Source organism: Daucus carota, chromosome 3, assembly GCF_001625215.2.
Source record: "Daucus carota subsp. sativus chromosome 3, DH1 v3.0, whole genome shotgun sequence".
Taxonomy (NCBI): Eukaryota; Viridiplantae; Streptophyta; class Magnoliopsida; order Apiales; family Apiaceae; genus Daucus; species Daucus carota.
In genome coordinates, this window is record NC_030383.2 from 58,298,240 (window position 1) to 58,586,597 (window position 288,358).

General features: G+C 33.5%; 27 protein-coding genes, 8 long non-coding RNA genes and 1 pseudogene across 40 annotated transcripts; 6 read left to right on the forward strand and 30 right to left on the reverse strand.

Annotated features, from left to right (window-relative positions):
* Positions 1 to 8,156: 8,156 nt before the first annotated feature.
* LOC108215437 (expansin-A6) lies at positions 8,157 to 11,947 on the reverse strand. Its single transcript, XM_017387940.2, has 3 exons — positions 11,686 to 11,947; positions 10,966 to 11,284; positions 8,157 to 8,899 (listed from the first exon to the last, which is right to left on the reverse strand). The coding sequence occupies exons 1-3, from the start codon at positions 11,843 to 11,845 to the stop codon at positions 8,590 to 8,592; spliced, it is 789 nt and encodes a 262-aa protein (XP_017243429.1). The 5' UTR covers positions 11,846 to 11,947; the 3' UTR covers positions 8,157 to 8,589.
* A 6,581-nt stretch (positions 11,948 to 18,528) lies between these two features.
* LOC108211701 (uncharacterized) lies at positions 18,529 to 22,727 on the forward strand. The gene is made up of 5 exons (XM_017383372.2): positions 18,529 to 19,161; positions 20,587 to 21,146; positions 21,223 to 21,417; positions 21,500 to 21,704; positions 21,949 to 22,727. The coding sequence occupies exons 1-5, from the start codon at positions 18,648 to 18,650 to the stop codon at positions 22,608 to 22,610; spliced, it is 2,136 nt and encodes a 711-aa protein (XP_017238861.1). The 5' UTR covers positions 18,529 to 18,647; the 3' UTR covers positions 22,611 to 22,727.
* Positions 22,728 to 24,239: 1,512 nt separating this feature from the next.
* LOC108210658 (RHOMBOID-like protein 2) lies at positions 24,240 to 28,967 on the reverse strand. The gene is made up of 6 exons (XM_017382040.2): positions 28,396 to 28,967; positions 27,623 to 27,786; positions 26,761 to 26,924; positions 26,420 to 26,673; positions 25,910 to 26,036; positions 24,240 to 24,532 (listed from the first exon to the last, which is right to left on the reverse strand). The coding sequence occupies exons 1-6, from the start codon at positions 28,767 to 28,769 to the stop codon at positions 24,410 to 24,412; spliced, it is 1,206 nt and encodes a 401-aa protein (XP_017237529.1). The 5' UTR covers positions 28,770 to 28,967; the 3' UTR covers positions 24,240 to 24,409.
* A 1,043-nt stretch (positions 28,968 to 30,010) lies between these two features.
* LOC108213661 (uncharacterized) lies at positions 30,011 to 31,117 on the reverse strand. Its single transcript, XR_001805335.2, has 2 exons — positions 30,701 to 31,117; positions 30,011 to 30,556 (listed from the first exon to the last, which is right to left on the reverse strand). It is a non-coding gene; the product is annotated as an uncharacterized LOC108213661 (long non-coding RNA).
* A 2,498-nt stretch (positions 31,118 to 33,615) lies between these two features.
* Positions 33,616 to 34,320, reverse strand: LOC108213660 (uncharacterized). The gene is made up of 2 exons (XR_001805334.2): positions 34,198 to 34,320; positions 33,616 to 34,056 (listed from the first exon to the last, which is right to left on the reverse strand). It is a non-coding gene; the product is annotated as an uncharacterized LOC108213660 (long non-coding RNA).
* Positions 34,321 to 38,199: 3,879 nt separating this feature from the next.
* Positions 38,200 to 38,900, reverse strand: LOC108213946 (uncharacterized). Its single transcript, XR_001805420.2, has 2 exons — positions 38,775 to 38,900; positions 38,200 to 38,642 (listed from the first exon to the last, which is right to left on the reverse strand). It is a non-coding gene; the product is annotated as an uncharacterized LOC108213946 (long non-coding RNA).
* A 9,575-nt stretch (positions 38,901 to 48,475) lies between these two features.
* Positions 48,476 to 49,072, reverse strand: LOC108213937 (uncharacterized). Its single transcript, XR_001805413.1, has 2 exons — positions 48,943 to 49,072; positions 48,476 to 48,769 (listed from the first exon to the last, which is right to left on the reverse strand). It is a non-coding gene; the product is annotated as an uncharacterized LOC108213937 (long non-coding RNA).
* An 8,281-nt stretch (positions 49,073 to 57,353) lies between these two features.
* On the reverse strand, positions 57,354 to 57,818 carry LOC135151343 (uncharacterized). Its single transcript, XR_010290163.1, has 2 exons — positions 57,685 to 57,818; positions 57,354 to 57,510 (listed from the first exon to the last, which is right to left on the reverse strand). It is a non-coding gene; the product is annotated as an uncharacterized LOC135151343 (long non-coding RNA).
* Positions 57,819 to 58,403: 585 nt separating this feature from the next.
* On the reverse strand, positions 58,404 to 78,179 carry LOC108214149 (uncharacterized). Of its 5 annotated transcripts, XR_010290161.1 has the most exons (43): positions 77,983 to 78,168; positions 76,575 to 76,650; positions 75,064 to 75,144; positions 74,900 to 74,980; positions 74,501 to 74,577; positions 74,340 to 74,394; positions 74,202 to 74,250; positions 73,804 to 73,941; positions 73,261 to 73,342; positions 72,155 to 72,233; positions 72,001 to 72,047; positions 71,604 to 71,798; positions 70,643 to 70,718; positions 69,388 to 69,468; positions 69,236 to 69,316; positions 68,482 to 68,558; positions 68,325 to 68,379; positions 68,193 to 68,241; positions 67,876 to 68,013; positions 66,878 to 66,959; positions 66,702 to 66,780; positions 65,858 to 65,904; positions 65,248 to 65,459; positions 64,909 to 64,996; positions 64,580 to 64,699; positions 64,377 to 64,495; positions 64,223 to 64,295; positions 64,009 to 64,128; positions 63,506 to 63,574; positions 63,241 to 63,411; positions 63,114 to 63,161; positions 62,889 to 63,030; positions 62,691 to 62,788; positions 62,212 to 62,356; positions 62,042 to 62,127; positions 61,859 to 61,969; positions 60,495 to 60,569; positions 60,087 to 60,152; positions 59,780 to 59,968; positions 59,535 to 59,660; positions 59,220 to 59,269; positions 59,014 to 59,094; positions 58,904 to 58,918 (listed from the first exon to the last, which is right to left on the reverse strand). XR_010290161.1 is itself a non-coding variant. In XM_017385963.2 (42 exons), exons 1-42 carry the CDS (start codon positions 78,079 to 78,081, stop codon positions 58,739 to 58,741), a joined length of 4,128 nt encoding a protein of 1,375 aa, XP_017241452.1. In that variant the 5' UTR covers positions 78,082 to 78,179; the 3' UTR covers positions 58,404 to 58,738. The 5 variants fall into 5 exon arrangements, 3 of the variants coding, with proteins under 3 accessions (XP_017241452.1, XP_063945762.1, XP_063945763.1); XM_017385963.2 differs by lacking the exon at positions 59,220 to 59,269 and having other exon boundaries at positions 58,404 to 58,918; positions 59,535 to 59,645; positions 77,983 to 78,179; XM_064089692.1 differs by lacking the exon at positions 59,220 to 59,269 and having other exon boundaries at positions 58,483 to 58,918; positions 77,983 to 78,166.
* A 20,539-nt stretch (positions 78,180 to 98,718) lies between these two features.
* Positions 98,719 to 102,602, reverse strand: LOC108211196 (uncharacterized protein At5g02240). The gene is made up of 7 exons (XM_017382725.2): positions 102,301 to 102,602; positions 101,035 to 101,306; positions 100,922 to 100,958; positions 100,707 to 100,804; positions 100,566 to 100,627; positions 99,093 to 99,216; positions 98,719 to 98,990 (listed from the first exon to the last, which is right to left on the reverse strand). The coding sequence occupies exons 1-7, from the start codon at positions 102,500 to 102,502 to the stop codon at positions 98,871 to 98,873; spliced, it is 915 nt and encodes a 304-aa protein (XP_017238214.1). The 5' UTR covers positions 102,503 to 102,602; the 3' UTR covers positions 98,719 to 98,870.
* Positions 102,603 to 103,068: 466 nt separating this feature from the next.
* Positions 103,069 to 106,468, reverse strand: LOC108211885 (suppressor of disruption of TFIIS). 2 transcript variants are annotated; one of them, XM_064089694.1, is made up of 9 exons: positions 106,204 to 106,468; positions 104,727 to 104,793; positions 104,583 to 104,648; positions 104,409 to 104,506; positions 104,251 to 104,288; positions 104,052 to 104,139; positions 103,645 to 103,956; positions 103,493 to 103,541; positions 103,069 to 103,356 (listed from the first exon to the last, which is right to left on the reverse strand). In XM_064089694.1, the coding sequence occupies exons 1-8, from the start codon at positions 106,339 to 106,341 to the stop codon at positions 103,503 to 103,505; spliced, it is 846 nt and encodes a 281-aa protein (XP_063945764.1). In that variant the 5' UTR covers positions 106,342 to 106,468; the 3' UTR covers positions 103,069 to 103,356; positions 103,493 to 103,502. The 2 variants fall into 2 exon arrangements, with proteins under 2 accessions (XP_063945764.1, XP_017239085.1); XM_017383596.2 differs by having other exon boundaries at positions 103,493 to 103,558; positions 106,204 to 106,464.
* A 1,868-nt stretch (positions 106,469 to 108,336) lies between these two features.
* On the reverse strand, positions 108,337 to 111,079 carry LOC108211575 (uncharacterized). The gene is made up of 9 exons (XM_017383212.2): positions 110,837 to 111,079; positions 110,053 to 110,119; positions 109,893 to 109,958; positions 109,705 to 109,802; positions 109,562 to 109,599; positions 109,364 to 109,451; positions 108,936 to 109,265; positions 108,776 to 108,841; positions 108,337 to 108,667 (listed from the first exon to the last, which is right to left on the reverse strand). The coding sequence occupies exons 2-9, from the start codon at positions 110,111 to 110,113 to the stop codon at positions 108,509 to 108,511; spliced, it is 906 nt and encodes a 301-aa protein (XP_017238701.1). The 5' UTR covers positions 110,114 to 110,119; positions 110,837 to 111,079; the 3' UTR covers positions 108,337 to 108,508.
* A 10,441-nt stretch (positions 111,080 to 121,520) lies between these two features.
* LOC108213719 (uncharacterized) lies at positions 121,521 to 123,035 on the forward strand. Its single transcript, XR_001805355.2, has 3 exons — positions 121,521 to 121,710; positions 121,887 to 121,943; positions 122,428 to 123,035. It is a non-coding gene; the product is annotated as an uncharacterized LOC108213719 (long non-coding RNA).
* A 344-nt stretch (positions 123,036 to 123,379) lies between these two features.
* LOC108213829 (uncharacterized) lies at positions 123,380 to 124,912 on the forward strand. Its single transcript, XM_017385616.2, has 2 exons — positions 123,380 to 123,977; positions 124,087 to 124,912. Exons 1-2 carry the CDS (start codon positions 123,448 to 123,450, stop codon positions 124,625 to 124,627), a joined length of 1,071 nt encoding a protein of 356 aa, XP_017241105.1. The 5' UTR covers positions 123,380 to 123,447; the 3' UTR covers positions 124,628 to 124,912.
* Positions 124,913 to 126,040: 1,128 nt separating this feature from the next.
* LOC108211534 (aspartic proteinase PCS1) lies at positions 126,041 to 127,759 on the reverse strand. Its single transcript, XM_017383163.2, has one exon. The coding sequence runs from the start codon at positions 127,706 to 127,708 to the stop codon at positions 126,239 to 126,241; it is 1,470 nt and encodes a 489-aa protein (XP_017238652.1). The 5' UTR covers positions 127,709 to 127,759; the 3' UTR covers positions 126,041 to 126,238.
* A 7,857-nt stretch (positions 127,760 to 135,616) lies between these two features.
* Positions 135,617 to 139,404, reverse strand: LOC108212779 (amino acid transporter AVT1D). The gene is made up of 10 exons (XM_064090142.1): positions 139,214 to 139,404; positions 138,106 to 138,377; positions 137,736 to 137,950; positions 137,318 to 137,498; positions 136,973 to 137,192; positions 136,741 to 136,876; positions 136,445 to 136,607; positions 136,256 to 136,299; positions 136,058 to 136,120; positions 135,617 to 135,932 (listed from the first exon to the last, which is right to left on the reverse strand). The coding sequence occupies exons 1-10, from the start codon at positions 139,402 to 139,404 to the stop codon at positions 135,837 to 135,839; spliced, it is 1,581 nt and encodes a 526-aa protein (XP_063946212.1). The 3' UTR covers positions 135,617 to 135,836.
* Positions 139,405 to 141,191: 1,787 nt separating this feature from the next.
* LOC108212780 (RPM1 interacting protein 13-like) lies at positions 141,192 to 142,705 on the forward strand. Its single transcript, XM_017384494.2, has 3 exons — positions 141,192 to 141,548; positions 142,158 to 142,244; positions 142,418 to 142,705. Exons 1-3 carry the CDS (start codon positions 141,276 to 141,278, stop codon positions 142,691 to 142,693), a joined length of 636 nt encoding a protein of 211 aa, XP_017239983.2. The 5' UTR covers positions 141,192 to 141,275; the 3' UTR covers positions 142,694 to 142,705.
* Positions 142,706 to 143,625: 920 nt separating this feature from the next.
* Positions 143,626 to 145,376, reverse strand: LOC108213535 (very-long-chain 3-oxoacyl-CoA reductase-like protein At1g24470). The gene is made up of 3 exons (XM_017385339.2): positions 144,604 to 145,376; positions 144,459 to 144,528; positions 143,626 to 144,043 (listed from the first exon to the last, which is right to left on the reverse strand). Exons 1-3 carry the CDS (start codon positions 145,239 to 145,241, stop codon positions 143,795 to 143,797), a joined length of 957 nt encoding a protein of 318 aa, XP_017240828.1. The 5' UTR covers positions 145,242 to 145,376; the 3' UTR covers positions 143,626 to 143,794.
* Positions 145,377 to 148,642: 3,266 nt separating this feature from the next.
* On the reverse strand, positions 148,643 to 149,845 carry LOC108211180 (E3 ubiquitin-protein ligase RDUF1-like). The gene has a single exon (XM_017382706.2). The coding sequence runs from the start codon at positions 149,781 to 149,783 to the stop codon at positions 148,764 to 148,766; it is 1,020 nt and encodes a 339-aa protein (XP_017238195.1). The 5' UTR covers positions 149,784 to 149,845; the 3' UTR covers positions 148,643 to 148,763.
* A 1,467-nt stretch (positions 149,846 to 151,312) lies between these two features.
* On the forward strand, positions 151,313 to 154,095 carry LOC108210532 (hsp70 nucleotide exchange factor FES1). The gene is made up of 6 exons (XM_017381860.2): positions 151,313 to 151,595; positions 152,335 to 152,477; positions 152,576 to 152,626; positions 152,790 to 153,011; positions 153,129 to 153,231; positions 153,419 to 154,095. Exons 1-6 carry the CDS (start codon positions 151,510 to 151,512, stop codon positions 153,939 to 153,941), a joined length of 1,128 nt encoding a protein of 375 aa, XP_017237349.1. The 5' UTR covers positions 151,313 to 151,509; the 3' UTR covers positions 153,942 to 154,095.
* Positions 154,096 to 154,179: 84 nt separating this feature from the next.
* LOC108210533 (thaumatin-like protein) lies at positions 154,180 to 155,403 on the reverse strand. The gene is made up of 2 exons (XM_017381861.2): positions 155,244 to 155,403; positions 154,180 to 155,142 (listed from the first exon to the last, which is right to left on the reverse strand). Exons 1-2 carry the CDS (start codon positions 155,305 to 155,307, stop codon positions 154,469 to 154,471), a joined length of 738 nt encoding a protein of 245 aa, XP_017237350.1. The 5' UTR covers positions 155,308 to 155,403; the 3' UTR covers positions 154,180 to 154,468.
* Positions 155,404 to 157,528: 2,125 nt separating this feature from the next.
* Positions 157,529 to 160,943, reverse strand: LOC108211561 (uncharacterized). Its single transcript, XM_017383194.2, has 8 exons — positions 160,790 to 160,943; positions 160,445 to 160,500; positions 159,413 to 159,556; positions 158,620 to 158,693; positions 158,473 to 158,527; positions 158,341 to 158,403; positions 158,091 to 158,218; positions 157,529 to 157,895 (listed from the first exon to the last, which is right to left on the reverse strand). Exons 1-8 carry the CDS (start codon positions 160,845 to 160,847, stop codon positions 157,814 to 157,816), a joined length of 660 nt encoding a protein of 219 aa, XP_017238683.1. The 5' UTR covers positions 160,848 to 160,943; the 3' UTR covers positions 157,529 to 157,813.
* A 2,651-nt stretch (positions 160,944 to 163,594) lies between these two features.
* Positions 163,595 to 165,837, reverse strand: LOC108211789 (L-type lectin-domain containing receptor kinase IV.1-like). Its single transcript, XM_017383474.2, has one exon. It carries the CDS (start codon positions 165,749 to 165,751, stop codon positions 163,763 to 163,765), a length of 1,989 nt encoding a protein of 662 aa, XP_017238963.1. The 5' UTR covers positions 165,752 to 165,837; the 3' UTR covers positions 163,595 to 163,762.
* A 3,714-nt stretch (positions 165,838 to 169,551) lies between these two features.
* LOC108214512 (L-type lectin-domain containing receptor kinase IV.1-like) lies at positions 169,552 to 171,746 on the reverse strand (annotated as a pseudogene).
* Positions 171,747 to 178,041: 6,295 nt separating this feature from the next.
* Positions 178,042 to 180,262, reverse strand: LOC108214513 (L-type lectin-domain containing receptor kinase IV.1-like). The gene is made up of 2 exons (XM_017386533.2): positions 179,515 to 180,262; positions 178,042 to 179,442 (listed from the first exon to the last, which is right to left on the reverse strand). The coding sequence occupies exons 1-2, from the start codon at positions 180,167 to 180,169 to the stop codon at positions 178,178 to 178,180; spliced, it is 1,920 nt and encodes a 639-aa protein (XP_017242022.1). The 5' UTR covers positions 180,170 to 180,262; the 3' UTR covers positions 178,042 to 178,177.
* Positions 180,263 to 186,892: 6,630 nt separating this feature from the next.
* LOC108214514 (L-type lectin-domain containing receptor kinase IV.1-like) lies at positions 186,893 to 189,097 on the reverse strand. Its single transcript, XM_017386535.2, has 2 exons — positions 188,366 to 189,097; positions 186,893 to 188,293 (listed from the first exon to the last, which is right to left on the reverse strand). Exons 1-2 carry the CDS (start codon positions 189,018 to 189,020, stop codon positions 187,029 to 187,031), a joined length of 1,920 nt encoding a protein of 639 aa, XP_017242024.2. The 5' UTR covers positions 189,021 to 189,097; the 3' UTR covers positions 186,893 to 187,028.
* Positions 189,098 to 196,608: 7,511 nt separating this feature from the next.
* LOC108214511 (L-type lectin-domain containing receptor kinase IV.1-like) lies at positions 196,609 to 198,813 on the reverse strand. Its single transcript, XM_017386531.2, has one exon. It carries the CDS (start codon positions 198,726 to 198,728, stop codon positions 196,728 to 196,730), a length of 2,001 nt encoding a protein of 666 aa, XP_017242020.1. The 5' UTR covers positions 198,729 to 198,813; the 3' UTR covers positions 196,609 to 196,727.
* A 3,781-nt stretch (positions 198,814 to 202,594) lies between these two features.
* On the reverse strand, positions 202,595 to 205,317 carry LOC108210482 (L-type lectin-domain containing receptor kinase S.4-like). Its single transcript, XM_064089700.1, has one exon. The coding sequence runs from the start codon at positions 205,135 to 205,137 to the stop codon at positions 203,062 to 203,064; it is 2,076 nt and encodes a 691-aa protein (XP_063945770.1). The 5' UTR covers positions 205,138 to 205,317; the 3' UTR covers positions 202,595 to 203,061.
* Positions 205,318 to 216,500: 11,183 nt separating this feature from the next.
* Positions 216,501 to 217,218, reverse strand: LOC135151610 (uncharacterized). The gene is made up of 2 exons (XR_010290271.1): positions 217,079 to 217,218; positions 216,501 to 216,727 (listed from the first exon to the last, which is right to left on the reverse strand). It is a non-coding gene; the product is annotated as an uncharacterized LOC135151610 (long non-coding RNA).
* Positions 217,219 to 220,209: 2,991 nt separating this feature from the next.
* Positions 220,210 to 223,279, forward strand: LOC108212781 (eukaryotic translation initiation factor 4B3). Its single transcript, XM_064090819.1, has 2 exons — positions 220,210 to 221,278; positions 222,976 to 223,279. The coding sequence occupies exons 1-2, from the start codon at positions 220,860 to 220,862 to the stop codon at positions 223,100 to 223,102; spliced, it is 546 nt and encodes a 181-aa protein (XP_063946889.1). The 5' UTR covers positions 220,210 to 220,859; the 3' UTR covers positions 223,103 to 223,279.
* A 4,712-nt stretch (positions 223,280 to 227,991) lies between these two features.
* Positions 227,992 to 230,222, reverse strand: LOC108211898 (ribulose bisphosphate carboxylase/oxygenase activase 2, chloroplastic). The gene is made up of 5 exons (XM_017383613.2): positions 229,717 to 230,222; positions 229,516 to 229,621; positions 229,350 to 229,435; positions 228,794 to 229,266; positions 227,992 to 228,552 (listed from the first exon to the last, which is right to left on the reverse strand). The coding sequence occupies exons 1-5, from the start codon at positions 230,091 to 230,093 to the stop codon at positions 228,266 to 228,268; spliced, it is 1,329 nt and encodes a 442-aa protein (XP_017239102.1). The 5' UTR covers positions 230,094 to 230,222; the 3' UTR covers positions 227,992 to 228,265.
* Positions 230,223 to 233,150: 2,928 nt separating this feature from the next.
* Positions 233,151 to 233,404, reverse strand: LOC135151344 (uncharacterized). The gene is made up of 2 exons (XR_010290164.1): positions 233,333 to 233,404; positions 233,151 to 233,240 (listed from the first exon to the last, which is right to left on the reverse strand). It is a non-coding gene; the product is annotated as an uncharacterized LOC135151344 (long non-coding RNA).
* Positions 233,405 to 242,761: 9,357 nt separating this feature from the next.
* LOC108213816 (zinc finger protein 10) lies at positions 242,762 to 244,054 on the reverse strand. Its single transcript, XM_017385603.2, has one exon. It carries the CDS (start codon positions 243,804 to 243,806, stop codon positions 242,925 to 242,927), a length of 882 nt encoding a protein of 293 aa, XP_017241092.1. The 5' UTR covers positions 243,807 to 244,054; the 3' UTR covers positions 242,762 to 242,924.
* Positions 244,055 to 249,305: 5,251 nt separating this feature from the next.
* LOC108212783 (uncharacterized) lies at positions 249,306 to 251,565 on the reverse strand. Its single transcript, XM_017384498.2, has 2 exons — positions 250,739 to 251,565; positions 249,306 to 250,614 (listed from the first exon to the last, which is right to left on the reverse strand). The coding sequence occupies exons 1-2, from the start codon at positions 251,560 to 251,562 to the stop codon at positions 249,450 to 249,452; spliced, it is 1,989 nt and encodes a 662-aa protein (XP_017239987.1). The 5' UTR covers positions 251,563 to 251,565; the 3' UTR covers positions 249,306 to 249,449.
* Positions 251,566 to 252,614: 1,049 nt separating this feature from the next.
* Positions 252,615 to 255,179, reverse strand: LOC108212784 (uncharacterized). Its single transcript, XM_017384499.2, has 3 exons — positions 254,363 to 255,179; positions 254,218 to 254,280; positions 252,615 to 253,787 (listed from the first exon to the last, which is right to left on the reverse strand). The coding sequence occupies exons 1-3, from the start codon at positions 255,145 to 255,147 to the stop codon at positions 252,719 to 252,721; spliced, it is 1,917 nt and encodes a 638-aa protein (XP_017239988.1). The 5' UTR covers positions 255,148 to 255,179; the 3' UTR covers positions 252,615 to 252,718.
* Positions 255,180 to 255,688: 509 nt separating this feature from the next.
* LOC108213815 (uncharacterized) lies at positions 255,689 to 258,591 on the reverse strand. The gene is made up of 2 exons (XM_017385602.2): positions 257,724 to 258,591; positions 255,689 to 256,864 (listed from the first exon to the last, which is right to left on the reverse strand). Exons 1-2 carry the CDS (start codon positions 258,461 to 258,463, stop codon positions 256,357 to 256,359), a joined length of 1,248 nt encoding a protein of 415 aa, XP_017241091.1. The 5' UTR covers positions 258,464 to 258,591; the 3' UTR covers positions 255,689 to 256,356.
* Positions 258,592 to 288,358: the final 29,767 nt, after the last annotated feature.

A 288,358-nucleotide genomic window follows, 5' to 3' on the forward strand; every position in this document is an offset into this window, starting at 1 on the left:
AATTGCAGGGTACTAGCAAGTATTGAAAAAGCTCTAATGGATCGCGACATCTCCGGAAACCATAATGATGAAGACGTAGACGAAGTAGCCGATCAATTTCCCTTGTAATTGATACAAGCTTTACGAGGGACAACTCATCTTTTGAAGCTAACTTTTTGAAACTCACTTTGACTTTTAACACTAAAATGCACAAGTAGATGTATGCATATAATGTTCTAAGTTGTTAGCCTATCCATGGTGATAGAATTTCTAAATGCTATAGTATTAGTTATGAATGGTATCAGTTATGAATGGTATATAATCAAATTTGTTTATAATGTTTATCTAATTTAAGTTTACATTAAATTGCAAAGTATAGCAAGGTCATGGTTTTTTTTTGGGTAATATAATTGATTAATATGACTATTTTCAGTAGAATTAAACTTATTATATTTGAATGAAAACTGTCAAATTTATAAATTTGACTACCCAACCTCAGTCAAATTTATAAATTTGACTACAACTTTCTAGTCAAAAATATAAAATTGACTAACTAAAATAAGTGGTCAAATTTATAGATATGACTGAACACAAGTGGTCAAATTTATAAATTTGACCGATCTGGTGAAATTAAATTAAAAATAAGCGGGATATTTGAATTTTCATGAAAATTTGGACTTTGAAAACACTAGCAAAAATGACCGAAAGCGGTCGAAATTGGCGGTCAATTTTAAACATTCAAAACTAACCAGTCAATTTTATCGGTCAAATTTAACTATACCGGAGATGGCTAAAATCCACTAAGCCATGACTGACCGCCGATTCCGGTCAAAATTAACTAAATTTGACCGGAAATGACGGTCAAATTTATCGGTTTTTCTAGTAGTACGATGTCAATCCCATCATCTTTCTTTACTATTGAATAGATCTAAACAACCGAATACACTCATATCCATCTCCTTAAAAACCAAATTTCATAATAAATATTACTCCAGTATTTTCTTTATTATCAAACAGATCCAAACAACCACACACAATCATCCTTTTAGTTGAAATTGATCACCCATTAGGCCATCGCCATCATATGCAAATCACTGCTCCATATATGCATGAACCAGAACATCGATCCAGGGGACTGAGCCGGACCCAGACCCAGAGGTTCATTCCAATAATCCATTTATTTGTTTCAACAATAAGCCTTAAGCTCAATACAAATTTCAATTTTTCGTTCAAGTTTGTTTGACATTATCTTTTGTTATTTTCTTGACAGCAAGAAAAGCCATAGGGTTTTCCTTTTAAACCGTGATTTGTTGTTCCATTAATTGAGATTAATTTTGATACTACCGGATGAAATACAAGCTAGAATTGATTAAGATTTACGAACAAACGACAACTTATTACGTCAAATAAACTGGATTTAATTTCAACTTATTACAACTTTTAAAGGCCATAAAATGCGTTTAAAATTCTTATCATCCAAGGTGAACGACCTTGTAAACATAAAAAGTACTATATATAAAGATACAAACATATATCAAATCTTCAAAATATTACATACTACCATTATATTTTGATAAGGGAAAATTAATTTAAATGTCCCTGAACTATTGGTGTTTTATGGTCTGGGTCCCTGAAATAAAGATTCCAATATCCGGGTCACTTACGTTTTCAGTTTTTTTGTTTGAGTCCTTCCGTTAACTGAGATCCTAACGGACGGTAGAATCTCGATGACGTGGCAAAATTAATGACAAGTGTATATGAATTTTATTTTAAAGGTCCCTGAACTATTAGTAATTTTCTTATTTGAGTCCTTTCAATGATCTAAAATTTATATGTATTAAGATACTAACATTTAATCGGCTTAGAAGGTATTCAATCTTTAGTACAACTTAAATTTTTTAATTCGTAATTGTTTTAGACGTCTAAAAGATAATATTATTTGTAACACTAATTGGAATTTTTGCAAAATTAATATTAATAGTTATTTGACAAATTAATATTGAATTGTTACAGAGCTTTTAAGTTAAATAAACTCAAAATTGATTTGTTATTAGATTTTTTGACAATGTCTTGTGAGCCTTTTTTTTACAATATAACTATAACCTTTGCGTTTTTTTTAACAGAACCTTTGCGTTTGTTATGACAATAATATTCTTGGCAAGTCTCTTTTACATGTCATTTATTCTGTGATAAAAAAAACTAATACACAATAAATTAAGATACATAGAAACACGAGTTAAAACAGTAATATAACATAGTAAAATAAACATTAATATATTTATTAATATAACAAAATAAATATATTAATGTTTATTTTACACAATAAATAAACTAATGTTTATTAATTAATTAATTAATTAATTAATATACGAAATAAAAAATTACAAATTTAAAAACTTAAATTGTACTAAAGATTGAATAGCTTCCAAGTCGATTAAATGTTAGTATCTTAATACATAATAAATTTTAAATTAATGAAAGGACTCAAACAAGAAAATTACTAATAGTTCAGGGATCTTTAAAATAAAATTCATATACACGTGTCAACAATCCTGCCACGTCATCGAGATTCTAACGTCAGTTAACGGAAAGACTCAAACAAGAAAATTGAAAACATAAATGATCCGAATATTGGAATCTTTATTTCAGGGACCCAGACAATAAAATACCAATAGTTCAGGGACCTTTAAATTAATTTTCCCATTTTAATAATGCTACACATAATATGTAATGCTAATAATTAAATCCGAACCTAACTTCTATGACAAAAAAAAAAAGCTGAATCTAACACTAGTGAGTAAAATAAAAAAATTATAGTTGAGTGGTTAGTTTTTAAAGATGCAATAAGTTTAGTGACAAAAAAATTATCATAATACTAGTAATCAAATCTGAACCTAAGTTTGTGGCTAAAAAAAAAACCAAACCTAACATTAGTGACGAAAAGCAAAAATAAATTAGTTGGGTGGTAACTTTCTAAAAACGCTATAAGTTGAGTGGCAAAAAATCTATTTTCCCAATATAATATGGAATGTTTCAACAAAATTTATACAAAATATGAATAGAAATTTTTATCTTCCTTTTGTTTAATATTTAAGTTTGTTAACTTATGTATTGGTATGTATTAACCGGTCATTCGATCAATTATTATATCATAGAATATGTGACACATATGAAGCGTAGAAAATATATTCACGATAAGTAACTTAAGGGGCCGTTTGGTCAGGTATTCAGGAAAGGGAAAGGTAATCATCCTGATTGATTCCTTTTGTACGTGTTTGTTTTATAAAAATCATCATTCTCTTTCCCCGTTTTTAGTAGTGGGTTTACCCAATAATGCTCATAACTCATTCCCCACCCCCCAACTAGGTATTTGGATTCCCTTTCCTCACTTTTTTCTGTTTTGAGTTATAATTCATATTTTAAACAATTAAAATAAAAGATTATCATATAAAATATTTTTAAGAATTAAAAATAACTTTTAATATAGTTTTTTAAATTAAATATAATTGTGACATAATTCACATGTTAATTTATTTTAAAAAATTAATAGTATGGTTAAATAAATTATATTAATTTATTAGAATGTAAATAAATTATCTTGTTATAGATATGAATACATTTAACTCTTTTGAAATTATATAATATTAAAAAAATCGAATATAAAATTAATCACACAAATTTCCATTCCGTTTCTGCAACAAAACCAAACAGGTAAAACAATTCAGGATCATTACTTTACTTTCTCCGCATTTCCCTTTCTGCATTCCATTCTGTTTCTCCAAAGCGAACCAAACGGCTCCTAATATTATTCTTGAAGAACTTTAGGATGGCCCATAACACTTCAGCTATTCTATCACAACAGAGAATATTGATTAACACGTAAGCCATCCATGTAATGAATTGTATACCTTATTTTTTGGTATGTTTTCTAATATTTTTGTAAAATATAATTTTATAATATTTTTTATAAATTTTTTTAATTAAAATTTGTTGTTTAAACTTTAATTAAAAAAAATTAAAAATATTATGAAACTATGCTTTATAGAATACTCGAAATAAACATATATTTCTTATGGGAAGAAGGGAGTATTTAAGTTGGTCAATTACACGTAAAAGGCTAGTGCTTAATGTTATTCATGTATGTTTGATCTTTTTATTTATCTTTTCGTAAGTTTGTATCAGTTGAGCTAGGGGCTTGAGAGAGGGAAAAAGACAACACCGGCCGAAAGGCAGGATAGGGTTTAGATACCAATTACCAAATATGAGAAAGCTATAAAATCGACACCAGACATCAGAAAGCTAAAATAGAGATCTATTCTCTCTTTTCTCTCTATTCTTGAAGTAGCCGCCTCTATAATCTGAGGGGTTTCATCGACTTTTACCGGTGGAAAACCCCAATCTTTTCTTCTTTTTAGCAGTTTTCGTTCATATTTTGCTTTCGTTTAATAAGTTCCCAATTTATTTGGGTTTTGTTTGGTCTCTCCTTGTGTGAGAGTTTGATTTTGATTTTCTTTACAGTTTGTCATGTCCGGGATCCTAGATCTGCAGGATTTTGATGGTGTTGATTTTCATGGTGTTGATTTGATGATGAAAGTTATTATGGTGATACATCTATGGTTGATTGCTCAAAACAACAGTTGGAGGATTACAATATGTATATATCTCTTCAAAAAATCGTTTGGTTCCCTATCCAAGATGGAAGGATTCAACAACGATATTATCACGCGTTTGTTCAATTTCGATCATGTATGTAGATGCCGTATGATTTTTTATTATTGAATTATTATCCTTGTTAAAAAAAAAGATAAAAGGCATGTTCGGCAATTTATATTCATAAAATAAAGATTTATTTTGAAAAACAATTCATAACAGTGTTCTAAAAAACGGGAATAGAAACTAACCGGTGAAGTAATCAATTAGAATCAGAAAATCGGCGATTAATTGGATCATTGATCCAATGAAATGGAGACTCCATAAAACTTGATTTTAGATTTTTCGCAATTTTTTTACAAATTTCAATACTCTGACTAATTAATCTGATTTTTGACCCTGTTGATTCAATTTTGACCGATTAATCATCAATTAAGTATCGATTTAATCATTTTTCACCGATTTTTGTATCAACCAATTTTTGACCTGATTTTTATAAATTATATCAGTATTCGTCCGAATACCGATTAATCAGTCAATTAGCCAATTTTTAGAACAACTCAAACTCATGCTATTTTCTATATATATGTAGAGCTAATATATCCTATAGCAGGAAGAAAACTAAAACACAGATTAATTAGGCAATCTTGAATATATACCAAACCATGTTTTTTTCCAAATGGCACCTTTCGGCGCTGAAATGTAACAACATAGATTTGATAATATGATTTTACCGAGCATCTGTTATTTTTAGTGTGTGGCTTGAGGTCTTTGAGGTATGTCCATGAGAGTTTAGGCATCTTTTGGGCTCGTGCCATTGGCCCAAGGTCAATATGTGTAGCTAATTAAGCTTGTCACCATATTGAAGACTCAAGATCGCTTCATGCCTTCATCGATCTGTTTTTTTCTTTCTAGACGGAAAAGGAAAAAATAAATGGATTGATTTATTTGACCATCGCACATCAATACCCTTTATTAATAAGCGAAACCACTTTTCGGTGGAACATCGGTACCAAAAGTACCAAAATTTGGTCACTTTCATATTGATTAGGATTTTATAGTCATTGTTATATTATTATTAAAAAACTTTTATATTGAATAGAATTTTATTATTAAAGACCTCAATATTCATTAGGACACTGAAAGACTTTTTTATTGATTAGAATTTTATTATTAAAAACTTCAATATTTATTAGGACAATGTAATATAAATTTTTTATTTAATAAGAACAATCATTATAGAATTATGAAAAGATTTTCATATTATTAGGATTTTATACTTATTATTATACATTTTTAGGATTTTATAATTATTATTATATAATTATGAAAAGACTTCTATATTGATTCGGATTTTATTAATAAAAATTTCAATATTGGTTAAAATTATTATACTACTATATAAAAAGACTTCTATGGTGTTTAGGATTTTGTAATATAACATTTATCCTATTCGCACAGTTAAATCTCGCTAACAATTTAACTTATGAAACAGTTCTATAAAATTCATATAAAAAATTGGCTATCATCATATTAATTTTTATTTAACAATTATTACTATTATCAAAAAAAAACTTCTATATTTGACAGGATTTTTTATTATAACAATTATCTTACTAATAAAAATATGTTACCAACAAAATTATTTGTTTTAATTTTTTAAAACTCAAATAATTTAATATACGTAACAACTCTATAAATCTTTTATCATACTTCAGAGTTCAAATAAATAGGGAGTTCATATTGATATTAATATAATATCCTATCAATAGAATAATAATGTCAACGAAATTATTCGTTTTAATTTTTAAAATTTATACAATTTAATTTACGAAATAAATTTATAAAACTTCTATCGTATTTCAGAATTAAAATAAACAAGATTCAATATTGATACCAAAGTACCAAAAAAATTGGTCATATATTTTTTAATAAATAATAATTATTATCATTCAATGTTTTTCAGAAGATTGCGATAAAGACGAATAAGGCGGTGGTAACACTGACTTGATGGAAACTTAAAAAAAATAAGTCATTGTCCATATTACAACATATAATAAAAGAACCAAAACTCTAGACATACGTCAAATATTCGTTTTAATTTTTAAAACTCATACACTTTAATTTACGAAACAAATTTATAAAACTTCTATCGTATTTCAGAATTAAAATAAACAAGATTCAATATTGATACCAAAGTACCCAAAAATTTGGTCATATATTTTTTAATAATAATTATTATTATCATTCAATGTTTTCCTGAAGATTGCGATAAAGACGAATAAGGCGGTGGTAACACTGACTTGACAAATGGAAACTTAAAAAAATGAAGTCATTGTCCATATTGCAACATATATAATAAAAGAACCGAAACTCTGGACATACGTCAAATATTCGTTTTAATTTTCAAAACTCATACACTTTAATTTACGAAACAAATCTATAAAAATTCTATCATATATCAGAATTAAAACAAATAAGATTCGATATTGATACCAAAGTATCAAAAAACTTGATCATTTATTTTTAATAATAATTATTATTATCATTCAGTGTTTTTTAGAAGATTGCGATAAAGACGAATAAGACGGTGGTAACACTGACTTGACAAATGGAAACTTAAAAAAAAATTGAAGTCATTGTCCATATTGCCACATATAATAAAAGAACCGAAACTCTAGACATACGTCAAATATTCGTTTTAATATTTAAAACTCATACAATATAATTTACGAAACAAATCTATAAAATTTCAATCATATTTTAGAATTAAAATAAACAAGATTCGATATTGATATCAAAGTACCAAAAAATTTGGTCATTTATTTTTCAATAATAATAATTATTATCATTTAGTGTTTTTCATAAGATTACGATAAAGACGAATTAGGCGGTGACAACACTGACTTGACAAATAGAAACTCAAAGAAAATGAAGTCATTATCCATATTGCAACATATAATAAAAGAATCAAAACTCTAGACTTACGTCAAGATATTTGATATCAAATCATTATTCTACTTATGAGTTATATTTTAGAACATATATAATGTTTAGTGATTTATAATATAATTGTTTTATCTTTTGATTGCAACGGTTATATTGTAGAACATAACCTGCAAATTGTCAGATGTTTACAAATATTATAGACTAAAAAAATTAAAATTGAAACGAGTAGAGTATTTTTAAATAATTTTGGACAACAATACTCTTATTTTGTGGACTCCATAGAACATGGACTCATATTATTATGAAATAAATTTAAAGTATGATCAAATTTTAATAATTAGAAAATCTTATATTAAATAACAATAATTTAAATATCTTTTAAAAACAATAATTTAAATAGGTATAATGAAAATATAATAATATAATTAAAAAAGACATTATTCTTCTAATAAATAACAAATTTTAAAATTTTATTTAAACCCGTGCTTGGCACAGGCTATCAACTAGTAATTTTTAACTGTATCCCTGTGAGAGAAATAAGTACTTATTTTACAATAACACAAAATGTAACAACAAAATTATAAAAGAGTAGCATACTAACACAAGTAACTAATAAGCATAAGAAGCTGTGGGCTACATTTGTTTTTAGCTCCCTCAGCCTCCTCTTTTACACACTTTTTCAATTCATCCCCTTGATGAATAATGTTGCTGCTTTTATCTTTTAAAGCAACAACAATAGATAATAAAACAAAACATGATAAACCCCTTAAGGTAAAAAGTAAAAAAAAATGTTACCACACCCCCAACTAAAATACTAGGAGGTTTTACCACTACTCATCCCTTCATCCCACCCAAATCACTTCAAATTTTCCCGGTAAAAAAGAGAGAAATATGAAGCTGGGAATCTCGGGAGAATCACAAAACTAATTAATAAAAACACAGACACTGCGGTTATATTATATTATATTATTTTAAATAATATAATAATGTAGGTAAGGTGTGTGTATTATATTAAACCCGGAAATTCTTGCCCATAAAGGTTTGACCAAACTGCCAATGAGGTGGGGCGATGTTATAGGACGTTGAGGTACGACGGTCACTGCCCGTGACTCTAAAGGAGAGTGCCTGGCCCACAAGCACAGCATTGGATTGCCAGTTTTGCCCCCAGTTGCGACTCATGGGCATCCAAGGGGTCTTTGTGCCCTTGATGAGGACTCGTTGGATGTCACCAGCTCCAGCCACGTTGGTGACGAGCACCAAGTTGAAGTAACTGAAACCGTTGATTGTGAATCGCATTCCTCCCCTCTTTCTGCACGCTACCCTGCCAACCAACACACACATTAATACGGCATATCACATCTCTAGATACTAGTCACTCTCGAAAATTAAATTTGTTTTGCATTCCCTTTTTCACTTATTTTTTTTGATTACTTCGACATAATCTTATATTCTAATAAAATACAATTTTATCATTAATTTGTTTTAAAAAATTAAATGCTAAATATTTGTTCAAATAAAAATAATTTAAACACCAGCTATAAAATTATACTTTACATGAAAGTGTGTGACACATCTCCTTCTCTTAATATAACAATTCAGAAAGATGACGGAGAGAGTAATATATTACATCCTCTCATCAAAAGATTCTCAAATTTTACTTTACAAGTGAAATTTACTCTATGTCCTTAATTATATATTCATTTTGATTTTTAAAGAGTAAATTTTTTGACTAAACATTATAAATTATCTATTCATTATTTATAAAATCTAAAAGTTGAATATTAAAATAGAATAAATATAATTTCTAATGATATAATTTTTATTTTTTTATAATTATATGACATTTGTAAATTTCAGTCAAAATACAATCAATTTGATAAAAAAAATATGAACACGTAAAAAAGAACTAATACTCCCTCCGTCCATTTTATGTGACCTCATTTCTTTTTCGAGACGTCCCAAAAAGAATGAACCTCCAATACTTACTATTTTTGAACACTACTTTTCACTATTACACCTACTACCTCTATATTTAATACTCTCTTTTTATTAAATAAACACTATTACACCCGCTACTTTCCTCCACTATCTTAAATCTATTATTAAATATTGATGGGTCCCACCACTTTACCCACTTTTCAACTACATTTACTACATATTTCTTAATCTCTGTGAAAATCAAACCAGTTCACATAAATTGGGATTCTTAATCTCTGTGAAAATTAAACCAGTTCACATAAATTGGGACGGACGGAGTATTATTTTTCCAAAATTTTACTCTAGGGGCAGATATACTAGAATTATTTGGGGATTGAAATTCGGGTTTGATATATTAAATGAAGGAGGCGGCGTTGGTTAAAAAAGGAGATTGGGCATGGGGATGGAGGAGTTAAACAGGGTGACCCTAGAAAACGCGTATTGGGGGCAGTGCAATCACCTCTCTCTACTGTCTGCAAATTAAGCTTGACTGACCCTACTTGAATTTGTGTTCCCTCATTTTCTGGTAACAGAATCTTAAATTACCATCTCACCCCTGGTGCCTTTTGTTTTTTGACAGACACCCCTGGCGCCTTTTACTCGCAAGTAACATGAAAATGTAAGGTGAGAGATGGGGTATCAGATTTTGTTCTAGAAAGTTACAAAACGAAATGTGTACGAAACCGCGTAAAAAAGCTGGAATCAATTAGAGAAAATCTGCAGTAGCTTTTCTATTTATACACTCTGCTCAGTTATCCTGTTCTCTCAGACCACTCCTATGGTGACTTGTGAGCATATGACCTGTGTTTTGTTGCCGTTCTAATTATAATGTACATTTTCGTTCTGTTATTATTCTGAAAAACTCTATGTTCGGTCTATTTTCGAATCGATAAAATTAATTTACTTCCAGCCGAATCATAATAAATCACTCCTCTACAGATTTTGGTTCGAGATCACTATGCTTTACCTATGTCCTGTTTGGGGAGCTTTTAGACACTGTTAAGGAAATTTTTTATATTCCTTATTTAGCAAGAAGTAAGAATTTATTTCAATAAAAATCAGAATAAATTCTTAATTTTGAAAAATAAATTTAATCAAACCCCCACCTAGTTTGCTCGACGCCATAGAAACAAAATTCCGTTGTAAAAATTTATTTAAATTAGGTAATTGAAAGTACAAGGAGCAGTTCTGTTGATCTCACAATTCTGGAAATTTTAAGTTGTGTAATTATGAATTCTTAAGGGGTATTTCCGTCCAATAACTTGACTAAAACTACCAAAATAACCTCCATAATAACAAACCACAAGCAAGTATCCCAGAATAGAGGGGCAAAACAGTCCAAAAGATAAAATAGCAAATGTAAGAAAAAGACAGTCAGTAAATATGAGAATAAAAGAAAGCAAAACTTACCGGCGGTAAGAAACGGGGACAATTCCGGCGCGATACTCAGCAATCTTGAGAAACATGGGCATGGCAAGGTCAAAATGGGTTCGGGGCGGGTTGCACCAGCCACCATTATCACTGGCTTGGGCAAAGTTGGGTGGGCAAAAGTTAGTAGCCGTGACTAAAATAGATGGGCTTCCAGGGTGACACCATTTTGGGTCACTGTCACATTTTATCTCGAAACATGCACCGCAGCTCAGCCCGTTGTTGAACAGCGCCGTGCTTAACGCTGCCGTGTTTACACCGTAGCCTTGGCTGTACAGATTCCCATATCCACATGCCCCACCTAAACAAATTCACACAAATTAAAAAAAACAAAAAGTATTTTTCTATCATTTTTATAGTACCATGCAAAATGTAACTCTAAATCTTGTCACAATTATTCTTTTATATCAACAAATAACACCTACATTTCTTTTAGCCGTAAATGACGTAACTAAAATTTCGAAAAATGACTAATATATTTTACAGAAAAAATATTAGTGATATTTACTAAATTTTTTAGATATCAGATTTCAAATTTGGGTCGAATTAAATCATGTCCTGCAGTTCGCTACAAAACCCTACTCACTATTAAAAATGATAAGAACCTCGTCTCAGTTCCCGGGTTCGATTCTGTTTCGAGATTTATAATATTATATACTAATTTACAAAGATTCTATAAAGGATTTTGGGAGAGAGTTTTACCCATGGTGCCGGAAGCGTCGCTGCCGCCATAGAAGGTGGCATGGGCAGACTGCCAAGCGCCGCCGGTGAAGACGCCGGGGATTCTAGCGGAGCTGGGGTTGAGTAGAGAGAGAAAAGCAGCAGCAATGCACAAGAAGAGTGTGATTTTGTTAAAAGCCATTTTAACACACAGAAAGCACACACTCAGTGAATGAGTGAGTTAGTTAAAACTTAAAACAAACAAAGTGTATGGTATGGATGGGGCTGCATAGAAAAGAAGAGGCAGGGTTCGTGGGGGCTCTTATAACATGTCTGTGCGGTAAATAAAATACTCAGATGTAAATTTACCGCAGTAAGAGAAAAGAAAAGGTAATAACTGGCTGGGTCCCTTTAATTTGGGAAATGGAAAAACATCAAATATAAATTGGGTGTGCTTGTATTTATGATAATTTTAATAATTTTGAATTGAGGCAGTGCAGATTGTGAGAGAATATTTAATGAACACATGCAAGCGAGCAATGTTTGGTCACTCTTCTAACACTAGAGAACTTTACTAGGGCAATTGAATTTCCAACGCCTATAGTTAAATATATTAAACACTTTCTATAAATTTAATTAAGTACTCACTTTTGAGAATTTATAATCTGCTAAAAATGAGTATGAAGACGGACAGATAAGAAGAAAATGCACATAATAAATTCAATTAGTCGTTTAGAACTGAAGCCGAAAGATTAAAATTATAAAACATTTATTAACTGGAAATATTTCTAAATATACATTAAATTTGAATTTACTCCTTTTGCTTGTACACAGTAGTCTAAAGATCCGTAATTTATAATAAAATTCTGATTACTTTTTTAAAAAACTTTACACTAATTTGACCAAAAATTCTGAACTTATCCAAATAATCTCCGATAAATCTCATGTAAACTTTAAAACGGTTGGTTTCTGACCGATTTCTAAAACAATACTTTGTACATGATAATAATATGACTAGATAATCACAAAAAAATGCAAAGTAATTAGTTTTATCTCAGGTCACAAAAATTGTTTATGGCTTATGAGAAATGAGTAGGACCACTTCTCCGACTGGGTACGCTCGATTCCACCACCCGTTTCTCGTATCGAACGAACGAGATTGAAACCTTGAAAAAAGTACCGAAATTGAGTTAGGAATGTCAACAAGCACCATGAAGGAGCACTGGTGCTACCAGATTGGTTAGCAATATTTATATTACAATCCACGTTTGTCCCAATGTTCTCATGAAAGTAGGCGTTACTCTTTTCTGCTTCATCGCCTCAAACAGAAACTACATTTTCTTCTCACAAATTAAAATCTACGTGTTCTTGCGATAAAACTGTTTGTGTTAATACGAGATATTGAGTATGTATTAATTTATTACTTCCCCAAATATTTTGAACTGACCTTTCGAAATTTTGAGGGCTTTCACTCCGATGCTCAAGCCTTTGTAATCTATACACTTGCGCACAAAAGAAGGGCAAATTCTTTGCGTGAGTAATAGAGAAACTTGACTAGTAGATGCACTCAGCCGCTCCACCAAACCCTAGCAAGTCTATTTTATCTTTTTATCTTGAAAGCATTTATTCATCATCTATTCATCTTTAATATATCCTCAAGTATGATACCCTCCCCAATTTGTGTTGTAAACTAATCTACCACGTATTTCATCAGCATGGACGTGAGAACGTCGGAACGTCCAATCTGGGGTTTTCAAATTGCGTGTAATCAAATACTTATTCTGTGAAAATACAGAACAATGATTAATCAGAGATTGACTGCATTAATTAAAGATTAATTAAATAACTAATTAAATAATTGAAAATTAAATTAATGCAATAAATTATAAAATATAAATTAATCAGTAATTAAGCAACAACTCTTACAACAATGGTAGCTGATAAACCAAACGGCTATGCTGTGAAGTGGCCTGTCATGGAGGTACGGAGAGACCATGTTGTGTTGCAGTGTGACTAACCAGCTACTTCAGTAAAATAAAGCGAAAAGGATAAATCAGAAAGAGATAAAGAACAATGCCTAAAAATTTACTAGCCGACGGCAAAGGGTCGTCACGGTAGATTTTAGTGTTACCGAAAAGGAAAATCCTGGAGGACGAGTATGCGGGACAGACTAGCAAGTCCAATAGGTGTGCTAAATCAAGTCTTAAATCCAAAAATAGGGAATATGGGATAAAATTGCACTCCAACACTATGCTAGTGATGTGCTAAATCACTAGCACAAGCCTCCCCTTCCCTATTTTTAGAATATGCTAGCCACTTCTAAACTATTTTTATCATTAAAATATTCATTTCTCTCTCTCCTTCACATCATTTCCCTCTCTTTTTTCCCTCTCTCCTCCACTATTTAATATTATTATAGTAATAGGGAATGGATATAGGGAGTACTATTGGAGCTCATGTGCTAAATCTTGTGCTAAATCACTAAGACATATTATTTTATAATATATTTAGGGAACCTCTTAGCATAGTGTTGGACTTGCTCTAATGTTTCAATAACTATAGCTTTGTATATATTGATGCACGGGAACACGACACGGACTTTAATACTTCGATAAATTATAATTATATAATTTATTTTTATATTTTTTTTTTTGAATAAAAGTTTGGATGTTATATTTTTATTCAGAAAAAAAACTTAAAAATAAGTTACGGAACCATATTTTGTGAGAGCATTAAAATGCGTGTCGAGCAATTGAAAAAACGAATAAAATTTAATGGGACAAAGGGAGTATATTATAAACAAGTAGTAAAAATTTCAGATTTTAATCTTAATTGTAAAATAAAATATTGACTTTTAAAATTTAAAATTAATTAATTCTAACGGTATAAGGACGTTGTGTGTCGGTTCAGTAAAAATATAAACATACCGGGCCTTGTAGCATTATATGCAACAGACCAACTCATGTTATATTCTAGCAGACCACGGTCCACGGATATCACTCTTACATCAAATCCAACTCTCTCCCGAAAATATTATATAAATATATTAAAAATTAATATTCTATTGTGTTTGGTTGAGATGAATGGAATGGAATAAGTAAAAATGGAAGAAAATAATAAGATCGTAGAAGGGAGGACTTTGAAATAAATGAGTGAGTGCAAATTTTATATGATACTCCCTCCGTCTTATAATTAACGTCCCCTTTTTTTTCAAGTTTTTCTCACACATTTGCAAGCTTATAAAAAACATACTTGTAGATATTATTTTTTTTTTCGTGTTTTTTGTTTTGTATAAAAATAGGAAGTTCAAATTTTTATACAAAAGAAAAAATATGAAAAAATAATGTCTACAATTATGTTTTTATAAGCTCGGAAATGCGTAAAAAAAACTTGAAAAAAAAGAGGACGTTTATTATGGGACGGAGGGAGTAAGATTTGGCTAGAAAATAGGTATGATAAAGAATCGAGCATTCCTTCATAAAACTAATGTTGTGTTAGGTTGGGGTGAATGGAATGTAATGGAATGGAATGAGTATAAATAAATGAAAATAATAAAAAGTAGGAGGGAGAACTTTGAAAAAAATGAGTGAGTTCAAATTTTGAATGATAAGATTTGGGTAGAAAATAAGTATGATAAAAAATGAAGCATTCCTTCACAAAATGGAGGGTTTGAGCTTTAGTTAAGGGTGATAGGAATGGAATGGTGGAAGTAATGAATTTATTATACATTCAACTAAATTAGAGTTCAAATCTCATTCCATTCCCTCCATTTTCATTCATCCCAACCAAACACAACATAAGAGTTTTAACTCTAGTTAAGGGTGATAAGAATGGAATGATAGAAGGAATGAAAATTGAAACACTGCAAATTTTTTTTTTTATCAAAACTTGCGTAATTGTGCAAAGCCTCTTAAAATTCATGATAAAAGAAATATCGAGAAAATGCCAAAATTAACACTATTTCATGAGTCAAGTGCCCAAAATGACCGTCTTCGGGAAAGGTGCCCATTTTACCCACTCAAACACGCATCTCACATATGCGTATATGTTTAATTAAAAATATATAGAGAACACGCATGTGGAGAATGCGCATGCACTATGCACAGTGCGCATTCTCCACATGCCTAAATGTGCTGACTCAACAGCATATACGCATATGGAGAATGCGTATGCTTTGCTTTTTCTTTGTTCACTGCACACGCATATTGTGACTGCGTGTTTGAGTGGTCATTTTGGGCACTGTTCCTGCACATGATCATTTTAGACAGTATTTGTGAAAAGTGGTTATAAAAAGCCCTCACCCAGAAATATCCTAAGTACCTACTTAAATATTGTATTTTGCTGCACCTCTACATTATTTTTTTTGGATTATCCCTTGTGTATATTTAACCTTTCATCAAGAAAGCAATGCAATATTGATAACACACGATTATTCCCAATAAACTCCCTTCACCCTAATTTTTTCTAGCCTCCTTAATCCTAATTCTCTCTAGCCTTTCTCTTTTCGTAGCCTCCTTGGCTCCCATCAGTTTTCACCGTTGGAAAACCTCAAATCAATTACTTATTTTGTTTTCTTCAAAGATTTTGTTGTCTTTCTTCCAGGCGGGTGGATTTTCAGTCCGATTTCTCTTGTTCTTGTGGTTCTGCTCCAAATCTATTTTCAGGAAATTTCTTAGATCTAAAACCATCGGAGATTTTCCCGTCTTTCTTTTCTGTTTCAAGCTGGTGGATTTTCAATCTGATTGATCTAAGATTTATTTATTTTTATTTATTTTTCGGTTTGGTGTAATCTCTACTCGGTCAGAGTTAGGTTGTTTTCCTCCTTAGTGAGAGTTTTGATTATTTCCCTCCTTTTGATAACTCAAACAGAATTGACTTCAATTGGATGTGGGGAAGAGGGTATTTGCAAATATCTCATCTTCAACAAATCGCATGATTTCAGGAAGAATGGATTAATCAGTTATGACTTTTTATTATTGAATTGACTTTCTACTTAAAAATAAAAAAAGCAATGCAACAATCCGTTGGAATCGACCTCTTAGTTTTCGTCATCGGCCATATCATTTTGTACTTACTACTTAGTTCCTTAGAACTAAAAAAACCAACGCCCACTTCTCAAATTTGTGAATGGCCCGAGATACTTGTGCTAGATTTTGTCCAAGAATAACCTTATGAACAAGCCCATTACGTTTCTTCGTTCATTTTCTAGCCCGGAAATGTTTTAAAATTGTATCCAACAACTTTACGATCTAGACATTAATAATTTTTAAACATTTTTATCAAAGCCAAAGGGCGTTTAAAAATAGGGCTGTTTAACGAACCGAGCTGTTCGCGAACAAGCTCGAGCTCGGCTCGTTAAGAGCTCGTTCGGCTCGGCTCGTTAAGTTAACGAGCTCGAGCTCGAACACAAAAAATTGTTCGTTAAGTAAACGAGCTCGAGCCGAGCTTTTAGTATGTTCGGCTCGAGCTCGGCTCGAGCTCGGCTCGAGCTCGTTCGGCTCGAGTTCGGCTCGTTAAAGCTCGAAAAAATGTAATATTTTCGGGGTTTTTTTTATAATTTATATATGTTATTGGACTCAGAATTCAACATAATATATATATATATATATATATATATATATATATATATTAGTGATGTAAACAAAATTTTAGGAAATAATAATTTTATTTGGTTTTTAACAGGCAAGTAGAAGTTTGACTAGTACCGCTAACTAGTGTTTAATCCTAATTTAGTGTTTCAATATTTTAAAAAATATTTTTTACCGATCCAACTGTATGGATGTTAACATATATACATTTTAGTGATATAAACAAAGTTTCAAAAAAATTGAAATTATTAGGTTAGCTATTTTAAGAGTCAACTAGCGGTTTGTCCTTATTTTTTTTCTGGCTCGGCTCGACTCGACTCGACTCGGCTCGGCTCGTATTTGTTCGCGAACAAGCTCGTGTTCGGCTCGTTAGTTAACGAGCCGAGCTTGAACACAATTTTTGTTCGATTAAAAAGCTCGGCTCGGCTCGGCTCGTCAGAAAAAAAATTAAAGCTCGGCTCGGTTCGGTCAAAACTCGGCTCGGCTCGGTTCGTGAACAGCTCTATTTAAACATAAGCCAGGAAAAGAACAGAGCTATGGTTGTTAGAACGATCCCTTTGACCATTTTGCTAGAACAAAGCATTACTTGTTGGGGTGTCATACTGACATGAGCTTCTACCGTCATTATGATTACACTGGCCGCGTCTACCTTTTGACTGTTAACAATAATTCCATATTAAATTCCAAATACACAGTTGTTGCTCTATCCATCGTGAAACAAGGTGGACATTCTTTATGTCAAGAATTCGATAATTTACATTGATCTTCGAGACTCGGACAATGGGATAGGCACTTTTTTTTGTCAGTCCGATAATTTTGAGAATATAAATTAGCCAAAAAAAAAAAAAATTTTTTTTTGAGAATATATTGATGAAGGATTCAAAATCGACATATTTATATATAGTTCGATCTCGAAGATGATAAGAAAATGCTTGAATGTGATAGTTAAAAACTCGATCGATGTGAAAAAACTCGACCAATATAAAAACGCTCGATTTATTTGGTGTTGGTGTTGGGTCTAGTATAATTGTCCAAACTTGATCTAAAAATTCTCTGTTAACAAAAAAAAGAGAAAAAAATTCGACCGACCTTAACTTTAAGGTTGCTAAGTATAAATATATATATTTTTTTGACAATGATTTATATGCCTTACAAATTAGCATCTATTCTGATATTGATAATTTCAAGGTGAGTCAGAGTTGAACCCAGGTATCCCAGGACAACAGAGGATAAACACACGACTGGGCTATCCAATGTGCTCAGTATAAATATATAAATTCTTTGGTGGATAGAAATGTATACAACTCCAAGACGCCTAGAATTATAAATACACTCCACATTCCTAGCTGAGATCAAAGTATTATTAAGCTTACTTCTCAAATAAGTTACTTTTGTAGTCTCCTAGCTAAAATTATCATGGGCGAGGAGAGAGGTAGCATCGCCTTCTTCACAACTTACCGTCCGCCCGTGGCCTTAGATATCTTCTGCACCTCATTTCCACAGTTCAAAAATGAGGTGAAAATGACCGACGAGGTATCCTACAACTACAATGGCCATTCCATCCCACCCGCGGCTCTCAAGACTCTGCTCAAGCGTCCTCTGTTTGTGCACCACGGGATCAACGAGGCTGACGTTGATTCGGGCCGTGTCTCGGGGACCATCTTCGTGTCCGAGCGAGAGAGCCTGGAGACATTTCATGTAGCTCTGGACTTTAAGGATGGGAAGAGGCCGAGAGTGTTTAGTTTGGCGGATGTTTATGGGAGAGCAGATGGTGTGAGGATGGAGGATAGCGCTTGCATTGCTGGCCAGGACGGGGAGTATTTGGTGTTTGTGTCCACCAAGGAGCCGGCGAAGCGGAGGCGCCAGCCGTGGACTGTTGTGTACAAAATGAATCTCGTTACCGGGAGGACTGAGCGCCTCACCCCTTCACGTAAGTCAAAACTTGCACGAATTTATTTTTCCAACTACTAATATATCTCGTACTAATAGAGTCTATACCAAGTCCATTATGTCTGGACTCGCCCCTTCACATAACTCAAAACTTGCACGAATTTATTTTTTCGAATTCCCAATATATTCGTACTAATAGGGTTCATAGTAAGTTCAATATCTCTATTCAAATCACTTGTTCATAGTATGCCATTTAGTCAAAAGATAGGATTTTTAAGAAACCGATACAATGGACACATCAAAAATAGAAAAAATTATAAACTTGGCAAGACTTGATCAGGTCAAGTTGGTAGCCCGTGACCAACTTTTTCATTCCGCTACTACAGGAAAGATACCCTCCTATCTCCTCTAAGAGCATCTCCAGGGTCCTAACATGTTCCCTAAATATATAATACAATATTCCTTTTTTAAGGAATTACTACATTTTATTGAATGGGAACTCCAACAACATTCTGTATTTCTATTCCTTATTATTATTATAATATTATATTCAACTGTAAGTAGGAGAGAGAAAGGAGGGAAAGAGGGGGAAAATGAGAGAAGTGAATATTTTATTCTTCAAAATAGTATGAGGAATGGTTGCACAATCCTTAAAAATGAGGAATGAAGTGGGCATCCTAACTTTTTAAGGGATGACTAGGACTCTGCTGGAGTGTGTTTTATGTCATATTCCTTATATTAATAGCTTAGGACACCATACATGGAAGCTGCTGGAGATGCTCTAACTAAGCAAGTGCCCTTCCCTGTTCAACCTGCTCTTATTTACTACACATATTCAAGACAATTCATCTTGAATCCTGAATGTGAGATAATATGGGCTACCTACCACTTTATCTGGTTACAATTACAAGAATTCGTGGTAACAATGATATACTTATGATCAAACGAAAGTCAAAACTCATAATACTAAGTTGTTAACCAATAACTTGTGACAGCCATCCATCATTATTAATCCATAAACTGATGTGATCATGATGGTTCAATGATGCGAGACCATCTCCAATATCATTACTGTGACTAGATGTTGTTCTTGAAAGTTAGTCGAACTTATTGGCCAAGATGATTTATAGTGCATATGAACTATGGTATATCTGAATTCTGAGCCTGTGAACTAAACTGTCTGCAATGTAGGCTGACCCGTCTTTGTATCCCTCTAGCACATTGAGGTTTATGATTAGTTGGTTACTTAACATGATATAAGAGTTCGGTTTGGGAAGGAGTTATATGATTTTGCAGAGTCTCCTCTAACACTTAAAGGTTTCGAGGATTCAGATGATTTAGTTACTTAACAATATCGGTTAAATTAAAAACAGGGGCTCAGATCTTGCAACATTAAACTTTCATTTCGTTGTAGTTTATAGGTGCATTTGGTAAACTGAATTTGGTTCTCTATTTTTTTTTGCAGTTCAAGCTGATTTAAGTCCCTCTGTTTCACCATGTGGAAAGAAGATAGCGGTGGCATCATTCCAGAAAAAGGCTGGTTGGAATGGGGAGATCCAAGATCTGCAGACCGATATTTTTGTGATGAATATAGAGAAGCCTTACAAGCGGCATTTGGTTGTTGATAATGGTGGCTGGCCGACATGGGGAAGCGACAATATCATATTTTTTCACCGTAAGGCTGCAGGATTTTGGGGTGTATTCCGTGCTGATATTGGAAATGGTCTGACACAAAAATGCCATCGCGTAACTCCTGACAATGTGGATGCAATGACTCCTGTGGCTATCGACGCCACCACTGTGGCAGTGGCAATTAATCGTCCATATTCAAGTTTCAGTATTGAAATTCCTCATGAAAAAGAAATATATCGACACATTGAAATTCATGATTCGACTAAAACCAAAGCACCAGTGCTGCTTACCCAATATTATAGACCCACAATCGACCATTTCAATCCTTTTGTGATTATTGATGGTGCAAAGAAGCATATCGGATACCATCGATGCATACGTGAACTTCTTAAAGTATGTATTGAACAGAGGATTAATTAGCCAATAACTTATTGCCAGAGCCTTACTTGTTGATGCTTATCTGTGACAGATAGAAGAACATAACATGGAAAAGCGGTTCCACAAGGTACTCTCTCCGCAACCAGATGTAGGTTTGTTCAGATTGTCAGGAGCCTTTCCCACATTTTCAAAAGACGGCAGCAAGCTTGCATATGTTGGAAATGATTTCAAAGCTGTATGGATTGTGGACTTTGAAGGAACAGGAGAACCACGCGAAGTATTTGAGGTACACACTGTTAGATTGTGCTAACTAATCTGACTGATATATGAGTTGTGGCAAGGTTGATCTTGAGTTTGATTATATACAGGTTCCTGATAACCTGGACACAATATTCGCACCAATTTGGAACCAAAATCCAAAGAAGGATATTCTGTATGTTTGCATGGGATCTTCTTTCAACGATCAAGGAGCATTGCACATCTACCACATAGCCAATGTCTCAAAAGAAAGAAGGCATCATATGCAGCTCACTACTTCCGGCAACAATGCCTTCCCTTCCACCAATCCTGAAGGTATGCGACTTTCTGCCTCTGGCTCTGGCTCCTACTTCTATGTTTAGTATTTCATGTTTAGTTATTTTTATCTTTAATATAGAAATGAACAATCTATTATATGTACAAGTACTTGGCTAAACTTCGCAAACCACCTCAATTAGTACATAAATCAATCTTTATTGATCACTACAGATCTTTAAGCAACTAATAATCAGTAAGTACATAATCAAATACTGCTATTGGTTGGATGATCATAATGTAGGCACAAAGTTAGTTTATCGATCCACAAGAGACTGTAAAAACAATGAGGGATACAAGAATTTATACATAATGGAGGATTTAGCGTTAGGGGACAGTGTGGAAGAAAATATAACAAGGCTAACAGAGGGGAACTGGGTCGACACACATTGCCAGTGGTCTCCAAGTGGAAACTGGATTGTATTCTCTTCATCTCGCCACAAGTCTCCCACTGCTGCAAAGAAGGATCACATGCTTGATGCCGGATACTTTGCAATATATCTGGTAGACCCTAAGCATAAAGACGTGGTGGTACGAGTGCTGGGAAGTGCAGATGATCTAGCAGGGCATGTAAACCATCCATTTTTCAGTCCAGATGGGAAGAGCATTGTTATCACCGCAGATCTTGCTGCAGTTTCTGTGGATCCAATCTCTCTGCCTCTCATCGAGCATTCTGCAAGGCCTTATGGAGATATTTTCAGTGTCGATATTGATCCGAATGACATTAAGAAAAATGAGAATGTGAAGAAGTTCAACAGGCTGACACATACTAGATATGAGAATTCAACTGGTACTTGGACAACGTTTTCAACTCATGACACAAATGCTGTCTGGAATCGACTTATAGAAGGAGACAGAGCTTGGGGAATGTCCGGACACCCTTGCCTTCCCAAGCGATGTCCATGAATTGTCTACATCTGTATCTCCTTTGACGAGGCCATCATGTTGCAGAGCTACAAATATTAAATAATGTGAAACTGAAATCTTAATATTATTTTGTTGGAAGATGCTTGGTGTACATAATTGTGTCCAAAATGACGGTGAGTTTTCGTGTCATTATATACAAGTTTTTTGCACATAATTATGTGCACGTAGCCCTACTCTATTTTGTTTGACAATTGATTTGCTGAATGAATACAAATATACAACTATTAAACTATATACAAGGCTATTTCCTGATTTTCATATTTCCGGATAAATTTCTATATATTATTTTAGAAAGCTAATACAATCCGACTCTGAGGATAATTTCCGGGACACATAATAATAACTATACAACATTTATCATAATTTATAATATAAAACAACTTTTACAAAATTTAAAATTAGAAATAGAAAATCGAAATAGTTTTGTAGTGTGACTAGCTACCTCTAATTAGTTAGTTAACTAAATAATGTAATTTTACAAGCTCTTAATTTTTTTTTCCCATTTAATTTAACATAGTGATAAAATAAAAATAAATAAAAATGCGTTAAAAGTGTTCAAGCTCTAAAATATATTAATATTGTACACTTATCTAAAATTTTGATAATAATTACAATTGATTCAAATTAAAAGTATGCATTTTATAATTCATATATGACTTTATATCTGCTAAATAAATAAGGTGAGATAGATTCTTGTTAACCTCAGCATTACATAACATTAGGAGACTTTAATATTTCAAATTGTGATAACCCCAACATTGTATATGTTTCACTTAAAGCTCTATGTATTGCAACCTCAAAGCTAATGCACAGATTTAAACTCATGTTATAGCCTAAAAATGCACAAGATAATAAACCAGTACTATCATTAATATATCATATCTCATTTTCTCTTAAAATTTAGTTTAAATTTTATGTTAGAAAGCCCCCTAATCTATATTTCAACTCTAATCTCATCTGCGGTAGAAGACTAGAAGTTTACAATTAATTTTTGATGAGAAATGTGGCACTGGAAAACAAGGATAGGAGTATGACTTCTAAAGATAATTTTGTGTTAATCTCTATCCATCACCTCACCATACACAAATCCTAGAACAAGCATGACAAATCTTTTTTAATACTAAATAGATGGTTAAATATTTAATATAAACTTTAAAGTACTAATATCAATGTGTTATCGATATAGAGTTTGGATGCCTTCTGATTTTCTAGACCAGAAATTATCGTTTTCAGTTTTCAATCACAGTTGATCATATTTTAGATATTAAAACCTCTCACAAACAATAAGCCTTGATTCGCAAGAGGAGATTTAACTACCTTTCCATTAATTAACACATACACCCATATAATGAGTTGACATGATTCGCAAGAGGAGAATAACAGTGATTCACAAAAGCTTACTAACTTGTAACTGAACTGAAGCCTGAAGGAGACCCAAGCACTTGCATAAAAAGAACAACAATTGTTCAACCCCCTATCCTAAGTGCGTAAGCCAGCTCAACTCTGAGCTCATTTTCTAGCACAGAATTGCAGACAGGTAAATAGATTTTTTTTTTAAAAAGTATTTTTATTTTGTTTTTTGGCAACAGAGATGTAAAAATTCGGGCGTAAACGTAATCAACAAACTAGCATAATGAAAAATCAAATATACATAGCACTACAGTAACAGTTCAAGGTAACAAAAAACAAGCTGGTTTGTAGACTCATGTAGGCATGGGGTGTATCTATACATCAAAGCTACCCATACCATATCAATATACAGTAATAAAGTATACACATCATCGGCAAAGCTGACTACAGAGTCCCCTGATCTGAGATGAGGTTGCATTCGCCTGTGTGTATGTCCTGGTTCTATTGTTGTTTGAACACGTTAAGCTAAGCTGGTCACCAGATTGCTCAGACTGCAAAATTGATGTACATCCATATGTTACATACTTACACATATACATTAGAGTAACTCCAATGCAATGCTATACTTGGTTCTATTGCTATATTATAGCATCAAAAGTAAAAAAAACTCAACTCCAAAGGGGTGCTATATTTGGATGCATCCATGCATAGATGCATCCTTGGTTCTATATTTGAAACCAAGGATGGATCCATCCATGTTGCCACATCATCAATAACTAGAAATTGGTTGAGATATTTAATAAAATTTCTAGAAGTTAGGTACATTAATAAAACAGATAACAAGCATCGTATTAAATCTGGAATTTAATAAAATTCCATCCAATGCTAAAACAGATAACAAGCATCGTACTATGAATTTAATAAAACAGATAACAAGCATCGTATTAAATCTGGAATTTGTACATTCCAGCGACACACCAACTATGGCAAAGAAAGTGCTTCATATGGACCAAATATAGAACATAAATATTTCGTGTTTTGGCTGCAGTTTTATGCTTTGACATAAAAAACCTTTTTCAAAAGCCAGATACCATAAAAATGGAAAACAACGTTTACAGCTTAGACTTGTCATTCATCGTGCATTAGGTGGGCATAAATGATATAACATGTGTAATTGTACATTCCTCTGAATTAGCAAGTTCCGTGTTGAAAATTTAACCTTCCAACCAGGGGCAGAGAACAGGTTCCGTTAATATTTATACATGTATTGAAATATATGACGAACTGAATTGTACCCTGTTCCTGGTTTCTAAGCCAATATTCAACAATTTCATTTGATTATCTTTCTTTATTTACATTTTTATAGCTTTCTATTGTATCTATCTTTATTTAATCTGTTTTAACTCCTAATTTTCTTTGAAGTCAATTTGAATCAGAGATAATATATAGCTAACTTATGGTATATCCACTGTAATATGTTTCCAAGTTCCAACCTTGATTTTTTATTATCTATTTCGTCAACTGCATGTCAATATAAAACTTTAAAATTCATAGTACACATTATTATGTGGGAATTATATTTTGTTTGTTAATTAGGTATAAATATTTATTAAAAGAAGTTGGATGCATCTGGTCATAGAAATCAATTTACATATTGCCTATTGAAAACATTTGTTAAATTAAACCAAAATTCCAAATATACTAAGAAAGACACTAACTATGATGTTCGTGCTAGATAATGCTCGTGCTATTTTCTCTTTTTTAATTTTACAAATGTTCTTGAGGTACTCATGGTGTCCGCCACATGACACCAAAGCTAATAAAGGTGATGTTTATTTTTAAAGGTCAGTTTCTCTTAAAAAGTATGACCAATGATGCACTTCATTGCCACAATTTGGGAAAAGAGCAAATTCACAATTGTTACTTACCAAGCAGGATACAGGCTGTGTATTGCAGCTCCACCTCGAGGTAGGTACGCAGCTCAGATAATGACACCACGAACAATTATCATTCAGATCAACTCCACGAAGAACCATAACTAGAGCAGCCACCAACCTGAAAATTTATGAAAGCTTTTGGATAAAACTGGTAAACGCAGGACTGTGCAAGATAGAAATTGTCAACACAAGCATGCCTCTATTATTCGTATAACCATTTACGACATACTGTATACTGTTCAGTTGTAGCCCAAATTTACAATAGGAACTATTCTACTATACCGATATAACACACTAGTGGCATCCGATGCTAAACTAGCTGCTGTAGTAGCTACACTGAGTTTAGTATTATGCACCTGCAGCTCTGCCAGTTTTAATCAATGTCCACAACATGATTTCATTTAAAACATTTAAAAGATTCTGTCACTTTTTCCACTTGTATTTTATTGGAACCTAGAAGTCAACTGAAAAATAAGAGAGAAAAAGGTCAATAGGGCTCACCACACAACAACGAGGATCAAAGAAATGATCCAAAGTCCGCGTTGGTATGCCTTAAACTTTGATTTGACTGGCAGTGTAGAATGTTGAGCATATCTTTGGCTTACCCACCCAAACTGTGGGCGTATCAGAAGCACGAAACCAAGAAGGAAACCAGCAATGAACCCTCCAAGATGAGCAAAGTTATCAACATTTGGTAGGATACCGACTGCTAGATTTATAGCGATTATGACTACAAGGGTAATAAGAGCTGCTGCCTGAACATACATATATGGATTGTAAGATAACAAGACCAATTCATTAGTAATTAAAGTTACTGGTTGGATAAACAGTTCAGCAGGTACCTTGTTTGCATAAATTGTCCAATTAGTGATGAGTTCAGATAGCATCCCTCCTAGTAGTCCAAAAAGCGCACCGGATGCACCAACAGATATATTTGATTGAATAAAGAGAGCAGAGAGCAAACTCCCACCAAATCCAGAGACAACATAAAGCAAACCAATGCGCACTGCAAAACAAGGTCAGGTCATGCAAGATGGTGTAAGCTAACATACTAAATTCTTGATTCTATTCATCATAAGCCTTAAGAAGATGCTACATATATATTTCAGCAAGTTTAACAAAAATAAAATCGCATAATATTGTTCTTCCACAGCAAATAACAAAGAAAATTTTAGGAAACTACGATGCTATTTACTTCTTGTTATCCTCAATAAATCCATAAATATCGTAGAGCTAGAGCAATCAACTCCTGGGGTGTTTATAGATATACACATTAATATGTCTTAATATGTGCCTGAGAAAAAGATGTGATTACTGTGGAAACAAGAAATTCTTCCTCTTTTGAATTAATTCCTTCACATAATTATTTTCTTTATAAGCTTTACTCAAATTACCAACACACGTATGGGAATTAGATGATGTGACCCTGTATTTACAGTTTTCATTGTCTTTGAAAGCAAATCAGCATTGCTTATAGGATTTTATTTCTATATATTAATAAATAAATAGATATAAATTGTAAGATTCGAAAAAGCAAGTTGTGAGGCATGAATCAGGCAATATTAGTTTTTCAAAACTATAGGAACTAAAATCTCTTTTCTTGCGATTAACTACAACACATACATCGGAAAAAGTTTAATACAATTATACCAACACCAAATTATATGTACATAAGTGAGATATAAGGTGTCCATAAGGCCATACCAAATCCAAATTCTTGTTCAAGACGGATGCCAATAGCCAAAAGACTCAACATGTTGGCTAGTAGATGGAAAACTCCACCATGTAACCACATGCAACTGATAAGACGCCATCCTTGGTCTCCATCAACCACTTTACTCACTTCTAAACCACCCATCTTCTCCAACCTAAAGGAAAGAAAAGATATAAAGTTTGTCAGATGCAGTGTATTCAGTGCAATCTAACTAAAGTTGCTGATAAACAATAGTAACGGGCAGCCTTCGTGCACACAATCTTTCTAGTTACCATAAGTAGCATTTTTGAAATTTTGTAAACTACCCATATAGAAATAGTAAATACCTTTATTACTACTCGGTCTACTAAAACTGAATCATATTTATCTCCCTTATGATATTGTCAACAAAATTTATGGTCACACAACCGGTTATGCTAACAAATCTTCTTACTCGCAAAACGGTCATCAATTTCAACACGAAATACTCACCAAAAAGCTAAAAAATGCCTAAACAACCGATTGCAACACCATGTCCTTATCACGAAACAAATCACATTTAAGGTCAACTGATCATCGTCGCCATTGTCACTGACAATCAAATATACTTGAACCTCATCCTCTACTTTGACAAATAAGTCACAACCTCCCGAAAAACTCCAAATCTAAAACACAATTCATGTTTACCCAAAAATTTCTCGAATACCCAATTAAAATCTTACCTAAATAAGCACAGTTACACACACATATAAAACAGTGAATTTTCAAGAAATTGAACACTCACGTGGAAGAAGAAGGCCCAAGAAGTGGATTCTCCTTAAAGGGCTGAAAAGAAAACCTCCCCAAAAAGTCAGCAACACAATCAACAGAGTTCTTGGGACAATTATTCACATACATAGTGATCACAAACATAATAACATTAGCCACAACAAACAAAGGGATCAACCAAGAAACCCATTTCTTGAACTGCTTAATCTCAGCATAATCACTAGTACCATGATGATTATTATGATTACTATTACCAGCTTGCTGATTACTTGAGTTTGGAGCTGAAGAAGGCAAAAGGGGAGCTTCCCCAACTTCAACAGGGTGGATCACATTAACATTTCTCTTGGAATTCACTCTTATTCGAATATCTGATGGATGGGGCTCAGCCATTGTTGAAGATGATCAAGAAAATGCAAGATTTTGAGTTGGGGTGTGTTAAAATCAGATATAGATACAAGGGTTTGTGTGTAATTTTGATGTGAAAGTTAAAGTGTTGTGTTGAGTTGAAGTCAAATGAGGTAGGTGTGTGTGTGTGTGAAGTTGGGTTAATGTGGGGATTAGTTTATTTGTGTTTGGTTAGCTGCCTTTACTTTACGCGTGAGAATTGAGTTTTATTTGAATAGGTTATAAAAAGAAAAAGCTTTGCTGTTGTGGCATTTGTCCCATATTAGTTAAAAAATAGGAAAGAAAAAGAGATTTGTGTTTGATTGCAATTGCAATCATGTGTTCTAGGAGCATGTTTGGAAAATATACGGTTCCAGTAGCAGTTCAACTGACGTTTAAACAGAATACGGATCAATAAACGGATAAATAATAGTATATATCTAAATATTTAATTATAATATTAATAAACTTAAAAAAATTAGGATGTGATATGAATTTAAATTTATAATATTTTTAATAAAATATACTCCCTCTGTCCCTCCCATTTCTTTACACTTTCCTTTTTAGGGTGTTCCATCCAATTCTTTACATTTCAAAACTTACCCAAAATAGTCAATGGTCTCACCACTTTTTCACTTTTAATTCTTTTTCACACTACTTTTACTCCACTATCTTCTTTTTATACATTAAAAATCAATGGGTCCCACCACTTCACCCACTTTTCTTTCTCTCTTTCACCACTTTATACATATTTCTTAATCCCCGTGCCCAACCCAAACGATAAGAAATGGGAGGGACGGAGGGAGTAATTTTTATTTTTTTAAAATTAATTGCAATTATATTATATAAACTTAATATTATAAAATTATAAAATTAGCAAGTTAACATCATTTTGACTATTTATTCCGCTTAATATTCACTTAATTTGTTAATAATTCTTTTAATTTTCAAAAATATATAATCACCAATTTAGTACGAAATCGTGTTTTAAACCCAATTCCACATAGACACGGTCAGTGTTATTTTCGTCGGCGGGGGTAAAAGAGTCCCCCTTTAGCTGCGGTAAATTTGTAGAAAACAACCAAGTGGAAGAGGATGAATAAAATTGGCATGCAGGGCCATCGCTATTGCCCAGAAACAGAAGATTCTGCCACCGCTATGAAAATTATAGTATTATTTTTGCTCGTTTTGTTCTCGTTTTCTTTTTAATTTATACATAAACTGCTTGTTTACAAAAGCATTAGATCTTATGTTGGAACATTGCTTGTTTAATTTCACTTGAATGTGGAACAATCATGGAATCTGCTATACAGTATTAACATCTACTTTGCTTTCTGGACCCTGTATCGAAACTCTAGTACAGCTCGTAGAATGTCACGATAATCGCGGCCTCTGTGTCCCGTTGGCAGGAAAATTTTCAATTCGAAAGCGTAATCTGGGAAGTCTTACTTTGGCAGAAAGATGTTCTTCGAACAAGCAATCTGGAATTATTAAACCTGTATGTGATACGAAAAGGATGACCTGCAGAGCTGTAAGATTTGAGAGCCGGATCTGCTTCAGAGTATCCACTGGTTTGTTTAGCTCTCTCAGAACGAACAGGTGTGCAGTGTGGCATTCATGTGAACACGATCGCTTCTTCTCTTCGGTTTGTGGTTCTCAGAACCACAATTCTCACAAGCCTTTCCCTTGAAGCTCGAGTGGCAATTAGGCCCATCTTTCCTCTTCGAGTCGAGTATTGGTTGGTGATCTGTGTCACAAAGGTAAGTCATAGGCATTCCTTGGATTTTATACACCTACAAAACACATCAAATAACAAGACCTTTTGAGATAATTCAAGATCTCATGTACAACGGTTAAGCAACAAACAACTCAAATATACACAATTGTGTAGATTCCGATTATCAAGAAGATCATCAAATATATCAGATCATATATACCTCAGTATCCTTGCAGCAATCATGCTTGGATTTGAGCTGGAAACATCATGGCGAATTAAAATTCTCAGAAACATATCCCACGGTTGTGCCACCTAGAGACTATAGAGCATATCATAAGATAAGAGTAGAAGAAGACGTGGAGTCTAAACAACTCAATGACATCTTATATAGTGGATAGCGGTGATATTCCCGATGCTAGCGATACTCATGAAGTGAAACGACGTCGTTTCAAGCGGAAAAGAACAACTCAATGACGTCTTTGATGTTATCTTTTATAATGGATTACGATGATATTCCCGATGCAAGCGATACTCTCAATGTGATCAAAGACGTCGTTTTAAGTTAGAAAAACATTTACATTTTCTATTCTATATCAAAAATGGTATAAATGTGAATATTTATCATCAATAATCCATGAACTTTCTAGATAATACTCCCAATATAGGCGATACACTCAATGTGATCAACGACGTCATTTTAAGTGAAAATACATTTATATTTTCTAGAGTATTCTATATCAAAAATGGGATAAATGTGAATATTTATCATCAATAATCCTTGAACTTTCTGGAGAATACGTGCGAAAAACAGAGCGGACATACAATGCCCCAGCTCCACAAGTCCCAACCATGTATACCTCAGACTCCATGGCTGCTAACTATCTCGTCAATGACTCTAAATGTAACCCTCCACCCCAGGCTCAAGGGCTACAAATTATAAAATAACATATATGACGGAGCATTTCTTCAGATAATCAATTACAAAAGTTATATATGCATGACCCGTTTGGAATACGTGAGATTCAAATCCAAACTTTTTCGGGTCTAAAGATAAGATCCAGATAAAACTTTGGGATCCAATCATAAAGTCCCCAATCACTAGTACCTTGCTTATTATTAATTATGATTACTATTACCAGCTTGCTGATCACTTGAGTTTGGAGCTGAAGAAGGCAAAAGTGGAGCCTCCTCAACTTCAACAGGGTGGATCACATTATTAACATTTCTCTTGCAATTCACTCGTATTCAAATATCTGATGGATGGGTTTTAGTCATTGTTGAAGATGATCAAGAAAATGCAAGATTTTGAGATGGGTTGTGTTAAAATGAGATATAGAGCTTTGTAAAGTCATGTTCGTGTAGTAACACCTAAACGAACTTAAAATCACCGATAAGTTAGAAAGTGACTTAAAAACATAAATTAATTTGAGGTGTTTTTTAGTAACTTAATTTTTTTAATTTTCAAGAATATCACATTTTTTCAAATATTTTGCAAAAATACCAAACTTTTGAAAATATTTGCAAAAATATTGTATGCAACGACAACAACTATACTTGCAACTCCGGCCAGGCTCGGGCTAATTAAATGAAGTTGCATCTGGTTGCATATAGTTGCGGATCATATTTTTGCAAATATTTTCCAAAAAGTTAGTACTTTTGTAAATATTTTCAAAAGATAGTTAATTCACAAAAAACTTAAAAAAAAATTTCCTAAAAATTACTCATAAGTCATATATTACTCATAAATCATTTTTATCCAACCGGATTTTTAAACTAATAAGTATTATAGTTCTGAGAGGCTGTCACGACATGTATTTTGTACAATATTTTCTCGGGAAAGTTTTTTCTGGAAAAATTAAAATGATAGACACTTCTTATTGCTTCGAGAACAAAAATAAAATGATGATACTTTTTGGATATCCAAATGAGAGGGGTATTCTGCATGAATTTTTTCTAAATAAAAAGATAACTTTTTATGAGAACGATAATAATTTTTAAGATGTCCAGATAAAAATGAGTACGCATGAGGTGTAATCGAATTTGTGAAATATAATACTATTATATCGTTTATAATTAAAAAGTTAGGTCTCTTCAACGATCATTAACATAGTTATACATTCACTTACACTCCGTGTTATAAAACATGGTTCTAAGTGACGAGAGGAACTTATAGCGTTTAAACAGTTAAACGAAAGCTTAAACAGACTTTTAAGCGGGCCAGTAAACGGATTAACAATATATATATATATATAGAGTTAAGTTCTATGGAGTACAAAAAAATTTGGAGTATTGGAGTACAAAGTTTGATAAAATGTAATCTAGTCATCTCAAATTTCAATTTTTTTTGTCCAATAATATTTGTAAATATTTGACAACCTGCACATTATGTTCTGCAACATAAACATCGTGATCAAATGGTAGAATAATTACTTTTATAAATCATAGGACTCTATGTTCTGCAATATAACTAATAAGCAGAACAATAATCTTAATACTTGTTAAAGTTGAAAGATATTAATGATTAATTGACAATTATGTGCAAGACAACTTATAAATGATAGATTATATCAAAATTTGGATAATCAAAGATATTATATATGATCAAACTAAAAAATTATGATTTGTACTCCAATACTCCAATGTTTTTATGTACTCCATAGAACTTAACTCTATATATATATATATTTACATTTAATTATAATTATAATATACTTAATAATAAAATTATGATATAATATGAATTTAAATTTATAATATTTTATTAAAATTATAATTATATTATAAAAATTTTAATATTTGAAAATTATAAAATGAGAAAGTCAACATTATTTTGACCACTTATTCCACTTAATGAAACCATAATCCGTTTAGTAGTTCGTTTAATTTTCATAAGTGCTTAATCACCCGATTAGTACAAACAACTCAATGACATCTTTTATAGTGGATGGCTGCGATATTCCTGATATTGGCGTAACTCTCGATGTAAAACGACCTCGTTTTAAGTAGAGAAAAAAATAACAACTCAATGATATCTTTTACAATAAATTATGATGAGACTCGCGATGCAGATGTGATCAACAACGTCATTTTAAACAGAACATTTATTTTTTCTAAAAAATTCTATATCAAAAAATGGGATAAATATGAATATGTATCATCAATAATCGTCCATGAACTTTCTAGATAGTAATGAACATCTCATTCATACAGTAATGGGTTCCAAACGATCGAAAGCTTCAAGGGGGTCTAAACGATCGAAAGCCGATAGAATCAGCCAGCTCCCCGACTCGCTCCTTTTGTTGATCCCATCCTTGCTTCCATTTCAATCAGCTGTGCGCACCAGCGTCTTGTCCAAGAGATGGAGGCCCCTCTCCATGTCGCTCTCGAGTCTCCCTATCGACGATGAGTTTCCTAAACAATTCAAAGAAGATTTCATGAATTCTATCGATAGGGTTTTGATGAACAGGCCAGTTAATTTAAATATTCAGCAATTAGGTCTGACATCTTCGAGTCGAGTATTGGTTGGTGATCTATGTCACAAAGGCAAGTCATAGGCATTGCTTGGATTGTATACACCTACAAAACACATCAGTGAAAATGTTCCTAAGCATCATCAAATAACAAGACTTTTGAATCGTTAAGCAACAAACAACATGGGTGATACACTCAATTGTGTAAATGGCGATTATTAACAAGATCAAATATATCAGATCAGACCTCAGTATCCTTGCAGCATTCATGCTTGAATTTGAGCTGCAAACGTCATAGCAAATTAAAATTTTCCGAAACATATCCCACGGTTGTGCCACATAGAGACTATAGAGCATATCAAAAGATAAGAATGGAAGAAGATATGGAGTCTTAACAACTCAATGACATCTTTTATAGTGAGATAGCGGCGATATTTCCAATGTTGGCGATACTCTCGAAGTAAAACGACGTCGTTTTAAGTGGAAAAAAACAACGCAATGACATCATCGATGACATTTTTTATAGTGGATTACAGTGATATTCTCGATGTAGGCGATACTCTCGATGTGATCAACGGCGTCGTTTTAAGTTGAAAAACATTTATATTTTCTAGTCTATATCAAAAATGGGATAAATGTGAATATTTATTCCCAATAATCTGTGAGCTTTCTAGATAATACTCCCAATATAGGCGATACTCTCAATGTGATCAATGACGTCGTTTTAAGTGAAAAAACATATGCATTTTCTAAAGTATTCTATATCAAAAATGGGATAAAAGTGAATATTTATCATCAATAATCCATGAACTTCTAGATAATGCGTACGAAAAACCGAGTGGACAATGCCCCAGCCCCAAAAATCACAACCCTGTATACCACATGAGACTCCAAGGCTGCTAACTATCTGGTCAATGACTCTGAATGTAACCCTCCACCCGAAGCTCAAGGGCTACTACTTACGAAATCATATATAGGACGGAGCATTTCTTCAGATAATCAGTGACAAAAGTTATATATGCATTGGATAGGAGTTAAAAATAAATGTATCCGCGCCAACAAGCCTACTAACTGCTAAACTAGTGACAATGAGATGGAACATCAGAGCCGGGCCTGAGGGTGTGCAGAGTGTTCGACGGAACAGGGCCCTAAAATATCAGGGGCACATTTTTTTTATGTAGGTTTATATATATGTATAATCAAAATGGAAAAAAATAGCTAAAAAAGTAAATTTTATTTTTAAGATTAAAAAATTGTAAATGAAAAAAAAATTAAAAAATATTATACACTTCAATAATTTTTAAATGTTATCTTAAATAAGTTATATAAATTCTAAAAAAAATACTAATATCATAATCATGTTAATAGAAATAAATACTTGCATTGAAAATAATGGCATTGAAAATTGTAAAAGTTACCCTGCTCTCGAGATAAAATTCTAATTTAACTGCTAACTTCAATGACTTCATTAAAATTCTACTTATACTATTTTTTTTCTTTCTTAATGACCATATACAATATTATATCATTAAAATAATGATTCAATCTTTAGTAACTAATTTATTTTAAATTATATTTATTTTTAATTTATACATGCATATATATATATATATATTAAATATGAAACAAGTAATTTAAATATAAATTGCATTGAATAATGGGTTTATATAATTTTAAAACAAGTATACCTCTAATATAAATTAAAATTGTTAAAGTTGCTGAAATCATACTTGAGGTCAACAATGTCGCAGGAGAGATTGAATGGATTAGCACCGTTATCCATAGAAAATAGTTTGCTAGAGAATGTAGATTATAAAAATATTATTAGTGATTTTGCTTCAAAAAATGCTAGAAGAACAATTTTCAGATAATTTTATATTATCTATGTACTCTTTTTATTTCTCAACAATTTTCAGTTAATTTTTGTAATATGAAAAAAATATTTTATGCACTTTAATTGTAATATGATTTTTACAGTTTTGTGTCAATTTTTATTCTTTCATGTACTTATATTTTTAGACTATTAGAGCAGTATTAGGGCACACTTTTTACATTTTGCACAGGGCACAATAAATCTCAGGCACGGCCCTGTGGAACATTACTCACACATGTACCAGGACGACCTCCTGGTACATTAATCAACCGAGTTCTTGGGACAATTATTCACATATATACATAGCAGTGATCACAAACATATTAACATTAGGCACAACAAAGGGATCAACTATGAAACGCATTTCTTGAACTGCTTAATCTCCTCCTAATTAATCAGTACTGCCACGGTCCAGAAATGCTTAATCTCAGCCTAATCAGTATGCCAGGGTCCAAGCCAACAAATGTACATTGATGGGTAAAAATTATTTCTATACGCTTTTAAATATTCAATATAGCAAGTATACAAAAATACTAGTATAAAATCTCCATCAAATCACTAAACCCATCTATAATACCCATCTATAACAGAGTCCCTAATAAAATTTTGTGCTATTAATTTGTCTTTCAATATACCCAGAATCCCATTTTCATTCTTTAAAAAAAGTATACTTAAATAATTATATTTTTATATGATTTTAATTTTAGATTTGATCTACTAAATTAATTAAAGAAAAGTTCAATAAAATCAAAATTTTATTTTATAGTGGCCTATATTTTTCTACAAGGGTCAAAAATATTTCACAGGGTCCAAGTATTATATAGATATAAATATAAGCCTAGTCCCTGATCACTAGTACCTTGATGTTCCTATGTAGCCTCGTCCCTGATCACTAGTACCTTGATGATTATTATGATTACTATTACCAGCTTGCTGATCACTTGAGTTTGGAGCTGAAGAAGGGAAAGATGGAGCCTCCCCAACTTCAACAGGGTGGATCACTTTAACATTTCTCTTGGAATTCATTCTTATTTGAATAATTGATGGATGCAGGTTTAGTCATCGTTGAAGATGATCAAGAAAATGCAAGATTTTGATATGGTTATGTTAAAATGAGATATCGTGCTTTGTCAATGTTCTGAGTCAGGTGCTTCAAACTATTTATGACTTTTACACTACAAAATCATATGTTCGCAGTCTTAACTAAAAAAAAACTCCCAACCTCTTCTTTTTTTCCTAGCCGCCGTCAGGGACTTCCACCAGTTTTCACCGGTGGAAAGCCCCAAATCAGTTACTTTGTTTGCTTTGTTCTTGTTTTTCAATAATACACCTCCTAGGTAAAGAATTCTATATTTCGAGATTGTTTTTTTTGTTTGATAAAATCGTGTGTTTTGTTCCCAATTTAATTGGGTTGTTTATTTTTTCATTATGAGAGTTTGGTGTGCTTTATGATGTGTTTCGGTGTGATTAAATGTCCAGGAAGTTAGATGTGCCGGAATTTAAAGGGTTTGATTCAGTGATAATGATTTATATGGGAATGCAATTACGATCGATAATTCAAATTGGTTTTGATGTAGGCAATACATGTATATATATCAATTTCAACAAATCGCTTGATTATGTCTTCATAAACATTAGATTAATGAGCGATATGATCTGTTTTATGTTAGTTTGACTCGATTGTTCTCGTACATGTAGTATGGTTTTCCATTATTGAATTAATTTCTTTTTATTCAAAAAAAAACAAAACGTATGTTCGTGTAGTAGGACAGTGCAGTAAGACATAAGCTAACTTAAAATCATAAATAAATTAGAAACCGGCTTAAAATCAAATTTTAGTTTCCGACACTTTTAGTTACTTAATTTTTAAAAATTTTTTTAATAAAAATTACTCATAAGTCATAAGTTACCTATAAATTATATTTATTTTTATTATTACCTTTATAATAATACATAAGTCATTAATAAATCAAAATTAACTATATACATGTTACATCATAAAATTGTAATCTTAAACTCAACCAAACGAGCTCCAGGTTATAAAAAGAAAAAGCTTTGTTGTGGTGGCATTTGTCTGATATTAGTTAAAAAAACATGATAGAGAAAGAGATTTTTCGTTGATTGCAATTGAAATCATATGTTCTAAGAACGTGTTTGAAAAATATATTGTTTAAGAAATGTGTATGGAGTCATAAATTTGTTATCTATGTATTGGTATTAGAAATGGAGAAATAAAATATGTGAGTTTAAGATTTCGTATGTTATAATTTTTATAAATAATGTTCAAAATAACTAGTTTGGTAAATAATCGGAAATATTACTTACTAAAGCAGAGTTTCTTGATTTTTGGAAGAAAACGTATTTAAGTCAGGAAAGTCATACAAAACATAAGAGGATCTGATATTTGAGCGTAAAAAGTTACATGAAATAAGATTTAGGAACACTGCATGATCTAGGTTTTTGAATTGTAAAGTGATAAATATGAATATTTATCACCAATAATCGTCCATGAACTTTCTAGATAGTAATGAACATCTCGTTCATACAGTAATGGGTTCCAAACGATCGAAAGCTTCAAGGGGTTCTAAACGATGGAAAGCCGATAGAATCAGCCAGCTCCCCGACTCGCTCCTTTTCATGATCCCCTTCTTTCTTCCATTTCAATCAGCTGTGCGTACCAGCGTCTTGTCCAAGAGATGGAGGCCCCTCTCCATGTCGCTCTCGAGTCTCCCTATCGACGATGACATCTTCGAGTCGAGTATTGGTTGGTGATCTATGTCACAAAGGCAAGTCATAGGCATTGCTTGGATTGTATACACCTACAAAACACATCAGGGAAAATGTTCCTAAGCATCATGAAATAACAAGACTTTTGAATCGTTAAGCAACAAACAACATGGTCAATTGTGTAAATGGCGATTATTAACAAGATCAAATATATCAGATCATACCTCAGTATCCCTGCAGCATTCATGCTTGAATTTGAGCTGCAAACATCATGGCAAATTAAAATTCTCAGAAACATATCCCACGGTTGTGCCACATAGAGACTATAGAGCATATCAAAAGATAAGAATGGAAGAAGATATGGAGTCTAATCAACTCAATCACATCTTTTATAGTGAGATGACGGCGATTTTCCCAATGTTGGCGATACTCTCAGAAGTGAAACGACGTCGTTAAGTGGGAAAAAACAACTGAATGACATCTTTTTATAGTGGATTACAGTGATATTCACGATGCAGGCTATACTCTCAAAGTGATCAACGACATCGTTTTAAGTGGAAAAACATTTACATTTTCTAGTCTATATCAAAAATGGGATAAATGTGAATATTTATCATCAATAATCCGTGACCTTTCTAGATAATACTCCGTATATAGGCGATATTCTCAATGTGATTAATCACGTTGTTTTAAGTAAAAAAACATTTATATTTTTTAGAGTATTCTATATCAAAAATGAGATTAATGTGAATATTTATCATCAATAATCAATAAAATTTCTAGATAATGCTCCCGGTGCATGCTATACACTCAATATGATCAACGACGTCGTTTTAAATGAAAATATATTTGTATTCTATATTAAAAATGGGATAAATGTGAATAATTATCATCGATAATCCATGAACTTTCTAGATAATACGTGCCAAAAACAGATCATCACTATCTCGTCAATGACTCTGAATGTAACCCTCCAGACAGGCTCAAGGGCTGCTATATGAAATCATAAATATGATTATGCCGGAGCATCTCTTCAGATAATCAGTGAAAAAAGTTATATATGCATCAGATAGGATTTGAAAATACGTGTATCCTGGACAATAAGCCGCCTAACTGCTAATTAGACTAGTGACAATTAGATGTAACATTACTCACACATGTACCATGAGTCAGGACCTCCTGGTGTGACTCCCACGCTACAAGCTATCTCATGAAAGTTAACATCTGCATACATCAACATCCATTTTCCAAGATTGCGATGCTCTCAACGTGAACGATGATACTACTTTTAGGTATCATAGTTTCTTTTTGAAAAAATAATAAGTATCATAGTTGTGATAGGCATGTTAGTTCGCACAATTTTTTCTAATTTTTTCCATAAATATTTTCTCGCAATGGAATAAAATGATGATATTTCTTATATATATCCAAATGAAAAAGGTACCTCACCCGTTTTTTTTCCTAAATGAAAAGACATTTTTTATGGAAAAGATTATTATTTTAAGATGCCCTGATAATAAATGAGTGTCGGACCGATGTAATATTTGAGGTTGTGAAAATACATATTATTGTGCCTTTGCAATTATAAGATTAGGTGTCTTTGACCACCATCAACAGTATTGTATTACTCCCTCCATTCCAAAATAATAGTCGCTTTGACTTTGTGCACGTATTTTGAGGTGTAAAAAAAACATACTTCCACACATTATTTTTGAAATTTTCTTTTTCTGAATAAAAATTTAACATCTCTATTTTTATTCAGAAAAAGAAATTTTTAAAAATAATGTGTAAAATTATGATTTTTTTACATCTCAAAATACGTGCACAAAGTCAAAGCGACTATTATTTTGAAATGGAGGGAGTATTCACTTACGTGCACTAATTACATCACATTATTATTCACTTACATTTTATACTTGCTATCTATTAATTTAACAAAGCATTACATTTTATTTTAGAACCCTGCTTGTTTTAGTTCACTTGAAATGAGGAACAATCCTGAAAAGTTGCTATACATTATCATCATCCATTTTGCTTTCTGGACCCTGTATCGGAACTCTAGTACAACTCGTAGAATGTCACGATAATGGCCACCTCTGTGTTCCGTTGGCAGGAAAATTTCCAGTTCGAACAAGTAATCTAGGAAGTCTTACTTTAGCAGGAAGATGTTCCTCGAACAAGCAATCTGGAATTTTTTTACGCTATTTTAACAGCCACAGGACCACAGTCAAGCTTTTTAATAACATTTATCATGTCAGGTGTCTGACTCTAGATGATGATAAGGCTATTGGGGTAAGTCTCTTATCTTAATATCAACTTAATTTAATTTATTTCCGAGTTGGCTGCAAATTTATTTTACTCTCATGATTTTCCTTTTTATTTCAAGGTCCTCGATGATGCATCTGGTTATTGTTTGCCCACATTTCATAATTTGATTCATCTAGAGCTCTTGGTTGATAATTGGTCTTGTTGGAATTTACTGCCAAACATACTTGCAAGCTCACGGAAACTGCAAACTCTTTTGCTTATTTTAGTGAGTTGTACAAAATTGTGATATAATTATGATGTAATGCATTTGCTCAAGTGTTCTGAACCACTGCTCTGAACTCTCTTCTTCTTGTTAGAGGGTTGATCTAATACACACCTGCTGCAAGTATTATTATGATTTGTGGACTAGTCCAAAAGTTGCTCCAGAATGCTTATCGTCACATTTCAAGATGATTGATTTTGGAATGTTCTTAGAACCACAATTCTCACAAGCTTTTCCCATGAAGCTCTAGCGGCGACTAGGGTGCATCTTTCCTCTTCAAGTCGAGATATTGGTTGGTGATCTATGTCACAAAGGTCAGTCATAGGCATTGCTTGGATTGTATACACCTATAAAACACATCAGGGAAAATGTACCTTAGCATCATTAAATAACAAGACTTATTAGGATATTCAAGTCAAGATCTCATGCACAACGATTAAGCAACAACCCATGGGTGATGCACTCAATTGTGTAAATGGCGATTATTAAGAAGATCATAAAACATATCAAATCATACCTCAGTATCCTTGCAGCATTCATGCTTGAATTTGAGCTGCAAACATCATGGCAAATTAAAATTTTCAGAAACATATCCCACGGTTGTGCCACATAGAGACTATAGAGCATATCAGAAGATAAGAATGGAAGAAGAAATGGAGTCTAAACAACTCAATGACATCTTTTATAGTGAGATGACGGTGATATTCCCGATGCTGGCAATACTCACAAAGTGAAACGAAATCGTATTAAGTAGAAAAAAACAATTTGATAGCATCTTTAATAGTAAATTAAGGTGATACTCCTCATGTAGGCGATACTCTCGAAGTGAACGACGTCGTTTTAAGTGGGAGAAAAAACTCAATGACATCTCTTATAGTGGAAGTCCCTCATATTGGCGATACTCTCGAAGTGAAATGACATCGTTTTAAGTAGAAAAAAAAACAAAAACTCAATGACATCTTTTAAAATGGATTAAGGTGATACTCCTGATGGAGGCGATACTCTCGAAGTGAAATGACGTCGTCTTACACTTCTGAAACTTACGACGGTTGTAATACTTACGACGCATGTTGGGAATTGTGACGTATTTTGCAACTTTCGACTTGACCAAAAACGACGGAAAAAGTCCGTCGTAAAGTAGGAACTTACGACGGACTTGCGCCTTCATTTCCGTCGTAAAAACCCTGTTTTGTGGTAGTGTTAAGTAGGAAAAAAAAATACTCAATGACATCTTATATAGTAAATTACGGTGTTACTCTCGATGTGATCAATGACGTCATTTTAGGTGGAAAACATTTACTTTTCAATATTCTATATCAAAAAATGGGATAAATGTGAATATTTATCATCAATAATCCGTGAACTTCTAGATAATACGTGTGAAAAACAGAGTGAACAATGGAAAGGGGATACTTTAGCGAGTCTAATGGTAATATACAAGGGACTGTGTAAAAAATCATGCAACCCCAGCCCCACAAGTCACAACCCTTATATACCTCAGAATCCATGGCTGCTATTTATCTCGTCGATGACTCTGAATGTAACCTTCCAGTACCCCAGGCTCAAGGGCTGCTAATTATGAAATGATACATATATGACAGAGCATTTCTTCAGATAATCAGTGACAACAGTTTTCTATGCATTAGATAGGAGTTGAAAATACGAGCATCCTGGACAACATTCAACAAGCGTCCTAACTACTAAACTAGTGACAATTAAATGTAACATCACTCACACATGTACCAGAACCTCCTGCTTAAAATTCATTACCGTGACTACGAGCTATCTCATGCAAGTTAACATCTACATCAACATCCATTTTCCAAGATGACGATGCTCTATTGCTCTCAACGTGAACGATGAAATATTTAATATAATCCTCATTTAGAATTGGGACAAGGGGAACAATTTCACAACAAATGCCCTGGAAAGTAACTAGATGATGCATACACAGTAAAAGGAAATAGCACTATCAAATATACTTGAACCTCATCCTCTACTACCACAAATAAGTCACAACCTCCAGGAAAAACTCCAAATCTAAACCATAATTTTCATGCTTGCACAAAACTTGCTCGAATACCCAATTAAAATCTTACCTAAATAAGCACAGTCACACACATACATAGGTGGTGTTTGGCAACCGACCGTTTGTGTAAAAAGTCAAGAAGTACTTAAAAGAAGCTAGGAATACCGGCTTTTGTTTCATGACTTCTCCTTCTTTTCCAAACTCTTTAATCACTTAAAAGTTTTAACTTGCTTTTAACTTCTACTTCACTTTTTTACATTAAGCAAGAAGCACTTATTTTAAACTCACCCAAACGGCCACATAGAAAACAGTGAATTTTCAAGAAATTGAACACTCACGTGGAAGAATGCCCAAGAAGTGGATTTTCTTTAAAGGGCAGAGGAGAAAACCTCCCCAAAAAGTCAGCAACAAAATCAACCGAGTTCTTGGGACAATTATTCACATACATAGTGATCACAAACATAATAACATTAGCCACAACAAACAAAGGGATCAACTAAGAAACGCATTATTTGAACTGCTTAATATTACTAGCATTTTCACTGCCAGGGTCGAAGCCAATGTACAATATTGATGGGTAAAAAATAATTTCTGTGAACACTAAATATCCATTGTAGCAAGTATACAAAAATTCTAGTACAAAAACTCCTTCAAATCACTAAACCTATATGTGACAGAGTCTGTAATAAAATTTTGTGCTATTTGTCTTTCAATATACCAAGAAGTCCCATTTTAATTTGTTTAATTAAAAGTATATTTAAACATATAAATTTTTTAATTTTTTATGTTTTTATTTTAGATTTGATCTACTAAATTAATTAAAGAAAAATTAAATAAAATCAAAATTTTTTATAGTGGCTAATATATATATTTTTTTTTTTGCTAAATGAAAATATTATAAAAAAAAGGAACAAAAAGACAAAGTCTAGGGGCATCCCCCGCGATGGACTAGAGAACAGACTCTCCTAGTCAAGCAAATAAAGCAACAGACTAGCTGCTAGCCAGAGCATTACAAACAAATACAATTAACTAACTAGTATAGTATATGGATCAGGGTGGGATCATTCTGTAGCCTTCTCTTAAAACTCGCACAAGTATATAACTTCTCACGAACCATACGCTTGACAGAAGTTAACAATTGAGAAGCTGGGATGGCTTGGCCACCATGAATACGCGAATTACGTTCCTTCCAAGTCAGGTAAATTACCACAGAAGTGAATAGATAAGCAATATTCTGCTCAAAGCGAGGGAGGTTACCAGCAAAGAAAGAGCCCTGCATCCAATTCTGCCAATTAATGGTGAGAGGGTAAGGACATGCTCGCAGCATCAAGCTTGTATAAGGGCATTCAGAGAATAAATGTTGGACAGTTTCATTGTAATTTTGGCATAAAAGGCAAGTAGGGTCCGGAACAGTCATTTCGAAATATTCCATACGATCTTTAGTGAGCAAACGATTCCGGCAAGCAAGCCAGGAGATGAAAGAGCATGAAGGTATGTGAAATCTGTGCCATAGGAATCTACACCACGGGACAGTTGGACTTACCTGTCGAAGGGCATACAAGATGGTAGTTCTGTTAACTAATGTGTCCCCGTTCCAAAGGACAGCATCATTGGTACTAATAGGACAAGACTGGAGCATATTGCGGAAGCTGATAACATGAGGGTCATTTGTAGAGACAACAGACCACTGGTTATGAATAATTAGGGATCCGACTAAAGCATCAGGAGTTGAGTCCATCATAGTAACAAAACCAGAACCAAATTTTTCAATCAGAGGGAGGTTCGTTAACCATGGGTCATGCCATGCTTTAAATTTAGAATCCATCTTCACTCTATAAGAGATGAACTGCAAGGCTAAAGATCGAGAGTTGAAGATTTTTCGAAGGCTCCAAGGGCATTTGTAGGGCAGTTTAGCAGTCCAGAATGCCTTGTGTTTTAAAAAGCACGAGTGTACCCAGATAAGCCAGAGGGAAGTGGGATCAGGTTGGGAGAGTCTCCAAACTTGGTACAAAATAGCAGCTGAATTGCAAAGGAAGAGATCTCTAATGCCCAAGCCACCTTCATCCTTCGTATAACAGCAGTCAGACCATGCAACTTTATATTGGCATTTGGCATCAAGATTACCAGCCCATAAAAATTTGGCAAAGATTGATTGGAGACGCTTGAGCACACTCTTGGGAAGGAATAGGTACATACTCCAATATCCTTGAACACCTTGTAGTACAGTATTAAGAAGCTGAAGACGACCACTATATCTTAAAATTCTTGTAGTCCAGCAATCAATTTTTGTGCAGATTTTTTGAATCAGCGGCGTGCAAATTTGATTGTTAAGTCTGCTAGTAATGAGAGGCAGTCCAAGATAAGTGATGGGTAAAGCACCACGACTGAAACCATATCGCTGAAGAGTATCATTAATAATATTCTCAGGAACGTTACAGAAAAATCCTCTGCATTTACTTGGGCTAAGATTCAGGCTAGACCAAGTGGAGAACTGCATAACAGCGTCAAGCAGAAGGTTAATAGATTGACTTTCACCTTTGCAGAAAAGAAACAAATCATCAGCGAAAATAACGTGACTAAGCTTCATCTGATCAGTGCGCCAATGAAAAGAGAAGTGCTCAGCATTCTGGATTTGATACGCTAGAAGAGCAGTTAGAACTTCAAGGCTAATTACAAACAAATACGAAGAGAGTGGATCTCCTTGACGGAGACCACTTTTGCAGGGGAAATAGCCTTCAAGCACACCATTAATCTTGATCGAGATCATACACTTAGTTATGCAAGATTTGATCCAGATCAGTAGGCTAATATTTTTCTGCAAGGGTCAAACATATTTTACAGGACCAAGTGTTATATTGATATAAATATAGAGACTAAAATATAATTTTTAAGAAATTTATAATATATTTATCAAAATAGTAACAATAAGAGCCATGACCACATCTAACTCCTATGTAGGACCTTGATGATTATTATGATTACTATAATTACCAGCTTGCTGATCACTTGAGTTTAGAGGTGAAGAAGGCAAAAGTGGAGCCTCCTCAACTTCAACAGGGTGGATCACATTAACATTTCTCTTGGAATCCGCTCTTATTCGAATATCTGATAGTCATTGTTGAAGATGATCAAGAAAATGCAAGATTTTGAGATGGGTTGTGTTAAAATGAGATATAGAGCTTTGTCAATGCTGTGAGTCAGGTGCTTCAAACTAATTATGACTTTTAAAATAAAAAATTGTATGTTCGTGTAGTAAGACAAAAACTAACTTAAAATCATAAATTTAACTACTGTAAATTTATACAACAGCCAAATAGAAGAGGATGAAGAAAATTGGCATGCAGGGCCATCGTTATTGACACCGCTACCAAAATTATAGTAGTATTATTTTTGCTAGTTTTCTTTACCTGATTAATTATAATTTATACATATACGCACATTTTATACTTGCTTGTTTTATTTCATTTGAAATGTGAAACAATCCTGGAAAGTTGCTATACATTATCATGCACCATCCATTTTGCTTTCTGGACCCTGTATCGAAACTCTAGTACATCTCGTAGAATGTCACGATAATCGCGACCTCTGTGTTCCTTTGGCAGGAAAAATTCCAGTTCAAACAAGTAATCTAGGAAGTCTGACTTTGGCAAAAAGATGTTCTTCGAACAAGCAATCTGGCAATTTTTTTTACGCTATTTTGATCACCTGCAGCCAAACTGAAGCGGTCAAAAACCTGTATGTGATACGAAAATGCAGGCCCCGGAAAATTAGTAAGGCAGATCTGCTTCAAAATATCCGCTGGTTTGTTGAGTTCTCTCAGACATGGGTGATGCACTCAATTGTGTAAATGGCCAGTATTGACAAGATCATCAAATGTATCAGATCATACCTCAGTATCCTTGCAGCATCAATGCTCGGATTTGAGTTGGAAACATCATGGCCAATTTAAGTTCTCAGAAACATACCCCACTATTGTGCCACCTAGAGACTATAGAGCATATCATAAGATAAGAGTGGAAGAAGATATATAGTCCAAACAACTCAATGACGTCTTATATAATGGATGGCGGTGATATTCTCGATGCTGGCGATATTCTCGAAGTGAAACCACGTCGTATTAAGTAGAAAAAAACAATTTTATGACATCTTTTATAGTGAATTGAGGTGCATGATACTCCCAATGTAGGCGATACTCTCGAAGGGAAACAACGTCGTTTTAAGTGGGAAAAAACAATTCAATGACATCTCTTATATAGTGGATGGCGGAGATATTTCCGATATTGACGATATTCTCGAAGTGAAACGACGCGTTTTAAATAATAAAAAAAAACAATTCAATGGCATCTTTTATAGTGGATTACGGTGATACTCCTGTTGTGGGCGATACTGTCGAAGTGAAATGAAATCATTTTGAGTGGAAAAAAAACTTCAATGACATCTTTTATAGAAAATTATAGTGATACTCCCGATGTACACGATACTCTCGATGTGATCAACTACGTCGTTTTAAGTTGAAAATATTTACTTTTTGTAAAATATTCTATTTCAAATTGGAATAGATGTGAATATTTATCATCAATAATCCATGAACTTTCTAGATAATATGTATGAAAAATAGAGTGAACTTTCTAGATAACACGTGTAAAATTTTCCTCCCGAACAAAAAAAATGATAATATATTTTAGATATCCAAATGAAAAGGGCATCCCCGACTTTTTTCTAAATAAAAAGACATTTATATGAATAGATTTTAATTTTTAATGTGTCCAGATAAAAAAATGAGTACGCCACAGAGGTAATCGAGTTTGTGGAAATAAATCATGTTATGTTTTTATAATTAAAAAGTTAGGAGTCTTTGACGATCATTAACATCATTATATCTTTGAAGAAGTTGAAGTTAACGGATGCTCAAGGTGTTGACAGAGATCCCGAGCTTAAGATTGTAATAGATGCACCGGGGTTACAGACTCTCGAAATTATTGTAGACTCTACTCTCTACATGGGCAGGCACATGAATCTCTATTGCCAGCACTTTCTTGGCCCTCAGAACAGCTCGTATCGATGTTGGGATTGAACCATCCGTGTTCCAGCTTTGTAATAACATTTATCATGTCAGGTGTCTGACTCTAGAAGATGATAAGGCTATTGGGGTAAGTCTCTTATCTTAATATCACCTTAATTTAATTTATTTCCGAATTGGCTGCAAATTTATTATATGACTCTCATGATTTTCCTTTTTATTTCAAGGTCCTCGATGATGCATCGGGTTATTGTTTGCCCACATTTCATTTTTTAATTTAGCTAGAGCTCTTAGTTGATTATTGGTCTTGTTGGAATTTACTGCCAAACATAATTGCAAGCTCACGGAAACTGCAAACTCTTTTGCTTACAATTGAGAGTTGTACAAAATTGTGATATAATTATGATGTTATGCATTTGCTGAAGTGTTCTGAAAAAAATGCTCAGAACTCTCTTCTTCTTGTTAGGGGGTTGATCTAATACACACCTGCCGCAAGTATTATTATGATTTATGGACTAGTCCAAAAGTTGCTCCAGAATGCTTATCGTCACATCTCGAAATGATTTTGGACTAGTCGAGATATTGGTTGGTGATCTATGTCACAAAGGTAAGTCATAGGCATTGCTTGGATTGTATACACCTACAAAACACATCAGGGAAAATGTTCCTTAGCATCACTATATAACAAGACTTTTTGGGATATTTCAAGTCAAGATCTCATGCACAACGATTAAGCAACAAACACCATGGGTGATACACTCAATTGTGTAAATAGCGATTATTAACAAGATCATAAAATATATCAGATGATACCTCAGTATCCTTGCAGCATTCATATGCTTGAATTTGAGCTGCAAACATCATGGCAAATTAAAAATTTTCAGAAACATATCCCACGGTTGTGCCACATAGAGACTATAGAGCATATCAACAGATAAGAATGGAAGAAGATATGGAGTCTAATTAAACAACTCAATGACATCTTTTATAGTGAGATGGCGGCGATATTCCCGATTCTGGCCATACTCTCGAAGTGAAACGACGTCGTTTTAAGTGGAAAAAAACAATTCGATGACATCTTTTATACCGGAGTACGGTGATATTCACGATGCAGGCGATACTCTCCATGTGATCAATGCCGTCGTTTTAAGTTGAACATTTTCTAGTCTATATCTAAAATAGAATAAATGTGAATATTTATCAGCAATAATCCGTGAACTTTCTAGATAATACTCCCAATGTAGGCGATACTCTGAATGTGATCAACGACGTCGTTTTAAGTGTAAAAATATTTACATTTTCTAAAGTATTCTATACAAAAATGGGATAAATGTGAATATTTATCATCAATAATCGGTGAACTTTCTAGATAATACGTGCGAAAAACAGAGTGGACAATGGCCCAGCCCCAGAAGTCAAAACCCTGTATACCTCAGACTCTATGGCTGCTAACTATCTTGTCAATGACTCTGAATGTACCCTCCACCCCAGGCTCAAGGGCTACTAATTATGAAATCATATATGTGACCGGGCATTTCTTTAAATGGCAGAAGAGAAAACCTCCCCAAAAAGTCAGCATGCACCACAATCAACAGAGTTCTTGGGACAATTATTCACATACATAGTGATCACAAACATAATAACATTAGCCACAAGAAACAAAGGGATCAACTAAGAAACGCATTTCTTTAACTGCTTAATCTCAGCATAATCTGTACTGCCAGGGTCCAAGCCAACAAATTCACATTGATGGGTAAAAATTATTTCTGTACGCTTTTAAATATTCAATGTAGCAAGTATACAAAAATACTAGTATAGAATCTAATTCAAATCACTAAATCCATCTATAATAGAGTCCCTAAAAAAATTTTGTGCTATTTGTCAAATATATTTTACAGGATCCAAATGTAAAATAGATATAAATATAAAGCCTTAAAATATAATGTCGTCATGATCACATCTGACTTCTATGTAGCCTCGTCCCGGATCACTAGTACCTTGATGATTATTATGATTACTATTACCAGCTTGCTGATCACTTGAGTTTGGAGCTGAAGAAGGCAAAGATGGAGCCTCCTCAACTTCAACAGGGTGGATCACTTTAACATTTCTCTCGGAATTCACTCTTATTCGAATATCTGATGGATGGGGTTTACTCGTGAAGTAGATGATCAAGAAAAAGCAAGATTTTGAGATGGGTTATGTTAAAATGAGATATAGAGATTTGTCACTGTTCTGAGTCAGGTGCTTCAAACTATTTATGACTTTTACACTAAAAAAACGTCTTTACCAAAAAAAAATCTCTCAACCTCTTTTTTTTTAGCCGCCAGGGACTTCCTTCGGTTTTCACCGGTGGAAAGCCCCAATTTGATAATGATTTATATGATATTACAATTACGATCGATAGTTCAAACTGGTTTTATTGAAGGCGAGACATGTATATATATATCAATTTCAACAAATCTTGATTGTGTCTTCATAAAGACTATTAATCAGCGATATGATCGGTGATTGTTCTGGTAGATAGATGTCATAGATTAATTCCTTGTTTATTGACTTAATTTATAAAAAAAATTTTAAATAAAAATTACTCATAAGTCATAAGTTACCTATAAATTATAAGTAATTTATAAACCAAAATCATCTAAATAATATTACATCATAAGATCATGATTTTAAACTCAACCAAACTAGTTCCAGGTTATAAAAAAAAAAAAAAAAAACTTTGTTGTGGTGGCATTTGTCTCATCTATACTATACTATAAAAAGCCAACATAGGTATAATTTGTAGTCGTACAAAATTTTGGTTCGGTACCCTCCTCTAAAACTAAAAGTCTACAAGTAGATATCTATTAAACAGTTTCATATACTAAAAACACTCCTTATATATACTAATATCTTTTTAAATATAATTTATAATAATTAGTTAAAAAAAAGGTGAAACTACTGTTAATAACATATATTAATATTAAAAATTACTTATGGATAAACGTATAACTAATTATAAATATACAATTTTGAATATCTTTTGTCTAAAATACATATAAACAATTAAAGACGCTACTTTTTAATTATAACGTATTCTACTCGAAATTTAACACTTACGTATTCTATTTCATTACAAACACGAGCCATTACGTAACATATGAAGATATATGAAATATGAAAAATTTGATTTAAATTGAATAATAAACTGTCACATATTAATATAGAAAAATATTTATAGATAGATAATAAATTGTGAAAGCTAAATTTCCGTTAGAAGATATAACGAGTTGGTAAATATAATTTAACTAAAATCCAATTTATTAATACTAAAATACTAATAAAATGGTGTTAAAAATTAAATTATAATTAATAAATTATGAATCATATACCCGCCCGTGCTTTGCACGGGGTTAAAGGCTAGTATTAGTTAAAAAAGCAGGATAGAAAAAGAGATTTGTGTTTGATTGCAATTGCAGTCATTTGTTTTCAAGAGCGTGTTTGAAAATATGTTTTTTAAGAAATGTGTATGGAGTCATAAATTTGTCATCTATGTATTGGTATTAGAAATGGAGAAATAAAATATTTGAGTTTAAGATTATCGTATGTCATAATTTTTATAAATAATGTTCAAAATATTTGAGTTTGTAAAATAATCCGAAATATTACTTATTAAAATAGAGTTTCTTGATTTTTGGAGGAAGACATGTTTAAGTCTAAAAATTCATACTAAACATAACATGAAATGGTAGAGAGGATCTAGAAGTTTTTAATATATTATAGTTTCTTATTGAAAAAAATAATAAGTATCATAATTCTTATAGGCATATGAGGATAGGTATTTCACACAATTTTTTCTAAATGTTTTTGTGAAATTTTCATCCAAATAAATAAAATGATGATATACTCTATTCCTATGCAATAAAAAATGATAATATTTTTTAGATTTCAAAATAAAAAGGGTATCCCGCACGATTTTTTTCTAAACAAAATGACATTTATCATGGAAAAAATTATAATTTTTTGTGATGTATAGATAATAAATGAGTGTCTCGCCTGACTTTTTCCTTAATAAAAGATAATTTATTTTAAAAAAATAGTAATTTTTTAATATGTCCAGATAAAAATTGAGTATGCGGCTGACTTAATCGAATTTGTGAAAATTAATATTTTTATATTCTAAATAAAAATTAGATTTCTTTGATGATCATTCACGTTATTGTATTATTCACTTACACTAGTTATCTTATATTTATTATTCAATTCCATTTATCAATTTAAATATTATATTAATTAGTTTACATCATAGTATTATTCACTTACACTAATTATATTATATTTATCATTTATTTATATCTATTAATCTAAGTATTAATTAATTTAAACCTTTTATAATGAAGAAAATACTCTTATCTTTAATCAGTGACTAAAAAAATGATATTTTATAAATAAGGGAAGATCTAATGAAAGAGTCCAGAATTTAAACTCAAACATACTTTTAAGACTTAACTGCTGTAAATTTCTAGAGTACAGCTAAATAGAAGAGGATGAATAAAATTGGCACGCAGTGCCATCGTTATTGACTACAATCAGAAAATTATAGTATTATTTCTGCTCGTTCTTTACTCGTTTCCTTTAGCTGATCAAATTTATACATAAACTGCTTGTTTACAAAAGCATTAGATCTTATGTAGGAACACTGCTTGTTTTATTTCACTTGAAATGGGGAACAATCATGGAAGTTGCTATGAGCACCATGGGATAGCTCAGTGGTTCTCAGGTCATGGGTTCGACTCTGACTCACCTTAAGAATATGTGAGAACAAATACTCAATTATAAAGCTATAAGCCAAATTAGTCAAAAAATCATGGAAGTTGCTATACAGTATCAACATCTACTATAAGTCGCTTATCTGAATATTAACATAATTTAATTTATTTCTGAGTTGGCTGCAAATTTATATGACTCTCATGATTTTCCTTTTTATTTCAAGGTCCTCGATGATGCATCTGGTTATTATTTGCCCACATTTTATAATTTAATTCAGCTAGAGCTCTTGGTTGATAATTGGTCTTGCAAGCTCACCGAAACTGCAAACTCTTTTGCTTACAATTAAAACTTGATGTCTAGATATTGATTGGTGATCTATGTCACAAACATAAGTCATAGGCATTGCTTGGATTGTATACACCTACAAAACACATCAGGGAAATGTACCTTAGCATCATTAAATAACAAGACTTTTTGGGATATTTCAAATCAAGATCTCATTCACAACGATTAAGCAACAAACACCATGGGTGATACATTCAATTGTGTAAATGGCGATTATTAAGAAGATCATAAAATATATCAGATCATACCTCAGTATCCTTGCAGCATTCGTGCTTGGACTTGAGCTGCAAACATCATGGCAAATTAAAATTCCCAGAAACATATCCCAAAATTGTGCCACCTAGAGACTATAGAGCATATAATTAGTAGATAAGAATGAAAGAAGATATGGAGTCTAAACAACTCAGTGACATCTTTTACAGTGAGATGGCGGCGATATTCCCGATGCTGGTCATACTCTCGACGTGAAACGACGTCGTTTTAAATGAAAAAAAACAACTCATGACATCTCCGATGACAACTTTAATAGTGGATTACAGTGATATTCACGATGCAGGCGATACTCTTGATGTGATCAACGGCGTCGTTTTAAGTTGAAAAACATTTACATTTTCTAGTCTATTCCAAAAATGGGATAATGTGAATATCTTTTATAAATAATTCGTGAACTTTCTAGATAATACTCCCAATATAGGCGATACTCTTAATGTAATCAACAACGTCGTTTTAAGTGAAAAAACATTTACTTTTTCTAGATTATTCAATCTCAAAAATGGGATAAATTTGAATATTTATCATAAATAATCCGTGAACTTTCTAGATAATACTCCCAATGCATGCCATACTCTCAATATGATCAACGACGTCGTTTTAAGTGAAAATATATTTGTATTCTATGTTAAAAATGTGATAAATGTGAATATTTATCATCAATAATCCTTGAACTTTCTAGATAATACGTGCGAAAAACAGATGATCACTATCTGGTCAATGACTCTGAATGTAACCCTCCAGTACCCAGGCTCAAGGGCTGCTATATGAAATTATATATATGCCGGAGCATCACTTCAGATAATCAGTGAAAAAAGTAAGTCATAGGCATTACGGTGATATTCACGATGTAGGCGATACTCTCAATGTGATCAACGACGTCGTTTTAAGTTAAAAAAAACATTTACATTTTCTAGTCTATATAAAAAATGGGATAAATGTGAATATTTATCATCAATAATCCGTGAACTTTGTAGATAATACTCCCAATGTAGGAGATACTCTCAATTTGATCAACGAAGTCGTTTTAAGTGGAAAAAAATTTACATTTCTAGAGTATTCTGTATGAAAATGGGATAAATGTGAATATTTATCATCAATATTCCGTGAACTTTCTAGATAATACGTGCGAAAAACAAAGTGGACAATAGCCCAGCCCCACAGGTCACAAGCCTGTATACCTCAGACAGCTCCATGGCTGCTAACTATCTCGTCAATGACTCTGAATGTAACCCTCCACTCCAGGCTCAAGGGCTGCTAATTATGAAATTATATATATGACAGAGCATCTCTTCAGATAATCAGTGAAAAAAGTTATATATGCATTAGTTAGGATTTGAAAAATACGTGTATCCTGGACAATAAGCCTCCTTATAACTGCTATACATGTACCAGGACCCACCCGACTTTTTTTCTAAATGAAAAGGGTATCCCACCCGACTTTTTTTTCTAAATGAAAAGACATTTTTTATGGGAAAGATTATAATTTTTAAGATGTCCATATAAAAAATGAGTATCCGACGAATGTAATCGAGGTTGTGAAAATTAATATTATTATATCTTTTGTAATTAAAAATTAGGTGTCTTTGACTATCATTAACATTATTGTATTATTCACTTACCTACACTAACTACATCACATTAATTTATTATTCACTTACATTAATTAGTTTAAACATTTATAATAAAGAAAATGCTTCTCTTTCATATTATCATCATCCATTTTGCTTTCTGGACCATGTATCGAAACTCTAGTACAGCTCGTAGAATATCACGGTAATCGCGACCTCTGTGTTATGTTAGCAAGCAAATTTCCAGTTCGAACAAATAATCTGGGAAGTCTTGCTATGGTAGAAAGATGTTCTTCGAACAAGCAATCTGGGAATTTTTTTACACTATTTTCACCTGCAGCTAAACTGAAGCGGTCAAGAACCTGTATGTGATACGAAAATGCAGGACCCGGCAGAGCTGTAAAATTAGTAAGTCGGATCTGCTTCAAAGTATCCACTGGTTTGTTGAGCTCTCTCAGAACGAACAGGTGTGCAGTGTGCCACTGATGTAAACAATGGCTTCTTCTCTTAGGTTTGTGGTTCTCAGAACCACAATTCTCACTATGCTTTTCCCGTAAAGCTCGAGTGGCGATCAGCTGCCATCTTTCCGCTTTTATTCGGGATATTGGTTGGTGATCTCTGTCACAAAGGTAAGTCATTGCTTGGATGATATGCACCTACAAACCACATCAGGGAACATGTAGCTAAGCAGTCATCCTTCAGAAAACGAATTCCGATTATTAACAAGACCATCAAATATACCAGATCATACTCTCGAAGTGAAACGACGACGTCGTTTTAAGTGGGAAAAAACAACTCAATGACATCTCTTATATAATGGATGGTGGTGATATTCCTGATATTGGCGATACTCCCAAAGTGGAACGACGTCGGTTTAAGTAGAAAAGAACAACAACTCAATGATATCTTTTATGGTTGATTACGGTGATACTTCTGATGTAGGCGATACTCTCGAAGTGAAATGACATCGTTTTAAGTAGAAAAAACAATTCAATGACATTTTTTTATAGTGGATTACGATTGATACTCCCAATGTAGGCGATACTCTCGAAGTAAAACGACGTCGTTTTCATTTAAGTGAGAAAAACTAGTGGATTACAATGATATTGCCAATGTAGGTAATACTCTCGAAGTGAAACGACGTCGTTTTAAGTTGGAAAAAAATAACTCAATGACAACTTTTATAATGGATTACAGTGATAGTCCTAATGTAGGCGAAGTCGTTTTAAGTGGAAATTAAACATTTACATTTTCTAGAGTATTCTATATAAAAAATGGAATAAAAAAGGTTATAAAATATAAGATTGCCCAGATAAAAAATGAATATCCGGCAAATGTAATCGAATTGGTAAAAATAAATATTCTTATATCTCTTAAATTAAGAAGTTAAGTGTCTTTCACGATCATTCACATCATTGTATTATTCACTTTCACATTTATTATTCACTTGCGTTAATTAGTTTAACTAATAAGAAGCCAGATAGAAGAGGATGAACACAATTGGCATGCAGGCCATCGTTATTGACTACAAACAGAAGATTCTGCCACCGCTGCAAAATTATAGTATTATTTTTGCTCGTTTTGTTTTTGTTTTCTTTAGCTGATGATCAAATTTAATTCATACTTGCTATCTACTAATTACACTTGGAATGTGGAACAATTATGGAAGTTGCTATTCGCTATCTACTAATTACACTTGGAATGTGGAACGATTATGGAAGTTGCTATTCAGTATCAACATCTACTTTGCTTTCTGGACCCTGTATCGAAACTCTAGTACAGCTCGTAGAATGTCAGGATAATCGCCGCCTCTGTGTTCCGTTGGCAGGAAATTTTCAGTTCAAACAAGCAATCTGGGAAGTTTTACATTGGCAGAAAGATGTTCTTCGAACAAGCAATCTGGAAAAAAAATTTACGCCATTTTTACCTGCAGCCAGGGGCGGATCTAGGATTCAAACTGTAGGCGGGCACCAAGCAAATATTCGGAAAACACCTATATATATTTCAAATTTTATGGGGGCACTTCTATAATTATGGAAAATTTAGAATGGTGAAAAAATGTAACAAAAGAAATTAGGGGGGCACGTGTCCCCCATGCCTCTTCCTAGATCCGCCCCTGCCTGCAGCCACAGTCAAGCCGTCAAAAACCTGTATGTGATACGAAAAGGCAGGAACCTCAGAGCTGCAAAATATGAGATATGGATCTGCTACAGAGTATCAACTGATTTATTGACTTCTCTTAGTACTAAAAGGTCTGCAGTGTGCCATTGATGTAAACAATGGCTTCTTCTCTTAGGTTTGTGGTTCTCAGAACCACAATTCTCACTAAGCTTTTCCCGTAAAGCTCGAGTGGCCATCCGGGCAATCTTTCCGCTTTTAGTCGAGATATTGGTTGGAGATCTATGTCACAAAGGTAAGTCATTGCTTGGATGATATGCACCTAAAAAACACATCAGTGAATTCAGAAACGAAAAAAAAGTGCAGAAGACTAAACACACTTCTGAGCAGAAAAGGTCTCATACTTGTCACATTTCAACAGTGCACTTGCTCAAGAAATTGAGCAAGTATGTACATTGTGATTATTAACAAGATCATCAAATATATCAGATCATACCTCAGTATCCTTGCAGCATTCGTGCTTGGATTTGAGCTGCAAACATCATGGCAAATTAAAATTCTCACAAACATATCCCAAAATTGTGCCACCTAGAGACAATAGAGCATATTAGTAGATAAGAATGAAAGAAGATATGGAGTCTAGACGACTCAATGACATCTTTTATAGTGGATGGCGGCGATACTCTCGAAGTGAAACAAGGCCATTTTAAGTGGAAAAAAACAACTCAATCAGAATGGATTACGGTGATACTTTCAAAGCAAAACGACCGTAGTGGAAAAAACAATTCAATGACATCCTTTAAGAGTGGATTACGGTGATATTCCCAATGTAGGCGATACTCTCGATGCATGCGATCAACGACGTCGTCTTAAGTGGGGAAAAACAATTCAATGACATCTTTTATAATTGATTATAGTGATACTCCCAATGCACGCAATACTCCCGAAATGATCCACATCATTTTAAGTGGAAAAAAACAACTCAATAACATCTTTTATAGTAATGATGGACTCCAATTTCATTAGTAATGATGGACCTTGCATGCACAAAAATTTCCACAAATCAAAATCTTCTACCTTACTAAAAAATAAATGAGGTAAAAATAATCTCATTTAGAATCAGGACAAGCTGAAGAATTTCACAATAAATGCCCTGGAAAGTAACACGATGATGGTACACAGTAAAAGGAAATAGCACTGTTTCAAGGCGCAATGGAATCCATGAATTTTACCAATATCATTATCTGATAAGAATGTAGAATTTTTATCAATCCCTACAACAAAAAGTAGATAATTCAGCGAATATAACACATGGAGTAAAAGGCATTCGTTTATTATAGTAACAGTTTCTTTTCTTATGCTATGAAGATCTGCATACAGAGGAGTTAGAATAATCCATCATTTTAAACTATTTATTAATCATATTAAGTCTTATCTAATTTGTAAATGCAAACCAAACCAGCAACCACTCCACTTCCAAATTTTTACTTCAGGGTCACTTGAAGTCCTCCCAACCAAAAAAGTAGCTCCAACATCTAACAATAGAATTATCATGCTTTCCCAGCTGACCCAAAGAGATGCATTTTCTCAGCAATTACAACTTTCATGGCTTCCTTTGCAGATGCCATGACATGAACAAGATCTTTCCTGGGATTGCTAAGCGAGTCCATGTAAGCCTTCCGAACCTCCGTGTTCACATTAAACTTCCTTACGCCATGCTTGATACATTCCTGAACATTGAACACAAATACCATAAGCAGGTCAATTTCGCATCTTTAGACCAAAATTGTTAATAATTAAGTTGCTTGGAGGTGGAAAGGAATACCTTGACAAGTTCTTCTGGCAATCCAGAGGCTCCATGAAGTACAAGACAAACTCCGTTCTTTGAGCATAAGTCGTGTAGATCCTGGATAAATACATAAGTAGAATTTAGTCCAATTTAAAGTTCCTAAAGACTAATCCATTATTCTGAATTATTCAAAAATAAGTACAGTACAGATATTAAGTAGTTCAATTCATATTATTACGAACCTCAGAAATATTTACTGAAGCTGTTAAGATTCCAGTTAGCAAGTTCCACTCTGGGAAATATAAGATTAATACAATTTTTGATGTTTGTATTCAGGACAATTCTCTTCATCCTATATAAGTGTGAAATTGATACTGAATATAATTATCATAGTATATTCATGTGATTAATCAGAGAGAGTACGATTCTCTTAACAAGCTCTCTGATGCAAATATAGGTCATCTAGGCAAACTATCAACCTGAATCTCAATTCTGAACCCGTGATCAGATGCATATTTTGCAACTAGAACATACAATGAAGATAGCAGAGACTCAACCTTGAGCAAATCAAGTCGGAGCTTAGGGCCACTTGCAGGGTATTTTCCATGAACATTTCCAATACAAACTGCCAAAGCATCAATGCCAGTCTCATCAATGAATTCTTGAGCCTGAAATTCATACATCTGGAAATGTTTAGCAGAAGGCACTAAAATTAATAGTCACAGTTTTTAATAATTTAGAACGGTCTGTATTCATATCATTATCTTCGTTAATCATCAATATTACTATTTTTTAAAAATACCTGCCCAATATCAGTTAGCTTTGCTTCATAGTCTTCTACTGTTAATTCATCTTCTGTTCCGGACAACCTTCCTAGTTCAGCTTCCACCAGAATACCTTTAGCATGTGCCAGGTTTGTAACGAATTTTGTGTATGTGATATTCTCTGTGAAATTAAGTTCTGATCCATCAACCATGACTGAATCAAGGTCCTGAAATGGTTTAAATGAAATTCTTAAGAACTAGAAACTATGAATGTTAAAATTTCATTGGAAGATTTTCCTTAATCCATTATATATATATATATATACTCCTCAAAAGGAGACTTACCAACTGCAGAACTTCCACCAACTCTTTTTTGGAATTTCCATGATCAAAATGAACTGTAATTGGGACCTGTCATGCAACCCGTACATAATTCGGTAAATAAACATGTACAGATTTTTATTTTAGGTTGAAACTGCAGTAGACAATCACAATTAATTCCATTATAGCAGTAACAAAGTTAATATGACCTGTGTAAAATAATTCTTATGGACCTTATATATGGCAGAGATATAATAACATCTCAAAAGTGGACAAAGTTTAGGCAATAATATCTTGTGGAAAAGAAACAACATTCATAAAGATGAAAATATGAAATTACAACATAGCCTCGATGATTTGCCCGATGAGGACACTTCACTGACAAATCATCTTTTGTTTATTTGTTTCGCATTATTGAATGTGTATACTCACCCTAGCTTGTTTTGCAGCAGAAATGCAACACGCAACCAATGGGATTCCCCCTTGCTTCAAGGCACTTGGATGGATCTGCAAACCATGAAAGGTTTTAGAATAGTATCTGAAAAGTCGCTCAAAATTTTAACTTATCGAATTTTTAAACTTAACTCCTTTTCAGTACATTCAAACTACCAAAATTCACACATAGTATTTAATGGGCTCCTGTCAATTATATAGGACAAATCAAGACAAATATTAACATGTTTGAGCAGTGCACAAGTATTTTCAGGGGTTTATTTCTTTTCGTCCTTCCAACATGGCAAAAAATTCCATAAACTTTTCCCTCTGATTCATATGTGACACAACCAAGAAAATACAAGTAAAGACATGCAAGTGGAGAGAAATTTAATGGTCATTTCAGAAGCATAGACCTACGAAGAACCTTGGTCCTTGCATATATAAGCAGAGAAGAAAAGATTCAGAGAATGGTTGAATCCAAAGTCCAGAAAGATCAGGGCCTAGGCTGATAAGTTGGAACGAAAATAGTTCTTACCTCATAACAAGGTCAAATTCGAATAGCTAGAAATTAATGTTAGCGTCACACTCCATTAAGTAGACTCAAGAACCTTTAATATATACGAGATGATCTCTCTCCAGAGTTTAATTAAAGTATCATATCTAATTTTTAAGTTATATATTTTATTTAAGGGTCTGTCTAAACCTGTGCCCTGACATTTAATGTACATAGTTTTCATGCACAGTGCACTGATCTCATAAGTAATGCATTAAGTACTTATCAGAAAATTCAAACATTCACATCTATCAAGAAAATTTGACATTTTATTTATTTTTGTATTGTATTATATTTTTATTATTTATATTTTTAATAATATTAAAAAAATCATAAATTAAATATTAAATATTAAATTGGTTGATTTCAGTTAGGAGGCTTATTTTAATTAGAAAATTAGTGTATATGCAGGGGGGCTTGTTATTATTTTGTGGGATAAAATTAATTAAAAGTTGTTTTTTATTCGATTAAAATTTGATGAAAAGATTATTTTATGTTCTCCCATATCTTTCGAAATAAAATAATATTTTATTATAAATATAAAATTTGAAAGATGAATTAAAAATAAATATATAACTAGTATTTAGTAAGAGTTTGAATCATTATAATGTATACACTGATACTTATGCAGGTCAAAGTGTATTTAATGATAGCAATTTATCACTTATCCTGTGCCCTGAGGGCACAGGTTAGACACTCCGTTTATTTAATTCCAATTTGTGCCTGATTAAAGACCAACCTGTCTTCTGAAATGCTTTCATTGCTCAAGAGAAGAAAAGGTATGCTAAAATAGAAGAAATGTTGTAACCTGTAAAATTGCAGGGCTTCTCAACTCCTCTGCTGCAGCAACAACGGCCTCAATTCCTTCCAAATTATAAACATTGAATGCCCCAATAGCGTATTTGCCTTTTTCTGCATTCTTTATGGCACATGATAATAAGTGTCACGTTGTGAAGGTGAATACTCAATTAACTTTTCTTTTTGGTCTTACAAGAAGCAGCTGCTTTGTTGATGATCGGATTGGACGAGCCCAAGATTTTACAACATCAGCCAGCGCCTTATTATCACCAACATTTCCTTAAAAAGAAAAAGCATATATAAGAAACAGAAGACATATAAGAGCGTGAATGGTTCAGAGATTATTTAAGAAGTCAAAATCACCAGGAAAAACAATATATGGTACTCCTGGATGTCTACTCTCTGTGCCTAGTTGCCACAAGGGTACACCAGCCAAAGCTTGTCCAACTATTTTAGCACGTTTTGCTTCTAGAGCTTTTGTAGCAATGTCCGATGAGGTGATTCCACCCTAAAAAAAGGAAAAACTGAGAATCCCCGCAGTTATGGTTACATACTCACTACAATGAACAAATGCACTCAGAAGAATCACCAGAAACTAGAATAAATGTTTTGCTTTAGACAACTTAAACTAATTGTTGGCTTTAAACAACTTTGACCACTTGAACAGACTAAGATCCTTGCACAGGCACAAGGAAAGGCTAATAAGGACACCACAATAGGAGCCTAATAAAGGAAGTTTCAAGGGATAGCTCTTAACTTAAACTACAAGACTTTATATACTCCTCAAGAGAGATGAATAGTTTAAGTAGATTTAGTAGCACAAGTAAATGAAAGAGATGTACCTTTGCAAGAATATAACGGGGCCTTGTAGTTATCTTCCTAACTATCTCCACAAGTGCAGAACTCACCTTAAAATTTATATCCAAACTCTCTGAAGGAGCTGTTAACCAAATTAATGACAATAACACTCGTTCAAAAATTTTGGCGTAGGTAGCGATTAGCGAACCTCATAATCTGTAGGGTACATAAAATACACTTACTTTTCCCTGTTATAAGCTCGCGACTGGTCATTATTAGAGTATCCTTACAAGCCCCAAGAAAAATGTCTGCTAATTCAGCTGCTCTATGGATTTCCTCCTCCCTTTCTTCTAATGATTTCATGGCAAGTTTATCAACAGAAATCTGTCACAAGTAAATGGACACCTTTAGCCGATAATCATAACACTCGAGTTCTATCGAAGTATATATACTAGTAAGATAATCACCTCAATGCTACTAATTGTACTGCTGCAGTGTATTTTAAGTTCTTCAACCTGTTCATTAAAAAAAGTGATTGATGAGTTGGATCAAGAACATACTTATAAACATCAAGAATGTTTGAATTCTTCTAACCTGCTTTGTTGTCTTTGGTACATACGAACCCACAATTATAAGACCACCACTACTTTCTTTATCTATTCCAAGATCGACAGGTGTAATCGGAGCCTTTGGAATAATTCCAACACGAGCAGATACAAAGCTAGCCGCAGTTCGACATAAGAACCGTTTTCCTTTCTGCTCTGCCTGCCAATGAAATCTTGATCAAAAATAGGAAACTTGTTTGGAGTATTCCTTCATAAAACATAAAAGTATCGACAATACAAGGCAGAAAACTTACCTGGATCATTCCTGCTGCAAACACAGCCACGTCTCTTTCACTAGCTGCATTAACTATGCATACCGAACCCTGTTTATCAGAAGAATAGACATAAGGAGATTCCAATTCTTCTGTGCCGAAACACTAAGTACACATAAGTACTTCCGTATTCAACATAAAACTGGATAAAGAACATATAGAGTACAAACACAACAAATACTAATATTGTTTTTGAAAATCTTTCATATATCAGTCATAAAGAGCTGTTATAACAAGTCTAGGGGATTCTGAGACCTAAAGTTACTAGAAAATGTGCATTTCTACTTTGACTAACAAAGGAACTAATCAGTTACCAAAAAAAACCACAGAGCAACCTTGACATCTGAAATTCTTTTTTCAGCTTGATGTAGTTTCTATACTTTAGGGTGAACCTGATGATAAAAATATGTTCTGCTTGTGCTTCTGTTGAACTGTGTGACTTTGTGCTTGTGTAAGAAATAATTTCTGCTGAACTTTTGTCTTACCTTTGGCAAACTGCAAAGATGCTCAAAAACAGCATCAGGACCACCTTTTCTTAAAAGTTCGATAGAGATAGACACAACACTGCTAGCTAGTATTCGACCCCCAGTTTTCTCCTCCACCCACTATATGAAAGAAACATATGGTGACAATATTTTAGATTCACTATGAGTAATGTATTACTATTATGCACTTCTCATAAATTGGAAAGTTACAAACCTCACGGAGGTTTGAACACTTGTACCCAAAAGCAGCATCTTTTGCAAATTCTGTGTCCCCAGCAGGAACAAGCCTACAAACCCAGGAGCATAACCATAAAAGTGCGCTTTGAAATATCAAGGATGTCACAATGAAAGAGAGAATTGAACAATACCGCATATCTTCTGCAACATAATGTATATCATTTATGGTATATCGGCCTCCCTGAAGAAAAAAAGGACAAATGATCCATGCATCCATCTCACCGAGTACTGAAACAGCTGCATCTGCCTCCTACATAAATCAGATATACGTTTTTACACTAAAAAACAGCATTATTACAAAACTAACATGTTATATATAAGTAAGTGTCCTTGCCTCTGGGAAATGACCTCTTAATGTTGAATCACCCCTTAGTACCACTGTATACTCAGTGTGCTCAACCAAATTGGCTGCAGATTGTAGATTTCTGCATATACTTGTAATAAGTGCAGTAGCCTGAACGTGAATTTTAGGACCATAAGAAATTAATACTACATTCGTACCAAGGTAAAGTGAAACTACCCCATTATATAATTCGGGATCAATAGAGAACAATTTCACCCTGAGATATACACACACATGTATATAGGGCACAGCAGCCTGATGGTATCTAGATAAAATTCCTGGATTAAGAACAAACTGCATAACAGAGGAAAGCTGAATACCTTTTCGGAACTCAATGCACGGGAGTTGGTTAAAATAAAAAAACAACTTGGCTTTGTTCTAAACTGCTCAACAAGTGATTCAATGTTCCTGAAAAGATTGTGTTCAATAACAGAAATTAACATCATGCACCAACTTGTTTAATAATTCTTTGTACTTATACATAAGTTTTATACAAGATTTATAGGATAGGAACCAATTACAGTAACAGAAACATGTGGTCTGTTTGGATTTTGGATAGAAACTTCGTATAGTAATTAGACCAATTACCAACAGACAAAAAGAACACTTTTTGTTGGACAAATTTACTGCTACTAAAGAGTAATTCAAGAGATGCTAACCACTCTGTCAATACATCAATGTCGTGAACAGTCTGAGTTCCAGTTGGATCATCATCCAGAACCACCAAAGTTTTGGAATTAAGCTTCTCAAGTCTACATATGTCATCGGTTAGATCAAATGGCCACTCAGATGGAAGAGATTTTAAGAGTGATTCTTTGTTAAGAGCCGCAAGTTTCCCTTCAACCTTGACACCTGTGAGTGCCTCATACACCTATTAAAGAGATTCTCAAATTAACTTACCTATTTCATTGCAATACAAGATGGTCACTACAGGCAGAATTTACATTACATGAGCATATCGCATGACAGATCATAATATGAAAAACACAATTACTTCTTAGTTAATTAAAGAAGATTGAAGACCAACCCACTCTTTTGTGTATAGATTCAAACAAAAGATGTAGTGATGTTTAAACCCATCATAAAAAGAGCAAAACAAACAAGTCCTATATAATTTCATACGCAGAGAGTGGGAAGAAAAAGAAGAATAAGTAAAAACTCTTTAAACTTGGTATGGAGAAGATTGCAAAAAATTCTTGACTATCAAGAATAACAAGCTTCATTCACCATTGGAGCTATTCTGGTTTGCAAGTGTGAACATGACCGTACCTTAACAACAGCTGAATCATCTATACGACCCCACCCTGCAGCAGAACCTAGTAAATTTAAGGAGAAACTGTTACTACTTGCATACATGGTTCAACAAAAATATGGCTCAGAAATATAGGCTAATAATGTATTCTGGTTTAGTAAAAGGAAAATAGGTTCACTTTATTAGATCAAATAGTTAGGCCATGTTTGTTCAAGAGATTGTAGTCCCCAGATTATCACCTGATTCACTTTAAATTTAAAGCACTATTTGTTCCATAGAACTGATTACAATCCTCTTTTTGTTTATTCTTTTGGAATTATAATACGTTCTCTAACCAGAGTTGCATTTCACCTTGCTTCATTAATTTGGCTAAGCTTATATAATCATTAAATGTAGCAAATGCAGTTTTTCTCCACAGGACAACAGCAAGGGATTGTGAAATGTTTAAAATCAAACTATAACATAATTTGTAGCATGGTCTACCTATCTACTGCAACCATATTTCAACAAAGACATAAAACCAGTTGCTAAACAGGATTCCGGGTAAGGAAAACTTTTCTAAACCTATCTTATATGTATGTCGGGACAATCAAACAGCACAAACTTTCCTAAATTTCTCTTACAGCTGCTAATATAATAAATGAAAATACAAAAATCCCACAGCATTCTCTATATTTGGCCCTTTCTAGGTACATTACATATGGAGATCTACCAAATGTTCTCGGACAAAATAAAATAACTTTTACTTAATGCAAGGGAAACTAGAAACTTATATGGCTGCTTGCAATTTCCCTTAGATATCAGTCATTACATGACATGTAATATCTGACAAATAATATGTGCTTCCATATACAACCTCACCTGACAAGAACAATTGGTGTGCTACGGTAGCTATATGAAGTGGAACCCTGCGAGATGAACATTCACGGGTAACAATCCCCTGTGTAACATTAATTTAGATGATCAAGAATCTGAGAATGAACCAAAAAAAGATGATGCATCATCGAACAGAATCTTGAGGTTATAATTAGACTAACCAAATCCTTTACAAAGATATCGAGTGCAGATAATGGCGTATAATCATTGTTCACCATGTGCGGAACACGATTCTCAAACATCCTACAACAACAAATAAGGTAAGGAATAAATTACCTAGAAACTAAAAATATAGGATAAGATACACACATATAGAGAGTGTGTGCTCATTGCTAGTCAGAAAGAAGCAAAATAACCAGTCAACTTCAAATCTTGATTTTATAATTTAATAAAAATATTGGTCTAAATTTAGGCTGTTTGCTACCATCAAACAGCTTAAAGTTGAAAGCAGATTTCACCCACTGCTACTGCGTCTTTACACACTGAGTTAGAGACTTTTCAGGGGTCACATGAAATTGCCATTGTCACTGTCTTAGCAGTAAAGACCATATTCTTCAGTAGCTTTGGCACATCCTCATCAGATCTCGGTGGCACCAAGTTAACTCGGTTGGATTTTAATAACCCACATCAATTTATGTCTGAACCATGTTAATCATAAGATAGAATATATTGATAATTGATTAATTGTTTCTGTATGGAGGGTACTTGTTACGGGAGTATATAAAATCATAGGATTATTTGCCGTCACTCAACATGCCACCAGATTATAAATTGCTAATTTGGCATGATATTGTGGTGTTTTATAGAATATTATGGGCTTGAAGTGAAGTATCTTTTGATAGTACATGCATCAGGATTGCAAAAATAAAAGGTAGTGTACTTATCTTCCAAAGAAAACATAGTTTAAATGTTAGATTCTACAAATTCTTGCTTCTGTTCAACATGCTTCCTTTTTTTCCTCTACCATGAAAACTCAGCTTGATTTTATTGCGCCTATTAATATGGTTATCAAACCTAAAACATTGCGAAACTAAAAAAAGTGTACTAGGTTACAGACAAGAAGATATTACTGAAAGGACAATATAAAATTATAAGAAATCATGAAAAAAATGAATCACACATGTTGCGCATTCGTGCACTGCAGAATGCATCAACTTACCAAGATGTTCCCACGCAATGTGTAAGTACATCAAACAGTAATTTTGAATTTAAACCCAGTCGAGCCCCAAATGCCATTGCTTCAGCTGCTGATGCAATATGAACTCCAGCAAGTAATTGGTTAACCATCTTTACACCACTACAGAATCAAATTCAGAATAATTAACTTGGTTAATGCACATATTCCCTATAACATGTTCAATACACCATGATATTGAAGCGCACGACCCCATGAGAATTGCTACTACCTTACATATGAACTACAAAGCCGAATTATAATGTAAATATAACCAATATGATAAATGAATGAAAGATTACCTTCCAGCACCACAACCGCCCCTTAGAACGTATAGCTTCTCACTCAATGCTAGTTTGGGGAAAAAGAGTACTCAATTAGACAGATATAGATTAATCAAATAAATTTAGATTAATAAATAATAGTGAATATACCTGAAAGAATCGATCCAGCATGCTCAAGAGCTTCATCAGTACCTGATGCCATTATCTACATAGCAATAAGCTTAAATTAAGTTTGCAGTCAGAATAGTCTTTTGGAAACAATTCTAAGAACTGCACAAGTACAGGGAGAAGATATAAAATTTCTCACTGTAAGAGTGCCATCTGAGGCCCGCTTAACACCGCCAGATACAGGAGCATCAATCAGTTTTAGATTCTTGTTTTCGTCTATCAAAAAAAAATGCCAAATATACACACCATGTAAGTATGTCTACTTTTAAACCGAACACTACATAGGTTTCTTTCCAAGATGGATGGATCAGGAAAAGAATTTTTTGTATAATGTCTGGTACACTGTAGACTGAAAGGTAAGATTAGAAGGCAGTTGCAGTACAAAATAACTTCTCAACTATGTGCACATCACTAATAATTGCACCAGAGTAAATAGTCTACTAACAGAAACAAAAATATACCTGGGACCTAAAAGCATGTACTCATTTTATGTGGTCTATGCGAAATCATAGGCTTTAAGATCTTATGAGATAATAGATGTACACAAGGAGAAAAGATGTGGAAAAGAAGCATTAAGATTCTGCACTGCACTTTTTCCAAACATGTATCACCATTTCAATTGTATATTGTTTGTTGACAGAGTATTACATACTGTAGAAATATCAAGCAACATCTTTTTTTTTTGACAAACAAGGTCAATCTTCCCATGATACCTAGAACAAACTATGTTAAAAAGTTCGTCAAAAAAAAAAAAAAAAAAAACTATGTTAAAAAGTATCCACACTATTTACGAAATGAATAAATTCAACCCTCAAAGCTACTACAAAACTAACTCAAGCTATTATATACAATAGAAAACAAGTATTTTTATAAGTGTAATTACAGGAACGTACTTTTTAAGCGCCGCTCCAGCTGGCTGATAAAAGCTGGAGAAACAGTGGACGAAAGAATGATCGACGCTCCAGGGGGAAGGACTACAAGCACACATATACTAAATGAATTGACAGCTCAAAAGTAGTATAAGACAAGAGTGACTGAACTTCACCTGACACAGCACCAAGATCACCATATAGAGCACTTTCCGCCTGAGCTTCATTCGTGACCATGATTACAAGTATCTCTGCTTCTGAAAAGAAAAAAGGAAAAAGGTCGTGATCTCCAAATTGATGAATTATAACCAAAGGCAAAAGATAAACCTGGTCAGAATTAACAAGTTTAAAAGATTTTACGTAAGGAAGACAAGTGGACATAGAAGGCTACAAGATCTATAAGGGATTTTAATCTTTTTTCACTTCCTATTTGCACTTGTATTTCTGAGTTATTTTTTATAGCATTACTGAATAGATTAAATTGTTTTACTACTATTAAGTTCGTTCTCATTTGTCTTTTGTGCTGTTCACATTATTGTACAGTACTTAAATTTTGGAGTTATAATCTTTGTGGTGTCAGTTAATATTTTGGTTATGTTACCAACTTACAAAACTTCAAGGTGTTGGAAAAAGCCACTAACAGATGGCATATTAACAACTCCCATGAAAACCCGCCAAGGGTAAAGAGTGGGTAAAGTGTTGATGACCATAACAAACCCACCAGGGGCAAAAACGCATTAATGAACAATACTTAAGATGTTTGTGAGATTATTTCGCCAAGGGGTCTTTAAAAAGTTACCACTTGTAAACCATTTTTGAAACGAACGCCTTGCCTAAATCCGTAAAGTATAGGGAAAATTCACTCATTGGATGCTATAAATTAATAATATTCAATGATGTATGCCACAAAGAACAACAGCAATCAGCTCATAGACCTTTATAACTTGAGTGTAATCATCTGATTATTTCTAATATAAGGTACTCTGCTTCACAAGTGCAGTTAAGTCATACTATAGAATTCTTTAGTCTTAACTAAGATATCAACTGAAATTAGTGTAATACATTGCCAAAGCCTGAAACTTAATCATCTAAGATATATTCGCAAGAGAGTAAAAATAAGTTTAAAAGCAAAAGAAATATCTACTGTCCACATATAAGATAATCCATGAACTAGAGAGTTACAGTAAAACCTTCATATATTAAAAGCCTCCAGATCAGAGAAATTACAGATTTATCAAGGTTAAATATACACTACATTATTAAATTATGACCCAGGAAAATAATATTAGTTTATCAAAGACATTAATTTTTCATGTAAAATATTTTGAGCTTCTACTATACTTCCCATGCTCATTTTTAACAAGCTATACTTATCAAAAACAAATTTTAAGAAGATCATCCACTAATTCGAGCTATAAGAACCTCAATTACCTTTTGATACTTCTGCTGGAGAGGATCCAATCAGGCCACCTAAATTTTCAAACCGAGATAGTGTTGGCTTATATACCTACATGACAAAAGATAGTGCAGATAAATTAGTTTCATTTACATTTTCATCCTCCTGCAAAGATGCAGCTGAATGGTCTACTCTTGTGTTCCAAATTACATAAACAATTTTAATTATCCAAAGTAAAGTTTATTTTGTACAAAAATAAATTCAAGTGCTAATTCACTATTTAAGACAATAATTAACTGTGCGAAGGTATTAATCACCACTTTAACAAATTCTTATAATGAGAAATCCCAGTCCCCAGAAGAAGAAAACTATCATCTACTATGAATATACAATTGGAATCGGCTTCCAAAAGTTAAAGTTGGTCAAATTATGTACACTTGTCCTGTATATAAGATTATTCTTGTAACAGAAAGTCCATGTATGACTATTAGAAAGTATTATATATGCAAATATCACAATGCACGCAATTCCGGTTCCACAGTTAAAATATTCAAATGTTCACAGATTTGATATACTGTTTCCCTCTACTTGAAGTGGGAATATCAAATTTGATTATGAGAATTAATTACTTAACTGCATCAAGTATCAGATTTTTTTCATCTGCTTGTTACTTTCCAAAGTTGCGCTCAAAATTTTCGTTTTATATAATACTTTTATAATTAAAAAATGCCTTTGGCTAATCTTGTTTACGCATTTAAAAAAATAATAACTCCTTCAATCTTATAATTAAAAACATTTAACTTTTAAGGGTTGACATCTGAAGATTAGAGTAAGTCCACCAAACTATGCTACCTGATTTCAAAACTTATTAATTTATTAATATGAAACTTAATAAGGGGCCTAAACAAAATGCATAGTTGATTATTAATGCCACCTAATTGTTGTGCTTAATTAGTTATATTTTAAAACAAACAAGCATAACAGTTGAAAGCTCACATCATAACCAGTAACAACGAAATTTGACTTGATCAGGTGAGATGCCATGCCAAAGCCCATTGCTCCAAGACCAATAAAACCAACTCGGCTTACAGTTTTTGATTTCAAAACAATCTGATTTGCCAGTTCCTCAGGTTTGTATTTTTCTGCATTTGCAGCATCTGTGATGTTCACACCTAAAACTTTTTCCCATACCTGCAAGAGAACATGCACTCAAGGAGAGTGTATAGTTTAGACTATGTATATATGCAAGCTCGAAATCATTACAAACTGTTGATAATTAGATAAACGGTAAGAGGAAAGAGAAGATTAAAAATTCTTGATTATATCATTGGCATTCGGTTGTAAGAAGAAATTTATATTGATACGAACCAGGGAAATGTATATTGATACTAACCTTGATCAATGTAGAATCATCATCAACACCCCGACTCTGTGATGCGCCTGACATAGATCCAAAATGAAACTGAGTAGCAGCTCCCAATTACCGCCAACTATAAATCATCACTTAAACAGAAAATAAGCCAGTGCTACAGTATCTAGATTTTTACCTGCGAGGAGTTGTTGATAAGCAACAGCCAACAGGGGAAGAGGGAATGTAAGTGATTTGGCCATATCTAAAACAATCCCCTTCATTCATACAGTTACTCGTCAAGCTCATTAAAAGTATAAACAATGTTATCTCAATTCAAGTTGCACACGTATAAATTTCAACTCAGAAGAATGATATTAAAATAGACAATTTGGGAAAATATCCTGAAGCATACCAATCTCACACAACAATAAGAAACCATATATATATATATATATATATATATATATATATATATATATATATATATATATATATATATATATATATAGAGAGAGAGAGAGAGAGAGAGAGAGAGAGAGAGAGAGAGTTTCTTGTTATATACACAACATCAATATTTTAAGAATTTGAAGATCTCTTGTCAGACCAATATCTAGACACACAGCTTGCAAAGAGGCTCATTGACTATTTAGAATGATAATCTTTTTGCTAAATGTCAATATGAGAACAAGACGTAGAAGCTCAAGAGATACCCCACAAGGATAAGAAAACAAAAGTGTAAAACAGCTTAGGACTGGACTCTGGAGACCCAAAAAATAAGCTTATAGGGGCTTAAAACACCTTTCATGTATAAGTCAATATATTAAACTTAACTTAAACTGTATCAAGCACTTAACCTGTTAGGTTGATGCATCACTTTTACTTTTGCTCTTTAACCATTGCGTGACTTATGTATGCTCCGTAAACCGGGCAGTAAATTAATAATCTTATCTTACCTTTAAATTCTTCATAAATTAATAGCATAGAAAAAATTATATCCTTTAAATTCTTCAAAATACACATACACACACACACAAATTTGCATGTGGAGTCCATTTGCAAGCACCCAGCTATAGAAAAATTCCATAAAACACAATTTCACTATTAAGAAGCGAAAAGTTAAATAATGACGACAAGAGATGATATTAATCATATAATTCCCAGTATTATTATCAGACATTCACACATATGAGACCACTGGAAATTTTTGCCTTTCTCGTAATAGAAAACAAATATAAAAACTACATTTTTATGCTATTTTACACTAAATTATTAAGTTATCTCAATGATTGACAAAGATCTTACCAAGTTTTGTAGAAATGTATTCAGGAAATGGTTTTTGGTCTGATTTCCCCGCAATAATTTGGGAATATGGTTCTTAAAAACCCTGCAAGATTTTGCATAAAAAAATAGATTGATACCCAATAACCGGGAGCAATATAAAACCAACATGAAGATGCTTCAACTTGTTTTGCTCAAAATAGTGGAGAAAAGAATAATAACACGCAGATAATTTAATAATATCTTGCATTCATTTTTCAAGCTGAAATTAACAAAAGGAAGAATGCAAGACATGTCACATATTCTTTGTCTTAATTACAACATGTGGGAAAAGCAGCAACAATGGATACAAGGTAAAACTGATTAGCATGTCCATATGATCTACTAGCATATGCCATATGTCAGAATTAGAATTTGTAAGCATCCAGATATGTATTTACATATTCTACTTTTCAATCTTGACAGCTGCAAAATTTTAAGTTCAGTCAAAGTTCGATATACATATTTGCTGCACGACCTTCAACTATCATTTTGTGAAATATGTGAGTTGCATAATAGGGTAGTCACCATGAATTTCCCGCAGCATTAGAAATGATGTCATAGAGTATCCACGGATGAATCCCAGCTTGGGCACCAAGAGAGATGGCCTCCACAGAAGCAACAAAATGAATGCCCTCTAGCAGCTCATTTACCAATTTAACTTTGCTGTGATGATAATAAGACATATACTCAGTGCCATAGCATTTATGACCAGATTATAGCCCTAAAATTATACATCTTTTTTTGAACCATGCAAGTCAAGCAACCATGTACCATCATACCTCAGGTACTAACCAAAAATTTTGTTTAAGCTTTTGCAACATGTCTATTATTACCACGTCACTAAATGAGTTTTGATTTAGAATTCAATTCTAGTCATATTAGATATGAATTGAACTTTTTACAAAATCGTCACAAAAGCAGACCTTCCAGCTCCAAGTTCACCCTCAAAGATGTGAAGCCTGTCACACATAGCTGTTTGAAATATACAATATTTTAGCTGAAATTTACGTAGCCTTAAAAAATTTATAAAAGAACTCTCCTAGAAAACGATGACAATGTACCATTTAGTATTGGTTGCGCCTTAGCAATAGCATCTGATCTTCCAGAAGAGATTATCTATAAAGAATATTATTGAGCCGTTACACACCAGCAAAAAGCACGAAAGTTAAACTCCTATATACCTAACTATGTGATGAGAATGAGGAAAACCGCATGATCTTACCATGGTCTTTCCATTCATAGCATCTGACACTGCCTTAGAAACATATATATCAACTATATAGGCTGTCCCGAGACTCTCTACAGCAGACAAAACATTAGCAATAAATTATTTACACAAGATAAGCTCATAATAGTTCAAGTCGCAAGAAATAAATAACTTTAATGTGTAATATGTTCTACAAGGGAGAGGCAGTTAGACACATTACATATTTCATCCACAGCCTGTAAAACTCTAAGCAACATATTGACAGAAAAATGAAATCACTGTCAAATTATCCAGTGATTTGGAATTAGCACCCCAACACCCCACCCATTCTTATTGATAGTGAACCTTTTCTGCTAGTGCTTATGCAGAAAAGAACTGAGACCTGCCAACATATAAAATTAAATAACTGCATACCTGCGAGATTCTTCTCCAGCTTTTGAATATAAACAGGTGAAATTGTTGAGTAGATGATGATGGGGGCATCTTTGCTTAGTCCTGCGTATTAATACACTCTAATAAGGTGGATCAGTCAGAGAGTCAGCGATCAAAATTTTAAGACTAAGAAGTTTCAGAAATACCTTTTAAGGCACCATCCTGAGAAAAAATTATGTTAGTTAGCTGATCAGGATATGTTATCAACAAAACCAAAGCTGCCACACCTGCAACTTATCAAGTGTTGGTGGTAGAATGACAGATAAAGATAGCACTAACAAATAACAACTAAGAAGCTAGAAATCACAGACTGCTATTCTTGTTCGCTCATGTCCGAAATGCAGTTCTGGCTTATTTGAAAGACGACAAACATTTGACACCCATAATTAATATAGTACTATAAATTGTCTAACCAGGAGCCCGTTTGGCTGACTTAACGTGACTTATGTGATAAGTTGGGAGCTTTAAATGTATGTTTAGGTAATTTTGACTTATTAATAATTTATGAGTTATTAAAAATATAATAATAAAATTAAAAATGAATTATGGGCAATATATGTCTTATGGATGATTTTTATCAAAAAAAAGTTTTAAAAAATTAAGTCACCGGAGAAAGTACCTCAAACTTACTTCGGTCTTTAAGTCAGTTCTTGGCTATTTCTAACTTTAAGCTGGCTTCTGACTTATTAAACAAACAGACATTTTTCAGCTTAAAGTTAGAAAAATCTTTAAGTGCTGGCTTAAATCTGGGACAAACAGGCTCTAGGATAGCACACGACTCACAAGGAAATATAGGTGTTCAAGGTAGGTTCACGAGAAACTTACTTTGTTTAAAAGTAAATGACCCTATGAGAATGGGTCATTAACCTTAGAATGGAGGTTGAACAGAATACAGATATTTAGGTGCAATAAAATGTTCAATTTTTTATGAAGAACAACGCATAATGACTGAGAAGTATATAAAGTAATAATCCATAAAATAAAATTTAAGTTCAGCCAAGTTTAACATAAGTGATTAGTTAAGAATTAAGATACTAAACATTTTCTTGAAACCGTAAGATACAGTGCTTATCCAAAAGAAAAATACCTTGACAAGTTGAGGGTTGGCCACATGACATGGACATATAAGTATCAAGACTTCGTACAAAGGCTTCGTAACGCTAATGTTTTCGGAACTTAAAAAAAATATAACTAAATTACGAAACCAAGTAAAATATGTGTTAAGAATAGATGGCAAAGAGGTTAAGAGTGTATATAATCATTATAAAGAACCTATTGTCCCTGTAATGTTTTCTGGAATCTCTGCCTAAGGTCACCCATTAATCTAATAAACATAAATATCCGTTACAAGCAACCATCATGAATAATAAAACCAACTCTAAATTCCAGGCAAAAAATAAAAAAAACAGCTTTGGACTCAACATGAACATCTAAACACCATGGCCTTCATCAAGGTCAGTATTGGCAGCAGTTAAATTGTTGTAATCATTTCTTTATAATTTTAATTATAATATATAACATATTTACACAGCAATAACTACACGTCCAACCTAAACTCCTCTCCAGATCACCACACAAAAAACATGAACTTAATTATTTTACAGAACTTTAGAGAATATTAGTATTTATTAGCCTGAGAAACAAAAAAGTGCTCTACCTTTCACAGCCACTGAGGCTGTTGCACATCTTAATCCCCCAATCTTCACAAATTCATCAACTGAAGGAAGAAGTTCCTGCATTTAGAACTGCTGTAATCAGAACTTGGAGTAACAGACATCACAATATAAATTCACTTTCCATGGGTAAATTAAAAAAACGACAAAGAAAAAACAAGATAAACAAACAAGTTTATATCTCTGTATTGGTTGGTTTTGTATGTATTGAATTGCAGAAACACTTAGAGAAAAGTCAAAGTGTGGTAGAGTAATGTAGATAATTCACACATAAGCTTTCAACTTCCAAATCGCAAACAGACAGATCATAATAATTAACTAAACTAAAACTAACTCTTTCAATATACGAAGGCAGTATAAATAACAAACGAATATTACAACAGAATGTTTAATAGCGCAATCATCAATAGACCAGATTTTATTTGGCCTAGTTGAGTTCTTCTTTATAAATCTGTGTTTACATCAACCAGGTCAGCAATTTATGAGGACTGTTGCTACTGCATTTGGCACACGGCTGGACCATTTATCGAAGAGCAGTATGGAGAGGTAGTGCCTTTTGCTGTACCGATTTACTGGTCAGCAACATGAACAGCTCTTGCTGGATCTTATAGCAATGTCAGCAAAACTATCCCTCGATCAATGGGTTAATGATTAACAAACTGCTATCACACCATCTTCGGGGATCCATTCTCCTGGAGTGGTGATACTGTGATAGAAATGAGCTATAGACCAAGCCGTCACAGCAAGTGAGCAAGGTGAATGTTGAGGCCTCCGTCTTTAACAATGGGTTGCCTATAGGTTCATTAGTGGCAGCATCAGGGTGCAGCAAACAGTGCCCCCAACAACCTTGGATTTGTCAGAAGCAATTGAAATCAAGTCAAGAGCTTAACAAAGTCTCTCTGTTCCTCAATTTTTACTTAAAAAGGTCAATTACACACTCTCTATGACGCAATTGGTTTTATGACCAAGAACAGAGGGGTACCCATACGTTTCTCTTAAATTCCTTGAACATTCTGCAAACAATTATTTCCCGGGATTCCTATTATTCCCCGGATTGTAATTCTCGAGAGACCAATTTCTCCCCCTAAACAATTGCCCTTACATACAAATAATCACCGTCACTAACAACTTCATCCACTATAATCCCCTCAAAAAAAATACTGCAAATCACCAATTCTACTAAACAAAGATTGAATCATCACATAAAAAGTCAATGTGGGCAGTGCATAGCTAAAAAACTCTGACCAACAATCTTCATCTCATACAAACAAAAAGCCCACATACATAAGAAAAGTACACACAATAACACACAATAACACAGAACCAGAGTAGTTTAAGAACATTAGAAATCAATGGGTCATTAAATTATCAACTCATTGACGATATCTGAACCTCGTGGGCTTTGACTGAATAGCCAGAGTTAATGAGCTTTGCTGCCAGAACTAAGCTTGATTCATCTAGTCCGATGAAACCCACTGTTGCAGCCGCCATGATTTCACTTCACCTATGATCCGGTAAAAATTATTATATGATAAATAGAAATTGATTGGGTTGTGTAATGATCTATAATAAATATAGTAACATGATTCAAATTATATATAGGTTGCGTGTTTATTGTTAAAAATAGATAAGATCAAGAAAAGACAAAAGTGATGACTGTGAATCGCGTCAACCGACTCAAATCAGCACATTATGCTTCGTGTTCTCACACGTGTATATATTATCTTTTGTAAAACAGAACACGCATTTATTTAAAATATATATAGCGTAGACTCAGAATCTATAAAATATTATTTAAAATTATAAATTATAAATTTAATTTCAATTTAATTTTTAATAATATATTTGATTTTATAAATTTTTAAATATAAATTTATTTTAAAAAACAACTAATAATATTGATAATAATTTACACCCAAGATTTAAGAGTGGTCCATTCTTGGGTTGGTATACATATAATTTTGAAATCTTTGAAGATCACATCCAACACCATTGGATTACAACACTGATCTACGGTTGAGATGGAAAACTACATATTTTACAGATTTTTTAAACATATATTGTATACGTGAAAGTAATGAGTATATACAACTGAAATACACAATCTCGCTTCTTTCTCCTCCTAGTAGTTATCGGTCAAATTATGTCCTACAATTTCTCCACCAAATCAATTGAAGATCTGGAAGGAGACAAAAGTAAACAAAACCGCAACGGAACTCGAGTGAAAAACAACAGTAATCGAGTGATGGACAACAAAACTCGAGTGAAGAACAACAGAAATCGAGTGATGGACGACGGAACTCGAGCGATGAACAATAGAATTCGAGTGATGGATGACGTAACTCAAGTGAAGAACAACGGAAATCGAGTGATGGACAACGGAACTTAAGTTACAGAACTCGAACAACGACAATAAAGATTACAAAACATTCTGTGAAGTAAAGCTTTTGTGGGATACAATAACAATGAGTTCAGGTTTATGTTCACTCAAACGAGTGTATACAACTAATCTGTAAGTTTTTCTATCGTTCCGATGTGATATTGGTTTGTTCCTTTACCGGATGCCGGGTGAATGTCAGAACATTGAGTGCCCAATTAATGAATGTGATGTTCGTAAAAAATTTGTTGAAACCTTTGAGACGTATGCTCGGAGGATTTGCAAGACAGTCGGAAGATGTAAGTCTAGAAGATAATAGACGAAAAACAAATCGGAAGTTAAAAGAACCACCACAACGAGCAACAGAACTGCAGGACAATTTGTAGATACACATAGTGATAAACCTGTGATTACCAGATTGGAGAAACCGCCATCCGTGATTGATGCTATATATTCCCTTGCCTAATTGTTATAAAAGTTTATAAGAGTGTTTTTAATCATAAAATGAAAGACTAACAACCGTTGGATTACAAATGAATGGAGGGCCAGGATGAAAGACTCAAATACTCCAAATAATTATGGTCTCCATATAACTTAGGCCATGCAGTACATTCTTCAAAAATGTATATGATGATTATTTATTTATCATTCATTTGTTAGAGCCGGTGTTTTGAAATTCAGCTGACTTTGATCCATACTCGGAATCAGAATCTTCTCCAAATTGATTGTACATTACTAGAATGATACATAACTCCATTTTCAGCCTAAAGTCCTTGACAAAACTTGAGTCACTCTGACCAACTTGGATTACACTTAAAAGAATATAAGAAATGTCAATTTTTTTAAGAAAATAAAATAAAGATCCAATATAACAACTTAATTATTTAACACTTGTAGAGTTTGATGTATTACACACACATCATTTATCGTAAATAATTTAAATTAATTTTTGAATGCATTTTATTTTGATCCGAGTACTTCTCAAGTCTAACTACAATTACAATATATTTATAAAAATCTATATTAATTTTGTTAATGACTAATGAGTGATGGTTTGTATTATTTTTATTTCATATAATGTAATTATAATTTATAATTTTACATGTACTTGCTTTTCAAGTAATATGGGTCATGGATTACGAAATTTTGGATGTTAATTAATTAGTTGGATTGTAGTTTAATCTTATTGTTCGTAAGTAATTAGTGTGTAACTACGAATTTTAATCAATTTTTTTTTTCTAATTTGCTTGTAATTTTCTCTATAAAAAAGGTTTTTATTTGTATTCAATTTTAACCGAAATATTAAATTTGGTTTAGTAAAATATTTGTAATTATTTTGATTTTTAGTTCGGTTGTGGTTTTATGCTTTTTTGTTATTTCGGTTATATTAGCATTCAGTGATTTTATTCAATTTTTAGGTTCGATTTTTACCTAAAAATTAGCCTACGTGCACATATTCTTGTACACATATATATAATTTAGGTTAAAACAATTTCAAGTTATTATATATACATTTATAAATATTATTGGGCCCTTGTATGCACAACACAATCAACCCCTAACTAGAATCTCTCAAGTATTGCTTAGATCATTTTGAAATTGTATAAAAATAAAAAGATTTATGACTAATTTATGACTTATTGGTAAATTTTATAAAAAAAAAGGTTTAAAAAATTAAGTCACTAAAAAAATACATCAAACTAATTTCTCACTTTAATTCAGTTTCAACTTTAAGCGACTTCTGGCTTATTACACAAATAAATATTTTTCAGTATAAACTCGAATTTTATGCCCAGGTATAGGCTCGATAACAAAATAAAAGACTGATCAAAATCTAATTCTCATTAAATAGATAAATAAATGAAATAATATTTTATTTTGAAATTGATGAAATAATATTCTTATTCTCATGCATGTAATAATATTTTTTTATTAAATCTCATTTGTATTATCAGGCAAATGGCATTTCATGATGATAATAACTGAACAGTTAGCGAATTTTTTTTTATATAAATATTAACCTTGGTTAATAAATAGCAACAAGACATATGATTTTTCTTATATTAAATAAATAAAACACTTTATATAGTAATAGTATTTAACACTAGAATTGTTGTTAATAATTGTAAAGTCGCACCATCCGTTTAGTAGATAAAAAAGCCCCTATATTTGTTTATAATATCCTATTTTGTTGGGATGTATCTATTCATTTCTTAGTTTTGTATTTTTTTTTTAAGGACATAGTTTTGTATTTTAAAATCATGCCTACTCATTTTTTCCTAAAGTAGCATATATTTTGAATCTATTCATTTCTGTTTGTATCTTAAAATAGTCCTCTTCATTTTTCCTAAACTAGCATATATTCTAAAGTCGCGCCTATCCATTCTTTTTCCTAATCTATCAAATATTCTAAAGTCACTATTCATTTTTTTCATAAACTAGTATATATTCTAAACTCGTATCTCTTTATTTTTTCCTAAACTAGCATATAAACTGAAGTCGCCTATGTTTATCTTATGTATCCTAAACCTAGCTAAAGGCCTATAAATACAATTTCTTTAGTTGTGTTTTGATATCATCCTCTACTATAATCAGCTATTCTTGGGCGATATCTAGTTCTCATATAGCCAGAAATTTTCTTGAAAGTTCTGCCAGGAAGGTTAGTGTAGTACTAATTTTACAACTAATTTTACCTTGCTGATGAATATCCATTATTTTCTATGTTCAGGGTGCAATCCCTCTTTTCCAACTTGTCTTCACTTTTTCAACGACACACTATTTTCTTTGCAGACTATCCACACATTAGAAGATGAGGCGAATTGCCAGAGCCAACGAGTATCTTCTCCACCTGAACATAGAGTTAATCATATCTATTTGCTCCGTATTGCTTGAGAAGAGTTTCATGGATTTTTCCAATTTTTTTCAAGTTTGGTCCTTATATGAAACACGTGCTGAAATCTCCTACCTTCTTCATCACTTAGATTGGACTCACATGCACACCTTTGACACCAACGGCCTTACACTGCAGGGTGTCCGTTTCTCTCTGTTTCTTCATGATTGCAAGAATTTAGGTATCAATCATGCATTATGTTATGATGCATGTAAGAATCTTATGAGTGGCCACCAGCCCCTGGACAACCTTCAAATCCTACACACCATTTCTGACAATCACTCTCTCTCTTTCCTCGCTTATTTCATCTTCAAACCCTTTTACCAAAACACTTCCCCGGAGGAATCTGCTTCCAGTTTGTACCATAAGTTTCTCACCAGCATGCACTTTCGCTCCAATCTCGTGAATAATTGTGTCATCCTCGAGGCACGAAGGACTGTACACCATGTTGGTTGGGGCCAAGTTCCAAGGATCGTTCCCGAGCATCCTATCTGCCCCTTCTCCGTTTCCAGATGCGATGGTCACTATTACCGCTATGGCTGGCCTCCCATGTTGGATGACATCACCCGTGCTACGTGCCCCAACTGTTTCCTTGACATGCTTTTCTCTTTTATTTTCAACCATTATTATTAGTCATGTTTTTCATTTGCTTGGATCCAGTTTCATATTTTTTTTTATTAATGAATTTAACAATTATAACTTTGGCAAGATATATAGCTATCTCATGGTTTGTGAAAATTATGTAAAACAAAGCAGTAAGCTGGTAGGTATCTCTTACTCTGTGAAAGAGTACTTCAAATTAAAGTAAAAATAAAAATAAAAGTGGAGGATTACTTTTCATTAAAAAAATGAAGTCAAGTTTAACAATATAGTCATATCTCCCATATTTGTCAGAATATTAGATCTTACAAATTTGTACGGGCACTATTTTAAAATAAAACATCGCACTTTACAGTATAGGGGGATTAACTGGATTACTTTTCATTAAGTGGACGATGAAGTTTGTCCTTGAAAACTAAATTATTGTTCTCACCGTTCTCTTGAAAAGCATAAATTTTGGTAATAATGTAAAATACAAGATAACTTTCAAAGTCACAAGTATTTTAAGGTCATACTACGACTATGAAAGTAATCCTTCCTTAATTTCTTTATTACTTAATTGTGTTTTACTTTGAGATGTCGGGCTAAATAGATATCTACTTCATGTAGCCCGACACTTTTGTTCGAGTTCTGGCAGGGAGGTTAGTGCAATATGTTGAGAATGCTTATAATTTTCAATATTAGGAGCATTTTTTTTAAGTATATGTTATCTAATGGATTAATCTAACATTTTATGTGTTTAATGATATTTCACGACCAATTTTCTGGCTCATTTTGCCCTTTGTTCTCCTTCAATAGGTAGAAGTAGATGATAAAAAATAAAAATGATTTATGACTAATTTATGACTTATTGGTAATTTTTATAAAAAAGGAAGTTTAAAAAAATTAAGTTGCTACAAAAATACATCAAACTAATTTCTCACTCTAATTCAGTTTCAACTTTAAACCGACTTCTGGCTTATTTTACATAAATAAATATTTTTCAGTATAAACTCAAATTTTATGCCCAGGTATATAGGCTCGATAACAAAATAAAACACCGATCAAAATCTAATTCTCATTAAATAGATAAATAAATGATATAATATTTTATTTTGAAATTGATGAAATAATATTCTTATTCTCATGCAATAATTTTTTTTATTAAATCTCATTTGTATCAGGAAAATGGCATTTCTTGATAATAATAACTGAACAGTTAGCGAAAATTTTCTTATATGAATACTAACCTTGGTTAATATATAGCAACAAGACATATGATTTTTCTTATATTAAATAAATAAAACACTTTATATAGTAATAAGCATTAACACTAGAATTGTTGTTAATAATCGTAAAGTCGCACCATCCGCTGATATTTGTTTTCAATATCCTATTTTGTTGGGGATGTATCTATTCTTTTCTTAGTTTTTTATTTTTTTTTGAAAGACATAGTTTTGTATTTTAAAATCATGCCTACTCATTTTTTTGCTAAAGTAGCATATATTTTGAATCTATTCATTTCTGTTTGTATCTTAAAACAGTCTTTTCCTAAACTAGCATATATTCTAAAGTCCCGTCTATCCATTCCTTTTCCTAATCTATCATATATTCTAAATTCACTATTCATTTTTTCCTAAACTAGCATACATTCTAAATTCGTATCTTTTCATTTTTTTCCCTAAACTAGCACATACACTAAAGTTATCCTCTGTCTATCTTATGTATCCTAAACCTAGGTAAGGCCTATAAATACAATTTCTTTAGTTGTGTTTTGATATCATCCTCTACTATAATCAGCTATTCTTGGGCGATATCTAGTTCTCATATAGCCAGAAATTTTCTTGAAAGTTCTGCCAGGAAGGTTAGTGTAGTACTAATTTTACAACTAATTTTACATTGCTCATGAATATCCATTATTTTCTATGTTCAGGGTGCAATCCCTCTTTTCCAACTTGTCTTCACTTTTTCAATGACACACTATTTTCTTTGCAGACTATCCACACATTAGAAGATGAGGCGAATTGCCAGAGCCAACGAGTATCTTCTCCACCTGAACATAGAGTTAATCATATCTATTTGCTCCGTATTGCTTGAGAAGAGTTTCATGGATTTTTCCAATTTTTTTCAAGTTTGGTCCTTATATCAAACACGTGCTGAAATCTCCTACCTTCTTCATCACTTAGATTGGACTCACATGCACACCTTTGACACCAACGGCCTTACACCGCAGGGTGTCCGTTTCTCTCTGTTTCTTCATGATTGCAAGAATTTAGGTATCAATCATGCATTATGTTATGATGCATGTAAGAATCTTATGAGTGGCCACCAGCCCCTGGACAACCTTCAAATCCTACACACCATTTCTGACAATCACTCTCTCTCCTTCCTCGCTTATTTCATCTTCAAACCCTTTTACCAAAACACTTCCCCGGAGGAATCTGCTTCCAGTTTGTACCATAAGTTTCTCACCAGCATGCACTTTCGCTCCAATCTCGTGAATAATTGTGTCATCCTCGAGGCACGAAGGAGTGTACACCATGTTGGTTGGGGCCAAGTTCCAAGGATCGTTCCCGAGCATCCTATCTGCCCCTTCTCCGTTTCCAGATGCGATGGTCACTATTACCGCTATGGCTGGCCTCCCATGTTGGATGACATCACCCGTGCTACATGCCCCAACTGTTTCCTTGACATGCTTTTCTCTTTTATTTTCAACCATTATTATTAGTCATGTTTTTCATTTGCTTGGATCCAGTTTCATATTTTTTTTATCAATGAATTTAACAATTATAACATTGGCAAGATATATAGCTATCTCATGCTTTGTGAAAATTATGTGAAACAAAGCAGTAAGCTCGTAGGTATCTCTTATTCTGTGAAAGATTACTTTAAATTAAGTAAAAATAAAAATAAGGGTGGAGGATTACTTTTCATTAAAATGGTGAAGTTAAATTTAACAATATAGTCATATCCCCATATTTGTAAGAATATTAGATTTTACCAATTTGTACCAGCACTATTTTAAAATAAAACATCCCACTTTACATTATAGGGAGGATTAACTGAATTACTTTTCATTAAGAGGATGATGAAGTTTGTCCTTGAAAACTAAATTATTGTTCTCATTGTTCTCTTGAAAAACATAAATTTTGGTAATAATGTAAATACAAGATAAGTTTCAAAGTCACAAGAATTTTAAAGCCATACTATGATTATGAAATTAATCCTTCCTTAATTTCTTTATTACTTAATTGTGTTTTACATTGAGATGTCGGACTATATAGATATCTACTTCATATAGCACGACACTTTTGTTCGAGTTCTTATAGGGAGGTTAGTGCAATATGTTGAGAATGCTTATAATTTCCAATATTACCAGCATTTTTTTTAGTATATGTTATCTCATGGATTAATCTAACATTTTAAGTGTTTAATGATATTTCACGACCAATTTTCTGACTCATTTTGCCTTTGTTCTCCTTCAATAGGTAGAAGTAGAATTGTAGATGATGAAAAATAAAAATGATTTATGACTAATTTATGACTTGGTGGTAATTTTTATAAAAAAGGAAGTTTAGAAAAATTAAGTCACTAAAAAAATACATCAAACTAATTTCTCACTTTAATTTAGTTTCAACATTAAGCCGATTTCTGACTTATTACACAAAAAAATATTTTTCAGTATAAACTTGAATTTAATGCCGAGGTATATAGGCTCGATAATAAAATAAAAGACCGATCAAAATCTAATTCTCATTAAATAGATAAATAAATGAAATAATATTTTATTTTAAATAGATGATATAATACCCTTATTCTCATGCATGTAATAATTTTTTATTTAATCTCATTTGTATCAGGAAAATGACATTTCTACTTGATGATAATAATGAACAGTTAGCGACAATTTTCTTATATAAATATTAACCTTGGTTAATAAATTACAACAAGACATACGATTTTTCTTATATTAAATAAATAAAACACTTTATATATTAATAGTTATTAACACTAGAATTGTTTTTAATAATTGTAAAGTCGCACCATCCGCTTTGTAGATAAAAAGGCCCTCATATTTGTTTTCAATATCCTATTTTGTTGGGGATGTATCTATTCATTTCATAGTTTTGTATTTTATTTTTTTTTGAAAGACATAGTTTTGTATTTTAAAATCATGCCTACTCATTTTTTCCTAAAGTAGCATATATTCTGCATCTATTCATTTCTATTTGTATCTTAAAAGAGTCCTCTCTTCATTTTTCCTAAACTAGCTTATATTCTAGAGTCGCGCCTATCCATTTTTTTCCCCTAATCTACCATATATTCTAAAGTCGGATCTATTCGTTTTTCATAAACTAGCATATATTCTAAACTCATATCTCTTCATTTTTTCCTAAACTAGCATATATACGGAAGTCGCCTTTGTTAATCTTATGTATCCTAAACCTAGCTAAAGGCCTATAAATACAATTTCTTTAGTTGTGTTTTGACATCATCCTCTACTATATAATCAGCTATTCTTGGGAGATATCTAGTCCATATAGCAAGAAATTTTCTTGAAGGTTCTTCCAGGGAGGTAAGTGTAGTACTAATTTTTACAACTAATTTTTCCTTGCTCATGTATATCTATTACTTTCTATGTTCAGGTGCAATCCCTCTTTTCCAACTTGTCTTCACTTTTTCAATGACAGACTATTTTCTTTGCAGACTATCCACACATTAGAAGATGAGGCGAATTGCCAGAGCCAACGAGTATCTTCTCCCCCTGAACATAGAGTTAATCATATCTATTTGCTCCGTATTGCTTGAGAAGAGTTTCATGGATTTTTCCAATTTTTTTCAAGTTTGATCCTTATATCAAACACGTGCTGAAATCTCCTACCTTCTTCATCACTTAGATTGGACTCACATGCACACCTTTGACACCAACGGCCTTACACCGCAGGGTGTCCGTTTCTCTCTGTTTCTTCATGATTGCAAGAATTTAGGTATCAATCATGCATTATGTTATGATGCATGTAAGAATCTTATGAGTGGCCACCAGCCCCTGGACAACCTTCAAATCCTACACACCATTTCTGACAATCACTCTCTCTCCTTCCTCGCTTATTTCATCTTCAAACCCTTTTACCAAAACACTTCCCCGGAGGAATCTGCTTCCAGTTTGTACCATAAGTTTCTCACCAGCATGCACTTTCGCTCCAATCTCGTGAATAATTGTGTCATCCTCGAGGCACGAAGGACTGTACACCATGTTGGTTGGGGCCAAGTTCCAAGGATCGTTCCCGAGCATCCTATCTGCCCCTTCTCCGTTTCCAGATGCGATGGTCACTATTACCGCTATGGCTGGCCTCCCATGTTGGATGACATCACCCGTGCTACATGCCCCAACTGTTTCCTTGACATGCTTTTCTCTTTTATTTTCAACCATTATTATTAGTCATGTTTTTCATTTGCTTGGATCCAGTTTCATATTTTTTTTATCAATGAATTTAACAATTATAACATTGGCAAGATATATAGTTATCTCATGCTTTGTGAAAATTATGTGAAACAAAGCACTAAGCTCGTAGGTATCTCTTATTCTGTGAAAGATTACTTTAAATTAAGTAAAAATAAAAATAAGGGTGGAGGATTACTTTTCATTAAAATGGTGAAGTTAAATTTAACAATATAGTCATATCCCCATATTTGTAAGAATATTAGATTTTACCAATTTGTACCAGCACTATTTTAAAATAAAACATCCCACTTTACATTATAGGGAGGATTAACTGAATTACTTTTCATTAAGAGGATGATGAAGTTTGTCCTTGAAAACTAAATTATTGTTCTCATTGTTCTCTTGAAAAACATAAATTTTGGTAATAATGTAAATACAAGATAAGTTTCAAAGTCACAAGAATTTTAAAGCCATACTATGATTATGAAATTAATCCTTCCTTAATTTCTTTATTACTTAATTGTGTTTTACATTGAGATGTCGGACTATATAGATATCTACTTCATATAGCACGACACTTTTGTTCGAGTTCTTATAGGGAGGTTAGTGCAATATGTTGAGAATGCTTATAATTTTCAATATTACCAGCATTTTTTTGTAGTATATGTTATCTGATGGATTAATCTTACATTTTATGTGTTTAATGATATTTCACGACCAATTTTCTGACTCATTTTGCCTTTGTTCTCCTTCAATAGGTAGAAGTAGAATTGTAGATGATGAAAAATAAAAATGATTTATGACTAATTTATGACTTGGTGGTAATTTTTATAAAAAAAAGGAAGTTTAGAAAAATTAAGTCACTAAATAAATACATCAAACTAATTTCTCACTTTAATTTAGTTTCAACATTAAGCCGATTTCTGACTTATTACACAAAAAAATATTTTTCAGTATAAACTTGAATTTAATGCCGAGGTATATAGGCTCGATAATAAAATAAAAGACCGATCAAAATCTAATTCTCATTAAATAGATAAATAAATGAAATAATATTTTATTTTGAAATAGATGATATAATACCCTTATTCTCATGCATGTAATAATTTTTTATTTAATCTCATTTGTATCAGGAAAATGACATTTCTACTTGATGATAATAACTGAACAGTTAGCGACAATTTTCTTATATAAATATTAATTGGTTAATAAATTACAACAAGACATACGATTTTTCTTATATTAAATAAATAAAACACTTTATATATTAATAGGTATTAACACTAGAATTGTTTTTAATAATTGTAAAGTCGCACCATCCGCTTTGTAGATAAAAAGGCCCTCATATTTTTTTTCAATATCCTATTTTGTTGGGGATGTATCTATTCATTTCATAGTTTTGTATTTATTTCTTTTTTGAAAGACATAGTTTTGTATTTTAAAATCATGCCTACTCATTTTTTCCTAAAGTAGCAAATATTCTGAATCTATTCATTTCTATTTGTATCTTAAAAGAGTCCTCTCTTCATTTTTCCTAAACTAGCTTATATTCTAGAGTCGCGCCTATCCATTTTTTTTTCCCTAATCTACCATATATTCTAAAGTCGGATCTATTAGTTTTTCATAAACTAGCATATATTCTAAACTCATATCTCTTCATTTTTTCCTAAACTAGCATATATACCGAAGTCGCCTTTGTTAATCTTATGTATCCTAAACCTAGCTAAAGGCCTATAAATACAATTTCTTTAGCTGTGTTTTGACATCATCCTCTACTATAATCAGCTATTCTTGGGAGATATCTAGTCCATATAGCAAGAAATTTTCTTGAAGGTTCTTCCAGGGAGGTAAGTCTAGTACTAATTTTTACAACTAATTTTTCCTTGCTCATGTATATCTATTACTTTCTATGTTCAGGTGCAATCCCTCTTTTCCAACTTGTCTTCACTTTTTCAATGACAGACTACTTTCTTTGCAGACTATCCACAAATTAGAAGATGAGGCGAATTGCAAGAGCTAATGAGTATATATCTTCTCCACCGGAACATAGAGTTAATCATATCTATTTGCTCAGTGTTGCTTTTCATGGATTTCTCCAAAAAATTTCAAGTTTGGTCCTTAAATTAAACACGTGCTGAAATCTTCTACCTTCTTCATCACTTGAATTGGACTCACATGCACACCTTTGACACGAACGGCCTTTCACCCCAGGGTGTCCGTTTCTCTATGTTTCTTCGATCTTGCAAGATTTTAGGTATCAATCATGCATTATGTTATGATGCATGTACGAATCTTATGAGAGGCCACCAACCCCTGGACAACCTTCAAATCCTACACACCATTTCTGATAATCACTCTCTCGCCTTCCCGCTTATTTCATCTTCAAACCCTTTTACCAAAACACTTCCCCAGAGGAATCTGCTTCCAATTTGTACCATAAGTTTCTCACCAGCATGCACTTTCGCTCCAATCTCGTGAATAATTGTGTCATCCTCGAGGCACGAAGGACTGTACACCATGTTGGTTGGGGCCAAGTTCCAAGGATCGTTCCCGAGTAACCTATCTGCCCCTTCTCCGTTTCCAGATGCGATGGTCACTATTACCGCTATGGTTGGCCTCCCATGTTGGATGACTACATCACCCGTGCTACGTGCCCCAACTGTTTCCTTGACATGATTTTCTCCTGTAATTTTCAACCATTATTATTAGTCATGTTTTTCATTTGCTTAGATCCAGTTTCTTATTTTTTTTATCAATGAATTTAACAATGATAACATTGGCAAGATAGCTATCTCATGGTTTGTGAAAATTATGTAAAACAAAGCAGTAAGCTAGGTAGGTATCTCTCTTACTCTGTGAAAGAGTACTTTAAATTAAGTAAAAATAAAAATAAGGGTAGAGGATTACTTTTCATTAAAAAGGTGAAGTTAAGTTTAACAATATAGTCATATCCCCCATATATGTAAGAATATTAGATTTTACAAATCCGTATGGGCACTATTTTAAATAAAACATCCCACTTTATACTTATACAGAGGATTAACAGAATTACTTTCCACCGAGTATCTTCTCCACCTGAACATAGAGTTAATCATATCTATTTGCTCAGTATTGCTTCAGAACAGTTTCATGGATTTCTCCAATTTTTTTCAAGTTTGGTCCTTAAATCAAACACGTGCTGAAATCTCCTACCTTCTTCATCAGTTATTTGTAGTTATTGGATGGTTTCTTTGTAGTTTTGGTAGTAATGGTATGGTTGTTTGTAAGTCGAAGTTTCCTCCAGCAAGATTAAGGCTGGTTTCAGAAAGTTTGTAGGGCAATGCCCTTTGTTGTTGTCTTGGCCCCCTCATGTGGTCAATTAAGTGCAGTTTTATTTTTTATGAAAATTCACTTAAAAAAAATACAATTTTTATTTTAAAATATAATATATCATAAAATCTTAAACAAAGACTAAAAGTATCAACTAAATGTTTAGAATAAATAATTTTAAAACTACTTTTTTCCTTGCTCATGTATCTTCATTATTTTCTAAGTTCAGGTGCAATCCCCTTTACCAAAATTGTCTTCACTTTTTCAATGACAACCTATTTTCTTTAATTGCAGCCTATCCACACATTAGAAGATGAAGCGAATTGCAAGAGCCAACGAGTATCTTCTCCACCTGAGCATCGAGTTAATCATATCTATTTGCTCAGTATTGCTTGAGAACAGTTTCATGGATTTCTCTATTTTTTTTCAAGTTTGGTCCTTAAATCAAACAAGTGCTCAAATGTCCTACCTTCTTCATCACTTAAACTGGACTCACATGCACACCTTTGACATGAATGGGATTTAACCCCAAGGTCTCCGGCCGTTTCTCTTTATAATTTCTTCAATATTGCAAGATGTTACTTAAAAGGTTGATGTAGCTGCAAGACTATGTATGCTTTGTCAGATGCTCCATGCTTTCTCATACATGTGTCACTATACAAGTTCGACCATTTTGCCCTGACTTTAAATGGCCAAACATTTTTAGAGCGTTGCACCATAGCTGAAAATCCAGTAGATCTCTACCAAACTGGGATGGTAAGTATAGATACCATGTAACCTTTCTTTCTTCCCATGCTAAATAGTTACTTCTCTTACAAGTACTTTGATTGAGTTATGGAGCTATGACCTGTGGCCATCTAGATGCCACTTATGCTGTTGGAATGATTTTAATTCTAAAAGGCGCTGAAGCGAAGAACAAAGGAATGCAGATTATTTTGATATCAAGAAAATTAACTGCACAAGGACCAAATTTGAAGAAATTCGACAGAAATTTCTTCGACGTCTTTTATGGATTTAAAATACTTTTATTGTGGGAAAAATACCAATATGTTGCATGAATCACAATGTGAAAGATTCAGGTTGAAAACATTTTGAAAATAATGATTTGGATTGCCACCATTGCTCCTGCCATCAAGAAATTGTTCATCTTTAGAAGAATTTACTTCAATCGGTCTAAAATCCATTCTAAATTTAATAATTTATCCTCATGAATTTAAATATATGTTGCAATGAATATTAATTCCCCACAAGTTTGGTTTAGAAATATTGGTGTCCATTTTCTATTATATTTTTAGCAATAAGTTTATATATCTTTAGCTTAGTGCAATAACTATATAGTTTTGCTCAAATTTGGGGTAATTTGTGCATGCACAGTTGTTGCAGCACCCGGTTTTAATAACTAATTTTGAAGCGTCGGAAGAAAAAGAAAAAGTACAAATATGTGCAAGCACGTGGGACAATAAGTAGAGCAAGTCATAGAAAAAGTACAAATATGTGCAAACACGTGGAACAATAAGTAGTGATTGGTTAGGTGCAAGCCAATGTTTATATCAACATTATATCGATGACATGAAAGTTCTAACACATTTTGCAATACAAGACAATACCAACATCTATACAAGTGACACACATGTATATTTGTTATTCACATTGTACTGCAAGATTTGTAATGTAACGTAATTCATTTTCCATCCTCTTAGTTATAAAGTATAACAAAGTTGAACCATTATGAGTAAAAAAAATTATTAACTATGCTAACTTTTTCATATATTTTCAAAGTCAAATTTTGACTCCAGATAGGTTTTACAAAAAGTATGCGAGTATCTTAGTCAATTTCAAATATTTATTGAAAATAATATCAATGACTTCTGTTCATTGAAAAAGATGGTGTAATTTAGTCTAAAACCATTATCATATCGTCGCTATTTATAAGAATAATAGAGTTTACAATTCCGGATGGGCACTATATCAATCATTAACATTCAAATTTACATTTCTATCTGGGATTTATTGAAATTATTTCTATAACTAAATTACGATTCTCATTATTGTCTTCGACAATCAAACTTTTGGAAGTAACTAACAAGTTAGCATATGAACATACAATTACACTTATTTTAACATGCTCGTACTATCCTCAATAGCATTAAGAAACAAAAGCCTTCCACTTTCAAATTTCGACATCCATTTTAATATGAGTTATTTCATATATATATTTTAATTTTTACGTCAAAAATACTTAAATGTATGATATGTCCAAACTCCAAAGGTATACAAAAGTGATAGTGAGGTCCTTTAAGTATACCCCAATTAATATCTTGTTGCACTAAGTTATTACAATTAATATCTTGTTGCACTAAGTTATTACTAATGACGATGAACTTTTCAACCCATTTTAAAATGCAAGTCATAAGAAAAACCAAGGCAATATTATCAATTACCATATCACTATTTTACACAAGATATGTCTATATCTTCTTTATTCAGTTATATTACGAGCATTTTCCACAAGATATGTCTATATCTTCTTTATTCAGTTATATTACAAGCTTTAAATGTAATGTAATTCCACACCTATTTTATTGATTTTTTATTAACTTTATTTGCTAGATTTTTCACCAATGTCACTAAAAAAAATCGATTATGCTATCTTTTCCTATATTTTCAATGTTAAAATAAAAGATAGATTGTACAAGATGTAACCAACATTTCTAGTGTGGTTTTCGTTTTACCATTTCACTTGTAAATAACTTGGACTACTTTCATTATCTAATTATTTCTAACAATGTTAAAGTTTGCCATATGAAATATTAAATAAAAGTTTGCCACATGAAATGTTGTTCAATGGTGGTAAAGTATTTAATTTATTGGGAGCTATTAGAGCGGGATCCACTTTTTGGGGAATATGAGCCTGAGCAATAACAAGAATATTTTTAGTGGAACACCTTTCAGAATCAGGAGAGATGGTTCACTAGACATTGCTTTTGCTAATTCGAATTGAAGGGTGATATAAAAACGATCTTTTTCTGACATCATATTCATAGTTAGCAATTCCAACTCTGTATGAAGGTCACCATCGATATCATCACTAACATCAATATCCTCACTAAGATTATCCAGGAACTTGTTGGTAATGAAAAGAACATAGGAGTTTGTCGCTAGGTATTTGACCAAATAGGATCGTCCAGTTGCTATAGAATCTATCACCAAAATTCTAGCTATCTATTTAGTAGATAAAAAAAAAAGTTACCCTAATTATTTTCAATATCCTATGTTGCCGGGACATGTGGCGTCTATTCATTTAACAGGTATTGGGTTTGTATCTTAAAAATGACCCTATTCATTTTTTCCTAGACTACCATATATTCTAAAGTCGTGTCTCTTCATATTTTCCAAAACTAGTCTATATTCTAAAATGGTTGTCTCTTCATATTTTCCAAAACTAGCTTATATTCTAAAGTGGCGTCTCTTCGTATTTTCCTAAACTAACATAAATTTTAAATTAGCCTCTATTTATTTTGTGTATCCTATACTTAGGTAAAGTGCCTATAAATATAATTTCTTTTATTGTGTATTGATATCATTCTCCACTATAATCAGCTATTTTTCTAGTTATTTAGTTTACGATTTTTTCTCCAAAGTGCTGCAATGGAGGTCAGTATAGTTTTCAATTATTTTTCTGGTTATTTAGTTTACGATTTTTTTCTCCAAAGTGCTGCAATGGAGTTCAGTATAGTTTTCAATTATATGCCTGCACTAGGGTTTTATATCTATTGAGAATTTTTATAATTTTTTTCATGGTATTGAAAAAAATTATTATGTTAATATATGTAATTAATAGGTTAATGATGTCTCTAATATTTTATGTATTCAATTGATATTTATGTAACATCCTAGAGTTGAAATATAGTTTTATTTAACTTTTGAACCTTATTATATATTATTTATCTCTTGTTTGATAAATATTTTTATATATTTCACTATTTCTTATAATCTTTATTCAAGATAGATTTTTTTTTTTGTTATTTAATTTATAATATTAAAGTCAATTATGATGATGGCAAGAATGCTTTCTAAAATTTATATAAGTGTTTGGTGAAAATCGGTTTAATTATGGAATAATTACCACACATGTCTACATGATGATGTGAAAGTTTTTTTGAAATGAAATCTTTTTTTCCTAGATTATTTCATTATTGTGAAACTTTATTTGATTATAATGCCATATTTTTAAACAATTCTTGACTTCTTAATGAAAGATCTTCAAAACAAATTTGTATATATGATATACAAAAAAAACAGAGGGAGTACATGTTATTATCTAGATTTGAGAATTATTGTATTCATTCTTAGGTAAATGCCACTATCTCGTGGAACATTCTAAAGTTGGTTATTAACATTATCAATTATCTTTCACTTAAAGTGTGCAATAATTATTAGAGCTCTATTTGTTCTCTATTTGTCATCAGTTGATTATAAGCAGTACTAACATCAGAATTTTTGTAACGTACTAACTTATGAGCAATAATTAATTATTTACCTTTGCTTTTCCTAGTCCGTGTGTCTTGTATAGATTGTTCAGTACCTCTATCGTCACCCAAATAATAGAATTTCTTATCTCTCTCACCGTGGGATGGTCTTGAGGCAGATCAGAATATCCTTCAATAACATTCCTTGCTAAAATCTGGACTTCCTCGGGTGTGAGCGTGTACTCCTCCGGATGTGCTCGGGCCTGGTTTAGGGTCTCATCCACAACTCGCAAAAACATATCATCTTGTGTGCGAGCCATGGAAGATCTACCAGAGCTCTCACCTTTTCAAGGCCGAGATAAATCCAATTCTAGACCTATATGTATACCAGTATGTTTCATTAATTAGAAACATGTGTACCAAACAATTCGATTTTATATGCGAAACAATTCAACTATATAACAAAACTGTACCTGGAACATCAGCAGGCCGAATACGCGGATGTCCAAGAATTGTGTTCTTGCGAGCACCACCTGCCCCCTCTAGCCAAGTATGAATGTTAGTTTCCGTCGTAAGTTTTGCGCTCCGTCGTAAATTTTGCACTCCGCCTTTTCCGTCGTAAGATATCCGTCGTAATTGGCCAGAATTGGTGTAGTGGGCATAATAATTCTCAATCTCTATCATCCTAAGGAAGGATTTAAGATATAAATATCAACATTGATCAGTCAATATATAGCAATGAGACTTATAACTTTTTTATTTTAAATTAATAAAACACTTTATATTTTAGGCATTACACGAGAAATGTTGTTAATAATTATAAAGTCACAATATTTAGTAGATAAAAAAGTCACCTTATGTTTCCATATCCTATTTTGTTGGGGACTTGTCTATTCATTTCATATACTCTGGTTTTGTATTTCAAAATCATGTCTATTCATCTTTGCCTAAAGTAGCATATATCCTGATTCATTTTCCTATATGTGCAAGTATACAATCATTTACATCTTCTTGGATCACAGCGTTATTAATGACATGAAAGTTCTAACACATTCATTAGAATGCGCGCAATACCAACATCTGTACGAGGGAGACACATATATGTTTGTTATTCAAATTGTACCACAAGATTTGAAATGTAACCTAATTCATTTCCTGTCCTCTTAAGAGAGTTGAACCATTATGAGTAAAAAAAATTATTAACGAAGCTAACTTTTTCATATATTTTCAAAGTCAAATTTTGACTCGAGATAGGTTTTACAAGAAGTAACAACATTACAAGAATTAATAATCATAATGCCAGTATCTTTGTCAAATCCAAATATGTTTAAGAAATAATATCGATGACTACTTTCATTGAAAAGGATAGAATGTTAAAATTAAGTCTAACATCATTATCATATCATCACTATTTCTAAGAAATTAGAGTCTACAATTTCATATGAGCAATGTATCGACATGATAAAACATCCCACTTCCATTTATATTGAGGATTTATTGAAATTACCCTCCATAATTATTCTCATTATTCTCTTGAAGAATCAAAATTTTGGAAATAACTAAAAAGTTTGACCTAAATCCCTGATTAGCATTGAAAGATACAATTTCTCTTTTTTGAACCTGCTCTTAACTATCCTAAATAACCTAAGAAACAAAAGCCTACCACTTTCCAATTGAGACATCCATTTTGATATGGATTATTTCTTGTATCTTCATTTCTTCATCAAAAACACTTGAGTATGTGATGTGTGTGTGCATATATATATAAGATATTGCTAAGTTATTGGAGGGATCAGGCAATTAAACTTCGGGAAAGAGAAACATGTACGCATTGCAGGCAAATTTTAAAAAACAGAAAAGTGCAGAACGGCAGAAGGAAACAAAATGTACTTAAAAGCAGAAATTTGAAGATACTAACTCATCCATATAGGCATGCACTACATCAAAATTAGACACAAAAGCTTCTCTTTCTTTAACAATAAAACCAAGTAGACTAGCAGAGATGCAACAAAAACGAAAATAGTGCAGGAAGGAACAAGATGTACCATAGAGCATAAACGTCTACTAGTTGTACCATTCAAGTAGTGCAGCTATTCACAATATAGAACGTTAAAGGTACCCATTTCAGCTAAATAATATTAACCAGCTAAAACAAGTTGAGAGAAGTAGAACTCTTATGCCCAGGAATTGATCACGCTATGCAACATTTTTATAGTACAAAATCATCATTGCACATAACATGAACTTTTTGAGATACTGATAGACTCGATATAATGGATGGAGATTATTAACTAAAGCACAAACTATGCAGGTCATACCTCGTCATTTTTGCAGCGCGCACACTCCATATCAGAAAATGAATTTCCAAAAATATATACCACTGCTGTACCACCAAACAGACTCCATGAAAGTGTGACCGGAATACTATAAAGCATATGAAGCACAAGAGAATGGGAGAACTATGGAGTCTAAGCAATTCAACGACACCTTATATAGTGGATGCTGGTGATATTGCTTATGTTGACCGTACTTATGATGTTTGACAATTCTCCTGAGGCTGTTTATAATGGGGAACAACATTAATATGTTCTAGAATAATATTAATATAAACTATACTTCAAAAACTACTTAATATACTAAACTCATTACAATTGCCATATCAGGTAATTAAATTATTCAAAATATCTGCACATGTGAAGTCATATGTCAGGAACTTGTACAGTGTCGAGCTCAATTTTATCAATCCTCCTCTATATGATGAACCTGCAGAGAAGAATGTCCATCGTAGTTAGTAGGCTATATATAATCCCAAAGATCTGAAGAACAGAATATTCAGGTTACGGGTATAAAATGTTTGGTATGATTCTAGTGTATTACCGCTTTATTTTTCCCCTCTTAATTGCGAGAGTACCAGAGTATACAGGACAGGTCTGCCACGCACAAGTAAAATACCTAACCACTAAATTCACTGGATAAAGAGCATCCATCATTGCAATCACTAGATGAAGTTGTATTATTTTTAAAATTATAACGAATAATGCCATTCATAGTAGCTACAAAATTAACAAGCTGCAATTTGGTTTTCTTCTAAATAGCATTTCATAAATTTCATAGCATTACGTGATGAACTCATACAAAAACACTAATCCTGTGAGAGCTTCATGTTTAAGGAATTAAGGTACAGAATGCACAATGAACAAATATGTCTAGACTTCAAAACCGAGTAGTAATATTGGAAAATAAAGCTTTGAAATCTTTAGTTGGTGTTCCAGTTCCTTCAGGTTTTGAAGCCAGATCAAATGCTTTGTATTTAGCCTCTTCAAACTGCAGTGCCTGTACATGCCCAAATGAATATCTCATGAGACTAAATTAACGCAATAAGAAAAGGCAGAAAGCATAAATATTGCACAGTCCGCAATCCTTGTTACTAGAGACCTGAATGCAGACTTCTGCAACATCAGCCCGAGAAATGGTTCTTGTATCTGTCTGCAGAAGCTCATCATCCTTTCCAACAAGCAACTCACGAATGCCGCCTTCTTTGTCTTGCAATCCTCCTGCCCTGTACCGTACATCATCAACATTACAGGGTTTACATATACTCTTCAGAGTTCAGAAGGCTATAAGAGTTCAATATTCAACCATGCTGCATTGATTATTATGAATAATATTTCAGAAATTTGACAAAACAATATCCAAATTCATGCACTTGTTCATCTCCAAACATATAATTTCGCGAAAAAGTAGAGTTGTTTTAGTTAAATATCCGAGAATAGTGAAAGGATTACACACATAAAGAACCATGTGCTTGCAGACATTTATTTGTCCACATCACAGAGCAAGCATGAGGATTCCACCCACCATAAATGACTGATTCATGTTATATAATCACTAAAGAGGAAACAAAGTATATACGCTCATACGAAGAATTTAAGAACAACATACTGGCTCATACTTAAATCAAGATGCCTCATAATATTGATATATAAACTTTCCATTGATAAGAAAGTTATAGGTAGCACTAGATCGGTGTAACATCCTACATCGGTTTGATAAAAGAGTGTTTGGGCCTTTATAAGCACAAGCAAATAACTGATTTATACCAATTTGCTAGCACTTTTGAGCCAGCCTGTGGTGGGTTGTTGGGTCCGGTATGCATCTAGTTGTGGGCTTGTGTTGTTATAAATGGTATCAAAGCTCTATTTGGCCGGAAGTGCCAAGGCACTGCCCGGGGTTTCGTAAGTTGGATTGGGAGCTCGACCATATAAGAGGGGGTGTTTGTAACGGTATCAGAGCTCTGCCCGGCCGGAAATGCCAAGGCACTACCCGGGGTTTCGTAAGTTTGATTGTGAGCTCGACCATATAAGAGGGGGTGTTTGTAACAGTATCAGAGCTCTACCCGGCCGGAAGTGCCAAGGCACTGCCCGGGGTTTCATATGTTTGATTGTGAGCTCGACCATATAAGAGGGTGTGTTTGTAACATCCCACATCGGTTTGATAAAAGAGTGTTTGGGCCTTTATAAGCACAAGCAAATAACTGATGTATACCAATTTGCAAGCACTTTTGAGCCAACCTGTGGTGGGTTGTTGGGTCCGGTATGCATCTAGTCACAGAGGACAGTTAGCTTCCTTAATGTTGTAGGAACATATATTTTAACAAAATGTAATGAATAAATATTGGCGCAAGAACGAACACCTCTTTTTGACTCTTTCTATCTAAGTTGGATTGAAGTCAAGTTAAAGAACTAGCAACAAAATCTATAGCTAACACTATTATTATATTACTGAATTTATCATCTAAGCATCCATTTACAGAATAAGTACATCTAACACTATTATTATAGAGATTGTTAGACCATTATTTATAACAAACGGCACAACTGTAAAATACCAGGACAAATGATAATATACCTTATTATTGTGTAAGGAACTCCCGAGTCAGCTAAATATTGTTCGGCTTTTCTCTTCCACACCTAGATAGAATATGCATAACCTATTATGAGACAACCGATTAGGATATAGCACAAAATATAGAGCAAAAGAACTACAAACCAATATATTTCCATTCCCTAAGCTATTCAGTGGGTTGCTGAGATCTGTTCCTCCCATTGATCCAACAAGCACAATTTGTTTCACTCCAGCAGCAATAGCTGCAAAGAATATTTCATAGTGAATATATGAACATTACATATATGCAAGTGTATATATAGTATATGAATAATATAATGGGAATAGAGAATCTATACATTAAAAGTAGCAGAACTCACCAGCATCTATTTGATTTTTCTGCCCAATCCAATCAACCTAGCAAATATGTCATTAGTTACTTAATTATCTGTAGAAAGAAAAAAGATATTATCCGATATAGCATTGTAGTTACCTGTTCAGGATATGCTCCTTCTTCGAAATAGAACTCCGGCCTTCCGCCTTTACTTGGATCAAACCCAGGCTTCATTTTAGGAACACCACTTGTAAGAATTACAAGGAAATCAATACCTTGAACTGCAGGGACAATGCTATCAGCATCCCGTATATCCCCGACGAAAACATCATCAGCTCCACCAATTTTTTCTTTGCTCTCCTCTGTTCTGACCAAACCTCTGCCAATGTACTGGTCAGGTTTTTCTTTGAGCTTCTTATAGACAATTTGACCTAGATAAATAATGTTCAGCAGAAGAGATTGCGTCAAGATACTACCTTGAATCTACCTTATTATAGCTAAACATTAACTTCCAGTAGTGGAAGAATTTGTCACATTACAGTACTTACCTGATGCATATATGTGGCCTAAAATAATTACTTGTTTACTTGAGTCTAAAAAAGCCAGACACATCCATGTAGATAAATGAAAGATAAAGAAATCAAAAATTAGACATGACATAGAAGCAGTGTTGTCTCACTGTCTCATTATCACAATTCACAGTCAGAAAATAAATATAATGAATGCAGTTTTTTCTTAATTCACATAAAAAGATTACCATTTCAAGGATTAAAACAGTAATATATCACTAACAAATATAATAACAAACAGAAGGCATAGTTGATGAATTGATCGGTAGGAACTCTATGAACAATATATCTTCCTGTTATACAAATATACTACTGATATAAACAGTAAGATATCCGTACAAAGTTTCTTTAATTAGCTAAACAGAATATAGGCAGCTTTAAAAAAATTGCGATAATAACAAAACCAAAAAAAACTACAAAACATAAGCTTTTAGGGGACTAACTGAAACAGAAGCACAAGGGAAAATAATGGAGCAATAAAGTTTATGTACTCTGATCATGAAGCCAACCCACTTTTCACCGCTAAAAATGTCCATTGGTGCAAGAAAAATTTAACCCGATTCCAAACCACAATCTAAGCATAATCTCTCCGTAAACAATTTACGCCTAATGATCATCACAATCCACACATTACCTTTTACAACCACACAATTCACTAGTACATTTGCATCCGAATCACCCGTTTTCGATTCCCACTTCAAATTTTGTTATCAATGTCATTACAACATACATATCTTAACATCATAATAAAAACACACACAAACACAAACATCAATTTATAAAATGAGACATAAAATAATTAAGAATCAAACAAAAGTACCTACAAAAACTGCATTCAAACATTAAAAAAACATACCAGTTCTACCAGCAGCACCAGTGACAAGAACAGTGCTTTGTGCCAAATCAGACATGGCTGTAACAACTGAAGTGTGTCTCTTGAAACCCTTTCTAGTACTTGTCCTAAAAACTCCTGTACTAGGAAAATTATACTTACAGCTACTAGTGTATGTAACAGTTTGATGGGTTAGAGGGGTTGAGAGTAAAGATAGAGAAGCCATTGCCAGAAATTACAGAAATTGTGTAGATATAAAATAATTGTTTGTTTAAAGATGGGATTTTTTTTTTCTTATCTTCTTGTTGGTGTTTGTAATGATTTCTTTTATGGTATTAAAAGTACAGGGAACAGGTTGTAAAGACTAGAGTGTAGAAAATAGTAGAATGTAAGTATTTCTTTTTCTAAATAAGTTGTTGTTTTGAATTGCATTATATATATTTTTTGTTTTTTATATTAAAAATTAAATTTATTTGGATTGGATTCCAGGAATTATTTTATAAAATAAAAATTTTATTCTAAATCCATGATTATAAAAATCAGGAATTGGAATTAATTGTTTGATCCACTAATTATGATTTATTAATAATTTATCATAGAATTTTTAGAAAAATCAAGGATTTAATTAAATCGGAATATAGTGAATAAATGGGTATTTTTTACCCATTGTGAGATGATGCATTCTTGTATTAAAAATCATAAAACTGATAAATTCAGCCCCATAGTAAGGCTCCTGAAAACTCAATAATTTCTATTTAAATGCCCAGCCACTAAAACTGAGAAAAGCAACTATGACAACAAAATCTTATCACCTTAATGTATGAAAATTACATGTCTACAGCAAAAGTTCATTCCTATAATGATCAGCTTAAAACGGCAAGATCAGTATAACCCTATAAAGAATAATGACAGACCGATGATGAAACTTGAAGTTGTCGCGGGCATTTTTACTTCTTTGCAGTAGTAATCTAGCTCTGGTTGGACTTCTTAAGCAAGCCAGAGCTCTGGTAGTGCATCCCTAATATTGTGGATGCTTCTTAGGACATAATCTGCTCCTTCAATCCTTTTAGAAGTCCCTACCTGTGCATGTGTACCTCAACCATTATACATCAGCCGGAAAAAATAGTAGAAATCAAATAAAACCTCGTGTTATGAATATAGAAGTTGGATCAGTATAGCATATTGGTTATTTTTGACTGAGTTACCAGCGGCTTACCAGTACAGTATCAAGGCCAACAAGCTTTCCAGACTGTATATTCCGAACACTGTCTTCAAAAAAAAGCTGGAAACAAAGTTTCAATGGTAGGGAAAACCATTACAATAACGCTTTAATAGCTGGAATTTTTGGTAGATAATTGAGTTGCTTACAGTTCTCTGAGGGTCAATGTTGCCTATCTTGAGTGCCTTCTCGATGGCATGTTGACATGGCTTGCAGACAACTGGTGTCTTTGGTAACAAAGATGCAGAAGCATTAGGTTGAGAAAAATGACTGATGATGTCAAAAAATTTGCCGCCCCCGGTGAGGGTGGTGCTCAACTGAATGTCATCCTCACCATCGGACACAGTGCGATTGTTGATCAGATTCAGAGTTTCATAGCAAATGATATCTTCGAAACAATCTTTCAACCCCAAACAGCTGAGAACTTTAACAGCATGAACCTTATCTGCATTTGTAAAGATCTACATTGCAAATTATATAGTGAAAATAACAAGAATCCATATGACAATCATTCTGTAATTACTATTTATGATTTCATTATAGCATAAACACGTACAACTTTACGGATAGGCAAGCTTAACAAAAGACTTCTTAAAACAGGGTCAGGTTTTAACTTCGCATAAGGTAATCTTTGGTGAACAACTCTGCAAAGTAAACAACGGTCCAGTCAATTACTCATGTTAACTGTCTAGCTACTACACACTGGATATGTGTAACTTCTTGGATGAAACAATGTATATGCAACACTTCATTACCTAAAATACTCTTCAGTATCAATGTCATAGCCAATAGCCTGCAATAAAAAAAAACTAATAACTGGCTATTTTAGAATAGGAAAAAAAGAAGAAAAGCATATGGATCAATAAGTATAGTGTGAAATGTGATTACGGAAAAGGGACTAACTAGACTGTACCTTAAGGCCTGCTAGTACTGTCCCATAATTCTTGTAAAGTAAATAACCTAATTCAGAGGCTAAATTCCTATCTACGCCAAGCTTGTGAACCATAAAATCTGAAAAAATAATTAAAAACTTATTTGTTGAATGTGTTCAAGTATTAAAAACTTGAAACTAATATCACAGTGATACCTTCAATGTTATTGCAGCATACAGTTGCCAAACCAGAAGTCACAGGATAAAGGGTATCATCCAGATCTGTAATACTTCAAAGTTACTTTGCTAACTGTAATTCCTTATGCAATTATATAAATGTTTCATCAATTAACGTCTCACCAAAAAGGAGGCAATCATATTTTGGTCTTCTGACTTGCTTGTTGTAGCTCTTGTATTCCATTGAAACCTAAAGAAACTTGAAGAAATTATAAGGACATTTAAGCACTACATGCTTGTTACATTATAACCTCCTAAGTTAACAATAAAGTTTGACATGATGTATGGCTAACAGGCTAAGAAACATTTTATAACATCTAACAGATATACGCTAATTCTACTATTTACATTACAAATGAAGGTTTCAGTTATCCTAATTGCTTTTATTGGATTCCTGAACCCATCATATCCAGAATCACGCAGAACTTGAAAGGGTGTAGAACAATGTCAATCATATAGTTCAACTGATTAGAGTATATGACCAATGGAAACAACGGAAATTTCAAGTAAATCCTTGTAAAAGTTATGCTAATAGTTAACAATACAGAGACTACCATAACAAATTATCTACAAACAGAAGAACAAAGATGTAATTAGCACAAAAAAAGGGGAACATAGATGTAACTTTGATGCACAAACAGACGACCCTCACCCTCGTGGTCATAATGGAGAAGGGTAACCACCAGAGTAAGCACTTTAGTTCCAAAATATAAGCACTATATATTAACCAAAAACAATACGCAATAAGATTCAAGTCTCAATGTAACACCAGCAAGTTCCCCAATCACTATATACAAGTTAAAACTTTACCTAGTACACCAACAAATCATAATCTGTGAAAATGGTGCAGTTAGGCCAAAAGACCAAAATCAGAGATTTGCTGTAGGACATCGCAGATGCCAACAATGCCACCTCTCAGAAGCTATATAAACTAGAATATGAGATCTCTCCACATACAATGTAGCAATTGAAATAACACAAAAGAAGGTGCATTCAGGATGTTCATAGGCTGAACATAGGCTGAACTGTTGCAATTAGGCAAAGAGACCAAAAACTGAGAATTGACATTGGACATCACAGTCCACAGATGCTAACGATGCCACCTCTTAAAAGCTATGTAAATTCTAATATAAAAAATTTCCCATATACAATTTCGCAATTAAAATAACATCTATGAAAGTGCATTCAAAAAATTCATACAACATAACATCCTAAATTTTATCTTCAAGACAAGAACACGGAAAATCAAATTTATTCAACACACAATATTTACCATGAGTAGATTCAGCGGAAAGCCAATTTACAACAACCTAGGAACTCTACCTATCATTCGATGATCACGAAATAAACAGTTTAAATTAGTTATCTGTGGGGGGAAACTAATTTCAATGAAGTTTCTCAGGATAACTTTGGCTTTCATTCGAACCAAAGCCATTTAACATCATAATTAAAGAAATCTTTTAACATACACATTTATATATCAAAAATCTTCCTACATATAAATCTTGGCAATGCATATATAAAATTCAAAAAATTACACCATAAGAAAGTGTATGTATACGAGAGAAACATCATAAGTTGTATGTTGAAACATACATACCGAATGGACCATTGGCTGAGAGGATAAGGCTTTGGCGCCAAATACACCCCACCTGTAATGACTACAATTGTTGTTATTGTTGTAATAAAAATGTTTCTTAGGACAGAACATAGAAGGTGTCCTTAACAGAAAAGCCATGACCCAGAATCCAGAAAACTGTAATACATACAGGGACAATATATATAGATATAGATTTTTTTTTTTCTCTTTTATAATTAGAAACTTGTGGTAACTGGAAAAGTGTGTCCTGGTTAGTTCACGAAGATTGAGGAGTTTGTGCAGGGCGGTCTAGGATTTTTTTGAGGCCCTGTGCTGACTTTAAAAATGAGACCCTTCCAAATAACAGAAGAAAATTTTAATATATTTAAAATAACAAGATATCATAAACAAAATTAGACTACTACAACTGAAAAATTGTTTGTTTACTGAGTAGTTAGACTTAAATATGTAGGTGGCCGTGTGAGATTTACTGCTTGTACAGTATACTAGTTTGTGGGGAGAGAAGGAATAAGAAGAGACCTGCATGGCTGGGTGTTGGGAGTTAAAAATTGATTAGTGTTTAAATGAAATAATGGTAAAAATTAAAGAGATATTAATATTATATTATATTTATCATGAGTATACTAAAAGATAGAAAGAAATAATCATAAATTGGGGCCCTAAATTTTCATGGGCCCTGTGCTGTTGCACTTGTTGCACTCCCTCCAAACCGGCCCTGAGTTTCTGGACTTTGGAATCCGACTCAATATGATTGTGAAAGATACATTCAGACAAGTTGATAAAATATTATAAATAAAAATAATATGTATTATAATAATAAAATAATATATTTTAATTGTAATAATTTTAGATGATAGTATTCTAATAATTATATTAAAATATTAATTTAATTAATTTTATTTGAGAATCTGATTAGGATTTCATAAATGTGACGATGTGTAAATTCTTTTAAAATTATGTGAATTTATAAAATATTTAATATTTATATGTCAATTAGTGTTTTAAAATTTATTTGTACTTATAAGTATTTAAAAGTATTTATATAGATTTATCTAAAATATGTGAGCCTATATATCAATTTCTAAATATGTATATATGTCTGTCTGTCTCATTTTTTTTGGTAATGTCTGTCTCATTTAAAATTCAAATCAAATATAATTAGGAAATCAATCAGTTGGAAGTATTGTAAGTTTAAAATTTTGAAATAAATACCACCTAAAAGATTATTGGGCCATGATGGAAAAGGGCCTCAACAAGGCCCACCAACTATTTGTACATCATATCCTCCACCAAGACTCCAGGAGAATCTGAAAGAGTGTTTTATCATGTTTTATCTTTTACTTTTTCATATTACTGTATCATGTAGTCTTGATCAAATCCTTACTAAACAGTTGCAAGTGTAGAGATTTTAATCGAAGCTATAAAACAAGGCAAAAGAGAAATGAAATAAGCATGTTTCACACATGTACTCTTGTGTACATGAGTATCATACGAGTAAAATTCTGCTTATATTCGAATTTCTGGGACCCTATTTTCGAGTGGAATATACTCAGTATATATGATTTTCTTTCCAATAATTTGCAGCTAGATCATTTAATAGAGTAGCATTGAAAGACTGAAATGTGACAGGAATGTTATATAATTAGAGTAGGTTGATTCTTGCCAAACCTTTTACTAGCTCAACTTATAATATTGTCTTGGTAGAATACCGAGTCTGAAACTATGGTTACAACTCAGTCTCCTTCTCCAGGACCTAAACCTTGCTAGTCTCCGTTTATGATCATACTTTCAAGTCGGATATACAATTATATATGGCTCAATCAAAAACAGTCACATCTTCCTTGTGCAAAGTAGAGTGGCGCAAAGGAAATTCAACTCCAATTATGCAGACCCTAAGAAGCTACAGGTCAATAAAATTCTAGCCATCGCTATAAAAAATGCGTAAATGATCATTCAGCTGAAATATCAATATCATGGAACATCAACATCTTGCTATAGTGGCGTATGTGTATGATTACCATGATATTTCGTATTCCTTATGATGATGCCAGAACACTGATTATGACAGACTTATGATGTTAGAAGACAACTAAGGATGCAAGAGAGAAGGGGAAGGGAGTAACAAAATTTACATGAAAGCAGATAATTTTATATGATATTATTGATAAGAACGACAAAACGTCAAAACATTTACATCTTAGGAAGGAAAGAGAACTATGAGGGGGATTTAACAAATCCCACCATCGACGACATACAATTCAATATATCCATCTTTCTCTTTCGCACTGATTCGTTAGACATAATTCTAAGCTGTCACAGGCATTTCCACTGCAACCTTGCCAGAGTAACCGACCTCTGATGATGACTTGTTGACAGCAACCCAGAGCTCTGGTAGTGCATCCCTTAAATTGTGGATACTTTCTAGCGCATGATCCGCGCCTTTAGTCCTCTGTGAAGTTCCCACCTGTACATAATTTTTAAGATTGTAAGTTTGCAGGTAAAATAATATTCTCCATCAAGAGTTGTTAAAGGTATATCATTATCAATTGATGCAACATCACTATTGACTTACAAGTACAGTATCAAGGCCAACAAGCTTTCCAGATTGTATGTTTCGTACACTATCTTCAAAGAAAAGCTGTATAGAAGTTCAACACGGGAGAAAATATAAGAATAGTACTTAGGAAGTAATTGGTAAGAAATTGTTAATAATAAGCTTGTGAGCTGCTTACTGTTCTCTGTGGATTGATCTTGCCTATCTCGAGTGCCTTCTCAATGGCATGTGTAGATGGCTTGCAGACAATTGGTGTCTTTGGTAACGATGATATCGAAGCATTAGGTTGAGAAAAATGTGCGATGATGTCAAATATTTCAGTGTTGTCGTTAGTGGTGCTGGAAAATGATCTTGAACCAGTGAATTGAATGTCATCCTCATCATCAGACACAATGTTTTTGTGAGTAGGATTCAGAGTCTCAAAGCAAATAATCCCCTCAAAACAATCTTCCAGCCCTAGTATGTTGAGTGCTTTAACAGCATGGACCTTGTCAGCATTTGTGAATATCTGATTTGCAAATTATACAGTGGAAACCATATCAATATACATATACAACGGTTTGACTCCTAAATTACAAGAGTTTTCCACTTGTGCTGGTTACTTACAACTTTACGGATAGGCAAGCTTAGCAGAAGGCTTCTAAGAACAGGGTCAGGTTTTAGATTCTCATACGGTAACCTTCCATGAACATAGCTGTAAAACAGGAAACAAATTAATAAGCTAAAGCATTATAACTACCTTCATCCTCAAATTGAATATATACAATTTTATGGATCAAGTGAAGTATTATAAGGACTCCTCACCTGTGATATTCATCATAATCAAAGTCATAGCCGATAGCCTGCAAACGTAAATTTCCATCATTGACATTTTTAAAAATGAAATAACAGACTGAAATTAGTAGAGCATATACAAAGAAACAGGGATACATTAAAAAGGATCATACCCTCAAGCCAGCCATTGTTGTTCCATAATTCTTGTACAGCAGATTACTCATTTCAAAGATTACGCTCCTATCTATACCAAGCTTCTCAACCATATAATCTGGAGATGTTTATCAAAAACAAAGCAATTAGAGATCAAAGTAATGTTTAACAACAGAAAAGCAATTAATTAAGAAGATAACACCGATACCTTTGATGTTATTGCTACATGCAGTGGCCAAACCAGAACTGTAGGGATAAAGGGTGTCATCTAGATCTACAATTTTAAAGAAAACAAATCATAGTGACTCTCCATTCAATATATGTCTTAAATAAATTAATAAGCATAAGTTTATAAATTATCAGCTCACCGAAAAGAAGACAATCATATTTTGGCCTTTCAACCTGCCTGTAGCAGTTCTCGTATTCCATTTCGATCTGCAACAATTTGAAGTAAGAAAAAGGTAAGCATTGGCTAACACAAGATCACGAAAATAAACATCAAAATCTGAAAACAAATCCAGAGAAGTGAAAAATTATATATATTATGCATATACTTGATTAGAAGTTCAATTATCTCCAACTATTTTACATTTCTGATATCTTAAACGAGTACAATCCAAATGCACACAAACTGTACTAAACAATGTCCCACCAGAATCTTCAAGCAGAAAGTGACCATTAATATATCCATGACATATTGACATGTAAAGACCTTCAAGATAGTTATAACTTCACAAAAGCATTCATTTAATTAAATAAATGGCAAAACACCTACAAATACATATATAAAAAAATCTATATATGAGTAGATTGAAAAAGGAGCAAACTTTATCACATGATCATGGCAAAATCAATAAATGCAAACCAGGGTTCAACAACCAACAACAAAACAATCAAACTTTCAATAATTAACACCATAATGAACAATGTTACAGCAAACTTTCAGGAAAAATCAAGAAAATACAAGAAAAGCTGAAAACTTGATGAATTTCAGCTCAAAATTCAGACAAAAAATTGTAAAAAGCTGGTAAAAGCAACCCATCGACACAAGAAACATGCAAAAGATTGAAATTCATGAGAAATGAGAAAAGGGTCTGTGCATACACACATGTAGATACTTATGAAATGAAGAGTTGAGAGAAGCAAACATACCAGAATGCAGAAGAAGATATGAAACAGAACAGGATTGAGAGGCAAAATGTGATATATATGTGAGAGAGAGAGAGGGGAGAGAGATGTGTGTGTATATATAGATAGAGAGGGAGAGATGTGTATGGAGAGAGATAGAGATTGAGAGAGATTACACAAACTCTGTTAATATGAATGAAGAGGGAGGAGGAATAAGAGGCAGAGAGAATTGGTTTAAATAGCCAAAACACTTCTCAAATGTCTAGCAACTTTCTATTCCTTCCTATTATTTTATTAAATATCACGTTTGTTACTTTGACAACTTTGAACTCTCCTTTAATTTTTCTCAACTTTACATGAGCAGCAGTAAGTTCTGAATGCAGCTTGTGTAACAGGGATCGATTTTGAAAAAAAATTAATATTTATATAATTTTTTTCAAAATTTATATAATTTTTTTCAAAATTTTCTTTTCTACAAATAAAATGTAATGTATAAATTTTTATTCTGAAAAAAAAAATTAGAAAAAAAAATATAGAACTATGTTTATAGACGCATTAGTGTAAAAGAACACAAGTAAGGAGGGCTGAAATTTATAATTTAATGTTAACTCCATCCACGTTAGTAGTCATGTTTGTAAATTTGTTTTGTCTAAATAGAATATTAAATATTTAAATATGATATTTTTGTTATTATATTTATTCATGATAATTGTATAGCTACAAAAATAAAGTTTTTTGAGAAAAAAATAAAGCTAAGTTATCATCAATGTTATCAAATATTCCATAACAATCTATAAAACTGGTCTGCGTTAATAAAGTTAACGTCCGTATCCGGAAAAAATAATACCAACTAAAAAATAAAATAAATATTTTTTCCATGAAAGGGAGGAGCGCTGCAAGATTCATTTGTGCAACTATGTTGGAAGCTTTGATAAGGTTAATACAGGTCAGAGATAAGAATATCAGGTAAATAATAATAATTTAGAGAGAGATAATTATCGATTTTAATTTTGAACACATATTATCAAAAAATTATTAATAATTAATAAGAAATATTTGTTTATCATTTCCCGTTAACACCAAATAAATAATCCAAACAATTGTCATGAGATTAGAGTTCCAATTCTCATTAACCCACCTCATTAACTATAAACCAAACACCCCTAATAATAATCGTATTTCAAAAGCATTGTCACCTTATCCTTTGGGTGTACACTTATCTCCTAACTAATTGACACTATGATTAACAGAAATAGAAATAGATTAATCGAATGTGTTTAGTCTAGACATGGGCACTGGATCAATATTGCCTCACGATAAACGTGTTGCCATTAGTTTAATGTATTTATGAACATGTGGTGCTCGGACAATCGTGGTAACATGTTGTAGACAGGTATGAACATAAACTCTCCGCTTTGATATCTAACAAAGTTTACATCAAGAAACATGCTCGGTTGGACCGCATGGGGTGTTATTTTAATTCATCTGAGATCTCTTGGAAGACGTATTTACTTGATCACATTTTAACCTTAACTAGTCCACACTATACTTACCTCTTCTCTAAAATCTGTCAGAAAAATTAAATATCATTTATTAATATATAAACGGATTTATTCATAATAATCTAAATATTAATAACATACTATTTTTCAATTATAATCAAACAATATAGTCAATATCATCGAAGCACAATTTCTTACAGATTAACAACTTTTACCTAATGTGTTACGGATCCAATTTAGCCGGCGATTATAGCCAACCCCAATTTAGCCGGTGATTATAGCCAACCCAATACTTTAAAACATGATTTTTCCACTAATTTTTTGTCCCAAAATGAATTTTTCCGACAACTTTTAATATAGATCAATAAAAAATACCTATTAAAGATTAGAATGCTCAAAATAATGTTAAATATTTTATTTAAATGAATTTTCTAGATTTGCAATATGTAAGTAGAATCGTCGATGAATACTCTCACTGAAGTATATACCTAAAGTTTTATTTATAAATTCTCTAGTAACTTCTTTTAGCATCCAATTATTTTTTGAATAGAAAATGTTGAATATAAATATATATACTTCCAATAAGTCTGTTGTCTCGTCAAATATTATAATCCAAAATGATGGCAGGAGTATTGTTATTAATCGAAAGCCTGTGCCGCCAGCGTATATAATTAAGTGATAACGACCGGGCTAATTTAAGAAACTTCTGTTGTTCACTTAGTTCCCCCTCCGTTCAAATTCGTGTTCACTATTTATATCAAATTGCCTAGTTTTGCTGAACTTCATAAATTATTATTACATCAATTTTGAAACCTCAAAACATTTCCTACATGAATTATATATATGTTTTAAAAATCTTTTAAATTATATAATATATAAATTTCAATCAATATTTTTGAAATTGAAATAAAATTGTAGCTGAGGAGGTCTTTACGAGCTTCCACGCTAAGGAAACACATAGAATATTAGTTTAGTTTAAAAAAAACAGAATATTTGTCACACAAACATTGACATCTGGTGTCAAGAATATTGGGGGAAATAATACTAATCCAATGTGTGAATTATTAATTTCCTCTCTTTTTTATTTTAACTGTGCAAAGAGTTTTATAGTGCTTTGGCCGTCTTTTCTCTTCGTCCTATACTTGATTATATGAAAATAAGTACTAGAAAGAAAAAAACTCTCACTCAATTTTTTTTTCTTTCAAATAAATTGAGCAAAAGGTAACTATTTCATTTTTGTTGTGTTTGGTTGGCGTGGATGAAATACAATGAAATGATATAAAATAAATGAAGATAGTAGTGTTAGAAAAAAATTTAAAAAAAAAATTGAGAGAGTATAAAATTATTATATGATGAGATTTGTAAAAAATTCAATTATAGAAGAGAATGTAGAATTTCTTATCAAATTTGGGGTATGATCTTCTCATATGAGAAGTAAAGAATAGAAGGGAGTAAATAATGAAATTTATAAATATTTACTCATAACATAATTCAAATTCCATCACATTCTTTTCATATTCATTCACCTCACCAAAAATAACATAATTGTTTTTCTTTTTAAATGAATACCTGAGGGAATATCAAGCGAAAGAATATTTCTTGTTATCTTCTGAAAACTAAAATTCTATAAAATATTTAAAATATTAATTATTAATTATACACTGGCTAATAAATAATTTAACAAATACTAAATAATTTAATTCAATTTAAAATTTTGAAAGTGAGTAATTGCGTAGCTACCCTTCTGTCCAACTCATATGAAATATGTTGGAGACCGTTTGGAAACTGCATTTCATTTCAAATGATGGATTTCAAATGAAAGGAATTGAGTTGTCATTTTAAATTCTCATATTTATTCTGGATTTGAAATCCGAATCTAAATTTTCAAACAGTTTATTTGATTAAATCCAGAATTTCAAATGAAATCATGGTTCCCAAACAAGTTATTAGTATAATTATGATATGTTTAGAGAAAATTAAACTCGTTTTAACAATTAAAAGTGCACAAAACCTAAAATTTGAATCACTAATATATGTTATCGTTGAATGGTTCTAGAATATTTTACATAAATATTCCTGCATGACTGATAATTAAAAAGTCAATACACTATTGTTATTGAGTACGTGAGATAATTTGTGGTGAAAGCAACGGCAGCGGAGATCAGAAGCTTCAATGCGTGTACACAAACTAGTTTATTGTATTTCGTGACAAATAAACAAACGTCGTATTTATCGTGCCACCTATTTTTATAATTTTAAACGACAGTTGGCAATTGCATGTACATCTGCGAGTCACCTATGACAACTTTAGGCTAATTGTTTGAGATATATGTAGGCCCTGTTTGTTTACCAGTTCTCTCTCACAGCTTCTGCTTCTTTTTCAAACACGTTATTCACTTATTTACTTCTCACTTCTGCTCCCTCAAAAACTCACTTCTTTTAAGCTTGCCCAAACGGCCCCGTAATGTTACATAATCGTGTACTCCTGAGTCCCGGTAGAATATCGCAATACATAGATTATCGGGAAGGTTCTGGATCTTAGTTTGATCCAAAAATATAGTAACTGGCGTAATCAAAACGGCCCGGCCGGTCAAAACTTGTTTAATCTAAATCTTCATATTCAAAGCTGAAATAAAATTCATAATCATAATTTTTTACTCGTCAGTACTCAGTACTGATGGAACTAAGAAATACTCCCTCCGTCCCTTTTTACTTGTCCCTTTTGAAAAAATAACGCATCTTAAGAAAATGTTAGGTGGATATCTTGTTTTCATACATATCCCTAATAAATGTAATGAATTAGATAGAGTTGTGTATATATATATGCTAGTCAAACATTGAAAGTTGTTACATTTTGAAAAAACATACAAAAAGTTGCTTTGAAAAGAGAAGTGGACAAGTAATTTGGGACAATTTTTTTTTCAAAAGGGACATGTAAAAAGGGACTGAGGGAATATCAGTTATTAATTGACGAGAAATCAGTCGGATCATGATGGTTAAAAAAAATAAAGATGGGTGAGATCACATAAATTGTAGCTGCCTTCTAATGATCAACTTTAAATCATTTCAACGTGATTATATATCCCGCATCTAGAGTGATCGAGTCATATATAAGTAATTATCGAAAGTGAAAAGATCTAAATTAAATAGAAGTATAATTTTTCGGGACAAGCTGACTAAGATAGTGGCACGTGACTCAGACGAGTCATGTAGAATTTTTGGAGCCGTCCACTTAGATGGATTTAAAGGAATAAATCGGAGTTGGAGTAACATCTGAAGAAAAATTTCATTTTAAATTGAGAGTGTTTAATTATAGTTGAGATGGTTAGGAGAGGAATGGGCCGGTTATAAAAATGAAATTTTGGAAAATTTAATCATATATATATTTAAGACAACAAACACAACATAGGTTTGGTAATAACCTCCAGTCGCCGTGAGGTCTTACCTGTGAACAGTGCATTTAAATTGATAAGTTCAATCTTTTTTTTATTTTGCATTGAGTTATATGCAATTGACACCCCTTATGTTTGGACATAATGCACATTGCACTTGATAATTTTGGAAAATACACTTTGCAGCCCCAGACTTTTAACCCGTAGACACTTTGCACTCTTTCCGTCAATTTCTGCCGTTACCGTTAACTTTTGCAGGGGCATTTTGGGAAATTTAATTATATTTAATTAAAATCAGACCTTTATTTAAATTTTCTGACCATCTAAACGATATTTTTCGGAAAAACTTAAAGAACGAAAGTTGTAGAGAATAAAAAAATCTTCTTAAAACTATAAGGTTCAAAATTTTCGTAATTCTTTTTATAATTATTCTAAAAAATTCAAAAATTAGAAATCTTGTAAAAATGAACAATCGTTTTTAAATAATTATTTAAATTTTGAACCCTATTGTTCTAAAAGATCTTTTTATTCTCTACAACTTTCGTTATTTAAGTTTTTCCGAAAAATATCGTTTAGATGGTCAGAAAATTTAAATAAAGGTCTGATTTTAATTAAATATAATTAAATTTCCCAAAGTGCCCCTGCAAAAGTTAACAGTAACGGTAGAAATTAACGGAAATGGTGCAAAGTGTCTACGGGTTAAAAGTCTGGGGCTGCAAAGTGTATTTTTCAAAACTATTAGATGCAATGTGCATTATGTCTAAACATAAGGAGTGCCAATTGCATATAAGTTATAAGTATATAACTCTTTTGCATTTGTTGAAGAACAATAATTGTGGTATGATTGTATCTCAAACTTCTGGTGGTGATGCATATCAAGTTAAGCCCCAGGGTTTTTAGATCCTATGATGGTGGAGGAGAATAATTCGCCCAATTATATCCAATGAAACTTTGGAGCTATGTGACCAATAATTTCAAGCAAATTATATGATATTATGTATTTATTGGAAATTCCCTATTGTAAATGACGAAGCTCGATTAGGAAAATTCTTAATTATTGAAGCCCCGAGACCCACAAGTGTCTGATGCTTTTGAGCTTCATATTCCTCAGCCCATCTCCAGTTCATTCATTCATATCTCTAGTGAGTGATTATCCACTATGCTTGGATTGGATTAAAAAATTATTTATGATTTATAAGAAAAAGCAGATAATATATACGAGGCACACAATTTTTCTGAAATATTAAATACAATAATAATGAAAATAATGAATTTGTCAAAATATAATAGAACCTAATTAACCTAATAACTCTTCCGCTCAGAAACGAAATGGTCCAAATGTTACCAGCAAAAATATAATATACTATTTAATATTTTCAAATAAATGAAAATATTCACATAAGAATTGTAACTTCTAAACCGAATTCAAATTAAATTATATTAATTTTTTTTCAGACATATTATATTTTAGCAAATTTTTATTAAATAATTCACTCGAAAGAAATTTCAGTTTACACAACATTTTTTTTGCTAAGTCGGTTTGCGCAACTTTATCATTAAATACGTAACACCCCAAATAATTAAAAGCATGTTTTTAATCTCGCTATTATTGTGAACTTTCTTTTTATAGAACTAGAAAAAATCTGGGCGGAAAGAGCTAAAATCCGAGTCAGAAAAGACGTATGAATCTCCATCAACATGACCAATTTGAAGTTCTTTTTTACTCTTTTCTTTTGGAATGAAGTGGAAAGTAATTTTACTTTGTTGGCATTGTTTAGTCAATGTAGAGCAAGCCTGTGTGTGTTTTGTTTATTCATTCATTCATGTCAACTTTTATTATTAAATAGTTAATTGCAACACAAAGATTAATTATGTTAATTATCACCACAAATTTAAACTAATCAACATATCATAGTACTTGCAATTGCTTACTTTAGTGAAGGTGAAAATTGTAAAATGTTGGGGCAATAGAAACATATGTTCGTGCATATTATTTTAAATACATTTGCTTTGCTTTAGAATTTGACAAATGAAAAGCCCTTATTTTCAATCAGTTGCATCATATCACATTTAGCATGTTGGAAAGGCAATGTGGGTGTTTGGCAACCCATTTTAAGGCGGACTTCTCGGCTTATAAGTTAGAAGCACTTATTCGTACCGTTTGTGTAAAAAGTCAAGAAGCACTTATAAAAAGCTAGGAATGCTAGCTTTTGTTCCAGGACTTCTACTTATTTTCCAAACACTTTAATCACTTATAAGTCTTATCTTGCTTCTAACTTCTACTCCACTTATTTATTTTAAGCAATAAGCACTTATTTTAAGCTCACCCAAACGGCCCCAATTATAAAGGTCACCATGAAAGCAGTCACCTCGTAGATTATTTTGGGTATCAACTGTGACATTAGAATGAAAATGACCCACTTCAATTTAATATAATTTTAAATTGCCACCCCATTTTTCATTTTTTTTTTGGTTGAAAGTTGATATTACATGAATTCAGGAGTTGGAAGTAATCGAACAGAACCGGACTTGAATTTTATTTGATCCTTAAATTATCGAGATCCATCAAAAAAATTCTAAATATATTATGGAACCGTTTGGGTAAATCTAAATAAGTGTTTCTTGTTTAAAATAATAAAGTGGAGTAAAAGTTATAAGCAAGTTATGACTTATGATAAGTGATTAAAGTGTTTGGAAAATAAGTAGAAATTCTGAAACAAAAGGCAGCATTCCTAACTTTATAAGTACTTATTGACTTTTTACACTACAAATAAAAACTTTTAACTTATAAACCCGAAGACGGCTTTTAAGCAGTAAACAAAGACCCCTTGTATTACTCCCGCTCCACTTATCATGAATTCATGATCGAGGATGAATTTTGTTAAATACGTGATGGGGGCATATTTAATCAAAAATATAACATCGAGAAAATAATGTCTATTCAACAGTACTGAATTCATGTAATTGTTTGGTCTGCTGCACGGTTTAGCTAATGGATCAAATTTCTTTGCTTCATACGTGTGCCAACATTATTTTCTTTCCTGTCTAAATCAACCTTGCACATAATTAATCTATTTTAAGAACAAAAAAATATATATGAAGTGGTGATGGCCTAAGCAACTAGTCACCCATCAAATGATTGGTGATGTGTGTATTATTTTCTAATAATATTTGGATTTAATAATAATTGTGTGCACTGTTTTCTCTGCTCTCCACCTTGGAAGCCATTGGCATGGTGCCTTCATGCTCCAAAAGCCACAAAGTGTGAGTTTTCTAATGCTGGGGAGCGTGTGCATTGGGTCTTCTTAACAGCCCACTTACAGAAAGCCCGGCAAGGGGGATGTGTACAATACTTGTTCCACTACAAAAGGCCTCTCTGACTTTGATATTGGGTTTTCTTTTCGAATTGTCCAACCACATGATTGATTCTGTTAGTGCAATATCCTGCCAAGTGGAGTATTCTCCAAAACTATACAAAACTTATCTGAAATAGTCTCCGGGGTTATTTTTTATAATTGTAGAGATGAGTTCTTGTAGATTTTTATGATGTGTGAACTTAATTTTAACATTCTTCTCCCCAAGTTTAAATAGAAGTGAAAACTGAGGAAAAGAAAAGCAAATACAAAATTTATACTTATTTTTGTGTTTACGTTTTTTAGGAATGATAGCAAGTGGATTGAAAAGTAAATTTGTTAAAATTTCAATCCAAACTTTCCACTTCAAAAATGGATGGAGAGGGAAGCAAGTAGTGGGAGCAATTAATAAAATATTGAAATAACAATTATATATTCATTAATTAATATATAAAAATTATATTTTCTTTCCAAGTCCGGAGCATCTATTATCTATTATATAAATAAAACGTGAATAATCTTTAATTTGGTCAAATATCTTTTGTTATTTCTGAATTAACCTATACTATACAATGTTTCAAAAATCAAAATAGAAAATATATATAAATAATGTGAGACAAATACAAGTGAGCCTATAATTTGTTCTACTCGAATATAAACAGAATCATCGTGTAACCGATATAAGATAAATAATTATTTTTTCTTAAAAATATTATCCAATATTTAAAATATAGATGTAAAATTATAAATATTATAAATCAACCGTGCATGACACGAGTTATAAGCTAGTGATTCTTTAATGTGTTCTACTCGAGTATAAACAGAAAGTCATCGTGTAATTGATACAAGATAAATAATATATTTTTTCTTATAAACAAAAAAATTACAACATATGACAAATTTAATTTATAGTTAATTACAAAACATAAGAAAAGTAAAACTAACATCAATTACATGGGTACATAATTCATTTAACATATTTTTTATAGTCATTGGGTGTGTATCTAACAGTTAGGATCATAATAAAATTATGTCTTGTTCAACTCTTTTTTTCCGTTGAACAAGTAAAATTTGTGATTTTTTCGTTCAGCGAGAAGGTCGATGCACATACAAATATTCATATCAATCGTCCAGCTAGAAAAACCATCGAACGTGATGAAATTTATTTTAATCATGATCGTTGGATATATCATTCAACAATTATTAAAAAAAATTATACTATAAAATAATTTATTATAAATTTTTTTACGTTAACAATGTATGATTGACACACTAATAATAACGCGAGCGTTTTATTCACATAAATCACCCATTAAAGTATCCATGTATATGAGTGAGTATGTTATGCATTAAAGTATCCATGTGTACGAGTGAGTATACTACATATAGGGATGAGCGGGAGCATTTCAGGGGCCGGGGAGTGTTATCTCCGTCACGATCTCCGATTTCAATACTTATCCTCGATTCCGTCCCGAACCCCGAATGAGAATCCTTTTCTTCCCTGATCCCCATACCGAATAGGAAACGAGAATCCTCGCGAGGATTCGGGAAATTTTACTTTTTAATAAAAATTATAACTTTATAATACATAATATATTTTTTAATAAAATAAATAAACTACTAACTCCTAATATACTAATAAAATGATATTATCTCATATTTTCAACATCAAATCATATTAAAATTGATTTATAATATAAATAAATGACAACTTTAAAATTATATTTTAATATAATTATAATCGACCAATAAAAATAAAGATTATTTTTTAATTTTAGTAATATTATAAAATGTATCTATTTTTAATAATTTATTTAGTATGGTTTAAAAAAAATTATTTAGTATAATATATATATATATAAATACAGTCGGGGTCGGGTCGGGGAGACACGAATCCCCGCCCCCGCCCCGATCCCCGAATTTTTTATATAACATTTCACGTTCTCCGTCCCGTCCCTGAAAAATTCCTCGAATTCCCGACACCCCCGGGGCGGGGTTCTGATCGGGGTCGAACGGGGCGGGGTAAATGTACAGGTAAGCATACTCACTTATAATTATTATATTTTTAATTACAACAAAAATAAATATATAATATTTTGATAGTGTCAATATAGTTGACTGCAACCCGGACAATATTCATTAACCGGTAACTTGAAGAAAAAGCTACATAATGTTGATTTCCGATTCCGAGTACATTTCGGAAATAAAAAAGAAAAGTGCAACAAATAAGCTGTCACATTAGCTTTCTACCCAAGCTAAATCCTTCAAGACATCTTTATCTTTTTGTCCAAGCTAGAATTATAACCCTGAGATAACTTCAATTTTTCAACTATCGTAATCTTCTTGTTGACGTCCAATCGGCGTGCATGCGAATGATGAACTTTGCGACACTACGCGGTCTCTCTCAATCGTCTCGCTCTATACTTCAGAAGGCAAGTAGGTCAAATATCGTATAATATTATATGAACTTTACGTATCATATTCTATATATGAGCGGGATAAATAATACACCCAAATATTTAGAATATGTTTGATTTAGTTTGGTTATTAATATTATTGTGAATTGTACGTGCAGAGAGTTGTTCTTGGCAGTAGTGGATCTCATGAATTTATCGTCAAGGCTGGATATGCCAAACTCAAGAAAAAATATGGTGCGATAATTACTTCTCTTATTTTCCGTCTATACATTTAATTTTGGTTTATACGAGAATCGGAAAATTGTGATAATCAAATATTTTGCACTTACCGAAACGATGAAAATTTCCTGATTAATCTTGAGAAATCGGGCGAAATATTTGTTATGAATTATTTTGATGTTATTTTACAGGTATTAATTCGAATCGAAAGTGCTCCGAGTCTCGCAGTACGCCTGAGAACAGAGAAGGTAAGAATATGCAGTCACATTGTTTCAGTCAATTTGATGATGTTCTGTTTAGTTGCGGATAGCTAAGAATATTCTGGAAAACGAAAATGAATCGAAGTGCAAATGTGCGATAGTATCTTGTTATAACCGTATTGCAGTTTATGATACTTAGCAGAATTGATTAGATGTTATGATAAATCTGCAAGTGGTCAGAATCTCTCTGTTTTGAGGAATGTTGGTTAAAATGATGCCGAATTATGATATATCGAAACGTAGAATTTAGTAATATTTGAACTGGAGAACGGCGTTTGTTGGTTACTGGTAAGATCAGAGAATCCATAGTATGCATAAATTGCAGATGTGTCGCGATATGTGAACTCTTATAAACACTGCTCATAAAACTAGTAATGATAGATTGGATGAATGTCACTTGCTTTGAAGTAGTCACAAAGGTCTGGTATATAATTTCCTTGTTATTCTGATTGAATTCATTGTTCATTTGCAGAGAATTATACAGATGATCAAGCGGTGAATTGCACAAATGATCAAGTAGCTAATTGTACAAATGAACAGGCGAATTGTACAAGTGAGCAAGTAGTGAATTGTTCAAGTTATCAAGCAGAGGAGTTTCGCGGAGAAGATTTTTGTGGTGAAGATTTCTGCGGAGAAGTTTTTTCTGGAGGAGAAGAGTTTCACGGAGAAGATTTTGACAGGGAAGAATTCGAGGGAGACAAGATTTTCAGAAGCGTTGAATTTACAACGCGAGTCCCCATTTCATCCAAGACAGCTACTCGTGTTGATGATTTCGTATCATTCATATTTAACAATGCACATCAAGATGAAGAGAAGTAGGCTAGCTATGTAACTAGAGTTTGGAAATCAGATCATCTTGTGCAAATCTGGATGAGTGATTAGTTGTTGGCTTGTTGCATTGTTATGAACTTGAAAATGTGACCAAATGCCTCTAAATTCTAATCAACTTCTGCAGAATCGTTAGAGCATCTCCAGCAATGTAGAAGACTTAGCTAAAAATCATTAATGTCTGACAAATCCATTTCAGCCTATCCGTTGGAGATGCTCTGACAGATCTATGGATTGATGTGTACATGTGCAGATAATAGGTTTTTTTCTTTTTTTGTTTCGACCTCGTTTATCTTCAGAGTATTACCAAAAATGAAGCAAATGAAATCAAAGTAATTGAAAGAGGAGATCAAGAGAACCCAAAAATGAGAAAATTTCAGCATTAGTATCTTTTTAATGTTATTTAGAAGAGTTTGAAATAAAACACAACTTCCTGACAAAAATAAAACACAACTTTAATTTCGATTATATTTTAATTTATACACCAAGATTAATGCAATCGAAATAGTTGATTTTTTTTCTGAAAATGATCCCACAAATTGAGGTGATCCATTTTTATCTCCTCTATTCTCTCATATCAAAACACCAAACCTAAACCTAAACTCCCCTATCATCCAAACCACACCAGGAAACATCATACATTACATGGTTTCTGATTCTGTCCATGGCTCACATTTCATGGTCTGATTCATTTTCCCAAGGCCAAGAAGCAATGAAAGCCCTCTCTGAAATCCTGCCTTCTTTCCCTTCCTCTCTTCTCAGCTCTGAAGACCCTTCTCACAACCTTCTCAATAACCCTGAAATCTCCTCCCAGATCACTCAACTCCTCCGCAAACCTGACTCTGGCGCTGGCGACAACAGCCTCTGTCGTTGGCTCTACGACACGTTTCAGTGTGCCAAGCCTGATCTTCAGCTAGTTGTGCTGAAATTTCTGCCCCATATTGCTGGTGTGTATCTTTCTCGAGTTCCTCTGCGTAAGCCATTGGCTGGTTTTGAGGCTGTGCTGTTGGCATTGTACTCACATGAGACTGCTTTTAGGAATGGGCAGGCTGTTACGGTTAATATACCTGATCTTTGTCATTCCAGTGTTTATCATGAAAGTAAAGCTGGTGCTAAAAATAATGCAACTGAGCTGAATTTAGCTGTCATTTCTCCTGGTTTAGAGCCTTATGGAACTGTCCGATCAACCCGCAGGTAAATGTGTTATAATATGCTGTTCTCCCAAAACTTATGTCCCGTTTATACTATCTAACAACATATCAAACACTTCCAAGAACTTAATTAGTTTTAATATACGGTGCAGGGCACGTATAGTAGGAGTTGCATTAGAGTTGTACTACAGTAAGATAGGTGAAATGCCTGTGGACTCGAAGATTGCCTTTTGTGAATTTTGTGTTGTTTGGGCCGGGGAAGATGGGGAGGTTTACAGAGAAACTGATGAAGGTACAGATGAAACAAACAAAGTCGAGGAGATCAAAGAAAAGATGAAAGGATTGGATGCAGATTCTGAGGTGAGAAATGATGAATCGAGCTCAGGGTCATCAAAGGGTAAAGGGGAGACGAAGGAGGGTATTAGTACAGGGAGAATTCCGCTACCCTGGGAGCTACTGCAACCTGTATTACGAATACTTGGACACTGTTTATTGGGTCCGAATAAGAACAAGGAGTTGTATGAAGCTGCATGTGTGGCCTGCAGGAGTCTGTATGCCAGGTCTTTGCATGACATCAATTCTAAAGCAATCTTGGCTACTGGGAGTCTTCTGAAGCTTGTCAAGTTAAATTCTAAACCGATGGACAAAGTTGATCATACCGAACTAACAATCACTGATGTTATCACTATCTAGTTATTGTTTTCCTGGAAGCCTAAAAGGTCTTCACATCCTGGTGGTTGTGGCTTCTTGTCGTCCTGCTGGCATTGCCATCAGGATCTGAGTACGTGGATATTACGGGTATGGACCTCTTTCACCCAAAATTTGAGTAGGATCTTACCCTGATTTTGTAATTCAAGTAGCTATTCGTTTCTTCCTGTGTTGTTATGGTATATGACACTAGAAATTATACTAGTGTTTCAGTCAGGAGGTTTATTCTTCGTCCTCTGTATGTTTTCTTTCTCAACTTTGTCAATATCATCAATAGACAGTGAGTTTCCTCAAAGTTACAATTGCAAAACATAGAATTAATTCTTCAGTTTCATTCAACATAATCCAAATACTATTTCTAGGAGTGTTCTCTAAAAGTCGCAACATAATTAAATCTAAGACGAAACTATGGAACAAAGTCTATTCGAGTGCAGAACTAAGAAAGAACCATAATTTATCTACAAATTTCCCAGTAAATAATCTACTACTATTTACTATAAAAGATAGATTAAACCAAAAATTCTAGCATCCCCAATAAACACCTGATTCTTTCACCTAAGGCAATCTCAATGTCCAAATGCTTGACACTTTGTACTACTGAATCTGTGTGGTGTTCAGAATACAGAAGATCGAAATATCTGTGCCCCAGCATTGTCAGTGTCGCAGAATAAACTGGTCACTGGACAATCAATAAATCTCTAACTGTTACTACTGATTCTCCTAACACTGCTCTTCCTCCATTACCTCCACAACTACTCGTGTACAGAATATTCAATGTCGAATCTCATATATCACTGAAACATATTAATTTGACATCAACCCCTAGGTTTTTGAGTGAGAATGGTCCAATCTCAGTAGCTGGAGAAATGTGACTATTTAAATGTCAACTGACTAATTTCTAAAAAAGGTATAATTTGACATCAAGGGCATCAAGGGACAAACTAACCAAAGTTGAAATTATAATGAGCACTCATAAAGTGTTCCTTTAGCATGTAAAGATGGGCACTTTCTGTAATACTTAACTCTAATCCTATATCAGATCCACAGTTTTACTCTTTAAGCACTTTCTTATTATTGGATAGAAGCATCTTTCCATTAATCAAAATTCTTTGTAAAATCATTATATCTAACAAAAGAATACAATGTAATCAAACACATCCAGTTTCTGAGTACAGTTATTCGATTCACGGACCAATTTGACTTGTGGACCTCTGGTAGGTAGAAAACTAAAGAGCTAGGGGGTCATTTAGATTGAATGGTATATAATCTGTGACCATTATTGTCCCTCCTATACATTCATATCTTATCAGTGGCCATGGTGGAGCATCCTCTTCCCATACCTAACACAAGTGAATCGTTATCTAAACCAAATGTACCCCGTATATCTCACTCAAAATAGATAACGAAGAATAAATTATGTTTATGTGAATATTCCGGCTAATTAGATCATAAACCGACTGCTGCAGAAATGAAGAGCAGTAAAACACTAGCTAAAACATGTTACACAGTAAAAAAAATTAACTAAGCAGGGTCATTAGTACATTACACTTTACCTACTATTAACACTTAGAAATAAAGTAATTAGTTAGTTTAAAACTAGTTATATAACCCGAATCTTTGACTTGCCAAATCACACCTTACTTGTGCAAATCCGATTCTTGATTTCTCCAGATCAAATTCCATCCACACATTCTGCTGATGATGATGTCCAATCACATAAGCCTCCATTCCTAATAATTCTGAATTCCCAAATGTGAGACACCAAACTGAATCTTTTCCGCGGGTCTCACCAGGTACCTGATACAACAACTTATCACCCGAAATACTCATTTCTGCACCTCCAAACATAATGCCAACACTAGGCAAATCCGGTAAGCTAGTCTGATTCACAGGAACCAAATAACATAAATCCATAGCTCCTTGGAAAACAAAATTGGGGTCATCCAGAACCCGTAAAATCCTACTTGTTTGATTCAAGAACTCGTTTCTTAAGGCATTGTAAGCCGGACCTAGTAGGAAACTAAATTGGGTGCCTGAATCAACCATAGTCTGACCCGCCCCTGTATGATCAGGCTCAAGTATTGACTTAGGCAATGGTAATATTTTATTTGAAACTTTAATCCCTTGTAGCTTAACAGTATAAGCAGCTCTATCATAATAAGGCAATGGGATTGAAATTTGAACCAGAGGTGTATAATTCAGTGGCATTAACCAAGTAAAATTATTATTTCCTAACAACAACATTCCAGAAAAATCAGAACCTGAAATACAATACGAAAATTTGGGGAATTTCATCTGAGAAATAAAAGACAGAGAGCCACGATTCATACCCATCAGTCCAGTAGTCTTGAAATCCTCCTCAGAATTACTACTATACCCCGAATCCATACACCCAAAAATCGTCCCTGGAACATTAGACCCTCCGATATCAAACACATCACTCGCTAAATTCCCCTCAGACGACGAGGCATCAGCGTACGACAGAGTAGCATGGCAATGCTGATTCGAATCACAAGAAGCTGGTATAGGAAAATCCTGAGTCTGAGTCATGCAAGTAGGCGATGAACAAGTGACAGGAGAGTACGATGATGAGTTATTCGGATTAAACATAGGCCTCGTCGATGTCGAATTGCAATGCAGCCATGATAGCTCACTGCCAGTGTCAAGAACCATAGTAACATTCTGTGGAGGCGTACCAACTAACAAAGACACAGTTAGAGTCACATTATGGTGAAATGGCAGCTTGTTTGGAGATCTAGGAAACGACCCTGTCGCGATTTTTTCGGTTTTTAAAGGTAAAACCAGCATTTGAGTACTAGGAACAAGAGTTGCAGCTGAAGTGAAGTAGAGTTGTGTCTGAAAACTTAGCAAACAGAGAAACAAGAACTGAGGTTTCATGTTTTTTTTTTTTTTTTTGGTACAGAATAAAATGCTAGTAGTGTAGATTACATATAAAAAAGGACAAGAAGGGTTGGATTTTGAGGTGGAGACAGAGGCGTGTGTGCAGAGAATCTGGAGATATTGTGAAGAAGATGATTGAGACTTGAGGGTTTGAGTGAGGACCATGTAATAACAAACAGTCGGTGAGTTTTTGTTTTATTTCTTTTTATTAGTACTCCTTATGGGAATGTAATAATTAAGTAATAGTATCTAGTTTGTGCAACTGAATTGATTTATGTAATTTGTGATATTGTTGTGCCTGCACTAGCACAGCAGCCTCCGAATTTATTAACCATGTTTCGAGCACATTGATAAATTTATTTCTCTTCCGGGTATGTGACAAGGGACCATTCAGAAATGAATCGATTCTCTTGATTCGCATGATAAAATTCGCTTTTCAGATGTCTCAAAATCCGTATATGAAAAATATGTGTTCGAGGGTTCGATATAGTCAAAGTTGGAAGTCGGTTATTTTGATGAATACTCCATCCATTTCAAATTAGATGTCCAATTTAAAAAGATCACACAGTTTAATAAAAGTAGATGTTTACAAATTAATTGAGATATGTGGAGTAGAATTGACTTTAGAAATATGATTTTGCATTGAAAGTTGAAGTACACAAGTAATTTGAAACAAATTTTTTTTTTGAAAGTGGACAAGTAAATTGAAACGGAGGGAGTATTATTTTAACATCTCAATTTAATCCAAATCTAAAACTCAAAATGTATTTGTTGTGTTTTGAATTACAAGTCATTTGATTTTCTGGCACGTACTTCTCCGTTTTTTGACCATATTGTTAAATCATTATCTTTGAATTTTTTTAAATAAAAATATACAGTAAAAACTCTATAAATTAATAATGTCGGGACCGGAGAAATTTATTAATTTAGAGAGTTATTAATTTATCCATAAATTAATAATTATTAATTTAAAGAGTTTTTAACCAATTATATTGTGCATACCAAACAAAAAGACAAATTAGTCTATTTCTCTTTTTTTTTGTGAGAAAAATTAGTCTATTTCTCTTAGAAATGACATTGCAAAGAACCCTGGGAATCAATGTAAATTAGTAACTACTGTGTTCATATATATTGTGTTCATATATATTGGAAATCAATAACGACAACGTAAATTGGTAACTACTGTTTTCATATATATTGGAAATCAATAATGATTTTTGAAGTATTGTACAGTAAATGTAATATATTTCAATCGAGTGTAATATATTTTTTTCAATTTCTATGAATTATCAATTTATGATTTTTTGGGACCAAAATTTATAAAGGGATCTCTCGAAAAATTATTATCTTATTATTTTATCGAGTTTTTCAATTTTTTACCTTAGCCCAAGTCGGGACCGGACAAATTTATTATTTTAGGGAGTTTATTAATTTATCGAGTATTAATTTAAAGAGTTTCTACTGTATATTCAATATTTTAATTAAAAATTAGAATTCATGATTTCAATCATGCGATCAAAAAATCTAGAATTATGTGTCAAGAAATTTTAATACTATTATATGGGATTTTCTATGGTGTGCCCAAGGGCACACAATAGTCCCTAACTCCAATAAAAATAGCTCATTCTGATTGGTACATGAATAATAAATGTTAATGGCCCCCTGCATTCACATCAACTCCACCAATCAAAAGAGGCCATTTTATAAGATTTGGTGTTTATTGTGTGCCCTTGGGCACATTAGAAAGACCGCTATTATATTTCAAAATGAAGGAAAAGTATAAAAACTCAAAAAATATTTCGATAACCAGGTTTTTCGAAAAGCAATGCAGATGTACATAAACAATTAGGCTGTGTTTCACAGATTCACATGAGTTCATGACAGACAGGTTTAACAACTCGGAGTTAGAGTAAATTAGGTGAGATCTTGGTACTGCAGCTATATTATTAATACCTGCACTTAGCCACTAAACATGAATAAACTAAATTAGTCATCTGTATTAAATACACTGAAAGCAACATGTAACTACTTGGAGTTCAATCTAGCCAACTGGGTTTTGTTGAAAAAGCCTTTGAATTTTACGTGTGGTCAAATCCTCTAGAATTTGTCAAGATATATGAACCAACTGAGAGTTGACTTTAATTGACTCTGTTGGGCCGTTTACGAAAAAATATAGAGGTAATTGCATATCGCATCCCTTAAGTATCGTTCAAAAACGATAGAGTACATATACTTTAAGAAACTCAACTCGCACCCCTTATCTTTACTTCTCAAAACCGAGATGCACCCTCTGCCGTTAACTTCCGTTAACTCAGTGCACTCCGTTAAATCACTGTATATATAATTGCAATTCGGACCCCCTAACTTACGTTCAAAAACGATATTGTACCCATATTTTTGAAAACTCGAATCGCACCACCTATTTTTACATCTCAAGAACGATACGCACCCCCTCCGTTGAATTCCGTCACCTTCCGTTAAAATACTCCTCCGTCTCAATTTACATGTCCCGTTTGCTTTTTGAGGAGTTAAATTGACTAATTTTTGACCAACTATTTGAAAATATGTATTTATTATTTTAGAAAATAGAAAGTTACATATTAAAATAGACTAGATTTAAATTTTGATGATATTTTTTTAAATTTTTTTTGATCAATTTTTCCTAACAAAATAATTAAAATTTATATATTTTAATCAATAGACAAATTTATGTATTATTTATAATAAATATCACATAATATTTATTTGTTATATTTAAAATAGTGTATATTTTAAGTACCTAATACATATGTCACTAAAAATTTAAAATCATTCAATATGTAAAATCATTTTGACTTGGGGATAACTTAATTAAACAAAAATTTAAAAAAAATATCATCAAAAAATAAATCTAGTCTATTTGTTTTCGCAAATAATAGAGGGTCCGAATTTCACAAATAATAGAGGTAATTGCAATTCGGACCCCCTATTATTTACCTCTATTAAAATAGGCTAGATTTACTTTTTGATGATATTTTTTTAAACAAAATCTAGTATATTTTAATATGTAACTTTCTATTTTCTAAAATAATAAATAAATATTTTTTTAATAGTTGGTCAAAAATTAGTCAATTTGACTTCTCAAAAAGCAAAAGGGACATGTAAATTGAGACGGAAGAGTATTTTAATGGAAGGTGACGGAATTCAACGGAGGGGGTGCGTATCGTTCTTGAGATGTAAAAATAGGTGGTGCGATTCGAGTTTTCAAAAATATGGGTACAATATCGTTTTTGAACGTAAGTTAGGGGGTCCGAATTGCAATTATATATATATATAGTGACTTAACGGAGTGCACTGAGTTAACGGAAGTTAACGGCAGGGGGTGCATCTCGGTTTTGAGAAGTAAAGATAAGGGGTGCGAGTTGAGTTTTTTAAAGTATAGGTACTCTATCGTTTTTGAACGATACTTAGGGGGTGCGATATGCAATTACCTCAAAAATATATTATTGGCAAGAAAATGGGCAATTTTGAGTAATTTTAAAAGAGGACTAGAAAATAAAAATATAGAAATAAAATGAGGGAAAAAGAAGATCAATTCTCACATGGGAGGTTGATAGTACGTGTAGATATCTTTATCATGTTAAGAAGAAGGTGGTTGCGCTTGCACATGCCTTGTTGTGTTAGGAATGGGAGAATCGTTTTTCGGGACCCCCTTTCTGCTTTTCGATGTGCTCTTTCTTTCCATAAATTCGAACTAATTTCCCCCGAAACGAATTTTAGGTGAAAACAAATACTTATAAAATATAAAATATTCATGTACAAATATTACCCAAAGAGCATGTGGTTTTAGTTTAACTTAAGAAAAAAATTATTGTTCATAAGACAAAATTATTTTTTAGTTAATGTGTTGGGATAATTTTTTAATGTTTATAATTTATTATATATAAATAATTCAGATATAATTTCTGTAAGGTCAAATGTTTTCAAAAAAAACTTTTTTAAAAATTATAATTTTCAGCTTCTCACCTCTGACTTCTATAATAAAATTTTTTTTGACCAAACAGCATAAATGATGTGATTTTGGCTTGTTAGCCGTAAAAATAGTCCAAAAGGAACAAACCATACTCGGAAGAAATTGATTTTAGTTCCTCCCTCTTATCAACAGTGTTACTCCCTCCGTCCCATTTTAACTGTTTTTGATTTTTTTACACGTATTTTAAGATGTTAAAAAAATTACATCTAAACATGATTATTTTTTATAAAATTTATATCAAATAAAAGTTTAAAGTCTAAACTTTTATTTGATATAAGAATTGAAATTTTTTATTGAGTGTAGATATTGTTTTTTTACACCTCAATATACATGTTAAAAAGTCAAACACCAGTTAAAATGGGACAGAGAGAGTATTATAGTAATAAGTAAAATATCTAATCATAATATTTTGATATTTCAATATTTCAATATTTAAGACGTGAGCAACGAATATGCTGCTATTAAAGAAACCGACGCCCATGTTTTCATTATACCTATTGCCATGTTTAATTCATTATTCCGTCATAATGTCGCATTCGAACAAATCGCATTCGAACAAATATTTATTTTTTCGACCTTTTCTTGTTCAAACTATATTTTGGATTTCTGTCGAAAAATTCAAATTGTTTTTTCAAAAATATGTGTATATATACAAACTCGTTTATAACTCTTATAATCTAAAAGTAGTAGTTTTCAACTAGTGTTATAGTTTCATATGCAACTTGAACCATATTTTTGAAAATAAATTTAAAAATATAAATTTTTTTACAATTTTTTAAATTACTCCCTCCGTTTTGAAATATAGGTCGTTTGATTTTTTTGCACGTATTTTTAAGTCTTTTGACTGCATGCTTAAAATCATTATTTTTAAAATTTTCTTTTTTGAATAATAATAATAATAATCATATATTTTTATTCAAAAAAAGAAAATTTCAAAAATAATGATTTTTAGCATGCGGTCAAAAGACTTAAAAACGCATGCAAAAAAGTCAAACAACAGAGGGAGTAATATTATAGTCTATTACACATATTATATATCACTAGCTTATAGCCCGTGCAAGGCACGGAAGCTTTTTAATTATTTATAATTTTTTTAAATATATTTTAAATCGTGCGAAAAAATTTAATTTATAAATAATAAATCTAAATTTTCAATAAAATAAAATTTGAAATTATGATTTGTTTGTAAGTTGGAACTGTTGTAAATACAAAATCACAACCATTAATGGCTTCAAATAAACTATTGTAATATTCATTTTCTCGTATGTATCATGATCAAATTTTAATAAAATTTTGAGTTGAATATGTGAGGCCAGCTTTTATTAGAATATATTTATAAATTTATTTTATATTAAAATTATTATAATATGATTTAAATATTTTTTTAACTTATGATTCTAGATTAAAATTGATAAACATAATTTATTTTGAATTAAAAAAAGGAATCATAAACATGCAATAAGAAGGTAGAATCTGTTTTGGATTAAGAAAAAGTTTTTTTATTCGTTCCTCAAATAAATCCGGCTTATTAATTTTAAAATGTATTATATAAAAATTGTGACGGTGCGATTTATATATATTTTTTTTGAGACAGATGGTGCGATTTATATGATTCTACAAATAAAACTGGTAGGAAATATTTATTTTACATTAAAAAAATCATAAACACATGAAAAATAGAATTTGTTTTGGATTCAGAAAAGAAATCATAAACATGCAAATAGCTATCAGTTACCTTATTGAACAGAAGTTAATTTTGTTCTAATCTAACGGTGCTTATTTGTTCAATATACGATCCAACGGATGATAAGCTTTTGGACCATAGAACTATGCGACCAAATTATCTCCCTTACGCTTATTATATATAAGTATTAAATATGTTATATATGATTAGTGAAAATTAGTATTAAGAAAATAAAGTTAAATGCAATTGCATATAATTTTTTCAGTTTTGTATGTGTGTGTATGTTTTGCACTATGAATCTTACACATAATAATGTTATTTATAATTCATATTTATAGTCAAACATGTTAACTATTCTTATTATTCACAAGTAATGAAAGATTAATTAATTTAAAATTAGGATTTAATATAATTTTTAGATTTGATTCTCCCGTTTTCTTCTTATTTTTGTTAAGAATGCTCATCTTTGAACAATAACATATAAATATATAAATAATGTTTAAAGTCTGAACAAATCGATTTAAGTGAAAAAATAAAAAACATAATTAAGATAGTGACATTCATATATATATATATATATATATATATATATATATATATAAATATATATATATATATGGTAATAATTTAATTATAATTGCCATACAGATTTATATTAACAATTTATAATCACATATTTCGTCGGCTAGTGACAAAATTTTTATATTTTTAATTAGAAAAAAGTTGGATGAGTTAGATTTGAACTCAGTTATTATTTTGGCCAGCAGCAGGAACTGGACCCCCATACAGTACATAATTGTATTTGAATTTATGCTTTGGGGCTAGTGCAACTATTCTTTACACTGACTTGACTTTAAAGCATGGCACAAGCTACTGACAACCAAACAATCATTGTCTTCTTCATCGAAGGATCTAACTCGACAGCATTATTCAAATGAAGCTTATTTGTATTCTCATCACAACTTTATATCATGTCATGTTCATATAAAAAACACGCACATAATAATTTGATCTTAGACCATCAGATTTGAGGAATAACATTTTCAAGTAAAGTTGGTCGATTTGGATGGTAGCATATCTCACTTGCAAGTAGGGATCACAGTTTTACCCGACCCGATTAAACACCCGATCCGTTCTACCCGAACCCGATTTTTTTGGATTTGGATCCAGATCTGGATCTTATTTTTGGATCCGAAAAAGTTTGGATCTGGATCTGGATCTCAGGTATTCCAAACTGAGACCCGACCCGAAACCCGAATTAGATCCGAACCCGAACTGAAACCCGAAAAAACCCGACAGATCGAATCTGGATCTTCATTTTCCGGAACCGGACCCGAACCCGAACCCGATCCGAACCGAAATATAATGGATCGGGTCTGGATCCCAAGAAACTCGACCCGATCCGACCCGTTGCCATCCCTACTTTGCAAGGGCTCGATTCAGCCAAAAATATAACACCAAAACTTATGCAAAATTGAACCAGCAATGAGAAATTTCTCGAGAAATATTTCTTTGTTAACGGTCGTGCTTGGTAAGCGGTTGGTGGTTAACGACTTACCGAATTAAATTAGTTATTTTAATTAATTGAAAAATAGTTATTGTATATGAAACTATTTAATAAACAGTTTTTATATTTTAAGTATGCCATGACAATCACCTAATTCAAAAAACAAAAATTCACTAACTTTTCAAAATTAATTTTCTGGGTTTAAGTAAATATTTATTACTGGAAAAATATATATATAAACAATATTTTTTATTACTAAATATTTAGCAGATATTTATTTGTAGAAATAAGTGACTAATTTCTAAGGAAAGAAAATACATGTTTATGTAATTTTTTAAACATAGATGATTTATTTTTGAAAAATAAATCGTTTAAAAAATTACATAAATAAACATGAACATCAACTTATTAAGTTCCAGATAGACCATAGTTACAACAATCAAGTTCGTAGAAATAAGTGACTAATTTCTAAGGAAAGAAAATACATGTTTATGTAATTTTTTAAACATAGATGATTTATTTTTGAAAAATAAATCGTTTAAAAAATTACATAAATAAACATGAACATCAACTTATTAAGTTCCAGATAGACCATAGTTACAACAATCAAGTTCGAAAGAAAGAGAACTGTTTGTTTCTGTATAATAGGTATTTTCATCAGTGCAGAGCTTTTTCAAGAAGCTCAAGATTTATAAGAATCTAGCAACAAATAAGCAAAAACCTTAACATGAATGATTAAAGAAAGTCATTAGTCTTGCAGAATGTTGTAAGCTTAGGCAATGATTCAACGCTCAAATGACTAGGCAACGATTAAGTTGTCGCGAATTATTTGATCAATGAAGACTAACCTAGTTGAAGATCTTTTCGCCCCTACAGCTCGTATAAATAAAAATGATACAGATAGCACATTTACAAGGTTCTGTGGCCATCAAGTTCCCCTTCTGGAGCCTTCAGATGAAAACTATGGTATCCGTCTTAGCTTTTAGTTCACATTGTTTGTATTGCAGGTTACACTCATAACCTGGATAATTTTACAGGAAACAACATTGTTGGTTTCAAAGTATACCGTATACAATTGTCATGCCTTGTATCAGGCCTTCTGTTTCATTATGTCCAAGATTGCTGAATACGTGCCAACAATTGCACAGATCACTCCCACAAATATTACGAAGATGATCACTGCAATCTGCAGAAAATGATTGTATAGGTAGTAGAGGTACATTTTGCACCACAAAGATTAACTGCAAATGCAATAGATTGAAGTCCTTTTTGGCATAGGGAAAATTGTAGTGATCAGGAGCTGTAATTTACCTGGGGCTTTCTTAGTCGACCTTGGTTTATACCGAGATAGCATATGCACGGAAAGATTACAGCCTGTTACAAGTTTATCTCAAAAGAATAAATATAGATTATATGAAAAACAACAGAATACAGAAAAGGGATCCGAGAGGTATGTTAGAAGATTGAACTTAAAAAAAATTATGATCGGATTGAAGGGCAAAAACTTACTACAAGCATCACCAGAAGAGATCCTATCAGTGCCATCATGGAACCTGCAGACCAAAATACATATATGGCTTAACAGGGCATATCGTTCTTGATTCTGTTGTATCAACAGGCTACCCAACAGGCTAACATTACAACGTTGCCATATGGTAATTTTATTTAGAAAATGAAAATCGGAGCATAAAGTCTTACTGAAGTATGGAACTGCCAAAGTTATTATTAGCGTTGAAATCGCTAATATAGTTCTGATTAAAATTGACACATTGTAAGATTGATAAGCGGAAGGCAATAGTTCCTCAATACCAAATGCCACAGGGGTAAGTGTCAAGGCATACTTTGTAACTGGCGCTATAACCTACATGATAGATGTAAACTGAGTAATTTCAAGGTCCTATCATATCTGTGCATGCAGATACGCACAGAGATTAAGCAAACACTGGAATATCAGAAAGAATTAATTGTAATTATGGTAATTAAACATTTCTTACTACTGTCCAGGTTGCAACCTTAGATGCAACATATTTTGCAGGTAAGTTTAATGTGAATTGGGATTTAGTAGCTTCCCCAAATATTAAGTAACCGCAAATTCCCACTCCCATGTACAAAAGCCCGGCAGTGACAAAGCTGCAGCACAATTAACCGATATCAGTAAGTTTAATATACATTGCACTCTATAGCAAGTAGCAATACTTGAGAAATTTTTCAAATTTCAACAGAGACCTGATAATAAGAACAGATGAAAATCGACTTGGCTCTTTCATGGCAGAATATACATTTGGAAATACAGAATGGCTTCCATAGCAAAAGCCATAAAGACCAACTGTAACGGGCAGGTTTGCAAGGTTTAAAGCCGAGCCACCTGGATGAAACCCAACTCCATCTACAATCCCGACCCAAAATAAGCAAACCACCACCAAAACCATTGCCAAAATTCCTCCAACTGAGTAAAAATACCTCAAATCAGCCACAGCAGCTTTTACCTAGCTTAACGATTATATACTGTAGATGCCAAAAATCACTTAGACTTTGTAACATAAACAATAACATTAGGAATAATGTGATAACCTGAAACATATGAGAGCAAGCTCAAATCTCGAAGCCAAACTGTTGGCAGAATAACAAGAGTTGATATAATGGCGCATAAATAATAAGAATCAAGATGTATTCCAGCAAAATCCACATGGATATTGGGGTATAATGCAGACAGGTTATCACACATCATTATCAAGTACTCCACACAAGAAGACTGCAAGAAGAAAAGTTGCAGTTCAGTTGATAACAAACATATAATTCAACAAACAAAAAAGCAGTAGACTACCACAACAGAGCATGCACTTACATATAATTCCACATATAAGACCGCCTACAATCAACCAAAGCAAGTGTTAGCATTGCTAAATAGTTATTTGTATAATCGGTACTTATGAACTGGACAATGAATATATACTGAATATGTGGTCAGATGTTATGTTTTTCAACTTACACCGATGCATATGCGACCTGCAACGCCAAATGCAGCCTGCCCGATATCTGGATAAGATTGTAACCTTGGAGAGCTTTCTAAACAGAGTTTCAACAAGACTCCAGTATAGCAAGTCACGATACCAAGAATTACAAGGATTGTAAGGCTCCACCACCCCCCTTCTTTGATTGCATAAGGAGTCGAGAGTATTCCAATGCCACATAACACATTTATTGCTGCATCATAAGAAGAAACATCAATCACTAGATCATACGTAAACACACTGAAATATATGGGTGGTTTCTTTGAAAACTACAGATATATTAATTATTTGAACTAAAGTAACCAAACCAGAAATGGCGTTTTTCAAAGAACAGGATTTGAATGGTACCATTAAGCACAGACTGAGAAAAGGAGCACTTTTGTTGCTGTGGCGTATCACTGAGGGATGAGATTATGCTTGAAGTAGCAGATAACCTCACAGGGAGTGTTGAGGTAGGCACCTCTTCTTTGTCCAAGCTTGTTTCAGGAATAAGGGGCTGATTCAGGAAGAACTCATCATGCATCGAAAGCTGTGATCTCTTGTATGGCGAAGACTGAGCAGAGTAGCCTGTTAAATAGCTCCTGGATGGAGGTGTCCCTGTAAACATATCCATAGACTTCCTGCACATATCCAATTACAGTCATTGCTACAAAATCCTACTCAAGTATTTTGGAAGAAATGCCATTTTCAACTGTCCATAAATTGCCTCATCCTCATTCATCTCGACCTCTGGAGAATTAGGGGGCATTTAGATCATGAATGAGAAAGAAGGGGTATGATAATGAATACCCGAAGTGGAGTGTAAGGAATGATTTGTCCTCCAATTTGGATTGGGGTTCCCATTCCATGTCTCAAAATTGTTAATCCAAACACCAACACATGGGTTTGAGGTTCCGATTCCTGTTAACCGAACTCATTAACCATAAACCAAACGCTTTATAAAATGTAAAATTCGGCTCTGTTGGACCTTTGTACGAAAATCATAATTCCAGAAGCACATCTGCATCAAAAGGCATTCAAAATTCCACCATTTTCACTACACAATCTTGGGAGGGCTTTGGTTTATGGTTAATGAGCCCAGTTAACGGGAATTGGACACTTAATCGGTGTTTGGATTAGCAATTTTGTGACATGGAATGGGAACCTCAATCCCACTTCCCTTGGGATAACCATTCCTATACCCCTTGTTCATGTACCCTTCATTCTCAATCCCGATTCTCATTCCCTCTTACGATCCAAAAGTCCTCTTGAAATTTTGCAGTATCTCAAATTGGAAATTTTGTTAGTAGACAGGTCACTCAATTTTGTTACCACCTATTCAAATATACAATTTTACAATTCAATTCTGCTCGCCATAAAATATAAAATTGAATTATGCAGACAGACACATGTAATCATGCATGCAAATACAATGGCAAATGTATATGCAGATTTACTATAAAAATTGTTATGGTACCTATAGGATTGTGGCCATGCATGATTAGAATCGACGAGAGGATCCCGAGAACGAGGATTAATAACATCGTCGTCATCGTCGTCGTCAGTGGAAGCAACACAATAAGTTTCAGCTTCATTTTCTTCGTCATCCGTGCCAACCTCGATCGCACGATCCAATCCATATTCCTCGTCCATCTTTATCTTTGCCATTGATTATATTTTGCTTGAAAACAAGCTAATTGCACCTTTATATATAAAAATACTCGAAGTTTATTTAACAATTGTGTGAGCTAATTGATAATTATTCAAGATTCGAATTCGAGGAAAGTTCGAAAGTTATCAGAGTACACGGAAGAAGACGATAAAGGATGGTGGAGATAGGGTTTGCTTTGTAAATTTTATGTTCTTGTCGTTTTTATCTCTAACGACGATATAAGCCAAGAGGGGTATATTCGATTGGGATTATTTTTAGTTTATGGATTTTAATGGATTGCATGTGATTTTGATTTTGTGTGAATTTTTGATAAAATGTTAAGCACAATGCTTCAAAATCTCATGGAATTTGGTGGGATTTCAAAAAACTTAAAATACACTGAATATCGCCATAAAATTCATCATTTTATGAAATCCAAAAAAAACCATCCGCATTTGAATAATATCGGATTTTTTTAATGGATTTTAAACAATCCCAATTGAATATCATCGGATTTTAAAGTATAATTTAAAATCTCAATTAAATACTACCAGATTTTGTAGCAAAATTTGAAATCTCAATTTTAATACTTCAAGATTTTAATGGATTTCAAACAATCTCAATCAAATACTTTCGGATTTCATAAATGAAAAAAATGCTTCAAAATTCAAATCCAATACATCCCTCTAAAAAATATAAATGAATCTATACCGACAACATATACTTTTTTATCTAATAATTATTTATTATCATACATATTTCGAGTAAAAATAATATGGAATATATTTTAGAGTAAATTTCAAAGTTGTGGTCATAGTTTACACCGATTTTCAAAAAGTTGGTCAGAGTCCCAAATTCTCAGAAAGGTGGTCAAACTTGCTTTTTAAAGTGTGGCTCCCGTTAGTAACGGACATAGGGTAAAAATGAGTTCCAAATTTTCAGTAAGGTGGCCAAACTATGGTTCCGTTTTTCAAAAACGTGGCTTCCGTTAACGAGAGTCATATTTTTAAAAAGCGGAGCCAAAATTTGCCCGCCTTTTCAAGATTTCGGAACTCTGACCAAGTTTTTGAAAATTGGTGTAACTTCGGTCACAACTCTGAAGTTTACTCTATATTTTATTAAAAAAAGTATTTTTTATCAACAAAACATAGTTTTATTTGATATAAAACATCAACATATAATTTTTTTATATTATATTTAAATATGATATGTATATTTTATATTATTATATAATATAAACCATTAATCAAATAATAATATCTAATATTTCATATTTATTCTACGGTGTTACATCAAATAAATAATATAAGAATATTATAGAATGAGGGTAGCTTTTCCGGTACAATCAAGTTTATCACTTAGACTGAAATTTCGCAGAGGCTCATCCTTTAGAGCAAGTCCAAGAGTGCCCTATATTGATGTCCTAAATTAAAATTTAAGGCACTTGAAGCAAATCAATGCTCCAACAATATCCTAGTGGTGCGTGGTGCCTTAAAACACTAGGACATGTAACAAGTGCCTTATTTTTGAGGCACCACTAGGCATGCCCTATCAATAAAAAAATAGTTTCCTACCATTCCACTACATCTCTCTCCTCCCTCCTTTTCATTTCCCTCCAATAACAATTCAAACATATATTATTATTTTAATGATAAGGCATAATAATGTGGCATGTTGTTGGAGTTGATATATTAAGATGATGTCCTAAGTCACTAGGACACTATATTTTATTATATTTATAAGGCATTTGCTAACACATTATTGGACCTGCTCCCAAAAACATAGTTTCATACTGACACATAAATCGTCAAAACTACACTAAACAATGACCTGCTAACTTTTTCTTATCCCGCTCTCCTAGGGTTTATTAGGTTTTTTTCGAACGAAAATGAGATCCACGTTTAATGAGAAGAAAGATGAGAGGAGAGCCAAAGTGAACGTGAAGACGAGGAAGCTAATAGCTAAAGATAAATCGAATTCTCATCGTGGTGAAAATACGGTAAGATCCATATTTTGTTTGAAAACCAAATCCAAACTCAGGGAGACCGAAAAGAAAGAAGATTGTTTTATTCTTGATTATGTCCCCAACGACTCCCTGCATGAAATTTCTACTTCCAATGATAATGAAAATGAAGTCTACATTGTTGCTGAAAAAGGACAGGTATTTATCAAGTTCCAATATCATCTCTAACTATGGCTACTCTTGTATGATTGCAATGTGTTTTTATCATATGTTCTATTGTATTGTAGTAACGGATTTCGTGTATATCCATGACACACGCTAACAATTACTTTTTTAATTAGGTGAGGCATCTCTATAAGTTCCATATCATTAATAGCCTCTATACAAAAATCTTTACCAATAAAAATCCTTCACCTAAATGGCTAAATATTAAGTAGTTGGTAGGCTGTACTCATGGGCACACACTAGAAATATGTTCTCGGTAAAGCGGGCACTTATATTGAGAACATCGGAAAAAACTAAAAATCATAATTCATCGAGTTCTTAAGCTCTTATCTTGTTTGGTTTTCGGTGTATGCTACCATATGTACTATGTTAGTCAAACTTTAATCTTAAGCTACATTTACTTGGATGGAATAGAATGAATAGAATTGAATGAAATATGTCTAAAATTTTGATTACTTCAATAATTTATTTGAACTAAAAATCTAACACACATATTTTGGAAAGAGTATTCATTTCACTCTTTTATCATGTTTTCCTACAATCTTCGATCATAAAAAATTACTTGGTGTCGTGATTGTGTAGGTGGCTTGTAGAGATTTTCCACATTCAAGGCATACCTGCGCGAACTTTCCATTCAGGAAGACCAACCATGAAAGCTACTGTCAAATGGTAATCCTGATTCCATTACTTATAAATAGAGTGTATTCAATTGGTATATAGGATTTTTTTTTTCCATTTATTTTGGAGGAATTGTTGGATATATTGTTATTGATATTACTTTTTTGCTTCCTCTGATAATTTGGCAGAAATTCTGTTTTATTTAGTGATTTCTTTGGTTGTAGTGCTACTGTTTTGTCTGCGATAAAGTAGCTCCTTGCATAATGTGGTCGAGCGGGCATTGTCATGCTACAAATAATGAAACCTGGAAGTGGCAGAGGACACTTATGAAAATGCGTAAACATGTGCAAGTAATGGATAGATATTTGAAAGTGTTGGATGAGGTTCTTACTGCTTGGGAGAATCAATATCCAGTGCCCTGGGAAACTATACAGGAGCGTCGTGAAGCTGACCGTGAATTAAGTAAAAGTTGCGCTGAAATCAGCAAAATTTTCGAATAAACATCAAGTATCTTTTAGGCCTTTTTGTTTTAAACTTGGTTTTACCTAGTATGAAGTACCAATCCTTTTAGTTATTAACTGTGCAAGGTAATACAAGATCAAATCTTGGATAATACTGTGAATGATGCTTATTTTGTTCTACGAATGTGTGCATCTATGATATCGCATAAAATTTTGACTGCTCAACTGAGTGAAGCTGTGATTCAGAGAGCTTATAAAGGTCATACATTTACCTTACTATCCTTCATTAAGTTCTTTTTGTCAAGTTTAAAATTGTCAAAGTGTTCTTTTTAACTATTTTGAGTGTAATGAATTTTATCCGATGGACGCAATAAATAAGTAGATTATTATGGATTGAGGCCTCTTAGCAAAAGTATTAACCAGGGCACCTGAAAACACACACACACAAGTATGACTCTTGAAATCAAGAAAACTCCCAGATGTACAGTACTAGTAGACAGTTGAGCAGATTAAAACCAATTTACAAGTCTTTGCCTGAGAACGAGACAGGGAAAGCGATTCCTGGCAATGCCGCAGCAGCAGCAATGAGTAGTGTCATCAGCTTAAACAAATTCAACTGCTGCAACAATAGTCATTGTTCTTGTCAATTCTATAAGAAAAGAAGAAGAAAGAAAGATTGTTTTATTCTTAATTATTTCCAGGATGACCGTCTGCGTAAGTTTTTTATGATAATTCTGCGAATCTTCTAATAATTCTGAGAATCGTATTTCTTCTGACCGTCATTGTTAAATAATACGCCAGGAACACATAGAATCCAAGCCTGAGATATTTACAGAAGCCCCTTAAATTACATGCAAAAAGTCAACAATATAATCTAGGGTCCTGTTCTACCTCATAGCACTGGCAAATTTTAGACCTGCTTTTAACGCTAGAATTACTACCCTCTGGTATTCTCAATTGAGAAAGTGAGAAATATAGGCATGTCAGCCTGTTAAATGCATGAGCTTTATGTTTGCATAAATATATTCTGACTTCCATCTGCATAACATTTATCACTTACTCAAGTACATAAAAATATAAAATTGTTCATCACTTATTTGGAGAAACATAATGTGCATACAGAAAAACAGAAGTGCATAATCATGTGTTATGCAGAGATGATCTCCGGTGAATGCCAACGGATAAGCGCCAGTTGTCTAGCACGAAATCAGGCAGCAGGGAGGCGAAAAACCATTGGACTGCGTGTGACCAGTAAGGGGTGCACCTGATTTCGTAACCAATGCATTTTACAGCAGCTTCTGCATAATTGTCTGCTGAGGGGATGAACATTGACGCTCTCTTTATGCCTGCTACATTTTCTGTCATTTTTGTCGAGACGTATAATGGTACCTGCACTTGATGCAATTATTCAGTACCAGAGTGGCAGAGTGTCTTATCATCCGAATCCAGTTTCAAATGAAATTATAAATATTAAGGTAATGTTTGTCTGAAAGGTTATAATCCTCAGAAAAGGGTTATAATCTCGTAGGATTATATTGCATCACTTTTTTTTTATTCATTTCGGTGAATTATAATTATTTTTTTCTACGAGGTATTATAATCTCATGAAAATAAACTAAAATAATGACTGAAATATAAATTCATGGATTATAATCCTCTACATTTGAGATAAACAAAGTAGATAATCCGGGATTATAATCTCTTCAAACAAACATGGCCGGGCTTATCTTCTGATTCGTGATTATAAATATTTATGAGTACGATTGCATGTAAAAAAATAAACTGATACAGAGGACACGGAGACCTGGCATTGAACATCTATCCCATAATGTTTATACTCCACATATAAAGATCTAGACAGCTGATCAATGTACCTGCATATATCAAGTAAGAGCATCTTAATCAATCGAAGTTTAGTGATCGTTTCAGATAAATTGATCGAGGCTTACGCTTTAGTAGCTGCATAGATCGCATACAGAGGATGAGAAGGCACGACGACAGAAGCAGCAGAGCCGATATTAACAATAGCGCCTCTTCTCCTCTTAATCATCCCTTTAACAACTGCTCTAGTCACCAAAGTTGTTCCTCTCAAATTCACATTCACTAAATTCATCCACTCTTCCTCTTTCACTTCATGAAAATACATTGCCTCATGGTACGTTACCCCAACGTTATTAATCAGAACACCGATCTCCAACCCTCTAATAGCCTCTTCCATTTGCCTCACTGCTGCAACAACGTCTCTCGAGAAATCTACAACCAAGTTCTTGACCTGTATGTTTGGGTTTTCAGCTAAAAGCTCTCTGGAAACTTGCTCTAGTTTGCTGAGGTTTCGACTAACTAGCACCAGGTTTAGGCCTTTTCGGGCTAGTTCGAAGGCCATGGCTTTGCCTATGCCATCGGTGGAGCCTGTAACAAGAGCCCATGAGCCGTAACATTTCTTGAGGACTTTTGGAGGTCTGAAAAATGTTATGAAGATCCAGTTGAGGAAATAAAATGATTTTTTCAGGAGAATGAAAATGGCTAGATAGCAAAGAACAATTACATATAATGGCTGTGGTTGTTCTAAGCTATCCAAAAGCACCATGTTTTCGAGTTTGATGCTTTCAACTTTTGTAGTAGTGATTCTCAGTGAAGGAGTTGATGAAGCTATGAATATACAGAAAATTCATCTGTTAGCAATAAAACTTGAAAAGTGTCCACATTTCCTACCTCAAATAATGATCTAAATATTGCACCGAACGGACAACACTTTATGTTAAAAAAAACATAACATGCCAAATCTAAATACACCTCATTGAAGTTCACTAAAATTTTTGGTGAGTATTTATAACTTTTGGTGAGGATTTGATCATGTCTTGAAAAGTTTTTTATGCTAATCCTGTGAATGTGTGCCCTAATGATACTTCTGAGAATCTTGTTTCTTCTGACAATTAAGTAATTGGCAGCTCTAAATTTATAGTCTAGGTTCTGATATCTGTTCTCTCTTTTCCATTGTTTATAAATTATTCTCCATGAAGTCGTCAATTCAAGATACTAGTATTGAATATGAACATTCTTGCTTAATGGTTCCACACTTAAATTTTGTAAACATTATATAGTATGCAAAATTTCAAAAGTTCAGTACAGTATTACAAACTATGTTATTCATACACTTAGTTCAGCATTCCAGGACCAGGAACACATACAATCCAAGCCCGAGATATTTACTGAATGCATGAAATACGGTACATTGAAATTTTCATACATATTAAAAATTAAAATTAAGCAATTAATTGTTGGGCTTGGCTCATACTAGGACCAAATATTATTCTCTCTTTTTGAATAAAACGTACTTGCATTAATTACTAAATAATATCATAATTAAGTACACGAGTGCAGGTGGAGTAACATGTCCCTTGAGTCTGACATAGAATAGACAGTTTTTGCTAACAAATACATCACACTAGTCACATACTTATAAATAAACTTAACTAGTAAAGTGATTTATTTGATCCATTAGCTGAACACAGTCCAGCACAATAGACAATAGTGCCAAAATACGCTTCTCCTGCATTACCATTGCATGCATTCTCCAGCAATTTGAAATCTGTTTGAAAGATACAATGGCTAAGTTGAAGATCTTTTACCCAAATGGGAGCCTCTTCAAACTTATAGTCCCCGCTCCCCGTGGTTGCCCAGCTCCATCAATTCTCCTACAGTGAGTCTCGAATCACATGTCCCACACCAATGCTCCCATCCTGAAAAATTGCAGCATATACATTCACTATTACCCATCCCTCTGGTGCTTTCTCCCATCTTCTTGCACCAACACTTCCTTGGGAGCTACTATTCTGCCCACGATCTTGTGCTTCCTGCTAGTCATTCAGTAAATTGGTAGCTGCAGCTCATACCCCAAAAACAAAACCATTTGCTTACCAATTAACACTGCAAATGCCGTATCATGTGAAGAAGCTTGTATCAGATGTTGTAACCCTGTACCTACCCATACTGTCCTTGCGAAATCGCATAAGAAGAGTGCATGATTATCACTCTCTGAGCCACTGTGACACCGTGGACATCGCATTTCAACACCGATAAAGTTCTGAGCAAGAGCTTCCACAGTAGGGAGACAACCTGCACAGACAGACCTCCAAAAAATGTGTAATAAAAGATAAATGTGATATCACAAAGCAAATGGATTATAAAAGAAATAAATTATAGATTGGTACAAATTTACAATCTTTAACCGCAAATAAGAAAGTGCTCCATCGTGTCCCTAAATTGTAGCTAATTATGAGTTAGTTGTGTACATGTACGTGTGCCAATATTTACCCCATAGTTAAAATTAAAGAACTGTAACAACAAACGTAAGATTGTAGTACTCTGTTCTCCGGTGTTTATCACATTTTAACCGAAGAAAGAAATTTAAGATTGATGAATGAAAATTCCAGGAGGGTGCTGATGGATAAAAATGAATCCAAGAGCACGCCTTTAAGTTCCATATTTTGTTTAACAGACAAATCGAAGCTCAAGGAGACCGAAAAGAAAGAAGATTGTTTTATTCTTGATTATGTCCCAGACGACTTTCTGCACCAGTTTTCTATTTCCAACAATAACACAAATGAAGTCTCCATTGTTGCTGAAAAAGGCGAGGTGTTTATCAAGTTCCAATTTTATCTCTTGTTCACTAGCTATTGTATTTGTATGTCTCCATTTTTGAATTGATTTTTATTGTTCGAAGTCAAAAGTCCTAGGATGAGTCGTATAATGTAGGATTAAAGTTTTCAATAACAATAGAAGGCGGCATTGAGAATGGGTTAATGAGTCTAAATGAAATTTTAGGACGTAGTTAGGGAATGATTTACCCAGTCATGAGATTCTCATTTCAAGCGGCTACATTTCTAATTCAAAAACTAACATATCTGATTAAGGTTCTGATTCCCGGGTTATTAATCATAAACTCAACGCCCCGTTTAATATAAGAGTATTGTGTTTCTTAATTGTGGCATTTCTACTTATTTAGGTGGCTTGCAGAGATTTTCCTCATTCAAGGCATAACTGTGCCAGGTATCCATTCAGTAAGACCAACCACGAAAGCTACTGTCAACTGGTAATCGTGATTTTGTTAGTGCTTTAATGTCTTGGAATTTATACTATATTGGACGGATTGTTGGGTATTCTGTTACTGATATTATTTCTGCGCTTTCTCTTTATTTTTGTGATTTCTTTGATTGTAGTGCTACTGTTTCGTCTGCGATAGAGTGGCTCCTTGCAGAATGTGGACAGAATGGCATTGTCATGCTACAAATAATGAAATTTGGAAGTCGTATAAGCAATTAAGGAGGGAAATTATGCGATTAAGGAGGGAAGTTAGGCGATTAAGACGAGAGCTAATGGAGCTAAAAGAGGTTAATAGGGATTTGGATTAATGAATCTTCAGTGTTGTGGAAGAAAACTATGCACTCGTGGAAGCTTCATACGAGATACATAAAATTTTCAAATATCAGTTACATCCTTTGTATTTTACACTTCTGGGTTATTTCAAGTACCAATCATTTAGCTGTTGTTATATATGGATATATGGATGACATTCTGTTGGTTTGATGGTTGTTATATTTGACACAGCTGGAATTTCATTAGTAAATCTTTTTGCATGTCCAGAATGTGTGTTCCTGGGAAAGACCACATATATGCATGGTCCCAACTCCCATCTACTCATCCAAGCCAAACTATTCTGTGGTTATCTTGAGATTACTGCAACATCCACATCACTGCATTGGTGTCAATGTGTCATCTTGTGGTTCCATGAGCTGTCTTTACAAATCTCAGTACAGGCGGAAACATCCAAGACACAAGTTCAATAGGCCAGCAAGAAAAAACCAGGAACAAGTTGCAATGTACATCAAAAATCCAGAACTTAATTATAGCTTTGTTCATAGTGTACTACTAATCTGGTTTTCTTTAATCTGACAAAGGCCTAATCTTCTGGTGATAGAGATACTGGAATTGAATTGAACTTAAAACTTTTGGGGATAACATATAAAGGGATAACATCTTTGCATATCAACATGTAATCATAAACTTCAAATATAAACTACAATGGCTAAACACTATCAAATCCTAAATCTCAGGCATTAAGCGCAGTCCTTCTCCGGCTGTTGATCCTCGACACCTCCTCATCGAAACCAATTTCCATATTCAACTGCGTCGAAGAAGAACTTCTAGACCTGCCAAAGAATGACATGATATTGTGAAATGCATTACTAATCCCCCTCCCTCTCCTCCTACTTCCGCTTCTCGACCAAATCACCCTCCTCTGGCTGCTACCATCGACATCAACCACATCATCTGTTACATTATAATCATCAGGCACCTCATTCTCACCTATCTCCCTGCCACCATTAAACCTCCCAACCGCATACCCCCCACGCGGCAATCTCCATATAATCAGTCCCATTGACTCCTCTCCAGCCGCCAATCCATCCATATCCGCTACCTCACTAGGCAATTCATGGCGACAGACAGGACAAGAGTTCCGCGTCTCAAGCCAAGGCAAAATGCAGTCAGAATGATACAGATGCTTGCAAGGTAATTCACGCGCCTTACTATTAGCCTCAAAAGGCTCAGTGCAAACTGCACAATGCGACTCACTCGTGACGTGTTCCAAATTAATGTCAATTGTTGGTAAGGCCTCAACTGCAGCCTTAGAAGCCGGAGGATGACTAACTCTTATCGTATCGAAATGAATAAAATGTTCAAGAATCCGATCGAACCCCGGTCCCATAATCAACTCCGACATGCCAGGGACTAATCCTCTGAGACCCAGACCCGATCCATCATCATACAACAACTCATAAGTCCCTGTTTCCTCTGTTCTCCGCATCACAATAAACGGATAAAAAAGCGGCCTAAAACCCGTACTGGCTATATTTTGTCGAACCTCTGCACTAAATTCCGCTGCATGGCTCTCAACCGCGACACGATGATGATGATGGCGATGACGACGACGACGTTGATGCCTTCGGTGCTCCCGATTAATCTCCTCAACAAAACCTCCACCGCATTCTCCGCAAACAACACTATCATCCTCAACTCTCACAAAAGAATTACAACTATGACACCAATGCGAAGGCTCCGCAGAATCCATAGCAAGCTCAAAAACCAAACCAAATTTTTGTTAACGAATGTGAATGAAAATATGATAAATTTAATCCCGAAAAGTCTAGTTATATACGTGCATGTCAAGTCAAATAAAGCGAAAACGTGTGGGGGGCGATAACGACATCTTCATGTGCGTGACCGTGAGAAATTCGTCATACAAGTTTGAACGTAAAATTATAACACCTTCCAGGAAGGTAAGAGCGGGTGTGAAAATGATTGAAATCTTTATTTTATTGTGAATATCGGTTACGGACACATGATTTATTTAGAGTAAGTCTAAATAATGGTACGTTTGATTATTCATTATTGCTGTTATTTGATGTAGGTGTAGTTTTATTGTATGATTGGTGTACTCCGCGTCATGCAGATTTTTTAATTTTTGGGTATGAAGACCGTCGAAACTTCTTTTACTCGGTTAAGTTAATCGTTGGTTTGCCATGTATAACACGTTCTTGTCACCGTACTCTGCGACAAGATATATTAATTTTTAAAGTGGATGTTTATTTTCAAAAAAAGTGGGTGTTGTTTCGGAAATAAATGATGGTATTATTATTATTATTATTATTTTTAAGTTTTTACGTAGCATTTAGAACACATATCTTAAATTCTTATCAATTATTTGTGATCTTTTTATACTTGTTCTGTTTTCAAATATTTGACACTTGGCTTTTTGACAAAGAATTCTGAGATCATTGATCATATAATTAGTATTATTGTTTTTATAATTTTCATTTCCTAAATAAATATATAAAACTTATATTTTAATTCATAATAAAATAAAAAATACTGATTCTCACTATACGGGCAATGTACTTGAAAATGTGTGATAAAAAGTCAAATATCAAAATTTTCAAATATTTCAATATTCGAAAACATAGATTTTTTTACTAAATGAGACACGCTAGCAATACAAATTATAAATATAATTAACTATTAATGTCATGATATAAATTATGAAAAAATTCATAAAGTTCTAATATTCAATCAATCAATATACTTATATAAAGGAGAAGCGGGGGGCGTGTAGGTGGCGCCTCTCACATTGCTCCGTTCTATTTTTCTAATTTTCTGAAATTTTTGGATGAAAATTATCAAAAATTAGAACTACCTTTTTTAGTTTCGGATATATTAGAAGTAAGTTTCAGAATCTGATTTTGTTTCAGATTATTTATGGGATATAGTAACTTGAAAGTTTTAATCTGATTTTGTTAAAAAATTTGTTTCAGATTAATTGATATGGTATATATCTTGGCATAAATTAATCTGATTCTGTTTCAGGTTATTTATGGAATATAATAAATTGCAAGTATTAATCTGATTTTGTTTCAGATTATTTATGGAATATAGTATGTTGCAAGTTTTTTAATCTGATTCCATTTAAGATTATTTAATTATGGAAAAAAGTAGCACACAAGTCTCTCTACACCTATAAATACCCCTGTAGGTTGTAGGGTTTTGGATCATCTAAACTCAAGATAAAACCGGAAAGTAAAAAACCCAGTAGGGTTTTAAAGTGGTCAAGGTTTTGTATAACCCCAAACAAGCTCTAGATTGTTCCAGAATCATCCACCACATTCCCCCAATTGATAACAGTAACATCAACACCATCTCCCTCTCTCTATATATTGTATAAACAAACTTCACAACACCACCAATTTAAATTGCTATATAAATTAAATTCGAATTAAAGTACAATATAATCAGGATTTATAATGGCTAAAGAAGGACCTAATTGGGATGGTTTGCTCAAGTGGAGTCTTGCTAATTCTGATGGAACAAAACCCACTCGTAATCTCAGGTATTTTTGTCTTATTATTGTGTAATTTCTATGTTTTTATATTTGAATCTTGGTTTTTTTTATTCTTGGTGATAAAGTTTGGATTTTTTTATATTTGCTTAATGTTTTTGCAAGTTGGTGAGAAATATGGGATCATTTGATGATTTCTTGGGGTTTTGTTTGATGGGTTTTTTTGATTTTGGTATAAAGATTGGAACTTTAGTTGTGATTTTTGGTTTGGTTATAGTTGTTCTGATCAGGGAATTGTGGGTTTTGTGTTTGCTTATTGGTTTAGTAGGATTTTGAAAGTTAATACTTAATGGGATACTGAGTGGTGCCATTTTAGGAGATTGGGTTGGTATTTTGCTAATTATGAAAGTTAATAGGCTAATAACTGGTGTTCAAATATAAAGATGAGTCTTTTGGTGGATTTGTGGGGGTGAAATTGAGACTCTGGGTGGAGTTTTCAATTCGAAATTTTTCTGTGTTGTGTCATTTGATTGTAGTATGTTATAGGGATTTTGTAGAATGCGAATTTTTTCATAGCGGGGTAAAAGGTGGTTGATCGAGTTTACATTTGAACTGGATAAAATATAAGTTGGTAAGTGTTATCTTATTGTAAACTGTGGTATTTTGGTTTAAGATGTGTCTCAATGTCAACTTTTGTCATGAATTAGCAGCAATGTGATGGAGTAATATTTATTTAATCTTTAGAAGGATGATTGTTAAATTTTGGATTGAATTTTTATGCAATGTGTAGTGAGGAGGATAGAAAATGGTTCATGGAGGCAATGCAAGCTCAAACCATAGATGTTGTGAAAAGAATGAAGGAGATAACTCTTGTTATGCAAACACCAGAAGAAGTCCTGCAGGAGCATGGAGTGACCCCCACTGATATCGAAGGTACAAATATTCAGCACCAGAGGAAATAATATAATGTAAACAGTATCACTTATGGTCTAGATATTAATATTTGGATTTTGGGTCTTGATTGTTTGCAGATATGTTAGATGAGTTGCAAGAGCATGTTGAGGCAATTGACATGGCCAATGGTGAGTGTCTTTTGAACTTTTTCCGCACTTAGCTACCCATTATATTGAATTGCAGAATTGATAACTTTTGACTTTTGTAACTCACTGTATGGAACCAATGTTATATTTAAAATTGTATTCAACACTTCACTGAAAATTTTGAGTGGTTATGACAATCTGCCAGATCTTCACTCGATTGGTGGTTTGGGCCCATTGCTCAATTATCTAAGGAACTCTCATGCTGCTATTCGAGCAAAAGCTGCTGATGTAGTGTCTACCATTGTTCAGAATAATCCGAAGAGCCAGCAATTGGTCATGGAAGCCAATGGATTAGAACCTCTTCTCTCTAATTTCAGTTCAGATCCTGATATTACTGTTCGTACACAAGCACTTGGGGCCATTTCATGTGAGTATTTTACTGTAATAATGTGTTCTATAATGTGAATTAACTGTCCTATTGCTTACTATTGGTGCTCTTCTGAATAAATTGTCGTTCTTTTGTGTTTTTTGTTGCAACATTCAGCCTTAATCCGAAACAACAGACCTGGAGTTGCAGCATTTCGCCTTGCAAATGGTTATGCATCTCTCAGAGATGCATTGAGTTCTGACAGTGTCAGATTTCAGAGGTATCTTTGGCAATCATTCACTTAAGAATTTGAACATATAATTCTACCTTATGTTATCTGTATCTACTGCATCTGAAACAATCGTTTCAGTACACTTACTAATGTTGAACTAGGACAAATATAACCTGTCTATTTAAGTGCTGCATTGTTCTATGTAGTAGCTAATATGAAATGAACACTGTTTCAGGAAAGCCCTCAGCTTGATTCAATATCTTATGCAAGAGAACTATGCTGACTCCAATGTAATTACTGAGTTGGGATTTCCTCGTACTATGATGCACCTGGCCTCCAGCGAAGATGCTCAAGTACGAGAAGCCGCACTTAGTGGCCTCCTGGAGCTTGCCAAACACAAGACTGATGAAAGTGGTAGTAGTATGAGTGATGATGATACTAAACTTAAGCAGATTTTACAAGATCGCATCAAAAGTATTAGCTTGATGTCACCTGAAGATCTTGGTGCTGCAAAAGAAGAGAGGCAACTTGTGGACTCCCTTTGGAGTGCTTATTTTAATGAGCCATCATCTCTTCGGCAGAAGGGGCTTCTTGTCCTCCCTGGAGAAGATGCACAAGCGCCAGATGTTGCCAGCAAACATTTTGAACCGGCTCTTCGAGCTTGGGCTGCTAATTCACTAGCTGGTGTTACTGGTTCTAGTTCTGAAAAGAAAGAGGCTCCGTTGTTATTGGGTCTGGGTCCTCCGTCTGGAAATTAATGTATGCAGTAGCTCACACTTGTGTACTAAAATGATATCCATTCGAGTTTGTGTTTGGTCAATTTTATGTGCTACTCTATTTCATCTTCAGAAATCCCCTCTTATGTTTTGCTAGTGAAATTACTAATTAAATCAGATTTATTATGGTTTATAACTTTAGTTCCTTTAAACAAACTTGCTTGTGAAGATGTTGATCTAAAGTTGTTTGCAGATGGGCTTATTTATATCTGGGTTGGGCTTTGGACCAGCAATTATGCATTATATTAAGGTATTTTCATGCCTTCTGTTCTGTAGCATGAAAAATGACATGAACATAATAACAATTACTACTACTTAAGACAACCCTACTCAAACTAAACTTGCAGCTTACTATAACACAAGAGGTTACATAATTTTACAAACAAGTTAAGATCTATATAGAACCAAATTACACACTACTTGAACCACTATGATCTCATATAGCCTCAGTTTACATCCAAAACATGGCTGGCTCAAACTGTGACTTTAGTTTCTGCACAAGACACAGCTCATTTGGGAGGGCAGAAAGTAATAACATACCGCGAAGCTCTGCATTTGTTAAGGCTAGAAGAATCATCGAAAGCATAACTATATGCTTTCGGGCAGATAGCCTTGAACAAATGCGCGAAAAGAGTGGGCTTGCAAGTTTTCGGATTAGCATACTCCCCTGTGCAACAATACTTAGGAGACCCCATGGCTAAACACGCACTTTTACACCCCACAACTTTGCCATTAACCTTGACTTCCAATGCTGAGGGACAACATATGTTCAAGTCTACCTCACACGCCGCCCTGCCACAACCAATGCCACCACCGACAGGTGCCATTGAGATCGGCAAGTTGAAGCCGTCAACTAGACTGACATCATAAAAATGCAAGGGGGACACGGAGGATCCAAGTGTCATTTCTACAACCGTTGCTGGTGGAACACCTCCCATGCCTTGACAGTGTAACAGGCCAGCGCAATCACCAGTGTCACAAGAACCTTTTCCATTTAGATCAAATCGACAACCTTGCCTAGCCCAAAGGCGCCCAGACCATTTATCAGGCACATCCATAACCACTTCCTGCCCACTGCTCAGAACAAAACCACCATTATTCGGACTAGGATGCCCTGCACCGCCTTGAGTTCCAGGCCATATTGTTTCTTTGCAATTGTTCACAAGTATCAGCTGAGATCCCTCTGCATCCAAAACAATGTCTTAGTCAGATAACCGATGAAAAGATACAATTTTCTATAAAATACAAAATAGAAGTTTTTCTGCAGATAAATGTCAGCTGTACCTGTTGCAACTAGAGAAATGCATATCATAGCAAATAAAATAGAAAAAATACATGAAAGTGTCATCGTTGCAGACTCGATGCTTGTATTGCAGTGAGTTCTGGAGAAAGGAAAGCTTGTTAGGTTTTATAGAGAGAAAAACAGTGTCATTAGCCATTGTAATGCTCTCTGCTTTATGATCAATTCAATCTTTTGCACTTTCACTTTTATGACAAACAAAGAGCATATATGCATTGCTTCGGACGTTGGGTTTTGTCAATCTACTATTTAAACATAGGAACACATCTGCATATGCATCTTAAAAAATTCTGTCCATCAAGTGCATTCTGATTCGAAATCAATCTGGTAAAATTTACGAATCACAGTCCGAATTATCTAGAACGAAGCAAAGTTCGTCGTAAACAAGATTCTGGTTTACATGCTAACAAGACTTTGTAGATATCAGTATGCAAAATTACTGGAGCATTCACTCCATAGATATGCAAAAACTTTAGTTCTTGAAAAGATAACTTAAGTGAGAATAGTATGGCGTTTCTCATTATAGTGTTTCTTATTTTATTCATAAAGAAAACGCCATATCTTATACTACTCAGAACATAATCATTTACGCTTCTTTTGCATCCTAGTGGGATGATGCGATGCTATTCTTTCTCATCAAATATTCTTCTGCAAACTGCATGCATGTTTGAGGAATCAAATGGTTGATAACATTACAGTACATGGTCACTCGATTTACATGATGTTGGGTCTAGCACGATGGTCTACATCAGGAATTTATTTCTAAGAAATTCCGTAAAAAATAACTATATTACTGGTATACAAGTGACATATTTCTAGAAATTACCGGGAACTAGAAATTAAACCAAAAGAAGAAGAAAAAAACAGGAACTCACTTTACAAATTATTTTGCACTTCATTTCTACTGAATGATTCAAATCTTTTGACACACGCTCATTCATCTGAGTCATCTCACCTTCTGGCATCTTCTTTCTCTCTTTTTTTAAGTGCCTTATGGGCCAACACCTCAACCGCATGCCCTCGATTTTAGAAATCAAAAACCTCAACCGCAACCTCATCCTCGGTTTCGGTTTCGGTTCCAAAACCTCGGATTCGGTTTCTATCGGTTCGGTTTCGGTTATAAAACCGCATGAAAGAAAAAAAGAAAAATTATACATAAATAATTAAACTTAACTTATAATTATGCATCCATCCGAAGTTTAAACATAGAAAACATAAAAATTCATAAGTCTACATAGGTATTAATACAAATTTAGTTCAATCACGCTATTGCATGTTGCCTGCTAGGTAGAACATTCTGTGAACCAGCACTAGCACTAAATCAAGTTACAGGCAATAAACAAATCCAGAAGTCTTGCTAGTGTATTGTAAACCTCATCAAATGCTATTTAAAATGTGTATGTTTAGTCAGGAGACTCAGGATGGAGTAGAAGGAAGTCTCTTTCTAGAGTAAAGGACTAGCAGAGAAATAAAATATAAAGCATTAGGATCACTAGCAAAGAAAGAGAATTTACGTGCAAAAAAAGAAGCAACTAAAAAATAAAATAGCAAATAAGAAGAAACAGAAGCAGGCAAGCAGCATATCAAGAGCCCAAACTACTAGCACAGACCCAAGTCCTAATCCCAGAAACTCTAGATTTCTAGTAGATATATATATAAGTTTGTATTTTTAAAATATAAATAATACTATAAATATTATAAATATAAAATATTATATAAATATTATAATTATTTTAAAAATCGGATCGGTTCGGTTTTTTCCGGATCGGTTCCTAGCTATAACCGGAACCGCATAATCGGTTTCGGGTTCGGTTTTAAAATTTTCGGTTTCGGGTTCGGTTTTATACGGTTCGGATTCTAGCGGTTTTTGGTGGTTTCGGTTTCGGATTTATTCGGTTTTTTTGCTCACCCCTGTATGCAGCTATGCTATTAAAGCGAACAAGCTTAATCCATACTGTGATTTGGGATGTTGGAAAAGTGCAAGTTTCAGATATAATATTGAATTTTTTTTAAAATTTTTTTTTGGTGTGTGGTTTAACATTTTTAATAGTGGCCAAAGTGTATCCTGCTTTAACAGCATATCAATTATCTTCTTGAAAATCTTCTTCAGCCATGTAAAATGTTTAGAGCTCTTAATGAACATCACTTCTGGCTTGATACAACTTGATCTACAGCAAGGTTTCTTGGATTAAGCTTTCTACTGAGCTTCACAGATTCTACTCATTTTAGGGTATGTATAACCAGTTACCTAGTGTACAAGTCAGGTAACTGACAAGAAAGCATCTTCAAATCAAAGGAAAAACTAGTTTTTTGTTTTGGTTGCATTCTAATGCACTTCTCTTATCTACACATAAAACAGACATTTGATAGTATTTCACATGCAGTGCATTTATACAAAGTGAACTGTTTGCTTGGTCCTAATATATTAAAATTTAAGTCTACTCTGAGACTGTTACCCCTTGTCATTGCTAAGTGAATAATGCGGTTTTCAAGCCAGTGGGGTTAAGGTGCTCCAGCGGCCAGCCAGTCTTCATGCCAACTGCACAGCACTATTTCATTGCAATTCGTATGATGGAAAGCTGAAACCTGTTCTATCCTCATATTTAGCTGATTGCAATTCAAGTTTCTGAAATGGGCTGCAAAAATGTTTCAAATGCAAATATATCAGGTAATGGGAGTAACAGTAAGTGTATCAAAATCATATAAAGTCCCGTGGGCTGTGTCAACCTCAAACATGTGACAATAATTTTACTTCAGGAAAAACCAGTATCTGAAAGATGCATAGTACAGAACATAAACTTAATCACAGACTTGAAGAGGAGACAAATAACCTGCTGTTTGGATCATAATAAAAGCCATTAACTGATCCATCACTACATGAGAAGCACACATAATAAAAACCAGCTATAGTCAATCCACAGTCAGTTCCAACATTCACAAAGTACTGCTCTTTCCATCTCTGCACATAAAGTCGAAATAGCTTCTATGAATTTGATTTAGAAATTAGAAGGCCCATTTGACGATATATATAGAATCATGTGGCTTAAAAAAAACAATTAGAATTGAGTTGTAGTAGATTACCATAAATATGTATGGATAATTACTCAAGTTCAATGATTTCCCACCATCGACCTCCACTTGGTCCTAGAAAGAGTATTTAAATTTATGAAGAGAAATGTCAGGTGGAGTTCCTAATATATTTTAAGTACATACCAGAAGGGATGAAAATGATGGGAACTTGGTCCAGTGCTGTATGTCAACTTCAGATCTGGAAATGGGTCAATAAGAATTTATACAGGAACCAGAAGACAGAGAAAACTATTCAGCATTGCAAAAGTTAGACTGTGAGTTAAACCGTACGTTGCTTTCCATTTATTAGTGAAGAAGGTATAGTTCTTGGTATCAACGATCTCCCCCTCCCAGAATGTGACTACCTAATATTAAAAACAATCAATAAATTAATTGCTTCAAGATACAGAGGAGATAATTCCAAAGCCAATAAGTATCCATCCAAATTCTCAGCTCTATACGTAATGATGTTCAACGTGTCCTAGTAACAGTTTTGGGTTCAACAGTTAAACAGAACCATAAAATACAAAATAATTAACTGATTTATTTATACTTGTAATCTCTATCTCCACCAGTCAATTCAATTCAAGAAGTATAGTTTTTAACTTTAATCTTTTGATAACCAAATTTAGAAGATAGTTTAGGCAACAAAAAAGTTAATAAACATCACAAGCTAATCCATGGTTTTTGCCAGATCGTAAAAGGTAAATCCATTACAAGTCCTGCATATTCTAATTGGCTTCCAAAAAATTACATAATTACATGCACACAAAATAGTTGGTATATGTGAAGTGAACATGCAATAGAATGTGAAACACATTATGAGCAATGTGAGAAGCACATTGTATCATTCACTTCATTTTAGCCTCAAGTAGCTGCTAATAAATTTCATCATTTTATCCTTAAGTAGCTGCTTAGAAATTTCAGCATTTTATCCTTAAGTAGCTGCTTAGAAATTTCATCTTTCAGATGTGCAAATCAAGTATCTTTTGCATAGACAAAGGCTTCATATACACGTATAGGATTTAACACAATCAAAATCATTTACATGCTTCTCATCCTGATAGAAACCAAATCTCCTTACCGGTGTGTCTGCCATCGGAACATTAAGAGCTTCCATAGTGCCACAAAGATAGCCATGCTCTAAATCACAACCTTGGATTCGTACATTGACTCTCCATGCTTCATCCTTCTGTGGACTAGATACATTCTGGGTCCCAGAGAAAGCCTTTGAAATTGACGTAGTGAACAAATTAATACTAAAGGAAGACAGGCTGAAAGGTTTTAAGCATAGCTTCATAACATTTTAACGTTATTCACTACAAAGAACAAAAAAAAATAACGAAGAAACATAAACATGACTACATGAGAGATGCCTGTTGAAACACCCCCAACTACTAAACAGCCATTTCATATATTTAATTAGTAATTAATCAAATTAATTGTAATCAATAATAAACATGTTAGTTAAGCATATTCTGAAATCCGAGAAAAAATCATTGGCTTTTTCAATAATCTGAGCCGTGAAACAGATTCAACAAAACACAGAAACAAATCCACTATCTGTTTTCTGTCAAGCAATATGTGGTGTAACTCCCAACATAGCAGTAAAAAAAGGACATGTAGGTGGATCGAATCATCAAGTTCCCATTAAAATAGGATCCACAAAAGGAAAACCACTTGACATTCGTTGGTTATTAGTGGCATCCCAAAAACGTTTAGAGATAAGCGGCTCAAATTTGTCGTTGTGACGACTGAATTTTAATTTTTCGTGAACTATTTTACGTACCTAGTAAGCACTTCATTTATTAATGTCAAAACATTTGGTATAAAAATAACAGAGGATATATTTTCTTATCTCATATTTTTTCCGAAAAAGATCGTGGACATTGTGTAATGCTTACTCTCAAATTTTACGCTTAGACAGTAGTAATATACTTTGTTTCTCTATTAATCTTTAGATTCCACTTTATTGATCCTGGGCGTAATCCTCGACTTACAGATCCCCCTCTATTCTACTACTAATGTAATATACTAGCCGGGGTAAAGTTTCGCAGTTCAATAAATCTCCCACTTCAACAAACACAGAAAGGAAGAAAAAGGGTTCAAGAATCACCTGTCCAACACCTAGAAGTGTACAAGCTGGAGGCGATTTGTGCTCAACATCCACACCTTAAACAATCATCACAGAAACGAGTTATCCATAACCAAACTTAAACATCTCGAAAACAAAATTCGTGTAGCTAACAGATACACAAATGAAACCCTAGAATCAACACAACTCATTGCTCATATACCATAAAAAAACACAACAAGGACATAAACTTACAAAGCAATTGATCAAAGTGTTGAGTGTGGGACTAAAAGTAATCTATGTAAGAAAAACATGGATCAAACATTGTACACACGTGGGTTTGTATGTATATGTAAGAAAATTAAAGGGGGGTTTTAAATTTATTACCAGAGCTAGAAGCAGAAGCGGGGGATGTAGGAGAAGCGTCCACCACTCTCACCGGCATTTCTCTTTGATTTTCTGGATTTCTTGCCTATAGGCCTATTCTGCTAAGTGGCAAAGGTCTTTCATTAATTTCAGATACCCGAATCGCTATTGATTTTTTAAATAACAGACCGACCGGATCCGATTTAATTATTGGTCTGTGAAAGTTTATTGTTACAGACATGTCTAACTCGTATCATCCGTCAAAAAAAAAAAAAAAACTCGTATCGGAATTTTCAATTGTTGAAAGAAATATTGGGGTTTTTTTATAACTATCTAAATACAAAATTGTTTTTGCAAAAATATTATATATTTTTTAAATATTTTGCAAAAATACCATACTTTCTAAAATGTTTGTGAAAATACTGTTTGCAACTCATTGCAACTATATGCAACCATACCTTGTAACCAGATGCAACCATACTTACAACTTCTGCGGGACCAATTAACAAAAGTTGCATCTAGTTGCAGACCATATTTTTTGCAAATATTATTTAAAAAGTCAATATTTTTGCATTTTTTTTCAAAAGATAGTAAAATCGCAAAAAAAAGTAGAAAAAATGATATTTTTGATGAATTCTCATGAATATTTAGGAAAATATTAAATTTTAACACGTTCAGCATTTTTTAACTATTATGATCATTATAATCATGTGTAATGATTAAAAAGTGTTGGACGAACGTCATCAAACCCTTAAGAAGTGATTGGATATTTTTAAAAATGTTACAATCATAATGATCTATGATAATCTAAATGATAAACCTAGTGCAGAAGCGTCTACGTTATCATGAAATTCAGAGAAAATACTCATACATGTGTATTATTGGAGTAGCAGGAAGATATTATGGTATCGTAATCAAAGTAAGGATCTATATTTTATTTAAAAAATTAGATTTATATAAATTTTATTAAATATTACGAAGGTGGTTTATATTCATTATTTAACAAAAAAGCAAGATTTTTTTCGATTCTTACTTATTTTCAAAAATTAAAAAATTAAAAAATTATATTTGAAAAATAAGATAAATCAAACACAAGTAAAACTTTATCTCTGACCTCATATTTTTTAAACACTTATCAATAGATTAAAGACCGTTTGGTTGGAGATAACAAGAAAAATGAAAAAGAAACCAATTAATCTCGTTTCATACATCATGCTTTTAAAAAAAATCATCAAAAAATTATCCATTTAATCGAACAAAGTTGTATTTTTGTTGTTGGGTTTTAGATTTACCCACCATTTGTGATGAATCCATTCCTCGCCTATGTATTTGTTTTCCCGTTTTTCATTCTTTTTTCATGTTCATTTTCAATTTATTTCAGAAATCTTTAAAAATAATTGTAATAATGTTAAATATTTTTAAAAATCAAAAATTATTTTCATTTAATCTCATCTCTTTTTCCAAATTTCATTCCATTCAAACTAAACGGTCCCTGATGCAGTTGAAGACTTGGGATTGAATGGTGGCCTGGCCTTGTTGAGAAGTAGAATCTGTTAGCCTTAAGAGCAAGTTGAAGAGAACCCCTATAACTTGTCTTAAGTTATAATTTAAGGCACTTGATGAAAAATGTTGATCCAAGAGTGTCCTAGTGATGCCTTATATCACTAGGACAATCTCTTCAAGCCCTATTAATAGGGCACCTCTCTCCTTGCCCTATCCAATATTTTACTCCCTCTGTCCCATTTTAACTGATGTTTGACTTTTTAGCACGTATATTGAGATGTAAAAAAACAATATCTACACTCAATAAAATAATTCAATTCTTATATCAAATAAAAGTTTAGGTTCTAAACTTTTATTTGATATAAATTCTATAAAAAATTATTATGTTTAGATGTGATTTTTTTAACATCTTAAAATACGTATAAAAAAGTCAAAAGCAGTTAAAATGGGACGGAGGGAGTAATATAAAATTTTATATCCACCCTCTTTCTCTCTCTACTTTATATTGTGTTTTATGATGAAAGGAAGACTTTAATAATAAAATATTAAACATATATTGAAAATAAGGCACATTGTTGGAGTTGAACTTACATAACCATGTCCTAAATCACTAGGACATCATATTTTATATTATATTTGGGGCTCTAACTAGGACATTGTTGGACTTGCTCTAAGAGACCGTTCTTTGTGAGACTCTTCATGAACCTCTACAAATTTCAGTGTCTTCCTCGAAAAACAAAATATGCTAGAATTCGTCATCAACAATATGATACCGAATGTTTTTCAAAAAAAAAAAAAACAATATGATACCGAAGTTAGCAGTAACCGAATCGTTAAAAGCTTGATTTCTTCAAATATTTATATAAATTAAATACAATAAAACGAGTACATCTAAACATAAAATGAATTAGCTTAAATGACGAATCTTGACAATCTTTTTGAGTTGTTTTTCACTACGCAGGAACTAATTTAATCATCGACTACGTCAAGGAAAGAGACATGGTTGGTGCTTACAGCTGCTTAGTCCAAGTTTGAAAAGAATGCGAAATTACTTGCTAACGCTGCATTGACTCGTGAGGGCATGACTTATGATCATTATCGTGAAAAGCGTGAATCGGACTTAATCGTTGAAGTCACGGAATAAAAATTTATCAGAAATTATTTGAATTGATCATGAATTAATTAGAGTGATCGACAATTGATGAGAGATTTAATCAATTCGGCGAAATACAGAACATGGATTAATCGTGATTAATCACCGACTTTTAAAACAGAGCTCATGATATAACTACGTTGCATATTTAAAAAAAAGAACTAAAAAGCTATATAATCCTTCAAATTCATATATTTATAATTTAACCACGATGTTTAAAAATGCAAAATGCTTATATCTGCTTATTGTTTATAACTAAGTATGCACGATAAATTCTAAATAATACAAGCTAAATCAGCCGGTGATTTATCTGCGGCCAAAGAAAAATACAAGTTGATTTATCTGCCACTAAAGAGAAATGATTCGACATCAGAGTATGGTTGAGTCGATGTGGTTGAAACATCAACCGTGTCCTTTCCGAATGTAAATCCAGTCTGAGAAAGATCAAGGTCAGATAATTCTGGCATTTGTTCATAACCATTTAAGTACTGCACAACTTGTTGCATACTTGGCCTGACATTCGGATCGCCACAAGAGCACAACAAGCCAAGCTTCAACACCAACTCCACTTCCTTTACAACATAGTCTACTCCCAGTTTGCGATCAACTGCTTGAATGATTTCACCGTTGTTCCACAAAGAACAGACCTGATCCACCAAAAGTACTTCTTTTCGTGCATCTATGGGCCTTCGACCACAGACAACCTCAAGTAGAAATGCCCCGAAAGAGTAGACATCGGTGCTAGTTGTGGCCTTGCCGGTCCGAGCCTGTTCAGGGGCTAAATATCCAATTGTTCCAACAATGTGAGTAGTCTGAGTGTCCGTTCCATGATCGTACAATCTTGCTAGCCCAAAGTCTCCTAATCTTGCATTCATATCACTATCTAATAATACATTACTAGCTTTGACATCTCTGTGAATCACCACTTGCTCCCAATCTTGATGTAGATACTTCAGCCCTGCTGCCACACCTTTGATGACTCGAAATCTGTGTGTCCAGTTCAGCACAACCTCCGGGCTGTTGTAAAGGAACCTGTCCAAACTACCATTAGGCATATAGTCATATACCAAAAGTAATTCTCCTTTTCGACGACAATACCCCAGGAGCTGAACAATATTCCGATGTCTAAGCCTCCCAATACTTACAATTTCTGCGACAAATTCTCTCATTCCCTGTCTTGATTCATGGGAAACTCTTTTCACTGCAACTTCAATTTTTGAAATTGGTAATACACCCCTGTACACCCTACCAAAACCTCCTATCCCCACGAGCATTTTATTGTCGAATCCTTCAGTGGCAACATAGAGATCCTTGTACTTGAATCTATGTGGCCCATAATCAAGTTCCCAATCTTCAAGAACTTCTGCAAATTTCTTTTTCCTCCACGCGTAGTAAACTATGCCTGAAATTGTCAGTAACAAAATAATCACCACAATAAATGGTAACTCAATTCTCAGAAAAATTGATTTTTTCTTAGGTCCAATTCGAGGAAGCTTGGGGAGTTTGGAAAGATCACTAGCCATCCCATTCACCTTAAAGCTCCATCCAAGAACATAATGAGATCCAAAAGTGGTACCCGTGGTTGAACTAAAGCCCACATACATTTCTTCATTTATAACTGAATCAAGATCATAATTTAAAGACAAGAGTGGCTTCTTCGGCTTCCCAATGTTCACCGGAGCTACAGTGACATTAATTTGCTTTTCCAATCCACTATATTCCACCCATAGTTGCATAACTTTGCCACTAGCAAGTGTCAAATTCTGAAACTCCTTTTTTGTATCATCAAAATAAGCTGCTGTCAAAGAGGCTTCTGAATCTAAACTATTAATATCAATCCCAACATGGTTATCATCAATATCACCAAACTGTTTGTTCTGAATGGTATCCAGCTCCACCGCGAAAACATGGTTGGTTGCATTTCCATTGCTGGTGACATTAAAGAGGCCAAGAAACTCGACCGATTCAGCATTTGGAAGGCCTCTTGTTGGAGCAATAACAAAACTAATCCCATGGGCGCTCATGCCATATACCCTTGGAACTATGGCGAAAACGAAAGTGGTTGAGAAAGAAGCAACCGAAGAAGAATTAGTACCATCTTTCAAAGAGTTTTTGTTCTTGAATTTGATTGGCTTAGTATAAAAGGCCTGGCCTTGCTGAGAAGTAGCATTGGTGAGCTTTAAAAGACCGTTTGGTGTGAGAATGGCTGCACCTTGTAGGCTCATGTTTTTCGATTCGAAGCCATTGAAGGTGAATTCAGATACTTCATCTGCTGAAACTAGTGTGCACACCAAAAGAATCAGGAGGACTGCAAGTTTGATCAACATGATTGATTATAGTCTTTAGAGTGTTGTTTTCTTTTGGTGTGAGAGAACTTCCTACATGCATGTAGATTTTTATACACATCCAAGTTGGAAAAGTATGCATTGGCTTAAAATAATAAGTTATATAAAAGTGTAACACATTGACTTTCGTTTTATAATGTTTTTTCAATTTTAAATTATTTTTTTAACTTATCACATAGACACGTGTTTCTTGATTGATTAATAATAGATATCACTAGTTGAGAAGCCGCGCGTTGCGGCGGCCTATAAAAATTATATTAATGATTCAATATTAATATTTGTAGAGTACAATAATTTTGTGGTTGTTTATAAAAAATGTATTAGTGATTAAAATTTAATTTTTTTAGTATAAAATTGCAAAATTTGGACTATAATTCATGGTGAAAAACTAAAAATAAATTTTTGCACGTAATTAACAATTTAAAGCACGACGAATCTTAATTTTATTTGTGTTTCTTTTTTTAAAAGTAATTATGTTCTTGCATTGTCACCTTCCTCCAATTTTTTTTGGATTGATTGTGCACAAAAAAATCTAACATAAATCCGTGACATAGCGGTCTATAACTACCGTTACGTATAACAACCTTTATTTTTTAATACTGTATAAACAGTCTTCACTTAAAAGTTGTTTGAATGGAGCAAACAAATAATGCATGAATAATATTTTCCTGTATACAAAGTAAATCGCAAAAAAATTAAAAACAACAAACATGTCCGATGAACAAAACAAATATTATAAAAGAATAACCAACAAACATACATCACTAATAACAAACATACATCACTAATAGTTAGTTTATTGATATCATCCATCAATATCATGTCAAGACTATAATTTTCTCCCGTGTTTGGATTTGTCGACTCCCACATAGCGGTCTATAACTGTCTTTGCTTGCAACAACCTTTAATTCTTTTTTTAATACCGTATAAACAGCCTTCACTTATCGTTGTGGAAGAACGGCACCACCGAGTTAGAAATCGAGCAAGAGAACTATCACCAGAGAGAGATAGGATTGTGGTATTGAGGGAGATTAGGTTGTGTTTAGATGATCCAAAACCCCACAACCTATAAGAGTATTTATAGGTGCAGAGAGACTTGTGTGCTACTCTTTTCTATAATTAAATAATCTGAAACAAAATTAGATTAAAACTTTCAAACTGCTATATTCCATAAATGATCTGAAACAAAATCAGATTCTGAAAATATCTGAAACTAAAAAAGGTAGTTCTAATTTTTGATAATTTTCATTCGAAAATTCCAAAAAATTAGAAAAATATAATGGAGCGATGTAAGAGGCGCCACCTATACGCCCCTCGCGTCTACTCTATATAGAAACAAAATCAGATTAAAACTTTCAAGCTACTTTATTCCACTGAAACAAAATCAAATTCTGAAACTTGCTTCTAATATATCAGAAACTAAAAAAAACAGTTCTATCGCTTCTTCTTTATATAGAAACAAAATCAGATTAAAACTTTGAAGCTACTATATTCTATAAATAATACAAAATCAAATTCTGAAACTTCCTTCTAATATATCCGAAATTAAAAAAAGGTATTTCTATTGCTTCTCCTTTATATTGAAACAAAATCATATTAAAACTTGCAAGCTACTATATTCCATAAATAATCTGAAACAAAATCAGATTCTGAAACTTACTTCTAATATATCTGAAACTAAAAAAAGTAATTCTAATTTTTGATATTTTTCATCCAAAAATTTGAAAAAATTAAAAAAAATAAAACGAAGCGATGTGAGAGGCGCCACCTACACGCCCCTCGCTTCTCCTTTATATAAGTATATTGATTTCGATTGATTTATAATAAATATGACTTTAAATTCATGCCTACTCGTGAAATCACGGGCATAAATTTTAGTTTCGAATTTAAATGAAAAAAATTAATAAGTCCTAAATGTAGAAGTTATAATTTAATCTTATTTAAAACCAGAAATTAATGAATATTATATGATTTTGATTTTATTAATTTTTTAATAAAAATTAATTTAATCACTCAAATGATAATTCCTTAAATTTATAATTATTATTGTCATATTCTAAATAACTTATGAACGTTTTATAATATAAAATTACTCAAATAAATTATAAAAAATAATTATTATTTAAAATTCATCAAAACACATATGCATCAAAACACATATGCATGAATTTATATCCAGTTAACCAGGGGTGATCACGGTCTGATTTAAACCACAAAATCCGCATAAATCAATCCGATATTAATCTGATCCAAACAGAAACCGAAATGAGGTTTACGGTTTCGGTTCGACTAATTTAAAAAACCGTGGTTTGTGGGTTAGTTTAGTTTTTATATTAAACCAACCCGTTATAAAACCGAACCGCATATTTATATATATATAATATAAATATTTAATATTATATATATACAAAATATTAATTTTATATAAATATATTAATTTATTAGTTTATACTTGCTGGGTTGTTATCAATACCAACTACAAGTTATATTAATTCACTAATTCAGTAATCCAAGATTTCGATTCAAGTTTATGCATTTTATTAGACTAAAGTTTGTATTTTAATTTAACTATGTGAAATTGTGCAAATGGAGACAAAATGAAACCTTATTTTTTAGTATTATTCATGAATCCTCATCTCTGGTTAAAAGTATTAGTCATAGACCGATCAATCCGCTAAACCGAACCATCAAAATCCGTACCGCATGGTCCGGGTTAATTGGTTTGCGGGTCACGGGTTGGTTTAAGATTTTAAAAAACCGCTAATGTATGGTTTGGTTCCGGTTCTACCTTCAATCCGAACCAAACCGAACCGCGATCACCCTACAGTTAACTACAGGAAGTTAATTTCAAAAAATTTCAAGCCCCAGATCTAACGTCACATACTACATGCATGGTGCATATATTAACATCATATATGAATATGAATACAGGGTGGTAGAACCGGTGCTAAAAATAGATAGAACGACTAAAGTTTTGCTGTATAATCCTAAATTTTATATAAATTTTCAGTATTTGAATTTAAATTTGAAATATAATACATAAACAGTGACAATTTTTTTTGCGTGTGAAGTCAGGCTGCAAAATTTTTATTAATACAAGTTTCAAGGTTCTTAAGCTGATAGTTTTCAGAAAAAAAAATGAACCACGTATATATATAATAAATTCCAGGACCGTGAGCCTATAAATCATTGAACCACCGGTCTTGCCGGTCACTAGCGACGACGACTTTTGAAGGCGACGTAGAGTGGTGCCTTGTACTTGGCGTCACTTCTCTATCTTCGGAGCATTTCCAAGAACCTTCTTTCTATTTCTTTTATAAACAAATGATTTTATTTAAACAAAATACTTAACCAAACAAATATGAAAGAGTAATGCTAAGTGCATATAATCATGTATAGAAAATATGAACAAATCAACTTAGATGCAATGTTTTAATTGGTTGATTAGGAGCTATTCCAATTAAAACCCATGTGTATAAAATTTTGTACACAATTATGTGCACAAAATATTTTCCAATATTAAATTTATTCACTGCGTCTGTAAATCAAAATTACTTAAGAGTTGATACCTACAAAGACCAGACTACTGGATCCTAATATATCCAGAAGAAATGGCTGCTCATTTCATGCTGCAGAAGTTCCTAGCCTATCATATGGTCTAACAGATTACACCACGGAAAAACTTCTCCAAAGGTTAACAGCATTCAAGTCGGATGAGGTGCTAAATGGTCATCGGGCAAGCCATGTGTTGTTTAAACCGGAGGATATAAAGTTAAATACTTCGTCTTATTCATGATATTTATAATTTAACATCGACATTTAAAAGGCAAAATGATTATATGCGCTTACTGTTTATAGCTAAGTACACACGATGAACTCTAAATAAAACAAGCTGTCATTTATCTACCGCTGGATAGAATGGATTCGACCACAGAGTATGATTGAGTCGATGTGGTTAAAACATCAATTGTGTCATTCTCAAATGTAAATCCAGTTTGAGAAATGCTGAGATCAGATAATTCTGGCAATTGTTCATAACCATCCAAGTACTGCACAACTTGTTGCATACTTGGCCTGACATTTGGATCGACACAAGAGCACAACAAGCCAAGCTTCAACACCAACTCCACTTCCTCTACGACATAATCTACTCCCAGTTTGTGATCAACTGCTTGAATGATTTCACCTTTGTTCCATAAAGAACAAACCTGATCCACCAAAAGTACTTCTTTTCGTACATCTATGGGCCTTCGACCACAAACAACCTCAAGTAGAAAGGCCCCGAAAGAGTAGACATCAGTGCTAGTTGTGGCCTTGCCAGTTCGAGCATGTTCAGGGGCTAAATATCCAATCGTTCCAACAACATGAGTAGTTTGAGTGTCGGTTCCATGATCATACAATCTTGATAGCCCAAAGTCTCCTAATCTTGCATTCATTTCAATATCTAATAATACATTACTCGCCTTAACGTCTCTATGAATCACCACCTGGTCCCAATCTTGATGTAGATACTTCAGCCCTGCTGCCACCCCTTTGATGACTCGAAATCTTTGCTTCCAGTTAAGCATAATGTCCGGGCTGTTGTGAAGGAACCTGTCCAAACTACCATTTGGCATATAGTCGTATACTAAAAGTAACTCTCCTTTACGACGACAATATCCCAGGAGTTGAACAATATTCCTATGCCTAAGTCTGCCAATACTAACAATTTCTGCAATAAATTCTCTCATCCCCTGTCTTGATTCATGGGAAACTTTTTTCACAGCAACTTCTATTTTGGAGATTGGTAAGACACCCCTGTATACCCTACCAAAACCTCCTATCCCCAAAAGCTCCTTATCATCAAATCCTTCAGTGGCAACATAAAGGTCCTTGTACTTGAATCTATGTGGCCCATATTCAAGTTCCCAATCTTCGAGAACTTCTGCAAATTTCTTTTTCCTCCATCTGTAGTAAACTATGCCTGAAATTGTTAGTAACAAAATGATAACCAGTATTAATGGCAACTCAATTGTCAAAAATATATGTTTCTTTTTGGGCCCGATTCGAGGAAGCTTGGGGAGTTTTGAAAGTTCAAGCTCTCTAGCCATGCCATTCACCATGAAGCTCCATCCAAGAACATAATGAGCTGCAAAAGCTAAGGTACCCGTCGTGGAGGAAAAGCCTACATACATCTCTTCGTTTATAATTTTGTCAAGATCATAACGCAGAGACAAGAGTGGTTTCTTTGGCTTACCAATCTTTATATATAGGAGCTAAAGTGACATTAATTTGCTTCTCCAAGTCACTATATTCCACCCAAAGTTGCATAATTTGTCCACCAGGGAGGGTCAAATTCTGAAACTCCTCATTGACATCATCAAAATAACCAGCTGGCCTAGAAACACTTGAATTCAAGCTATTAATATCTATGCCAACATGGTTATCATTGATATCTTGGAATTGCAGGTTCCGAAAGGTATCCAACTCCACTGCAAAAACATGGCTGCTTGCATTTCCATTGCTGGTGGGATTAAAGATACCAAGATACTCACTCGGAGCTGCAGCCGAGAGGTCTTTGGTTGGTGCAATAACGAAACTCATTCCATGAGCACTCACTTGGGAATACTTGGGAACTATGGCGAATACGAAAGTAGTGGAGAAAGAATAGACCAAAGAAGAATTAGTACCATTTTTCAAAGAGTCTTTGTTCTTGAAGGTAATTGAGTTGGAGTAAAAGGCTTGGCCTGCTACGAAAGTAGAATTGGTAAGCTTTAAGAGACCGTTGGGAGTGATGATGGCGACACCGCCGAGGCTGATGTTGTTAGATTGGAAGCCATTGAAGTGAAATTCTTGATCAGCAGAAACTAGTGTGTACATTAATTGAATCAGCAGGAAGGGAAGCTCAGCCAACATATTTAGTTATAGTGTCATGAAGATTCAAACCCTTGATCATCCGCTACGACCAGGGGTGTCCTTCCGTAGACCGACACCACACACACTTTAATGTTTTGTAGAGTATAGTGTTATAAACTATTTTAAAGATTTTTTTGTTGAATATAAATTTGATATTTAAATTTTTATTCAAAAAAAAATTAAAAATAAGTAAAAGAATTATATTTTATAAAAGCAGTGTGTCGAATAGTTAAAAAAATATAAAAATGAATGAGACGGAAGTAATATTGTTAAATATATCAAATTTGTAGAATATATAATGACGAGGCTGAAAACCGATTTTGACTGGTCAGGTTCTACGAATTTATGGACCACAACCCACACAGGCCAGCTGAACTATGACATGTATGATGCATACATATTTTTACAATTATGAGTATATACCATGCATAATAAGAGCAAGAATTTTTTTCTCATTGTTCCTTTTTGTATTTTTTGCAGCATTAAATTCTACATACTCCTGTATGAGATAATTTATCTGGTAAATTCTGTAAATTTGAGATTCGAACCTTCGAAACAGTGAACTTTCAAAGCTGAAGAAAGTTGTCCTTTCGCTGTGCCTTGTACTTGCCGTCACTTCTCTTTCATCTACAGGGAAAGTATCTGGGTGGATTCCTGCTTCCAGTTGCAACTACAATCTATACGAAGAGTTGGCATTAGTAAATATTCCCACATAATTCATAGGTGTGCAAATCGCTGTATTCATTTCATCTTTGTGTAAAAACAGCCAAGACGACATTTGTTATTCCGGTTTCATTACACGGTACTCTCTCCCATAACACATGCATGTCCTCTGTACACACAGATTAAGATTTGTATATATATTACTTCTTCCGTCCCATTTTAGTTGTTACATTTCCTTTTTTGTTGGTTAAATTGACTAATTTTTGACTAAAGATTACAGGTCATTTTTTCATTATTTTAAAAAACTGAAAATTACATCTTAAAGTAGATTAAAAGTTATTTCCGGTGGTATATGTTTTTTATTTTTTCAATTGATAAAATATTAATAAATTCCAGTCAAATTTTGATCCATTTGACGGGCACAAAACCAAATGTGACAACTAAAATGGAACGGAGGAAGTATATAATTAGAAAATTTTAAAATTCTCATTTTGAATATTATTAAGAAGTACATCTAATCAACTAAAATTATGTGTCAATAGTCAAATGACTTGGAAAATACAATTATATAAAATTCAAACCCTTTAATATCTGCTGTAATTTCAACCACACAGGCCAGCTCAACTAGTATAACAAAACATTTAAAGTCACAATACTAGTGAAGAATCTTAAATTAGTTCTTTAACAAAAATCTTGAAAAAAGCATATCATATTTAGTTGATGAGAAAATAATAAATGATATTTAGTTTAGAATTTAAATCAATCAGATCAACCAATTTTATAATTTTGTCCTACCATTTTCAACATGTCAGATCCATATATATATTTTTTTAAAAACGGCCGTTTGGTGCAATGGCTTCACCATTAAGCCTTAAGGCTAATGTTTTCGGATTGGAAGCCATTGAAATTGAATCCAAATTCTTGATCAGCTAAAATTATTGCACACAGAAAATATTGTAGCAGCAAAAATGCAAGTTTGCCGTTTGGCCAAGCTTAAAAAAAGTGATTCTATGCTTAAAGTAAAGAAGTGGAGTAGAAGTGAGAAGTAAATAAGTTAATAAAGTGTTTGGAAAAGAAGCAGAAGTTGTGAGAGAGAAGCTAGCATTCTCGGCTTTTTAAAAGTGTTTCTACTTCTTTACACAAACGGGTCAAGAAAAGCAGAAGCCAGAAACAGGAATTACTTCCGGTTCCCAAACAGCCCCAACATGGTTGTCTACTTGTCTTGGCTTTTAGCATGAAGGAGCCTCACGCATGTGTTATATATTTCTACTAATTAATGAAGTTAAGGAGTCTATGCAACCCTTCACCAAGTTACAGAGACAAGCTGGTCCCTGGCTAGTCTTCTGCTAACAGCTGCCACAGATTTTGCATTGAAATTTCAAACCCTCAATCATCGGCTGCAATTTCCACCACATAGACTCACTGAGCTGTAAGATCTCCCGTCACAAGCTGATGCATTGGTGCACGTATATTTCAGGATTCTTTCATGCCGCGGAATAAAGAAAGCGAACTTAGACTATAAGCCTGACTGAATTTCGAATAACAGTATTACATCTTATTTTTCAAGTCCTAACGTTATTAAACCTTTTAAGTAGTTCTTGTCTTCTTGAAGATATTAAAATTGCAAGCTTTACTTCCAATTTTATGTTATCATAAGCAATTTACTTTTAACAATTCGTTATTAAACCTTTTAAGTAGTTCTTGAAGATAATTACAACAAGAAACATGTCACCAGAGGATAGAGATCTCAAGATATCATAAGAACAACTTTATAAAATCAGAGTAAAGTGTACATCTTTTTGCTAATTTCATTCACTCTGTAAAAGACTGTTACTCAGACAAGATGAACTAGTGCGATGTCTTATATATAGCTCATCTACCGCTGCTGAGAAATGATTCGACAGCAGATGACGGATGAGATGATGTGGTGAAATTACTGAATCCTCTGTCACTTTTGTACGCGATTTCAGACTGAGAAATACTGTCAAAATAAGATAGCTCTCACTAGTGCGATTTCAACCTGGTTGCATGATCAGTTGGGGTTGTCCGATTGAGACTTTTTCAAAGTATTAATGAAATCCGCTCTAAATTTGGCAAAAAAACAATTGATAACACACATACTTGTAATCCTTAAAAGAAAAATCTAATCATAGAGAGGGCCGGTAACATTAACAACCATACGAGTAGGATCATTAGCCGTATCGGCTACTAAGTTAAAAAGAAATCTAGATATACATATATCATTGCTGGTTGCGCAGAGGTTGGGAGGACATTCATCAACAATTATGACGTTGTGTTCGCCTTTGTTCTTGCATACTGGGGGACCTACACACGCAAATGTTATACGTTGGCCGCACATTTCTTTCCTAAACACTTTTCCCACAGCTGCGACAGCTACTCCCATCTCTCTGTCTCCATAGCATAACGTTGCTGCGATCGAATCCATGTAAAAGAAATATGTGATAAATAAAATGTTGCATAGCTTAGAAAACTACATGCCAAATATATGTGTGTCAGGATTTCAATACAATTATAACATGCAAAATCATCATGTTTTTCTGATTTAAATTTCGCTATAGCAATACTCACATTTAAAATCTTCCCTAAAAGTTGCGACAACAAGTTTTGACGAAGAGACGGAGGAGAGACTGCAAACAACAGCCAAGGTTATTAAAATCTTGATCCCTGTATACATTGTTTTTTGAGGAATCTTGATGACCAGGTGATTGAGATCATTTGTTTTATAACTAGTTTGGTGAGACTATTTATTAATATATAGGTTTGGTTGTGGTAATGCATTGATCACCGCTAAAAATGTTTCAAATTTTGTCCCAAATAATGTGGAAAAAAATGATTGATTCTAATTGAGTAGTTTATGTGCACACACAGATCTCATTACTATTATGTGACTGGAACTAATCAAATAATGCCAACTGATATTTGGATAAAAAGAAATTAGAAACAATTTTTAGATAGTATTTTCCATAAGAATAATATATGTTGATGGACAACCATTAAAATGCATTAGGAAAGATCACAAATGCATGCTACAGATTCTTGATCGCTAGCTAGATGATCGTGTAATCACCAAGACTTCCATGAAGGGAAAGACCAAAAGGCAGAGGCCATTAGTAGACGGTGATTTCTGCGGTTACTAATTACTTACTAATTACTAATTATTTTGATTTGAATATATTCGAGTATATTTGAAAATACTACTAGTACATAAGAGAATTAGAAAAAGTCAATAATTTGTCATAAAACAATTCAACTTTAGCTACAAAATATTAATTAATCTTAAAAGAACATGTGAACAACATAATTCAAACATGTGTTCGATATATTTAAGAAACAAGCAATAATATTTAAATAAGTAAAATTATCCGTATAACAAAAAGACATAAATAAGTCAATAAGATAAAAATATAAAGAAATTAGATAAAAAAATTATTTTTATATTATACTAAGAAAAATCAAAATTTTTCGTGTGTGTATATATATATATATATTTATATTTATATTTATATTCGCGAGATATGCTATATATAAATTAGTGATATGTTATGTACAAATTAGTGATTTCTGTAGTTAAAAATAGTGATAAAAAACTGACCAGAAACTGATTTTTAATTTAGGCTAATTTGGTTTCTATTGGAGTAGGACTCTACATACATACATACATACATACATACATACATACATACATACATACATACATACATACATACATACATATATCCTTTGATAACAAGTTACTAAACAAGATCTCAACCAAAAAATTAGATTGAGGTTTTATTGAAAAACGTAAATAGAAAAAATGATAAGAGAGTGAACGGGTTCAATTGATTAGGGTTTTAGGATCTGAAAATGCAGAAGTGACGGGTTAAAACCCTAATTATGGGAGTCGACTCTCAAAACAAATACTCCGTCCATCTCATATTATGTGTTCTTTTTGGTTAATTTGATCAAAATTTGACCATTAACTAAAAAATTATTTAATATTTTAAAATTTTGAAAATTAGATTTAAAGGGGATTAAATATATTTTCTAATAAAATAAAATTTTTTAATCTTTTTAAGTTGGATAATATGTGTAATTTGCGGTCAAAGTTTATTCAATTTGACTAATCAATAATCAAAATAAGACATATAATATGAGATGGGAGAGTATATTTGTATCGAATCAATCTTTTTAACAAGATTTTGGAAAGATAGTAGCGTGAACTCCCACAATATTTTTTTATGTTTCTTTATTTTATAATTTATATTACAATTACTACTATGTTATTTCCTCTGTTCCCTTTTACATTTTCATTTTCAAAATAAATTTTGTTCCTATTTACATGTCCATTTAGACTTTCAAAACAAATTTAATGATAGTTTTAAAACTCTATCCCCATAATTTCTATTTCCAAAACTTGACTTATTTAAAACTTGGTTGAATGCACATTTTCAAGACATTAATTTGGGATATTCTACCATTTTCAAAATATTAATTAGAATTATTCAAGGAAAAATTTGTAGAATCAATTATTTCTTGACGTCAGACAATACTAGGTACCCAAATTATGTTCTCAAAATTGTTCTCAAATAGGTGATGTGTCAATTTGGAATGTTTATATGGGTGAGGTTGGTGTAACTATAGGGGTTCATGTCTATTTAATAGCTCGATATCTAGTTAGACGATAACACGTGTAATTTGGGAAACTTTTGGAAAACTTTTTTTGGGTACCTAACATTTTCCATCTTAAATAGATCAACAGCCTTTCTTTTCTTTTCTTTTTTCCTAATTTGATCTAGAGGCATTTACTGTCACTGTTTGCATTTTTCTGGGAGGATGATCGGACGGTTTAGATTTGATCTGGTGAGGACTAGTCGTCATGTTTTGATTGGATGCAACTTAAAAAATTACTCCCTCCGTCCCAATTTAGATAAGCATTTTCCTCATTTCACACATATTAAGAAGTATTAAATGATTGTTCCTTTTTTCCATCTTTACCCATATTTATTGTGTTAACTTCTTTTGTATGGAGTATTAGCTAGTGGTTCATTGAAAATGATAAATAAGAGAGGATAACAACGGAAGATTGTTGATAAATATGCATAGAAAAGTGAGAGGCTCAACTATTTTGGGATAAATTTTTTTCTCAAAAGGGTCATCTAATTTAAGATGGAGAGAGTAGCAAATGTCAAGTGACTATGTCCTGAAGACTTGGCAGTGTCCGACTCCTACTATTACGATCACGCAGTTTATTCCCCTGCTCCTGTAAATCAAAGTTACTTAAGAGTTAAGAGTGATACCTACAAAGACCAGACTACTGGATCCTAATAATCATATCCAGAAGAAATGCCTGCTCATTGCATAAAGTAGAAGTTCCTGCCCTATCATATGGTCCAACAGATTACACCAAGGAAAAACATCTTTAGAGGTTAACAGCGTTCCAAGTCGGATGAGGTGCTAAGTTATATTACGATGTCCAAGTCTGCCAACACTTTCGATTTCTAGTTTCTGCCATAAATTCTCCCATTCCATGAATTTCTTGAAACTCTTTTTACTACAACTTTTATTTCAGACGCCTGCAAGACACCTTTGTAAATCGACATAAATATACGTTGTAAATTGAGGAAAAAAGGAGATGTATTAAAAAGCTTCGTTTATAATCAAGTAACAAAATCGAAATTATCTAGACAAGAGAAATATTTCTCATGCCGAAGGATAAAAAGTTAAATACCTCGTCTTATTCATGATATTTAGAATTAAACATCGACGTTTAAAAGGCAAAAAGATTATACGCGCTTACTGTTTATAACTAAGTACACACAATGAACTCTAAATATTACAAGTTGTGATTTATCTACCGCTGGATAGAAAGGATTCGACCACAGAGTATGATTGAGTCGATGTGGTCAAAACATCAACTGTGTCATTTTCAAATGTAAATCCAGTCTGAGAAATGCTAAGATCAGATAATTCTGGCAATTGTTCATAACCACCCAAGTACTGCACAACTTGTTGCATACTAGGCCTGACATTTGGATCGACACAAGAGCACAACAAGCCAAGCTTCAGCACCAACTCCACTTCCTCTACGACATAATCTACTCCCAGTTTGTGATCAACTGCTTGAATGATTTCACCTTTGTTCCATAAAGAACAAACCTGATCCACCAAAAGTACTTCTTTTCGTACATCTATGGGCCTTCGACCACAAACAACCTCAAGTAGAAAGGCCCCGAAAGAGTAGACATCGGTGCTAGTTGTGGCCTTGCCAGTTCGAGCATGTTCAGGGGCTAAATATCCAATCGTTCCAACAACATGAGTGGTTTGAGTGTCCGTTCCATGATCATACAATCTTGATAGCCCAAAGTCCCCTAATCTTGCATTCATATCAATATCTAATAATACATTACTCGCCTTAACGTCTCTATGAATCACCACCTGGTCCCAATCTTGATGTAGATACTTCAGCCCTGCTGCCACCCCTTTGATGACTCGAAGTCTTTGCTTCCAGTTGAGCATAATGTCCGGGCTGTTGTGAAGGAACCTGTCCAAACTACCATTTGGCATATAGTCGTATACTAAGAGTAACTCTCCTTTACGACGACAATATCCCAAGAGTTGAACAATATTCCTATGTCTAAGTCTGCCAATACTTACAATTTCTGCAATAAATTCTCTCATCCCCTGTCTTGATTCATGAGAATCTCTTTTCACTGCAACTTCTATTTTGGAGACTGGTAAGACACCCCTGTATACCCTGCCAAAACCTCCTATCCCCAGGAGCTCCTTATCGTCAAATCCTTCAGTGGCAACATAAAGATCCTTGTACTTGAATCTATGTGGCCCATATTCAATTTCCCAATCTTCAAGAACTTCTGCAAATTTCTTTTTCCTCCATCTGTAGTAAACTATGCCTGAAATTGTTAGTAACAAAATGATAACCAGTATTAATGGCAACTCAATTGTCAAAAATATATGTTTCTTTTTGGGCCCGATTCGAGGAAGCTTGGGGAGTTTTGAAAGTTCAAGCTCTCTAGCCATGCCATTCACCATGAAGCTCCATCCAAGAACATAATGAGCTGCAAAAGCTAAGGTACCCGTCGTGGAGGAAAAGCCTACATACATCTCTTCGTTTATAATTTTGTCAAGATCATAACGCAGAGACAAGAGTGGTTTCTTTGGCTTACCAATCTTTATAGGAGCTAAAGTGACATTAATTTGCTTCTCCAAGTCACTATATTCCACCCAAAGTTGCATAATTTGTCCACCAGGGAGGGTCAAATTCTGAAACTCCTCATTGACATCATCAAAATAACCAGCTGGCCTAGAAACACTTGAATTCAAGCTATTAATATCTATGCCAACATGGTTATCATTGATATCTTGGAATTGCAGGTTCCGAAAGGTATCCAACTCCACTGCAAAAACATGGCTGCTTGCATTTCCATTGCTGGTGGGATTAAAGATACCAAGATACTCACTCGGAGCTGCAGCCGAGAGGTCTTTGGTTGGTGCAATAACGAAACTCATTCCATGAGCACTCACTTGGGAATACTTGGGAACTATGGCGAATACGAAAGTAGTGGAGAAAGAATAGACCAAAGAAGAATTAGTACCATTTTTCAAAGAGTCTTTGTTCTTGAAGGTAATTGAGTTGGAGTAAAAGGCTTGGCCTGCTACGAAAGTAGAATTGGTAAGCTTTAAGAGACCGTTGGGAGTGATGATGGCGACACCGCCGAGGCTGATGTTGTTAGATTGGAAGCCATTGAAGTGAAATTCTTGATCAGCAGAAACTAGTGTGTACATTAATTGAATCAGCAGGAAGGGAAGCTCAGCCAACATATTTAGTTATAGTGTCATGAAGATTCAAACCCTTGATCATCCGCTACGACCAGGGGTGTCCTTCCGTAGACCGACACCACACACACTTTAATGTTTTGTAGAGTATAGTGTTATAAACTATTTTAAAGATTTTTTTGTTGAATATAAATTTGATATTTAAATTTTTATTCAAAAAAAAATTAAAAATAAGTAAAAGAATTATATTTTATAAAAGCAGTGTGTCGAATAGTTAAAAAAATATAAAAATGAATGAGACGGAAGTAATATTGTTAAATATATCAAATTTGTAGAATATATAATGACGAGGCTGAAAACCGATTTTGACTGGTCAGGTTCTACGAATTTATGGACCACAACCCACACAGGCCAGCTGAACTATGACATGTATGATGCATACATATTTTTACAATTATGAGTATATACCATGCATAATAAGAGCAAGAATTTTTTTCTCATTGTTCCTTTTTGTATTTTTTGCAGCATTAAATTCTACATACTCCTGTATGAGATAATTTATCTGGTAAATTCTGTAAATTTGAGATTCGAACCTTCGAAACAGTGAACTTTCAAAGCTGAAGAAAGTTGTCCTTTCGCTGTGCCTTGTACTTGCCGTCACTTCTCTTTCATCTACAGGGAAAGTATCTGGGTGGATTCCTGCTTCCAGTTGCAACTACAATCTATACGAAGAGTTGGCATTAGTAAATATTCCCACATAATTCATAGGTGTGCAAATCGCTGTATTCATTTCATCTTTGTGTAAAAACAGCCAAGACGACATTTGTTATTCCGGTTTCATTACACGGTACTCTCTCCCATAACACATGCATGTCCTCTGTACACACAGATTAAGATTTGTATATATATTACTTCTTCCGTCCCATTTTAGTTGTTACATTTCCTTTTTTGTTGGTTAAATTGACTAATTTTTGACTAAAGATTACAGGTCATTTTTTCATTATTTTAAAAAACTGAAAATTACATCTTAAAGTAGATTAAAAGTTATTTCCGGTGGTATATGTTTTTTATTTTTTTCAATTTATAAAATATTAATAAATTCCAGTCAAATTTTGATCCATTTGACGGGCACAAAACCAAATGTGACAACTAAAATGGAACGGAGGAAGTATATAATTAGAAAATTTTAAAATTCTCATTTTGAATATTATTAAGAAGTACATCTAATCAACTAAAATTATGTGTCAATAGTCAAATGACTTGGAAAATACAATTATATAAAATTCAAACCCTTTAATATCTGCTGTAATTTCAACCACACAGGCCAGCTCAACTAGTATAACAAAACATTTAAAGTCACAATACTAGTGAAGAATCTTAAATTAGTTCTTTAACAAAAATCTTGAAAAAAGCATATCATATTTAGTTGATGAGAAAATAATAAATGATATTTAGTTTAGAATTTAAATCAATCAGATCAACCAATTTTATAATTTTGTCCTACCATTTTCAACATGTCAGATCCATATATATATTTTTTTAAAAACGGCCGTTTGGTGCAATGGCTTCACCATTAAGCCTTAAGGCTAATGTTTTCGGATTGGAAGCCATTGAAATTGAATCCAAATTCTTGATCAGCTAAAATTATTGCACACAGAAAATATTGTAGCAACAAAAATGCAAGTTTGCCGTTTGGCCAAGCTTAAAAAAAATGATTCTATGCTTAAAGTAAAGAAGTGGAGTAGAAGTGAGAAGTAAATAAGTTAATAAAGTGTTTGGAAAAGAAGCAGAAGTTGTGAGAGAGAAGCTAGCATTCTCGGCTTTTTAAAAGTGTTTCTACTTCTTTACACAAACGGGTCAAGAAAAGCAGAAGCCAGAAACAGGAATTACTTCCGGTTCCCAAACAGCCCCAACATGGTTGTCTACTTGTCTTGGCTTTTAGCATGAAGGAGCCTCACGCATGTGTTATATATTTCTACTAATTAATGAAGTTAAGGAGTCTATGCAACCCTTCACCAAGTTACAGAGACAAGCTGGTCCCTGGCTAGTCTTCTGCTAACAGCTGCCACAGATTTTGCATTGAAATTTCAAACCCTCAATCATCGGCTGCAATTTCCACCACATAGACTCACTGAGCTGTAAGATCTCCCGTCACAAGCTGATGCATTGGTGCACGTATATTTCAGGATTCTTTCATGCCGCGGAATAAAGAAAGCGAACTTAGACTATAAGCCTGACTGAATTTCGAATAACAGTATTACATCTTATTTTTCAAGTCCTAACGTTATTAAACCTTTCAAGTAGTTCTTGTCTTCTTGAAGATATTAAAATTGCAAGCTTTACTTCCAATTTTATGTTATCATAAGCAATTTACTTTTAACAATTCGTTATTAAACCTTTTAAGTAGTTCTTGAAGATAATTACAACAAGAAACATGTCACCAGAGGATAGAGATCTCAAGATATCATAAGAACAACTTTATAAAATCAGAGTAAAGTGTACATCTTTTTGCTAATTTCATTCACTCTGTAAAAGACTGTTACTCAGACAAGATGAACTAGTGCGATGTCTTATATATAGCTCATCTACCGCTGCTGAGAAATGATTCGACAGCAGATGACGGATGAGATGATGTGGTGAAATTACTGAATCCTCTGTCACTTTTGTACGCGATTTCAGACTGAGAAATACTGTCAAAATAAGATAGCTCTCACTAGTGCGATTTCAACCTGGTTGCATGATCAGTTGGGGTTGTCCGATTGAGACTTTTTCAAAGTATTAATGAAATCCGCTCTAAATTTGGCAAAAAAACAATTGATAACACACATACTTGTAATCCTTAAAAGAAAAATCTAATCATAGAGAGGGCCGGTAACATTAACAACCATACGAGTAGGATCATTAGCCGTATCGGCTACTAAGTTAAAAAGAAATCTAGATATACATATATCATTGCTGGTTGCGCAGAGGTTGGGAGGACATTCATCAACAATTATGACGTTGTGTTCGCCTTTGTTCTTGCATACTGGGGGACCTACACACGCAAATGTTATACGTTGGCCGCACATTTCTTTCCTAAACACTTTTCCCACAGCTGCGACAGCTACTCCCATCTCTCTGTCTCCATAGCATAACGTTGCTGCGATCGAATCCATGTAAAAGAAATATGTGATAAATAAAATGTTGCATAGCTTAGAAAACTACATGCCAAATATATGTGTGTCAGGATTTCAATACAATTATAACATGCAAAATCATCATGTTTTTCTGATTTAAATTTCGCTATAGCAATACTCACATTTAAAATCTTCCCTAAAAGTTGCGACAACAAGTTTTGACGAAGAGACGGAGGAGAGACTGCAAACAACAGCCAAGGTTATTAAAATCTTGATCCCTGTATACATTGTTTTTTGAGGAATCTTGATGACCAGGTGATTGAGATCATTTGTTTTATAACTAGTTTGGTGAGACTATTTATTAATATATAGGTTTGGTTGTGGTAATGCATTGATCACCGCTAAAAATGTTTCAAATTTTGTCCCAAATAATGTGGAAAAAAATGATTGATTCTAATTGAGTAGTTTATGTGCACACACAGATCTCATTACTATTATGTGACTGGAACTAATCAAATAATGCCAACTGATATTTGGATAAAAAGAAATTAGAAACAATTTTTAGATAGTATTTTCCATAAGAATAATATATGTTGATGGACAACCATTAAAATGCATTAGGAAAGATCACAAATGCATGCTACAGATTCTTGATCGCTAGATGATCGTGTAATCACCAAGACTTCCATGAAGGGAAAGACCAAAAGGCAGAGGCCATTAGTAGACGGTGATTTCTGCGGTTACTAATTACATACTAATTACTAATTATTTTGATTTGAATATATTCGAGTATATTTGAAAATACTACTAGTACATAAGAGAATTAGAAAAAGTCAATAATTTGTCATAAAACAATTCAACTTTAGCTACAAAATATTAATTAATCTTAAAAGAACATGTGAACAACATAATTCAAACATGTGTTCGATATATTTAAGAAACAAGCAATAATATTTAAATAAGTAAAATTATCCGTATAACAAAAAGACATAAATAAGTCAATAAGATAAAAATATAAAGAAATTAGATAAAAAAATTATTTTTATATTATACTAAGAAAAATCAAAATTTTCTCTATATTTCCAACCTGACAATATTTTCAATTTCATTTAATAATGTTAAATGATAACAGTTTAATGTAATAAATTGTACAAGGCATATGATATGTGAAGGGAGGGGTAAAAGGGTCCGGGGAATAAAAAGAAACTCCCCGCAATGTTTCATTGCAGGGACTTGTATACCCGCAATTATTCATTGCCGGGTCTTTCATACCCGTAATGTTTCATTGCGGGATTGCAATGTTTCATTGCAGGGAGTTTTTTTTTAACCGTAGGATCACAGAATGGAGGGACATGATCTGGTGGCTCGAAACCGATCCCTATCCACCGGTGGCTGTGGACCGGTTTCGTGTGTGTATATATATATATATATTTATATTTATATTTATATTCGCGAGATATGCTATATATAAATTAGTGATATGTTATGTACAAATTAGTGATTTCTGTAGTTAAAAATAGTGATAAAAAACTGACCAGAAACTGATTTTTAATTTAGGCTAATTTGGTTTCTATTGGAGTAGGACTCTCCATACATACATACATACATACATACATACATACATACATACATACATACATACATACATACATACATACATACATACATACATATATCCTTTGATAACAAGTTACTAAACAAGATCTCAACCAAAAAATTAGATTGAGGTTTTATTGAAAAACGTAAATAGAAAAAATGATAAGAGAGTGAACGGGTTCAATTGATTAGGGTTTTAGGATCTGAAAATGCAGAAGTGACGGGTTAAAACCCTAATTATGGGAGTCGACTCTCAAAACAAATACTCCGTCCATCTCATATTATGTGTTCTTTTTGGTTAATTTGATCAAAATTTGACCATTAACTAAAAAATTATTTAATATTTTAAAATTTTGAAAATTAGATTTAAAGGGGATTAAATATATTTTCTAATAAAATAAAATTTTTTAATCTTTTTAAGTTGGATAATATGTGTAATTTGCGGTCAAAGTTTATTCAATTTGACTAATCAATAATCAAAATAAGACATATAATATGAGATGGGAGAGTATATTTGTATCGAATCAATCTTTTTAACAAGATTTTGGAAAGATAGTAGCGTGAACTCCCACAATATTTTTTTATGTTTCTTTATTTTATAATTTATATTACAATTACTACTATGTTATTTCCTCTGTTCCCTTTTACATTTTCATTTTCAAAATAAATTTTGTTCCTATTTACATGTCCATTTAGACTTTCAAAACAAATTTAATGATAGTTTTAAAACTCTATCCCCATAATTTCTATTTCCAAAACTTGACTTATTTAAAACTTGGTTGAATGCACATTTTCAAGACATTAATTTGGGATATTTTACCATTTTCAAAATATTAATTAGAATTATTCAAGGAAAAATTTGTAGAATCAATTATTTCTTGACGTCAGACAATACTAGGTACCCAAATTATGTTCTCAAAATTGTTCTCAAATAGGTGATGTGTCAATTTGGAATGTTTATATGGGTGAGGTTGGTGTAACTACAGGGGTTCATGTCTATTTAATAGCTCGATATCTAGTTAGACGATAACACGTGTAATTTGGGAAACTTTTGGAAAACTTTTTTTGGGTACCTAACATTTTCCATCTTAAATAGATCAACAGCCTTTCTTTTCTTTTCTTTTTTCCTAATTTGATCTAGAGGCATTTACTGTCACTGTTTGCATTTTTCTGGGAGGATGATCGGACGGTTTAGATTTGATCTGGTGAGGACTAGTCGTCATGTTTTGATTGGATGCAACTTAAAAAATTACTCCCTCCGTCCCAATTTAGATAAGCATTTTCCTCATTTCACACATATTAAGAAGTATTAAATGATTGTTCCTTTTTTCCATCTTTACCCATATTTATTGTGTTAACTTCTTTTGTATGGAGTATTAGCTAGTGGTTCATTGAAAATGATAAATAAGAGAGGATAACAACGGAAGATTGTTGATAAATATGCATAGAAAAGTGAGAGGCTCAACTATTTTGGGATAAATTTTTTTCTCAAAAGGATCATCTAATTTAAGATGGAGAGAGTAGCAAATGTCAAGTGACTATGTCCTGAAGACTTGGCAGTGTCCGACTCCTACTATTACGATCACGCAGTTTATTCCCCTGCTCCTGTAAATCAAAGTTACTTAAGAGTTAAGAGTGATACCTACAAAGACCAGACTACTGGATCCTAATAATCATATCCAGAAGAAATGCCTGCTCATTGCATAAAGTAGAAGTTCCTGCCCTATCATATGGTCCAACAGATTACACCAAGGAAAAACATCTTTAGAGGTTAACAGCGTTCCAAGTCGGATGAGGTGCTAAGTTATATTACGATGTCCAAGTCTGCCAACACTTTCGATTTCTAGTTTCTGCCATAAATTCTCCCATTCCATGAATTTCTTGAAACTCTTTTTACTACAACTTTTATTTCAGACGCCTGCAAGACACCTTTGTAAATCGACATAAATATACGTTGTAAATTGAGGAAAAAAGGAGATGTATTAAAAAGCTTCGTTTATAATCAAGTAACAAAATCGAAATTATCTAGACAAGAGAAATATTTCTCATGCCGAAGGATAAAAAGTTAAATACCTCGTCTTATTCATGATATTTAGAATTAAACATCGACGTTTAAAAGGCAAAAAGATTATACGCGCTTACTGTTTATAACTAAGTACACACAATGAACTCTAAATATTACAAGTTGTGATTTATCTACCGCTGGATAGAAAGGATTCGACCACAGAGTATGATTGAGTCGATGTGGTCAAAACATCAACTGTGTCATTTTCAAATGTAAATCCAGTCTGAGAAATGCTAAGATCAGATAATTCTGGCAATTGTTCATAACCACCCAAGTACTGCACAACTTGTTGCATACTAGGCCTGACATTTGGATCGACACAAGAGCACAACAAGCCAAGCTTCAGCACCAACTCCACTTCCTCTACGACATAATCTACTCCCAGTTTGTGATCAACTGCTTGAATGATTTCACCTTTGTTCCATAAAGAACAAACCTGATCCACCAAAAGTACTTCTTTTCGTACATCTATGGGCCTTCGACCACAAACAACCTCAAGTAGAAAGGCCCCGAAAGAGTAGACATCGGTGCTAGTTGTGGCCTTGCCAGTTCGAGCATGTTCAGGGGCTAAATATCCAATCGTTCCAACAACATGAGTGGTTTGAGTGTCCGTTCCATGATCATACAATCTTGATAGCCCAAAGTCCCCTAATCTTGCATTCATATCAATATCTAATAATACATTACTCGCCTTAACATCTCTATGAATCACCACCTGGTCCCAATCTTGATGTAGATACTTCAGCCCTGCTGCCACCCCTTTGATGACTCGAAATCTTTGCATCCAGTTGAGCATAATCTCCGGGCTGTTGTGAAGGAACCTGTCCAAACTACCGTTTGGCATATAGTCGTATACTAAAAGTAACTCTCCTTTACGACGACAATATCCCAGGAGTTGAACAATATTCCTATGCCTAAGTCTGCCAATACTAACAATTTCTGCAATAAATTCTCTCATCCCCTGTCTTGATTCATGGGAAACTCTTTTCACAGCAACTTCTATTTTGGAGATTGGTAAGACACCCCTGTATACCCTACCAAAACCTCCTATCCCCAAAAGCTCCTTATCATCAAATCCTTCAGTGGCAACATAAAGGTCCTTGTACTTGAATCTATGTGGCCCATATTCAAGTTCCCAATCTTCGAGAACTTCTGCAAATTTCTTTTTCCTCCATCTGTAGTAAACTATGCCTGAAATTGTTAGTAACAAAATGATAACCAGTATTAATGGCAACTCAATTGTCAAAAATATATGTTTCTTTTTGGGCCCGATTCGAGGAAGCTTGGGGAGTTTTGAAAGTTCAAGCTCTCTAGCCATGCCATTCACCATGAAGCTCCATCCAAGAACATAATGAGCTGCAAAAGCTAAGGTACCCGTCGTGGAGGAAAAGCCTACATACATCTCTTCGTTTATAATTTTGTCAAGATCATAACGCAGAGACAAGAGTGGTTTCTTTGGCTTACCAATCTTTATAGGAGCTAAAGTGACATTAATTTGCTTCTCCAAGTCACTATATTCCACCCAAAGTTGCATAATTTGTCCACCAGGGAGGGTCAAATTCTGAAACTCCTCATTGACATCATCAAAATAACCAGCTGGCCTAGAAACACTTGAATTCAAGCTATTAATATCTATGCCAACATGGTTATCATTGATATCTTGGAATTGCAGGTTCCGAAAGGTATCCAACTCCACTGCAAAAACATGGCTGCTTGCATTTCCATTGCTGGTGGGATTAAAGATACCAAGATACTCACTCGGAGCTGCAGCCGAGAGGTCTTTGGTTGGTGCAATAACGAAACTCATTCCATGAGCACTCACTTGGGAATACTTGGGAACTATGGCGAATACGAAAGTAGTGGAGAAAGAATAGACCAAAGAAGAATTAGTACCATTTTTCAAAGAGTCTTTGTTCTTGAAGGTAATTGAGTTGGAGTAAAAGGCTTGGCCTGCTACGAAAGTAGAATTGGTAAGCTTTAAGAGACCGTTGGGAGTGATGATGGCGACACCGCCGAGGCTGATGTTGTTAGATTGGAAGCCATTGAAGTGAAATTCTTGATCAGCAGAAACTAGTGTGTACATTAATTGAATCAGCAGGAAGGGAAGCTCAGCCAACATATTTAGTTATAGTGTGTTGTAGTTCTCATTTGAAAAAGAACTTGTGCATGTGTGCATTTATACACACTGGAGTATAGAAATGAGTCCATATCGCATTGACTAGGTAGGTCACGGAAAGTCGGAAACAGCCATAACTTGTGCCCTGGCAAGACCTTCATCTGTTTTCCTTCCGAGTCATGAAGATTCAAACCCTTGATCATCCGCTACGACGAGGGGTGTCCTTCCGTAGACCGACACGCACTCTAATGCTTTTGTAGAGTATAGTGTTATAAATTATTTTAAATATTTTTTTGCTGAATACAAATTTGATATTTAAATTTTTATTCTGAAAAAAAAATAATTTAAAAAAAAGTAATAGAACTATATTTTATGAAAACAGTGTGTCGAATAGTGACAAAAATATATAAAAATGAATTGGACGAAATAATATTGTTAAACATATCAAATTTGTAGAATACATAATGATGATGCCGAAAACTGATTTTGACCCGGTCAGGTTCTACGAATTCAAGGACCACAAACCACACAGGCCAGCTGAACTATGACATGCATGATGCATATATATTTTTTACAATTATGAGTATATACCATGCATAATAAGAGCAAGAATTTTTTTCTCATTGTTCCTTTTTCTATTTTTTGCAGCAGTAAATTCTACATACTCCTGTATGAGATAATTTATCTGGTAAATTTGAGATTCGAACCTTCGAAAGAGTGAACTTTCAAAGCTGAAGATAGTTGTCCTTTCGCTGTGCCTTGTACTTGCCGTCACTTCTCTTTCATCTAGAGGGACAGGTATCCGGGTGGATTCTGCTTCCAGTTGCAACTACAATCTATACGAAGAGTTGGCATTAGTAAATATTCCCACATAATGTATAGGTGTGCAAATCGCTGTATGCATTTCCATCTTTGTGTAAAAACAACCATTGCCATTAGTAAATATTCCCGCATAATTCATAGGTGTGCAAATCGCTGTATGCATTTTTATCTTTGTGTAAAAACAGCCATTGGCATTAGTAAATATTCCCACATAATTCATAGGTGTGCAAATCGCTGTATGCATTTCCACCTTTGTGTAAAAATAGTCAAGACCACATTTGTTATTCTTGTTGATCGCGCAACACCCATTAACTCCGCATTAGTATGATATTGTCCGCTCTGGGCTGTGGTCAAGCCCGCACGGATTTGTTTTCAGACTCTTCCCAACGAGCCTCATACTGGAGTTCTTTAGCTGTTTATATTCAAGATAAACCTCCTTTATCTTTCTGACGTGGGACTTGGGTTGAACCCAACTCAACAATTCCGGATTCATTACACGGTCTCTCCCATAATGTTAGCAATATGAGATCAAATATGAACTCAGACAAGACAAGAATCAAGGAAGACAGCTGGCCATATACAACTGGAGAGGCAAAACAAATTTCTGATACTAGTGGGGACCAAGAGTACTGAGGTTGTTAGAGTTGTGGAATTCAGGAAGCAGTGCATCCAATATATATATTTGTCTTAGCTCTACTCTCTGAACTTGTAATCTTGAGTTTTAATGAATAAAAGAGAAGCAGACTTTTCTCTCAAATCTCACTTTCTTTCTTCATATCTTTCATCTAAAATTATAAACCTATAAGCTTTAAGAAAACTATCATGGTATCAGAGCCACAACTCGATTCAGGGCTCATATATCTTTATTTTTACACTTTTTTAAATCAGTAGCTCCTTGTCAAGATCTATCAATGGCAGGTTCACCTTTGTCTTATTCTGCAGCAGCAGCAGGAAGCTCAACCATGGGAAGCTTATCTACTACTATTGATCCTTTACACCCTTACTATCTTCACCCATCTGATAACCCAGGTATGAACCTCACCAACATCACTCTCAATGAGAATAATTATTCACAATGGAGTAGATCTATGCAACTTGCTTTGTCTGCTAAGCTTAAACTGGGTTTCATTGATGGTAGTTATACTAAGCCTGCCGCAAACTCTAATCTGTTAGTTCATTGGAACCGTTGTAATCATATGGTTATTTCTTGGTTGTTGAATGCTGTTAGTAGTGATATTCGGAATAGCATTGTTTACATGGACTCTGCTAAAGCTATTTGGGATGATCTTGAAGTCAGATATGCTCAAAGCAATATGCCTAAGCTCTTTTATCTTCGTAAAGAATTAAGTCAGTTGTCTCAAGGAAATCTCTCTGTTGCCTCTTACTTTACCAAGTTTAAAACCCTTGTTGATGAACTAGATTGTTTAACATCTAAACCCACATGTACATGTACTAAATGTACTTGTGGAATTAATGCCAAGCTAGATGCTTATGAACAAGCTGGTATTTTAACTCAATTTCTGATGGGTCTTAGTGATCAATTTACTCACATTAGAGGGCAAATTCTTATGATAAAACCTGTTCCAACCTTGAGCCAGTCTTATGCTATGCTACTTCAGGAGGAGAACCAAAGAGAAATTTCTAATTATACTCATCTAAACTCTGGAAATACAGCCTTGTCAGCCAGGTTTAATTCTAGCAGAAACTTTTCTCCTAGAACTGATATGGCTGGTTATAAACCCTCTCCCGGACAGAAGAAATCTAGTAATGAGTCTCAAGTGGTGTGTGAAGTCTGTCATTTGCCTGGTCATACCAAAGAGAAGTGCTATTGTGTTCATGGATATCCCTCATGGCACAAACTCTTTGGTAAACCCAAACCCAAGCCCAAGTTTGGTAATGCTAGAGCAATGAGTACAACTCAGGCTTCTTATAATGATCATATCAGCATGGACTCAGGGAAACAACCTCTCACTGGTGACACTCTGACAGCTCCATCTAAGGAAACCTGTGGTCTTTCAGAAATTCAATACAATCAGTTAATGCAGATGGTGCAAGCTAATATGAGAAACAATCAGTTGGACAATCTCAATTCTACCTGGTCAACGGGCCCTTCTACCAACTCTGTGCATTTTGCAGGTACATTTCTCCACAAAATTAATCATGTTTCTGAAATCCAATCATGTTTTCAAAATCAGTGGATTCTAGATTCTGGGGCAACTGATCATGTCACTCCCCATGTCCATCTATTGAGTAATGCCAGACCTTGTCATTCCCAACTTCATTTACCTAATGGCCAAACTGCTGTAATTTCTCACATTGGAAATATTCGCCTTTCACCTGATATCATACTTGAGTCAGTCCTCTGTGTGCCATCCTTTACCTATAACTTACTGTCAATCTATAAACTCCTGTCCGCTTCCAACTATATCATTTCGTTTACTAACTCTAGTTGCACTCTCCAGGACCTTACCAGGAGGAAGGCAATAGAGATTGGTAGACTCAAGGATGGCCTATACTTGCTCAATTCCAGTCAAACTTTCCTAAATAAATGTGCTTCAAACACTCTTGTTTGTAATAATGTTGCTTCAAACTCTGTCTCTGTAGAGCTTTTACATGCCAGACTTGGCCATGTACCTCTTAAAGTTTTAAAACTTCTTGACATTGATTGTTCTAAGCATGAATTACCTGCTTGTGATACCTGTCATCTTGCCAAACAACATCGTTTAAAATTTGATAATAGCTCTTCTGAAAGCTTGTCTCTTTTTGATCTTGTACATGCTGATTTATGGGGTCCTTATAAGTGTAAAACTCAGGGTAATTGCACTTACTTTCTCACTATTGTTGAAGATAAGTCTAGAAGTACTTGGATTGTTCTCTTAGCTGATAAAGCTCAGGTTCCGAATTTGATTCATGAATTTATTGCTCTTGTTAAAACTCAGTTCGACGTTATTCCCAAAGCTCTGAGAACTGACAATGGGACTGAATTTGTCAATAAAGAACTCAGTCAAATCTTAGCCAATTATGGAATCATTCACCAAAAATCTTGTGTCTATACTCCTCAACAAAATGGCATTGTTGAGAGGAAGCATAGACATCTTTTAAATGTAGCAAGGGCTTTGAGAACCCATGCCGGTCTTCCGCTACATTTTTGGGGAGATTGTCTCATGACAGCAACCTACTTGATAAACAGAACCCCTACTCCTCTCTTACAAGGTAAAACACCTTATGAGATTTTGTATGGTAAAGTCCCTAAATATTCTCATCTCAGAATTTTTGGCTCCCTTTGTTATGCTACTGTCTTACCTAAACCTCATGATAAATTCAGTCATCGTGCCATCAAAGGTGTGTTCCTTGGTTATCCGTACGCAACCAAAGGGTATAAAGTCCTAGATTTAGAGTCCAGAAAAGTCATCATCTCCAGAGATGTTCAATTCCTAGAACACTCTTTTCCCTTCCGAGAGATTACCTCTCATCACAATGACAAATGGTTTCCTCAACTTATTCAATATGCAGATATTGAACCGTTACAAACAGTGGGCCAATCTGTGTCTCCAGAACTGCCTTCAACACCACCCACTCCCATAACATATTCTCCTGAAATCTCTCAGCCTTCTGTTGCAACACCTCAAACCACTGTGCATCTCAGACCTGTTCGATCGAAACAGGTCCCTATCAAGTACAAAGATTATGTTGGAGTCCCTTTTAAAAGTAATCAAGTCCACCATACCACTGAGCCAAAATTTCTACCCTCATATACCTCCTTTCTAGCTAATATAGCAAAAATTCCTGAACCATACACCTACCAACAAGCTGTTCAGTTTCCGGAATGGTGCACAGCTATGTCTGTTGAGCTTGCAGCTCTTGAAGCCAACAAAACTTGGATTGTTACTCCTCTACCTAAAAACAAGAAAGCTGTAGGCTGCAAGTGGGTCTATAAAGTGAAGTACCGGTCTGATGGATCTGTTGAACGATTTAAAGCTCGTCTTGTAGCAAAAGGTTTCACTCAAACTGCAGGGGTAGATTACTTTGAAACTTTTGCCCCTGTCGTTAAAATGAAAACTTTAAGAACTGTACTAACAGTGGCAGCCATGAAGGGATGGAGTATAACTCAGTTAGACGTGAATAATGCTTTCTTGCATGGTGAATTAGAGGAAGAGGTGTACATGACTTTACCTCCAGGTTACTATCCTCCTGCTCAAGTATTGAACAAATATCCATCTCAATATCTAGTTTGTAAACTCCTCAAGACCATCTATGGACTCAAACAAGCTCCTAGAAAATGGCACCTTAAACTAGCTGCTGCCTTGGTCAAATTTGGATTCAAGCAATCTCACAGTGATAATAGTATGTTTGTTTATACTACTGCATCGTCTATTACTGTCCTTCTTGTTTATGTGGACGATATGGTCGTTACCGGAAGTCACAACAAAACTCTGGAGCTAGTTAAGCAATTTCTTGCTTCTCAGTTTAGCATAAAGGATCTAGGACATCTCAAATATTTCTTGGGCATAGAACTGGCCAGGTCAGTTACAGGTATCTATCTTCACCAAAACAAATATACTCAAGATTTGTTATCTGATATGGGTCTTAGTGATTGCAAATCCTCAATAATCCCAATTGAACAAAATCATAGCCTTCTCAGTGATACTCAAAGTCAGCCGGATATTCCAAATGTCTCATTGTATAGAAGAATAATAGGAAGGCTCATCTATTTGACCATCACCAGGCCGGATATTACATATACTGTTAATACTCTGGCTCAGTTTATGTCTAATCCTAAAGAGTGTCATTACCAAGCTGCCGTCAAACTACTCAAATACCTCAAAGGTACATGTGGTCAAGGTATTATTCTATCAGCAAACTCTACCTTTAAACTGAATGCCTATTGTGATGCTGATTGGGGAGCATGTCAAATTACAAGAAGGTCTATAACTGGTTTTTGCATAACTCTTGGAGATTCCTTGATTGCCTGGAAGAGCAAGAAGCAGTCTACAGTCTCGAGATCTTCAGCAGAGGCTGAATATAGAGCCATGGCTGATACCTCTTGTGAAATCACATGGTTACTTGCTTTACTTTCAGAGTTACATATTCACAATATAGGTCCAGCTACTCTATATTGTGACAATCAGTCGGCGCTACACATAGCTTCCAACCCTGTCTTTCATGAGAGGACAAAACATATTGAAATAGATTGTCATCTGGTTCGGGAGAAGCTGCAACAGGGAGTTATTACTACTGCTTATCTTCCAACTCTGCAACAACCAGCAGATCTGTTAACTAAGGCTCTTGCATCTCAACACTTGTACTATCTTTTATCCAAGATAGGAGTTGTCAATTTCTTTCCAACTCCTACCTTGAGGGGGGATGTTAGCAATATGAGATCAAATATGAACTCAGACAAGACAAGAATCAAGGAAGACAGCTGGCCATATACAACTGGAGAGGCAAAACAAATTTCTGATACTAGTGGGGACCAAGAGTACTGAGGTTGTTAGAGTTGTGGAATTCAGGAAGCAGTGCATCCAATATATATATTTGTCTTAGCTCTACTCTCTGAACTTGTAATCTTGAGTTTTAATGAATAAAAGAGAAGCAGACTTTTCTCTCAAATCTCACTTTCTTTCTTCATATCTTTCATCTAAAATTATAAACCTATAAGCTTTAAGAAAACTATCACATAACACATGCATGTCCTCTGTACACAGAGATTTGTATATATATTATATAATTAGAAATTTTTAAAATTCTCATTTTGAATATTGTTAACAAGTACATCTAATCAACTAAAATTATGTGTTAATAGTCAAATGACTTGGAAAATACAATTATATAAAATTCAAACCCTTTAATATCTGCTGTAATTTCAACCACACAGGCCAGCTCAACTAGTATAACAAAACATTTAAAGTCACAATAATAGTGAAGAATCTTAAATTAGTTCTTTAACAAAAATCTTGAAAAAAGCATATCATATTTAGTTGATGAGAAAATAATAAATAATATTTAGTTTTGAATTCAAATCAATCAGATCAACCAATTTTATAATTTTGTCCTACGATTTTCAACATGTCAGATCGATATATATATTTTTTTAAAACGGCCGTTTGGTGCAATGGCTACACCATTAGGCTAATGTTTTCGGATTGGAAGCCATTGAAATTGAATCCAAATTCTTGATCAGCTAAAATTATTGCACACAGAAAATATTGTAGCAGCAAAAATGCAAGTTTAGTTAACATGGTTGTCTACTTGTCTTGGCTTTTAGCATGAAGGAGCCTCATGCATGTGTTATATATTTCTACTAATTAATGAAGTTAAGGAGTCTATGCAACCCTTCACCAAGTTACAGAGACGACAAGCTGGTCCCTGGCTAGTCTTCTGCTAACAGCTGCCACAGATTTTGCATTGAAATTTCAAACCCTCAATTATCGGCTGCAATTTCCACCACATAGACTCACTGAGCTGTAAGATCTCCCGTCACAAGCTGATGCATTGGTTCACGTATATTACAGGATTCTATCATGCCACTTAGACTATAAGCCTGACTGAATTTCGAATAACGGTATTACATTTTATTTTTCAAGTCCTAACGTTATTAAACCTTTTAAGTAGTTCTTGTCTTCTTGAAGATATTAAAATTGCAAGCTTTACTTCTAATTTATGTTATCATAAGCAATTTTCTTTTAACAATTCGTTATTAAACCTTTTAAGTAGTTCTTGAATATAATTAAAACAAGAAACATGTCACCAGAGGATTGAGATCTCAAGATATCATAAGAACAACTTTATAAAATCAGAGTAAAGTGTACATCTTTTTGCTAATTTCATTCACTCTGTAAAAGACTGTTACTCAGACAAGATGAACTAGTGCGATGTCTTATATATTGTTCATCTACCGCTGCTGAGAAATGATTCGACAGCAGATGACGGATGAGATGATGTGGTGAAATTACTGAATCCTCTGTCACTTTTGTACGCGATTTCAGACTGAGAAATACTGTCAAAATAAGATAGCTCTGGCAAACTTTCGTAACCATGTAAGTAGTGCACAACTTGCTCCATACTTGGCCTGAGATTAGGGTCAATACTTGAGCACAACAAGCCAAGCTTCAACACCAACTCCACTTCCTCTGCAACATAATCTACCCCCAAATTATGATCAACAGCCCGAATTATTTCACGTTTGTTCCATAAAGAGCCAACCTTGTCCACCAAAAGTATTTCTTCTTGTACGTCTAGGGGACGTCGACCACAAACAACCTCTAGTAAAAATGCCCCAAAAGAGTAGACATCAGTGCTAGTTGTGGCCTTCCCGGTTCTGGCGTGTTCAGGGGCTAGGTATCCAATTGTTCCGACAATATGAGTAGTTTGAGTGTCTGTTCCATGATCATACAGTCTTGCTAGCCCAAAATCTCCTAGTCTTCCGTTCATTTCACTATCTAGCAGCACATTACTAGCTTTGATATCTCTGTGAATCACCACTTGCTCCCAGTCTTGATGTAGATACTTAAGTCCTGCTGCCACACCTTTGATGACTCGAAATCTTTGCATCCAATTCAGACTAATCTCAGGGTTGTTATGAAGTAGCCTGTCCAAACTACCGTTAGGCATATAGTCATACACTAAGAGTAATTCACCTCTTCGACGACAATAACCCAAGAGCTGGACTATATTCCGGTGTCTAAGCCTGCCCATGCTTACAATTTCAGCAATGAATTCTCTCATCCCTTGTCTTGATTCATGGGAAATTCTTTTAACTGCAACTTCTATTTCAGATATCGGAAGAACCCCTCTGTACACCCTACCAAAACCTCCAATCCCCAACAGCTCCTTATCTTTAAACCCTTTAGTAGCCACATAAAGATCCTTGTACTTAAATCTATGAGGCCCATATTCAAGTTCCCAATCTTCAAGAACTTCTGCAAATTTCCTTTTCCTCCTCACATAATAAAACACGGCAGAAAATGTCACTAACATCATAATTGCCAGAATCAATGGTAACCAAATTGTCAGAAAACTTGACTTCTTCTTGGGCCCAATTCGAGGAAGTCTGGGGAGTTTCGAAAGATCAAGCTCCTCAGCTCTGCCATTCACCATAAAGCTCCATCCAAGAACATAATGAGATGTAAAAATTATTGTGCCCGTGGTGGAAGAGAAGCCCACGTACATTTCTTCATTGATAACTGGATCAAGATCATAACTCAAAGACAAGAGTGGCCTCTTTGGCTTTCGTATCCCTACAGGAGCTAATGTGACATTAATCTGCTTCTCCAAGCCACTATATTCCACCCATAGTTGCATTATTTGTCCACTAAAGAGTGACAAATTCTGAAACTTATTTGCATCATCAAAATAGCCTGCTTGCTCAGAGATAGTTGAATTTATGCTATTGATATCAATTCCAACATGGTCATAATTTAAATCTCCGAATTGATTGTTTTGAATCGTATCCAACTCCACCGCGAAAACATGATCAGTGGCATTGGTCTTGTTGGTGGGATTAAAAACACCAAAATACTCAAACGGAGGAGCTCTGGAGAGGCTTTTTGTTGGTGTGACAACAAAAAGTATGCCGTGAGCGCTCAATCGGTACACTTCAGGGACTATTGCAAACACAAAAGTTGTAGAGAACGAAGAAACCGAAGAAGCATTAGTACCACTTTTTGCCGACTGCTTGTTTCTGAATCTGACTTGGTTGGAGTAAAAGGCCTGGCCTTGTTGAGAAGTAGAATTTGTTAGCTTTAAGAGACCGTTGGGTGCGCGAATTGCTGCACCGTCAAGGCTGATGTCTTTGGGTCCGAAGCCATTGAAAGTGAATCCAAATTGTTGATCAGATGAAACTAATGTACACATAAAGTGAATTAGCAGGAATGCAAGTTCAGGAAACATGGTTATAGAAAGATGTTTTTTTTAGTATGTGGGAATTAAAACATGCAAGTTCACATCCATGTGTGTGAATATATATTACTCCTTCACTCTCCGTCATTTTCTTACACTTTTTTCACACTTCAGAATTTTATCAAATATAGCATACTTTTCTAACATAAAAATTATTATGCCACTTCGTTTCATCAATTATTATACTTATTTTATATATTAAACATCAATTGATTTCGTTATTATTCTCCCTTTTCCTACTTTTTTAGTTAATTTGAAGAATCCATGCAAGCCTTAGCATAATTGCATAAGATAGCTACTAATTAGCTAGTGCCGTTGCTAGACTTCTACCAATTATACCTGCCGGCTGCCGCAGGTTTGTGGTCTCTGTATGTTCTTTTTTGTTCATTCGCTCATTAGATGTTGGTATAAAATTCAAACCCTCGAGACTCTCCTGTGATTTTTCCACACAAACCAGCATATCTAGAACATCGCAAGTCACGCGAATAATGACGAATCTTAAATTAGTTCTTTGACAAATTTCTGAAAAATTATTTTTGATATGTGACATTGCTCTTCACCATGTCATTATCGATAATCTTTTAAAAAAATCAATTCGAAATATCTAACATATTGTTGCCCACATCTCAAGGAAAATCGACACTTACAAAGAATAAATCAAACCAAAATATACGATATATATATACCGTTCAGAATAGGGGTATCGGTATGTAAATCTCTTTATTTTTTGATCGAACCTTCCCAGCAATGCATGATAATCGTTCAATTGTGACGTCGACTTTTAACAGCTCTTGACCATAGAGTCGTTGTCCTGTTCCCGTGCCTCGTAGTCATTGGCGAGACTTCTCTTTCGTTATGCCCTAATGTTCGTGGCAAGTAACCTGCGACGCTGATGGGAGTAGATATGTAGATGTATGTCAATTGTCATGTATCTTGGAAAAGTAAGATTAAGGTGGCTCCCAAACCCTCGTTTCGTTTTCTGTGTGTCCCGTCAAGTAGAGCTAACATTACAATTCAGAATTGTGGATTTTTGATGCTGCTAGGACGTCGATTAATAATTATTTTTCCGAAAAATAATATTATTATATAAATCGTCACACATAGGCTGGTCACTTGGGGTCGGGACGTTTTTAATCCCTGAATCTGAGAATATCGCCGAACCGACTCCAACCTCTAAGCGGCGGGTTACGCGGGTACTCTATTCTTTTTACTTTTTACTACTCATTAGTCATTTCCCACGACTATTCTTCTGCACCTCATTTCCCATCTCAGGTAGGAATCGGTGATTCCCGCTAAGTAAGTTCGTAGAATATTGTATTTCAAAAAATAAATATGATAAGAATATTTCCAACTCATCAAAACTTCTAGCTAAAATTCATTAAATTATTAAATTATATCGTAAATAAAAATTATAAATAATGTGTGAAATTTGCTCCACTCCAACCACACATAACCCTTGCACATAACCCTTGTTTAAAAATATAGCCAACTAATTGATGTTGGCTATATTTGGCCAACCACTGTAGGCCTGTAGCAATATCTGTAGCAAGACTTCATATCATTTATTACCATACGATAATATACATTCTATTTATAACAACTTGAAAGATTTAATAACTTACGATTTTTGAAATATAGCCAACCAATATAGTCAGTACTATCAAAACAAAATGGCTTACAGCTACGACAAATTTTACATAATATCCTACATGTCCAATTTAGCCAACCATTTTTAGCCATAATAAGGGATACACATTTGACTTGTAATATTTGTTATAAAATAAAAATATATTTTAATATTTAGTTTTATTCTGAAGATAATATTATTTTGAAATAATATATGATTTTGGATATACAATTATACAAATATAATATATTTATCATTAATATTTTATATAATAAAAATATATAAATATAATATTAATATTGTATTTGAGCACAAGCGAATTTCGAGGTGGGAAGACTTTAATCCTCTGACATGTCTGATTGCCGAATTTCTTATAAAATTATTCTCTATGCCGGCATCGTACCCGAAAAATATCGACCGGGAGGAGAGAACGTCCATCCTTAAAAATAAGATTTCATTCTTCGAATTTTATTATGTTTGATTGAATTAAAAATATTTCGTATTTTAATTTTAGATGTTTATATTATTATTTTCTCAATCAGAAAAATGATACCAAACATTTTGGTATATGTAGCTTCTTTGTTTTTTTAGAATGTAGTGTGTATTATATTCAGCTACAAACTATAAATTAATCTATGATTTAATTAATTGAAGAATTGTCGAGGGTAAAGTAGATTTGCATTTCATCAACTTGTAAAGAACACAAGCCCTGGGCTGAAATTCATAAAACTGATGGGAGTATCTCTACTAAAACATGGGCTTCATAGGCCCGTATAATTTATCTCCACGATGTCAAGAAACTACAGTAGTAGAATATTTTATGGGGCCGTTTGGATTAGCTTAAAAAAAGTGACTTCTTGATTAAATTAAAGAAGTGGAGTAGAAGTGAGAAGTAAATAAGTGAATAAAGTGTTTGGAAAAGAAGTAGAAACTCTGAGAGAAAAGCTAGTATTCTTAGCTTTTTAAAAGTACTTCTACTTATTTACACAAACAGGTCAAGAAAAGCAGAAGCCGGAAGCAGCTTCTGCTTCCACCATCCAAACAGGCCCTATCACTGAGTTAATGACCGTGAGTGTGTTTGTGTAGGTTTAAGTTTAAGTCAGTTTAAGTTGAAATTATTTTTTATACAACAAAATTAGAAATAATTTGAAGTCAAGTAAGCTAAGAAGTAAGCTAAAAAGCGACTTGAAATTGAAAATTAGTTTGTGATATTTTTTCTATGACTTAATTTTTAAAATTTTCTTATAAAAGTTTAATAGATCATAAATTATTTAAATTATTTTTATTTTTATTATATTATTATCACGTTAATTCATAAATCATAATTTCAAAATTAGTCGACTCTTTCTTTTAAATCATAGGCTTGTAGCGAGTATTATCTAAAGAATTAAGGTCATAGCAAGTAAACCGGCAAAATACAATATCAAATAAATTATTATAATTTTCGCAGATGATTATAACTTCTTCCTAGCGGGACCGAAGGAGTATATTTAAAAGAAAAATATGATCCTAAAAATTTATTTTGAAGATGTCCCCGTTATTTAGCGGCTTGGTCTCATACTAATTCTGCTTCCAAAAATAAAAAATAATTCAATTCAAGTAAGAGTAAAAAAAAAATTCTTAATTTATGTGTAAAAATCAAATCAAGCGATTAAATTGAGACAAGGGAATAAGTGAAGAAGATTAGTCTAATTCTAATAGGTACATCCCCTTTCGCGCGTAGTTTTGCTGTTTCAGAGCTCGTCTGAATAAAAAGACTACGATTTGACCAAGAATAGAAATGATCTGATCTTTTTCCGGGTTACTACAGAAGAACTTAGCTGCACAAATTCCAACACTCAACCACCCCCCTTTGTAATTTTCTACAACAAACACGACTTCATTGGTTGGATCTTGGATAAAACATTGGCTCTCTTACCAAAACAGGGTGCAAGGATATGTATGCCAAACCAAATTGCCAAGGCTTATATTTTTTCACATGTCAATTGTTAGTTTCTGTTAGCCAGCTAATACTTGCAATTGGTGTTTTAAAAGATCCTGATTTATTGAAAAATCTTCGATAAATTTTAGATTAATTTTAAAATATATATTATCGATTTATTGATTAAATTTTCATTGATCAGAAATCCTCAATTTTATAAGAAAATTTTCAATAAATCATGAATCGGTAAGTCGACTGATTAGTTCTAATTCATGATTTCTACGACCATACTTGTTACAAATATATTCTAACACCCAAACAAACAATCCTTATATTCATATCCAGTAATATTTGTGAAGTTTAAGACTAATACATACATCCAGAGGCACAAAATGTAATCCCTCAACAAACTGAGCCTTGAGGTAACTTCCAAGTTGATAAACCCCTTGAGAATCGCCACACCATTATTTCACTAAACTAGTAAACTACCTTGCTTCCCCTTTCTTATATACTCCCTCCGTCCCTTTTTATCTGTCCATTTTGGATAAAAAAACACATACCAAGGAATAGTTGATTGTATAAACTTTTTCATTCAATACCTGTAATTAATATCTTGAAAATGGTGGAATACCCCTACTTTATGTCTTGAAAACATGAATTCAACCAAGTTTTAAATAAGTCAAGTCTTGAAAATTGAAATTTTGGAGATATATTTGAAAAACTATCATTAAATTAGTTTTGAAAGTATAAATGGACAGATAAATAAGGACAAGTTTTTACTTCCAAAGTGGACACATAAATAGGGACGGAGGGAGTAGCAATGACATTGGTGAAGCAGAAACAGAAACAAAACTAAGATCACCATCTGCTTGAGCTCCTTCAGAATATAAACTCCCCTTATCGAAAGAAGATGATGCAAATGAATTGATATAGTCATCGAACCCTTCTCCGCCACCCTTTCCATCACCGTAGCACCCCCCGGGTGGTCTCACCATTCCCGGTAACCCAACCTCGCCTTCCAAGTACCTCACAACCTGCCTCATACTAGGCCTGGACTTCGCGACATGATTCGAGCACATTAGTCCTAATTTCAACACTACCACTACCTCATTCTCATCAAACTCACCCTCAAGCTTTTTATCCACAACATCAAAAGGCTTACCTTGTATCCACTTATCCCAGACCCAATCTACCAACACAAATTCCTCAGGAGGTGCCCTGTTCTCGATAGGCCTTCTTCCACAAACAACTTCCAGCAACAATGTACCAAATGCAAACACATCAGAACTTGTTGTGGCCCTTCCTGTCCGAGGGAGCTCAGGTGCAAGGTACCCCAAAGTCCCCACAACACGCGTGGTGGTAGGATTCTCCCCGTGCTCGTATAGCTTTGCCATTCCAAAATCACCAACTCTGCCATTCAAATCACCATCAAGCAACACATTACTAGCCTTAATGTCTCTGTGTATCACAATCTGCTCATACCCTTCATGTAAATAGAATAGCCCGGACGCGACACCTTTAATTATATTAAATCTCTGCTCCCAGCTTAGCACTGCTATAGGCTTCTCAAACAAGAATCTATCCAAACTTGCATTAGGCATATAATCATAAACAAGCAGTAAATCACCGCGAAGACGACACCATCCTTGTAATTGCACTAAATTCCTATGCCGGAGCTTACCAATTGTAGTTATTTCAGACACAAATTCGCGAAGACCTTGCTTTGATTCATTCGAAATCCTCTTCACAGCCACTTCCAATTTCGAAGAAGGAAGTATACCTTTGTAAACTTTACCAAATCCACCAGCACCAAGTAACTCACTTTCTTTAAACCCTTTAGTAGCTTTCTTCAATTCTTGATATGAAAATCTATGAGGCCCAACTTCAAGCTCCCACTCTTCAATTATATCTCTGTTCTTATACTTTCTTAAAGCATAAAGTACCAAGAAAACTGAACCTAATACAACCAACACTGAAAGTACAGAGACAAGAATCTTAAAAACTGGGCTTCTCTTCTTGTGACCAGAAAGTGAGGGCAAGGACTTGAAATTCAAAACCTTTGCATCTCCATTAGTTTTGAAACTCCATCCTAAAACATAGTGAGAACTTGCAAGCAAACCAGTGGATGATGAAAAACCAATATACATACTCTTCTGAAAAATTGGAGAAAGATCCAACTTATAAGATAAAATTGGCAATCTGGGCTTTGAAAAAGATGGTGAAAGAGTAACATTCACTAAATTTCTAATCGAATCATATTCGATCCAAGCCACAATAGTCTTACCACTCTTGAGATTCAAATCTTGCTGAACCAAATCATCAGAAAAGTAAGCAGCTTTAGCTGATTTATTTGATACTAAGCTGTTGATATTGATCCCCACATGATTATCATTTATATCACCAAACTCAAAGTCTTGAACTGTATCAAACTCAACTGCAAAAAGATGGTTGGAGAAATTACCCACTTCTGTTGCATTAAGCAGGCCTAAGTACTGGCTTGGAAGAGCTGATTTGATGAAGTCTTGAGATGGTGCAACAGTGAAAGCCAAGCCATGGCCTCCAAGCCTTGGATACTCAGGGACTATGTTGAACACAAAGCATGTAGAGAAGGACTTAACAGGACCATCTTCGGAGTTCTTGAACTGAATTGGTGAGGGAAAAAGAGCATGGCCCATGAGTCTACCAGTGTTGTTTGTCAACTGAAGGATGCCATGTTTGTCAATTCTTGCAGTTCCACTCAAGCTTAAATTGGTTTCTGGTTTCTTGAATCCATTGAAGATGAAATCATCTAGGCAGAAAGCTTGGATTGTCAAGAAAATGAAGGATGAAAGAAGGGTGATTTTTTTTGGCATGGTGGGACTATTTTTTGTGACAAAGTTCTGGCAAGATAATTTTTTTATTTCATGAGATTTGGGGTATGAGGGAGTGATGGAGGGAAAGTGATTTATTTGTCAATTGGTAGATGAGGAAAAGATAGTTTAAGTGCAACAGAAGAATGCATGAGGACAGGGAGTGACATGTGAAGGTGACTGTTATGTTCACACAACTTTATCAAGAAAGCAAAACATCACTACTTCAATTGCATAGTGTGTCTATCCAGGAGATGTATTATTAAAGTTTCTAGAATGAATTTCTTGTATTTTGGTCTTTTTGGGAATATATGTGATCGGTGCCTTGCATGTAAACATAATCAGTGTTTTGGAAAATGGAGAAATTATAAGTGCTTTGCTATTTTGATAGTCTATTTTTACAGTAGTTTAATTCACCACCGGTTTCAAACTAGGTCTCCATGTCCATTTTGAAAAAGAAAAAGTATTATTGGTAAGAGCTATATTTCTTATATTATATTCCGTCAATGTAATAAATATAATTATTAATATAATATCTTTTTTATAAAAACTAAATGTTTGTTATATGCGTCATTTTTTTAAATGAAAATATAATTGAAACAAAGGAAGTATCCATTGTTTTGAAAATGGTGGTCACTATGGTTTTGTGCAAAAAATTTCATATTCTTTTTTATAAAAGGATATTCACTATATCTCATAATACAAAATTATTTTTGAATTTTTTTTATCTCACAATACTTGTTTTTTTCTTCTTTCATAAGATAAGATGAAGTTATGACGGATAAGAAATCACCCGCGATCGTCCGAACTACTTTTGATGCCAATTTATTGTTTGCCGTGTCTTCGTATCTCGGTCTTTCTTATTTTAGAATTTGTTACGTGACTTATATTATGAGATAAATGAAATGATATGTTAAATATATATTAAAAAGTTATTTAAATTTAGAAAAACTCAAAATTCTTCTTAACCAAAAAGTCTGTGGCACTGATTATCAAATTACTATTTATAGTACTTCACTAAAACACTGATAATCATTTCAACAGTAACCCTCTTAACTAAAAATAATGTTCTACAATCTTGAGCCAAGAATATCAGAAGTTAAAAGTCCAATTTCTAGCCTGAACCTCCTGTCAGTGCAATAAAATTGACTTGGTCAAGTGAAGACTGTTAAACAAGTGGAGAGTTGAATCAACATGATTTGGTAAGCAATTAAATCAGGAATTGATTCTACCTACCTTGGTGCAGAACCACTAATACATCAAATAATTTAGTCAAATAAACAAAAAAAAACCTAGAAAAAACTTTTAGTTGTTTGTCAGGAAACTAGTTGCAAAAGAATCAGCAAGCACCCTGATTTAGGGCCTGTTTGTTAATGAGAAGTAGCTTCTACTTCTGGTTTCTACTTTTCTTGACCCGTTTGTATAAAGAAGTAGAAGCACTTTTAAGAAGCTGAGAATCCTAACTTCTCTCTCACACCTTCTGCTTCTTTTCCAAACACTTTATTAACTTATTTACTTCTTACTTCTGCTTCACTTCTTTAGTTTAAGCAAGAAGTCACTTCTTTTAAGCTTGCCCAAACGGCCCCTTAGTACAACTATGAAGTGCAGGTATTCTAGGTACCCCGTTTCATTTTTTTTGTTCCATTTTAATAAGGATTTCTAATTTTTGACATTAATTTGAAGTAATTAAAGAGTTTTAAAATTGCTAATAATATAGTGTTAGGGCCGGTGACAAAAATATTTATAAATTTTTTAAAATATAGTTTTCATATTCTCCTCCTCTTAAATATTTTCCATCCAATTTTATGCAAACCACTTTTTTCCAGAATTTTTGGTGCCTATCACGAGCGCACACGCTAATAATCACTTTTAATTAGGTGATGCATTTTTATGAAATTACACACCTAGAGGGGGGGTGAATAGGTGTTATGGCTAATATACCCGATTTTTATAAGTTACCGAATAATTAATCTGTCAAAGACAGCCTGCTGTTAATTTTCAGAGTAAACTGTTAGCCTGCTAATAAGATAAATGCAATGCAAATAATGTAAAGCAGTATGCTAGCAACACCAAGAATTTTAGCCAGGTTCGACCCCTAACCCTAATGGTCTACGTCCTGGTCCCCTACCAACTGGTAAGAGATTATATTATTAATCAATAATATCAACGATTACAAGATTCAATAATATAACTCCCTTTCTCCCTTGTTCCTGTTATCAGCCTGCTGAAACCCCTGAACCACGAACCAAAAGCCTACCAAGACCTATACTTCCCAAGTATATTCTCCTAGCTAACTAGTTCCCTTGTTCCCTTGTTTTACAAGCTGGATACACAGCAACAAAACATTACACCTTGAACAATACAATGAATAAGTGTAATACAACCGAAACTATGAACTCTCAATATAGATATATATACGAATATAAGCACTAGAGCTCAATAAAGATTTAGCAATGTAAAGAGTTGTATTTTAGAAAGCTTGGTGCGTTCTTCTTGTTCTCTACCGAAAATGAAAGCACACACAAATTTATATACATCATACCAACGGTCATAATCCAACAAATTTCCCAACGATCTTGGTAACAATCTCACGTTTAAATTTGAATTGAATGGTGAACGTTTGGATGATAGATGTTTACTGAGTAAAAGATAAAATTCATTTGAAATCATCTCAGTAAGACATTTAAACTAAAACCCGTTTGAAACAAAATAGGAGTTTGTTAAAGATAAGATTCTTTTGAGATAAAATCTCCTATTTGTTAGGAAAACGTTTTTGAACAAAACTCTTTATAAAAACTGAGCTCTAATATTTATATCAGATATATATAAATATTAGAATCCTTACAAAGTCGTTTCCTATTAATTCTCCTTGAAAATAAACTTTGATCCTTATCCGATTGATTCTCTGTTCACGCTGTTAGCCTGCTGATAGCTTGAAAATATTCCTGTAAGCTTGCTGACAGCTATAATCATGCTAACATCCTGAAATACTGTTAGTACGCATAAACAACCTTTGATAGCATGCTGACACATATCAGTTTCATGTTATTAGTTTGCTGTTAGTGTCATCATCAAAACCTTGAGAGTATCATTTTATACATCATTATAAATATTATGATTGCGGAAAATAAATAGGCTATCGTCAATTTACTCACCTTCTGCAAAAATCTCGCTCTCCAGGTCACTCACATAATCATAGCACAAAAAAAAAAAAGGAAATATAGGAGTATCTATAAACGAAGGGTCTCTAAATTCCACGATATTGACTTTCAATATTTTAGTCGTCACGGCATATTAATTTTTTTTTCCTTTTTAATTATTGGTGACCACAATGTGTCAATGTCTATCATTTTCATGCTCTCTATATATCTATATATTTCTGTTGTTATAATATACTCTTCCTCCTCATTTGTTTAGGTTACTCTTTAGCACGCTTTTCCACACTCATCTTAAGTATAGTTTCATAATATATTTTTAATTTTTCTTCTCTGTATAAAAGTTTGATATTTAAACTTTTATTTAAAAAAAAAATTTTGAAAAACAATTATGGAACTATACTTTGTAGGAGTCTCAAAATGCGTGCAAACAGTAAACGTAAGCTACTAACTGGAGGGACGGAGGGAGTACATATCATTTCGCGTTCATACTGAAAAAAACTTATAACTACTTACTTGAGCCAAGAAAATCGAAGTTAATTTCCGGTTTCTGCCTTCAACCTCCTAGCTCTCAGTACAATGAAATTGACTCACTCAAGTGAAGAACGGATGCCTGTCAACATGTTTAGACTTTAGAGTTGAATGAACATGGTTTGGTAAGCAATTAAATCAGGAATTGATTCTACCAACCATGTTGCACAACCACTTATGAATCAAATAATTACTTTTTTTCCTATCTAATTTTATACACGTTTTTTCAACTGCTCGACAAACATTTCAATATTTTTATAAAATATAATTCCGTTGCTTATTTTTGAGATTTTTTTTTCCCGAATAAAATTTAACATCCAAACTTTAATTCAAAAAAAAAATTAAAAATAAATTACAAAACTACACTTTACAGGAGAATTAAAGGCCGTGCGGCGTCGCTGTCCCCAAACGTGAAGGGGTGTAGGGAGTAGTCAAATTAATACAGAAAACAAACATTAAAAAACCTTTTAGTTGTTTCTGAGCAAACTTTGTTTCAAAAAGATCAGCACCCTGACTTGGTAAACACACTGTAAATCAGTGCAGGCCAGTGCACGTACTCTAGATGACGTCAGGCGTGTATGTCGTTCCGATCGGATCGGTTTTAGGGTCAAAGCCGAATCAAACCGCAAATAGCGATGTCAAAAAATCTACAGCCACAACCGTATTTGCAGTTGCGATTAACCACATAATTTCAACCGCGGTTTAGCGATTTATACGGATCGGTTTACGATCCAACCACATATTATAATTATATAATAATCTAAGAAAAATAAATGTGAACTATTATAAAATATTACACACCTTAAATCCAAATCATCAGTTTTACACAAAAGTAAAATAAGTGAGTCATAATAGATAATACATGATTTGAAATTTTGTAACTACGAGAAAATGAGAATTAATCAATGCACATATATGGAGCAGTCACAGAAGCACTTGAATCATGAATCTCAACAATCCAAATCTTCATCTACGTCCAGATGAACAAATTCTGTAAATACATTTACGGATCTTGTAATATCATAAAATTAATATTATATAAATATATTTGTGTATTTTTACTATTTTATATAGTATAATAATATATTTTCAAAAATATAAATGATTATAGATATATATATTTGCGGTTGCGGTTTTGCAATTTTTAAATATTTAAAACCGCATCCGGACCTCAAATAAGCGATTATTTAAAATATCATTCGCAACCAACCCACATGTTACAGTTATCCGCACAATGCGTTTCGGATGCGATCGGTGCACGCGGTTAATGCGGTTGAGTGGATGTCTGTGCACCCCTACAAGCTGGACTTAAAAATCATCATGCCAATTTTTTGTTCCATCAATAAGAATCTCTAATTTTTGATATTAAATCTAAATAAAAAATTTTAAATTGCTAACAAAATTGTGCTGAAAGCTATGTCATAACTTATTTGTCATCAAATCCGTCATTTACAATATATATACATCCTTCTATATAGTATGAGTTCGATAAATAAATAAAACTATTCTCGGATCAACTTTCTATAAAAAAAGTCTCTCCCGACTATTGCTTTCATAATAATAATCATCATAGTCCACATATTAAAAAAAGAATGAAAGGATAACACTCATGACAGAAACATCGGTAGAAGCGACAATCTTGACTGTCAATATATTTCAGTCGTCACGACAGACGTCACACGAATTGTCTAATATAATTTTTGTAATCATCATGATATCCATCGTTCATGTATATCTACATATGTTAACTATCAATCGTCACGACATATATCATTCTGTGTATTTAAAAATATTATTTTTTTTTCCTTTTGATTTCTTCAAATATAATAACAAAAGATTGTTGATAAGATTTTCAATATCCCGAGTCTAAAATGCAAGAATCTGAAATATGATATGGAAAAATAATTACTGTATATGCAAATAATTGACCTTGAAAAACTGCACTTCAATGCCACCGGTACATCATGAAAGCTGGCGTGAAGGAAAGAAGAATATTCATTATCCCACCAGCAAAACTGTGGTCTACCATTCCTGTACATTTCAATTGTATCTAATTTAGAAAATCAACTAGACATTAAAAAGGTAACGTGTTCACACAAAAAAAGAGCACTAGCTCAAATTTTATTCTGGATTTATTATTATCAACGGCAACGGCCTAATTGGATGAGTCAATTTGAATCAGAATTTACTTAATTAACATAAATATTAGCATGATTTCTCAGTGTTACTGTTATACTATAATAATTCTGGACCCGACAGCAAGTGGCAACCATTCTACTTTTTCTACTCCTTTTCATAGATTTTAATTAGCTATGGGGTATCATTAGCTTGCCTAAATACGTACTAATTATAATAATTGCGCTTAAAACCTACGCACATGTCCGTGACTGTGGTCTTGCATGTTTCTGGTAACTTAATTAAATCCTGTGAATAAGGAATTATTTTGAAGAAAAAATATTAATTTTTTAATCTACTTCTTAGAATTAAATTTTTAGGATATGCTTAATATATTTTCAAAAATAAAGTATACAGTAACATAATTTTTTATAAATAAATAATTTATTTCAAAAATATAAGATAAACCAAATAGCAGAAGTCATCATGACATGAGCTTAGAAAGACTAATTACAAATTTATATAGTTTCGTTAAATTCAAAATTTCAAAATTTTTGGTTCCCACAGTACAGGAGAAATGGACAATTACAACGGAGAAGAAATAAAACCTAATTAATACCTTTATTAATAAGCGAAACCACATTTCGGTGGAACATCGGTACCAAAAGTACCAAAAATACCAAAATTTGGTCACTTTCATATTGATTAGGATTTTATAATCATTATTATACTATTTATAATAATCGAAAAACTTCTGTATTAAATAGAATTTTATTATTAAAGACTTTAATATTCATTAGAACAATGAAAGATTCAAAGACTTCTGTATTGATTAGAAATTCATTAGGACAATGAAAGACTCAAAGACTTCTGTATTGATTAGAATTTTATTAGTGCTAAAGACTTCAATATTGATTAGGACAATGTTATATAAATTTTTTATTTAATAACAATAATCATTATAGAATTATGAAAAGATTTTCATATAGTTAGGAATTTTCAAAAGTACCAAAATTTGGTCACTTTCATATTGATTAGGATTTATAATCATTATTATACTATTATCGGATTTTATAATCATTATTATACTATTATCAAAGGACTTCTATATTGAATAGAATTTTATTATTAAAGACTTCAATATTCATTAGGACAATGAAAGACTGAAAGACTTCTATATTGATTAAAATTTTATTGGTATTAAAGACTTCAATATTGATTTGGACAATGTTATATAAATTTTTTATTTAATAACAATAATCATTATAGAATTATGAAAATATTTTCATATAGTTAGGATTTTATAGTTATTATTATACATTGTTAGGATTTTATAATTATTATTAAACAATTATGAAAAGACTTCTATATTGATTCAGATTTTTTTTATTAAAAATCTCAATATTAATTAAAAAAACTTCTATAGTGTTTAGGATTTTTTAATATAACATTTATCCTATCCGCACAGTTAAATCGCTAACAATTTAACTTATGAGACGGTTCTATAAAATTCATATCATAATTTGGCTATCATCATATTATTTTTTATTTAACAATTATTAATATTATCAAAAAACTTCTATATTTGTCAAAATTTTGTATTATAATAATTATCTCACTAATAAAAATATATTACCAACAAAATTATTTGTTTTAATTTTTTAAAACTCAAATAATTTAATATACGGAACAACTCTGTAAATCTTTTATCATGCTTCAGAGTTCAAATAAATAAGGAGTTCATATTGATATTAATATAATATCCATGTATAGTTTTTATCAATAAGCGGAATCAATATCATCAAATACTAAATATCAAAGTACCAAAATTTGGTTATCATCATATAATTTTCAATAATAATAATTATTATTATCATATAACTATGAGAATACTTCCATGTTTGTAATATAATGATTATCACACCAACAAAATCATAGACAACAAAGCTACTCATTTTAAATTTTAAAACTCAAATAATTTATTTTATTAAATAAATTAAATTTTGTTATCTTTATATAATTTTTTTATTCAGCAGTAATAATAATTATACTATTATAGATTTTATAATAAAATAATATCCTACCAATAGAATAATAATGTCAACGAAATTATTTTTACAATTTTTAAAACTCATACAATTTAATTTACGAAACAAATCTATAAAATTTTTATCATATTTCAGAAATTAAATAAACAAGATTCAATATTGATACTAAAATACCAAAAAACTTGGTCATGTATTTTTTAATAATAATTATTATTATCATTCAGTGCTCTTCAGAATATTGCCATAAAGATAAATAAGTCGGTGGTAACACTGACTTAGACGAGTGGAAACAAAGAGAATGAAGCCATTGTCCATGTTTAAACATATAATAAAAGAACCGAAATACAAGACATAAGTCAAAATAATTTGATATCAAATTAGTTTTGGAAAGTTAATTAACTTTGTCAAACTACGATATTAGTTTATCAAATAACTATTTGATATCTAATTAGTTTTGGAAAGTTAATTTACTTTGTCAAACTACAATATTAGTTTATTAAATAACTACAACACCACTGTTAGATCTACACAAACTCTAACTAGAATTATATATAATGTTTGCCTATTAGATGAATAAAATAATTGCGACTTATTTTGAATTTGTATTCAAGATTAAAGACGCGATCTTGAATATTATTTTCACAATTTAAAAATCATCAAACAACATAGTAATTTTACTAAAATAAAACACACTGTTAGAGTTAAGTTCCATAAAGTCCGCATTTAAGCCGTAGTTAGTACCAATCATAATCTTTTTAGTTTAATCATAAATAATATCTTTAATTATTCAAATTTTATATATAATTATTAATTAATCATTAACATCTTTCAACATTAACAATCATTATGATCATTATTCTACTTATGAGTTATATTTTAGAACATATATGGTGTTTAGTGATTTATAAAATAATTGTTTTATCTTTTGATTGCAACGATTATATCAAATTGTCAGATATTTACAAATATTATAGACTAAAAAATTAAAATTGAAACGAGTAGATTATTTTTAAATAATTTTGGACTCTAATACTCTCATTTTGTGGACTCCATAAAACAGAGACCCATATTTTTATGAAATAAATTAAAAATTGGATCACATTTTTAATATATAGAAAGTCTTATATTAAATAGCAATAACTTAAATATCATTTAAAAACAACAATTTAATTAGATATAATAAAAATATGATAATGTAATTAAAAAAACATTATTTTTTAATAAATAACAAATTTTAAAATTTTATTTAAACCCGTGCTTGGCACGGGTTATCAACTAGTAAATAAATAATAGAAAGACATACTTGTCTTCCGCAAATTTTTTTGATTTGTCATAATATTATCATTGAATTTTTACAAAATAACCGAATTATAGAGTTTATTTTCTGTGTTGCAACTTGGATCATATTTTTTGAAATTAAATTTTTAAAATTTCCTTTCATTATATACCATATTTCACAATTTTGGTTACTCTTTACTTGAGAGAAATGGATAATCTAACTTGTAAACTTATGAACTATTAATAATTTTTTCACATGTTCTTTATTTTAGATGTTAGCTCGATCTATCACTTTAAAATAAGGACAAAGATTCCAGATATGATTAACGGAGAAGTTGATCATATATATGATTTTGTGCTAAATTGCGTAACGTTATACTTCTTTCACTTTTTGAGACCACATGCTCTAGTATTTTGAAATCTTAGTTATCCTAAAACACTTTACATTACTTATGAAAATTGGGCTATAAACCTTTTTCTCCTTATTTTACCAGCTGAGAAAAGTCAGGATGTGTAAGTTAGTCTACCTTATCCTTTGACGCTGTTTTCCTGCGGCAAATTACTCCCTTTGTCCCAATTCTTTGTATACATTTGGTTGGGACATGGATACCAAAAAAAAATATAAAAATGAGTAAAATTAGATGAAAAATAGGTAAACTGGTAGAACCTATTTATTTTAGAGTAATAAATTTGAGACGGTGGAAAAAAGTAGTGGGTGCAATAGTGTTCAATATTATAAAAAGTTATTATTTTTTAAATGTATAGAAATGACAGGACATCTAAAAAAACTGTATAAAAATGAGTGAGACTGCTAATTAAAAATTCAAATAAAAACGTGTGCAGGTAGTTAGAAAGTGCAGTGAGCAGCACCGAAGAGACCTAATATTCTCTTGTCTGCCTATAATGTTTTCAGCCCGCATTATAACCCAATCATGCCTGTAAAGTTTTTGGGCACATTAAACATGGGCTAGCTTAAAATCGTGGGGATTTCATTAGGATGGTGTATGAGTTGTGAAATTTGTTTCTTTAACCTTTAGGTATAGTAGTGCTAGTGATAACAGGGGTAATCATACACGAGTCGCCACCTACTACAAGATGTGAACATCCTCCACTACAATTTTTTTTTAGCACTAATAACCTTTTCAAGCTACACGTTAATTTTCATTCCATTTCATCACATTTTTACCTCAATGTACGAGGATACCAATCATTATTAAATTTTAGTATTAGTCAAACGAAGAAGTGAGAATATGTCTAACAAGTTGAGAGTTGAATGAACATGATTTAGCACCCAATTAAATCAAGATTAAAGAAAGGATTCTTTTGCAACCTTGGGGCAGAACCGCTAATGAATCAAATAATGTAGATAAATTAATACATAAAATACCCTTTTAGTTGTTTCTCAGGAAACTTAGCTTCCAAAGGATCAGCACCCTGACTTAGTACGAATACTGTAAAGTGCAGTGCAGGTACTCCAGATGATCCAGGCTGGATTTGGAATTATCCATGCCAAGTTTTTGTTCCTATTCTTATAAAAATCTCTAGCTGCATATATTAACTTAAAAGAAAGAGTTTTAGATTGTTAAAAGAATAATCTGCTGGATTACATAATTTATCTGTCACCATATACTGTCATTCACGCATATGCATTATGCTACTCCCTCCGTCTCTTAATACTTTTCCCATTTGTCCTTTTCACGTTTGCCAACGCACACTTTTAATCATTAATATTTTTAGTTTCGTATTAGTATTAATATATAAAAATTTCACCGTATTAAAGTACTCATGAATACGAATCCAACAAGATCACTCATGACTATATTTAGTTTTATAGATTAGACGTAAATTAGTAATTTGTCTCATGTTATGAACAATCCCGACATTTCAAACGAGAAAAGTAAATAGAAACGGAGGGAGTATATATTATAATTCCGAAATACAGATTTCACTACTCTCAGCTCACCATTTTTCTTCACAATCATAACTATCATAATCCAGGGTTGTTGTACACCTAGTAAGCACGAGTGCGGGTGCGGGGGTGGGGGTGCGGGTGCGGGGATACGGGAATTCATCAAATTCCAAAATATGGGGATACGGATACGGGTGGATACGGCAAATATTAAAATATTAAAAATAATATATATATATATATATATATATATATATATATATATATATATATATATATATATATATATATAATACATAAGATGCATTTAAGTAGAACAAAATAGTGGAATAACTAAATTAATCATCCTTAAGTCTTGATAACTAAAATACATAAATAACTAGTGCAGAAATTGCATCGAAATTTAGTGTTTCCCCCTCTTTCTTTGGCTACTGCAACTTTAGTAACATGCCTCCACAATGTGTTTTCTTCCACTGGCATACTTTGTGATGGTTGGCTGACAGAATTAGAGCCTCCTGTACTTGTAGTTGTAGCCGAGTTTGACATAAACTCCATTACTGAATAAGATTGCAAGCAACTGAAATTAATAAATATTCTCTTGCGACAATAACAGTTCCTAAATTATTGCAATTTACCATTTATAACTCAAGCTTAACACATTGTCAAAATATATATCAAATCTTCCATATATAATATAACCAACCAAATCAAATCTTCCATATATAACAAATCAAATCTTTTAAAATTCAAATATCAAAGCGTATCAGAGATATATACTAATACCAGTATACTACATAACCCCAAATCACCAATTAATCAATCATACCATACCAGAGATATAAATCACGAGCAATTATATATACATAGAATCTATAGACACACTAGTAGATATATAAAAACACACTTACCAAACGAAATAGTTGAGCTGGAGATCTTGATTTGATTGAAGATTGATGATTGAAGTTGAGCTGGAGTCGATTTGATTGAAGATTGATGATTGAAGTTGAGCTGGAGTCGCCGCCTCTGTTCTCTCTCGTACACAAATCTAATTTTGACCTCAGACCCCTCTTTTCTTTTCTTTTGACCAGGTTATTTTAAGTTTTTATTTAAAAAAAAAAGTTGTTCAAAATTACAATTCGTGCCACTCCCGCACCCCATTCCCGCACCCCGCGTATCCCCCGCTGCCTCCACTGATACGCCACGTGGCGTATCCCGTGCGTATCCCGCCGTACTCCGCCGCACCCCCGCACCCCCACGTGTCCCATTCGCAGTTCTTCTCCTCTTTGGAGTATCCCTGCTTTCGAGTTGTACACCATTGTAGAAAAAAAGATAATATTTACGAAAAAATACATCGAATCCGCCCGGCTATGTTGACTTTCAACATATCTCAGTCGTCACGACAGACGTCGCTCGTTATATGTAAAATATAATATATATTTCTTTTCATTTCTGATCATTTAAGTTTATCCGACGGTCTTGACTTTTAATATATCTCATTATATCTAAATATATTTTTTTTGTAATTTTTAATTTATAATTGTTACAATATACATCATTCATGTCATATATCTCTACATATTGACAGTTTCGTGTATCTAAATATATTATTTTCCCTTTTTGAGTTCTCAATGATGACCATAGATGGTTGACAAGGGTTGGAAAACCCCCCAACATTGAAGTGCAAGAAATCTTATCCTAGGTAAAATATATTGGGAGATACTCAGAAAAATCACTGTACATGAAAATAATTGACCATGAAAAACTGCACTTCAATTCCACTGGTACATCATGAAAGCTGCCATGAAGGAAAGAAAAATATTTCAACATCCCACCAGCAAAACTGTGGTCTATCTATCTACCCACCCCTGCATCAAGATTCAAGAATTCAAGATCATTGATTATATCCGCTGCCTCAGCCTCGCGGTACCTTCGCCTTAAGCTTTGGATCGAGGCTCTCTTGCATAACCACTCTCCGGCCAATACTCCAGCAGTCATCATGGTGGGACTGCATTACCAATTTTTCGTTCTATGCAAATAAGAATCTCTGATTTTGGATATTATTTTAAAATAGAGAGTTTCAAATTGCTTACAATATAGAGCCAGTGAGTGTAACACTACTAGAAAAGCGGGCATTTCCGACCAAAATTTCCGACCGACCAAAGTGGTCGGAAAAAAAGCGGTCATTTCCGACCGACTTACCGACCAAACGCGATCGGTCGTAAAAAATGGCATCATTTACGACCACCGTTACCGACCGCACAAAATCGGTCGGTTATAATGGGTGTGGGTCCCGCTCACCAACGTTCTTCAGCTGACATGGACGCCACGTCGGTAAAACCGACCGACACATTTCTGACCACCTGTGGTCATTTCCGACCACCTTGATTGGTTTTAAATAATAGGTCAGCTTTTAACTTGTTGTCGACTTGTGATTGGCTGAGTGGGGACGAGGTGGAGCCCAGATTATTTCCGACCGATTTGGGCGGTCGGAAATGGCCTGCTTCGTTTCCAACCGAATTGAAACTCGGGCGGTCGGTTTTGACTTCTTAGAAAAACAATAAATTCTATTCGACCAAGTAAACTATTTAAAAAAAACTAAAAACATTGTACATCTTGAAAACCGACCACATTCAATATATTTCCGACCAAACTCATAATTTTAACACAGAAAACCGACGACATGCAACACATTTCCGACCAAACTCATAATTTTAACACAGAAAACCGACCAAATTTAACTCATTTCCGACCACAAACTCAAGTGCAGAAAATCGACCATTTCGTTCTGTCATTTCCGACCGATTTACGACTATGGCGGTCGGTTTTGACTTGTGAGAAAAACAAAAAAATTTATTCGGCTAAGTAAACTTAAAAAAAATTTAAAAAAATGAAACTAGCTTTTAGTCAGTTAATAAATTAATAAAATATTATTCATGAGTTAATATTTGATTTTTAAAATTTCTTTCTTTCCATAACAAACTATAAATACTGACTAACTAATTTCAAATTAATTTTTCAAACAGCAGAAAAATGTAGAATCTTTGTGATATAGTCTAATTTAAGGTACTAATCATGATAGCAAAAGAAGAAAAATATAAAAAAAAAATTATAAAGACACACGAATCATGCATTGCAGTGAATGTCAGAGTTCAGGGTTTGGATTTTATCAGAAGTTATCCTAGGGTGTATACTTTCGAAATATCAATTTGTTTTTTAGGCGATCCAACCGTACGGATCGTAAATTAAGTAGTCATAGTAGTTGTATACCAAAAATCAAATCAATAGGATTTTATCCGCTAAGATATTATAACGAAAATATTATGTTATACTTAAATATAGACGTAGAGTTATTTTTTACAAAAAAATAAATTTGTTTTTTAGACGATCCAACCGTACGGATCGTAAATTAAGTACTCATCGTAGTTATATACCAAAAATCAAGGCAATATGATTTAATCTATTGAGATATTATAGCGAAAATGTTATGTTATTCTTAAATATGGATGTACGGTTATTTTTTTTTACAAAAAAATAATTTTATTTTTTAGGCGATCCAACCGTACGGATCGTAAATTAAGTACTCCTCATAGTTATATACAAAAAATCAAGTCAATAAGATTTTATTTGTTGAGATATTATAATGAAAATATTATGTTATTCTTAAATATAGATGTAGGGTTATTTTTTGTTAAAACAAATAAATTTGTTTTTTAGACGATCCAACCGTACGGATCGTAAATTAAGTACTCATCGTAGTTATAAACCAAAATCAACTCAATATGATTTTATTTGTTGAGATATTATAGCGAAAATATTATGTTATACCAAAATATAGACGTGGGGTTATTTTTTTAAAAAAAATAAGTAATTTATTTAAATGATCCAACCGTACGGATATGATATAATTACTCAACTTATATTGGTCCTTAAAATTGATAATTTTGAACATTAGTTGAATGAATATTATAATTAAAAACTGACTTTCTAGTTATTTTATTTTGTAAAATAAATGTATGTTTATATTTAAGTTTCTTTAGTTTTAACACAATGTTGTAGTTGGTCTAGTGGTTAAACACTAACCTGGCCGAGCAAGGGTAGCAGGTTCGATTCGGTAGGATTGATTTTATTATTTTTTTGCCATGGTTTCCCGGGTTTGTTTTGGCCAAAAATTAAAACACCCGCTCCCTCTACTTTTCACTTTCACATTCATCTCTCCCAACTCTTTCACTCTCAGACCTCTCTCCCTCTCCACTTACTTTTCTCTCCTTGTTGCTCTCAAACACTCTTTCACAAATCTCTCACCCTGTAAGTGCTTCCCTCTCTCTCTCTCTCTCTCTCTCTCTCTCTCTCTCGATTCTCCATCTCTCTATCTCCGTCTCTCTCTGCTATGCTCATTCTGGGGTTTATAAATGTGTTTATATGTACTGTATACCATTATTATGCTCGTGTCTCTCCGTGTATCTCTCTCTGTATGCTTCTCCGGGTTTTGTATCTCTCTATATGGGTTAGGGTTTAATTTTTTTTGTGGCTCAAATTTGTTTTAATCTGGTTTAAACTGATATGGGTTGGTTTTCGAGATAGGAAGACTAGGGAGTTCACGTCTTCGAGGGCTGATGAACCCGATAATTAGGGTTTGAGTTGAGTGGTGTGGCCGATTTTGATAATTGGGGGAAGAAGGAAGAGGAAGGGATGAAGTTTGGTGCTTTTGATAGTTTGAGGGAGAGGAGAGGGGGTGGGTTTGAGAGAGACGAGAGTTGGGGGAAGAAGAAGGAGGATGTGGGAAGTGTTAGGCCTAAGCTTAATTTGCAGCCGAGGAAGGTGCCCATTGGTGAGGAGGTGCAGAATGGCGGTGTTGTTAAGCCAAAAGGGTTGAATCCTTTTGGTGATGCTAGGCCTAGGGAGGAGGTCTTGAGGGAAAAGGGACAGGATTGGAAGGAGGTTGATAAAAAGTTGGAGTCTTTGAAGTTGAAGGAAAATGAGGCAATAAGTGATGGACCTGGTTTTGGGAAGAGAAGTTTTGGTAGTGGGAATGGGCAGAGTGGTGGAAATGGTGATAGGTCGGAGAGGAGCTGGAGGAAGCCTGTTGATGTGGATGTTCATCCGCAGAGGTTGGTCAATTGCATCTTCTGACATAGATTTAAATACAATTGTTAAATATATAAATGTCACCTTTAAGTTTATATAATTTTAGTGTAATTAACTTGAGAAGAGTAACAGTTCTTCTTTGAAAACATGTTAAGTGCATGTGTATAAGTATGTACTATCGTTTTGGGAGATAATGGTATAGTTCTTTTTTGTAGGTAGGATTTGATAGGTGTATATATATGGGCATGTTGATTGGTACATAATTGTAGCTCGAGTAAGAAGATACAATGTGTAAAATCATCAAATCTAGTATGTATACTTAGTCCTCTGCATATATATAATGCAGAGGGTTGGTGCACAACTTGTTGCCGCTTGCTATGGAATATTTGTATCTAGTACTTGCTGAAACTATATGAATATAGACTTGAAAGGCATTTGATCGAATTGATTACAGTATATTTTGGTGCAGTGTGTGAAGATAATACCATTGAGAAATTTTACCATCAGGACATTAGAAATGATTCTGAAAGTAAATGGATTTGGAAACCACAAAGGATAGAGTAGATATTTTAGCAGTATCACAAGTCTAAATCATGTGTTCCACCTATAAAGACATTATTCTTTTATTTACCTGATTGACAATCACAAATACTACAATTTTGGCATGTATGATTCCAGGGAAAGCCGAAAAGAAAATGTTGTCTTTTATTTCTATTTTATTGGATCAATATCTTTAAAAAAAACTGATCAGAATCGAGGACTACAGACTCGAAAGGATGGTTGCAAGCACTGTTAATATGCTTGATTATCATCATTTGAGTTAGTTGCACAAACTTGATGTGGTTATCAAGTCGACACAGACAAATAATCTTAGTGCTAAATCCTGTAATATAGCATATGTTCTTGTGGGCATCGATTATGATATTGATTGAAGAGTTAATTGTTCCTTGTTAATGTAAAGGGTTAGCTATGCTTTTGTGTGTCTCACCTTTTCCTTTTCCTGGTACTTGTCGTTGAGATATAATGACTTTGATATTTTGTCTAAGATTCTCTATCGAGTACTTAACGACATGTAATATGTGAACGATAGGATGTGACATGTGTATATCTTTTACACAAGTTGTTCTTCAGGGGTTGGTACAGAGCTAAGATTAGTCAACTTCACCAGATAATTGCAGAAGGCCCAAATCATCGCTCCTCGACTTACAGATAGTGTAGGTGTAGGATTATATTGCTTTGTACTCTAATCATGGTTCAAGGCCAGGCTGACAATATAGAATAATCACACTTAGATTAAACTTTGTTCTTGTGATTTCAACTAATTGTTTGCGTTCTGTTGTTTAATTTTCTAATGCATATATAATTTAACACATGTGGCCTGGTAACAAGCTTTAATAACAAGAATTTGGTCTTCGTAAAGACTTAAGCCATGAAGTATCTCTAATTTTGCAACATTTGCTATCTGTTGGATTGAAACGAACACTTGATTATATATATATATATATATATATATATATATATATATATATATATATATATATATGTATTATAGTACTAAAGTTTCTAATATATATAAGTATTATAGTACTAAATTTTATAATTTAGTGTGCATAGAGATCTCCACACACACACACACACACATATAGTGAATTAAGCTAATGTAGTGTATCGTTTATACATTTGTAATTGATATATTAGTGTAAATGATGAATTATTGCAGGCAATTGTGGAGGCAACTAAGGATGTCATTGATGGTGAGAGTTCGGAGAATGGCATTGATGGGGATGATGATGGTGATGATGATGGTGATGGCGATCAGGATGATTGAAATGAATCTACCTAGCTAGATGCATTATTGGTAGGGATGTTGATTTTGTTAAAATATTGGTTTTGTTAACCGAGACCAAACTTATAACTTTTCTTATTCAGTTGTAACGTATATTTGCATGGTTTCAGTTATTTTGTTGAAAGAATTTGTAAATATATGAATGCTTGTTGGCTTTTAAATTGTGTCGTACTGAATTTTGATGGATATGATTCTTGATTTTGGTTTTGAAATTGGATATTGTATGTGCATTGTTGGTTTGGTAAAATAACAGGGATATGGTATAGTTTACAATGTAAATACTGCATTTTTTTGAAACTTATCTCCAGAAAACCGACCAAATTTGCACATTTCCGACCAAGAATGGTAAAAAAAAACCCAGAAAACCGACTAGATGTATACATTTCTGACCAAATTCATATCTTAAAACCCAGAAAAACGACCAACTCATTTCTGACCAACTCATTTCCGACCATATGTATGCAATTTGGGTGGTCGGTTTTAGACCAGAAGCTCCCCCAATGGACCCTGAAAGCCATTTCCGACCAACTCATTTCCGACCACTGTGTGGTCGGTTTTAGACCAGAAGCTCATCCAATGGACCCTGAAAGCCATTTCCGACCACTGTGTGGTCGGTTTTAGACCAGAAGCTCATCCAATGGGCCCTGAAAAAGGCATTTCCGACCAACGCATTTCCGACCACTGTGTGGTCGGTTTTACAACTGGGCCCCACAACCGAGCCCTGAACTTCTTTACCGACCAACACATTTCCGACCGTCATTGGTCGGTTTTGAGACAATCCACGTGTATGACACGTCAACGGTGGGCCAGATTTATCTGATACAATCCACGTGTATATGGACATGGAAACACATTTCCGACCGACAGAGTCGGTCGGTTTTATAACTCATTTCGGACCGATACGTCATTTCCGACTCGGTTTAAAGGGACCGAAGTGGTCGGTCGGTCGGTGGTCGGAAATGACCTCAAAACCGACCGATTTTCCTTATTTCTGACCGATTTTGGCGGTCGGAAATGCCCGCTTTTCTTGTAGTGTAAAAAATATTTCAACATTTCTCAAATTCAATTTTCGTGTTCTCTCGCTCTTCTGACATGATCTAATTGTTAGAGCAACTCCAGCAGCTTCCCTATTTGGAGTCTTAAACCAAAATATGATTGGAGTCTTAAACCAAAATATGAGGAATATGGGAAAATAATCCACTCCAACAGTATCCCAGTGATTCCCTAAATCACTAAGATCCACTAGCCATGCCTTATCTTTAGATAACCTATCTCCTCTCCTAACTCTTATTTTATAATAAATTTTGAATACAAACATGTTCTCTCTCTTCACCTATTGCAATAATGGTAACTTTTAATAATAAAATAGTATATAAGGAATGAATATAAGGAATATTGTTGGAGGTGAGAATAGCTATTATTATCTTAAGTCACTAGGATCCAATATTTTATATTATATTTAAATAATGGACTAAGATGCTGCTGGAGATGCTCTTACAAGATGCGGGAAAATAGATTTTTTTACCACTTAACTTATTGTGTTTTTAGAAACTTACCATCCAACTAATTTTTTTTCCTTTTTACTCATTAATGTTAGGTTTGGTATTATTTTTAGCCACCAACTTAGGTTCAGATTAGATTACTAGCATTATGATAATTTTTTGTAGCATCATTTATACATAGTGATAGTATGCAAGATTTTGATGACGTGTTGTATGTTTATATATTTATATATAGCAATAGTAATATAAAATGAGCCGATGAAAAATTAAAATCAGTAAAAAACGTAATTAGAATTCTAAAAATTCAATAAATCATGAATATGAAATCAATGGCTTTATTGTTATTGTTATTTAAATTTCAATCGACTAGCTCAGTTTAAGATATCTCTTAAATTTATCTTCAAAAATTTTAATAACTTTATCTTATTACAATTTTCAAGATAAGTAAATAGCGAGAAGAAAACTTAATTTTCGATGATGGTTCTCTGTAATGCATCTTTTTATGTTATTATTACTCCCTCCTTCCCTCTCATTAGTTTACAGTTTTTTCCACTGCTTAGCACTTATTCAATACTCTTATGAAACATAGTTTTATAACTTATTCTTGTGTGTAAAAATTTAAACGCTGAATTTTCATTCGGAAGAAAAAAAAACTATTTATGAAACTACATCTTTTAAAAGCCATAAAATGCGTGTAAAATTCTTATCACCCAAGGTAAACGAATTTGGAGACATAAAAAGTATTATATATAAAGATGCAAACATATATCAAATCATCAAATCATTACAGACTAACACTGTATATATATATTTTTTTTGACAAATGCAACTACCACTATATTTTAATAATGCTAGCTACACGGAAAATGTAATGCTAATAATCAAATCCGAACATAACTTCAGTGACAAAAAAAAAAAACTGAACCTGACATTAGTGAGTAAAATAAAAAAAATTATAGTTGAGTGGTTAGTTTCTAAAAACACAGTGAGTTTAGTGACAAAAAAATTATCATAATGCTAGTAATCAAATCCGAACCTAAGTTGGTGGCTAAATAAAAATCCAAACCTAACATTAGTGATTAAAATGAAAAAAAAATTAGTTGGGTGGTAAGTTTCTAAAAGCACAATAAGTTGAATGGCAAAAAAATCTATTTTTTCCTGTATATATATCATTTTATATATTACGATTCCGAAAAATAAGTATATTGTAAAATTACTGCTATCGTATTCATAGTCCACGCATCTTCTCATCACAAGACTCGTCATAAGAAAAAGAAAGATAACTCTTGTTAAAGAAATGTCTCTGGATCTACAAGATTTTCAATATATTTCAATCATCACGACATACGACAATCGGTTCGTTTAAAAAAATATTTTTGTTTTCCATTTCCCAATTTATACTTGTCACAATATACATCATTCATTTTATAAATATTTATATATTTCAATCGTCGTAACATACATCATTCATATCTTCGAAATGTCAAAAGATTTGTTGATAAGCTTCCAAAGTCCTCGACACCAAAATGTGTAGCAATCTTATCCGGTATGAAGGAGTATTAAGAAACACTAAAAGGATGGAAAAATAATTACTGCACATGAAAATAATTAACGACCTCAATTCCATAGACCATAGTTCATAATAAAAGCTGGTGTCAAGGAAAGAGTGATCTTTATCATCCCACCAGCAAAACTGTGGTCTACCATCTATGTACGTTTACAATTTTCTAATTATAAAAATCAAATAAACATTAAAAATCCAACATTTTTAAACAAAAGAAGAGCACTAGCTCTGCTTTTTATACAACTACTTCTTTTTGTTAATGTTAACAGCGACGATCTATTTGATGCGAAGCAACTTTAATGATATTACACTTTAATGATATTACTCCCTCGTCTCTGTTTACATGTCTTTTTAGAGAATTTTTTTTTCCTTAAAATATTTCTCTCATTTCTCTTTTCAATGTATGTTTTGAATATTTTCTCAAACACCTTTGAATACAAGTTTTCATATTTGACTATCACACATATACACATAAATCAATTTAATTGAGTGTATTTATTAGGGATAAATAAAAAAATCAAACACTCAACTATATTTTTTAAAATGCGTAATTTTTTTTTAAAAAACATGTAAAAAAGGACGTAAAAAGTATTCATGAATATAGCTTAATTCTAGTGTTACACTTTAACAATTCTGAATCTTCGGCGACCAATAATTCTAGTGTTACACTTTAACAATTCTGGATATATCCTCGGCGCTTAAAACCTAAGCACATATACGAGAGATACTCACTTTCAATGAGCGGTAGTAGTATATAAAGTACCAAATCATCGTAATGAATTTTTTTATTAAATTTATAATACAGCAAATAGAGCGTGCCAAGCATGGTACTAGTTAAATTTTATATAATTGATATATCTCTTATTAAATTAATCATTAATTTATTTACTGATATATAATTGATATATATGCTTATGTGAAAAAATATTTTAATTATTGAAAAAGAGAATAAATAAGTGTATTAACAAAATTTAACAAATCAATGTTTGATATTAACATATATATGTATGTTATATTTGTCAAATTATGAACTACTGTAAAGAAACTGAATTAGAGAAAATATCAAAAAAATTACTTTTTCTGAGTTTCTTTTTGTGATTTTAGTTTTTTTTGAAAGTATTTGTGAAAAAAAATTTGCAACTCATAGTGATTAGTTAAGACTTTTTTATACGATTTGCAGTTAAATGCAATTTTTGCTCGAAAAAGTGAAGTGACTCCTGCATCCGAAGGCGATCTTAATTCTATCCAATTAATTTTAATTGAAAAATCATATTTATTGTAAAAGAATTTAAGATTATAGTTTTGTAATTTTTAAGGGAAATTTTTCCCACAAAATTGCATTTTCAAAATTTTCACATTTTTCTTTGCATAAAAATTGTGTTTTCAAAAATCCAAATAAATTACGATAAACCTAGCACTTTATTAAACCTATGAACATGATATTAAATATAAAAGTTAAATTTGAATGCTGTAGAGTTGTAATTCGGGTCGGGCCGCGACCGAGCTCGGGGCTCGGCTAAGCTCATTAAAAGGGCAAGGTTCCGGCTCGTTTAACTAAACCAGTCGGCTCGACTCGACTCGTGAATTTAAACGAATCGAGTCTAGAGGTTTAAACTTGATTAAGTATATTATACGAGCTAGCTCGCTCGACTTGTTAAAATCGGCTCGTTCACTTAAACGAGCTGACTCGATTCGACTCGTGAAATTAAATGAGTCAAGTTCAGGCAGATGTTTAGATTCGATTATTTAAACGAAACTGGCTCGGCTCGACTAAACTTGGGTCGAATTAGGCTCGGGTCAAAACTCAGCTTGCTCGACTCGAAGTACAGCCTTTAAATTAGGACTCCATTCAATTTCCCCAAATGTGTACATTATTATTACATGGTTTTAATAAGTAACAACACTAATGCAGGCAGCTATGAACCATATCTCTAATAATAGGGTTGAAGTTTGCAGATCATAGATTACAACAGGAGCTGAAAGTTCAAACCTGTAGAGCCAGGCAACTTTGCCCCTAGTACAATAAGTTCAGGAAAATGCCAACTGCCAGTCACCTATGAGGCTACAAAGACCTTCAGGATCAAATGCTACACAAGTGCTAACCATAAAAAGTTCCTCTTTTTATTGCATCATCATTGGCATTTCCAAGAGCAGCCTCCTTTAAGTACTTATCAGACAATTGTACTCTATTTACATTTTCCTGCTCTTCTACAAGCATATTCCCATACTCAAGGAGCTTCTGAATGGTCATTTTTGGTTGATCCAGCTTCGGAGGTTCCTCCTTCGAGTTCACCAGCCTCTTACCTATATTTTCAACCCCAATGTCCGAAACAAATTTTCTAACTTCGTCGTCGTACACCCTTGCCCTCAGTGCACCAAAGAAGTCTGACAAAAAAGTTGGATATATTAGGTACATAGTTTGTTTATAAACTTTAGAGGGCGTTTTGAAACATGCATTTCATTTCAAATGATGGATTTCAAAAGACAATATTTGAGTTGTCATTTCAAATTCTCAGGTTTATACTAATATATGAATGCCATAGATTTCAGTTGTTCAAATTCAGAATTTCAAATGAAATTCAAGTTCCCAAAAGGACCATTAAAGAATTGTAAATGTGAAGCTTACCAATTGATTGCCCTGAAAATTTGTCGACGAGCTTGATAATGTCCTTTGTAGGGACATTATCAGTTTTAAAGATTCCAATGCAGATGCCTATTCGGTCTTCTCTAGTAGGAGCCCAGTAGAACTTCTCCATACGACCATCGCGGATAAGAGGAGCATACAATGTAGAAAAATCATTACCAGTGACAATGACAGGAACACGAGGATTATCCTGCTTGTTGTACATTCCAGGAAGCTGGACATTAGTAGGATTGTCAGCAATGTTCATAAGAGTAGCATTCACCATCTGATTGTTAACTGTGTATTGCGTAGTGCCACCCATTCTACCCGCCCCTGCATCGAGATCATTGATGAAGAGGGCACACATTTTCCCCTTTCTGATTATATCTGCTGCCTCGCGGTACCTTTGCCTTATTAGCTTTGCAGGCTCTCCGGCATTACCACTCTCCAATTCTCCAGCACTCATCATAATGGGACTGCACATTGTAACCCGAAGAATATGTCGTAACCTTAATAAAAAAAAATACATGCCAAATTTTAGTATTCGCAAATGACTTACTTGATTCCCATTTTCGCGAGTACAAGCTCACACTGAAATGATTTTCCTTGACCTTTGCCTCCCCAAACACCAAGGATTAGGGGAACCTACATATGAAAATCTGAACGTGTTGGCTTCGTGTACTAATACACTAAAAGGTGAGAGTAAATGATTACTAATGAAGTACCTTGATATTAGGCAGGTCGAGGAAGTTCTTGGTGATGTGAATAACAAGCTTGTCCATAAAAGCCGGAGCAATGTAAAGTCCATCCATGTAATTGTCCATATTGTACCTAGATGTTTCAGAATTACCAACATAAATAAAATAGAAATTTAATTATATTGTTACCGACGGGCAGATCTAGTAAAAAATGTGACAACATCTTACTGGCGAAAACCAGCACTGGCGTAATCATAAGAACTCATTACTGCATTATGAGTTCCAGAATTCATCGGAGCCTGAAAGAGCGAATCCACCATCCCCTTTCCTCTCGTAATGTCCTGTTGATCATCAGAGATATCAAACGCGAGACCTTTCCATCTGTCCTTGCTGCTCTGCTTTTCCTCGTCAACTTCTGCCACAATCTTGAAATTGCTGGAATAATTCTCGGGACAAGAATTCTTAAGGCTCACTTTTCTCAAACTTTTGCCTTTGAAATTTGAAGAGAGAACAGAAGTTCCAGCAGCAGAGGCGTTCTGCAGCACCAATTTCCCCCTATCGACGCCCAATGAGCCACATAGTCTATGAGAAATCACCGATTCCATGAATTTTATTCAAAAAATATAGAAACTACACTGAAAAAATAACCGAAAGAAAAAAACACAGTTGTGGACTAAGAAATTGTGTGAGAAAGAACAAATGTATTCGATGATAACAAAGATGCAAGTTCTTTTATACTCTTGGATTCTATACGAAAGTAAAAGTACTCGTCTTAAACAAATATTTACGTTCTGTTTCGGAACAAGAATAAGTGTGTCAGCACACGGAAGCTAAGTTAGCGGCATGAGTCTAAACAGCAGTATAGTAAAGTGTCAACAGAATGAGATGGGGCGGTTTTGTCATATTCCAAGGGCGATGAAACTGATAACAAATGGACATAGATTTTGAAGTACCATACTTAAAAAAGAGTATGATATATAAATGTACCGAAAATTCTTCCTAAATATAATGATACCAAAATTTTCTTAAATAACGTGACGTTAATGATGTGTCAGTTTAAGGCAGAATATGAGCATGGAAAGGAAAAATAAGAATGCAAGTAACGTGTGTGCATCCATCAATATGAGGTAACCAAGTGATAAAATAACAGTTGTTGCGCGTGGGGCGCCGTATGGACTCCAATACATGTTAAGAACCTTCTATTAATCCACATTATCTGATCTATCTATCAGTATGGTAGTTTCGTATGATGGCACACATATATGTAATTTTGTGACGTTTTATTTTATCTTCAGCTCCGGATAATTTTTTTTTTTGTTTATATTTTCGGCACACATATATTTTCGTCTTTGTTGAGTAGTATATTATCATTTCAAGTAAATATTTTTAGCTTGCTTACAAAGTTGTACATGAAAATTTTGTGTTTAACCGGGACGGAATGAGATTCATGAGGGGCTTAACTTTGGAAGCAAGTGAGATTGTAAAGGACTAATTGAAATTTGAATATCGATCCTCGATACCATATTCATCAAAGAGAGACGAATCTCTCTAGGTTGCAGGTATTGATTGGTTAAAAGGTATCAAAGATAATGTTGTTCAGAGTGCATTAACATAAATAAAACAGTAAGCAGCAGCGTCGAAAAGAAAATTGATTTATAGAATAGCGATTTTTTTACGCCACATAATGACTGCAGACCTTCAAAAAAGTGTAAGCAACCAGTTGTTCCAAGTGACATGGCTATTCACTATTCCTTTCCAAGATGTCTCCGTCTCCATGTGTGGCATGATAAGATAAGGACCACTAAGAGCCCGGTTTGTCCTTCTTCCCGCAAGAACCCCATTGCTGGAAATATTAATCCTACTAAAGGCGGGGAGAGTCGGAGAGAGTCAAGTGTATGCGTATGACTTATGAGTGTATCTGTTTGAATGTATTTGTTAATCAGACACTCTTTAGACTAAGAGCAAATCCAAAGCAGAGAGAGAGAGAAAAAGAATATATATAAGAATTTATTATAATATACATGATAGAGCAAGAAGAGAGAGGTGCCTTATAAATAAGTTTTCAAGAGGTTGTCCTAATGATATAAAACATCATTAGGATACTGTTGAATCAACATTTTTCATCAAATGACTTAACACATGTTATAAGGCATCTCTTGAACTCGCTCTGAGTACCCTAAATTATATTATATGGACATGAATAATTCAGCGGGGGCTGGGAAAAAAATATACACTGTTTTTTCGAGGTGAGGGGGGGCTCTAGTATCCTCTAGCCCCCCTTTGGTTCCGCCACTGAGCATAACTCCTGACAAAAAAGAGGCATAACTAAGAACTAGAGAAGTAATTAAAATATAAGAAATGATTCGATGAGATTTTAGTTTCAAGCCCGTGGTAAACCATACAGAATGGGCAAACGTAGGTGCTTTTGACATTATTTTCAATTTCTAATATCAGATTAACATTTTCATGTTTTAAAAGTTATTTTGATTCTGAATATAGATTTTTCCAAAACTGTTTTTGATAACAAAATCATACACCACATTGGTTTGTAAATCTTGTTCTTATGTTTTTTTCTTTAAAAATGTTTAGTAACAACGAACTCTCTTGGTTGAGTATATCGCTTTCATTATAGGATGTCGATAATTCGAATCTTGTTAAAGATAAGGTGAGTGTGGGTGTGGATGTGGGTGTGTATATAGATTTGCAGACCTTGCTACTGTCGACTATAATGTTTGAGCTTGCTGATTTCACATCCATTACAATGCAGAAGGCAGGCATACAATACAAACAATAATAAACGATTTCGGCTAGAATATCAAACTCTATCACAGACTAGAACTTATCAATTATAAGCACATGACAACATTTTATCTTAACTTAGTATTTATCTGGCCTCATATCATTTCATAAGTAACCATTGATTTTTTTCTTTTTCGTAAATTTAGCAATTGCTGATGAAAATCAAGAAGAAGAAATGGACCACACAAGCAAAGAAGCGGACGACAAGGCATGGGTGATGGTGGCGAACGAACGATGATGAGACACAGTTCACCAATGATGGTCTTCACTTATCAGCAATCGAGGGTTAAGATCTAAGATGGTTCGTGAGCGTGTTTAATTGTGATGAACATAATTCTAGAACAGTTGTATATAAGCACCAGTTCTAACCGGTATCTAGCTAGCCTAACTACGATCATATATTAGACCACTGTTCGATTCACATAGATCATAGCTAGCTTAAATTAATTCTCAGGTTCATGTTCTCTCGAGCAACATATCTTTGATCAGGTCGAAAAGTCGGGCCGGGGCTGTAATACCTCGTGGAAGTACCGACTAGGTCATAGCAGCTGATCCACACAGAATAGGACTATTTGTGCAAAGATAATAAATCATTGTCCTTCTCTCCGATCCTTCTGTAAATCATAGTTTTCTGTTAATGAAGATATTTATATTCAATTTTGTGATTCGATCTTAAGAAACAAACACTACGTACCGGCAAGTAAGCTCATGTAAGCAAGCATGCATAATATCTCTTTCAAAAAATATATAGTGATTAACTTATACATAAGTTAATTACATTCGGTGACTATATGTAGCAAATCCTAATCTACAGAAAGAACTACTTTTAGGACCAGTTAAATAATCCAGCCGCGAAATAGAACTTGTAAAAACTTACTTGACAATGAGCAGATTGAAATTACAGACATGATCATTCATAACATGGCGAGCTGGAAAATTATCGTTCTTGATCACTACCAGTAGCAGTCGAAGCAGAATAAAGTATGTGAATGATTCAGTTTGCAGGAGGAGTCGAAATTGATTAAGAAAAATTGTTCTCACGTACCCGCCTGATCATTTTATACAAAGTACTCAAAATTAAGACAAAAGCTTCTACTGAAGAAGGCTAATGCTAGTCGTGACGTTCGGGTCCTAATCGAAGCTCAAGGTCCAATTCCAAGCTTGATGACCTTTGTATTGTCTTCTCAACATATCCATCAACAAAGGCACGGCTCCTCAGCTGAGTGCTCGTCGATGAACTTTCTAAAAATAAAGGAAGTTGCATCCCTTCTTTAATACCACCCGTTCTTCGACGACTATCTTCATCATCTTGATCAACAAAAATCAAAGGCCTTTTGTTTGCGCAGTTTCTCAAATGATCATGCCGATCACTTGCAACCGACTGCAAGAAGCTCCGATAGTCCGGAGAAGGAACCTGATGGCTCACAACAACAGTTGAAGAAGGAATCTCAACATCAGAGAATTCTTTCATCCGAGCCCTATCTTTTCGATGAATATTCATATGTCCCCCCAGCGCCTGAGCATTCGAGAAACCCCGTTCGCAAAAATTACATTTGTAAGATCTCACCTCACCTATCTCTTCTTGCCCGTCCGAACCACTCCACACCATTCTTCTCTGGTTCACGATGTCGGTCCGGTTCGATTCCATTCTCATCTACGACCCAAAACTGTCAATTTTTCTTCTTCTTTATCTTTCCGAAGCGGATAACTCTCAAAACGGATGACTGACGAAAACTAGTACATATCCAAAAACACACCACATATTAACATATAAAATAGCCTTTGTCATGGCCAAAACGTTCCTCCAAAAGATGAATAAAAAAATTCAACATCTAAGGGTGGTGGATTAAAAAAATATATTAAAGCTAACCGTCAGCCTTTAAATTACGAATACAAGTTTGTCGTAGCCGTGCACAACCAACAAAAGCATTTACGTACGTAGATGATTAAAAATATGTAACCGTTCGAAAGTAAAAGGGTTTATGGGAGATGTACGGTTGACATAGCATCAAAATAATGTTTGAATAAACGGTTTTTCTATGGTGTGTCAATGGGTAAACATTAAGCACCAAAATTTATGAAATTGGAGGGTTTCTATTGGCTTACCATCTTTAATAATGGTGGACCCCCATGCAGTTACAACAACCACACCAATCAAAACCCTCCATTTTTATTAATGTTAGTGCTTAGCATGTGCCCATGGGCACACACTAGCTAAACCGTTGAATAAAAGCACTAACGGCAAATTTTTGTAGATTTAGTGCGGATAAGTGCGAGCATGTTCATTTACAATACTATATTCATACGCATGGGAAAGTCGTCTATGTATATTTTTAAACATTTGCGGTCCACCTGGCTTGGTTCTTGTCATGTTCGAATATTTGGCGCCCTATGCTAGGGACAAACGGCTGAAGAAACTAAAGTCAAATTTGTGATATTAATCGTCCGCCTAGCAATTTAATTTAACTTAAAAGTTAAAATTTTGGGATATCAATTTCGGTCCGTCCACCGGTATTAAGCTATTTCCTTGATCACAAATAATTAATTCGAATATATCATATACGACATATATGCAGTGTTCTAAAGTTTTCCGATTTAACTTATTAATTCTCGATTAATCCCTTATAAAGTGGCTGATCGATTCGATTTTTGAAATTCGATTAATTTTAATAAGTCTTTTTTGTTCGAAGTATATATAATAATTTATTGAAATTAAAATATTATATTGCTTTAAATTGAACAATTATAGAATTCATTATATAGTAAATATATATTTGTTAATAAATAACTAATATAATAATAACTAGATATTAAAATAATATTTTAATATTAAAATATATTCACTCTGATTAACCCTTTCGATTAATCCCTGATTTTTAAATAATCCTGAATCAGTAACTCAACCGATTAGGTCCGATTTCCGATTTCTGCAATACTAACGTATGGAATGAAAAATATTCGATATAAAAAATATGAATAAAAAGCGAATATGAGTATCATGTACTCCGCCCACATTCTATTCATACATATGTTATACGTGTATATAAATATATATGTATTTAATAAATTTTCAGAAAAAGATAAATAATATTATAAGTTTTTAGAAAAAGATAAAATATATAAAAGTGGTAAGGATTTTATATATTACAAGAATTATATTTGTATATCAAAAATATTATATTTCTATATAAATAAATAAGAAATAAATAATTTAAAACTCAAAATTTGTGGATAATGGATAGTACCCGCTCCTACCCGTCAAAGGAGCAAATAAGATACAATAAATCAATCCCTGCTACTGAATAATTTATTTTATGTGCGATAATCATCTGTCAAAATTAAACTTTCATTCAATATATATATTTAGCGGGGGCGGACAGAGTCAAGAAAGAGCACTACAATTTAAATATAAATCGATTGTTTTCCAATTAAATCATGATAATATCAATTAATTAAATAAAAACATTCTCTTAATAAAGTCCGTGATGATATTGATTTTTGATCCCCCTCCCATATCAATTCGTTTATGACAAAGATAGCTCGAATCACAAAATTAGGAGAAAGTAATTGATGTATAAATTTGATTTTCAAACTTTTCCGAGAGGATTAAATTTTGGGTCGCATTTGTGCGCGTGACTATAACAAGGGTAGGTTAAACAAATTTAATCTAATGTTCCGAAAGTGACGTTCGTGAAGTTAGAACATACCATCTGGAGGAAGATGTGTAGGCGGCCTGTAACAACTCCGCATGGGAGGTAGCTGGCTAGCGTGTGCCATGAATAAGCATTCCGCATGATGTTGTGACAAACGTACTAGATTAGTATATCGATTTTGACACTCCTTCGTACTCATTATAATACTTCTTGACTCTTCGCTATTGTGAGATATGTCATTGAACAAATGTGGAGAAGCAAAATTTGAAGAGAGTCAGTTATTTGAAATTTGAAGACACGTTCTACATCTAATAATTTGAAGACACATTCTATATCTACTAATATTATTAAAATATCAAGTACACATAACACACTACAACAAATCTATTTATAATATGATGAACAATTCACGACGGATCTTCTGCGCACCTCAACTTATGATAAATCTACTTATACCATTAAAATATCAAGTACACATAACACACTACGACAAGTCTATTTATGATATAATGAATAATTCACGATGGATCTTTAATTCGCGCGCCTCAACTTATGATAGGAATCAGGATTTCGTCATAAAATTTTAAGACGGAATACGAATAAAGAAGTTCCATTCTTAAAAATGACTCCGTTTTTTATTGGAAATTATGACGACTATAATATTTCGTCGCAAATTTACATATTTAAATATTTTTCCTCAATTGAAAAAAATCAAAAAAGTTCTAGTACTGATAATGAAGCCGCTTTGTATGAGAACTTGCGACGGATATAATATTCTGTCGTATATTCACTTATTTAAATATTTTTCCTTAATTAAAAGATAATCAAAAAATTCCTGTCATAAGAATGGCGCCGTTTTTATATTGAAAATTATGATGCCTATAATATTCCGGCATAAATTCATTTACTAAACTATATTTTCTAATTATAAAATAATTAAAAAATTCCAGTACCGAGAACAGGCGCCGTTTTTTATATATGTTTAACTAAGTTTGACGGTTCGAGTATGCTCGGGACATAAGATAAATGAAACGCGGGTTTCGTGCTCAAAAGGATCTCCGAAAATGGTCCGTACTAAAAAAGGCATGTCCCGAAAATGAATTTAGTCAAGAGGATTCGCGCCACAAGAACAAACTCTACTAAATGGGTGAGTCTATAATTATTTTGATAGTTTGTTCTTGTGGCGCGAATCCTCTTGACTAAATTCATTTAAAGATTAATCATCTAAATGGGTTTTAATCATCTGAAGTTTGGTATAGGTTGGAGAATACTTGAATTAGGTTCGATCCTTTTTACATACCTTAGATTTTATCCAAAAGAGTAGTACGAAACATACTATCAAAATTATAGACTCGCAGCCTTGGACTTTTTCATCGATCTAATACCGTAAAGATACAAAAAGATAACTTTTCATGTCATAAAATAATTTTTAAAGATTCAATACGTAATTTTTTTCCTTTTCTCATTTCTTGCGGTTTTATAACCGAAACCGAACCGACTAAAACCGAACCGAGTTTTTTGAAACCGAAACCGATCCGACAGTTCGGTTGCAGTTTCGGTTTTTAATTTTAAAAACCGAAGATTCGCGGTTCCGGTTCCGGTTTTACCTTAAAACCGCCCCGAACCGAACCACGCTCACCCCTAGTCTAAGATATGGCTGGATCCTATGACACTTGTCTGAAGGGCCCCCGACAATGTCGGCCTGATCCCATCACGTGTCATGTGCATGTGGACCAAGACTAAAACTAGTTTAAAGCATGTGACTAGGAAAAGTAAATTGCGACCAGAAATAATTTGACAGTCGTTTAATAGTTATAAAAGAGCCAAATTCCACCTTTACCCTATACCAACCGATTTAACAATCGGTAAAATCCCTGCTTATTGTAGTGACAAGCATAAGGCTAAATTTGAGAATGCAAGTCAAATTTATAATAATGGACTTCCGTATAAATACATATCAATTTTTTACTGTATATATTCAATAATTTAATTATAATATACTAATAAATAGAATATACCACAACTAGAAATATTTGATAATTATATATATTTGATGCTATATTAAGTAACCCTAATCCGATTCAATTAAATTTCAATTAATTAGGGTGTGATGCAATTCATTAAGATCATAAACCCTAATTATGTAATAATTTCGTGGGTGTTTAACATGCTTTTAAGAATTCTATTAAGATAAAATTCAATTACAGGATAAAAAAACGACGTCGTTTTAAGGGACTGACGCACATATATTTTTATTTAAAGTGATTTTTTATTATTTTTTCGAAGAAAACAAAACTGACCACAAGGAACAGTCGGTTATGACGGTGCCATGTCATACACATAACCGACCGTGACGCACGGTCGATTTTTTTTGTAGCCACGTCACGCAGATCGTCGTCGTTTTGTGATTTTGACGAGGTAAAACCGACCACGCGACTGTCGGTCGATTTTATCCACGACGGTCGGTTTTGTGTGGTCGATTTTGACCTGTTTTCTTGTAATGAAAAGAGGTGGTTTTGGGAAAAAAAAAAACAAAACCCTCGATTTGCAGAAGACAACATACTAGAACTATGGATGAGAAGTGACTTATTGCTTAAAATAAAGAAGTTGATGAGAAGTGATAAGTTGGTTTTGACTTATAAGCTAATATAAGTGTTTGGATACTGTGACTTATAAGTTATTTAAGTGTTTGGATAACTTAAGTTATAAGTTAAGTATAGTTTTGTTGTTTTGTAATATAATAATTTGTTTCTTTTAAAAACTAAATTATAATAATATAAGACCTTCTATCATTAATACATAAAATATTTACAAGATACAAATTTTAAATTGTACACTAAAAGAAAAAAAATTAATAAATGCAGATCATACAAGTAAAAAAATACATCTAGCGAAGTGTTCCTTTCTAGCAGCTACAAGGTTCACAATTGTTGACTAAACAAGAACAGAAGTGTATGCGCAATATGAGATGGTGAGATATGAGCCGTTTGTGATCATACCAGAAAAAAGTTATTAATTATCCTTGGTCCACTGTAACACTTCAGTAAGTAGTCTTAACAACTGAAAGAAGTCAGAAAGAAGTTGAGTCCCAGAAAAAAGCCAGGATACGTAACTTCTTTTTTGGGCTTTTTAATCTTAATTTAACTACTTCACAGAAGTTGCCAAATGGACATAAAATGAGAGGAAGTGGGCTTCTCCCACTTTTAAGTCCAGAAACACCATACCCAAACATCCGCATAATATGAACACCCTAAATCCCAAATCTCAGAAATTACGTAGCGCTATCCTTGATTAAATTTGAGATACGTATTTTATAAGAGGAAAAGTTAGGTATTTCAAAAATATTTTTTCGCAAATCATATCGATAATGTATGATTGATTCGACTGACATTAATAATAGTTGCTCAATTAAAATCAATCATTTATTTGTCACAACACTTGAAAAAAAATTGGAATAAAACTTAGGATAAATAGCATGTAATGACAAGAATAGTGTAGCAAGAATAGTGTAGCAGTAGCATCTAATATTCTATTTTATCTACGTGACAAATAAAATACATGTTTAATTATATTATAAATATAACAATATGTATCTTATATTAGCCTAATCCTATTGTTTGTTTTTGGTTTTCTAAGTTTTCAGAAAATAATCTTAAATTTATTTTCATCATAGATATATAACTTTTTAAAGAAAATATATACTTAAATACTATATATACTATGATATATTATAAAATATAATAGCTTATGAAATAATATTTTGGCACTTTCTAGTGTGACGCTAAGCTTCAACAATAGAGCCGGCTCTGTTTGATTATGAAATAACATGTCAAAACCGACTGCCGTCGGTTTTGTTTTTTGAGTTAAAACACCGTCGTTTTGATTTATAATTTATTTTAAAACTAATTAAATATAAACCATATAACCGACCGAAGCCGGTCGGTTATGAGATTTATTACAAAACGAAGTCGTTTTGTAATAAAACGTCGTCGTTCAGACTCATTATTTATTTAAAAATTAATTAAATTTCCAAAATGACGACGTAACCGACCGAGGAGCCGGCCGGTTATGATGCGTACACGTCAGCATTAAAACCGACCGTCGTGACCGTGGTCGGTTAAAAAAATGTCTGGGTCTTGCCAGCAAGACAAAACGACGTCGTGTTTGATTATAACCGACCGATATACGCCGGTCAGTTTTAAGCCGACACTTATTTTAACCGGTCGGTTTTAGCCTATCGGTTTTGCCCTGTTTTTTGGAGTGCTCTTACATACAGCTGGTGAATGAAATAATCTTCTTTCAATGCACCAGTCCGCAGGCCCAATTTCCTTTCCCGCGGACTGCCCCGATTCCATCCCGTTCCATTATGATATGTAAATTGGAGATTTTCTCGAATACGGTCGGGGAAGGTTTTATGAAAATCTGGAGATCGATCGAGACGGGACCGGAGATTAATGTTTCCTTACACTATTCATCCTAAAATTCTCCGTTTTTATATGTAACATAATATTATATTTATTCATTAATTTTATATAATATATTAGTGATGAATGTAAAATACAATCAACTCCAATCTTATCAGTCATGATAGAAACCATCTGTGCTTGTTATCCATGATGAATGAATTCGAAATCCTTACGAATTCTTTATATTAAACAACTTGACTAAAGTATTCTACGACATCCATGTAAAGAGACGGAAAAAGAAGTAACTTGACTAAAGTATTCTACCACATCCATCTAAAGAGACAAAAAAAGCCTGTAGTTTAATTGTCTACCAAAATGAAGTATGTCAAGTCCGTGAAACTGGACCTCCCTCCCATGCAAATTAAATACACAACTGCTTGTCTACTTCGTAGTGCATGTAATATTTGCTGTGAAATCTCTGAATATAGTAATATCTTGGAACTACAAAAATACTCTTAACAGAGAAACACAGCTAGCTACCAAAGAATATGACCTCCCATTCTTTAACTTCCCATGTGCAATTCTTCTGTCTCAGCTCTCACTGCTAATTCATTTCATCAGAGATCTCTGCATACCAAAATATACCTATACAACTCAACAACCCTAATCCGGACAAATCCTGCACAGTCATCTTAAATTCCCCTTGCACTATTTTAGTATTTTTTCAGTACCCAAGAACACAATAATGTTCTCTTATTTATTATAATTTCCGAAAGAAAAATAATAATAAATCAGTGTCGGCAAATTATTAGAGTGTCTACAATGTAATATTCAAGAGCAAAGGATTTTGTGTTGGGGATAAATTAAATTTCAGTAATTTTTTTAAATCAGTCGGGCTTAAAATGATTTTCATAGCTACTAAAGAGCCGTTTGAGTGAGCTTAAAATAAGTGCTTTTTGTTTAAACTAAGTAAAGAAGTGAAGTAGAAGGTAAAAACAAGTTAAGACTTATAAGTAATTAAAGTGTTTGGAAAAGAAGCAGAAATCATTAAAATAAATTAAAAACTAGTATTCTTAACTCTTTATAAGTACCTCTCGACTTTTTAATTAAAGTCATCTCCCAATTCGTCAGAATGTTGAAGCCTTGACTAGCCCCGTGTTTTGGTCGCTGATTATATTTGACATTGAACACACGGGATACATAGTCCTCAAATTCTTAATTAATGAAGTAGCTGGAGCTCTGTACTATTACTACTGCCTAGGGTCTTGAAGGGTCCTATTCTTTATTCTCCAGTCATTATTCTATATTCCTCATAATACATTCTGTACTACAATTTGGTAGGGAAATGAAGAACTAAAATAAGATATCAAGGAAGAAACAAAATCCCCGTTGTTACCGCCTTACGACTGACGATGCGATTATATTCTCCATGATCTTCATCCAAAAATATAATAAGAAAAGGGTATTGTGAAGAATACTATAATGGAATGATTCCTCAGAGTTGGTGTGAATTTTGGAGGGATTATCAAAAGACAGAGAAAAGTCGAAAAACAACGGAAGTGTGTGGATGTATCTGCATTTATAGGGGAGATCCATGATCTTGACTGAAACAGATCAGAGGATTATATGATAATGCATGAGTGAATAATTCAAGATGAATAAAGAATTGAAGAAAGGGAATCCATGTAGTGATGTATCTGACATAATAATGTATTTTTCAAAAGAATAACTGTAAGAATGTCAGTGAGGTTTTATGCAGGACGTAGGGCTAGTTAAGAACACCAGAATTCATGCATTTTTAGCTAGTTTATTAACCACTGTAATAGACAACTTCAGGGCTTGATCAGATATATCGAAAAAACTATGATTGTGCTTCTAATGAAGATGTATACACGGTTATACTATTTTGGTGCCTACTTATCGCATCAATCAGGAAGATTTAGCTCATTCTGTTTTAATCTGCATATCATCAACATCCTTGAAACCCTAAAACAAACAACCTACTAATATGAGTTTATAGAGTCTGTAGGAAATTGAGATGATCAAACTCACATAATGTATTACTCAATATCTTATCAATAATTAAGACAATTTGTTTCAAGAACAAAAACCTAATTCCGGCCTATATAACTCAATGGATTTGCGTACTTAACTATCTACACCTAGGAACTTCATATAACACATAACCGAAAAATTGACATCTCCCCTGCAAAAATATGATTAGATAAAGAACTACAGCTTTGATCAGTTCAATAGGGACAAAGTGTTGATCATGTATATCTCAAACATTCATTTCACTATTTGTCTACTATATATATATGTGGATATAGATAGTTTCTTAAGAACATTCTGGATTTCCTTGTACTACATCAGTTTTAACCTATCAAATAAATCAGCCAGAAGCAACTAATCATATACTCAAAGAAAACCCTTAATTAATCAGTCTGTAATAGTAAATACGATTTTCACAGGAAAAAGGAAATACATATCAGAAATGCACAGATGAAGCAGTACTATCTTATATTATAAGCACATATTTGAATTAATAGTCGATTTCACTTCACCTTTGGTGGAAAGATCAAGCGCCCAGCCTTAGCTCAAGATCTAAATCCTCTTTGGAGTTATGACTAATTTCAAAAACCTCTGATTCAGGAGAACCATTAATATCTCTCTTATCTGAATTTGTGTTTGGAAAAAACAAGACCGTTGCATCGTCAGTTAATCTTCGTCTCTTGAAGCTCGTATTTTCATCCTTTTTACCGTTAGCAGAAGTTTGCTTATCATCTTCACATATGAGAATCTTCAGGCTCTCTGCAGATAAATCAGCTTCAACATAATTCCTCTTATCCCTAATATTCTTAGATTCAGGAAAATTATAATTCTTTTCTTGCTTATCACAATCACCAATATTACAATATCTGTCAGCAATAAAACTTGACCATAGTAGAGGTGATAACGTCGAGTTCTTGTTCTGTTGCTCTTTCATAGTAGGAGAAGAAAAATATGGGGCTGAAAATGCCTTCTCCTCAAATTTCATGACTTGTGTTACTGGAACAGGAACCATAGAAGGCAACTTCATAATTTCCTGGTCCTCAGAATTGTTATGAACCAAGGTACTTACCAGATCAGGAGGGTGTTGGTGAAAACCTAAAGATGAATTTGGACTTACAAGATGACTGGTATTTGAATTCGGAGACTGCTTAAGTCTAGCCCTATCTCTTCTGTGGACATTCATGTGACCTCCAAGAGCTTGAGCTGACCTAAATTCTCTTCTGCAGAAAGTACAAGTGTAAGATCTTGGAGGCCATATGCATCCACCAAGAGGACCAGCTGCATCCTCTGCAAAAGCTTGTTCTTCCCACGAGTCTCCGATAGACGAAGGTTTGGTTGATACCAGAATTTCAGAACTCAAATTAGCCGTAGTTTGTTTCGTCCACATCCAATACCTAGCTTCCTCCATAGATCACTTGGAATGAACTGATCAGTTTAGTTAAAATGATAACTGATAGGGGGATTAATTATTTGTTGAAATACTTGTAAATACATGAAAGTATTCTCAAGAGAAGTGATTAATTTATAAGAGAAGAAATTAGTGAAGCAATTTGGGTAATCAAGAACGTAGAGATAAAATGGTGGGCACTCAGCTCTGGCTAGCTGTTGATCCAGTATATCTACTTTTTTTGGTTTGTAGCTAGACCTAAAGCGCAATCACCCTTTTCTTTGCTTAAATTGTGGGGCTGCAAGAAATATATATTGATAAAGGTCTGGAAATCAGTAATGTGGGTCCTATTGGCTCCTTCGATCTGAGTCTTTTCTGTACTTGCTTTTCTTTTAAATTTGTTTTGCACATCAAGTGATCATATAACATAGAAACTAAAACCTTATGGATAGCTGCCTAGCTAGTATTAATCCATTCATGGACACTAGCTAGCTTCAGACTAGCCAGTTACCACCAGTAATGTTAATTTTAGGGCGCAAGACTGTCCATAGAACATGTATGTATGTTTACGGTCTGGGTTGGATCCTTGGCATAGGTAAGTGGGTGACATACGAGAGTATATTACTCCCCCACCCCTGCTGTCTCAATATACATGTCCTTTTTGAAAAAAACACGCATATTAATAAAAAAGTTAGTTCATCTCATATATCATTAATCTGCGTTGAAAAAATGAGAATATAGTTAAGTTTCAAAAAAAGTACAATAAATATAGAGATTTAGTGCATTGTGAAATATGAATAAATTTGAGTTTCAAAAATTCAGAATATATAAGATTAATTTGTGTTGAAAGAAGAGAGATTCATGTAATGTAGGACAAATTTTAATGTGAATAAAGTTGACTTGACAAAACTTTTTGAAAAAGAAAATAAGTTGGGGAAGAGAAGAGGAAGAAAATAAGTTGGGGAAAAAGAAAAAGAGACTGGTGGGGGAGAATCAAATTAAGCAAACTTACGAATTAAAACCCACCGGCGCCGGTCGGTTATAATATTTATGACAAAACGGTGTCGTAACCCCTTCTCTGACAAGTTTATGTAATCTATTTTCCAAATAAATAAAAAAATTTATATGTATATAATAGGCTTAAAACCGACCGCTAGTGGTCGGTTTTGGTTTCCGAGATTAAACGTCGTCGTTCAAACTCATAATTCATTTAAAAATTAATTAAATTTTCATAACAACATAACCGACCGACAACGTGGTCGGTTAAAAACTGTACACATCAGTCGTAAAACCGACCGTTGTTCACCGGGTCGGTTATAAAATGTCTGGAACTTGCCGGCAAGGCAAAACGACGTCGTGCTGTCTCATAACCGACCGATTCTCACCGGTCGGTTTAAGTCGACACTTTTTTTAGGCGGTCGATTTTAGCCGGTCGGTTTTGTCCAGTTTTTTGTAGTGGAGGGACATACATAAATTAAACACTTATTTAACATTTATTTCTAATATTGTACAGATTAAATATATACTATATGAAAGTATAGTTAAAAATCTAAGCTCATATATACTAATCATAGTCTCATGTACTTATCATAGTCTCATTAACCTAGAATCCTACTATTCGAATTTAAACAATTTTTACTAGATATTGGGGACTATTACAATGATAATAATATATTTTATTTTTCCAACTCAAAATTTTTAGTTTCTTCCTTCATTAGCGAACAAGTCCCCTCCTCAGTTATTAAAAATATTTTTTGGAGGTGATGATCAAAAAGTATTTAAATTGATATCAATTATATTTTTAAATATATAAATAAACATACTATATAAAAAATATAAAGTGTCGTATAAAAATTATATTTGTAATTATTTAATCTACAATTTTTTATATAATTTATTTATCGCAATATAAATTCTAATTTATTTTTTATTATTGTCGAAAATATTAAAATATTACAACTACACGAAGCTATTATTTATCGTTCATCAACATTCATTTAATTTTCAATCAAACACAATTATTTTATTTTTATTACTGGGTAACCCGTAACATGCACTACATCAATTTGGTCATTTACGACTGATTTTTTCAACCTTTTCCATTGTAATTAATACTATTTACGACAGAACGCTTCCGTCATTTTTGCTGGCGTCTGAAGTTAAAAAAAAATGATCGGTAACTTAAATTGTGTCGCAAATTATCACTTTCGTTGTAAGGTCAGCCACGTGGACCCCACTGCTCAATTTTATCAAACCACAATATATGTCGAACAAATTCGTCGTATTTACATCGTGGACCCTACATATTTATGACGGAAAAAAGTCATAAATACAGCCACCTAAACCCCACTGCTCAATTCATCAACTATAGAAACCGTTGTATTTTCAGTGTGGACCCCACTACTTAATCATCACCGATAATATAAGACGAAATATTCCGTCGTTAATTCAGCCACAGGACTGTAATGTTCGATGAAATATTCCGTCGTATGTTTATCATGTAGACCCCAATGACCATATTATCAACCATAAAATATGATAGATTTTTCCGTCGTAAATAACCGCGATTTTAATATACAAATTTTTGTTTTTCCAGTTCCCGGCCATTATTCTAGTATACCAAATTATATATAAATAACCTGCCCAATACCATACAACCAAAACTCCATCCAAAACAATTGCAGCAAAATATCTATATTAGATAAAAGACTAAAGTTTTTATATCAAAAAGGCCAATCATTGGCGCCAAAAGTATCTTAAGACCATCCATTGGTACCAAACATTCTGCCATAAACTTAATACTACATAATTAAGCAAAAGTTTTGTTTGACTGTTTTCCATAGTTCAACCAACTATTTATTGTCTTTAATTAGGTATATATGCTAACTTATGACGGTTAAATTACGACGAAAAATTAAAACTTATCATTCTCATTTATTTTCCTTTTTTTAAAATAGATATAATTAATTATATAATTATATGAACTTACGAGGGCATAATTAGGACAGAAACAAAAATTATTTTATTTCATTTATTTTTTGTCTTTAATTAGGTAGATATGTTAACTTACGACGGTTTGTTACGACAGTTTTTTTCGCGGGAAAAGATTTATTATATTTTATTAGGTCGCGCCTGAATTCTAGCGAATCATACGACAAAAGGTTGATACGTCATAAGTATTGATCAGAACATATGACGAATAGTGGTTTTCCGTCGTAAGTTTTGCGCTGCGTCTTTTCCGACGTAATTGGCAAGAATTGGTGTAGTGATGGTAACTTGGATATAACACTTATTTATATTTATATAATAATTAAAATAAATCATATTATCAAATCCATTAACAATATTTAATTAAAATTTGTATCTTATACAATACCATATTTTTATACACATACATCCAATGTATTTTAATACTATCGACTATCATTCTCATCCGCTGACATTAAATATGAATCAATAGGGGTTACTCATTTTTAAATAGATATTAGGATGATACTTTTGGATACTAATTTGAAAAATAATATTCCAATACATATTCTTAAAATTGTGATAATTATGTCATTTTCTCCTCATTTTAGCTATACTCACAAAATAATGATTAAGCGAATATATTATCACATTGTCTCATTCTTCGAGCAAGTGAAATATTATCATTGTTTTTAACCCGGATTCATGCACCCTTAATATGCCCTGGATTTATTTATCTCACCCTTATATTAGGCTGGATACTGACCTAATTATATAAAAAGTTTGACAATGCATCAATATTTGGTTAAGTTGGATACGAGTTCAAAGATCACGGCATGCAGTTTACTGTACGTTAACAATAAATAAAATTTTGCGTGTTGTGAAAAAAATGTGGACAATTGACCACTCATTTTTTGAGGAAGTTCTTTCTAAATTTAACCAAGTTCTTTTTATTTATTACTCCTTCCGTCCCTTTTTAGTTGTCATAATTCTATTTTTGTTAGTCAAATTGACTAACTTTTGACCAAAGATTATAAGTCACTCTCTCATTATTTTAAAAAACTAAAAATACATTTTAAAGTAGATTAAAAATTATTTCGGATGACATATTTTTTCTATTTTTTCAATTAATAAAATATTAATAAATTTCAGTTAAAATTTGATCAATTTAACCGGCAAATGGAGGGAGTATACTGAAAGAATAAGCAGCAATATGTTTGCGAGTGCATAATTGAGTTTTGGCCACACGTACATATACACACATTAATGAATGTAGATGAACATTATTACCCACTGCTGGAATCATCTCATTCCAAGAGCTTAGAGACAAAAAACAGGACAAGCTCTAAACCGATCAACAATTTTCTAATACAAATAGTTAAGATTTGTGACTCATTTTTATACTCGCAAGAATTGACACATTCAAGATATTCTACTTGCTCCCATGTCTTTATTCTCAACATGCTTGAGTGTTATAAAGGCAAAGCCCTGCTTTAATTTACTTCTTGTCTCTTGTTCATCATCAGTAAACAACACAAGAGGTGGGAAAATTAATCATTTTATAGAGGACTGAAAATGAAGCTTGGCTAGGTCAGCCAGAAAACGAATAATTATATTATTATTTATTGTTTAAAGATATAAAAATGATGGAAAATGATATTTTATGAAGGTGAGAGACAAGTAGTAGTTGTGACGTAGACAGTGGTTGAATGGGAAATGATATTATCTTTTCTTTTTTAGAATTTTCGTTAGACTTTACTAAGCCAGATTTACGAAATTATACGTGTGACCGAAGAAAATGAAATATATTGAAGATCGACAAGAGTATAAAGCAGAACAAGTACTGACTCGAAGCATAGGAAGTTGCTTGAGATGATCATCGTTCGAATTTCTCGTAGATGATTGTTACAATATATAATTGGTGATTTTTTATTTTTTTTTCACCAGCGTTAAGTCTTCAATTTCTTAATAAAAATGTATAGTCGTATAAATCAGAAATAAAAAATAATCGATTGATCTGTCGATTTAAAATATCAGAAATTTGTTAGAATTTTTTTGATACAAATCAGTAATTTTTTGTCAAATCAAAGTGTAATTAGTAAAATATTTTTTGATTAATAAAAAATTCAATAAATCAATGATCTTACAGCACTGTGATGACTGTAGAAAGTTGCATCTGTCTATCGATAAAAATCAACGATCATCAAACCTGGACCGATTAACTGAACGTTGTGTACGCATCTAGCGTGTCTTGATCATTAATTTCATAGCTAGACAGTCGCTGTTAGTTCATTTTCACATCTAACATGTCACTAGCCAGAAAACTGAACACTGTGGACAATGAATTCTATAACAATTTATAAATAGATCAATGGAGTGATACGGCATTATACTTTATTTCTTTTTTTATTTTATTTCAAATCAAGAATCCGTTATGTATTGTACTGGTCTAGATGACACTAGGAACCGTATAGAATTTTTTGATTAGCATTCGAATGAAAGATATGGACAGGACACTTCGTACAACGTCTTCATTGGTTGGTCATACAAAACTATGAATTTTCATTCCAACAGGGCAGATCCATAAAGTGACACCGGAAACGTGTTCTCTTTTAAAATATTTCGACAATTTTACATAATTCTAAATTTTATGAAATTATAAAAATGTTCGGAAAAGAGTTTGAAAATACATAATATCTATTTTTCAAAAATTTGCTCGGTGCCCTCTAAAAATACCATGCTAGATCCGCTCTGTATGTATTGAGGGTGAACGCAAGACATGCAAATAATGAAATTGCAGGTCTCACATTCGAGGACTGGTGCAGCATACGAGAGTGGATTACAGAGCTGCCGATGGCATATTCCGCAGCAACGCTTCCTTTCATTGAGAACAACTGTGAGACTATGCTCATGCAGCTGGTGATCAATGTCAACCGATATCCCGAACTTTATATGTGAATACCTGTAAAATAAATCAATGCAGTGGATATGAAATGATATGTCACAATAACGGCAGTGATAGAACCAGGCGCTCGGGTCGATGTCTTCGGAGCAATATTCACAATTGAAGTCATGAGGATGATCTTCAATGTTGTCGAGATTTAGATTCAAGGAAAGGGGGTGATCACGGTCCCAACGGTGGATAATTTTGTATGGCTTAAGGGCACATCTTCCGTGGAGATAGAATCGGCATTTGTCACAGCCAAATACGATTTCATAGTCGTCTATATCTCTTAAGCACGCTGTGCACTCTTTATTAAGACCACTTTCATGTTGTGTAAGGGGGTGGTGATGAGCTTCATGTTTGATGCTTCGAGGGAGCGATGCACATCCGATGTCTAGCTGGAAATCGCCTTTTTCAGTCATCATTCGCATGCCACTGCTAGGAAATTTGCATCCGTTGCAAATGAAGAAAAAGTAAGATGAGATGTCAGGCAACATTAGGCCGTCTTGGTAACGCGTAGATTGCAGTTGCTTTGGCATCTTCGCGCAATACCTGTGGAGAAAATATTTACACAGATGACATGCATAAGATACTTCAGTTGCATAGATTGGTTTGGTGCATCCGTCACATACTATACTATTATCACCATTATTATCTCTGACAATAAGGTGATCGTCAGCTGCATCATGTTTGTTTATCATGACAAGTGTGTGGTGTTCATGAGACCAATGATTGATCAGCACATTTTCACGGGCTGCGCCTTTTATGCTACTAGAAGAAGCAAATGAAGAATCCGTGTCATTTGATGCATTATGATTACTGATCATCTTTTCTATGAATAACTGCCGCAATAAGTTTACTGATGTTTCATCTGGCATAGGCAAGTGCACCAGATTTTTGTATTCATCATCAGATGAGCTGTAATAAATCCGAGGCATTCAAGTTAATTACTGTATAAGATAAATAGGAAGGGATAATAAATCAGATTTTCTGTACTAGGATAATAACAAATGAAACATGAACAAGTACATAGGATGCTAACCTCAATCTCTGAGAAGTCTTTGTTGTTGACGTAGCGCAACTGATATGTGCCAGAAATCTGCAATTGGCACAGTGATAGAGCCACTGGGTTGGGCTCAAGGTGGCATGGCAGATTGAGCAGTAGTGACGAAACCTTAGATACTGTTGCGGAAGAGAATAGGACAAGAGCAGGGGATGTCTATGAAATTTATATTTAAGAAGAGAAGGTAACTGAGCACACTTCAAGTGAATCCAAAACGGACATATGGTGCATTGACATGAAGAGGAAGGCGGGTAAAGATCATCTTGGCAAGCATAGCAACGAAACGATGCTGGATGCTGGACTAACGTTAGTTCATGCTGATTGTGCCCTGGATGATGAACACGCGGAGATGTAACACATTTTACACAAAAGTAATACCAACATTCTCGACAAGTATAGCCGAGTAGGCCTGTTAGCCCCTGACTACAAATGTTGCAACTCGCCCTCATCTCAGACTTGAGGAAAATAGTATGGTGTGGGTGCATATGGTAGTTTGAAATTGTTAAAGCCAACTCTGCACAGCTTCTGTGAATAAACAACTTGGAGCAATCTATTTCATTTTCAGTAATCCGGACACAGAACTCTGTATTTCCTAGGCTCTTCTTGACCATCTGGCTACTGAAAAAAGGCTTGATATCATCGCCTGAGCTACTGCTGTCGCTAATGTTGCTATTGCAGCAACGATAAATGGAGTGCATGAGCCGAGAGTGTAGTGCATCCTTGCAGATGTAGCAAACATCGCCTTCGGCACCATAGTATTTCTCATTCAGAATGAGAGGATGCCTGTGCTCAATGAATGCCATGTGTTTGTGTGTTCAGACGAGCGACGAGGCGACTTGTGTAATGTCTTTTTCGACTGACCAATCAAGCCTCGTGTGTTTGCCTAGGGCTGTAATTCGCGTCAAGCAAGTCGAGTTTCGATCCGAGCCTAATTCGAGCCAAGTTCAATCGAGTCAAGCCGTGCCGGCTCGATTAGCTAATCGAGCCTAAACCTCTGCCCGAACTCGACTCGTTTAATTTCAGGAGTCGTGTCGAGTTGGCTCGTTTGGTTTTAACGAGTCGAGCGAGTCAGCTCGTATAATTTTACACTTAATTGAACCTAAAACTTTACCCGAACTTGGCTCGTTTAATTTCACCAGTCGAGTCGAGCAGACTCGCTTAATTAAACGAGCCAGAACCTTTGCTCGAATACGACTCGTTAAAGCCGAGCCCATCCCAGTTAAACGAGTTCGAGCCGGGCCAGCTCGCGAGATGCCTGATTCGAATTACAGCTCTATGTTTGCCTCATGTTCCTTATATATTCTTTACTTGTGGTATGGATTAAGAATCACCGGTTTAACTTTCGTGAATAACTATTCCATTCCTTTCTTTATGTTTTTATTCTTTGCCTCACTTGATGCCTTAAGGCCACCCTTTTGCTAAACTTGTATATTTGCAGTGAGATTAACAGTAGAAGGGAAGGGAATTGTAAAGAAAGAACTTCGTATTCATTAATTTATGACTTGCATTTACCTTTGCAATGTCATGGTTTCTCATGATTAGGCTAGAATATAAGACAATGAGATTAAGCCAGAGCATACATTCTCATGAATGAAATGACAATCGATATCAATGTGTTGAGTGCATAGATTTTTGGCAATGCAGATACTCTGCTTCAGCAAAGGACAGAGAGACGGTGTGTTGTTTCTTGGGTTTCTGAAAAATGAGACTGGCACCAAGCAAAACTATGTAACAACTATAACAGATCTACGAGTATGTGAAAAGCTGCCCAGTTAGCTTAGCGAATATATGGTTGAAACGATATCATCTGATCAAGAGTTCATTGATACTTCGTTTGAGAATTTTGCATATACATTCATTCATCTTCAACTTAATTGCACCATCTACCAAGAATAAATCATTTAACAAGCCAATAATGCTTACCAATGCATAAAACCAAATTAATAACTTACAATCAAATCATAAGGATGATCCATATCGTAATTTAAGGCCAGGGTTGACACAAAATATACAAATCACAAAACTACAAGGCGTGCATTGAAGCATTGGCGCATTCTCAAAGTCGCAATCACAGCATCCACAGCGACGCTTTCTTTTGATTAAAACAAGTGTAAGGCCGTGCTCGTGTAGCCTCTGCTCAATCTTGATACCGGAGGTGTTGAACTTGATATTAGAGTACCTGTAAAACTTTTTAATGCAACTCATATGACAAGATAGATCACATAAACCGCAATGATAGAACCAGTAGTTTGTGTCTATGTCGTCAGAGCAATGTTCACAATTGTAATCCTGAGGATGATCTTCGATGATGTTTTCAGGATTCGTAATCAAGGTCAGGGGGTGAGGATCCCAGCGGTGCTCAAGTTTCCGTGGTCTCAGTGCACATGTTCCACATAATTTGAAGCGGTGGCAAAATGTGCAGTCGAAGTTAAGTTCCTCTTCATAAGATAGTCCACATGCCTGGCACCGCGAAAAACTCAGGCCTAAGACTTGAGTAAGTGGATGCGAATGAGCTTCATGTTTGATATATTTAGGTAACGAAGCACAGCCGATATCAAGTTGGTAATGCCTAATGCTCATGCGCATCCCACTTTTCAGCAAAAAGCACACTCCACATCTGAATAAATAGTTCGAAGATAAATCATATAACAATCTTCGGTAGAATAGATGTGGGGATTGTAGCTGTTTAGGCAACTCAGCGCAGCAACGATGAAGGAAATAATTGCACAGGCGGCATTCATAATACGAAGTGTTACTAGAGTCGATGGCATTTGTGCAACCGTCACATAATATGATGGTGTCATCGTCAGCATTGTTCAAATTCACCGCTGGTGCTTTTGTACAGGGAGGAGTACTAAATTTTTTTCTGAGAAATAGTGGATGCTGATCATGAGACCAGTGATTAATCACATCCTTATCTTCTTCATGACTACTCGTTACGCGAGAGATTAAAAGCCGTCGCCAAGATTGTACTGAAGATTCAGAACTCATGGGCAGGTACACCATATCATCGTCAGATTCAGGAGATCTGAAATGAACCAACGTCATGAATCATAGTTAAGAAGAGAGAGCAATGTAATCTTGTGCACTTGCGACAAATTCTTTTCCTAATGACCTCGTAATTTATTTCTAATACCTCGAGGTTTTAGTAACTTAACAAGTTTGTAAGTACTCCTTATGTTTTTGCAAGCCAAACAACTTATATAGTATAATAAAATGGTGCAAAACTTAACAAGTTCTCACAAGTTACATTGGTGAAACAGCAGTGTTTATGCTTTTACATGCCAAACAAGTATAGATTTCTGTTCTACAGCAATAAGGATAAAAATTATTCCATAATTTTGTTTCGCAACACAACAACAATACTTGAATCTTCTAGCAAAAAAAAAAAAACAATACTTGAATCTGTGATCATTTCATATTTCATGACAATGTTATTCAAGAACAACGAGAAGTACTCAGAATTTGACGGTTTTCTGTTGATGCTGCGTAATAATCCAGTAATGGAAGCGCCATCAGTCCTGCAAACAGAAGTATAATGGATAACCAAATAAATACATGTACATACATAAAAAATTAAAAAAATGCACATATGCTACTAACCATGGAATCCTCTCCTTTGATTTGGTTATCCAAATGGAGGTAGCGCATCGAAAATGCACAAAAAATCTACAACTGGCACAATAGTAAAGCCATTGTGCCGGGCTCAAGAGAAGCTCGCAGATTTTGCACTTTTGGTTAAATTTAGCATAGAGTGGAGGAATAGAATAGGCCAAGAGCAGCGTGTGTTTATGCGATCTACGTATTTTATAAAATGGAAGCCGGAAAGAAGAAGGCAAGAGAGCACAACTCATGTGAATCCAGAAGGGACAAATGTTGCACTTACATGACGACGAGTCCTTATGATTGCTGTCACAAGCATAACAGCGGAAAGAGGCTGGACGCTGGACTATGGTCAGTTCGTGTTGATTGTGACCGGGATGATGAACACGCGGTGATGTAAGACATTTGTGACAAACTTTTAAGTCTAGACAATTTACAGAATGACAAGAATATCTGAATTTACTCGAGGAATCCTCTAGACAAATCGAACAGGACCAATTCGAGTTGGTTGATTCTACTGGGACGAGGGAAATAGGGTGTTGTGGGTGCATGAAGTAGTCTGTAATTTTGAGGGGCAGTTCTGCACAGCTTTTGTGCACAAACAGGTTAACACAATCAACATTTTCATCAGCAATATTGCCGCCATCAGTTCTGCTGCTGCAACGATAGACGGAGTGCATAAGTGGAGAGCGTAAAGGCTCGTCGCAGAGATGGCAAGCATCTTCTACACCACCGTGAAAGTTTTGATCAAGGATTAGGGGATGGTTATGCTTAACGAATTCCATATTGCTAAGTTCTGTTTAGACAGGAAAAAGCAAGCATAGTTAGTTCAGACTAAACATCTATTATAAAATTATATTTTATAGAAATTTTAAAATGTGTGTCTGAGTTCTCTATTGGCGGTAGCACACTAGCAAAGCAACCTAAATAACCTTTTCTTCATCAGCCCATATTCCAACAGATGTACTTATCAAGATTCGAAAATCTTCTTCACTTTTTTTCTTACGTAGTTTCTTGCATTTCATATATTCTTTGCCAAGTAATGCTAGGTCCACAGTAACGGATACAGAAAGATGTACAGAATGACGTGGATTCCACTATGTTCTGTACAGAAGATAGTAGAATCCATGTCATTCTGTACATCTTTCTGTATCCGTTTCTGTGGACCTAGCATTACTCATACATTCTTTGCCCGTCTCGTCGGTTTGAATTATTAATTAAGGAACAATTGTACAATATTCTGCATCCAAACTGAAGATCGTATTCCACGCAATTATAATCAAACAAGTGTAAAATAATGTTATACATTTGCTCTAAAGAAAATAATAATATAAACAAGTGAGATGTAGAAATTAATCAAACTGATCAGCATCGGCACAAGACAGACAAATAATAAAATTACACGGGGTACATTGAAGTGCCGGCGAAAGAAAGAGTTGGCCATGACAGTTTCCACAGCGACGCTTTCTTTTACTTAAAACAAGTTCGAGCCCGTGCTGGTGAACCTTCTGGCGCAGCTGAATGTTCGAATCCCTGAATTGATAGCAGAGTATCTGTAGAAGTTATTAATGCAGGACATATGACAAGAGAGATCACATAAATCGCAATGATAGAACCAGTAGTTGGTGTCAATGTCTTCAGAACAATGTTCGCAATTAAAATCATGGGGATGATCTTCGACGATGTTCTCGGGAGTGATCAAGGTGAGGGGGTGAGAATCCCAGCGGTGCTTCAGTTTGTGTGCACACTGTATGTGTACTTTGAAGAAACAAAGGTCACATTTAAAATAGAGTTCTTTCTCAGCGAAACGAAGCGCACAGGCGTCGCAACTATTGACTTGTTGATAATAATCCCAGCTGCTTACGGTTTGAGTTAGGGGGTGCTGATGAGCTTCATGTTTAATCTCACTGGGTAACGTAGCGCACCCGATGTCAAGTTTGTAATCTCCATTACGGGTGGTTATGTGTACTCTGCTTTTAAGATAGTTGCACCCATTACATTTGAACAAATAGCACTTTGGAAAAGATGATCGGGTAGGATTTGTTAAAGGGTAAAGGGGCAAATTTATAAGGTAACTTATAAGGTTGCATCTGTTTCGGCAACTCTGTGCAATACGTGTGGAGAAAATAATTGCATGTATGGCATTCATAGTAAGATGTATTACTGCAGTTGATTGGGTTTGTGCACCCGTCGCATACTATAAAAGTGTCAGCATCAGATTCTTCATCGTTGTCTTTCACCGTCATCAACTGTGTATTAAGAGTACTGCATTTTTTGAGAATTAGAGGATGCTGATAGTGAGACCAGTGATCGATCACCTCCTTACTAGGCCCTGCTACTTCTGCTGTAACCGTTGAAATTGGAGAAAAAGACCACGTCATCAAAGCTTCAGCTTCTCTCTGATTAATCATCATCTGATGGATGAACAACTGCCGCAACAAGTTTAGTGATGATTCATCTCGAGAAGGTAGGTGCACCATATTACCAAAATCCTCTGATGGTCTGAAATCAATTAATATCATAAAGAGGAACAATTAATATGAGCAAAAAGGAATGTATATTTTGCTGTTTTTGTGCACCACAATGTTTGCTCTGTTTATCTACTAAGCCCACGACACATTCTAAGTACTAATTAATTTAATACATTTTGCTCATTTTGATTGGTGTAATTTTTGTATATGCAAGAGTCTATTATTATTAAAAAAATAGGGGTCAAACAAAATGAATTAATTGTATTGAATTTAGACTGTGTTAATGGAATGGAATGAAAAATTATATAGAGAATTTATGGAGAAAGAAAAGAGTATGAGATACTAGTAACTAAATATGAATGTGTTTAAATTTTTTGTGATAAAAATTGTAAGGAAACGACATGATGTAGAAATGGAATGAGCATTCGTTCCAAAGCATGCGAGTTAGAATTCTAGTTAAAATAGTATGAATCAAATGATTGAAGGAATGAAAAATATATACATTTTCTTTGATTAACATCATTTTAGAGTACAAAATTCATTCCATTCTCACTTCATTCCATTCCATCCAAGTGAACACAATTTTAGTGCTTAGCATGTGTCCTTAAACAAAGAAGTAGAAGGCTTATAACTGAGAAAATTGAGAAATAATTTAAGACTTATAAGTGATTAAACTGTTTGAGAAAGAAGTAGAAGTCCTTAAACAAAGGCTAACATTCTCAGATTCTTATAAGTGCTTCTGATTTTTTACACAAATGGATCAAGAAAAGTAGAAGTCGGCTTCTTATAAAAAAAAGCTAGAAGTTGTGTCAGCCAAACATGCACAGAAATTATGAATAAAACACACATACATACAGATACGTATATGTAGTGTGTGTTATTCCACTAACCTCATCGTCATCTCAAGAGCTGTATCTGTACAATTGAGATGGACAAAGAATCTGCAACCGGCGCAATAGTAAAACCACCGTGTTGGCTGTATTAAGCACCTGCAGATTTTGCACTTTTGTCTGAAATTAAGATACTGTTGAGGAAAAGAATAGGCCAAGAGAAGAGGATGTATATGAAACTGAAATTTCTTGAAAGAAGATAAGATTGCACAACTGGTATGGATCCAAAAGGGGCATGTGTTGCATTTACACGAGGACCAACTGCTAGCCTCCATGCCACAGGCGTCACAGCAGAAAGAGGCCTGGCGCTGTACTAACGCTAGAGCGTGTTGATTGTGACTGGGATGATAAATAAGCGGAGATGTAGCACATCTTAGACAAACTGTCAGATCACACGACTTGCAAGAATAGACTATGGTATGCGATAAAGCCCAAAAACAGATCGAACAGTGCTTGCGGGAAAGATCTATTTTACGGACAAGGGTAATAGGATGCTGAGGGTGCTTAAAGTAGTCTGTGATTTTGAGGGGCAGTTCGGCACAGATTTTGTGCACAAACAACTTAACACAATTGACAGCATCATCAGCAAGGCCGCTAGTATTATCTCTGCTGCTGCAACGATAGACAGAGTACAGAGGTGTAGAGCGTAATCGCTCTCTGCAAAGATAGCAAGCATCTTCTTCACCACCGTGAAAATTTTCATTGAGGATTAGTGGGTGGCTATGGTTCACAAATTCCATTTGCAAATTTCTGTTGCTTCGGTGGATAATTAGTACGGGTATTAAGAAGACATCCTTTGAAGCTACATTTAATTATTTAAGGATTTATTAATAATAAAAAGTTATTACATGGGACATGTTACAAGTCACTTATTAAACAAAATGAATATTCATCGACTCATAAATTATTTTTCTACAAGGTATGTCTCAAATATGACATTAATTAAGAGTTGCAAATATTCCGTTCATATCATTTTCTATTTCTTGGTTCCTTGCTTGTTGCTTGGATGAGCTAAAACTTTTAATTCATATGTTCTTTGCCTTATTCGCGGGTTTGTATGTTTGATTACTTTTATATTCAGGTTCGGATTTGACAAAAAAAAATCGGGTTAGGATTTGGTTTTTACTAAACCCGTTTCGACCGACCCGATTGTCATCTCTATCCTTCAAGCTCAAGACAACACTAAATTCTCCAATGAAATGTTAGTAATAAAGCAGAAGTTGTTCAAATATTTAAAACAACTGAGAATAGAATATATTCTAACGTAAACGAAGAAGCAATCACTTTCGAGGAGTCGATGAATTGTGTATGATATGTTTAGTTTTGAAGCCAAGGATCGCATAATAGTATCGCTCGATCGGCCTGCACGATAATTATTGAGTCGAGTACTGCACAACACCAAGCACTTCGTGCAGTACATAACACAGAGCAACATAACACAGCAGAGTTAGTTGATATATCAAGAATATTCTCTGCCACATCAGACGATGAGCTGTCACAGTTAGTTAGAAACAAAATGGATACAACTAGTGTTAGTTCTGTCTTTCTTCAAACTAACTAGTTGGTTAAATACACACATTCTTGTAATTGTACTTTACACTTCAATACAGAGTTCCATTTTAGCTTTCATATTCTCGTTATTGTCAAAATTATCAACAATACTTTAAGATGAAAAATAACACAATAATTCATATATTTAAATTTGATCAGGAATAACAAAATACAAAAGATTGGTTGGAGCTGGTATCCAGATCATTCAAACAGACTAGCATCGACATCGAGGACACAAGACGGACAAATAATAAAATTACAAGTGGTACAATGAAATACGGGCGCATAAAAGACTTGCCGACTACAGCTTGCACAGCAACGCTTTCTTTTACTTAAAACAAGCGTGAGGCCGTGCTCGTGAAGCTTCTGCTGCTCAATCTGTGTTCCTGAAGCATTAAAATTGATATTAGAGTACCTATACAACTTATTAATGCACTTCATATGACAAGAGAGATCACATAAACTGCAATGATAGAACCAGTAGTTTGCGTCTATGTCATCAGAGCAATGTTCACAATTGAAATCTTGAGGATGATCTTCGATGATGTCCTCGGGAGTAATCAAGGTGAGGGCGTGAGAATCCCAGGGGTGGTTCAGTTTGTGTGGTCTAAACGCGCAATGTGCATGTAAAGTGAACCACGGAGCTCTTGAATTAAAAAATACTTCATTATTGCCGATACGGAGTCCACAGGCATCGCAGAACATATAGGTCCGAGTGGAAGCTACGACTTGAACTAAGGGTTGCTCGAAAGCTTCATGTTTGATCTTACTGGGTAATGTAGCACACACAATATCGAGTTTGTAATTTCCATCATGGGTGGCTATGTATATTCCACTTTTAAGCTGATTGCATCCATCACATCTGAATAAGTAGCTTGAAGAAATTTTGGTATAAATAATTAGGGAATAATTATCGGGTAGAGTTTCAAACTCATAGGGGAACTTATAGGGTTGCATCTGTTTGGGCAAATCTGCGCAGTACCTGTGGAGAAAATACTGGCATGAATGGCATTCATAACAGGGCCGGTTTTGAGGGAGTGCAACAAGTGCAACAGCACAGGGCCCATGAAAATTTAGGGCCCCCAATTTATAACTGCTTCTTTCTATCTTTTGGTATACTCATGATAAATAAAATATAAAATTAATATCTCTTTAATTTTTATCATTATTTTATTTAAACACTAATCAATTCTCAACTCCCAAGACCTAGCCATGCACGTCTCTTCTTATTCCTTCTCTCTCTCCCCACAAACTAGTACCCTGTACAAGCAGTAAATCCCACACGGTCACACACATATTCAAGTCTAACTACTCAAAAAACAAACAATTTTTCGGTTGTAGTAGTCTAATTTTGTTTATGATATCTTGTTATTTTAAATATATTAAAATTTTATTTTGTCATTTGGAAGGGCCTTATTCTTAAAGTCAGCACAGGGCCTCAAAAAAATCCCAGACGGCCCTGATTCATAATAAGGTGTAGCACTTGAGTTGATTGGATTTGTGCACCCATCACACACTATATGAATAGTTTCATCATCACAATCTTCAGTGTTGTCTTTCTTGGATTTGTTTCTAAGATTTAAGGGATGCTGATCGTGAGACCAGTGATGGATCACCTCCTTATCATCTCTTCCTTCTGCTGCGGCTTCTGCTGTTGTAATGGTTAAAATTGGAGAAAAAGTCCATGTCAAAGCATCAGCTTCTCCCTGATTAATCATCATCTGACGGATTAATAACTGCCGCAACAAGGTTACTGATGATTCATCTCGACATGGCAAGTGCATCAAACTACCAAATTCATCACCCAGTGGTCTGAAATCAATCAATATCATAAATATTAGCAATTAATAACATTATAGAGCATTATAATCTGGAGTAGGGCTACATATATGCACAAATTTGTGTACTGATTTTTGGACAAAATGACATGACAATTGAGGTGGTATGTTTATATGAATACATGGGTTCATTCCGATCAAAACATAACATACATGTCATTTTCTGTGAGATTTTGCAACAAATTTTATGCATGAAGCATTTTCTAATAACACTTGTGCATATATTGGTTTTCTCTTGATTATGATAGTAGTGTCGTCTAAAAAAACAATACTTTGTGCTTGCCTCAACAACAAAAAAAAAAATGTTCTAAACGCCAATAATTAAAAGCATGTTTAAGTAAAGATGTAGAATATGTTTTGGTCCCCTTCACGACTTGCTTAAGTAAAACATGAAATATTTATTTAAATTTAGACTATAATTATATAAATATTTAATGTTTTACTCCAACTCGTGCTAATGGTAAACTCATGCTAATGGTTTTAGTCAATTTGGACGCAATATGGTCAAAATAGTGCAAAGAAAACGAGTTTAGATATGGAGGTGTACGTAATATAACAAGAAACATATATAGTTTGAGACTAAATTGAAAAAAGCGTCCAAATATAAGGCGTGTAAAGTGATATTCACTCTTAAATAAATCAGTTAAAAGTAAGTTATGCGTGTATTTTTCCACAAACCTCGTCATCGTCTCAGCCTTGGCACATTGGAGATGGACAAAGAATCTGCAACCGGCACAATAGTAAAGCCACAGTGTAGGCTTTATTAAGTCCTTGCAGACTTTGCACTTGTTTTTGAAATTCAGATACTGTTTAGGAAAAGAATAGGCCAGGAGAAGAGGATGACTATGAAATTTGGATTGGAAAGAAGAAGATAAGAGTGCACAACTAATGTGGATCCAATAGGGGCAACTGCTGCATTTACACGAGGACGAACTGCTAGCCTCCTTACCACAGGCGTCACAACAGAAAGAGGCCGAACGCTGTACTAGCGCTAGTGCGTGTTGCTTGTGGCTGCCATGATAAACAAGTGGAGATGTAACACATTTTAGACATATTGAAAGCTGACATAGCTCACAAGAATAGACTGTCATATGCGACGATTGGTGAGAGCAGATTGAACAGGGGGCGCCGAAATAATAACGTCGAATTTTGGTAACAAGGGTGAGAGGATGTTGTGGGTGCATAAAGTAGTCTGTCAATTGGACGGGCAATTCTGCACAGCTTTTGTGCAGAATCAAACTACTGCATTCGTCGAGAGAGCTTCTCCTTTCTCGGGTACTGCAGCGATAGACTGAGTATGCAAGTGCAGAATAAAATGGCTGGTCACAGAGATAGCAACCAGCATCATCCTCACCACCATAATAGTGATCATATAGGATCAGGGGATGCTCATGCTTAACAAATTCCATGTTTTATTTCTGTAGGAGACACAAAAGGCTCGTATTTATAGACATCTGCCAAAGAACTAATTATTGTTCTAGAATTCATTAATTCCTTCTGATTTTCCTTTGTTGCGCCAGGTTTCCGTTTTACGTTAAAGTAGCTTGCAGCAATTGCAGTTGGCTATAATTAGACCATATTATGAAAAATTTACTGAAGCGGCAACACATTGTGTATGTGTAAGACACTGTGCCGGGATGATATTGGCCATATTCGTTGCCTATAATTTTAAAAAAATACATAAAAAGTTGTAATCAAAAAAACTCGCAGCTGCCTCCCTCCTCTCCTCTCCTCTAAGGTTTGTGTATTTTCAAATAAATCGAGGGGCTTCCACTGGTTTTATCCGGTGGAAAGCCCCATTTCATTTATTGTTTACCCTCGTTAATTTCCTGCAATAAAACCCAATCTTTTGGGTGTTTGTGTGTCTCTCCTCTTGGAGTGTGTGCATCTCTTCTTTTGGAGTGTTTTGTTATGTTTTTGTCTAGTTGTGATTGGGTCTATTTAGTATTGTATCTGTTGAGAACGGTTTATTGATATTTTTGGTGATCTTTACAGACTTTATCAATTCTGGGACGGTGGTGATTTTTGCACGAGCTCACCTTTCACAATCAAAGATGGCTTCCTGGCCTGTTTAGACATTAGGCAACCCTCACAAATTTTTTTAGGTTTAATGAATTTTGGTAAACCATAAGCCATCCCTTCTTTGGACATAAGTACCAAAGCAGAAAAATTCACATGGCCAAGGCGAGAATGCCACAACCACGAGTTTTCCTCTGCCTTTGTAAGTAAACAAGTTGACCTGCTTTCTTCAATGTTAATTTTATACAATCGATTTGCTGTACGTTCCACCTTCATCAACAATTTTCCTTGTTTGTCATGCACCCACAAATATTCTCCTTGCAAGACAACTTTGTTTCCTTCCTCGGACAATTGTCCCAAACTAATAATATTATTACGGAGTGATGGGATGTAATATACCTGTTGCAGACATCGCTTTTCACCATTCTTGCAGCTAAAATTGATTGATCCTTTTCCTTTGATTCTTACTGTAGAGCCGTCTCCGAACCTTACTTCTCCAGACACAGTCTCATCCAGTTCATTGAATTTACTTTTTTGGCCAGTCATATGATTACTGGCACCATTGTCAAGGTACCAGGTGCTCGAATCTGCAATTTTGCTTTCGCTTTTCTTCATTTCAGGAACTAGAGTCATTTCATTCAACATTATCATGATTTGCCTTTCTTCATCACCACACTCAGATAGCAACAGTGTGGGTTCATCTCCATCTACATCAACCTGTGTCAAGTTTGACTCTGTTTTACTTGAGTCTCTCTCTCGCTTTTGCTTCTTGCACTCAGCTGCGTAGTGTCCATATCCTTGGCAATTGTAGCACCTGACTCGACTTTTATCTCGACCCCAACGATTCTTTGCACTTGGTGGCCCCTCTGTTCCTCCTCTGTTGACTCGCTTTTGACATTCTTCTCGAGTGAACAAGAGTTTCTTCTCACTTCCTTCCCTCTTCACCCATTCCTCTTCTGTTAATAACAGCTGGTCTCCGTTTGTCCCAGTTTGTCCCTTCAATCTTTCTTCATGGGCTTTAAGTGACCCAATTGTTTCTTCTATCGACATCTTCTCCAGATTGCCAAATTGCTCTATTGTTGAAGCAATTTGCAAAAATTTCGACGGAACTGCACGAAGTAATTTTTTTTACAACATAGCTTTCTTTTACTTCTTCTCCCAGAGCGTGAATATTTGACACAAGCCCATTCAGTTTCATATAAAAGTCATCCAGTTGATCAGTATCCTTCATGCCCATAACCTCAAACTCTGCTTTTAGTGTCTGTATCCGCGCTTTCTTCACACGATCTGCTCCTTGACTCATGGTCTTAATCGCTTCCCAAGCCTCTCTTGCAGTCTTTTTGTCAGCTATAGACAGCAACACATCCTCGGGTATCCCTTGGTAGATCAAAGCCAAGGCGACTTTATCTGTTTTTCCATCAACAGCGGTTTTCGGATCAGTGGGTTCAACCGCCTCCCACACACTATGTGCTTGCATGAACACACGCATTTTCATGGACCAAGCAGTTTAGTTCTCCCTCGTCAATGTTGGGTAACTCAAACCAACGGAGCCTCCTTTGAGTTTGTTCGCATCCATTGCTGGCACCTTAGACTTATACCAAACTCGCACTTACACAACCTCAAGCTCTGATACCATTTTGTAGGATCACAGCAGATATGTGTACATATATGTATGCAGAAGTAAATCAACACAGACTCTGAGACAAGCTCAATTTTATTAGATAAACATCTGCAGCATACAACTGAGAAAACAAAAACACTCTGAATATATATTCACGAGCGCAGAACAAAGATAAGCATGCAACCTAACAGAATGATGAGGATAACTCTAATAAAAGGGAAACACCTACTCTAACTCTGCATAATCTCCTAAAACAACGCTAACAGCTCTTGCTGATTTATTCAAACAAAGAAATAAATAAAAGTAATGCAAGTTTAGATTAATATCCAACAAGATTGTTCATCCTTCATGGGTTTACACTTTCGGCATGTCTATAGCTAATATTCGGCATGTAGATAGCTAGAGTGCTTTCGGCATGTGTATAGCTGGTGTCCGGCATGTCAAAAGCTGTGGCGCCGTTTCTCCAATCTCAATTTATGCAATTGGTGTTCCTGACCATAGGGCTAACAATGGTTTTTACGTGACATGGTCAATTGCGATGTTAGTATTTCTAGAGATGTTGGTGCAATTTGGATCGCTTGAGATGTCTTTGATTTCGTTTTTAGCTTGAAGAATTTTTAAGTCCTATGTGTTACGATCGAAACAAATCATTTAATTATTTTTAGCATGTTATTTGTTTTACAACATGGTTGTATCGGCAGTTGGGGGTTTGTCCCGACTGAATTATATTTAAGTTAATGAAATCTTCTTGCATTTGTCAAAAAAAATAATAATACATTATTAACAGATTGTTATAAATAGAATATATACTAATAAATGATGTCTACTCTCTTTATAGATTTCTTAGCGGCCTCTAGAGATTCGAAGTTATAGACAAGGGCGGGATAGGGTTGGAGTGTGATTTTTTAAGAAAATGGCTATATTTTTTATTTTTCGTCTGCCATTTAAATTTTTAGCTATGAGCTCTTCATAGTTGGAGGTGCTTATGACCCATGCAGGTCTAAATAATTTTTTATTGTTTTATTCTAATATTTTTGCAATTTGTTTTAAAAGGTGACAGTTGTTTTGCAAAAAAATTTTTAAACTTGGTTATTTATAAAAAAAGCCCATAAATTTAATGTATTTTTAATATATTATAATTTATCTCTGAAATATAATTAATTCGGTTATAACTTATAAGCTACTAATACTGCTAACTAATACCGTGTACACTGCATGTATATAAACTAAGCCGTCCATTCTTTATATTTAGAATTTTCGGATTGCATGCAGAAGAATTCAAATATGTATCGCAAAATAAAAATTAAAAGGCGAAGCTATATAAAAACACACATCAGTACACATATTAATCCATTCTGAAACCTTGTAACTAGTTTAAAGAAAATTTAAAATATAAACAATGGAATGCAAGAGAATGAGGAGGAACCAAGCAAAGCTGCTCTGGCAAATAATTTATGCAAAAAGAAAAACAAAAAGTAGAGTTACACAAAATGGCTACAGACTAACCTTGTACAGACTGTCTGTGTTAGTTTACTTTTTATATATACTGTAATACACTAGTTAAGTATTATACTGTATATATAAAGATATAAATATAAATATAAGTATATATATATAAGTCGGATCATATTATTTTCAGATTGGATTGTATTAAATTCATATTCTATATATATCAGATCAGATTTTTTATGGATCGGATTTTTCTCCAGTAATCATATTTTATTTTAATGATCCGCTCCGTTAGCTTCTGATTTGAACCGGATATCAATCCATTGACAGCCCTACTCCAGTGTACACGCACTTTTGCCGTAAAGCCAAACGGGGCAGATGAAGTACAGAATATCAGCCGAGTTTCCTTCAGAATCAAGGCAAAATCTACAGTAATTTAAAGCTAGATTCCAAAAAATTAATTAAAGCTCATGATAGAATATAATAAAGCAAAAGTTGTTCAAATATTAAAAGAAGCTCCGAATACTATATTCCTCCTCAAAGCAATATGCCAGAAGCTGGCAGGAATCATTTCCATGTAGCCAATAAATTGTGTCTGAATTAATATATCTTCTATTCGAAGCAAAGGATTGGCATTCTCTACTTGACATGCTGTAATTTTCAAGCTTGCTAGACTATATGAGACTGTATGTATGGTGTCTAGCTATGTTTATAAATCTCTCAACCTTGAACCCCTAATCCTAGCCTCCTTGAAAATGGAACGCGTTTTGTGTGGCAATATAAGCATATTTTTGTCCTTGAAAATGACTGGCTTTTGGTCGGTCAAAATGGGTATACTTTGATCAATAATCAATATATATATATATATAAAGGAGGATGCGGGCGCCTCTAGAATTGTTCGATTCAGTCTTCTGATTTTTCTTAAATTTCGGATAGAAAATATAGTTATAATTCAAAAAATCAGGTTCAAGAATTCTAAAAGTAATACAACTCTTTTCTTATCAAATTCTAAAGATGATACAATTCTTTTCTTATTTAGTATTTCTTATTGAATTCTAAAGATAAGACAATTCTTTTCTTATTTAGTAATCCTAATAGAAATAGGATTATATTAATTCAAACTAACAAAATCATAGATAAAATACAATTTATATTTAAGATTTGTAAGGTAATACGTACAATTTATATTATCGATTTACTCTTATAATTTTCTTAAATTTCGAATAGAAAATAAAGGATTGTAAAGATAATAATCATTAAAAAAACTGATAGCAACAAAAATTAGAACCATAAAAGAATAATAACTTTTAACTAATAAATAGGCATCAAAAAATAAAAAAAATTAACAAATAAAATAATATATAAAAAATAGGAATCATATATTAATTTTATGATAATGTAAATGGGTCTTGATTAGTATTGTGTTTGACGGGCACGGGAGGCGGCCCAAACTAATTTTTATCTAAATAATAATAAATTTTTTATTAGTATTATGTTTGACGGGAAAGTCGCTCAAATAATTTTTATAAAAGAATAATAATTTTTAAATAATAAATTGGAATCAAAAAATAAAAATAATTAACAAATAAAATAATATATAAAAAAATAAGTATCATATATTGATTTTATGATAATGTAAATGGTTCTTGATTAGTATATCGTTTGACGGGCACGGGAGGCGGCCCAAACTAATTTTTATCCAAATAATAATAAATTTTCTATTAGTATTATATTTGACGGTAAAGTCGCTAAAATAAATTTTTTCCAATGTTATAATATATTTTTTTGTTACACAATTCAAATAATCTCTAATTTTGTCATAATTAGAATAATTTTTATTAGTATTGTGTTTGACACTAAAACGACTCAAACTAATATCTAAATTATACTTCCTCCATCCCATTTTAAGTGTCCTGTTTAACTTTGAATGGTCAAATTGACCAAATTTTGACTGAGATTTACACATATAATATAATTTTTAAAAGTAAAAAAAATTATGTCATTATAAAATACATACAATATACTATAAAATGTAATTTTTAGTTTTTCAAAATAATAATGAATTTGTTTTTTTATGCTTGGTCAAAATTTGGTCAATTTGACCGTTATAAGTCAAAACACGACGCTTAAAATGGGATGGAGGGAGTAATGTTTTGTTATAAGTATTGTGTTTGACAAGAGAGCGGCTCAAACTAATTTTGATCTAAATTATAATATTTAATTTATCATAAAAATAATAATTATGGATTAATATTGTCTTTGACGGGAGGGGGGTTCGAACTAATTTTATTATTAGTATTGTGTTTGACAGGATGATCACTTAAACAAATATTTATATCAATTATAATATTTTTTATTTGTGATATGTTTAATGGGAAGATGACTCAAAATAATTTTTATCCTATTATGATTCTAATTCATATCAAAATTTATCACGTCGCCGCGAAGCGCGGCTTTTTTCACTAAATCACTCATATTTTTAAAATACTTTATAAAATTATAAATTTTATAAAATATAAAATATATTTATTTAATAAATAATTTATATATTTTTATAAAATTTTATTTTGTAATATTTATATGTTATTATTTCTGGAATTTTTAGATGAAAATACTTATATAAAGGAGAAGCGAGGGGCGTGTAGGTGGCGCCTCTCACATCGCTCTGTTCTATTTTTCTAATTTTCTGGAATTTTTAGATGAAAAATATCAAAAATTAGAACTACCTTTTTTAGTTTCGGATATATTAGAAGCAAGTTTTAGAATCTGATTTTGTTTCAGATTATTTATATTATTTATGGAATATAGTAGCTTAAAAGTTTTAATCAGATTTTGTTTCTAAAGGAGAATCGAGGGGCATGTAGGTGGCGCTCTCACATCGCTCCGTTCAATTTTCCTAATTTTCTAATTTCACGCTTCTCACATCGCTCTGTTCTATTTTTCTAATTTTCTGAATTTTTGGATGAAAAATATCAAAAATTAGAACTACCTTTTTTAGTTTCGGATATATTAGAAGCAAGTTTTAGAATCTGATTTTGTTTCAGATTATTTATATTATTTATGGAATATAGTAGCTTAAAAGTTTTAATCAGATTTTGTTTCTAAAGCAGAATCGAGGGGCGTGTAGGTGGCGCTCTCACATCGCTCCGTTCAATTTTCCTAATTTTCTAATTTCCTGGAATTTTTGGATGAAAAATATCGAAATTGAAAGCTACCTTTTTTAATTTCGGATATATTAGAAGCAAGTTTCGGAATCTGATTTTGTTTTAGATTATTTATATTATTTATGGAATATAGTAGCTTGAAAGTTTTAATCTGATTATGTTTCTAAAGGAGAATCGAGGGGCGTGTAGGTGGCGCCTCTCACATCGCTCCGTTCCATTTTACCAATTTTCTAATTTCCTGGAATTTTCGGATGAAAAATATCAAAAATTAGAACTACTTTTTTTAGTTTCGGATGTATTAGAAGTAAGTTTCAGAATCTATTTTGTTTCAGATTATTGCATATAGCAGCTTGAAAGTTTTAAGGAGAAGCGAGGGCGTGTAGGTTGCGCCTCTCATATCGCTCCGTTCTATTTTTCTAATTTTTTGGAATTTTTGGATGCAAAATAGCTTAAAAGTTTTAATTTTTCTAATTTTTTGGAATTTTTGAATGAAAAATATCAAAAATTAGAACTACCTTTTTTAGTTTCGGATATATTAGAAGCAAGTTTCAGAATATGATTTTGTTTCAGATTATATATGCAATATAGTAGCTTAAAAATTTTAATCTGATTTTGTTTCTATATAAAGGAGATTTGAGGGGCGTGTGGGTGGCGCCTCTCAAATCGCTCCGTTCCATTTTTCTAATTTTCTGGAATTTTCAGATGAAAATATCAAAAATTAGAAATACCTTTTTTTTAGTTTCGGATATATTAGAAGCAAGTTTCGGAATCTGATTTTGTTTCGGATTATTTATGGAATCAAGGGTAGTTATACACTGCTATCTCACGGATTTAAGTTAGATGTTTTTGTGCATAATCAATCGAAAAAAATTGGAGGAAGGTGACAATGTAAGAACATGATTTCTTTTCAAAAACAAAAAAAAAAGAAAAAATTAACATTCGTCGTGCTTTAAATTGTTAATTACGTGTAGAAATTTATTTTCATTTTTTCACCATGAATTATAATCCAATTTTGCAATTATATATATTAGTATTAGTATTACATCAAGATTTTTATAATATAAAATTTATTTTATCCTATAAATATTAATTTTTAATCATTAATAAACTTTTTATAGACCGCCACAAAATTATTACATTCTACAAATATTAATATTGAATCATTAATATAATTTTTATAGGTCGCCGCAACGCGCGGCTTCTCAACTAGTTAAATATAGTATACAATTAAAAAGTTCTAAAAATTATATCATTAAAAATATATTTGCTCTATTTCAAAGAAATTCAAAATTCAAAATTTAAAATATCAATTTTGTTTACCGTTAAAATTTGATCAATTTAATTAAAAAAATTAGAAAAAAATTACTTTTATTTTAATATGAAATAAGAACTAATAGAATGAATAAGGCAACAAATCATAATTGTTGAGGTGCCCAGCATCTCCTTAGCTCGAACGGGGTGCTGGCCACTACACTATAAAGACTATAAAGATTATAGTTGTGATATCTCCAACAAATAGCTGTTTTTGTGTAATGATTAGCGCTAGAGTCCTAGAAATAGTTACTACACTCGGCTGTATTAGTTAGCCGTGAAATTTAAGTACACTGCAAAGTAAAAAACGATGGGAATTAAGAAATTAATTTATCATTCCTTTTAAACTTTATCTTAAACTTGTATTGGTACATTCTACTACGAAAACTTATGCCTCGAGTTAGGAAGTGTGCGAAGACATGGCTCACCTGCACATTATAGGGAAATGATCAACTTCATAACAATTAATTATATTCACCAAGTAATTCATGAAGTGATTCTAGCGATGCCACAACCTCAACAATTCATGAAGTGATTGCCTAATTGCTAGCGAGGAAACAAGAAACAAGACCAGTAAGCGAAGCAATTCTGCCGAAGTATTTGTTGAAATCAACTTAAACAAAGACAGAGTAGCACTTAATAAATTTCAAACTGTGAACAAATTGAGTGTAATTACTCTGTGATATCTTCACGAAAGAAAATCATTTCTATACCACATATTACAAATTATAACTTAACTGAGGGATATAAGATATAAGATACACCAAATTGAGATTCTACTCTCTAGCTTAGTAACAAACTAAACACAAGATATACAATTAATAGTAACAAATTAAGAATAAATATTAACAAAAATATCTCGGTTTCAGTTCTTATAAATTAGATTCAAATATTAAACTGAGTTTAGAATCTTTGATTTTAAGTTAAGAAAGTAAATTAATACTTACCCACAAAGTAAATTGTAGGTGGAGATGGACTGGCGAAGTGGCGAGGGCCGGAGGCCTGCATGCAGCGATTCGGCGACTTGAACTAGATGGCGGATATATGATATCAGAATATGCAGGCCCGATCCTAAACTTTCCGGGGCCCTAGGCCAAAAATTAAATTGAGGCACCCTTAAATTTTTTAAGAAATATATAAACTCATCGAATATTTATTAACATATATTAAAAAAAATACAAACAATTTATAAGTCATGATTCAATACACAATCTAACCATTCTTTGAAAATGAGTACGTTCTAAGAGTATTTCGATAGGGTTAATTATCAAGTTGGTCACTAAAGTGGGCTTACTGTATCAATTTGGTCACTGAACTGAAAACGGTATCAAGATGATCACTTCAGTGACCAACTAGATAATTAACCCTATTTCGATATACAAATCGTTGATGATATCATCGGAGTTAATATTTTCCCGAAGTTCCTTCTCGATTTATAAAATTGCAAGACCATTCAGGTACCATTCTCGTGATATTGAGAATCTCAAGTAGGTTTCTATCGACCTTACCTTTGAATAACTTGCTTTCACTAATGCCATCGTCACCGGAACTTTGGGCACATTGTAATTTTTTATCAATCAATTTTAATATATGCTCCCATAACAGAAAAGCGATATTATAATTACATAGAGTAAAGTTCAACGAAGACCGCTTTGATCGGAGACCTTAGAGACCATGCATGTTCTGCAATTAAAACATTATAAATGTATACTTTTGAAAATCATATTTATGAAAATTAGAATTTGATCAAATATCTTGAAAAATCATATATATTTTGCAAGCAGGACATTGCAGAACATATGTTTAGTAAAATATGTCTAACTTGTAAAATGCACATTTTGTTTAGATTTATATGAAATAACACTATTTATATAACAAGCTTCGTAAAAAATTAAATTTTGTAATATTTTAATTATAGAACATGCATGGTTTTTGAGATCTCCAACAAAAAGCTGTCTTTAGAGGACTTTAACAAATAAAATTTGGCCTCCCTTCTAAATTTGGACTATAAGCCGTTGCCTCCCTAGCCTACCCTCAGAACCGGGCATGAGAATATGAGATTTTAGAATTAGGAGTTAACATAATCCATACTATACTATTAAAGTCGAAATATTAGAATTTTGGTCGGTCGGTGCTTGGGCCGAATTATGGGCTACTTAAATAATCAAATATCTTTTTTAACTAAAATTATTATCTTTTTTATATATCCTAATTTAAAAAAACTCAATTTTCCAAAAATAGCATTGGACAACATAGCAACTACCGTCTTTAACTAAAACAAATTATCTTTTTCAGGTTCCTAACTATAAAATCGATTTTCTAAAAATAAAAAATGCAACATACATATAAAAATAATAATAATATTATATATAATTATTAATATATATACAACCAAATGATATGTTACAACTAGATAAATTAATGTTATTTTTAATTATCCCATGTTATCACTTTAAAAGTAATATCATAGATCTATACTATCTATTTATACTATACTATATTATATATTATTATTATTAATTATATTAAAACTGAAATATTAATAATTTTATTGGTCGATCGAGTTTTATCATCAGTCGGTATTATTCTACGGGTTTTCTTAATATATAATGTTACCAATAAACCTTTTCATTATCAAGCCACAACATTCAAATATTCGGTCAGTATTACCGGTTTATGTTTCAATTAAATTTAAAATATAGACGATAAAATTACAAATGTTAAAAATCGCCTGTGCATTGCACGGGTTATAAGCTAGTATTAAATAATAACTTGAAACTGAAAACATATGTATAATATATATATATATATATATATATATATATATATATATATATGTATATATATATATATATATATATATATATGTATATATATATATATGTGTGTATATATATATATATATATATATATATATATATCAAGGCCCAGAATATTATAAATAATAATATATTATTTGGATTTTTTTCGGGGTTCGGGTTTGGTTCGGATTTGGATTTCGGGCCGGGTTTCGATACGGAATACGTAATATCCAAATCCAAATCCAAACTCGTTCGGGTCTAAAAATCAAATCCAAATCCAAATCCAAATCAAAAATATCGGGTTCGGTAAAATCCGTTGAGGTCGAAATGGTCGGGTATCCATTCGGATCGGATTTTTCTCCCATCCCTACGTGGTGCTCGTGAAGCTTCTAGTATTGCAGCTAGCTGAATGTTCGAAGCCCTGAAATTGATATTAGAGTATCTGTAGAACTTATTAATGCAAGAAATGTGGCAAGATAGATCACATAAATCCGGGAATGGATGTATTGTGTTCATTTCATCAATAGCTGGTGCGGTGATTTAATTCAGTCTATGCGGCATCTGAAGGTAAGAAAATTTTAAAAAACAGTTTTCTACTGTGTACCAAAGTTCAGTGTTTCGGATATGTCATAACGCTAATGGTCTAGTGAAATTTATCCGAGACTCGAAAATTCTGCAGCTACAATCAACCAATTACTTGCCAAGAATTTGGCCTGTGGATGGGCAAATGACAAAATTAGTAAAAGTTCTTTGTTACGAGGGCTTGAACTTTCGTATTGGATTGAAGGAATTCCTTGATCCAATTCGTAAAGAAATAAGTGTAAATATGCTTGGACGTTGGTTGAATGGAACATATATATGGGTTCTTTTCCATGTTATAAACTTGGATGTAACAGTACTGTGTAGTAGACGTGAGGTTCAAGGGTTTGAGTTCTGGCACTTGAACACGTAGAACTATATATGTCTCCATGTTTAAAATCAAATGTACGTAATCATTTGTATGATTGGATCATTATATAATTATACAAATTTGTATATTTTAGAATATTAAAATATTATTTCATAAATCGTTTAGGCAACAATTAAACTGATGAGCAGCTAATTACACTGATCAGCATCAACACACGACAGACAAATAATAAAATTACACATGGTACAATGAAGTGCCGGCGAATGAAAGCGTTGACGATGACAGATTCCACAGCAATCCTTTGTTTTATTTAAAACAAGTGTGAGGGGGTGCTGGTGAAGCTTCTGGTGCAGCTGGATGTTCGAAGCCCTGAAATTGATATTAGAGTATCTGTAGAAGTTATTAATGCAGGACATATGACAAGAGAGATCACATAAATCGCAATGATAGAACCAGTAGTTCGTGTCTATGTCTTCAGAACAATGTTCGCAATTAAAATCATGGGGATGATCTTCGACGATGTTCTCAGGAGTGATCAAGGTGAGGGGGTGAGGATCCCAGCAGTGCTTCAGTTTATGTGGTCTAAGTGCACACAGTGTATGTAAATAAACGTGGCAGTAGTCAAGGTAATTACATCTGAAATATAGTTCCCTATCGCTGAAACGCACCCTACAGGCACTGCAGCTATTATCCTGCTGATAATAATTCCAGCTACCTATGGCTTGATCTAAGGGGTGCTCATGAGCTTCATGTTTGATTCTACCGGGTAACATAGCACACCCAATATCAAGTTTGTAATTTCCATCATGGCTGGCTACGTATATCCCACTTTTAAGATAGTTGCACCCGTCACATTTGAATAAATTGCTTGAAGAAATTTCAGAATAAAGGATATGGTAAGAATTGAAACTATAGGGTTGCATCTCTTTCGGGAACCCTGCACAATACCGGTGGAGAAAATACTTGCATGGTTGGCATTCATAATAGGATGTGTGAATCGAGTTGATTGGATTTGTGCACCCGTCACACGCTATAATAGTGTCATCATCCGAATCTTCACTGCTGTCTTTCACGCTCATTAACTGTATATTAGGGTTTCGAAGAATGAGTGGATGCCGATTGTGAGACCAGTGATGGATCACCTCCTTACTTGGTCCTGCTACTTCTGCAGAAACGGTTGAAATGGGATACATAGACCATTTCAGAGCATCACCTTCTGTCTGCTTAATCATCATCTGATGGATTAATAACTGGCGCAACAAGTTTAGTGATGATTCATCTCGAGATGGCAAGTGCACCATATCACCAGATACATCCGATGTTCTGAAATCAATAAATGTCATAAAATATGAGTAACAATTAATAACATCAGAAAGCAATGTAATTTGCTCCACCAAAATATTTGTCCTTTACTTTTCTCTTAATGTTGCTGGTAGAGTCTTTCGATTTATAACAAACAACTATGAGTAAGAAAAAGGGAAACATGGTGATATTTGAAAATGTACTTTTACTTTTTACAGAATATACATGCTGTCAAGGCATCCATATATAGAACATTACAGATGACAATTATACAAAATTTAATATGTTTAATGCCCACATACATGCAGATATGTGTGTGTGCGCGCGCGTGTGTCTTATTCCACCAACCTCATTGTCGTCTCTGGATTTTTTTTAGCACAATTGATATGTACAAAAGATTCTGCAACCCGCACAATAGTAAATCCATTGTATTGGCTCTATTAACGACCGGCAGATTAAGCACTTGCGTTTGAAATTAAGATATTGTTGAGGAAAAGAATAAGCCAAGAGAAGAGGATGTGTATGGAATTGAAATTTCTTGGAAGAAGATAAGATTGCACAGCTCGTATGGATCCAAAAGGGGCATGTGCTGCATTTACACGAGGATAAATCGCTAGTCCCCCGTCCACAGGCGTCACAAGGAAAAGCAGCCCTACGCTGTACTAGCGCAAGTGCGTGTTGATTGTGACTGGGATGATAAACAATTGGAGATGTAACACATTTCAGACACACTGTCAGATCACACGAGTTGCAAGAATAGACGACGGTATGTGGTGGAGGCCGATAACAGAGAGAACAGCTTTGGGACCGGTAATTATTTGGCATTAGTTTTGGACAAACAAGGGTAATAGGGTGTTGTGGGTGCTTATAGTAGTCTGTCATTTTGAGGGGCAGTTCTGCACAGCTTTTATGCACAAACAGGTTAACACAATCAACATTTTCATCAGCACCATCACTTCTGCTGCTGCACCGATAGACAGAGTGTATGAGTGGAGAGCGTAATGGCTCTTCGCAGAGATAGCAAGCATCTTCTTCACCACCGTGAAAGTTTTCATCAAGGATTAGTGGATGCTTATGCTTAAGAAATTCCATTTGCCAATTTCTATCAGGACAGGAAGGATTGGTTAACAGTAAACACTCTTATGCGCAATTGCTTATGCTCACCCGGTTATAAAAGACGATGTTTTTGGATGATACTTTTTCTTTTTTAATACTCTTACGCTAATGTTTTGGTTAACTTAGCGTGTTAATATTATAATGTAGCACTACAATATGTTTTAAGTGTATCGACATACTTGCCAAGCAACCTCAGATGCCATTTTTGATTTATAACATCTCGTAAAACGTATGGTTTAATTATAAAGCTTTCGTAGAATTGGGTGCATATATTGATGCCTAAACCTTTCACCTCATGATGTATATATTTTTTGCCTTATCTGTACAAACTAGCTTATGACCTGTGCGGGTTTAAATAACTTTTAAATTTATTATTTATTGGAATTATAATATTTATTTATTTATTATATTATTATCTTTTTTAATATATTTATTTATATTACTATTTCAATATAAAATTGGGTGCATATATTGATGGCTAAACCTTTCACCTCATGATGAATATAGGACCTGTTTGTGCAGCCGAAGTGGATTCTACTTCTGGCTTCTTCTTTTTTTACCTGTTTGTGTTAATAAGTAGAAGCACTTTTAAGAAGCTGAGAATGCTAACTTCTCTCTTAGAGCTTCTGCTTTTTTTTCCAAACACTTTATTAACTCTTTATTTATATTACTATTTAAATATAAAAATTTTTATGTATTAATATGTGGTCCTACTTCAAATTTTGGTTCGCAAGAAAAAATTATTCTCATATATATGTTATGATATGAATTTATTTTATATTGACATCTTTTGTTATAGTAAGATCATTATGTTGTTTTATGATTTATAAAGAGATGAAAAAAAATTTAAAGAAATTTTTTAATTTATTGTTTATTAGAAGTATAATGCCTTTTTTTTTGATGCATTATTACCTTTTTAATATACTTATTCAAATTATTGTCATTTAGATACAAAACTTTCTATGCATTAATATAATATTGATCCTATTTCAAATTTATTTTTTCTAAAAAAATTCTCATATACATGTATGATATGAATTTATTTTAGAATTAGATGTTTTTATTTTAGTAAAATCAATATGTTTTATGATTTTGAAATAGATCGAAAAAATATTCAATACCAACAAATATAAATTGACTTGTAGAGTTTTTAATTTTAATATAATATATAAAAAATAATTCATAATTATTTTGGACAAATATTATGTTTCTAGTAGTACTATAATTGTTTGATAATTTTATATAGAACATTAACAGAATTTTTAAATTAAACAATCTTAATTCAAAACTAATTTTTTATCCATAAAACTCAAACCCTATATATACCTAACATATGCACTCGTTTTTGTTGTAAAATTTGCAGCAATGTTTTAGTGTGAAGAGAGGCATTTTTGGCATAATGCAACACCCGGGCAGGTACAAAATATTAGCCGAGTTTCCTTCAGGCTCAAGACATCAGCATCTACGCACTACAATTAAAAACTGGATTTCAAGAAAACTGATAAGAGTAACATAGCAGAAGAAGCTGTTCCATTTTGAAAATAAGAAGAATACAGAATAAACTATTCCAGCCAAAAGCAAGAAGCTAGCAGGAATCACTTCCATGTACATATAGCAAATCAATTGCGAATGAATAATTTCGACGCAAAGGATCAGCTTTTTATACTTGACTTTAGAGTAAATTTTAAGAGGTTAAGGGGGCGTTTGGATTGAGGTTGGGAATGGGAAACGGGAATGGGAATGGAGGGTATGGAAATGGGGTTAATGGGAATATGAATGGTATGGTAACCCAAGGGGTGGGAAGGGTATGATTTAACCATCTAAAAGGATTATGGTTCCCATTCCATGGCACCAAATAACTAATCCAAACACTTGTTATGGCATTAAGGTTCCGATTCCCGTTTATCGAGCTCATTAACCATGAACCAAACACCCCCTAAGTATCACTTTGATCATAGGGCCATGCATCAATTGCTTGATTCTAGCTAATTTTTTAGTGGTATTAAAAGTATCATTCTAGTAAAAGATATGATAGGTCGTTACTTTCCCAACTTTGACCCTACATAATAAAAGTTGATTTTAAACATTAGAAGCTGACATAGACGTATTAACATCCTCTTTATAAATACAATTTGCAGACAATAGTCCACATAAACGTATTAACATCCTCTTTATAAATACACTTTGCAGACAATAGTCCACATAGAGCTCTTTAATATCAATACGACGGCTATGCATGAAGTCAGGTCAAAGTTAGGAAAGTAACTATTCATTATCCATTACTAGAGTGCTATTTTTGATACCACTAAAACTAGAATCAAGCAATTGATACATGGCGCTGTCTTCAGTGATCAAAGTGATACTTAATCCAAATACTTGTATATACTTAATCCAATTGATACATGGCGTTGTCTAGAGTGATCAATTGATACTATGCAAATAATCCAGTAATGGAAGCGTCATCAGTCCTGCAAACAGAAATATAATGGATAACCACATAAATGCTTGTATATACAAAAAACTAGAAAAAAATGCATATATTTTGGGCTCAGCTCTCGCCCTTCTCCCATCCGCATATATGTTGGGCTCAGTGCTCGCCCTCCTCCCATCCGCGAGGCTGAGGCGGGAAAAAAACGTAACTCCCCGGTGTCATAGGTTACCTTTCAATCTTCTTCCCCGTGACGCTCTCAAAGCAATCGCTATCCTTTTCTTGCTTTCTTGTTGTCTTGACTTGTTATAGAACGACTTTCTATCAGGTATAGTTAGTAGGATGAAGTGGGATGAAGCGTCAGTGGATATAGATATAGCAAGTGTGCCGGGTGATAACTCTAAATTCCGGTCGGGACCATCCTCTGCCATGCTCCGTTGTTTTGCGGTGTAGCTGCCGGGAGGGTTCCTACAAAACAACACCGGAGGGGGTTTTGCACCCCGCGGCGCCTCCGGGGTGAGAATAAGAGTAAGCTTTGGAAGGTGATAATGGAAAATGAGAGCTATCTATATGATGTGGTGGGTGTGTGTGTATGGTTGCTGTGTGAGTATGTGTGTATGAGTGTTTAAAATATGAGAATGGAAGAAGATCCTTAAATCTCTTATTTTTGGACTATTTATAGGCCAAGGATTACGGTTTAAGGATGGGTACCTTGTATCTTAACCATACACCTAGAGGGGTTGGATTCCCTACACATGTCCAGGTGTCAGCTGCAGAATAGTGATTTGGAATGTTCTGAGATTTGTCTTCATCGTGTTAGTGGTTGACCGTTGTGTAACGTCCTTATCACCTGTGGTTTCGGTTTGTTGCCTGTACAACAAGTGCCGGTTTTGGATTTATATGATTTGTCGGGTGCGGACCTAGTTGGCTGTTATGGATTCATAATTGAACCGGGATTGCTTTATGCTTGTTTGCTTTAGAAAAAAATTTCCAAGTAGGAGAAAACTCATAATTGAACCGGGATTGCTTTATGCTTGTTTGCCTTAGAATTTTTTTTAAGTAGGAGATAACTCATAATTGAATCCGGGTTGCTTTATGCTTTTTTGCCTTAAAAAAAAAAAAATTCAAGTTGGAGATAACTCATAATTGAACCCGGGTGCTTATGCTTTTTTGCCTTTAAAAAAAATTCCCAAGTAGGAGATAACTCATAATTGAACTGGGGTTGCTTTATTGTTTGCCTTAGAAAAAAAATTTACAAGTAGGGGATACCTCATAATTGAACCCGGGTTGCTTTATGCTTGTTTGCCTTAGAAAATTTTCTAAGTGAGAAATGTAGAATGTATGAGTCTGGACTGTTTTGTTTATGTTTGCCTTGGATGATATCTTCCAAGTGTGTGGGAGTGCTTTGTGAATTTAAAATACAAAAGAGAGAAAATTTCAGAAGATCAAAAGCTTGATATCATTGATTGACGATTATTTTTTTATTATTATTTTTCTTACAGCTAATGAACATGGTTTCTTTTTTATAGTTTGATATTATTTGGCAACAATTAAATTAAGCATCTAATTAAACTGATCAGCATCAACACACGACAGACAAATAATAAAATGACACATGGTACAGTGAAGTGCCGGCGAATGAAAGCGTTGACGATGACAGATTCCACAGCAATCCTTTGTTTTATTTAAAACAAGTGTGAGGGGGTGCCGGTGAAGCTTCTGGTGCAGCTGGATGTTGGAAGCCCTGAAATTGATATTAGAGTATCTGTAGAAGTTATTAATGCAGGACATATGACAAGAGAGATCACAAAAATCGCAATGATAGAACCAGTAGTTCGTGTCTATGTCTTCAGAGCAATGTTCGCAATTAAAATCATGCGGATGATCTTCAATGAAGTTCTCGGGAGTGATCAAGGTGAGGGGGTGAGGATCCCAGCAGTGCTTCAGTTTTTGTGGTCTAAGTGCACACTCTGTATGTAAATAAAAGTGGCAGTAGGCAGTACTGTTACATCTGAAATATAGTTCCCTCTCGCTGACACGAACCCTACAGGCACTGCAGCTATTATCCTCCTGATAATATTCCTAGCTACTTATAGCTTGATCCAAGGGGTGCTCATGAGCTTCATGTTTGATTCTACGGGGTAACATAGCACACCCAATATCAAGTTTGTAATTTCCATCATGGCTGGCTATGTATATCCCACTTTTAAGATAGTTGCACCCATAACATTTGAATAAATTGCTTGAAGAAATTTCAGAATAAAGAATATGGTAAGAATTGTTTCTATTAGGTTTAGACTCGAATGGTAACTTATAGGGTTGCATCTCTTTTGGTAACTCTGCACAATACCTGTGGAGAAAATACTTGCATGGTTGGCATTCATAATAGGATGTGTGAATCGAGTTGATTGGATTTGTGCACCCGTCACACACTATAATAGTGTCATCCTCCGAATCTTCATTGTTGTCTTTCACGCTCATTAACTGTATATTAGGGTTTCGAAGAATGAGTGGATGCTGATTGTGAGACCAGTGATGGATGACCTCCTTTCTGGGTCCTGCTACTTCTGCAGAAACGGTTGAAATGGGATACAAGGACCATTTCAGAGCATCACGTTTTCTCTGCTTAATTATCATCTGATAGATTAATAACTGCTGCAAAAAGATTAGTGATGATTCATCTTGAGATGGCAAGTGCAGCATATCACCAGATACATCCGATGGTCTGAAATCAATAAATGTCATAAAAAATGAGTAACAATTAATAAGATCAGAAAGCAATGTAATTTGGTCCACCAATATATTTGTCCTTTACTTTTCTCTTAATTTTGCTTGTAGAGTCTTTCCATTTACAACAAACAAATATGAGTATGTACTAGAACTAGGAAGAGAAAAAGGGAAACATGGTTATATCTGAAAGTGTACTTTAACGGAATATATATGCTGGCAAGGCATCCATATATAGAACATTACAGATGACAATTATACAAAATTTAATATGTTTAATGCGCACATGCATGCAGATGTGTGTGTGCGCGCGCGCGTGTGTCTTATTCCACCAACCTCATTATCGTCTTTGGATTTGTTTTAGCACAACTGATATGAACAAAGATTCTGCAACCCGCACAATAGTAAAGCCATTGTGTTGGCTGTATTAACCCCTTGCAGATTAAACACTTGCGTTTGAAATTAAGATATTGTTGAGGAAAAGAATAAGCCAAGAGAAGAGGATGTGTATGGAATTGAAATTTTCTGGAAGAAGATAAGATTGCACAGCTTGTATGGATCCAAAAGGGGCATGTGCTGCATTTACATGAGGATAAATCGCTCGTCCCCCGTCCACAGGCGTCACAAGAAAAATCGGCCATACGCTCTACTAGCGCAAGTGCGTGTTGATTGTGACTAGGATGATAAACAATTGGAGTTGTAACACATTGCAGACACACTGTCAGATCACACGACTCGCAAGAATAGACCACGGTATGCGGTGGAGGCTGATAACAGAGAGAACAGCGTTGGGACCGGTAATTATATGGCATTAAATTTGGACAAACAAGGGTAATAGGGTGTTGTGGGTGCTTATAGTAGTCTATAATTTTGAGGGGCAGTTCTGCACAGCTTTTGTGCACAAACAAGTCAGCACAATCGACGTCGTCATCAGCAATATTTCCGTCATCACTTCTGCTGCTGCACCGATAGACAGAGTGTATGAGTTTAGAGCGTAATCGCCCTTGACAGAGATAGCAAGCTTCTAATTTTTCACCACCATTAAAGTTTTCATCAAGGATTAGTGGATGGTTATGCTTAACAAATTCCATTTGCCGATTTCTGTCAAGACAGGAAGGATATGTATATGTATAAAGGAAAAATTGGTTAAGACTAAACATATCAAAAGCTCATCGGGTTATAAAAGACAATATTTTTGGATGATACTTTTTTTTTTTACACTCTTACGCAATGTTTTTGGATGATACCTTTTCTTTTTTAAGAGTTTTTTTAACACTCTTACGCTTATGTTTAGAACTGGAATATGGATCATTGATCACACATCTTTAGAAGCAACATTTAACTTAAGTATTTTAACATTAATAATTCAGCATTAAAATATGTTTTAGTTGCAATAAATATCGTCAACATACTTTGCCATGCAACCTCATATGCCATTTTTAATTTAAAACAACTCATAAAACATATGTTTATGAAACTTTTATAGTTACTTGCGTGTATATATTGATAGGCTAAAGCTTTATTTATCGTACATATATTCTTTGCCTTAGTTTAAAACATCTTACATATGTGTTTATAAAGTTTTTATAGTTCCTTGCGTGCAAATATTGATTTCATGGGTTACACATTTCACTTCATGGTATATATATTCTTTACCTTATGACCCGTACCAAGTATGGATTTAAATAATTTTTAAATTTATTATTTACTAGTTTATGACCCATGTCAAGCACGAGTTAAAATAATTTTATAAATATTTTAAATATTGAAAGGAATGTTTCACAAATTCAAACAGCAGTCTTTAATTCACTTGTGACGACACAAATTCGCAGAAGCAGGAAGCCTAGTACTTATTGAACAGGTTTGGCACAAGACATATATGAAACTACTGCATTCGTCAAGAGAGTTTCTCGTTCCTCGGGTGCAGCGATAGACTGAGTATGCAAGTGCAGAATAAAATGGCTGGCCACAGAGATAGCAAGCAGCATCATCCTCACCACCATAATAGTGATCATATAGGATCAGGGGATGCTCATGCTTAACAAATTCCATGTTTCATATCTGTAGAGACATGCACAAAAGGCTCGTATTTATAGTCTTATAGACATCTCCCAAAGAACTTATTATTATTGTTATGCAATTCGTTCCTTCTAATTTTCCTTTGTCGCGCCAGGTTTCCTTTTTACCTTAAAGTAGCTTAGTTATGACCCATGCTGGTCTAAATAATTTTTCAATTTTATTATCTTATTATATAAAGCAAGCCGTCTATTACAATTAACTGAAGCACTGGTTTTTCTTCTGAAAAATAGCTGCAATGCTTTGGTGTCCACGCACTTTTGCCATGAAGCCACACGGGGCACATGATCTACAGAATATCAGTCGAGCTTCCTTCAGAATCAAGGCAAAATCTACAATAATTAAAAGCTAGATTCCAAGAAATTAATTAAAGCTCATGAATGTAATAAAGTAGAGTTGTAGTAAGAAGCTCCGAATATATTCCTGCTCAAAGCAAGAAGCAAAAAAGCTGGGAGGAAGTAGTCCAGAGCTGTAAACAAGTTGAGCTGTTCGCGAACAACTCGACTCGACTCGTTTAAAACTCGACTCGGTTCGGTTCGTTATCGAGCTCGAGTTCGAACAAAAAAATTTGATCGTTAAGAAACTCGAGTCGAGTCGAGTTTTACTAGTGTTCGACTCATAATCGACTCGAGCTCGACTCGGCTCGTTAAACTCGAACTCGACTCGACTCGTTAAACATAATATATATGATTTTTTAATTTTTAATGTGTAAAAAATTAGAGGTAATTGCATATCGCATCCCCTAACTATCGTTCAAAAACGATATTGTACTCATACTTTGAGAAACTCAACTCGCACCCCCTATCTTTACATTTCGAGAACGATACGCACCCCCCTCCGTTAAAATACTCCCTCCGTCTCAATTTACATGTCCTTTTTGCTTTTCGAGGCGTCAAATTAACTAATTTTTAACCAACTATTAGAAAATATTTATTTATTATTTTAGAAAATGAAAAGTAACATATTAAAATAGACTAGATTTACATTTTGATGATATTTTTTAAAAATATATATGACTTGGGGATAGCTTAATTAGACAAAAAATTAAAAAAATATCATCAAAAAGTAAATCTAGTCTATTTTAATATGTAACTTTCTATTTTCTAAAATAATAAATAAATATTTTTTAATAGTTGGTCAAAAATTAGTCAATTTGACTCCCCGAAAAACAAAAGGGACATGTAAATTGAGACTGAGGGAGTATTTTAACGGAAGTTAACGGAATTTAACGGAGGGGGGTGCGTATCGTTCTTGAAATGTAAAGATAAGGGGTGCGAGTTGAGTTTCTCAAAGTATGGGTACAATTTCGTTTTTTAACGATAGTTCGGAGGTGCGATATGCAATTACCTTAAAAAATTATAGATAATGAAATATAATCTTTTTCATTTTTTATATTTTCCTAATATCATTATAATAACTAGATCTTAACATCCTTACGGTTAAATTGTTAATAATTTTTTTTGAGAAAAAAAATATAACATCAATTCAGGACTATACATATTTAAAGTACTAGTTATTTCACTAGTTGGTAATTAAAATTTCACATCAAATATATTTTTTGTTTTGTGATATTTTTGTAAAATCATTAAAATAAGAATATCCCAACATCTCAGTGGTTGAATCTTCAAGAAATATTTTTAAAATTTTTTTTAATATTAATTATTTTTTTCAAAAAAAAATCAAATTTTCGCGAACGGCTCGACTCAACTCGAACTCGACTCGAACTCGACTCGACTCGTTTCTTAACGAACTCGAGTTCGAACAACAAAAAATGATCGTTTACCTTATCGATCAAACTCTACTCGTTTAGCAGAAACTCGAACTCGACTCGCAAAAACTCGACTCGACTCGGTTCGTTCACAGCCCTAGGAGGAACCATTTCCATGTAGCCATTAAATTGTGTCTGAATTAATGCGCATGTCTGGCTACCACTATTTCTAGTTTTTTTATATAAAAAATTGGCTTGTAGTTTTCATAACCCGTGTGAAAAGCCATAAGCACCGATAAAAGTTCAGAATTACGTCTTTCCCAAAAAGTTTAGTCATTTAGTCTTAATTTTATTTTTCACTTCTAATCCATTTTCCTACTGAAAGCATTTTTTTTAAATTTATCCAAACAACTTCCATATAATTTCAGTTCAAAGCAAAAAGATCGGCTATATTTCAGTTCGAAGCAAAGGATCGGCATTCTCTATTTTAGGGTAAATTTGAAGCTAGACTATATACCAGGCGATAAAGAATATGTACAACCAGACACAAGATATGTATTTAGAATAAACAAAACTCATATGTGATAGCAGAGACGTCCAAACCAAACGATTTAATTTTTTTGGTTTTGATGGGAAAATGAAATCAAGATTATTTTAATATGTGATTATTTTGATATTATATATTATTTTAAAATAATAATATTTGTTTATATTTTTAACAATATAGTTTATTGACATTCCTATAAATTTATTTAATAATTACTTTATCTAAATATATTATTTAAATTGAAATAAAGTTGTATCAAATTATTTTTAATTTATTAAAACTAAATTAAAAGGAATTTTATCTTTCAAAATATTTTACATATCATTCTTATTTTTTAATATTATATCATTTTTGTTCTCGTTTTAGCTATAATATAATATCATTACTTTCTTTTCTTTTGCAGTGAAATTTAATATTACTGCAAAGTATAAACGACCTTAAATAAGAAACTAATTTATCATTCCTTTAAAACTTTATTTCAACTTGTATTGGTACATTGTACTGCGTAAACTTTAAAGACGGTCGGTTATGTGGTGGTCGATTATAAAGATCGGGAAAGCGTGCTGGGCTTAAACCGACCAAGTCATAACCGACCACACATAATTGACCGTGTGAAGGTTTGATTACGGTCAATTTTATGTCTGGTCAACAAAGAATAAAAGGCACATAACCGACCAACTACGGTGGTCCGTTTTACTGTCCGGTTCTGACGTGGTGTGACACCTGTTGCCACGTGGTGACAGGTGGCATCAAGTGCATGGGGTCATTTTTCTGAGAATACAAAAGCACATAACCGACCATCCATACGGTTGGTTATAAGTGTTACACACGACCAATTAACATAACCGACCACAGTTATCGGTCAGTTTTAGCCTTATAACCGACCGTTTTCATTTATAACCGACCAATATCGGTGGTCGGTTTTGACCTGTTTTCCTGTAGTGACTCGTATATTAATAATAATCTGACTTAAAAAAAATCTAATTTAATATTATCGCCGCAGTTTTTTATTAGATAAATAAACTAATTTGCTAAAAAATTAATAGAACATGGTATTTCAACATAATTATCTAAACAAAGTGTAAAATAATGTTATACACAGCTTGCTGCAGTAAGAAAAGCTGTTATAAACTTAATATCATACAGTGAGACGTGGCAACTGACAACTAATCAAACTGATCATCATCAGCATGGACACAAGAGAGACAAATAATAAAATGACACGTAGTACATTGAAGTGCCGGCGAACGAAAGAGTTGACCATGACAGATTCCACAGCAAACCTTTGTTTTATTTAAAACAAGTGTGAGGGGGTGCTGGTGAAACTTCTGGTGCAGCTGAATGTTGGAAGCCCTGAAATTGATGTTAGAGTATCTGTAGAAGTTATTAATGCAGGACATATGACAAGAGAGATCACATAAATCGCAATGATAGAACCAGTAGTTGGTGTCTATGTCCTCAGAGCAATGTTCGCAATTAAAATCATGCGGATGATCTTCAATGAAGTTCTCGGGAGTGATCAAGGTGAGGGGGTGAGGATCCCAGCAGTGCTTCAGTTTATGCGGTCTAAGTGCACACTCTGTATGTAAATAAAAGGGGCAGTAGTCAAGGTAATTACATCTGAAATATAGTTCTCTCTCGCTGAAACGCACCCTACAGGCACTGCAGCTATTATCCCGCTGATAATATTCCCAGCTACTTATGGCTTGATCCAAGGGGTGCTCATGAGCTTCATGTTTGATTCTACGGGGTAACATAGCACACCCAATATCAAGTTTGTAATTTCCATCATGGCTGGCTATGTGTATTCCACTTTTAAGATAGTTGCACCCATGACATTTGAATAAATTGCTTGAAGAAATTTCAGAATAAAGGATAGGGCAAAAACTACTGTTTCTATAAGGTTTAGACTCGAACGGTAACTTACAGGGTTGCATCTCTTTTGGCAACCCTGCACAATACCTGTGGAGAAAATACTTGCATGGTTGGCATTCATAATAGGATGTATGAATCGAGTTGATTCGATTTGTGCACCCGTCACACACTATAATAGTGTCATCCTCCGAA

Excerpts from the sequence above, each read along its gene's own strand:
- LOC108215437 (XM_017387940.2), bottom strand. The coding sequence starts at position 11,845 with ATGGCTTTTAACAAAATCACACTCTTCTTGTGCATTGCTGCTGCTTTT. Across the intron at positions 11,285-11,685 it reads CGACGCTTCCGGCACCATGG|GTGGGGCATGTGGATATGGG; the intron begins GTAAAACTCTCT and ends GAATTTGTTTAG. Across the intron at positions 8,900-10,965 it reads GTCCCCGTTTCTTACCGCCG|GGTAGCGTGCAGAAAGAGGG; the intron begins GTAAGTTTTGCT and ends GTTGGTTGGCAG.
- LOC108211701 (XM_017383372.2), top strand. The coding sequence starts at position 18,648 with ATGGGCGAGGAGAGAGGTAGCATCGCCTTCTTCACAACTTACCGTCCG. Across the intron at positions 19,162-20,586 it reads TGAGCGCCTCACCCCTTCAC|TTCAAGCTGATTTAAGTCCC; the intron begins GTAAGTCAAAAC and ends TTTTTTTTGCAG. Across the intron at positions 21,418-21,499 it reads AACCACGCGAAGTATTTGAG|GTTCCTGATAACCTGGACAC; the intron begins GTACACACTGTT and ends GATTATATACAG.
- LOC108210658 (XM_017382040.2), bottom strand. The coding sequence starts at position 28,769 with ATGGCTGAGCCCCATCCATCAGATATTCGAATAAGAGTGAATTCCAAG. Across the intron at positions 26,925-27,622 it reads TGAACAAGAATTTGGATTTG|TGCGCATTGGTTTGCTTTAT; the intron begins GTATGGCCTTAT and ends CTTGTTTTGCAG. Across the intron at positions 26,674-26,760 it reads GGACAATTTATGCAAACAAG|GCAGCAGCTCTTATTACCCT; the intron begins GTACCTGCTGAA and ends ATGTATGTTCAG.
- LOC108214149 (XM_064089692.1), bottom strand. The coding sequence starts at position 78,081 with ATGGCGGCTGCAACAGTGGGTTTCATCGGACTAGATGAATCAAGCTTA. Across the intron at positions 73,343-73,803 it reads AATGCTGCGGGAAATTCATG|GGTTTTTAAGAACCATATTC; the intron begins GTGACTACCCTA and ends AAAATCTTGCAG. Across the intron at positions 59,095-59,534 it reads TCCGACTTGATTTGCTCAAG|GATCTACACGACTTATGCTC; the intron begins GTTGAGTCTCTG and ends GTATTTATCCAG.
- LOC108211196 (XM_017382725.2), bottom strand. The coding sequence starts at position 102,502 with ATGGCTTCTCTATCTTTACTCTCAACCCCTCTAACCCATCAAACTGTT. Across the intron at positions 100,959-101,034 it reads AAGGAGCATATCCTGAACAG|GTTGATTGGATTGGGCAGAA; the intron begins GTAACTACAATG and ends CATATTTGCTAG. Across the intron at positions 100,805-100,921 it reads GAAAAATCAAATAGATGCTG|CTATTGCTGCTGGAGTGAAA; the intron begins GTGAGTTCTGCT and ends TATTCTTTGCAG.
- LOC108211885 (XM_017383596.2), bottom strand. The coding sequence starts at position 106,341 with ATGGCTTTTCTGTTAAGGACACCTTCTATGTTCTGTCCTAAGAAACAT. Across the intron at positions 104,794-106,203 it reads CTCAGCCAATGGTCCATTCG|GTTTCAATGGAATACAAGAG; the intron begins GTATGTATGTTT and ends AAGTTTCTTTAG. Across the intron at positions 104,649-104,726 it reads ATATGATTGCCTCCTTTTTG|ATCTGGATGATACCCTTTAT; the intron begins GTGAGACGTTAA and ends GAAGTATTACAG.
- LOC108211575 (XM_017383212.2), bottom strand. The coding sequence starts at position 110,113 with ATGGAATACGAGAACTGCTACAGGCAGGTTGAAAGGCCAAAATATGAT. Across the intron at positions 109,266-109,363 it reads GCTTGCCTATCCGTAAAGTT|ATATTCACAAATGCTGACAA; the intron begins GTAAGTAACCAG and ends TTTGCAAATCAG. Across the intron at positions 108,842-108,935 it reads AGATCAATCCACAGAGAACA|CTTTTCTTTGAAGATAGTGT; the intron begins GTAAGCAGCTCA and ends ACTTCTATACAG.
- LOC108213829 (XM_017385616.2), top strand. The coding sequence starts at position 123,448 with ATGGCTCACATTTCATGGTCTGATTCATTTTCCCAAGGCCAAGAAGCA. Across the intron at positions 123,978-124,086 it reads ACTGTCCGATCAACCCGCAG|GGCACGTATAGTAGGAGTTG; the intron begins GTAAATGTGTTA and ends TATACGGTGCAG.
- LOC108211534 (XM_017383163.2), bottom strand. The coding sequence starts at position 127,708 with ATGGTCCTCACTCAAACCCTCAAGTCTCAATCATCTTCTTCACAATAT.
- LOC108212779 (XM_064090142.1), bottom strand. The coding sequence starts at position 139,404 with ATGGCAAAGATAAAGATGGACGAGGAATATGGATTGGATCGTGCGATC. Across the intron at positions 137,193-137,317 it reads CTTGCTCTCATATGTTTCAG|TTGGAGGAATTTTGGCAATG; the intron begins GTTATCACATTA and ends ATTTTTACTCAG. Across the intron at positions 135,933-136,057 it reads GTCGACTAAGAAAGCCCCAG|ATTGCAGTGATCATCTTCGT; the intron begins GTAAATTACAGC and ends CATTTTCTGCAG.
- LOC108212780 (XM_017384494.2), top strand. The coding sequence starts at position 141,276 with ATGAGATCCACGTTTAATGAGAAGAAAGATGAGAGGAGAGCCAAAGTG. Across the intron at positions 141,549-142,157 it reads TTGTTGCTGAAAAAGGACAG|GTGGCTTGTAGAGATTTTCC; the intron begins GTATTTATCAAG and ends GTGATTGTGTAG. Across the intron at positions 142,245-142,417 it reads ATGAAAGCTACTGTCAAATG|TGCTACTGTTTTGTCTGCGA; the intron begins GTAATCCTGATT and ends CTTTGGTTGTAG.
- LOC108213535 (XM_017385339.2), bottom strand. The coding sequence starts at position 145,241 with ATGGTGCTTTTGGATAGCTTAGAACAACCACAGCCATTATATGTAATT. Across the intron at positions 144,529-144,603 it reads ATCTATGCAGCTACTAAAGC|GTACATTGATCAGCTGTCTA; the intron begins GTAAGCCTCGAT and ends TGATATATGCAG. Across the intron at positions 144,044-144,458 it reads GGATAGATGTTCAATGCCAG|GTACCATTATACGTCTCGAC; the intron begins GTCTCCGTGTCC and ends CATCAAGTGCAG.
- LOC108211180 (XM_017382706.2), bottom strand. The coding sequence starts at position 149,783 with ATGGATTCTGCGGAGCCTTCGCATTGGTGTCATAGTTGTAATTCTTTT.
- LOC108210532 (XM_017381860.2), top strand. The coding sequence starts at position 151,510 with ATGGCTAAAGAAGGACCTAATTGGGATGGTTTGCTCAAGTGGAGTCTT. Across the intron at positions 151,596-152,334 it reads AAACCCACTCGTAATCTCAG|TGAGGAGGATAGAAAATGGT; the intron begins GTATTTTTGTCT and ends TGCAATGTGTAG. Across the intron at positions 152,627-152,789 it reads GGCAATTGACATGGCCAATG|ATCTTCACTCGATTGGTGGT; the intron begins GTGAGTGTCTTT and ends ACAATCTGCCAG.
- LOC108210533 (XM_017381861.2), bottom strand. The coding sequence starts at position 155,307 with ATGACACTTTCATGTATTTTTTCTATTTTATTTGCTATGATATGCATT. Across the intron at positions 155,143-155,243 it reads CATTTCTCTAGTTGCAACAG|AGGGATCTCAGCTGATACTT; the intron begins GTACAGCTGACA and ends TTTTGGATGCAG.
- LOC108211561 (XM_017383194.2), bottom strand. The coding sequence starts at position 160,847 with ATGCCGGTGAGAGTGGTGGACGCTTCTCCTACATCCCCCGCTTCTGCT. Across the intron at positions 158,528-158,619 it reads ACTAATAAATGGAAAGCAAC|ATCTGAAGTTGACATACAGC; the intron begins GTACGGTTTAAC and ends ACCCATTTCCAG. Across the intron at positions 157,896-158,090 it reads TATTATGATCCAAACAGCAG|CCCATTTCAGAAACTTGAAT; the intron begins GTTATTTGTCTC and ends ACATTTTTGCAG.
- LOC108211789 (XM_017383474.2), bottom strand. The coding sequence starts at position 165,751 with ATGTTGATCAAACTTGCAGTCCTCCTGATTCTTTTGGTGTGCACACTA.
- LOC108214513 (XM_017386533.2), bottom strand. The coding sequence starts at position 180,169 with ATGTTGGCTGAGCTTCCCTTCCTGCTGATTCAATTAATGTACACACTA. Across the intron at positions 179,443-179,514 it reads TTTAGCTCCTATAAAGATTG|GCTTTTCCTCCACGACGGGT; the intron begins GTAAGCCAAAGA and ends AGATGTATGTAG.
- LOC108214514 (XM_017386535.2), bottom strand. The coding sequence starts at position 189,020 with ATGTTGGCTGAGCTTCCCTTCCTGCTGATTCAATTAATGTACACACTA. Across the intron at positions 188,294-188,365 it reads TTTAGCTCCTATAAAGATTG|GCTTTTCCTCCACGACGGGT; the intron begins GTAAGCCAAAGA and ends AGATGTATGTAG.
- LOC108214511 (XM_017386531.2), bottom strand. The coding sequence starts at position 198,728 with ATGTTTCCTGAACTTGCATTCCTGCTAATTCACTTTATGTGTACATTA.
- LOC108210482 (XM_064089700.1), bottom strand. The coding sequence starts at position 205,137 with ATGCCAAAAAAAATCACCCTTCTTTCATCCTTCATTTTCTTGACAATC.
- LOC108212781 (XM_064090819.1), top strand. The coding sequence starts at position 220,860 with ATGAAGTTTGGTGCTTTTGATAGTTTGAGGGAGAGGAGAGGGGGTGGG. Across the intron at positions 221,279-222,975 it reads GTGGATGTTCATCCGCAGAG|GCAATTGTGGAGGCAACTAA; the intron begins GTTGGTCAATTG and ends GAATTATTGCAG.
- LOC108211898 (XM_017383613.2), bottom strand. The coding sequence starts at position 230,093 with ATGGAATCGGTGATTTCTCATAGACTATGTGGCTCATTGGGCGTCGAT. Across the intron at positions 229,436-229,515 it reads TCGACCTGCCTAATATCAAG|GTTCCCCTAATCCTTGGTGT; the intron begins GTACTTCATTAG and ends TTTCATATGTAG. Across the intron at positions 228,553-228,793 it reads ATTTTCAGGGCAATCAATTG|ACTTCTTTGGTGCACTGAGG; the intron begins GTAAGCTTCACA and ends CTTTTTTGTCAG.
- LOC108213816 (XM_017385603.2), bottom strand. The coding sequence starts at position 243,806 with ATGGAGGAAGCTAGGTATTGGATGTGGACGAAACAAACTACGGCTAAT.
- LOC108212783 (XM_017384498.2), bottom strand. The coding sequence starts at position 251,562 with ATGGCATTCATTGAGCACAGGCATCCTCTCATTCTGAATGAGAAATAC. Across the intron at positions 250,615-250,738 it reads AAGACTTCTCAGAGATTGAG|CTCATCTGATGATGAATACA; the intron begins GTTAGCATCCTA and ends GATTTATTACAG.
- LOC108212784 (XM_017384499.2), bottom strand. The coding sequence starts at position 255,147 with ATGGAATTCGTTAAGCATAACCATCCCCTAATCCTTGATCAAAACTTT. Across the intron at positions 254,281-254,362 it reads TCAAAGGAGAGGATTCCATG|GACTGATGGCGCTTCCATTA; the intron begins GTTAGTAGCATA and ends TTCTGTTTGCAG. Across the intron at positions 253,788-254,217 it reads AGAAAACCGTCAAATTCTGA|ATCTCCTGAATCTGACGATG; the intron begins GTACTTCTCGTT and ends GGTTCATTTCAG.
- LOC108213815 (XM_017385602.2), bottom strand. The coding sequence starts at position 258,463 with ATGGAATTTGTGAACCATAGCCACCCACTAATCCTCAATGAAAATTTT. Across the intron at positions 256,865-257,723 it reads GCTCTTGAGATGACGATGAG|ACCATCAGAGGATTTTGGTA; the intron begins GTTAGTGGAATA and ends AATTGATTTCAG.